The 288,358-nt window shown below is 39.2% G+C and overlaps 2 protein-coding genes, 1 long non-coding RNA gene and 1 pseudogene across 3 annotated transcripts; 3 read left to right on the top strand and 1 right to left on the bottom strand.

The window, feature by feature from the left end:
• Nucleotides 1–7,218: 7,218 nt before the first annotated feature.
• IDO1 (indoleamine 2,3-dioxygenase 1) lies at nucleotides 7,219–21,352 on the top strand. Its single transcript, XM_049866182.1, has 10 exons — nucleotides 7,219–7,469; nucleotides 10,165–10,260; nucleotides 10,381–10,500; nucleotides 13,458–13,576; nucleotides 14,542–14,556; nucleotides 16,717–16,816; nucleotides 17,497–17,614; nucleotides 18,568–18,619; nucleotides 19,270–19,418; nucleotides 20,688–21,352. Exons 1-10 carry the CDS (start codon nucleotides 7,371–7,373, stop codon nucleotides 21,041–21,043), a joined length of 1,224 nt encoding a protein of 407 aa, XP_049722139.1. The 5' UTR covers nucleotides 7,219–7,370; the 3' UTR covers nucleotides 21,044–21,352.
• A 24,487-nt stretch (nucleotides 21,353–45,839) lies between these two features.
• LOC126065479 (serine/threonine-protein kinase PLK4-like) lies at nucleotides 45,840–49,000 on the top strand (annotated as a pseudogene).
• Nucleotides 49,001–61,106: 12,106 nt separating this feature from the next.
• IDO2 (indoleamine 2,3-dioxygenase 2) lies at nucleotides 61,107–165,291 on the top strand. Its single transcript, XM_049866183.1, has 10 exons — nucleotides 61,107–61,311; nucleotides 102,106–102,201; nucleotides 129,633–129,752; nucleotides 139,902–140,020; nucleotides 142,235–142,249; nucleotides 143,631–143,730; nucleotides 145,133–145,250; nucleotides 155,597–155,648; nucleotides 162,606–162,754; nucleotides 164,615–165,291. Exons 1-10 carry the CDS (start codon nucleotides 61,147–61,149, stop codon nucleotides 164,968–164,970), a joined length of 1,290 nt encoding a protein of 429 aa, XP_049722140.1. The 5' UTR covers nucleotides 61,107–61,146; the 3' UTR covers nucleotides 164,971–165,291.
• LOC126065751 (uncharacterized) lies at nucleotides 120,150–142,441 on the bottom strand. The gene is made up of 3 exons (XR_007514922.1): nucleotides 142,421–142,441; nucleotides 139,299–139,447; nucleotides 120,150–120,176 (listed from the first exon to the last, which is right to left on the bottom strand). It is a non-coding gene; the product is annotated as an uncharacterized LOC126065751 (long non-coding RNA).
• Nucleotides 165,292–288,358: the final 123,067 nt, after the last annotated feature.

The raw sequence follows: 288,358 nt of genomic DNA, 5'->3' as shown, positions 1-288,358 counted from the left end.
TTAAGATTTTCAGGGTACACGTACATAATTTCATCAGGAACTTGGAAAAAAATATTTTTGTTGGGTTAACAATTACATCAGAATACATAAATCTTATAAGAAAGTAGCATGTGCTCAAACATTATAAAGAACAGAACAATAGAAACCTTTCTAAGACAATCACAAGATCAGTGAACCATGATTGTAAGACCTCTAAAATCTTGGAAACAGGGCATGTTCTTTAATCTTCAATTGTTTTGTGAAAGAATAAGTTTTAAGAGTTTCAGTGAGCCTGATCACCTGAATACAGTTATGTGAAACCAGGCAAGGTGCTTTTAAAGGTTAGTTACAGTTTAAGGCATAACTATAAGCTTTAAAAATTATAAATATGTATTAGTATACAGCACATAGATTTCTAACATTTAATAAGATGACCTTTATTGTCAGGGGCAAGAGAACTTTGTTTTCATAAACCAGAAGTTGTAATTTTATTTCACACCCTCTATGCTTGTCCTCCATGCAAAGTATTACAGTATCTATTTGGCAGAGTCTTTAGGAGATTGGATTTGCTACCTGGGATTTCCTGTGAAATAGGAATCAAGTAATTCTTCAATCTGTTGAGATTTCTAAGTCGAATTAAGTTGAGATTTCTGACTGAAAATATACTTGCTGCATTTAAAGGTGATCTCTAACTACAAACATAAAATTTATAGATTGTCACAATCTTTAAACAGTTTGAAGAAATTCTCTCCTGGAACCTCATGTACAATGAAAAAAATAAACAATAGGGTCAATGCTAGAGGTCCTAATCCATGACATAAACAGGACACAAACCATAATTAATAATACACAAACACCAGAAGATAAACTAGATAACTGGGATCTTCTAAAAACTTAACACTTAGATTCATCAAAAAACTTCACCAGAAAAGTAAAAAGAGAAGCTACAGACTGGGAAAAATTGTTTGGCTTTTACAAATCTGACAAAGGTCTAAACTCTAAAATCTATGGGAAAATCCACCACCTCTATAACAAAAAGGCAATAATCCAATTAAAAAATTGGCAAAGGATATGAACAGACACTTTACCAAAGAAGACATTTGGGCGGCTAACAGATGCATGAGAAAATGCTCGTGATCACTAGCTGTTAGAGAAATGCAAATCGAAACTACAGCAAGATACCATCTCACCCTCAGTATCACTGGCATACATCAAAAAAAGAAAATAACAAATGTTGGAGAGGCTGAGGGGAGATTGCAACCCTTATGCACTGCTGGTAGGAATGTAAAATGGTACAGCCATTTTGAATATGGTGCCTCCTTAGAAAGCTAGAAATAGAAATACCATAAGATCCAGCAATCCCACTAGGAACATATCCTGGAGAAATAAGAGCCATCACACGAATAGACATATGCACACCCGTGTTCACTGCAGCACTGTTCACAATAACAGAAAGATAGAAACAACCTAAGTGCCAATCAACAGATGAATGGATAAACAAACTATGGTACATACACACAGTGGAACCTACGCAATGATAAAAGAACAATGATGAATCTGGGAAGCATTTCATAACATGGATGAATCTGGAGGGCGTTATGCTGGGTGAGATAATTCATTCACAAAAAGACAAATATTGCATGAGACCACCATTATAAAAATTCATGAAAATGTTTACACATAAAGAGAAACAATTGTTGATGGTTAAGAGGGAGGGGAGGGGCGGGGAGGGAAAAATACTACCTAGACAATAGGTAAGTGGCAACTTTGGCAAAGGGTAAGACAGTACACAATACCAGGGAAGCCCAAGGCAGGGTCATGGAAGAAGCTCCATAGACACATCCAAACTCCCTGAAGAAATGAATTACTGGGCTGAGGGCTGGGGACCATGGTCCCAGGGAACATCTAGTTCAATTGGCAGACCATAGTTTATAAATAAAATATTCTACATCCTACTTTGGTGAGTAGCGTCTGGGGTCTTAAAAACTTGTGAGCGGCTACCTAGTATACTCCACTGGCCTTGCTCCATCTGGAGTGAAGGGGAATGAAGAAAACCAAAGATACAAGGGAAAGATTAGTACAAAGGACTAAGGAACCACAGCCATCACAGTCTCCCCCAGGCTGAGTCTAACACAACTAGATGGTGTCTGGCTAGCACCACCAACTGCTTTGACATGGATCACAACAGAAGATCCCGGACGGAGCTGGAGCAAAATGTAGAACAAAATTCTAACTCACAAAAAAAAAAAGACCAGACTTCCTGGTCTGACAAAGGCTGGAAAAACCCCAAGAGTATGGCCCCAGACACCCTTTTAACTCAGTACTGAAGTCACTTCTGAGGTTTATTCTTTAGCCAAATATTAGACAAGCCCATAAAACAAAGATTAGACAGGACCGTAAAACAAAATGAGACTAAATGGGCTCACCAGCCAAAGGGCAAGGGCTAGAAGACAGGAAGGGACAGGAAAGCTGGTAAAGGGGAACCCAAGGTTGAGAATGGAAGAGTGTTGACATGTCGTAGGGGTGGCAAACAATGTCACAAAACAGTATGTGCGTTAGTTGTTCAATGAGAAACTAATTTGCTCTGTAAAACTTCATCTAAAATACAATGAAAAAAAAAACAGTAAAATGAACAAATAACAATACTTTGTGATCACTCTTAAGAGAAGCAGCGCACAGAATGGTTTAGGCCACGGGTTCTGGTGTCAGAGTGCTTAAACTCAAATCCTAGCTCTGCTGCTTAATAGCTGAGTGAGCTTAGCCAATTAAATTCTGCATGCCTTATATTTTTTATCAGGGAAATAAGGTTAATAACATACATACCTTTTTAGGATGGCTGTGAGTATGGAATGAGTTAATATTTGTAAATTTCTTAGAAAAATGCTATGAAAAAGTGTTCGATAATTAAAATATTGATGATAAGTTGGTTCATGTGCATTCTTTCAAAGACAAATTAAGGATGGAGTTTTTGTGGCGAATGTATTTACCACGGGCTTCATATTCCTTTGTAGCTAAAATTGGCACCATCAACAACTGCAAAAAAAGTAGTTCAGACTTTTGCTTGAATCTTATGCTCTGTGAACAACAAGCCATATTAGTACGACACAGTAGCTGCTTGGTGTGCCATCTCAGAAAGCTAATCAAATTAGGAACCCATGCTTTGTACAATTTAAAGTGTGTCGGCTGAAAAAGCGTACTCCCTTTGGCTCAAAATCCACTTATAACCGGCTTTTTTCAAAATGCCCTTGAAAATGCATTTGAGTAAATCAACTTTTGACTTCCCTAGTGCAATTGTTTGTAGAGTCAAGACTCTCTCTCCAGTTTCCTTATTTCATCTCTTTCCTTATCTGTGTAAAATAAGCCAGAAGAACATCTATGACTGAATTTCTAGGCGGCAAATTTTAAGAAATGTGAGATCCGGGTTACCCAAACTCTGCCTTCAATGTTGGCAGTCTATCCATTTTTTAGTAGAAATATATGGAGCCACATTTGTCTAGTAGAAGTAAACTAGCCCAGGTAAGTAATGAGAAGAAAATACATTTGCCACTTTATGTCTTCTCTTGTATTAAGATTTGTTTTTATCAATCAGTTTTCCCATCTATTAGTTTGTTATTTACATATTCTTTCAACATTTAAAAATGATGGCTACCCTGGAGATTACAACAAACATCTGTAACTTTTCAACATCTCTTATAAATTAATTCTCATATCACTTCCAGAAAAAGCAAAAACTTTAACACCGTTTATACCCCTCCCCACATTCATGCAATTGTTGTGATGATGTATTTCTGTTCGTTCTGTCTTATATTTAAATAAATAAAACCCCACAACTACTGATTATTATAAGAATTACTATTTTTATGTTATAGACATTCATTTGGAAACCCTGGTGGCGTCGTGGTTAAGTGCTACGGCTGCTAACCAAAGGGTCGGCAGTTCAAATCCGCCAGGCGCTCCTTGGAAACTCTGTGGGGCAGTTCTACTCTGTCCTATGGGGTTGCTACGAGTCAGAATCGACTCGACGGCACTGGGTTTGTTTTTTTGGTTTCAGATATTCATTTAGGTTCAGTCAGATAGCTATTCTTTTTACTGTTCTTCATTTGTTGTAATTTCTGGGATTATTTTCATTAAAAAAAATAGCACCTCCTTGATTGTGGGCTTGCTGGTGATAAATTCTTAATTATTACTTGCCTGAAAATATTTTTATTTTATTTACTTCATTGAATAGTACTTTTTGTGAGTATAGAATCTTGTTTGGCTGGTTACCCCACCCACCCACACACACCTTCAACGTTGTTGCATTGTTTTCAGGTTCCAATCATTTCTTTGAGAAGTCAGCATCAGTCTTATAGTTGCTCCTTTGGAAGTAAGGTGTCTTTACTTTTTTCTAGACATGTTAATACTTTAAAGATTTTTATCATGATATGACTAGGTGTGGTTTTCATTTCATTTAACCCAAGGAGGTGTGTAGTATTTCATTTGTGATACTGTTTTTTGTTGTGGTTAGAAAATTTTCAGCCCTTATCGCTGAAAATTGCAGATACTGCTTCTCTCCATTCTCTCTTCTCTTCGCCTGAATCTCAGATTATATCTATGTTAGATTTACATACCACATCCTCCATTTCTCTCTCCCTCCACCCCTCTCTATTTTCCCTACTACTTAATCTGTATTTCCTTCTGACATGTCTGCAAGTTCATGAATTCTTTCCTCAATTAAGCTAATTTCCAAATATCAATTTGTTTGCTTTTTGTATGTTCTAGTTTCTGCAAAATTTCCAAATCTTGGCTTTTATGTTTTGAGAATATTAACCAGAAGAATTTTAAAATGTGTCTTCTTTTTCTTTTATCTAATCCCTGTGAGTCCGTTCCCATAGTCTCTCCCTCTTTTTTTAGTGATTGTTAGATGTATATAAAAATTGTAGAAATATTTTGAAGTCTAAAGGAGATTCCCCCCCCAAGGTAATGTTTAATTTTATTTTGTGCAGGTAACTATTCCCTATCACCCTGAATCATGCCAATTTCATTTGCAGATATCCTGATATTTTCCTCAGAAGACAATTATAAAAGATAGATCAGTTATGACAAGAAAAATTTTTAGGAAATTCCTGATGCCAGGAAGTACTTGGGAAATGTTGGATATTATTAATTTGCATTAAAAAGGTGGAAAATATGATCACTAAAATATTAATGATGAGTACCATGGGTGTTGGACGTTGGTATTCCTGTCATTTCTTTCATTCTTCCTTGCATGTTCTATCTAGATCATTTTAATCTTTAACAGAGAATTATTAATGTAATATCAAAGGGGAAGTTGAATGCATTGTACAGGGTGACGTACTCTGAGGAAAGAAATTTGTGTTTATCATGGTCCTGGACAAAAGTTCCTTTTCAGGCCCCCTCAGGATAGTCCTGTAATCAGTGAAGTCTCCAATGAGAGAGGATAACAAGATATACAGATGGTGACGTTCATCAGCAGTTAGAAACGTAGTCTATAGCTATGGAGGTAAGTCAGGCTATACAATCATCATGGGAAAGAGATTATCCAAACCATGAAAATCGGTGATGTATACAAGCGAGATAAATTCATATAAAGCCTCGGCTTTCTTGGAGTGCATAAAGCAAAAGGCTGAGCTCTGACCCTCAGGCACTCTCTATCATAATGACCTGGGCACAGGTAAAAAGCTAAAGAGAGAGATAAAGAATCTCTCAGGGAGAGTAAAAGTCAGAGGTTTTTCAGAAGCCATGTGAAAAGGGTTTAAGGGCAAGCAGTTATTACCAAAGAAAAATCAAGATGCATGAAGCATCCATCGAGGATGTTGTTTCAGAAAAATGAAAGGGGCAGAAGTTTGAGGGAGTTAAAAAAGGTAGAGATGAAATTGGGGCAGGAAAGCATAATTGTGTTGGAAATCAATGGTAGGATAGATTAAGTAAGCTAGCCGCATTAAAAAAAAAAAATAAATAAGTAAAGCCAAGAGAAAATCTTACCAAGCCATGTTTCTTAAAAAAATAACCTGGAGAATTTTTTTTTGCAGGGCAGAATCATCTCATATTCACTGCAAGCCTTCGTTTTGACTTACTCATTTAAAAATCACAGGAATGTTCCCACTTCTGATTTTTTTTGACCTGTTTTCAAAAACATCAGCCTCATGAATCATTTGTTAAAGAAATGTGGCCATTGTATTTTTGTTGTGTAATTTGGTTTCAGTTTTCTGTACAGAGAATGTATTCTTGTAAACTACATGCTTAAAACAAAAACCAAAAAAAAAAAAAAAATCAAACCACACACAGACATAATATATACAGCAAAATAGTGAGAACTTTTCTAGAATGCAGCCAACAAAGCCATGAGCTATTAAAATTTTCTTTCAAGTCCTGATAAGCTGGGTGACTGCCACTGTGTTATATCCTAACGTACGGAACATTCCGCCCTTCTATTTTCTTTTTGATCACTTGAAGGAAAGTCATGGCTTCTGAATTTTTTTTTTTTGTTACGAAGAGCGAACAATGCCTCTGCGTGACCATAGACCTGCGTGTCCCTGAAAACCTCTACCAAGTGCTGCTTTGGTTTGCATTTCGAGAGAAACGCTTTCAAGGCGTTCTAGTCTTTCCCTCAAGTTTTAAAAAACATATTACAAAGTCTGCAAATGTGCAGTAGTGTTGCCTCACCAGTCACTGGGAGTCGGATCAAGTAGAGATGTAATATTTCCAAAAGCTACTCATTAAGAATGTAAAGAAAATAGTATCATTGTGAATACAGATAAGAGGGTCATTTAAAAAATGCAGAGGTGGAGAGGTACTATCTTTCTGAATTCTTCATGTGCTTTCATTTTTTTTTCCTACTTCAGAGCCATTGGAAACCATTCAGGGTGTAATGGGCTGTGTTTCAGGGCAGCTGAAACACAGCACTGATCTTTTCAAAAGACTTTCAAAGATTAAAAGAAATCCATTGGCAACAATAACTAGAGGATAGTCTGCTAATTTATCTGTGGTCAAAGTTATTATTCTAACTCAAAGTTCTCAAATTTTCCCTAAAATGTTTTTCTTTGGTCACACTTTTTCAGGGCTTTAGTTATTTCTATCAGGGCCATTCTGTCTTCCAGGAAGCAGTAAGCAGATGATTTTCCCAGTGATGAAGATTCAATATGAAATAAAAAACTGCAATTTTTTCATATGTGATAAACAGAGATGCTTTTGTAGTTTCATGTTTATTAGGTGGCATAAAAAATTGAAATCAGAAAATGAAAGTATTCCAAATGTGGAACTCATTTCTGACTGGTTACGTGACCTGGTGTGGTAACTTGCTATAGCAACCACTTTATAAATAAAAAACTATAAATAGGTGCTCTGAATTGCTTTGAGACTCAGGAGGACCAGAGGAGTGGACTGCAAGAATGGCACAGAATGAAGAATTGCCAATGGGAGGCACTTGGGAAATTGGTGAAGAATTCCATATAGATGAAGATGTGGGCTTTGCTCTGCCAAACCCACTGGTAAGAGAGGGCACTGAAGTATGGGCAAATGTATTTTCTTCTTATTACTTACCTTGACTAGTTAATTTCTACTGGACAAATATGGTTCAGTAACATCTCTTGAACAAATGGATAAAGCACTGCCAACATTGGAGGCAGAATTTGAATAACCTGGATTTCACTTGCCTTCTCTTAAAATGTTCTGCCTGGAAATTTAGTCATAGATGCTCTCATTTACCTTACACAGGTAGGTAGAGAGACGTTGTAAGGAAATTGTAGAGAGTATTTTGACTCTATGAAAGAATTGTACTAAGACATCAAAAGTTGATTTGATCCAAGGGCATTTCTAGGCTCATTTTGAAAAACCAAAGTTGTAAGTGGTCCATGAGTCAAAGGGAAACTTACCAGCTGAGACACTAAATTTTGCACAGCATGGGTTCCTAATTTGATTAGGCTTCTGAGATGGCATATCAAGCAACTTTTGTGTTGCATTAATAGGTCTTGTTGTTCACTGAGCATAAGATTGGAGTGAGAGTCTGAACTACTTTGTTATTGCTGTTGTTGCCAGTTTTAGCTATGAAGGAGTATAAGGTATGTGAGTAAATATATTTGGTGTAAGAACTATGTTTTCCTAGTTTTACTTTGAAAGGATACCATGTAAACCAACTTATCATCAATATTTTAATCATCAAATACTTACACAGCATTTTTTCTTAGCAATTTACAAATATTAACCCATTCTATCCTCATGACCATCCTAAAAGGTATGCATGTTATTATTCTTATTCTCCTGCTGAGATATATAAGGCATGCAGAATTTAAGTAATTGTTTAAACTTATCCAGCTAGGATAAGTTAGGATTTGAGCCTTAAGCAGTCTGGCTCCAGAGCCTATTCTGCTATGTTGCCTCCCTTAAGAGAAGAGATGAGAAGACATTGCTTTTTATTAAAATTACTGTTATTTACTCTTGTATTTAATATGATACGTGAAGCTCCAGGAGAGGGTTTCGGGTTTCTCTCCACTAGTTCCATCTTGTGACAACTGTGTAAATTTTATACTGGGATGTATTTATTTGTAGCTCCTTCAGTTGAAGTCCACAAGCTAGAGAATACCTTTAAATGCTGCAAGTCTTAGTCAAATTTCAACTAACCTAACTGTAATTAGAAATAAAATCCTGTAACTACCTTGCATAATTTAGACAGATATAAAGTAACTCTTCACTCCCAATCTAATTTTCCTCTTCAAATGACTAAATTATTTTAAGAACCTGACGTGTATGTTTTAATTTCATTACTAAAATCATCTAGCTTGCTTTACGTGTGCAAATCAATAATACTCAAACTTGCCCTCCACCAGCCTCATGAAACATAAGAAAAAAAGTATGTAGGTATATCATGATCATGACACATAAGAAAGAAAAAGTATGTATTTCTGGTATTTGGGGAAATGGCAACATTCAAAAATTTGTGTGTGCTGCACAGTGAAACACAGAACAACAACAAAGTTTATTCCTGAAAATACTAAAGCATAGCATTTGTGTGGTCAAGGAGGAAAGTTTGAGGTCAACAAGAAAGGCGGGTATCTAGTGAATATGTTGTCTGGATATCCCTTGCTAAAAATCTACCTCAACTGATTAAGACTGGCAATTTCCAGCAGACACTGAAAATAGGTATGACATTAGTCTTCCGGCTTTATAGCTTACTTGGAATACAAACTTTGTTTTGAAGCCTAAAACTTCACCTGTGTCTATCTGAGCTCATCTCTCTATTGCGCGTAGATCCCACAGTTCAGCACTGATGACCCTTCTAAGGTTGTACCCCAAAGTGGCTTGTGGGGAGGCATAGGAGTGTGTGTATGGGGAGTTGTTGAGGGATTAGCGTCTAATTTCAGGGAGTTTCCTAGGTCTTTTGCTTGTATGTTTCCCCTTTAGGGAGGTGTTTTACTTGGATTTTGTTTGCATTTATTGGGCACAAGGTAAGCCTATAGTGAATCTGAAGTAGGCAATCAACATGTATATATGTAGCACCTACTGTATACCCAGTACTGTGTAAGGTTCTATGAGAAATATGGAATTAAAAACACGATATAATCCTTGCCATCAGAGACTGAGACATGTAAAAAGAGTATGGATTTTGAAAATTGGAAACACTCCAATTTGAATTTTAATAAACTGCATATATAGAAAACAAGTTACCTAAACTGAACCTCTGTTTCTCTGTTTGCAATATGGGTGTAATAATCAGCTTTGGGGTTGTTATAAGAATTCAATGAGCAATATGTATGAAATTATTGATCAAATTGTCTGGTCCACTAAGGACATTTACAAAATCTCATTTTATTTTTTTTCCATTCAAAGAGCTTAGAATCTGCTTGAGGAGCAAAAAATAGCAGATAATGGAAAATTACTTAACAATGTGAAAAGGCATAATCTATAGAATTTCTAAAAAGGAGGATGAGGGTTGAAAGGTGTAGTCATGCAGATTTTAGTGGAATTTTTGAGGTGGACTTAGAAAAAGAGTTAGATGAAGGAGTTTTAACAGAGAGGGAGAGTAGGAATACTGTGTGTGTAGGTGGCACTGTATGGACTGACATTTCTAGACACAAAGGTGCGTGTCAGGGCAGCTTTGCACAGAATGGATTTAGGGACAAAGCAGACTAACAGTGGGAAGCCAATCCTATCTTACAATAAATAAAAGTCCTATTTCTCTTTTTCAAGGAGGAGCTACCTCAGAAGTATGATCCCTGGATGTCCATTGCTAAAAATTTGCCTGACCTGATTGAGAGTGGCCAACTACGTGCAGAAGTTGAGAAGGTTTGAATTGTGTATTATATTTATCTTCTCTTTTTATAGCTTTTTAACATTTTTGACTTGGTTTTGAAGCCAAAAGCATCACCCATATTGATTGGACTCAATCCCTCCATGTGTTCTCAGTTGCCGCAGCTCAACATTGATGAGCTCCCTGGGCACAAGTTGCAGCGCCTTGCACATCTGGCCTTGGGTTACATCACCATGGCGTATGTGTGGGATCGAAGTGAAGAAGATGTCCGTAAGGTTTGGAAATTTCGTAATTTCTCTTATACTACATGACAGATCTTCAGTTTAAGTTGAATATAAGAATTCTAAAAACAATGTTACTGCATTTTGCAAAATTTGACTAACAGAAAAAAAACAGGAAAAATAATTCAATTAACATGTCAACAGTTATCGTATTTTAGTTCTTTTACTCATACATTATAACACAGTGGCTCTATCCTGTGCATATACCTATCTATTTTGCTTCTTTCACTTAAATTATAATGTAGGCATTTTTTAGTTGCTAAATATATATATTAAAAAAAAACCCATTGCCATCAAGTCAATTCTGACTCATGATAACCCTATAAGACAGAGTAGAACTGGCCCATTTGGTTTCCAAGGAGCGCCTGGTGGATTTGGACTGCTGACTTTTTGGTTAACAGCTGTTAACCTCTACTCTACCAGGGTTTCCAGTTGGTACATAATCATCATCATTTGAAATGACTCTAATTTTTCATTGAGTCTGAACTTTGGTTACTTACTCAATCCTGTATTGATACATACTTTGTTTTTAATATTTCACTATTGCAAATAAGACCACATTAAGTATCTTAGCACATGACATATTTTCTCCATGACTTACTTTTGGGAGGTATAAGTACTTTATAGCTCTTCTTAGTCAATGCTAAAGCATTATCTTACATCTGTCAATATAGAATATAGATTGGTTTTACTCTACTTTCATCAACATTATGTAACCTTAGATTTAAAATGATGTCATTTTAGTATACATTTGCATGTTAGTCGTAGTCTTATATAAAAACAGCAATGATGAATGCAGCCATGAAAAATTAATCCTCGATAGTAATTTCACTCTAAACCCAACCTGTTCCTCGATTGGTGTGAGGCAGATGGATGGAGGTGGTCAAATAATGTGTGCAAACTAAGTTAACTACCTCTGTTCATACTCTACCCAGTAGTGCAACAAAGCCTTTGTCTTCTCATTCCTCATAGGATTGCCAGACTCACCAAGGAAAACCACAGGAAGTCCAGTTATATTTGAATTTCAGATGAACAATGAAGTTTTTTTTTTTCCATTTATGTTTGCCCTATGCACCATGCAAGTTCACCAGGGCATCCTGTATTTTATCTGGCCATCCTAATCCCATGAAACAAAGACAGGCTGCAATACTTAACCCTTTAAACTACAAAAAAGGAGTGAGATAGATTCGAGAAGCACTTTCTATCATTTGGTAGAAGTTTCCTCTCTGTGGGTAAAGGGAACTGGCATTTTATCAAGTTAGTTTTCTCTCCATACCCTGAAGATCAATCAACACGTACAGATTACCAATGTGGAGAGTCATATCCTGAAAAGAAAAGAAGAGGAAGTTGCTCTGCATAATTATGGGAACACTTTACACTTCCTTGTATTCATCATACTTAACTGAATACCTCCCATATCTAAATCCGGGAATTACACTAACGAAAAAATTTAATACTAGCGCCAGTCTTACTACCTAGCTTAAAATAGAGCTAAGCGCGCAGTGTCACTAAACTAGAATGTAAGAACCTAGCTAAGTGTGTAGGGGTCATACAGGAAAAGAGAATCAATAGTAAAACAGCATATGCTAGGTACAGAAGAACAAAGGTGAGCCCAGAGGAGGGAAACAGTGGTTAATATTATCAGAAACTGCTTCAAGGAGGAAGTGGGACTTGAATTACTTCTTGAAAGACTGGCAGAACTTACACAAGAGAAGAGGAGCAGAAAAGAAATAGGACATCATAAGCAAAAAATGTGGAGAACCAGAATGTATCTGGCGTCATTGGAAAGTAATACATTCATTAGGCTGGAGATCAGAATTATGAAAAACCTGAAAAGGCCCTTTTTAATTTATTCAGTGTTTGTGCAACACAGCATTCTGAAATGGATCTGAGGAACTGGCAATGGGGAAAAAAAATACAAGATGAAAATCTTTAAGTGAGAAAATTGCAGGAAAGAGAAAATAAATGGCCAAAAATATAAGTCAATATGCGGATTTATCAAATAAAAGCACAGTCTAGTTACATTTGAATTTCATATGAAGCATGAAATTTTTTTTTTAGTTTATGTTTGTCCCATGCATAATCCAAATTCACCTGAGCATTCTAGGCACCCTAATCCCATGAAAGATAGACAGACTGTAATACCTAACCCTTCAAACTACAAAAAAGGAATGGCGTAGGTTCTGTAAGCACTTTCTATCATTTAGCGGAAGTTTCCTCTCTGTGGATGAAGGTAACAGAGAATGAATAAGAAATTAGGATCTGAGTTTCGTAACAGCTGTATGAGTGTCTATAAGAAAGGTAGGTTTGACCATTTCCTTTCTTTCTTCTCCCAAGTCACATCAAGGTAATTATTAAATTTCTTCCACTTTTATTCCTTTCTGATCTTTTCTCTAAATCAGAAAGGGGTAAAATTTCTTTGCTTTTAAAACATGCCTAACTAATTTGCCACTCGAAATGTTACAATTCCCAGAGGCATAAGTTCTGCAATGGAAAACACAAGTCTAGGTGCGATTTAAGGGTCTGCGACTCTGTTCTCACATCTCGTTCTCTTGGTTAAACCATTACCATTACCAGGCAGATGAAACTAGTCTGAAGCCACTTGGATCATCACTCAAGGATGCAGCTTCTGCTTGTTCCTCTTGACCTTGACCTCTTTTTTCTTTCTCTGTGGTCAGGTTTGTGCACATTAACACAAGTTCAAAACGGAAACATTTAACAACCACCAGGATTAAGTTCTAAAACGAAAGGAAAAGAAAAAAAAAAAAAAAAAACGAGGAAGAGAAAAAATGAACGTTTGTTTTGGTTTCAAAGTGCCCTCACAGAGAACAAATGAACGTTTGTTTTGGTTTCAAAGTGCCATCATAGAGAACAAATAATATTTAGCAGCCAGGAAGCAGAAGAAAAATAAGAGCCGTTAAATTTAATACTAAATATTGTGTTTTAATTAGGTTCTGCCAAGCAATATTGCTGTCCCTTACTGTGAACTCTCTGAGAAGCTGGGACTACCTCCTATTTTGGTTTATGCAGACTGTGTCTTGGCAAACTGGAAGAAGAAGGACCCCAGTGGGTACGTAAATTATAACAGGAAATGAGTATGCATTCTATTTAAATCCAGAGGCAGTAGCTTTTGCCAGCACAGCTCTGTTGTTGGGTATGGTTTCTTAGACTGTTGTATCTGTAACTACCAACATATTATACATACATGAGAGAGGTGTAAAATTGACAGACAGTGAAATGCACCAATCGTAGGTCTTCAGTGTGGTGTGTATTACACGTGTAACCACCACTCTAAGCAAGGATTAGAATATTTATATCACCCCAGAAAAGTCCTTTGTGTACTTCTCTCGTCAATGCCAGACAACTGCTTGGCTCAGGCAAATGTATTCTGATTGGTCTTATCAAAAATTCGTTTTTTTGTTTTCTGTTATTGGATTTCATGTAAAAGAAATCATAGAATATGTCCGTTTTATGTCTGGCTTCTTTTGATGGATATGTTTTTGAAGTTCTACAAATTTAGTTTTTAAGTAGCCAGTTGAGTTAAAAAAAAGTTAATACATTCTCAGCAGGAGAAACAGCAATTTCTGAGCTTTCAGAGATGCCTGCTTAGAATCTTGGCCCCTCGAAACCATTTAGTGATGGAACCTTCTAGAATAACGGGGCCAGTGAATTGTAGTGTCCCAGGGTTCCGAGGATTTATCTGCTGAGTGTTCTGTACATGGAGATACCACAATTGAAAGGGCTTGACTTAGAACTTTTCTTATGAGTAACAACAAGTTTTGACTATCCGCGCATGCTCCTTGTGTTTTTAGTTTTTTTTTTGTCTAACTTATAAAACCCTAAGTGTTTGCAATTCCTACTTGAGAAATAAAAAATCACATTTAAAAAAAATTTTTTTTTTTTTTTTTTTACCTAGGTCTTACTTGTTAGATTGGTAATATTAAATCTCATAATAATAACTTAAAACCATCTGATTTGTAAATTTCCTTTCCTCTCTCTTCCAAATGACCCATTGCTTCCTGGCTGCTGTCATAGGCCCATGACTTATGAGTAAGTATTTGCTTTTTATTTTACTCTAGAAATTATTTGTTCTTCAAAGTGAATGTAGGTTTATCAATATCCCCCAAATGGATTTTTTAAATGATCAATTGAATTCAGTCAAAAAGTAATTCAAGTAATTTTCAAAGAGCAAATAATCCCAGTCCTTGTCCAGGACTGTGATATGACTGTCCCTGTTTGATACTATAGCTATTGTTATGTACATAAATATTACTTGCATGAATATGTGTGTAATCAATATGCATAAATATAAAATGTACACATATCTGTGTTTCTATGACTTAATGGCTTTTGTGGCCAGAGCTAGTTGCCAGCGGCAATAAAACCATACAGAAACCTGTTCTTTTCGATCCATTCCTTACTGAGGCTTTTACCTATGTACTGCTAAGCAGAGTTTAAGACCTGGAGAAACAAAAGTAACCATCATAAATATAATCCTGTCCTTGGAGTCCCCGGTTAACACTTTTGGCTGCTAACTGAAAGGTCGGAGGTTTGAGTCCACCCAGAGATACCTCAGAAGAAAGGTCTGGAGATCTACTTCTGAAAAATCGGCCACTGAAAACCCTATAGAGCACAGTTCTACTCTGACACACATGGGATCGCCATAAGTAAGAATCAACCTGACAGCAACTGGAAAAGCCTGCCCTCATGAAGCTAGACTAATGAAAGGAAAAGTAGTATACAAAAATTATATAAGTTCATAAAGAGAAGGGATTAGAAGATAAAGTACTGGGAACACTAATCAAATAAAAAAGGGTAAAGGGAGGAATCCCCAAAGTACGTTATTTAAGCTGAGCCCTGAAGAGTGAATAGGATGTTTTCAGGTTCCGTGAGTGGAGTCCAACTCATAGTGATCTCACATGACAGAGTAGAACTGCCCAATGTAGTTTTCTTGACTGTAAAGAAGGGATGGTCAGTTCTTGGTGCTAAGGAAATGCCGAATGGGTTCCAACCATAACCTTTTAGGTTAGCAGCTGAATGCTTAACCATTATGCTACCAGGGCTCCTTAAGAATTAGCTAGGATGAAGGGAGAGTTGTAGAGTGGTTTTGGTGGAGGGAAGAGGAAATGTGAAAACCTTGAAGAGACAAAAACCTTGGTCCATTATCAGAACTGAAGGGCAGCTAGAGTAGCTGACACGTAATGAATGTTGAAGAGAAATAGGTTTACAAAAAAAGATTATGTAGGACTTTGTTGCCTACGATAACCATTTCAAACAGTATCTTAAAATAAACAGGAAGCTATGGAAGGATTTAAAACTGGAGGATGATATCATTAGTTCCATTTTACAGATGAGAATGCTGAGGCAGAGAAAGGTGAAATAGCTTGCTCAAGGTCACACAGCAAGTAAGCTGCAGAGATGGTCTGGCTTCAGAGATGAAGAATTTAACAACCACAACACCCATAGGCATACAAACACTGAAGTCATGTTTGCACCGACTCTAAAACATCAATAGAACAGAAAAATATGCCCTGAACAGTTCGAATTTATCGATCAATTTCTTTGTAAAGCAGATAAACCTAGAGGCGTTGAGAAATTCTATTTATGTAGTTAGTGATGGAAAAATACTACTTCTTAAAATTATACCTCCCAGATATCTCTATAAACACAGAGCGTGTATATATATAAATGTATACCTGGAAACCCTGGTGGCGTAGCAGTTAAGTGCTAACGGCTGCTAACCAAAAGGTAGGTGGTTCGAATCCGCCAGGCGCCCCTTGGAAACGCTACAGGGCAGCTCTACTCTGTCCTATGGGGTCACTATGAGTCAGAATCGACTCAACAGCAGTGGGTTTTATATATATATATATATATATATAATAAGGTAAGTGTGCAGAAATATGCATGTGAAAATTGGAATACTAGGTTAATGGAAACAGAAGTAGTCTTTGAGTCATAAAAATGGAGTTTCAAGCCCCAGCTTAACTTGCTATTAATTATATGATCATAGATAAGCTACCTAACCTAACTCAGTCTTCATATTCCCAGCTACATAATGGGGATAGTAAAACCTGCCATACTTTTCTCACAAAATTATTTAGATAGCAAAATAAGATAAACAAAGTGCTTGAAAGCTATACAGTACTCTACAATTAGATGGATTTTGTTGTTGTTGTTAAACTTATTGCCTTCTTTGATTCACTTTCTTAGGAATATGGAAATCCTGTTCTCGTTTCCCGGTGGGGATTGTGACAAGGGATTCTTCCTGGTGTCTCTGCTGGTGGAACAAGCCGCTGCTTCCGCAATTGGAGTATGTTCATTCACACGGGAAAATTCATCCATCTGGATTCACAGAACCCAAACAATCACTTAGTACCTGAAACATACTAAGCATGAATTGTGTTTATCCTGACTTTAAGCAGCATTTGATAATTGGGGGGAGGTGATAGATATGCCTATTATTCATTTTTGTGCATCACTTAAAATATAAAATATAGATGCCAAATATACAGAGAGGGAGAATCAAATTTGAAACTCCAGTAAGATAGAAATATTTTCCATGTAATTTGGCATGTAGTGATATAAATTCAATGGTTTTGTCTATTAGAAAAAAAAAAAACCAAACTCATTACCATCGAGTCGATTTCAACTCACAGTAACCCTATGGGACAGAGTAGAAAGGCGTGCCCCATAGGGTTTCCAAGGAACAACTGGTGGATTGGAACTACCAACCGTCTGGTCAGCAGCCAAGCTCCTAACCACTGTGCCACCAGGGCTTCGCTATAAATATGCAAACCGAATAAAGACAAATCCAAGCTTATATAAAAATAAGGACATTAGCCAATTGGTCAGAGGATGCTCAACCCAGGAAAAAAGAAGTGGAAAATTCCCTATTTACTTTAGGAATTAAGACTTGGAAGTCTTTTATTCTATGCTAGTGTTTGGTTTTAGGAAATCTTAAATGTTTGCCTTTTTTTTCTTTTCTTTAAGCAAATTCCCATTATATTTAATGCAATACAACATCGCAACCAGGTTGCTCTAATACAGGCACTGAGTGAGATAACTTCTTGCCTGCGCAAAGCCCGTCAAGTGTTTGGGCAAATTCACAGTAAGTATTCTATGCAGTACAACGTTCTAGGCTAGCAATCTAACGTTCTGCTTACCTGAAGTGTAGAGTTAAGGAGGAAAAGGAAGCAAAAACAACATTCACTAAGTGTGTTGTCACACATCTTTTCTTGGTCAATACCCTTTCTATGCAGTAGATTTTATCATTTCCGTTTTACAGATAAGAGACTCTAAATTCAGGGAGATAAGTCAATGGCCTGAGATTACGTAAGTATTAAATGGAAAACTTGCCAAATGAGTCGGCTGTTTTAAGTTCTGCAAAACATTGCTGCTGCTTGATAGGCACTCTGTGCTAATTCTTCTTTTTTTTTTGCAAGTTAACTAAGAAGCAACATAGAAAAGCCATTGAGCTCCAAAAAATTAACAACTGAAAAAAAAAATGACCTAAAAAAACATTAACAGAGATTCGCAAAAAAAGAAATTTTCCTACTGCACAGCCTTAAACATTATGTGACTATTTATCGCTGGGCTTTGAGTTTTTGCTGATTAGTCCCTGGCAAGGAGATGGGCTTCCAAATCAAAGGCGTTAGCAAGCTTTGGGGAGGAAGACTTAGTGATGTGATCTATCGGGTCACTATTTTGTGTGTGTGTGTTTTGTTTCTTTCTTTATGTAATTAGCTTAGCTTTCATGTCAATAAGCACATAAAGTAGTGCTAAAGAATTGCTGACAGTTTAAACTGTTTGGTCTCCTGAGGCTGAGTAAGCCCAGGCTCCTACCAACCCTAGATGAACACTGGCTACCAACCCTAGATAAACACTGTTCGGTGGAGACAGGTGACTACAGGCTTGCCCACAGGCCTTTCTTTGTCCTGTAAAGACAGACCCAATACCTTCCTTGCAGCCTGTGCAGAAATCCAGTGTCAGTTCTTCACAGTATCCTGTTTTCTCACAGTAACTCTGAGGCCACTTAACTAAACACACTTCATCTTTTTACAGAATATGTGAACCCAGAAGTGTTTTTCAATGTTCTTCGCATATACTTGTCTGGGTAAGTAGTCTTATGCTTGCATTTGTTTCCTCCTGAACAGTTCAAGAATACACCAAATTCCCAATGATGGTCCCCATAGGCATCCAATTTAGATAATAATTTTTCTTCTCATTCTAAAATAGATGTTTAGAAAAAGAATAACCTCCCTGCTGTGACTTGTCTGGGGATGCACTGGAGATGAGAAAGCTAGTCATTTTAAAGAGAATGGGGTGATTTTCGGTAACGCAAAGTTAAGGTTCCATGCGTGGAATGCTGATGCCCACTTTGCTCAGAATTATTAAATTATTCAGTAGCTGGTCTACTAATGAAAGATTGGTAGTTTGAACCCACGGAGAGGTGCCGAAGAAGAAAGGCCTAGTGATATGCTTCCAAAAGCTCGCAGCCATGAAAAACCTACAGAGCAGTGCTAATCTGAAACACATGGGTTCACCATGAGATGAACTGACGCAACGGTAACTGTTTTGGTGTGGCTTCCCTCTTTCATGAATTATCCTCATTCATGAAAATAATCAGGAAGAAAGACTGTGGAAGAAGAATCATGAAATCTATCCAGTCCATGTCACCTTCTATTCATCCCCTATTGCAAGATTTTTATAACTGAATATTGACAATTAATTCAAAGACCTATTGCTTTTTCCTCCCTGTCCTAGCTGGAAAGGTAATCCCCAGCTGCCAGAGGGTCTGCTGTATGAAGGGGTCTGGGATACCCCCAAGCAGTTCGCAGGGGGCAGTGCAGGCCAAAGCAGCGTCTTTCAGTGTTTCGATGTCCTGCTGGGCATTCAACACAATACCAGTGAAGGTGAGTGGATAACAACAAACAACAGTCGCCTTTTATGTTAAATACGGTAGTATTTTAATCTTTAAGAAGCGCCTTCCCACCAGCATCTCATCTGAGCTTATCTAATCCTTTTAGGACATATGGTCATTATTCCATTTCACAAATAAAGAAGCGGAAACTTAAAGAGGACAAGTGTCTGGCTCCCTGTAAACCAACTACAAAGCAGCAGAGCCCAAACTCAACCCCAAGTTCCTCACGCTGTAGATCTCAACATTTGAACATAGAGTTGAAGGCATATTTGACTGTGGTGAAGCCAAGACCCCATGTGGCACAAACGTAAGATCAGATTCAGAAGGAGAAAGCCTCCTGCACATGAGGCAGGACTGGGTTGAAGGTGGAGAGGGAGAGACTTTAGTAAAAAGACTCTTCATTGTCAGCTGCCCTGCTCCCCAGTGGCCAGGGGCAATGCCTTTGCCCAAGTTTAAAGATGGGCCACATTCATTATATTCTTTCCTGGGGCTTAGACAGAGAAGAGGAAGAAACTCTAGGAAGAACTTCTATTAAGCTTTTCTCTATTTCCTAGACTTCTATTTAACAGTCAAAGGGGAAACTAGGCTGGATAAAATAGGCTTTTGATTTACCTTAGCCATTTTAAAAAAAATGATCCCTTACACACCGCTAGAATCAATGTCATGATCTGTCAAGTGCAAATTATATATACTTTGCCTATATCATCAGCTTCTGGAAGGTTCAGGTATGTTAAGAAAGTGGGGTGGGGGAGAGGAAGCACTAAACAAAACATTATTATGAAAGAATGAATTTAGCTAATATGGTTTTCAGAATGGAAAATATTTCACAATAATCACCATCGCTGGTAGCAAGACTAGTAACTGTTCAGCCTTCAAATAGAATAGTTGCAACCTCGGTGCCTCCTGCTGTGGTTTGGTCTGTGACCTCCCACCCGCTCTGACCACATTCTTACCTTTTATCCTGGAACGGGACTGCTTTGACTTCCCATAGGGTCACGGGGTGGCACAGATGGTTTAGCAGTGGGCTACATACGAAAGGTTGGCAGTTTGAACCTATCCAGAGGTGCCTCGGAAAAAAAAACCTGGTGATGTGCTTCCAAAAGGCCACAGTCATGGAAAACTCATGGCAGTTCTAATCTGAAACACAGGGGTTCACCATCAGATGAATTGACTTGATGGCAACTGTTTTGGTTTGGCCTCACTACTACCTCAACTTCTCTTGTTCCTTTTACTACCTCAACTTTCTCTTCTCTTCCTTTAGCATCTGCTGCTGAGTTTCTCAAGGAAATGAGGGCATACATGCCCCCAGCTCACAGGACCTTTCTTCGGTCACTGGAGAAAAGCCCCTCACTCCGAGAGTTCGTCCTTTCAGAGGGTGACCCTGACCTGAATGTGGTTTATAATGACTGCGTGAAAGCTATGGTCTCACTGAGGATGTACCACTTGGCAATAGTAAATACATACATTGTTAATCCTGCAAGAAAGAAGCATATGGAAAACCAAACGTCTGAAGATCAGTCAGAACAGGAAAATAAAGGAACTGGAGGCACCGATGTCATGAAGTTCCTAATGACTGTAAAATCTACAACTGAGAAGTTCATTTTGAAGGATGGTTAATAAACCCAAACAAGGGTATATTATGCAAGACAAAGACTATAGAGTATATTGCTGTCATCGCTCTTTATACTAGACCCAATTGTAAATGAACCCCAGAAATTGTTAATAGTATGCAATAATGTATAAATCACACATTAACATGCATTTCAAAATAAAACTGCTTCTGCTGTCTGTAGATTCCTTGCTTGAAAATAACAAAATTAGACAAGGGTGCTTAAAAAAGTAGTACTAGCATTAGAACTATAATTATAATGCACACACTAGTATGTACTGATGAAATAGAACAAATAAACTTTGACATAAGATATACCAGAATATGGAAAAGTGGCTTTATTCTTGACTATAATTAAATATTCCTCTGGATGAGAACTACCTCACACTGCTACCCCTTCAAACTTCACTGCTTCCTGCTGTACTGTTGGTTAAAAGACTTTCCCTCTGGAATAATTACCTGTTTACTTGTCTGTAAAAAAACTAAAAGTATTGCCCTTAAATGATTAGCTTCATAATACCAAGCGCTCTCGGTGTCTTCTAGCACATCTGTGCATCCTTAGCACTTGGTATATATATAGCAGATGTTTTTGTTGTTAGGTGCCATCGAGGGGGTTCTGACCTATAGCGACCCTATGTACGACGGAACAAAACACTGTCCTGTCCTGTGCCATCCTCACAATTGTTATGTTTGGGCCCATTGTTGTAGCCACTGTGTCAATTCATCACACTGAGAGTCTTCCTCTTTTTCAATTGCCCTCTATTTTATCAAGCATGATGTCCTTCTCCAGGGAATAGTCCCTACTGATAACAAGCCCAAAGTACATGAGACGAAGTCTTGCCATCTTTGCTTCTAAGGTGCGTTCTGCCTGTACTACTTCTTCCAAAATAGATTTTTCTTCTGACAGTCCATGGTATATTCAATATTATTCACCAACGCCATAATTCAAAGGTGTCAATTTTTCTTGGGTCTTCCTTATTCATTTTCCAACTTTCACATGCATATGAAGTGATTGAAAACATTACATGCAATACGTCCTGTGATTTCTTGATTGCTGCTTCCATGGGCGTTGATTGTGGATCCACGCAAAAGGAAATCGTTGACAACTAAAGATTGAATTTTCTGCATTTATCATGATGTTGCTTATTAGTCCAGTTGTGAGGATTTTTATTTTCTTTACGTTGCAGTGTAATCCTTTCTGAAGGTGCTGGTTTTTGATCTTCATCAGTAAGTGCTTCAAGTCCTCTTCCCATTCAGCAACCAAGGTTGTGTCATCTACATATTAAAAAAAAAAAAAAAACAGGTTGTTAATGAGTCTTCCTCCGATCCTGATGCCCCATTTTGCTTCATATAGACCAGCTTCTCAGATTATTAGCTCAGCATATGGATTGAATAAGTATGGTGAAAAGATACAACTCTGACACACACCTTTCTTGAGTTTAAACCATGCAGTATCCCCTAGTTTTGTTCGAATGACTGCCTCTTGGTCTAAGTACAGTTTCTTCCTGAGCACAATTAAGTGTTCTAGAATTCCCATTCTTTGCAGTGTTATCCATAATTTGTTATGATCCACATAGTTGAATGCCATTGCATAGTCAATAAAACACAGGTAAACATCTTTCTGGTATTCTCTCCTTTCAGCCGTGATCCCTCTGACATCAGCAATGATGTCCCTCAATTCATGTTCTCTTCCGAATGCACCTTGAATTCCTGGCAGTTTCTCAGTTGATATACTGCTGTAGCTAATTTTGAATGCTCCTGAGCAAAATTTTACTTGTGTGTGATATTAATGATATTGTTCAATAATTTCTGCAGCCTTTTGAATCACCTTTCTTTGGAATGGGTACAAATGTTGATTTCTTCCAGTTGATTGGCCAGGTAGCTCACTTCCAAATGTCTTGGCATAGACAAGTGAGCACTTCCAGCACTGCATCTGTTTGTTGAAACATCTCACTTGGTATTCCGTTAGTTCCTGAGGTCTTGTTTTTCACCTGTGCCTTCAGTGCGGCTTGAACCTCTTCCTTCAGTACCATTGATTCCTGATTGTATGCCACCTCACGAAATGGTTGAACATCAACCAATTCTTTTTGGTACAGTGACTATATATACTTTCCATCTTCTTTCTGCGTCAGTTAGTATTTTCCCCATAGAGTCCTTCAATACTGCAACTGGAGGGTTGAATTTTTTCTTGAGTTCTTTCAGCTTGAGAAATGCCGAGCACATTCTTCTTTTTGGTTTTATATTTCCAGTCTTTACATATTTCATTATGGTACTTTACTTTGTCTTCTCCAGCTGCCCATTGAAATCTTCTGTTCAGCTCTTTTACTACATCGTTTACTCCTTTCTGTTTATCTACTCTGTGTTCAAGAGCAACGTTAAGAGTCACTTCTGGCATCTATTTTTGTCTTTTCTTTCTATCCTGTCTTTTTAATGACCTTTTTCTTCTTCATGTATGATGTCCTTGATGTCATTCTGCAACTCGTCTGGTCTTCGGTCATTAGTGTTCAATGTGTCAAATCTATTCTTGAGATGGTCTCCAAATTCAGGTAGGATATACTCAAGGTCGTATTTTGGCTCTCACAGACTATATAGCAGATACTTAGCAAATATTTGTTGAATGAATATATAAAAGAATAAGTGGATGTATAATCAAATTACTAGGCTAAAAAGAAAAGAGAACCTTTAAAATACAATTTCTTCTGGGAGACCAGGGGTATCAGGCATTTATACTCTGGCCTGAATATATTTAATAATGGAACACTACAAAGTTAGGTCTGGTAAGGAACTTAAAATCATCTGAACCAAACTCTTCATTTTAAAGATGGCAAAGTGAAGTAACTCACTTAGGGTCACACGATTAGTTAGTGACAAGTGGGAGGAGAACTTAAGCTTTTTGACAACTGCCATCTTTTTCTCACTCTACTTAGAGTAGATCAGGTTAGAGGGGAAGGCAATTGTAGAAGGGTCAGGGGAAGAAATGAGATGACCTGGGGAGATCTTATGAGGTAGTAGATGGTTAGCCAGAAATCGAATATGCCACCATAAGACACAAATTTAAATGATTACCCCCAAGTAGGTTTGAGGAATGAAATGTGGTCACATACTTGTAAAGACAAACTTCTAAATACTGTTCTAACATTGTTGCTCAAATATAATCTGAATCGCTGAAAATTTTTGCTTTTGGCAAGATTTTACTTGATTCCCTAGAAAATACATCAAATGGCAATAGCCACAGCTTTTAGGTGATGGGACACATTTTTCTTTTTATTCTTCTGCCTATGTTTCTGCAATGAATATAAACAATTTTATAATAAAAAAAGTGTTTATGCACGCATACACACATGTTAAACACATATATGTGCGTACATGTGAATGCTTATGTGTGTAATTCCTTTTTTAAAAATTTTTATTGTGCTTTAAGTGAAAGTTTAAAAATCAAGTCAGTCTCTCACCCAAAAACCTACATATACCTTGCTACACACTCCCAATTGCTCTCCCCTAATGAGACAGCCCACTCTTTCCTTCCACTCTCTCTTTTCGTGTCCATTTCACCAGTTTCTAACCCCCTCTACCCTCTCATCTCCCCTCCAAGCAGGAGAGGCCAACATAGTCTCTGGTGTCTACCTGATCCAAGAAGCTCACTCCTCGCCAGCATCTCTCTCCAAACAATTGTCCAGTCCAATCCCTGTCTGAAGAGTTGGCTTTGGGAATGGTTCCAGTCCTGGGCGAACAGAAGGTCTGGGGGCCATGACAACCGGGGTCCCCCCAGTCTCAGTCAGACCATTAAGTCTGGTCTTTTTACAAGCATTTGGGGTCTGCATCCCACTGCTCTCTTACTCCCTCAGGGGTTCTCTGTTGTGTTCCCTGTCAGGGCAGTCGTTGGTTGTAGCCAGGCACCATTCTAGTTCTTCTGGTCGCAGGCTAATGTAGTCTCTGGTTTATGTGGCCCTTTCTATCTCTTGGGCTCGTAATTACCTTGTGTCCTTGGTGTTCTTCCTTCTCCTTTGATCCAGGTGGGTTGAGACAAATTGATGCATCTTAGATGGCCACTTGCTGGCGTTTAAGACCCCAGACTCCACTCTCCAAAGTGGGATGCCGAATGTTTTCTTAATAGATTTTATTATGCCAGTTGACTTAGATGTCCCCTGAAACCATGGTCCCCAGAACCCCACCCCTGCTACGCTGGCCTTCGAAAGCATTCAGTTTATTCAGGAAACTTCTTTGCTTTTGATTTAGTCCAGTTGTGCTGACCTCACCTGTATTATGTGCTGTCTTTCCCTTCACCTAAAGTAGTTCTTATCTGCTATCTAATTAGTGAATGCCCCTCTCCCACTCTCCCACTTTCCCTCCCTCCCCACTCTTGTAACCACAAAAGAATGTTTTCTTCTCAGTTTAAACTATTTCTCAAGTTCTTATAATAGTGATCTTATTCAACATTTGTCCTTTTGCAACTGACTAATTTCACTCAGCATAATGTCTTCCAGGTTCCTCCATGTTATGACATGTTTCACAGATTCATCATTGTTCTTTATCGATGCATAGTATTCCCTTGTGTGGATATACCATAATTTATTTATCCATTCATCCGTTGATGGACACCTTGGTTGCTTCCATCTTTTTGCTATTGTAAACAGTGCTGCAGTAAACATGGGTGTGCATATATCTGTTCATGTAAAGGCTCTTATTTCTCTAGGATATATTTCAAGGAGTGGGATTGCTGGATCATATGGTAGTTCTATTTTTAGCTTTTTAAGGAAGTGCCAAATCGATTTCCAAAGTGGCTGTACCATTTGACATTCCCACCAGCAGTGTAGAAGTGTTCCAATCTCTCCACAGCCTCTCCAACATTTATTATTTTTTGTTTTTGGATTAAAAGCCAGCCTCGTCGGAGTGAGATGGAATCTCATTGTAGTTTTGATCTGCATTTCTCTAATGGCTCATGATCGTGAGAATTTCCTCATATATCTGTTAGCTACCTGAATGTCTTCTTTAGTGAAGTGTCTATTCATATCTTCTGCCCATTTTTTAATTGGGTTATTTGTCTTTTTGCAGTTGAGTTTTTGCAGTAGCATGTAGATTTTAGAGATCAGGTGCTGATCAGAAATGTCATAGCTAAAAACTTTTTCCCAGTCTGTAGGTAGTCTTTTTACTCTTTTGGTGAAGTCTTTGGATGAGTGTAGGTGTTTGATTTTTAGGAGCTCCCAGTTATCTAGTTTTTCTTCTACATCCCTTATAATGTTTTGTATACTGTTTATGCCATGTATTAGGGCTCCTAACATTGTCCCTGTTTTTTCTTCCATGATCTTTATCGTTTCAGATTTTATATTTAGGTCTTTGATCCATTTTGAGTTAGTTTTTGTGCATGGCGTGAGGTATGGCTCTTGTTTCATGTTTTTTGCAGATGGATATCCAGTTATGCGAGCACCATTTGTTAAGACTGTCTTTTCCCCATTTTAACTATTTTGGGGCCTTTGTCAAATATCAACTGCTCATATGTGGATGGATTTATGTCTGGATTCTCAATTCTGTTCCATTGGTCCAGGTATCTGTTGTTGTTCCATTACCAGGCTTTTTTGACTACTGTGGGGGTATAATAGGTTCTAAAATCAGGTAAAGTAAGGCCTCCCACTTTGTTCTTCTTTTTCAGTAATGCCTTATTTATCCAGGGCCTCTTTCCCTTCTATATGAAGTTGGTGATTTGTTTCTCCATCTCATTTAAAGAATGTTGTTGGGATTTGGATCGAAATTGCATTAAATGTATAGATCGCTTTTGGTAGAATAGACATTTTTATAACGTTAAGTCTTCCTGTCTACGAGCAAGGTATGTTTTTCCACTTATGTATGTCTCTTTTGGTTTCTTGAGGAAGTGTACTGTAGTTTTCTTTGTGTAAGTCTTTTACATCTCTGGTAAGATTTATTCCTAAGTATTTTATCTTCTTGGGGGCTACTGTAAATGGCATTGATTTGGTGATTCCCTCTTCGATGAACTTTTTGTTGGTGTAGAGGAATCCAACTGATTTTTGTATGTTTATCTTGTATCCTGATAATCTGCTGAACTCTTCTATTAGTTTCAGTAGTTTTCTTGAGGATTCCTTAAGGTTTTCTGTGTATAAGATCATGTCATCTGCAAATAGAGATACTTTTACTTCTTCCTTGCCAATCTGGATGCCCTTTTTTTCTTTATCTAGCCAATCTCTGGCTAGGCCTTCCAGCACAATGTTGAATAAGAGCGGTGATAAAGGGCATCCTTGTCTGGTTCCCGATCTCAGTGGGAATGTTTTCAGGCTCTCTCCATTTAGGATGATGTTGGCTGTTGGCTTTGTATGAATGCCCTTTATTATGTTGACGAATTTTCTTTCTATTCCTATTTTGCTGAGAGTTTTTATCTTGAGTGGGTGTTGAACTTGTCAAATGCCTTTTCTGCATTAATTGATAAAATCATGTGATGCTTGTCTTTTGTTTTATTTATGTGGTGGATTACATTAATTGTTTTTCTAATGTTGAACCATCCCTGCATACATGGTATGAATCCCATTTGGTCATGGTGAATTATTTCTTTGCTATGTTGTTGAATTCTATTGGCTAGAATTTTGTTGAGGATTTTTGCATCTATGTTCATGAGGGATATAGGTCTATAATTTTCTTTTCTTGTGGTGCCTTACCTGGTTTTGGTATCAGGGATACGGTGGCTTCATACAATGAGTTTGGTAGTATTCCATCGTTTTCTATGCTCTGAAATACATTTAGTAGTAGTGGTGTTAACTCTTCTCTGAAAGTTTGGTAGAATTCTGCAGTGAAGCCGTCCGGACCAGAGCTTTTTTTTTTTTTTTTTAATGATTTTTATTGTGCTTTAAGTGAATGTTTACAAATCAAGTCAGTCTGTCACATATAAGCTTATATACACCTTACTCCATACTCCCACTTACTCTCCCCCTGATGAGTCAGCCTGCTCCCTCCTTCCAGTCTCTCCTTTCATGACCCTTTGGCCAGTTTCTAACCCTCTCTACCCTCCTATCTCCCCTCCAGACAGGAGATGCCAAAACGGTCTCAAGTGTCCACCTGATACAAGTAGCTCACTCTTCATCAGCATCTTTCTCCAACCCATTGTCTAGTCCCTTCCATGTCTGGTGAGTTGTCTTCAGGAATGGATCCTGTCCTGAGCCAACGGAAGGTTTGGGGACCATGACCGGCGGGATTCCTCTAGTCTCAGTCCGACCATTAAGTCTGGTCTTTTTATGAGAATTTGGGGTCTGCACCCCACTGATCTCCTGCTCCCTCAGGGGTTCTCTGTTGTGCTCCCTGTCAGGGCAGTCTTCGGTTGTGGCCGGGCACCATCTAGTTCTTCTGGTCTCAGGATGATGTAAGTCTCTGGTTCATGTGGTCCTTTCTGTCTCTTGGGCTCACAGTTATCATGTGACGTTGGTGTTCTTCATTCTCTTTTGATCCAGGTGGGTTGAGACAAATTGATGCATCTTAGATGGCCGCTTGTTGGCATTTAAGACCCCAGACGCCACATTTCAAAGTGGGATGCAGAATGTTTTCATAATAGAATTATTTTGCCCATTGACTTAGAAGTCCCGTTAAACCATGGTTCCCAAACCCCCGCCCTTGCTCCGCTGACCTTTGAAGTATTCAGTTTATCCCAGAAACCTCTTTGCTTTTGGTCCAGTCCAGTCCAATTGAGCTGACCTTCCATGTATTGAGTGTTGTCCTTCCCTTCACCTAAAGCAGTTCTTATCTGCTAATTAATCAGTAAAAAAACCTCTCCCTCCCTCCCTCCCTCCCCCCATCGTAACCACAAAAGTATGTGTTCTTCTCAGTTTATACTATTTCTCAAGATCTTATAATAGTGGTCTTATACAATATTTGTCCTTTTGCCTCTGACTCATTTCGCTCAGCATAATGCCTTCCAGGTTCCTCCATGTTATGAAATGTTTCACAGATTCATCACTGTTCTTTATTGATGCGTAGTATTCCATTGTGTGAATATACCACAATTTATTTACCCATTCATCCCTTGATGGACACCTTGGTTGCTTCCAGCTTTTTGCTATTGTAAACAGAGCTGCAATAAACATGGGTGTGCATATATCTGTTTGTGTGAAGGCTTTTATTTTCTAGGGTATATTCCGAGGAGTGGGATTTCTGGGTTGTATGGTAGTTCTATTTCTAACTGTTTAAGAAAATGCCAGGTAGATTTCCAAAGTGGTTGTACCAATTTACATTCCCACCAGCAGTGTATAAGAGTTCCAATCTCTCCACAGCCTCTCCAACATTTATTATTTTGTGTTTTTTGGATTAATGCCAGCCTTGTTGGAGTGAGATGGAATCTCATCGTAGTTTTAATTTGCATTTCTCTAACGGCTACTGATCGAGAGCATTTTCTCATGTATCTTTTAGCTGCCTGAATATCTTTTTTAGTGAAGTGCATGTTCATATCCTTTGCCCACTTCTTGATTGGGTTGTTTGTCTTTTTGTGGTTGAGTTTTAACAGAATCATATAGATTTTAGAGATCAGGCGCTGGTCAGAGATGTCATAGCTGAAAATTCTTTCCCAGTCTGTAGGTGGTCTTTTTACTCTTTTGATGAAGTCTTTAGATGAGCATAGGTGTTTGATTTTTAGGAGCTCCCGGTTATCTGGTTTCTCTTCGTCGTTTTTGGTAATGTTTTGCATTCTGTTTATGCCTTTTATTATGGCTCCTAATGTTGTCCCTATTTTTTCTTCCATGATCTTTATCGTTTTAGTCTTTATGTTTAGGTCTTTGATCCACTTGGAGTTAGTTTTTGTGCATGGTGTGAGGTATGGGTCTTGTTTCATTTTTTTGCAAATGGATATCCAGTTATGCCAGCACCATTTGTTAAAAAGACTATCTTTTCCCCAATTAACTGAAACTGGGCCTTTGTCAAATATTAGCTGCTCATATGTGGATGGATTTGTATCTGGGTTCTCTATTCTGTTCCATTGGTCTATGTGCCTGTTGTTGTACCAGTACCAGGCTGTTTTGACTACTGTGGCTGTATAATAGGTTCTAAAATTAGGTAGAGTGAGGCCTCCCACTTTCTTCTTTTTCAGTAATGCTTTACTTATCCGAGGCTTCTTTCCCTTCAATATGAAGTTGGTGATTTGTTTCCCAATCACATTAAAAAATGTCTTTGGAATTTGGATTGGAAGTGCATTGTATGTATAGATGGCTTTTGGTAGAATAGACATTTTTACTATGTTAAGTCTTCCTATCCATGAGCAAGGTATGTTTTTCCACTTAAGTAGGTCCTTTTTAGTTTCTTGCACTAGTACTTTGTAGTTTTCTTTGTATAGGTCTTTTTCATCTTTGGTAAGATTTATTCCTAAGTATTTTATCTTCTTGGGGGCTACTGTGAATGGTGCTGATTTGGTTATTTCCTCTTAGATGTTCTTTTTGTTGATGTAGAGGAATCCAAGTGATTTTTGTATGTTTATCTTATAACCTGAGACTCTGCCAAACTCTTCTATTAGTTTCTGTAGTTTTCTGGAGGATCCCTTAGGGTTTTCTGTGTATAAGATCATGTCATCTGCAAATAGAGATAATTTTACTTCCTCCTTGCCAATCCGGATGCCCTTTATTTCTTTGTCTAGCCTAATTGCTTTGACTAGGACCTCTAGCACAATGTTGAATAAGAGTGGTGATCAAGGGCATCCTTGTCTGGTTCCTGTTCTCAAGGGAAATGCTTTCAGGCTCTCTCCATTTAGAGTGATGTTGGCTGTTGGCTTTATATAGATGCCCTTTATTATGTTGAGGAATTTTCCTTCAATTCCTATTTTGGTGAGAGTTTTTATCATGAATGGGTGTTGGACTTTGTCAAATGCCTTTTCTGCATCAATTGATAAGATCATGTGGTTTTTGTCTTTTGTTTTATTTATATGGTGGATTACATTAATGGTTTTTCTAATATTAAGCCAGCCTTGCACACCTGGTATAAATCCAACTTGGTCATGGTGGATCAATTTTTTGATATGTTGTTGAATTCTATTGGCTAGAATTTTGTTGAGGATTTTTGCATCTATGTTCGTGAGGGATATAGGTCTGTAATTTTCTTTTTTTGTGATGTTTTTACCTCGTTTTGGTATCAGGGATATGGTGGCTTCATAGAATGAGTTAGGTAGTATTCTGTCATTTTCTATGCTTTGAAATACCTTTAGTAGTCGTGGTGTTAACTCTTCTCTGAAAGTTTGGTAGAACTCTGCAGTAAAGCCATCCGGGCCAGGGCTTTTTTTTGTTGGGAGTTTTTTGATTACCATTTCAATCTCTTTTTTTGTTATGGGTCTATTTAGTTGTTGTACTTCTGATTGTGTTAGTTTAGGTAGGCAGCGTTTTTCCAGGAATTCATCCATTTCTTCTAGGTTTGCAAATTTGTTAGAGTACAATTTTTCGTAATAATCTGATATGATTCTTTTAATTTCAGTTGGGTCTGTTGTGATGTGGCCCATCTCGTTTCTTATTCGGGTTATTTGTTTCCTTTCCTGTATTTCTTTAGTCCGTCTGGCCAATGGTTTATCAATTTTGTTAATTTTTTCAAAGAACCAGCTTTTGGCTTTGTTAATTCTTTCAGTTGTTTTTCTCTTCTCTAATTCAGTTAGTTCAGCACTAATTTTTATTATTTGTTTTCTTCTGGTGCCTGATGGATTCTTTTGTTGCTTGCATTCTATTTGTTCAGGTTGTACGGACAGTTCTGTGATTTTGGCTCTTTCTTCTTTATGTATGTGTGCATTTATTGATATAAATTGACCTCTGAGCACTGCTTTTGCTGTGTCCCAGAGGTTTTCATAGGAAGTGTTTTCATTGTCGTTGCATTCTATGAATTTCTTTATTCCTTCCTTAATGTCTTCTATAACCCAATGTTTTTTCAGCAGGGTATTGTTCAGTTTCCAAGTATTTGATTTCTTTTCCCTAATTTTTCTGTTATTGATTTCCACTTTTATGGCCTTGTGGTCTGAGAAGATGCTTTGTAATATTTCGATGTTTTGGATTCTGCAAAGGTTTGTTTTATGACCTAATATGTGGCCTATTCTAGAGAATATTCCAAGTGCACTAGAAAAAAAAGTGTACTTTGCAGCTGTTGGGTGGAGTGTTCTGTATAAGTCAATGAGGTCAAGTTGGTTGATTGTTGTAGTTAGATCTTCCATGTCTCTATTGAGCTTCTTACTGGAAGTCCTGTCCTCCTCCGAAAGTGGTGTGTTGAAGTCTCCTACTATAATTGTGGAGGTGTCTATCTCACTTTTCAGTTCTGTTAAAATTTGATTTATGTATCTTGCAGCCCTGTCATTGGGTGCATAAATATTTAATATGGTTATATCTTCTTGGTCAATTGTCCCTTTTATCGTTATGTAGTGTTCTTCTTTATCCTTTGTGGTGGATTAAAGTTTAAAGTCTATTTTGTCAGAAATTAATATTGCTACTCCTGCTCTTTTTTGCTTATTGTTTGCTTGATATATTTTTTTCCATCCTTTGAGTTTTAGTTTGTTTGTGTCTCTTAGTCTAAGGTGTGTCTCTTATAGGCAGCATATAGATTGGTCGTGTTTCTTTATCCAGTCTGAGACTCTCTGTCTCTTTATTGGTGCATTTAGTCCATTTACATTCAGCGTAATTATTGATAAGTATGTGTTTAGTGTTGTCATTTTGATTCCTTTTTATGTATGTCATTGACAATTTCATTTTTCCACTTACTTTTTTGTGCTGACAATTTTTTCTTTGTAAATTGTGTGTTCCTCATTTTCCTAGTATTTGACTTTATGTTTGCTGAGTCTTTATGTTTTTCTTGGTTTTTATTTTGAGTTATGGAGTTGTTATACCTCTTTGTGGTTACCTTAATATTTACCCCATTTTTCTAAGTAAAAACCCAACTTGTATTGTCCTATATCACCTTGTATCCCTCTCCATATGGCAGTTCTATGCCACCTGTATTTAGTCCCTCTTTTTGATTATTGTGATCTTTTACACATTGACTTCAATGATTCCCTGTTTTGAGCGTTTTTTTTTTTTTTAATTAATCTTAATTTGTTTTTGTGATTTCCCTTTTTGAGTTGATATCAGGATGCTCTGTTCTGTGGCCTTGTGTTGTGCTGGTATGTGATATTATTGATTTTCTGACCAAACAATTTCCTTTAGTATTTCTTGTAGCTTTGGTTTGGTCTTTGCTAATTCTCTAAGCTTGTGTTTATCTGTAAATGTCTTAATTTCACCTTCATATTTGAGAGAGAGTTTTGCTGGATAAATGATCTTTGGCTGGCAGTTTTTCTCCTTCAGTGCTCTGTATATGTCAACCCATTGCCTTCTTGCCTGCATGGTTTCTGCTGAGTAAAAAAAAAAAAAAAAAAAAAAGGAGTAGCCCGAGCTTATTCTTATTGATTCTCCTTTGTAGGAGACCTTTCTTTTATCCCTGGCTGCTTTTAAAATTTTATCTTTATCTTTGATTTTGGCAAGTTTGATGATAATATGTCTTGGTGATTTTCTTTTCTGATCAATCTTAAAAGGGGTTCGATGAGCATCTTGGATAGATATCCTTTCATCTTTCATGACATCAGGGAAGTTTTCTGCCAACAGATCTTCAACTATTCTCTCTGTATTTTCTGTTATCCCTCCCTGTTCTGGGACTCCAATAACATGCAAGTTGTTCTTCTTGATAGAGTCCCACATGATTCTTAGGGTTTCTTCATTTTTTTTTTAATTCTTTTATCTGATTTTTTTTTCAGCTATATTGATGTCAATTCCCTTGTCCTCCAGATCCCCCACTCTGCATTCCAATTGCTCGAGTCTGCTCCTCTGACTTCCTATTGTCTAATTCTGTAATTTTACTGTTAATCTTTTGGATTTCTGAATGCTGTCTCTCTGTGGTTTCTTGCAGCTTATTAGTTTTTCCACTATGTTCTTGAATAATCTTTTTGATTTCTTCAACTGCTTTATCAGTGTGTTCTTTGGCTTTTTCTGTAGATTGCCTTATTTCATTTCTGAGGTCATCCCTGATGCAGTGAAGCATTCTGTAAATTAGTTTTTTATGTTCTGCATCTGGCAATTCCAGGATCGTATCTTCATTTGGGAAAAATCTTGATTCTTTTGTTTGGGGAGTTGTAGAAGCAGTCATGGTCTGCTTCTTTATGTGGTTTGATATGGACTGCTGTCTCTGAGCCGTCTCAAAGATATTGTAGTGATTTATTTTATATTTGCTCACTGCATCTTGTTTTGTTTTCTTTCAGTATACGTAGATGGGCTACTAGATTGCGCTGTCTTGATTGTTGTAGCCCTTGAATCACTTATGTCCTATTACCAGTTGGTTTGGGCTGTTATCAGATATATAAGCCTAAGAGTCCGTTCACTATTCTTGAGTAGAATCTGATTTTAGGTCATCAGGTGTGTGGTGCAGACTGTCACCTATCCACTTAGAGGAGTAGTGGTGATAGTTGTGTGCACCCAATTCCAGTAGCAGCTGGGGTTCACACTCTGGGGGGGCAGGATGCTGACAGGCTTCCCCCAAGTGCCAGTGAGGTAGGTGTGTCTCTATTCCTAAAGCACTTTGGTGGGTGGGCTCTGCAGCTGTACCTTAGGCACCCAATGCAAGTACCTTTACAGATTGGTAGGTGTCATCATCCTTAGACCCCTAAGGCAGGAGGCTAGGTGGTCTGGGGGGAGCTTCAGCCCTCAGTTCCCTGTTGTGGGTCAGTGAGGGCTCTGTTGAATACGCAGAGATATCAGACCTGGGAAACTTGTCTTTCCAGTAATCCGCTAAAACAATCATAGTCAGATCCCTATCAGAATTACCTTTGCATTATAATAGCCACCTTGTTCCCTGTAGGGATGAAAGCCCAAGACTGTGGATCACATATGCTTGGCTGGAGCTGGTTCTGTATTTTTAGGCCACTTAGGGAAGGATTTTTGGTCTCTGGGTTTTTTTGTATCTACTTCTCTCAGGCCGGAAGAATGGGTTAGGGAAAGACCAAAAAAAAAAAAAAAAAAAGAAAAACCACAGTGCACTTCACTCTCTGGCTCAGGAAATAGCAAATTTAATGAAGCTGCCTGGGAAAGGGAGGGGAGGGATCAGATAAATAGGAGAGAGTAGCACCTCAGAATATAGACAAAGTTACTTAGCTTGTTTGGTGATGACTGCTTTATCTGAGATTCCCGAGGGGTGTGTAGTCTGTGTGCGTTGGCTGGGTTGAGATTGCCCCCGAGGGTCAGGCCCGCATCCCATGCTTGTGCTGTCTCAGAGGCCGTGGTCAATTCCTCCACTCCTAGTCCAAATCCCAGCGCCAAGGTTCCCCAGCTGGGACACCGCACTCCAGGCTCCAAAACCTGTCGCTGCCTCCCGGTGACTTCTCCTCCTGTTAGCCGCTTCGCTGAGCTGCCTGCGTGCACTGACTGGGCTTCTCCCCAGGTCACCTCTGGGGGCTAGGGCTGCATCCCATGTTTGTGCCGTCTCAGGATGCCGTGCTCAGCTTCCCTGTGTCCAGTCCAAAGCCCGGCGCCAAGGTTTCCTGACTGGGACTCTGGCTCCAGGCTCCGAAAGCAGTCGTTGTTTCCCCGTGGTTGTTCGTTCTCAGTCTCTGTCACTCAGGTCAACTCTTTAGATCTGTGTTTGATGGTCAGGGTTCGTAGATTGTCATGTACGTGATCCATTCACTTGTTTTTCCGAGTCTTTGCTGCAAGAGGGATCCGAGGTAGCTTCTACCTAGTCAGCCATCTTGGCCCCACCCTCTGGACCAGAGCTTTTTTCTGGGGGGAATTTTTTGATTACCTTTTCAATCTCTTCTTTTGTTATTGTTCTATTTAGTTGTTCTACCTCTGTTTGTGTTAGTTTAGGTAGGTAGTGTGTTTCTAGGAATTCATCCATTTCTTCTCGGTTTTCAAATTTGAGTACAGTTTTTCATAGTAATCTGATATGATTCTTTAAATTTCAGTTGGGTCTGTTCTATTATCGCCCATCTCATTTCTTATTTGGGTTATTTGCTTCCTCTCCTGTTTTTCTTTTGTCAATTTGGCCAGTAGTTTATCAATTTTGTTGACTTTTTCAAAAAACCAGCTTTCGGTCTTGTTAATTCTTTCAATTGTTTTTCTGCTTTCTATTTCATTTAGTGCAGCTCTAATTTTTATTATTTGTTTTCTTCTGGTGCCTGTGGGTTTCTTTTGTTGCTCTCTTTCTATTTGTTCAAGTTGTAGGGGTGATTCTTTGATTTTGGCCCTTTCTTCTTTTTGGATGCATGCATTTATTGATACAAATTGGCCTCTGAGCACTGCTTTTGCTGTGCCCCAAAGGTTCTTATAGGAAGTGTTTTCATTCTTATTGGATTCTCTGAATTTCTTTATTCCATCCTTAATGTCTTGTATAATCCAGTCTTTTCTGAGCAGGGCATTGTTCAGTTTCCAAGTGTTTGATTTCTTTTCCCTGCTTATGGGGTTATTGATTTCCGTTTTTATGGCCCTATGGTCAGAGAAGATGGTTTGTAATATTTCACTGTGTTGGATTGTTCTAAGGCTTGCTTTATGACCTAATATATGGTCAATTCTAGAGAATGCTCCATGTGCACTAGAAAAGAAAGTATAGTTGGTTGCTGTTGGGTGGAGTGTTTTGTATATGTCTACAAGGTCAAGTTGGTCGATTGTGGCATTTAGATCTTCCATGTTTTTACTGAGCTTCTTCCTGGATGTCCTGTCCACAGAAAGTGGTGTGCTGAAGTCTCCTTCTATTATTGTGGATCTGTCTATCTCACTTTTCAATGCCAATAGAGTTTGTTTTATGTATCTTTCAGCCCTGTCATTGGGTGCATAAATATTTAATATGGTTATATCTTCTTAGTGTATTGTCCCTTTAATCATTATATAGTGTCCTTCCTTATCCTTTATGATGTATTTAACTTTAAAGTCTTTTTTGTCAGAAATTAATATTGCCACTCCTGCTCTTTTTGATTGTTTTTTGCTTGATATATATTTTTTCCATCCTTTGAGTTTTAGTTTGTTTGTGTGTCTAAGTCTAAGGTGTGTCTCCTCTAGGCAGCATATAGACGGATCTTGTTTTTTAATCCATTCTGCCACTCTCTGTCTCTTTATTGGTGCATTTAATCCATTTACATTCAGGGTAATTATGGATAGGTATGAATTTAGTGCTATCATTTTGATGTCTTTTTTTGCGTGTTGTTAACAGTTTCTTTTTCCTAGTTAATTTTATGTGCTGAGTAAATTTTCTTTATATATTGTGCTTTCCTCATATGTGTTGTTGTTGACTTTGTTTCTGCTGAGTCTGTATTTTTCCCTTCTATTTTATTTTGATGAGTACGTTAGTTTGTCTCCTTTGTGGTTACCTTATTATTTACCCCTATTTTTCTAAATTTAAAACTAACTTTTATTTCTTTGTATCACCATATCTTTCTCTCCATATGGACGTTGTATGATTACTTTTCTTAGTCCCTCTTTATTATTTTAATGTTGTCTTCTTTCATATAATAACATCGCTGTTACCCTGTTTTGAACTTTTTTTTTTTCTATAATCTTGCATTTTTTTTGGATTTCCCTGTCTGGGTTAACTTCTGGTTGCTTTGCCCAGTGTTGTAGTCTTGGGTTGATGCCTGATATTATTGATTTTTCTAACCAAATAACTTCCTTTAGTGTTTCTTGCAATTTCAGTTTGGTTTTTACAAATTCTCTCAACTCGTGTTTATCTGGAAATGTCTTAATTTCACCTTCATATTTGAGAGACAGTTTTGCTGGATATATGATTCCTGGCAGGCAATTTTTTAAATATGTCATCCCTTTGCCTTCTTGCCTGCATGGTTTCTGCCGAGTAGTCCAAGCATATTCTTATTGGCTCTCCTCTGTAGGTGACCTTTTGTTTATCCCTCGCTGCTCTTATAATTCTTTGTTTATCTTTGGTTTTCACAAGTTTAATTATGTCTTGGTGACTTTCTTTTAACATCTACCTTATGTGGAGTTCGATGAACATCTTGGATAGATATCTTCTCATTTTTCACAATATCAGGGATGTTTTCTGCCAACAAATCTTCAACAATTTTCTCTGTATTTTTTGTTATCCCTCCTATTCTGGTACTCCAACCACTTGTAGGTTATTTCTCTTTATAGAGTCCTACCTAATTCTTAAGATTTCTTCATTTTTTTAAATTCTTTTATCTGATTTTTCTTCATATATATTAGTGCCAAGTTATTTATCTTTGAGTTCAGAAATCCTAGCTTCTACTTGCTCAGTTCTGCTCCTCTGACTTTCTATTTTGTTGCCTAATTTTGTAATTTTGTTGTTAATCTTCTGAATTTCTGATTGCTGTCTGTCTATGGATTTTTACAGCTTATTAAACTTTTCATTTTCTTCCTGAATAATCTTTCTAATTTCTTCAATTGCTTTATGTGTGTGTTCCTTGGCTTGTTCAGTGTATTGCCTCTTTTCCTTCCTGATGTCTTGAAGGGTTCTGTATATTAACCTTTTGTATTCTGCATCTGGTAATTCCAGAAATGCACTTTCATCTAGAAGATCCCTGGATTCTTTGTTTTGAGAGCCTGTTGACGTGATCATGGTCTGTTTCTTTACATGACTCAATATTGACTGTTGTCCCCGAGCCATCTATAAGTTATTGTATTAGTTTATTTTATGTTGCCTTACTGTGTCATAGCTTCTTGCTTTGTTTTGTTTTGATATACCCAAATGGGTTGCTTGACTGAGCTAGTTTGATTTCTTTCACTTTTGGAGCTCTGACGTCCTGTCTCCAGATGGATAAAGCTGTTATCAGGTATATCAGTCTAGGAGTCCATTCGCTATTCTTGTATGAAGTCAGCTCAGGTGTCCAGGTAGCTGATCATCAACTATGTGGTACAGGCTCTGTCCTACAGTCTTAGAGGGGCAGGGTTGATTGGTGTAGGTACCAGTATCTGGCTGCAGCAGGGCGTCACACTCTGAACAAGGCAGGGGGCTCAGAATCGTCCCCCATGTGTCTCTGAGGAAAGCGTGTCCTTGTTCCCTAGAGCATACAGACGGGTGGGTTCTGCAAATGGACCATGGGCACCCAGTATTTTTGTTTGTAAGGTCTGGGAGGTATCGGCTATCCTTGGACCCCTGTCATGGGTGCCTGGATGACCTGGGTGGAGCCATCAGTCCTTAGGTCCCTGATATGGGTAGGTGAGGACCTTGTTTAATAGGCAAAGCAATGTCAAACATCAAACACCCACCTCTCTACTGCACAGCTGAAATGGTTGGAGCCTGCCAACAGGGGCCTATTCTCCTGAAATAGGCCCACACAGGTCCATGCAGAGGGGAAAGGCACTCAAAGTCCATGGACCATTTATGCCTGCACAGGAGCAGTTTCTGTCCTGAGCTCCCCTGGTTAGTGGAGATGGTGAATTATCTTTTCCCCCAATTGCAAATTTGTTCCTTCTCCAAGGCCAGGAGGATGGCTCTAGGTGCTCAACAGGGCCTAGCTCAGGCCCAGGGAAATCAGCCACTGAAGCCAGCTTCAGGGTGGGGTGGGGGGTGTGGTAAAGTATACGCAAGTACTTAGCTTTTGCTGAGATCTCCATTTTTCTCTGGTTTCAGAGGTGTGAATAGGCTGTGTGGCTGGCTGCTCCTTCGTGAAGAAACTATGACTGAATGCTTGTAGCAGCCTACTGCCGCTGCTGCCAGAAATGGTGCCTGAGGGCTCCCCATGATTCAGGTCCTGTAACTCCCCTCTGCTTCTGAACCATCTCTTCCATCCCCTGCCCCTCAGTTTGTTTTCTAAGTTTGCCTTTGATGTCCAGGGGTCCTAGCTGGTCATAAATATACTCATTTCACTTGTTTTTTGAGTTGATGTTGTAAAAAGGGATCGCTGGAAGCGTCTGTCTACTCCGCCATCTTGGCTCCTCCTCCAAGTGTGTAATTCTTAAGGGATGACTGGAAAGACTCATGTGCTTAGAGTTTGATGCATACAAAAAGCACTAAATGGAGTCAGGAAATGGAGACGTGGGATCCATTTCTGACATTTACCAGCTTTGTGACCTTAGACAAGTCTGTAAAATGAGTGCAATAATAATTGCCTTGCCTCACTCAACGATTACGCTAAAGGCTGAATGAAATACAAGTGCTAAATGTTTAACCAGTTGCCATGGAGTTGATTCCGACTCATCGCGACCCCTTGTATATCAGAGCATAACTGTCCTCTAAAGAGTTTTCAATGGCTGATTTTTTGGAAGTAGATCACCAAGTTATTTCTTCCATGATGCCTCTGGGTCATCTCAAACTTGCAACTTTTTGGTTAGCAGCCGAGTACTATTAATCATTTGCACCACCCAGGGGCTCCTGGTGCTAACATGTTCAGGAAACTATAAAGGACTACTTGAATATAAGTAAGTAAATTGCTGAGAATCATTTGTTGGCTTCACAACAAGATTCTTTCCAACCTGTGTTGTGCCTATCACACTGATCTCTTTGGCCCCATAGCTGTAGTAAGGTTACACTTCAAGAGTTTCTCTCCCCCAGAGATGGCCCTTGTGGTGCAGTGGTTAAGAGCTAGGCTGCTAAGCAAAAAGGTCAACAGTTTGAATCCACCAGCCATTCCTTGGAAACCCTGTGGGGCAGTTCTACTCTGTCCTATAGGGTCCCTATGAGTCTGAATCCACTCAAGAGCAAGGGGAGTAATTCTTATTTAATCAGCTGAGATGCAGAGCATCTTTTTTTCCCCTCAGCAAGTCTCCTGTACTCATACCTTCTGTTAGAATATCACACCTATTCTGACCCCCGGGGATGGGGTTTCCTGACAGTGTAGTTTGTGGGTTATAGAAGAACAGAAACTGGACTTAAAGTTTTGCTACAGAGGGGTCAGACACTTGCTCCACAGAGTCTAGTCTTCTCTGTTAAGATTGCTGCTTTTCCTCCAATTAACTAATGTCTGAGCTTGGAAAGGCACGACAAAATGCTGGTTATCTTCTAAAGAAGCCCTGCTACTCACCCATTCCATGCCAATGTAATGTCTGCTAATTACAGTGAGTGCTCAGAACCTGAGCCCCCTTTGTTGGGAGCTATTGGGGAAGAAGGTGGTGTCCTACAACAGAAGAAGATTTTAGCTAGGTGTGATAAATTCTTAATAACATAGATCTTATTTAAAACGAATGAATGATAATTGCATCCCAATATTTGTCCCCATAAAATCAGAAGTTCCTAGGGGCATATCCCTCCACATGGTGTTTTCTATGAGTAGGAAGACCTTAGCTTAAAATACGTATCTTTTTCATATCCAGAATTCAGATTTAAGTATTCTTTAGCCCTTGGCTTTTAGAATGAACTTTTATACATTAGATGACTAAAGTTCTCTAGATAATATTTCTATACTGTTTTTCCCACTCTAATACACTAAATATAATATTGCATGGTACAGGTAGTGTGGTCAATTCACCCCACGCTGAGCTGCTCCTCACTCTGTATAGAAGAGGTAGTGTAAGCAGTCACACCCTTGTCACAAGCTAGAAATAGAAATTTACTGATTTCCAAAAAACTGTTTTACATGACAATGAACAATTGAAAATGTATAAGTTCAGATGGGTCAAAGACTTTTCAAGTAAACATCTACCTGGTGATCTGAGGTCCTTCCCAACTCTGGGTGCAAATATTATCATACACAATGCATAAATTCTCCAATGTTCCTAGCAATATTAAAAAAAAAAAAAAATTTTTTTTTTTTTTTTTTATTAGCAAGCATTTACTTAGAGCTGACTCCACCTGTTATGGCCCCAAGCAGTTTTACATAATAATTCATTTACTTCTCAAAGTAACTTGATGAAGTAGGTATTATTATTCTCCTCATTTTACAGATTAAGAAATTGAGATGCAAAGAAGTCAAGAAATTTGTTCAAGTACACACACTACGTAAAAGGTAAACCAGCATATAAACCCAGACAGTCTGGCTCCAAATTATTTAGGAAGAAATTTATCCAGCTTCTGCAGAAATACCTCTAGAGAAGACAAATTCACTAATATACATGAAACTTGACTCATTTTTGCATAGGCACTGCTCTAGTCACTTGAGATTTAAAAACTGATAAAATACGTTCACTATTCTCAATCAAAGACTGCAGCCTTCAGTGTGCATAAAGTAAACAAAAATCCTCACAACTGGACCCATTAGCATCATCATGATAAAAGGAGAAAAGACAGAAGTTGTTAAGGATTTCACTTCAATGCTCATGGAAGTAGCAGTCTAGAAATCAAAGGAAGTAGGTTGTGGAGAGACTGGAACACTTACGCACTGCTGATAGGAATGTAAAATGGTACAACCACTTCGGAAATCGATTTGGTGTTTCCTTAAAAAGCTAGAAATAGAAGTACCATACAATTCAGCAGTTCCACTACTTGTAATATATGCTAGACAAGTAAGAGCCATCACATGAATAGATATATGCACACCCATATTCATTGCAGCACTGTCCACAATAGCAAAAAGACGGAAGCAACCTAGGTGATCATCAATAGACGAATGGATAAACAAGTTATTGTACACACACACAATGGAACACTACACATTGGTAAAGACCAATGATGAATCCTCAAAACATCTCACAACATGGATGAATCTACAAGACATTACGCTGAGTGAAATTAGTCAGTCACAAAAGGACAAATATTGTATGAGACCACTATTAAAAGAACCCAAGAAAAGGTTTAAACACACAGGAAAACATTCTTTGATATTTACAAGGGTAGGGAGGGGGGAAAAGGAGAATTTACTAATTAGGTAGTGGAAATGAATCATCTTAGGTGAAAGGAAGGACACCACACAATACAGGGGAAGCCAGCACAACTGGACTAAGCCAAAAGGTAAGAAGTTTCCTGAACACAACCAAATACTTTGAGGGACTGGGGCTGGGGTCAGGGGACCATGGTTTTGGTGGACTTCTAGGTCAATTGGCATAACAAAGTTTATTAAGAAAATGTTCTGCATCCCACTTTGGAGAGTGGTGTCTGGAGCCTTAAAAGCTTGCCAGTGACCATCTAAGATGCATCACTTGCTCCCAACCCACTTGGAGCAAAGGAGAATGAAGAACACCCAAGATACAAGAAAAATATTGACCCAAGAGACATAAAGACCACATAAACCAGAGACTCCATCAGCCTGAGACCAGAAGAATGCGATAGTGTCTGGCTACCAGCAATGACTGCCCTGCTAGGGAACACAACAGAAAGTCCCTGGTGGAGCAGGGGAAAAGTGTGGAGCAGAACTCAAATTCATGTAAAAAGACTGAACTAAATGGTCTGCCTGAGACTGGAGGAATCGTCAAGCCATGTTCCCTGGATGCTCTGTTAACCTAGAATTAAAACCATTTCCAAAGCCTATTCTTCAGACAAAGATTAGACTGGACTATAAAACATAAAATAGTACTCATGAAAAGTGTGTTTCTTAGTTCAAGCAGCTACATGAGATCAAATGGACTGCTTCTTTCCAGAGGCAGGGTGAGAAGGCAGGAAGGGACAGGAGCTGGTTTGATGGACATGGGAAACCTGGAGTGGAAAGGGGGAGTGTGCTGTCACATTATAAGGATTGCAACTAGTGTCACATAACAAAATATATATAAATTTTTGTATGAGAAATTAACTGGAGCTGTAAACTTTCACCTAAAGCACAATTAAAAAAAAAAAAATGAAAGGATGCATTGCATTGGGCAAATTTACTGCAAAAAGCCCCTTATAAAAAGTGTTAAAAACAAAGACATCACTCAGAGGACTAAGGTGCTCCAGACCCAAGCCATGGTATTTTCAATCACCTCACATGCATGCAAAAGCTGAACAATGAATGAGGAATACTGAAGAAATGATGCCTTTGAATTATGGTGTTGGCAAAGAATATTGAATATACCAGGGACTGCCAGAAGAACAAACAAATCTGTCTTGGGAGAAGTACAGCCAGAATGCTCCTTAGAATCGAGGATGGCAACACTTCATTCTTCTCATGTACTTTGGGCATTTGGGGCATGTTATCAGGGACCAGTCTCTAGAGAAGGACAACATGTTTGGTAAAGTAGAGGGTCAGCAAAAAAGAGGAAAGCCCTGAACGAGATAGATTGAAACAGTGTCTGTAACAATGGGCTCAAACATAGCAATGATTGTGAGGATGGCACAGGACCAGGCAGTGGGAGGTCACTACGAGTTGGAACTGACTCGATGGCATCGAACAACAATAACAACAACAATCTCAATCAGCTTGTAGTCCAACAGATAAGATACCATATTGTGTTTCTTATTGTTAGACTAATGAGTATTATGGCAGCATAGAAAGGAAGATGATTCATTATGCTTGGGAGGTTTGAAGAAAATTTTATACAAGAGGTAATTTGATTCTTACCTTAAAGTAAAATGAATTGTTACAGCTTAATTGGAAATTTTCTCCTGAATTTCCATCACTAAATACACAAGCATACATAACTTGAGCAGTCTTACTTTGCTTAGCAATGAAGTGTCCTACAATTCAAGAAATAAACAGAAATGATATGAATTCTGCAAAGGAGCATCAGTACTTTTCTAAATATCTGTAAGTCGATAGTTAAAACATGCATGTACCTGTCACTATTCTAAAAGTTTCAAATTTAATCATTGCAATAATCTTATACCCAACCCAACCCATTGCCGTCGAGTGGATTCCGACTCATAGCGACCCTATAGGACAGAGTAGAACTGTCCCACAGAGTTTCCAAGGAGCGCCTGGCAGATTTGAACTGCCAGCCTCTCGGTTAGCAGCCATAGCACTTAACCACTAAGCCACCAGAGTTTCCTCAACAGTCGTATAGGTACTGTTATTAGCCACTTTTTCATGTAAGAAAATTGAGACCCAGTGGAGGTCAGTTGCCTTTAAAAGTTACACAGGTAATATATGGCAAAAGAAAAGTCTGAAACCAGGTAATCTGACTTTGGGCAGCAGTGGTGATTCAGTGGTAGAATTCTCCCCTTCTGTGTGTGGGAGAACTAGGTTTGGCTCCCAGCCAATGCACCTCAAGCACAGCCACTACCTGTCTGTCATTGGAGGCTTGCATGTTGCTAGGATGCTGAAGAGGTTTCAGCAGAGCTTCCAGACTAAGACAGACTAGGAAGAAAGGCCTGGAGATCTATTTCCAAATATCAGCCAATGAATACCTTATGGATGACAGTGGTCTGATCCTACCATGCATGAAGTCAGCAAGAGTAGGGATCCGACTTGACGGCCTCTAACAACTACAACAATCTGACTCCAGATTATGTCAAATCACTACACAGTACCAAGGGCATCACCTGTTGGTGTTGAGTACAACTTATGGTGACCCTATGTATTTTTAATTTTTATGTGTGTCGGAGTAGAACTGCATGCCATAGGGTTTTCAGTTGCTGTAATCTTATAGAAGTAGATTGTTAGACCTTTTTTCACTGGTGCTGCTGGTTGGATTCGAACTGCCAACTTTTCAGTTAGTAGCCAAGCTCACACTGTGCTGCCTGGAGAATCTACCGTATAGTACAGCCTTAACCTTAAGGAAGGATTTTCCTCACAAGGAAACTCTGTTCTTTTTTACCTTTGCTATTGAGTACTTGATTGCATGGGTTGACCCAAAAAATTTCCAACTCAAGTATGATTTTTTAATTATGTTGTAGGTAGTCAAAAGATTGCATGGGTTGACCCAAAAAATTTCCAACTCAAGTATGATTTTTTAATTATGTTGTAGGTAGTCAAAAGAGAGTTGGAGGGGGTAAGAATATGTATTTTTGCCCCAGTTACTGCTATGTGGTTTGAAAATCAGCTGGATTTTTTTCCAAAATGACAGCTCAGAAGCATCTCTTTAACAATGGAAGATGCCTTGGAGATCTTTTGGTGGCAGCGCCTTTGTCCTGGGTGCTGCAGCCCAGGGAGCTGAACTTAATGGGAACAGAGGTCAGGGCCTGGAAATAAGGGTACCAGTATCAGAGAGATAAGTTTTTGTTTTTTTTTTAATGTGCTTTAAGTGAAAGTTTACAAATCAAGTTAGTTTCTCATACAAAAATTTATATACACTTTGCTATGTTCTCCTAGTTGCTCTCCAACTAATGAGACAGCATACCCCTTCTCTCCACCCTGTATTCCCTGTGTCCATTCAGCCAGCTTCTGTCCCCCTGTGCCTTCTCATCTCCCCTCCAGACAGGAGCTGCCCAAGTAGTCTCATGTGTCTACTTGAGCCAAGAAGCTCACACCTCACCAGCATCATTTTCTATCTTATAGTCCAGTTCAATCCCTGTCTGAAGAGTTGGCTTTGGGAATGGTTCCAGTCTTGGGCTAACAGAAGGTCTGAGGACCATGACCTCTGGGGTCCTTCCAGTCTCAGTCAGACCATAAAGTCTGGTGTTTTTACAATAATTTGAGGACTGCACCCCACTCCTCTCCTGCTCCATCAGGAATTCTCTGTTATGTTTCCTGTCAGGGCAGTCATCAGTTGTAGCTGGACACCAGCTAATGAAGGAAACAAATAGGTATCTGAAGGACGTAAAGAAACCCAACTCAGAAAATGAAACTTGACACTTGATGCACCAGATCCTCACAAGAATGTAATATGTTCATTGTCATGGTATAATACACCGGGAACTCATACTTTCTAACTTCTTATGTGCCCATACTGTGAACATTGAGATTGTCAATTTTGAGCTAGCAACTCAACTGAAAATTTCATTAAAAAAAAAACTACACTTAATGGAATTCAAAACTTCTTGAGCCATTGAGGCTAGATGAACACCTAAAAGTTTTCCAGGAAGTCAACTTTGAATCAATCAACAGTTTAGTCAAATTAGTAAAGTATATCTGCCTTGAGCATTTGTGCTCTCTCAAATATTTATCTCTGTGGAATCACATTGACAACATCATCTAGAAAGGTTAGATGAGGAACTTAAAGGGCAGTGACTTTAAATTAATGATAGCGGTATAATTTGGAAAATGAGAGCCAGAACATTTACACAACTTGAACAATGTAGATGATGACACTGAATTTTATGTGCAGAATTTGTTGAAATGGTGTATCCTTTGCTCTGTGTGTTTTCACAAAAAATTAAATTAAAAAAAAAAAAAAGCACTATGCGTTATGTGGAACTCCTAATTGCATTTCCCTAGAAATTACAACTCAAAGTGCACATTACCTTGAATCTAACATTTGGTACTTGTGATGTATGTTTTATATGCTACTTATTGGGAAACTGCCCTTTGACATTTTCACACTGAATAATACATTAGGTAAAGTAGTACTGGCAGATTATTAAACACCAACTTTTTTTGACAAAAGAAGTCAAGGACCTCATTTATCAGTGGCTTCGTAAAAATCCAGCAAATTGTTTAAATCTGACTTCCAAAAAAAAAAAAAACCATTGTCATCTAGCTGATTCTGACCCATAGCGACCCTATAGGACAGAGTAGAACTGCCCCCTAGAGTTTCCAAGGAGCGCCTGGCGGATTTGAACTGCCTACCTTTTGGTTAGCAGCTGTAGCACTTAACCTCTATGTCACCAGGGTTTCCAATATGACTTCAGTATTAGACTATTCTTTTATGTACCAAAGTTCTTCAATGAAAACGAAGTACTTGATTTCTAGAAGACTTAATCTACAATGGACATGCAGCAGCTCCTACTACAATGATGGCTTTTTCCAGTACCAGCATAAGAGGTAGTTTATTTCACAGGAGAAGTATTTCGATTGGTCAACTATTCCTAAATAAAATTACAGTATTTTCAAAGAATACAAGTCCACGTAATTTTTCTTCTTCAGGAGATGAAAACAGGTTTTCTACTCATTGGAGAAATAAAAAGCAAGAAACTAGTGATAGTGGAAGGGGAAAAGTAATACAAGATGCAGAAGAAAAGGCTGCACTCTCAATTCTTTTGTAGAACCCATTTCTCTGATACATCTGGCACTTCCAATAGTAAATCTTGAGCAAGAAATGCATAAAATAGAATGAAGCCACTCACCAGAAATTCTTTCCAAGTCCAAAGGATCAGGAGTGGATGAAAATGAGGAGTCATACTCATCTACAAACCACACGGTTAATATTTTTCACTTACCTAAAGAAAAGACATCCAATAGTTCTCAATGTTTTGAAAGATCAGATAAAGCTCAAAGTCTGCCAAACATCCTGGACTGAAGTGGTACAACAGTGATTTGAGAATCTGTAAATAAATGATTACATAGGAGAACCTACTGAGCACAGCAGCGTTGGCCTAGATAGAGATTGTAGAACCATCCAGATTTGCAGCACAATTTAAGAAATTCCTGGCTCATATAAGAGCTAAAAGGAGCTCTGGTAATGTGCATTCTGTAAAACAGCTGAATACCATGAAATACACTTCACAGTAAACCTGAGATAATTCAACAAACACCTGTTTTTGGCTAGACGCTCTTTTTGAACAAAGCAAGACCAGGGGCATGGAGCTAACACTGGTTATCAAAAATGTAGATTATGAAGCATTATATATCTTATAACTGTTCACAGGTTAAAATCAATCAGACCAAACACCAAAAGGGCAGTGGTGAACATACTCGATTCAGAGGAGGCATCTGTGAGACTTCTAAAAGAGTGAAGAGTACCCATCTCAAAAATATGTGAAAGTTGTTCTGCAAATATCTAGAGACGGCAATATGATGGAAGAGGTTTTCTCTTGCTGATAGACAACAGTAAGTACAACTTTTACAATTTATTTGAAAAGTACTAGAGGAAATATGAACACACTTCCAGATTTGTTCAGCTTATAAGATTTAATTCTCCAAAGGCAACTATTATACAATGTACACTAAATGCATTTTGATGGAGAATTTCCAAAGGGCTGAGTTTGAGATTCGGGTTTATGATGGTGCCAAAATATTGAAAACAGAAGATTTAATTCAAGTGATTAAAAAGATACAGAAGACACCTTACACCTTGAAAGAAGAAAGGAAAGATAATATCTTGAAAAAAGAAATAGAAAAATGGATGGTCCATGATGAGGATCATCTAGTTGTTTAACACTGGAACCCATAATTATGGAAAAAAAAAATTATGGAAGGAGAGTATAAAAGTGGAAGTGTTCCCATTTTTCTAATAATTGTAGAAAGAAAACCTAGTAATATTAGCTTACTTAAGATGTTATCGCCTCCTAATTTTGTGGTTTCAAACTTCTTAATGAGAGACATGGCATCTAACATAAATAGTTTCATTTCTTCAAGACAGATTGTTGTGATTAAGTGCCATCGAGTCAGTTTTAACTCATAGCCACTCTGTACAATAGAACGAAACACTGCCGAGTCCTGTGCCATTCTCACAATCATTATTATGTTTGAGCCCATTGTTACAGTCACTGGGTCAATCCAGCTTGTAGAGGACCTTAATCTTTTTCACTGATGCTTTACTTAACCTAGCATGATGCTCTTCTCCAGGGACTGGTCCCTCCTGATAACATCCTCAAAATACGAAAGACAAGTCTTGCCATCCTCATTTCTAAGAAACGTATCACATATACTTCTTTCAAGGCAGATGTGTTTGTTCTTCTGACAGTCCATGGTATAGTCAATATTCCTCACCAAGGCCATAATTTAAATGCATCAATTTTTCTTTGGTTTTCCTTTTTCATTTTCCAGCTTTTGCATGCAAATAAGGTGATTGAAAATACCATGGGTTGGGTCAGGTGCATCTTAGTCCTCAAAAAAAGGGGCATCTTTTCTTTTTAACACTTTAGAGAGGTCTTTTGCATCAAATATGTCCATTGCAATACATCCTTTAAATTCTTGACTGCTACTTCCACGGCGTTGGTTACGGATCCAAGTAAAATGAAATTCTTGACAATTTCAATCTTTTCTCTGTTTATCACTATGCTGCTTATTGGTTCATTTGTGAGGATTTTTGTTTTCTTCATGTTGAGGTGTACTCCTTACTAAAGGCTGTACTCTTTGGTCTTCGTCAGTAAGTGCTTCAAGTCCTCTTCACTTTCAGCAAGCAAGGTTGTGTCATCTGCATATTGCAGATTGTTAATGAGTCTTTCTCCAGTCCTGATGCAGTGTTTTTTTGATGCAGTGCTCTTCTTCATATAGGCCAACTTCTCAGATTACTTGCTCAGCATACGGATTGAATAGGTATGGTAAAGGATAAAACCCTGATGTACACGTTTCCTGACTTTAAGCCATGCAGTATGCCCTTGTTCTGCTTGAACTACTGCCTCTTGGTCTAAGTACAGGTTCCTCATGAGCACAAGTAAGTGTTTTGGAATTTCCATTCTTCGAAATGTTATCCATAAGTTGTTATGATCCTCCCAGTCGAATGCCTTTGCGTAGTCAATAAAACATAAGTTAATGTCTTTCTGGCATTCTCTGCTCTCATCCAAGACCCATCTGGGATCAGCATTGGTATCCTTTGTTTCATGTCCTCTTCTGAATTCAACTTGAATTTCTGGCAATTCCCTGCCGATGTACTATTGCAACTGCTTTTGAGTGATCTTCAGCAAAATTTTACTTGTGTATGATATTAATGATGTTGTTTGATAATTTCCACATTCTGTTGGATCACCTTTGTTTGGAATGGGTGTAAATATGGAGCTCTTCTAGTTGGTTGGCCAGGTAGCTGTCTTCCAAATTTCTTGGCTTAGATGAGTTACTGCTTCCATCATTGCATCAAAACAGTTACTAATATTTAATCCTTCAGTTGTTATATTATGAAGGATCTGGCCTCACAGCTACAACTTCAGGACTACCATCAGTTCTAGTAATCTAAAAGATTATATTCCAAAATCAGCACAGCTCTTGAAATCTATTTTTCTGAAAAATGATGATTGGACTACACAGTAAACTAGTATATCTGTGTAGGTTCACTTTAATGATGAATCTCAGTTGGTCTGCAAGCAGAAGTATCTTCTATCAGTTATAAAACACCAAAAGGTCAAATAGCTAGTTTTGAAGAAAATGAAAAATTACTATTATTCATCACACAAAAATTACGGTGTCTTTCTTCCATCATGTTGATGTTCCTAATTCAGACTTTAGTTTTCATTGATCAACATTTCATTTTGTTATAAAATTTTAATAAATAATTTTTCATTGGTGCTCAAATGAAGTAACTTTTTTCATTTTATACAACTTTTTACTTCGGAAAGCCATTCTGCATAAAAGAATTTCAATCCATACCATAGCAGCCATAGCCTAATGAGAAAAAAATCATAAGAAAACTTGAAATGAAACACATAAAACCCGATACTCTAGGCATTACTGAAATGAAATGGATCGGTATTGGCTGTTTTGAATCAGACAATCATATGGTCTACTATGCCAGGAGCGACAAATTAAAGAACATTTCGAGATCTGTCCTGAAGTACAATGCTGTCAGTGATAGGATGATATCCATACACCTCCAAGGAAGACCAATTAATACGACTATTATTCAAGTTTACACACCAACCACTGAGGCCAAAGATGAGGAAACTGAGGATTTTTACCAAATTCTGTAGTCTGAAATTGATCATATATGCAGTCAAGATGCACTAATAATTACTAGTGATTGGGATGTGAGAGTCAGAAACAAAGAACAATCTGTAGTTGGAAGATATGGCCTTGCTGATAGAAATGACCCCAGAGATCACATGATAGAGTTTTGCAAGACCAACGACTTATTCATGGTAAATACCTTTTTTAACAACATAGACTGCAACCATACGCATGAACCTCACCAGATGGAAAACACAGGCATCAGATAGACTACATCTCTGGAAAGAGAATATTGAAAAGCTCAGTATCATCAGTCAGAACAACACCAGGGGCTGACTATGGAACAGATCATCAATTAATCGCTCATATGCAAGTTCAAGTCAAAGCTGAAGAAAATGAAAACAAGTCCATGAGAGCAAAGATACAACCTTGAGTATATCCTACCTGAATTTGGAAACCATCTCAAGAATAGATTTAATGCATTGAAAGCTAATGACTGAAGACCAGACAGGCTGTGGGATGACATTGTGGACATCATACATGAAGAAAGTAAGAGGTCATTAAAAAGACAAGAAAGAAAGAAAAGACAAAATGGATGTCAGAAAAGACTCTGAAACTTGCTTTTGAACATGGTGTAGCTAAAGGGAAAGGAAGAAATGATGAAGTAAAAGAGCTGAATGGAAGATTTCAAAAGGCAGCTCAAGAAGACAAAGTATTATAAGGAAATCTACAAAGATTTGGAGATAGAAAACCAAAAGGGAAGAACACGCTCCGCATTTCTTAAGCTGAAAGAACTGCAGAAAAAATTCAAGCCTTGAGTTGCAATATTCAAGGGTTCTGGGCAAAATATTGAACGATGCAGTAAGCATCAAAAGAAGGTGGAAGGAATACAGAGAAGGAAGTGTCAAAAGAAGATGGAAGGAAGACAGAGAATCATTGTACCAAAAAGAATTGGTTGACATTCAACCAATGGTACTAAAGAAAGAAGTCCAAGCTGTACTGAATGCATTGAAGAAAAACAAGGCTCCAGGAATTGATGGAATACCAACCGAAATGTTTCCACAAATGTATGCAGTGCCAGAGATGCTCATTTGTCCTTGCCAAAAAATTTGGAAGAAAACTACCTGGCCTACCAACTGAAAGAGATCCATATTTGTGCCCATTCCAAAGAAAGGTGATCCAACAGTGTGTCTAAATTATATAACAATATCGTTCATATCACACACAAGTAAAATTTTGCTGAATGTAATTCAAAAGTTCCTGTAGCAGTACCTGAAGAAGGAACTGCCAAAAATTCAACCTGGATTCAGAAATGGATGTGGAATGAGAGATATCATTGCTGATTGATGTCAGATGGATCTTGGCTGAAAGCAGAGAGTTCCAGAAAGATATTTACCTGTATTTTATTGACTATGCAAAAGCATTCAACTAGGTGAATTGTATCAAATTATGGATAACAATCCAAAGAATGGGAATTCCAGAACACTTAATCGTGCTCATGTGGAACCTGTACATAAACCAAGAGAGAGGTGTTCAAGCAGAACAAGGGGATTCTGTGTGTTTTAAAATTCAGAGAAGGGCGCATCAAGTTGTATTCTTTCACGATACGTATTCAATCTCTACGCTGAGCAAATAATCGGAGAAGCTGTAGTATATGAAGGAGAATGTGGCATCAGGATTGGAAGAAGACTCATTAACAACCTGCAATATGCAGTTGACACAACTTCAGACTAGAAGCACTTACTGATAAAGGTCAAAGTCTTCTGTATGGATTACACTTCAACATAAAAAAAAAAAAAATTCTCACAAATAGGCCAATAAGTAACATCACGATAAACAGAGAAAAGTTTGAAATTGCCTAGGATTTCATTTTACTTAGATCCACAATCAAAGCCCATGGAAGCAGCTGTCAAAAAATCAAAGGACACATTGCATTGGGCAAATCTGCTGCAAAAGATCTCTTAAAAGTGTTAAAAAGCAAAAATGTCACTTCGAGGACTAAAGTTCACTTGACCCAAACATTGATATTTTGAGTAGCTTCATATGCCTGCCAAAGCCAGACAATAAATAAGGAAGACCGAAGAACAACTGATGAATTTGAATTATGGTGTTGGCAAAGAATATTGAATACACCATAGACTTCCAAAAGAATGAAGAAATCTGTCTTATAAGAAGTTCAGCCAGAGTGCTCCTTTGTCTTGTATATTTTGGACATGTTATCAGGAGGGACCAGTCCCTGGAGCAGGACATTATGCTTGGTAAGGCACAGGGCCAGCAAAAAAGAGGAAGACCCTTGACAAGGTGGATTGACACAGTTGCTGCAACAATGGGCTCAAACATAGCAATTATTGTGAGAATGGCACCAGACCAGGCAGTGCTTAGGCCTGTTTTACATAGGGTCTCTATGAGATACCTAGCAACAAAAGATAGTCAAGGCCTCAACGGCTCCGGGAAGAGCTCCAATGTTCATGCCAATACAACTACCTCCCACCTATCCATTCCAATTTATAAGAACTATTCTATACCATCGCTTCACCTAAATTGAAGAATTAATTTGTAGAACATCCTCTCTTAACTCTGTTCCAGTAGATTTTTCTTTTTTTACTCTCTTTCAATACATGTTGCTTTTGTTCTTATACTTATTATGGCTAGTGTGTGTGTGCGTTTGTATGTGTGCATGTGCATTTGTGTATATGTCTTATCTCACTTGTTAATTCTCGGTTCCCTATTGATAGGGACCATGTTTTTTTCACTTTTACATTATCACAGCACTTTGCAGTGTATTTAAAATATTGATTGTTAAAATTGAATAGATGAATACTACTTTGGCTCAGAGACTTGCTTCTTTAATTAGGATAGTATCAGGATCTCTACCCTAATCACTCAATTGTTCAACAACCGTTTAATAGACAAACGTAGTGTGCCAGTTCCTGAGCTAGATAGTAGAGATAAAAAGATGAAAGGCACCAACCTTACACTCAAGGAGCTAGTGGTGAAATGGCCAAATGGATTATTTCAACACAATGGAGTAAGTTAATATAAAAGTAAACAGAGGATATAGGCATAAAGAATGGTAGCTTCTAATGAAGACTAGGGAAGAGTGAGGGAGAATGGAGCTCTTTAAGGAGAAAATGGAGTTGGAGGGGCAGACAGCTGGAAAGGATATGTGGCAAGAATAAGTCTTCCTAGATAAGCTAACATATGAACTGAGGTTTAAAGAAGAATTCCTGTATGTGCAAGTGAAAATGAAAGGCTATAAAAGTCCTGGCAGAGAAATAAGAGGGTGAAAAGCACAGAAGTAGAAGTGTGATCTCCTGGAGAAAGTGCACATAGCTCAATACGGCTGAAGCATAAATGAATAAAAAGTGTGAGTAGCATGGTGAGAAGTAGCATTGGAGAGGAAAGTAGGGTCCAAACTGATTGGCTTCAAGGGCCATGCAATGAAGTAGTTTTAATTTATCTTGAAAACAAAGAGAAAGACTTTAAGCAGAGAAATGACTTTATTAAATTTACGTACTTAAATGATCACCCAGGCAGCAGTTGGAAAGAAAAAATTCAAAGTGGGATAATGTGGGAAGTAATATTAAAGGCAGGATGACTAGGTAGGAGACTACAAAAGTAATCCAGTATGAAATGATGGTAAAGAATAACAGGATTAGATCTGAGGCAGAGAGACCGGTTAGGAGGTTATTATGATATAGTATTCTAATAGTAAATGGCAAGGAGCTGAAAGTAGTGGCTGTGGGGCTGGGGATAAAGGGACACATGAAAAATATTAAGGCAACAGGACTGACAAGATAGGTGTTCTGTTGGACATGATCCTAGAGTGACTTCCAGGTCTCTTACTTGGTCAACTATGAGAATAGAGGTACTAGGGCCAGCTTCATGGGGGTTCAACCCGGGTGTTTAAACAGGGCCTTGTATTCAGAAAGGCTCCATGCTTAGTTTAATACTCTCTGTCAATGTCTTGAAATTCTTAATAATTTTGAACAAACCCTAACATTTTCATTTTTCACTGAGCCCATCAAATTGTGTTACTGGTCCTGAGAAGTAACATTCACCAAGATATAGCATATAACAGGAAGACAAGCTTTGCCCTTGTTGCTGTAAGAGAATAAAGGATATATAAAGGTTAAACCTGTCACTACGCAATGAGGGATTAGAGCAAGGCCTTGAGTTAGTTACTGGGGATATAAGAATGAAAAAAGCTTTTACCCTACCTCAACGGAAAACCGAACAAACCCATAGTCATCAAGTCAATTCTGACTCATGGCAACCCCATGTGTATCAGAGGAGAAATGGCTCCATAGAGTTTTCAATGGCTATAATCTTATCGAAGTAGAGCACCAGACCTTTCTTACATGGTGCTGCTGGGTGGATTTGATCTTCTAACCAGTCGATTAATAATCTAGTGTAAACCGTTTGCACCACCCAGGAACCTACTTAAGGGAAACCAAAAACCAAATCTGTTGCCGTTGAATCAATTCCGATTCATAGCGACCCTATAGGACAGAGTAGAACTGCTCCATAGGGATTCCAAGGAGTGCCTGGTGGATTTGAACAGCTGACCTTTTGGTTAGTAGCCATAGCTCTTAACCACTACACCACCAGGATTAGGCACCTGTTAAATATTTGAAGAACTATGATGTTTCATGTGAAGCCTCTAGAGAGCAGTCAGCTGAAGATGTTCCAATAGATAGTAGCATATATGGGTCTAGAGATCAAGAGAGATCTGACTAGAACCAAAATGTTGGGAGCCATCAGCCTAGAGAAGACGGCTGAAGTCTTTAAATGGATGAGATCACCCAGGGAGAGGGTGCCTAGTGAGAAACGAAGGGAGTCAAGAGTTAAGACCTGAACTATGGAGATGGCCTACATTAAACTCTAACAAGAAAACTGGGAAAGAATAACAAAAGAAGGAAGGTTATGCCTTTAATCATTAGAGGTGCTAGCTCTAAAGTCAGATGGTCTGTGTTCTGGTCCTGGCTCTATCACTTACAAAAAGTGTGACCTTAGGCTTTTGCTTAAATTTTCTAAGCTTCAGTTTCCTCAACTGAATTATGGGAATAACAATACCACTTAACTTCTAGGATTTTTGTGAGAGCTAAATGAGACACTCCCTGGAAGATGCTTACATAAGGCTTGGCACAGAAAAAATAATCAGTGAATGTTAGCTATAAATTTTTACATACAATAAAACCAGGAGAAATAGAAGTCATAGAAGATGTCAAGAAGAGAGTTAAAAAAAAAAAGGAGATGTAGGCTGCAATGCTAAATGCCTGAATAATCAATCAAGGAAAAGACAAGAAAGTTCCCATTAAATTTAGATGCGAAAAGGTAATTAATGAGCTGGACAAGAACAATCTCAATGTGCTGGTATTGTTTGGGCTCATTGTTTTTGACCACTTAGATTTAGGATGCTAGCAATTTTGAAACAGAAAATAAATGTGTGTCATATTGCTCCCAGTAAATGTATAAGTAATGCCATAAAAATTTCAATTGTGGGAAATTCTTTATTCCTCTTATCAACACTCTATCCATTTCCATAAGACCCTAGTATCCCAGATGGCTGCAACAATGGACTCAATGATCATGAAGATGGTTCAGGATCAGGAGGGCAACATTTTGTTCTGTTATACATAAGACCACCAAGAGTCGGAGCCAACTTGTTGGCAAATAACAATAACAAACCCAATCTAAGACAAAATGAACTCTCATTGTGTGCTGGTACTATTTCATTCATGGAAAAGGTGATTATAGAGCCCAGGACTCAGAAATCCCCAGCCCTGCTATAGTCGCTATGAGTTGGAATCAGCTTGACTGCAACGGGTTTGGTTTGTTTTTGGTTGTTAGGAGAGAAAGTTCCTGTGTATAATGATATCCTGATAAATACGAAAGATTCCAGGCAGTGTTTCCTGGAGGGTGTGGTCTCTGTGTTCCTGATTACAGTGGTAGTTTTATTCCTGGTGCTGGGCCTTGAGTGTTGCAACAGAAAGCAATACAGGGTTCTCTCTGACGATATCAAGACCTTAGTTCTAAAAACGTGTGGTCCACAAGGAGATTCTGAGAGATCATTCATTTAACACTTACTAATCACCATAATCACCATCCAGTGGACTAGCTGCTAAAGAAAATACAAAGTTGAGTTAGATATGGGTTCTGTTCTCAACAATCTAATAGGAAAGATGAGGTATTAGGGACGGTCAAACAATATAGAACTTGAAATGTGACATGAAAGAAGTACAAGGTGATTGTAGAATTTTGCAGCAAGAGAGAGGTCATTTTCAGGGCAATTCTGAAAAAGGATCATGGAAGTATTAGTATCTGAGATGTGTCTTAAAAGGTAAGTGTCATTTAGATATGCGAAGATAGTCAAGAAAGTATTTTGGAAAGAGGAAATATTGTGAATAAAGAGACAAATGTAGCAAAATGCTAGTCATTTAGGGGCAGCAAGTTATTCTGGGGGGCTTGAGCAGAGGTCTCATGTACAGCTAGAAACGTACTTAGATGATGGGCATCCTTGAATGCCAGGTGAAGGAACTTGAATTTCGGTTTATTTTCACTTAGGTGCTCTTGAAGGTTTTTGTGGCAGGACCTGAGATGCTCACTGATCCATGAGTAACATTGGCCTGGATCCTGGGATCAAGAAAGGTCAAGACTGAGTTCACAGTCTTGGAAACCTGGATATAAATTTGATAAAAAACAAAACCCAAACGCATTGCCTTCGAATAAATTCTGACTCAAAGCAACCCTATAGTTAAGATTACATGGAAACAGTTTGGCAGTTCTTCAAAAAGTTAAACATAGAACTACTGTATGAACCACCAATTCCACTCCTAGGTATATATTCAAGAGACTTGAAAACAGCCACACAAACAGATGTATGCGTACTAACGTTCATTACAGCACTATCCACAGTAGCCAAAAAATGGAAACAACCTAAGTGTTCATCAAAAGTGGACTGGATAAACAAATGGGGTACATACATACAATGGAATACTATTCAGCCATAAAGAGAAACGAAGTCCTGATCCATGCTAGGACTTGGATGAACCCCTTACGGAAGGTGAAATAAGTCAATCACAAAAGGACAAGTATCGTATGATTTCCCTTATATAAAATAACAAGAATACTCAAATGTGTAGAGATCCATGTTTATTAGTGGCTAAAAAAAAAGGCACCAGTTTTTTTTTTTTACCAGGGATAGGAGGGAGGGGGAAAAGAGGGAGCCATTTTTTAGGAAGCAGTGAGTTTCTGTTTATCTTGATGGGAAATTTGGCAACGGTTATGGGAGATGGTTACAAAACATGATTAATATAATTGATGTCACCCCAAAAATTTTGAATTGGCAAATGTCGTGTTATATATATATATATATATTATATATATATATATTATATATATATATATTATATATATAATACATATATACATATATATGTCTTTACAAAAATAAAAAGTAAATTAAGAAAAAGATTACATGGAAATAGATGTGAACATTGAGGGAGAGAGTATAGATAAAGAAATGGTCACAATAATTCTGTAAATATATGTTTGGAACTGAGATAGACAAAAGCGTCAGTGACTAAAACATAAAAGATAGAGTCCGAATGATAGGAAAGAAAACCAGAAATGTATGATACTAAGAAAGAGTTCCCAGGAGGAGGAAAGAAGAACATGAGAAAAACAACATTTACTGTTATATTCTAGGTGTTTCACTTATGGTTTCTCATTTATTCATCACAACGTTTCACTGGAATAAACAATTGCTGTTTTCTGCAAATGTGGAAATAGAGACTCAGAATTCAGGCCACTTGTCCAAGGCTGTATACCTAATAGATGGTTGAGATTCACGCTCAGGTAGGGGTAGCTGAAGTTGACAATGGAAGTCATGGACTGAGAAGAAACAAGTCAGAATTCTAGTCCAATTCTGATGCCAACGCTCAGGGTGACATGTGGTATGTCATTTCACTCCCATAAATCTCAGATTTCCTTTGTATTTAATCCGAGTGTTGAGCTAGATAACATCCTATAATGTCAGTTTTAGTATTTTATGATTCGATGGTTCTGGGATTTTATGATGTTGCAGTAAATTCTTTAAAGGCATGGCATAAAACAAAACCGAAACTGGAGTCATCTTCTCAGCTGAGATGAAAGGAAGGGAAGAACTGGAGGATGACCAAACATACAGTGTTTGAAAGATTGCATTTAGGAGGCATAAGAAACTGAACTTTGAGACTGACTGGATATTGGACTGAAGGGAAGTAGACAGCTAAGCACAGCTTTTAGGTACCTCCTGTTAACCTATAAATCAATTAGGCTGCTTTTGGTGCACAGCCTTCAAAGCTGAAACCTCCCTCAAACCAAAACGAAACCCATTGCCATCAAGTCGATTCCAACTCATATGGAACTGTTAAATGTCTGGACACTTCCTGCTTTTATATTTATCTTAGAGTAATGGGGGAAGGAGACATGTGCTGGCTAAACTACCTTAAAAATAGATCTGCTTACAACGTAATGACCTAAGTTCAGGCTGCATTGGGCAAAAGGCAGTCTTAAAAATTTCCACAATGCAGGTGTATGGTCCGGTATTTATTATGCTGCACTGAACATTAGGGTGAATTCAAATCCTGGTGGTACACTGGACAGGCACCCTGGCCATCTAGTGAAGAGACTTGGAATTCAGGATAACTTATTTCTAGTCCTGGTTTTGGTAATAATTAGTGGTGTGACATTGGACAATTTTATTCATACTTATATGCCTCAGTTTACAAATTTTTTAAATGGAGTTGGTAATAACGACTTCATAGAAAAAGGAAAATCACTTATCTTTGTGGTAGGTCCTTAAAAGTTGCTTGATAACAGGGTTAAATCAAATTGTCTGTTCATGCTATTCTTAAGTTTGTTAGTACCATGCAGTCTCATTTGTTAAAATAAAAAATACTGTATCTTTCTTTGGAAGCCCTGGTGGCATAGTAGTTAAGAGATACAGCTGATAACCAAAAGGATGGCAGTTCAAATCCACCAGGCACTCCCCGGAAACCCTACGGGGCAGTTCTACTCTGTCCCGTGGGTAGCTATGAGTCAGAATTGACTCGACAGCAGTGGGTTTTTTTTTTTTTTTTTTAATATTTTCCTTGAATGTGATGAGGGTATTCAAAAAGAAGTAAATTTTATTTTTTTTAAATAATAAAACCTTTCATAATTTTAGAGTACCTTTTTTTCAAACTACATACAGAAACCTTCTAAGGTTCCAACATGCCTTTACAGTCATCCTCCCAACACTAACTACCACCAATCACTGAAATAACAATTTAATAGTAATTTATGGTTTTCATGGGCTATTTTTTTGGAATAAAGACCTTCTTCTCAAATTTCATCATCAGTCAGATTCCTGTAAGGGTACTTGGAATCAGTCATGATCAAAGGTATTGTCCACTTCCCCTTTATCAAAGTGGAACAACTTTGTTTCTGGACTTAAAACCAATCTAACCATAATACCCGTATGTGAAGGGGAAGGAGGGATTTTTCTGAGGTAATTTTGTTTGCCTGTTTATTTTAATCAGCAGCCATTGATTGTTTTTAACCTTGTGTCAGAGAAAGTCCAAGGCAGTCTGGAATTCCACCTCAGGGCAAAGTTCTGCCACACTGCAGAGACACTGCACAACTAACAGACGCTGTGTCGAAGCTCCCTTAACCTGGATGTTTGATGCATTCAGGCCTGTTTCCTTTCAGTACAGCTTCAGTGCAGATACTTCCAACAAAATAATGGAGCCTCAAAAACAGAATTTGAAGACAACACTGCCCTTGTCTTTAGGAAGATTTCACATTTCTGAAGATTATGGCTTTCTTCTCCCAAATCCTCTGGTAAGTATATAAAGCTTTGGACCAGATACAGTATGTTTCTTCAGATGCTGGTCTATATTACTCTTTCCTTTTTTTTTTCTTTTTTTAATTTATATAGTTTTTAAGAGAGATGCAATAAAAATATCAAGTCATTAATCTGGGAATGATGCTACAAATGAAGCATTGTGTAATTACCAAATAAAAAGAAGCGACAGCTACAGCAGTGGATAGTTCCAGTGGAATGTTTTAAAGTCAGTGTCTCTGAATAGACTTCAGGCCAGGAAACCTATAAACAAATTTGTATTTATCCAGAAAAAGACAGAAAGTAGATATAGTTAACTGATGTGGGCAAATACAGAACCCTAAGTATAGCAGCATGGTGTTTTCAAGATATAAAATCTTACCACATGATGTAAGGTGCTAGCAAGTTCCCCCAACATTCAATAAATTTAACTTCTCTCTTACAGATTCAACATTTTGCTTTGGGTACATGTTTGGAATGGCAATACCCATGGGAGAGCTTACTCATAAACTGTTCCGGGTCATTACTGCTGATAATCTTGATGTGAATTAGTTTAACTTGACTTGCTAGTTGGAGAGAAAAGAGATCATGGAGGACTTTAGGTGCCTTGGGGGTTGGTAAGACTGATTAAAGGGTCACAGAAATTGCTGAGAAGAGGAACAAACCTTCAAGAACCAACAGTACTTAGTTCTTAATTTTCCTTATTTCTCAAACTCTGTTTTAACCCGGGTTTATCAGTTAACACTTATCAACATGTTTTTGTTTTTCTTTGAATGTGATCTGAGGCCTAGAATGGTAAAACTGTAAGAGTCTTTAGAAACCATATGGTCCCAGGCCTCTCCCTTTACACTAGAGCCAGGTGAAGTCCCAAACAAGTGACTTGTCCAAAGTCATTTTAGTGACAAAAGCAGAGCTAGAACCCTGATCTTGACATCTTTTTTCTACTGCATCTTAAATAAGGGCCAAGATCACTCAGTTAAAAATCTAAGGATCCCATGTTTAGAGTCATTACAATAGCTTACTAAAACCAGCTATTTTTCCACAGGTCTAATTTGCCATTGGAAACTCTGGTGACATAGGGGTTAAGAGTTCAGCTGCTAACCAAAACGTCAGTAGTTCAAATCTGCCAGGCACTCCTTGGTAACACTGTGCGGTACTTCTACTCTGTCCTATGGGTCACTATGAGCAGAAATCGACTTGATGGCACTATGAGCAGGGTCACTATGAGCAGAAATCAACTTGATGGCAAGGGGTGATAATTCACCATTTAACTGTGATTAAAGAATGGTCAGAAAATGGATGAGGTCTGATCAAATAGCTACTCTGAATCTTGTTTTCTTGTGAATGTTATTGGAAGGATACAAATGAAGATAAGATTTATTCCCTGCTCTCAGAAGTTCTCTGTAGGCTATTAATTGTGATACCTGGTAACTTAGACATTAAAATTAATGACTCTCACACACATAAAAACACATCAGTTACTTGTCTCATGGCGATTCCATGTATGTCAGAGGAGAACTGTACTCCATAGAGTTTTCAATGTCTGATTTTTTTAGGAAGGAGATTTCCAGTCCCTTCTTCTGAGGCACTTTTGGGTTCACTCAATCCTCCAACCTTCTGTTTAGCAGCTGAGCATGTTAACATTTTGTGACACCCAGAGACAAATTAATGACAACAGGGTGTTACACGGAATGCGGTTGTTAAAGGGTCCTGGACTGTGTGCTAATACTGACTCTGTGACTAGAGTGACACATCCTCCCTGTTTCCTAGGGATTGAAGGGATTCCTGAGACATGGGGTTTTCAGTGCTGAATCAGGAAAGTCTTGAGCAAACCAGAATGAGTCAGTCTTTCTAACCGGCAAGTACTAGCTCTTGAGAACTTGAGTGAATCACAAAGGCCACCTGATTCTGTTTTCACATCCACTGAAATGAGAGCTACCACATCCTCACCAGAGTGTCTTGGAGCGTGAGTGTGAAAGCACTTTGATAAATCCTGTGTGAGATGGGCACTGGGTGGTTTGTGGTGGTAAGGGTGAGATGCCAGTTTTCCTAACCCTTAGTCTAGTGTTCTTAGAGAAGCCCATTATGTGTGTACAATTTAATTCAGGAACATTCCCATCCTCCTTTGTTCACAAGGAAGAAAAGGCCAATAAGTCAACATAGTTTATTGGCATTAAATATGTGTACTGAGCTGAGAAAAAAATATTACTTGAAAAGATAGTAAACATTGGATAGGGCTACAATTGCAGATTTCCTCTCTTTCTTGTTTCCTTTTTCATAATTAGGGAACAATAGCAAATGAGAAATAATAGCAGCAATTGTTTTTGACAACTGTGCCTTGTGTTTTCATTATTGGGTATCTTAGGAAAGAAATTTTTTATCTCTGCCTTCTAAAAAAAAAAAATTTTTTTTCTATTAAAAAACAAAATGAAACAAAAATTCCATGGCAAACTGGCTCTAGTTTATCATGGTAATATTTTCCAGATCCTTCAAAATGTAATTCCTTGTTTCAGTTTTAATTTTCTCCCATTGCTCTGAGAATTTTAAATGCCTCCATTTCTGGGAAGAGGTGGAGGAAGAAAGTTCTCATCAGAATCTGCCCCAGATTTATCCACAGATCAGGAAAGGCTCAGTGACCAACATCACCAGACTCCAGTTTTGCAATTGATCATGGGTTAGGAAGAGGGCTTTGAAGCAATTCATTAGGGTTAGAACCCATGCTGAGAATTTAATTTCCACCCCAGATATACTGAATTAGAATCTTTATTTTAACAAGATCTCAAAGGTAATTCTTATGCATAGGTATATTTTGAGAACCACTACTCTATTAGTGGTCCTCAGAATTGGTTCCTAACCAGCAACATAAGCAACACCTGGGAACTTATAAGAACTACAAATTCTCAAGAGGGGTTCGATCCAAAACTGACCAGTTCAAAGCTCTGGTAGGAAGTATCAATCCTTTGACCTGCAGGCACACAACAACAACAATTCTCTGCTTAAGAGCCCAACCATGCCTTGCATTCCTTACTATAAATGTCAGAGTGCAAGGAAGGTGATTTTCTTCCTGGCAATTGGCCCCAAAGATGCGCTTTCTGCAAGCTTGGTTGCTTCCTGTGAACATCAGGGTCAGATTAACCAATAAGCAAAGTTTATACAATCTTACATTAAGCAAGGTACACGTGAGCTTACTTCCACTTACTGTGGTGAGAAACAGTTGTAATTCTGCACAGATTAATAAATAAGCAGGAGTAAGCCTGTGCGTACGTTGCTTATTGGGTAATATATCCAAATACATAAAATGGTTACTGTAAAGTCTCTGTAGAAAAACAGTCAAGTAATGAATAAGCAAATAGTGTGGCTTTTGAGTGGGTGCTGACTGGCTTTCAAAATTCTATCCTACTGTTCCTACAAATTGTCAGACATCCACAAGTTCTGATATTTCAGTGTGAAAGAATGTATACAGTACCACCCAGACTCACATTCATAAATATGCCACAAAAAATTCCTTATAAATCCTGTGTGTGTGTGTGTGTGTGTGTGTGTGTTGGAGGGGGGAGGATTTCTCTTTAGACACAAAGAATACAGGGAAATGAGCTTGGGCATTGAGGAGGGTCAAGGTAGATCATAGAGGGGCAGAGAGGAGCAGAACTGTGAGACCTTGAATGTTAGGCTCAGGAATTTGGATTTAACATATCTGGGAAATGACATAATTCCAAAGGTATTCAAATGTTTCTAGAAGAATGTTCAGGGCAGAGTAGGTTAGTTCAGTGCTTTTAAAGTGCAAACTAAAATGACCTTAAAAAAAAAAAATTGCCGTTGAGTCGATTGTAAGTTGTAGCAACCCTAGATGGGCTAGGTGGACTAGAGCTGCCCCATAGGGTTTTCAAGGAGCACCTGGTGGATTAGAACTCTTTAAACGGAAACCCTGGTGGCGTAGTGGAAAAAAAAAGAGTTGGAAGTTCGAATCCGCCAGGCGCTCCTTGGAACCTCTAATGGGGCAGTTCTACTCTGTCCTATAGGGTCGCTATGAGTCGAAATTGACTTGACGGCACTGGGTTTGATCTGGTCTGGGTACCTTTAGATTAGCAGATGTAGCTCTTAACCACTATGCCACCAGGGTTTCCCAAACTTAAGAAGCCTAAAAAAATACTGATGCCAGAGCCCCAGAGAACACTTAAATGAGACTCTCTAGCCTAATTGGCCTCAGAATTTGAAAACCACAGGATGACTATAGAAGAGCACAGGAGACTAGACATGACCAGGGGAGAGATGAGGGCCTGTACTTAAGGGGTTGTTATTCCTATGAGAGACACTGAGAACGGCTGGTAGTAGTGTAAATGCAATAACAAAGGAAAGCGAAAATTTAAAATGTGTCACTGGAGCACAAGAGGACTGGTTCAAATGGTCATGGGGATTTTGGGGACATGATTCTTTATAGTCATCAAACAACAATGAAGAAAAAAAATACGTACGTACTGCCCTGTAGAAATTAACAGCACTTGACAGAACCAGGGAGCCCTGGTGGCACAGTGGATAAGAGCTACAGCTGCTAACCAAAAGGTCAGCAGTTTGAATCCACCAGCCACTCCTTGGAAACCCTATGGGACAGTTTTACCCTGTCCTATAGGGCCACTATGAGTTGGAATCGACTCTACGGCACTGGGTTTGGCTTGGTTTTTTTTTTTTTTATAGGGTCGCTATGAGTCAGAATCCATTCAACAGCAACTGGTTTGGTTGTTTTATATTGAGAGAAACAGAAGATCCCAGCTGCTTAGAAGGAAAAGTAGAAAAATTACCACAATAGGCTGCAGTTCTAGATAAAAGGTATAAAAAAGTAGGTAGGAAGAATTTAGGTATTTCCCTGATAAATTATTCTCATCTCTGCTATTTTATGGGGCATTTCTCAGGAGGTTGAATGGAGACAACAGTGATAACATAATGCAAGTAGGTATGAAGACATTTCAGATTTCATGACAGTTAATAAGTCGATCAACTTTAGGTCAGTAAGTAAGGAAAAATGTGTTTTGGGTGGTGGAGGATATAACACTTACGGCATGGGCTTTTGTGCCAGGATTAAGGAACCATGAAAGATGGATAGAGTCAAGGGGGAAGTGGACAGGCAGGAATAGGGAGTGGGTGTAGGAACTGCCAAGAAAGTGCATGGAAAGTAGAATTTTAAATAATGAAATATCTTAGAGTTTTCAGACATAGGATCTCCAAACTGGGAAGAAACTTAAGACAACCTAGGAGAGGTGAGTGAATAGATTCTATGAAGGGATGAAAAAGAAAAAAAAAAAAATTTTTTTTTTTTTTGAAGGGCATAGGAAAACCCACACCTGGGTTCAGTCAACACAGGTTCAGGGAGTGTAGCAGTTTCCCAAGGCTGCCATAACAAATTTTCACAAACTTGGCCTCTTACAACCACAGAAATGTATTCCCTCACAGGTCTGGAGGTCAAAGGCCTGAAATCAAGGCACCAACATGGTCAGACTCCCTCCAAAGGCTCTAGAAGAGAATCCTGCCTCGTCTCTTCCAGATTCTGGTAGCTCTAGGCGTTCTTTGCCTTGTGGTTGCACAACTCCAGTCTCGGCCTTTGTCTTCTAATGGTTTTTCCCTTTCTGGGTTTCCTCTCTCCTCCTGCTGTCTTCTCCTCTCCTGTAAGGATACTTGCCCTTGGATTTAGGGCTTGCCCTGATCCTGGATGATATCAGTTTACAACCCTTTAAATAATTACATCTGCAAAGACATTTTTTTCAAATCAGATGAACCTATCAGTTTGCAGAGTTACTTGCAACCCACTACAGGGAGTGAGGAGGAAAGATAAAGGACTAGGAGGAGGAACGAACCTGGGCAATATACAACTAAAGGATTGTCTTTTCCTGAGATTCCCAAGCCTGATTGTATGGGCATGGGACCCTGAAAGACACTGAAAGTAAGAATGCAAAACATAAAATGATCAAGGAGACATGAGAACACAGGTCACGTCAGCATAATGTTAACTCATGCTCACCAGTGTGACCTAGATATCCTGAAGAAAAAAATCACACCCCATTCTGTAAAATTGGAGCTTTAAGTTCAGAGGACAGGCAAAACATGAGAAAATACAATTTGGGCAAGGGGCCGTCAACTGAATTAGTGCACCTGAGTACAAGCTTCAGTTTGCTATTAAGACATCAGGTGACCTTAGAAGGTAGTTTTTTCTTTTATGTAAGTTCGAAAGTATAAACAAGAATCATGTTTCTGAAACTGGGTCCTGTGGAGTACAGAGAGGGAAAAGAAGCAGCACATACTATTGAAAGTACATAAATACCAAGAAACGTAATTTTCTGCTGTTTATCCTTTGGCCAGCTATAAAAGCAAAACTACATTTATGTTGCAGTCATAACTTGTAATTGGAATATATTCTCATAATAAGACTACGTTTTTCCTTCATTTTTTCAAAGTGAAGTCTCTAGATCCTTTGGAAATAATTTTGTAGAATTTATGAGAAATTTTCCATTAAGAAGATTTTATACATTACTCTGGTTGAGAAACATTAGCTAATCCATACAACAAATTCTGACTAAAATAGTAGTCACACCAGTCACTGAAATAACTGTCTAACCGTAAGGCCTGGTTTTCATAGGCTACTTCTTTGGAATAAAGATCCACTTGTCAAATTTCGTCATGGACCAGGCTCCTGTTAGGGTATTTCAGATCAAATATGATTGAAGGTTTGGTCTACTTCTCCTTTTCCAAAGCGGAACAACTTTGTCTCAGGGTTTAAAGCCAATCTTGTCATATTACATGTACGTGAAGGGAAGGCGAGATTTTCTCTGAGGTGGTTTTGTTTGCCTGTTTTTTTTTTTTCAACCAGCAATCATTAATTGTTTATTCAGCCTTGTGTCAGAGAAAGTTCAAGACACTCTGTAATTCCACCTCAGGGCAAAGTTCTGCCACACTACAGAGACACTGCACAACTAACAGACGCTGTGTCGAAGCTCCATTAACCTAGATATTTGATGCATTCAGGCCTGTTTCCTTTCAGTACAGCTTCAGTGCAGATACTGCCAACAAAATAATAAAAATAATAATAATAATTTTTTTTTTTTGAGCCTCAAAATCAGAATTTGTAAGCAATACTGCCATTGCCTTTAGAAAGATTTCACATTTCTGAAGATTATGGCTTTCTTCCCCCAAAACCTCAGGTAAGGATATAAAGCCTTGGCCCAGAGAGAATAGGTTTCTTCAGATGCTGGTTTATATTATTCTTTCCTTTTTTTTGTTTTAAATATATATGGTTGTTAAGAGAGATGTAAAAAAATTATCAAGTCATGAACCTGGGAAAGAAGCATAGTGTAATTGCCAATTAAAAAGAAGCGACAGCTATGGCAGACGATAGTTCAACTGGGATGTTTCAATGTCAGTTTCTTTGAATAGATTGTAGGCCAGAAACCCTATAAGCAAATTTGTATTTATCAAGCAAAAGACAGAAATTAGATTTAGATAACTGATGTGGGCAAATACAGAACCCTAAGTATAACAGCGTGGAATTTGCAAGGTATTAAATCTTCCCACATGATGTAAGGTACTAGCAAGGTCCCCCAACCTTGAATAAACTTAATTCCTCTGTTACAGAGTCAATGTTTTGCATTAGTTACATGTTTGGAATGGAAATGCCTGTTTACTGCTAAACTGTTCAGGGTGTTACTGCTGATAATCTTGACTTGAACTAGTTCATCTCGACTTGCTAATTGGAGAGAAAAGAGAACAGGAGGGACCTTAGGTGCCTTGGGGACTAGTGAGACTGATTAAAGGGTCATAGAAATTGCTGAGAAGAGGAACAAACCCTTGAGAAAAAAAAAAAAAAAAAAAACAGGACTTATCTCTTACCTTTCCTTAGTTCTCAACCTATAATGCAAGTCTGTTTTGTCAGTTAACACTTATCAACCACTGTTCTTGTTTTTTTCTTCTTCTTCTGTGAATGTGGCCTGCAGCCGAGAGTGGTAAAACTGGGAGAGTTCTTAGAAACCATCTGGTGTCAGGCCCTTCCTTTAACACTAGAACTCGGTGGCTTTGAAGAAGAGACTTGCCCAAAGTCATTTGAGCAAGAAGTCTGATCTTGACATCTTTTTTCTACTGCGTCATAAATAAGGGCCAAGACCACTCAGTAAAAATTCTAAGGATCTGATATTTGGAGTCATTATGATAACTTGTTAGAAACGACTATTTTTTCCATAGGAAAAAAATTTTTTTTTTTTTTGGCAATCTGTTGTTGACTGTACTTGAGTCAATTCTGACTCCTGGCAATCCTTCAAGACAGACTAGAACTGCATCATATTGCTTCCAAACCCCAAAACTTTTTTAATTTTTTTGTGCTTTAGATGAAGATTTACAGGGCAAACTAGTTTCTCGTAAACAATTAATACACAGATTGTTTTGTAACCTTGGTTGCCAACCCCACGATGTGTCAACACTCATCCCTTCTTGACCTTGGGCTCCCCATAATCAGCTTTCCTGTCCCCTACTGCCTTCTCATCCTTGCCCCTGAGCTGGAGTGCCCATTTAGTCTCATTTTGTTTTATAGGCCTAAGCTTTGGCTGAAGGGTGAACCTCAGGAATGACTTCTGTACTGAGTTAAAAGAGTGTCTGGGGTCCTTACTCTCAGAGTTTCTCCAGTTTCTGTTGGACCGGTAAGTCTGGTCATTTGGGGGAGTTAGAATTTTGATCTACATTTTTCTCCAGCTCTTTCTGGGACCCTGTGTTGTGATCCCCACCAGAGCAGTCGGTGGTGGTAGCTGGGTACCATCTAGTTGTGTTGGACTCTTCTGGTGGAGGCTGTGGTAGTTGTAGTCTATTAGTCATTTGGACTAATCTTTTCCTTGTGTCTTTGTTTTTCTTCATTTTCTCTTGCTCTGTGAGGGGTGGGACCAGTGTATTGTCTTAAATGGCCCTCACAAGCAGTCTTAAAAAAGACCCCAGACACTACTCATCAAAGTCATCTATAGAACATTTTCTTTATAAACTGTGTTTGATGGTTAAGATTGTGTGTCAGCTTGGCTGGGCCATGATTCTCTGTGTTTTGATGGTCATATAATGTTGAGATTTGATATGTGATCACTCCCATGATGGGATCTGCTGTGAGTAGCCAATCAGGTGAAAGGAAGTATCCTTGGGCATGTCGTCTGCATCCGAATATAAGCAGATGTTCTGGCATGGGCTGAGGGCTTTTGCTCATTCTTTATCCTGCAGCTGGCTCCTATTCATCTAATCTTCAGTTCTCCGGACTTGAGCTAGCAGCTTGCCTGAGGTCTTGACTGCCAATCTTGGGGTTCATCAATCTTTGCACCCTGTGAGCAAGAGCTCTGTTCTCCAACCTGCTGGCCTTGGGTTCTCCAGCCCCTGCAGCTACATGAATCTGGAGAAGCTTCTATCTTGATCCACAGACTTGGAACATTCCAGCCTCTACAACCATGTGAGACATTTCCTTGATATAAATCTCTCTCTATATATATGTATATTTATACACTTTGCTGGTTTTGCTTTTCTAGAGAGCCCAGTCTAAGATACAATGTTACACCAATTGAGCTAGATATCCCCCATGGTGCCCAGCCCTCAGCTCAGTCATTTGGTCCCTCAGGGAGTTTGGATGTGTTCATGAATCTTCCATGGCTTTGCCTTAGTCAATTTGTGCTGACTTCTCCAGTACCGTGTACTGTCTTTACCCTTCGCCAAAGTTACTACTCGTCTATTGTCTAGTGTTTTTCCCTTTCCACCCCTTCCCTTCTTCAGAGCCATCAAAGATTGTTTCTTTATGTTTCATGAGTTTTTACAATAGTGATCTCATACTGTATTTGTCCTTTCGTGATTATCTTATTTCACTCAGAATAATGCCCTCCAGATTCATCCATGTTGTGAAATATATCGCAGATTCATTATTGTTTTCTATCATTGCATAGTAGTCCATTGTTCGCATGCAGCACAGTTTGTTCATCCATTCATCTGTTGATGGGCATCTAGGTTGTTGCCAACTTTTTGCTATTGTGAATGATGCTGCAATGAACGTGGGTGTGCATATGTCTATCCGTGTGACGGCTCTTATTTCTCTAGGGTATATTCCTAGAAGTGGGTTAGCTGGTGTGGTATTTCTACTTCTAGCTTTTTAAGGAAGCACCATGTTGTTTTCCAAAAAGGTTGGAGCATTTTGCATTCCCACCAGCAATGCATAAGAGTTCTAATCTCCTCACAGCCTCTCCAACATATACCATTTTCTGTTTTTTTTTTTTTTTGGTTTGTGCCAGTAATGTCAGGGTGAGATGGTATCTCATTGTAGTTTTGATTTGCATTTCTCTAATGGCTAGGGATCTCGAGCATTTTCTCATGTGTCTGTTAGGCACCTGAATGTCTTCTTTGGTGAAGCATTTGTTCATATCCTTTGCCCATTTTTAAATTGGATTATATGTCTTTTAGAAGATCCTGTTATCCAGCTTATCTTCTGATGTTTGTTTGTGTATTGTTACTTATGGTTTGTGTCCTATTTATACCATATATTAGGGCCTCTAGAGTTGACCCTATTTTTTCTTCTTTTATAGGGTTGACCCTATTTTTTCTTCTTTTATTACCTTTTCAACCTCTTCCTTTGTTATGTGTAGGTTCAGATTTTCGACTTCAATTTGTGTTAGTTTAGGTAGGTAGTGTGTTTCTAGAAATTTGTCCATTTCCTCCATGTATTCAAATTTATTGGAGTATAGTTTCTCATAGTATTCTGTTATGATCCATTTTACTTCATTTGGGTCTGTTGTAATGTTCCCATTTTATTTCTTTTTTTCCCCAGATTTTTTTTTTTTTTTAAAGTCATACTTCAGGTGACGTTTTACAGAGCAAACTAATTTCTCATGAAACAATTAATACACATATTGTTTTGTGAAATCGGTTGCCAACCACATAAAAAGTCGGCACTCTCCCTTCTTTGACCTTGGGGTTCCCATTGTCAGTTTTCCTGTCCCCTCCTGCCTTCTCATCCTTGCCCCTGGGCTCATGTGCCTATTCAATCTCATTTTGTTTTATGGGCCTGTCTAATCTTTGATTGAAAGGTATACTTTAGGAGTGACTTTATTACTGAGCTATAAGGGGTGTCTGGGGGCCATACTCTTGGGGTTTGTCCAGTCTCTGTCAGACCAGTAACTCTGATCTTTTCATTTTTTTTTTGTGTGAGTTAGAATTTTGTACAACCAGCCCCATGTGCTGGCCCTGCCCCTTCTTGAAGGGCTGTGCTACACTACTTCTCCAGAGTCTAACTGGCACACGGACTCCCCGGATCCTCACCCACCCTACCAAAGGGCTCCCTCAGTGACATTTATTTCTTCAGTTTCTTCTCTGTATCTCCCTTTCTTCCTTCCCTTTCTCCCATCTATCTAACCTTGTGTGTTGGCCCCACCCCTTCTTGATGGGCCGTGCCACACTTCTAGGCTAGAGAGCCACCAGCACACAGTATCCCTGGGTCCATGCCACCCCCACTGGTAAGCTCCCTCAGTGACATTTTTTTTAATTTTTATTTTGTTTTGTTTTTACCTTTTTTAATTTTTCTGTTGTTGTTGTTGTGGTTTCTTCTCTTTCTCTCTCCCCCCTCCTTCCTTTCCTTTCTCCCACCCACCTAGCCCCATGTACCCCCTCTTCTTGACAAACTGTGCTGCACCACTTGACTAGAGATCCTCTGGCACACAGCCTCCCGGGGTCTGCACTACCCCCACAGGCTGGCTTCCTCAGCATCATACATTTTTTATTTTTCTTTTTCCCGTTTCTGTCTTCCACCCATCTAGGCCCTGCACTGCCTCCATCCCCTCCTGGCAGGCCGTGTTGTGCTGCCTGGTAAGAGATACATCAGCTCGCCACCACTCTAATTCCACCCCACCCTCAATGGCTGGTTCCCCCAGCACCATATTTATTTATTTTGTTGTTGTTTTTTTTTTTCCATTTGTTCATTGATTCTTCTCTTTCTTTCTCTTCTGTCCTTTCCTTTTGCCTCCCCACCTAGCCCTGTGAGCCTTCCACATCCTTTCTTGACAGGCCAAGCTGCACTGCTCAGATAGACAGCCACCAGCACATGGCCTCACCTGGGTCTGGTCCGCCCCCACCTGCCAAATCCTAAGCCATTTTATTTACTTTTTTCCTTTAGTTTTTCCCCTTCTGTTTTTCTCTCTTCTTTTTCTTAATCTCTGCACCCACTTAGCTCCATATATCACATCTTCTACCTTCCTTCCGCCTAACTGTACCACACGTCAAGTGCTGTGCCCCTGAGTGGCACCAGTGTGGACCACTGGACTCTGCCCTGCACTGCCCCTCCACCCAATCCTGTCAGCCCAAGTAGGTGCTGCAAACAACCCAAGCTGCACCACAGCTGAGTGACTGGCCCTGTCTACCTGGACAAGATGGTGAGAAGTATTGTGCCCACAAACAAGCAACAGTGCATGTCCAGCTAAAGGGAGTCCAATGGTTAGAGAACCAATAACATCAGACAACAGCCTGAGTCTAAGACACAGAACAACATCAGCCAGATACCAATCTAGGTAATGATCTCTCAAGGATGAAAGAAAACTAGAAGATCTACAACAGGAAACCAGAAAGGTCAATCCATAAATGGCAACAATATCAGAACAATAAAAGAGGGAATAAACAGTGTAGACATAGAACTTTCAAATGGAGATGAAGTCAAGGTGATACCAAGTAATAAAAGACTGCTTCAAACTTAGGAAGATAGGAGTAAATTTTAAGGTAACAACAAAGAAAGTTAACAAACCAAATCATCAAAATAAAGAAGAAAAACCTAAAGTCTCAGTAAACACAAAATCTACAAAAACAAAAGAAATGAAAAGGAAACCATAAACAAAAGAATCTTAGCACAGGAGACTACAAGGAACAAAGAAAATGTTAGCACTACAAAAAGAAAGCACTACAAAATGGCGGGGATAAACTCACACCTACCAACAATCACGCTGGATGTAAATGGGCTAAATGTACCCATAAAGAGACAGAGTGACAGAACGGATAAAAGTCAGGATCGATCAATGTACTGTGTATGAGAGACACACCTTAGAGACAAAGACAAAAAATAATAAAAATAGAAGGATAAAAAAAATATACCAAGCAAAGGGCAACCGAAAAAGAGCAGAAGTGGTAATACTAATCTCAGATAAAATAGACTTTAAAACAAAATCCACCATAAAAGACAAGGGAAGGACATTATACAATGATTAAAGGAGCAATTCAACATGAGGACATAACCATAGTAAATATCTACGTAGCCAATGACAGGACTCCAAAATACACAAAAGAAAAAAGCCTAAGAGCACCGAAAAGAGAAATTGACAGTTCCACAATAATAGTGGGAGTCTTCAACGAACCACTCTCTAGATGACAGAACATCTAGAAAGGAACTCAACAAAGATACAGAAGATCTAAAGGCCACAATCAACCAACTTGACCTCAGAGACATGTATCGAACGCTCCACCCAACAGCTGCAAAGTGCGCATCCTTTCCAATGCAAATAGAATGTTCTCCAGAATAGACCATGTCTTAGGCTACAGAGCAACCCTCACAAATATTCAAAACATGGAGATTATAGAAAATGTATCCTTCGATCACAATGCCATAAAAGTAGAAATTACTAACAGAAAGAGCAAGGCAAAAAAATCAAATACATAGCGATTGAATAACACCTTGCTTAAAAACCACTGGGTAACAGAAAAAATAAAAAATTCCTACATCAAATTAGAGCGAAAACACATCATGCCAAATCCTTTGGGACACAGCAAATGCAGTGCTCAGAGGTCAATTTATGGCAAGGAGATGCACACATCAAAAAAGAAGAAAGGAAAAAAATCAAAACATTAGCTATACAACTCGAACATACAGAAAGAAAACGGCAAAAGAAGACCACATCCACCAGAAGAAAGAAAATAATAAAGATGAGAGCAGAAATAAATGAAAAAGAGATGAGAAAAACAATACAAGGAATGAATAAAATGAAAAGTTGGCTCTTTGAAAGGATTGAAAAGCCACTGGCCAAACTGGAAAAGAAAACCAGGAGAGGATGCAAATAACCCAAATAAGAGATGACTGAAGGCTGTGGGCATCATGATCTTGGGGAACGTTTAGATCAATTGGCCTAACACAGTTTATAAAGAAAATGTTCTGCATTCTACTTTGGTGAGTAGTATCTGGGGTCTTAAAAACTTGTGACTGGCCATCAAAGATACTCCACAGGTCTCAGTTCATCTGGAGCAAGGCAGAATGAAGAAAACCAAAGGACTAAAGAACCACAACTACCACAGCGTCCACCAGACTGAGCCCAGCAAAACAAGATAGTGTCAGACTAGCACCACCAACCGCTCTGACAGGGATCTGGACAGAGCTGGAGAAAAATGTAGATTAAAATTCTAACTTCCCAAAATGACCAAACTTACTGGTCAGACAGAGACTGGATAAACCCTGAGAGGATGGCCACCAGACATTCTTTTAACTCGGTACTGAAATCACTCCCAACACCTTTTAGCCAAAGATTAGACAGGCCCATAAGACAAAACAAGACTAAATGGACACACCAGCTCAGGAGCAAGGACAAGAAGGCAGTGGGGGACAGGAATGAGGAACTCAAGGTCGAAAAGAGGAGAGTGTTGACATGTCATGGGGTAGGCAACCAATTTCACAAAACAATGTGTATTTATTGTTTAATGAGAAACTAGTTTGCCCTATAAACTTTCACCTAAAGCACAATGAAAAATTAAAAAAAAAAAAAAAGATTTCAACCTTGGAAACCCTATGGGGGCAATTCTACTTTGTCCTATAGGATTGCTATGAGTCAGCACCCAACAACAGACTGCAAAACAAATAAACAAACAAAAAGTGTCTTGTGGAAAAAAATGATTGGTTCTAATGAATTACCCTAATGACACCAAACATCGGATCCTTAGAATTTTAACTGAGTGGTCTTGGCCCTTATTTATGATGCAGTATTAAAAAGATGTCAAGATCAGACTTCTTGCTCTGCTTTGGCTGCTAAAATGACTTTGGGCAAGTCTCTTCTTCAAAGCTACCGAGTTCTAGGGTTAAAGGAAGGGCCTGAGACCAGGTGGTTTCTAAGAACTCTCCCAGTTTTACCACTCTCGGCTGCAGGCCACATTCACAGAAGAAGAAGAAAAAAACAAGAACAGTGGTTGATAAGTGGTAACTGACAAAACAGACTTGCATTATAGGTTGAGAACTAAGGAAAGGTAAGAGATAAGTCCTGTTTTTTTTTTTTTTTTCTCAAGGGTTTGTTCCTCTTCTCAGCAATTTCTATGACCCTTTAATCAGTCTCACTAGTCCCCAAGGCACCTAAGGTCCCTCCTGTTCTCTTTTCTCTCCAATTAGCAAGTCGAGATGAACTAGTTCAAGTCAAGATTATCAGCAGTAACACCCTGAACAGTTTAGCAGTAAACAGGCATTTCCATTCCAAACATGTAACTAATGCAAAACATTGACTCTGTAACAGAGGAATTAAGTTTATTCAAGGTTGGGGGACCTTGCTAGTACCTTACATCATGTGGGAAGATTTAATACCTTGCAAATTCCACGCTGTTATACTTAGGGTTCTGTATTTGCCCACATCAGTTATCTAAATCTAATTTCTGTCTTTCGCTTGATAAATACAAATTTGCTTATAGGGTTTCTGGCCTACAATCTATTCAAAGAAACTGACATTGAAACATCCCAGTTGAACTATCGTCTGCCATAGCTGTCGCTTCTTTTTATTTGGCAATTACACTATGCTTCTTTCCCAGGTTCATGACTTGATAATTTTTTTACATCTCTCTTAACAACCATATATATTTAAAACAAAAAACAGAAAAGAATAATATAAACCAGCATCTGAAGAAACTTATTCTCTCTGGGCCAAGGCTTTATATACCTGAGGTTTTGGGGGAAGAAAGCCATAGTCTTCAGAAATGTGAAATCTTTCTAAAGACAATGGCAGTATTGCTTACAAATTCTGATTTTGAGGCTCAAAAAAAAAAAAATTATTATTATTATTTTTATTATTTTGTTGGCAGTATCTGCACTGAAGCTGTACTGAAAGGAAACAGGCCTGAATGCATCAAATATCTAGGTTAAGGGAGCTTCGACACAGTGTCTGTTAGTTGTGCAGTGTCTCTGTAGTGTGGCAGAACTTTGCCCTGAGGTGGAATTACAGAGTGTCTTGAACTTTCTCTGACACAAGGCTGAATAAACAATTAATGATTGCTGGTTGAAAAAAAAAAAAACAGGCAAACAAAACCACCTCAGAGAAAATCTCGCCTTCCCTTCACGTACGTGTAATATGACAAGATTGGCTTTAAACCCTGAGGCAAAGTTGTTCTGCTTTGGAAAAGGAGAAGTAGACCAAACCTTCAGTCATATTTGGTCTGAAATACCCTAACAGGAGCCTGGTCCATGACGAAATTTGACAAGTGGATCTTTATTCCAAAGAAGTAGCCTATGAAAACCAGGCCTTACGGTTAGGCAATTATTTCAGTGACTGGTCTGACTACTATTTTAGTCAGAATTTGTCATATGAATTAGCTAATATTTCTCAACCAGAGTAATGTATGGAACTTTCTTAAAGGAAAATTTCTCATGAATTCTACAAAATTATTTCCAAAGGATCTAGAGACTTCAATTTGAAAAAAATGAAGGAAAAAAGTAGTCTTATTTATGAGAATGTATTCCAACTAAATGTGTCATAAAAGTTTTGCTTGTATAGCTGGCCAAAGGATAAAAAAAAAAGCAAAAAATTACATTTCTTAGTATTTATGTACTCTCAAGAATATGTGTTCCTTCTTTTTCATCTCTGCACTCCACAGTAACCCGTTTCAGAAACACGATTTTAGTTTATACTTTCAAATTTATGCAAAAGAGAAAACTACCTCCGAAGGTCGCAGAATGTTTTAATAGGAAACTGAAGCTTGAACTCAGTCAGGTGCACTAATTCAGTTGACTGCCCTTTGCCCCTATTGTGTTTCTCATGTTTTGCCTGTCCTCTGAACTTAAGGCACAATTTTACAGAACAGGGTGTAATTTTTTTCTTCAGGATATCTAGGTCACACTGGTGAACATGAGTTAACTTTATGCTGACGTTGACCTATGTCCTCATGTTGCCTTGATTATTTTATATTTTGCATTCGCATTTTCAGTCTTTCACGGTCCCATGCCCATACGGTCAGGCTTGGGAATTGCAGGACAAGACAATCCTTTCAGTTGTAGTCATCAGGTTCTGTCCTTCCCCTAGTCCTTCGTCCTTTTTCCTTAGTCCTTGTGTTGGGTTGAAAGCAACCCTGCAAACAGATATGTTCACCTGAAACCTATAACTCAAAACATTATTTGGAAAAAAATTCCTTCCTGATGTAATTAAGTAAAGGGTTGTAAAATGAGATCATACAGGATTAGGGCAAGCCCTAAATCCAATGGCAAATATCCTTATAAGAGAGAAGACACAGCAGGAGGAAAGAAGAAACCCAGAAAGGGAAAAACCATTAGAAGACAAAGGCTGAGATTGGAGTTGTGCAACCACAAGCAAAGAATGCCTAGAGCTACCAGAATCTGGAAGAGACGAGGCAGGATTCTCTTCTAGAGCCTTTGGAGGGAGTCTGACCATGTTGGTGCCTTGATTTCAGACCTTTGACCTCCAGACCTGTGAGGGAATACATTTCTGTGGTTGTAAGAGGCCAAGTTTGTGAAAATTTGTTATGGCAGCCTTGGGAAACTGCTACACTCCCTGAGCCTCTGTTGACTAACCCAGGTGTGGGTTTTCCTATGCCCTTCTTTTTCGTCCCTTCATAGAATCTATTCACTCACCTCTCCTAAGTTGTGTTAAGTTTCTTTCCAGTTTGGAGATTTTATGTCTGAAAACTCTGAGATACTTCGTTATTTAAAATTCTACTTTCCATGCACTTTCTTGGCAGTTCTTATACCAGCTCCCTATTCCTGCCTGTCTGCTTCCCCTTTGGCTCTATCCACTTTTCATGGTTCTATAATCCTGGCACAAAGGCCATACACTAAACATTATATCCTCCACCACCCCAAAGACATTTTTCTTTACGTATTGATCTAAAGTTAATTGATTGATCTGAAATCTCTTTATATCTACTTGTATTATATTACCATCATTGCCTCAAAACTCCATTTGATCTCATCAGAAATGCCCCAGGAAATAGCAGAGAATAATTTATCAGAGAAATATCTAAATTTTTCCCTCCTACATCTTCTGTCCAGAATTATAACATATTGCGACAATTTTTCTACTTTTCCTTCTAAGCAGCTGGAGTCTTCTGTTTCTGTCAAGTGCTTTTGATTTCTATAGGGCAGTACGTATTGTTTTTTTTTTTCTTCTTCTTCATGGTTGTTTGATCTGAATAAAGAATCATGTCCCCAAATCCCCATGACCATTTGAACCAGTCCTCTTGTGCTCCAGTGACACATTTAAAATTTTCCCTTTCCTTTGTTATTGCATTTACACTACTACCAGCCGTTCTCAGTGTCTCTCATAGGAATAACAACCCCTTAAGTACAGGCCCTCATCTCTCACCTGGTCATGTCTAGTCTCCTGTGCTCTTCTATAGTCATCCTGTGGTTTTCAAATTCTGAGGCCAATTAGGCTAGAGCGTCTCACTTAATTGTTCTCTGGAGCTCTGACATAGGTGTTTTCTGAAGCTCTGGTAATGTAGTAGTTAAGAGCTTGGTGGCTAACCAAAAGGTTGGCAGTTCGAATTCAGCAATTGCTCCTTGGAAACCTTATGGAGCAGTTCTACCTTGCCCTATGGGGTCATTATGGGTCGGATTCGACTCTATGGAGTTGGGTTTGGTTTACTTTTTTTTTTTTTTTAAGGGATTGTAATTTCTCTTCAAAAGCACTGAGCTAACCCACTCTAAACTTATTCTTCTAGAAGCGTATTCAAACGCCATTGAATTGTGTCATTTCCTAGATGTGTTAAATCCAAATCCCTGAGCCTAACATTCAAGGTCTCTCAGTTCTGCTTCTCTCTGGTCACCTACTATAATCTACCTTGACCTTCCTCACCTCCTGTCTTAGTCAGCTAGTGCTGCTATAACAGAAATCCCACTAGTGGGTAGCTTTTACAAACAGCAGAAGTTTATTCTCTCACAGCCTAGGAGGCTAGAAGTCTGAATTCAGGGTACCAGTTCCAGGGGAAGGTTTTCTATTCCTATGGCCTCCAGTGGAAGATCTTTGTCATCAATCTTTTCTTGGTCTAGGAGCTTCTCAGTGCAGGAATCTCAGGTACAAAGGACATGCTCTGCTCCTGTCACTACTTTCTTGGTGGTATGTTGTCCTTCTTTGGTGAGCATTCATATGAGATACAAATATCTTTACTTCTTTGGCCCCTTCAGAGACGTCTACCCTCATACCTCTTCCCCATACCTCCTTATGTCCAATTTTCCAGTCATGTTCCTTCAATTCCCTGACCATCCCGCCAAACCATTAACCACAGCCCAGGAATCAGTATACAATCACACATCTGGCCATTTCTCCTTCTAAGCAAAGTGAACAACTTGCACCTGGTTGAGGCTCTGCCCGCTGGGAGAATTTCCCTTCATCACTGTCCTTCAGGAAGGTCCTAGAACTGGGCTGTAGTTCTCTCATTGCCCACCTCGAGTGGAGTCTGTATATTGTGCAGAACTATCTGTAAACCAGGCACAAGTTTTCTCCCCAAGAGGCCATAGGTGCAGGCTGAGAGATGGAAGGTAATATGACAGGAGTGGAGACCATATAACACATTGCCATCAAGTAGATTAAGATAGAATTTTGAAACCAAGTCAGCACCCACTCAAATACCTCACTGTTTACTTATTCATTACTTGACTATGTTTTTCTTCAGAAAGACTTTACAGTAAGTAACTATTTTACTTATTGGGACAGATCACCCAATATGCAAAGTACACACGGGCTTACTTTTGCTTACTTACTAATCTTTAGTTCACAATTTCACCTGTTTTTCACCACAATAAGTGCAAGTAAGCCCTTGTTTACCTTGCTTAATGTAAAGCTGTGTGAACCTTGCTTACTGGTTAATCTAATCCTGATATTTATAGGAAGCAACAAAACTTTCAGAAAGAGCATCTTTGGGGCCAACTGTCAGGAAGGAGCAGCCTTCCCTCCTCTCTGGCATTTAAACTGAAGGAATACAAGGCATGGTCATGTTCTTAAGCAGAGAGGTGTTGTTGTTGTCCTGTGCCTGCAAGTCAAACCAAAAACCCCAAGTCGAGTGATTAGTATTTCCTAACCAGGGCCTTGAACTGATTAGTTCCCAACTGAACTCTTGCTGAGAATTTGTATTTCTAATAAATTCCCAGGGAATGCTAATGCTGCTGGTTAGGAACCAATTCTGAGAACCACTAGTAGAGCCGACCTTTTGAATAGCAGCCATAGCACTTGACCACTACGCCACCAGACTTTCCAGTAGAGCAATGGTTCTCAAAATGTATTATGCATGAGAATCAACTAGGAATATTGTTAAAACGTAGATTCTGATTCAGCATATCTGGGTGGAGATTCAAAATCTGAGCATGGGTTCTAACTGGAAGGAACCTGTTTTGATGCCCTCTATCTAACTCATGATCAGTTGCAAAACGGTAGCCTCGTCATGTTGGTCACTGAGCCTCCTTGATTTATGGAGCAATCTGGGGCCAATTCTGATGAAAGCTTTCTTCCCTTGCCTCTTCTCAGAAATGGAGACATTTACAATTCTCACACCAATGAAAGAAAACTAAAACTGTTTAAACAAGGAATTACATTTTGAAAGACCTGGAAAATATTACCATGATAAAGTAGAACCAGCTCACCATGGATTTTTTATAGAAGGTGGCAGTAGAAATTTCTTCTAAGGGACATGCAATAATGAAATCATAATGCACATTTAATCTGGCAGTATGACAAAAGCACCTGATGCCATTGCTTCTCATTTGGTTTCCCTGAATACGAGAAAGGAAACAACAAAGAGAGGAAGTCTGCAATTATAGACCTACCCAATGTTACTGATTTTAAGTAGTATTTTTCCTCAGCTCAGTATACATGTTTAATCCCAATAAAACTATGTAGACCTATTGACCTTTTCTTCCTTGTGAACTAAGGAGGATGGAAATATTCCTGAATTAAATTATATGCACAGAATGGGGCTCTCTAAGATCACTGGGCTGAAGATGAGGAGAACTGGCTTCTTATTCTTACATGGAATTTACCAAAGTGCTTTCACATTCATGCTTCAAGACAATCCAGTGGGGATGTGGAAGCTTTCGTTTCAATGGATGTGAAAACTGAGGGTCAGGGGACCTTTATGATTCACTCAAGGTCTCAAGACCTAGTAAATGTCAGTTAGGTTGATTAGATCATTCTGGTTTGCCCAGCACTTTCCTGGTTCAGCACTGAAAATCCCATGTCTCAGGCCCCCTTCAATCCCTAGCAAACATGGATGCTTGATCACCCTGGTGGCAGTGGCAGTATTAGCACACGGTTCATGACTCTTTAACAACCCTACTCTGTGTAGGGTTGATCTTATCTTCATTCGTATCCCTCCAAGAAAACAAGATTCAGAGTAGAAATTCTCACCCTGTTGTCATTACTTTGTCCCTGGGTGTTGCAAACTGTTAAAATGCTCAACTGTTAAAGAGAAGTTTAGAGGATTGAGTGAACCTATAAGTGCCTCAGAAGAAAGGACTGACAATCTACTTCCAAAAAATCAGACACTGAAAACCTTGTGGTGCACTTTTGCCCTCTGACATACAGGGGATCATCACGAGTCAGAGTCGATCCAAAAGCAACTGAGGTGTGTGTGTCATTGCTTTTAATGTTCAAGTTACTAGGTTTCACAACTAACTGTCTACAGAGAATTTTTGAGAGCAGGGAATAAATCTTATCTTCATTAGTATCCCTCCAATAACAGTCATAAGAAAACACAATTCAGCATAGAAATTTGCTCAAAGCTCCTTGATTTCTAAACCACTTTAGTCATACTTAAACAGCAAATTAAACCTATGGAGGAAAAGGAGCCAACATGGAGTTATAGACAGAAGCACCATGCAGTCCCTCTACAGCAAAGACCAGAAAAACCAAGTAAAACAGGTACAACTGTCAATCCTGGAAACTTAAGCATCAAATGAAGGGATAAAGAACTCAATCAAGAGCCGAAGGGAATAAGAAACTGACATAGAACAGAGAATGAGGAGAGCTACAGACTGGGGGTCCTCTACTAGCTGACCTGGCAAAGATTCACCATCTTGAACCTTTCACCATCTTGAACCTCAGCCACAAAGAATGGCAGAGGGGGAGTTGAAGGCAATTTCACAGAGCTCTCAACTAGGGATACAGGCTTTCCCACTCCTACCCTTTTTCCCTCTACTTGGCTCCATCACTTTCCAGTGGGTTATATTCACTCAGCCAGGGAGACACCAGCTCTCTGCCTTCTAGGTCCGCCTCTTGCCCCCCACCCCCACCGGTCAGCTTCTTCAATGCCATTTTTTTTGTTTGTTTGTTTGTTTCTTCTCTTTCTCTCTTCCTTCCTTTCTTTTCTCCTGCCCAGCTAGCCCTGTGTGCTGGCCCTGTCCCTTCTTGATGGGCTGTGCCACACTGCTCGGCTAGAGTCCAACTGGCACATAGACTGCAAGCCTTTCCCACTGATAGGCTCCTTCAGCACCATTTTTTTGTTGTTGTTTGTTTCTTCTCTGTCTCTCCCTTCCTTCCATTCCTTTCTCCTATCTAGTTAGCCCCATGTGCTGTGTCTGCCCCTTCCTGATGGGCTGTGCCACACCGTTCAGCTAGAGAGCCACCAACACAAGGCCTCCCAGGGTTCATGCCACATGCAGGCTCCCTCAGCACCATTTTTTTTCTTTTTGTTTGTTTTTCTTTTTTTGTTGTTGTTGATGTTTCTTCTCTCTCTCTCTCCCTTCCTGTCTCTCCTTTCTCCCAGCCACCTAACCCTGTACAACACCCCCCCCCCCCGCCTTCTTGACAGGTTGTGCTATACTGCTCAACTACAAAGTGGATGGACTCCCTGGCCAGTTCCCCACAGGCCAGTTCCCTCAGTGTCATATTTTTTTTCTTTATCTTTCTCCTTTTCTCTTTTCCTTCTTCCTCCCATCTAGGCCCTCTGCTGCCTTTGCCCCTTTCTGATGGGCTGTCCCACACTGCTCAGTGAGAGATATCAGCTTGCTGACACCCCAATTCCGTCCCATCCCCAATGGCCAGCTTCCCCAGCACCATTTTTATTGTTGTTGTTTGTTGTTTCTTCTTTCTTCCACTTCTTTCCTTTCATTTTGCCCTCCAACTTAGCCCCGTGCACTTCTCATACCCCTTCTCAACAGGCTGAGCTGCACTGCTTGGCTAGAGAGCCACTAGCAGGTGGCTCCACCAGGCCTGCCTGCCCCTACCTGCCAAGTCCTAAAGCGCCACCATTTTTTTTACGTATTGTTTTTCTTTCTTCCTTTCTCTATCTTCTTTTTCTCACCCACTTAATTCAACATATCACATCTTCTTTCTTCCCTGCTGCCTATCTGCACAGTGTGTGGAGTACTGTGCCCCAAGCCACACTGGCACAGACCACCAGACCCTTCCCTGCACTGCCCCCTGGACCCTGCCCCTTCAGCCCCACTACATGCCACAAACAACCCATCCATACCCGCCTCCTCTGCTGAACCTGCTCTGCTGCATCATAGCTGAGCAGCCAGCCCTGCCTACCTGGACAAGGTGGTGAGAAGTATTGGGTCCACAGATGAGCAAGTAACAAAGCATGGCCAGTTAAACAACATCAAACAACCTGAATCTAGGACACAGGACAACACCAGCCAGATACCAACCTGGGTAATGAACTCTCAAGGATAAAGCAAAACTAAAACATTTACAGCAGGGAACCAGAGAAGTCAATCTGTAAATGACCACAATGCCAGAAAAATAAAAGAGGGAATAAATGGTGTAAGTATAGAACTTTCAAATGGAGAGGAAGTCAAGGCGATACCAAGTAATAAAAGACCGGTCCAAACTTAGAAAGACAAGGGTAAATTTCAAGGTAACAACAAAGAAACTTTACTAATCAAAATAAAGAATAAAAACTAAACTTAAACTTAAAGCCTAAGTAGATACAAAATCTACAAAGAAAAAATGGGGAAAAAAACCATGCACAAAAGAATTTCAATGAAGAAAATGTCAGCACTACACACACACACACACACACACACACAACCACTACAAAATGACAGCAATAAACTTCCAAAAAAAAAACCCAAACCCGTTGCCTTCGAGCTGATTCTGACTCATAGCAATGCTAGAGGACAGAGCAGAACTGCTTCACAAAGTTTCCAAGGAGTGCCTAGTGGGTTTGAACTGTTGGCCTTTTGGTTAGCAGCTGTGGCACTTAACCACTATGCCACCTATCAATAATCACACTGAATGTAAATGGATTAAATGCACCCATAAAGAGACAGAGAGCTACAGAATGGATAAAAAGTCAGGACCTATCAATATACTGTGTATGAGAGACACACCTTAGAAACAAAGACATAAATATATTAAAAATAAAAAGATGGAAAAAAATGTACCAAGCAAAGAGCAACCAAAAAAAGAGCCAAAATGATAATACTAATCTCAGGTAAAATAGACTTTAAAACAAAATCCACCATTAAAAACAGGAAGCACATTATATAATGATTAAAGGGACAATTCAACACGAGGACATAACCATAATAAATACCTATGCACCCAATGACAGGACTCCAAAATACATTAAAAAAAACAAAACAAAACAAAAAGCTCTAACAGCACTGAAAAGAGAAATTGACAGTTCCACAATAATAGTAGGAGACTTCAACACTCCACTCTTGGTGAATGACAGAACATCTGGAAAGAAATTCAAAAAAGGTACATAAGATCTAAAGTTCCCAATCAACCAACTTGACATCAGAGACGTATACCGAACACGCCATCCAACAGTTGCAAAGTACACATTCTTTTCCAATGCAAATTGAATGCTCCTCAGAATGGACCATGTCTTAGGCCACAGAGCAACCCTCAACAAAATCCAAAGCATTGAGATAATACAAAGTACCTTCTCTGATCACAATGCCATAAAAGTAGAAATTAATAACAGAAAGAGCAAGGAAAAAAAAAAAATCAAGTACATGGAAACTGAATAACACCTTGCTTAAAAATCACTGTGCAATAGAATAAATTGAAGATGTAATTAAAAAATTCTTAGAGTCAAATGAGAATGAAAACACATCATGTGAAATCACTTGGGACATAGCAAAGGCAGTGCTCAGAGGTCAATTTATAGCAACACATGCACACATCAAAAAGGAAGAAAGGAAAAAAATCAAAACACTAGCTATACAACTCAAACAAGTAGAAAGAGAACAGCAAAAGAAGCCCATATCCACCAGAAGAGAGGAAACAAAAAAGATGAGAGCAGAAATAAACGAAATAGAGAAGAGAAAAACAATAGAAAGAAAGAATAAAATCAAAAGTTGACTCTTTCAATGGATCAACAAAATTGCCAAACCATTGCCCACATGGACAAAAGAAAAACACGCAAGGACACAAATAACCCAAATAAGAAATGACTGAGGGCTGTGGAGACCATGTTCTCGGGGAACATCTATCTCAATTGGCGTAACAGTTTATAAAGAAAATGTTCTACATTCTACTTTGGTGCGTAGCATCTGGGATCTTCAAAGCTTGGTTGTTGACGTTTTTGGAAGGGGAAATGGCAAGATGTGCAGGTGTATACTGATTCATGGACTGTAGCCAATGATTTGGCTGGTTGGTCATGAAATTGGAAGGAACATGACTGGAAAATTGGACGTAAGGAGGTATGGGGAAGAGGCATGAGGATAGACCTCTCTGAATGGGCCAAAGAATTGAAGATATTTGAGTCTCATGTGAATGCTCACCAAAGGGGGACCTCACACTACCAAGAAAGTAGTGCCAGGAGGAGAACACGTCCTTTGTACCTGAGATCCCTGTGCTGAGAAGCTCCTAGACCAAGGAAAGATTGATGACAAGGAACTTCCACCAGTGGCAATAGGGAGAGAAAGTCTTCCCCTGGAATCGGCACCCTGATTTCGGACTTTTAGCCTCCTAGACTGTGAGAGAATAAACTTCTGTTTGTAAAAGCTACCCACCAATAGTATTTCTGTTATAGCAACACTAGATGACTAACACAGGAAGCGAGGAGAGTCAAGGTAGATTATAGTAGGTAGGTAACCAGAGAGGAGCAGAACTGAGAGACCTTGGATGTTAGGCTCAGGAATTTGGATTTAACACATCTGGGAAATGATGTTATTCAAATGGCATTTGAATATGTTTCTAGAAGACTGTTAAGTACAGACTGGGTTAGCTCAGTGCTCTTAAAGTGAAACTAAAATTCACTTAAAAAAAAGCAAACCAAACCTGTCTCAATAGAGTCAAATCTGACTCAGAGCGACCCTATAGGACAGAGTAGTACTGCCCCATAGGGTTCCAAGGAGTGTCAGGTGGATTTGAACTACCAATCTTTTGGTTAGAACCCAAGCTCTTAACTACTACCTCACCAGAGCTTCAAAAAACAGATGCCAGGGCCCCAGAGAACAATTAAGTGACACTCTCTAGCCTAACTGGCCTCAGAATTTGAAAACCACAGGATGAACAGAGAAGAGCACAAGAGACTAGACATGACCAGCTGAGAGATGAGGGCCTGTACTTAAGGGCTGACTGTCATTACTATGAGAAACACTGAGAGGGGCTGGTAGTAGTATAAATGCAATAACAAAGAAAAGGGAAAATTTTAAATGTGTCACTGGAGCGCAAGAGGACTGGTTCAAATGGTTATGGGGATTTGGGGATGTGATTCTTTATTTGGATCAAACAATCATGAAGAAAAAAAATAAATACATATATACTGCCCTGTAGAAATTAAAAGCACTTGATAGAAACAGAAGACTCCAGCTGCTTAAAAGGAAAAGTAGAAAAATTGTCACAGTAGGTTATAATTCTGGATAGAAGATGTAGAAGGGAAGAATTTAGATATTTCCCTGACAAATTATTCTCTGCTATTTTCTGGGGCATTTCTGATGAGGTTGAATGGAGACGTGAGTCAATGATAGCACTATGATTGATACAAGTAGGTATGAAGAGATTTCAGATTTCATAATAGTTAATCAATCAACTTTAGACCAATATGTGAATAGAAATGTGTTTGGGATGGTGGAAGATATAACATTTAGAGTATGGGCTTTTGGCCCAGAATTAAGGAACATGTAAGATGGATAGAGTCAAAGGGGAAGTGGACAGGCAAGATTAGGGAATGGGTGTAGGGACTGCGAAGAAAGTCCATGGAAAGTAGAATTTTAAACAATGAAGTATCTTAGAGTTTTCAGACATAGGATCTCCAAACTGGGAAGAAACTTAAGACAACCCACGAGAGGTGAGTGAATAGATTCTCTGAAGGGATGAAAAAGAAGGGCATAGGAAAACCCACACCTGGGTTCAGTCAACAGAGGCTCAGGGAGTGTAGCAGTTTCCCAAGGCTGCCATAACAAATTTTCCCAAACTTGTTGGCTTACAACCATGGAAATGTATTCCCTCACAGGTCTGGAGGTCAAAGGTCTGAAATCAAGGCACCAACATGGTCAGACTCCCTCCAAAGGCTCTAGAAGAGAATCCTGCCTCGTCTCTTCCAGATTCTGGTAGCTCTAGGCATTCTTTGCCTTGTGGTTGCACAACTCCAATCTCGGCCTTTGTCTTCTAATGGTTTTTCCCTTTCTGGGTTTCTTCTCTCCTCCTGCTGTCTTCTCCCCTCCTATAAGGATACTTGCCGTTGGATTTAAGGCCTGCCCTAATGCTGGATGATCTCAGCTTAGAACGCTCACTTATATCTGCAAAGACCTTTTTTCCAACTAAGTTCACATTCACATATTTTTAGATGAGCATATTTTTTTCAACCCACCACAGGGAGTGAGGAAAAAAGGTAAAGGGCTAGGGGAAGGAAGGAACCTGGGAAATTAGAGCTAAAGGATTGTCTTGTCTTGAGATTCCCAAGCCTCACTGTAAAGGCATGGAAAGTAAAAGACAATGTAAGTGAGAATGCAAAATATAAAATGATCAAGGAGGCAGGTGGACACAGTTCAATGCCATTCACAGGCCTCGTCAGCATAATGTTAACTCATATTCACCAGTATGACCTAGATATCCTGAAGAAAAAAATCACAACATATTCTGGAAAATAGGAGCTTTAAATTCAGAGGACAGGCAACACATGAGAAAACACAATACGGCCAATGGGCCATCAAGCGAATTAGTGCACTTGAGTTCAAGCATCTGCTTTGCTAATAAGAAATTATGTATTCTTGGAAGGTAGTTTTCTCTCTTGTATAAGTTTAAAAGTATAAACTAGAATCACGTTTCTGAAACCAGGGCCTGTGGAGTGCAGAGAGGAAAAAGAAGAAACTCTCCAGAGTACGTTAATATGAAGAAATGTAATTATGTGTTTCTTTTATGATGCAGTGATAATTTATAATTGGTACACATTCTCATAAGTAAGTTTTTTTTTTCCTTTGTTTTTTCAAACTAAAGCCTGTAGATCCTTTGGAAATAATTTTGTGGAATTCATAAGAAATTTTCCTTTAAGAAGATTCTAAACATTACTCTGGTTGAGAAATGTTAGATAATCCATGTCTTAATTATCTAGTGCTGCTATAACAGAAATACCACAAGTGGATGGCTTTAACAAAGAGAAGTTTATTTTCTCACAGTCTAGTAGGCTAGAAGTCCAAATTCAGGGTGCCAGCTCCAGGAAAGGCTTTCTTTCTCTGCCAGCTCTGGAGGAAAGTTCTTCTCATCAGACTTCCCCTGGACTAGGAGCTTCTCTGGGTCCAAAGGACACACTCTGCTCCTGGTACAGCTTTCTTGGTGGTATGAGGTCCCATGTCTCTCTGCTCGCTTCTCTTTTATATCTCAAGAGAGACTGGCTTAAGACACTATCTAATCTTGTAGATCTCATCAATATAACTGCCACTAATCCATCTAATTACATCATAGTGATAGGATTTACAACACATAGGGAAATCACATCGGATGAGAAAATGGTAGACAATCGTACAACACTGGGAATCATGACCTAGCCAAGCTGACAGATATTTTTGGAGGACACAGTTCAATCCATGACAATCCATATGACAAATTCTGATTAAAATAGTTGTCATGCTAGTCACTGAAATAACTGTCTTTGGAATAAAGATCCACTTGTCAAATGTCATCTTGGACCAGGTTCCTGTTAGGGTATTTTGCATCAGTTGTGATTGAAAGTGTGGTCCATGTACCCTTCTCCAAAGTGGGACAACTTTGTCTCTGGATTTAAAACCAATCTTGTCATATTACACACATGAGTAGGGGAAGGAGGGACTTTCTCTGAGGTAGTTTTGTTGCCTGTTTGTTTCAATAAGCAGTCTTTAGTGGTTTACTCAACCTTCTGTCAGAGAGAGAGAAATGCTTTTGTTGTTGTTTGTTAGGTGCAGTCAGGTCGATTCTGACTCATAGCAACCCTTTATACAATAAAACCTGCCCAGTCCTGTGCCATCCTCAAAATCACATCATGCTTGAGCCTTGCTGATGTTTGAAATATGGGTGGCAAAACTTCCAGTACCACAGCAACCTGCAAGCCACCATGGTATGACAAACTGCCAGACATGTAGTGGAGAGAAAGGTTAGATAAGCAGAAGATAAATCCAACTAAAATAGTTATCACACTGATTTGAGTTTGAATTCCAGCTAAGTCTATTCAACAAAAACCAAACCCAGTGCTGTTGAGTCGATTCCTGCTCATAGTGACCCTACAGAGCAGAGTAGAACTGCCCCGGTAGAGTTTCCAAGGAGCGGCCAGTGGATTCCAAATGCGACCTTTTGGTTAGGAGCCATAGCTCTTAACCACTATGCTACCAGGACTCCAGCTTAAAATTGACAAGTCCTATTTAATATCTTTGAGCATTATTTTCCCTATGTGATGATAATATTTCATAGGCATACTATGAGGATTGAATGAGATCATCAAAGAAAGAACTTCATATAGATTATATATTGCAACTATGTAAAGTTCATTACAGTTCTGACATTCTGTGATGTGGGTCTGGGGCTCAATACTGGGCCAGTCCAGCCCTAGGTCTTATTGTCACCAGGATAAGTTAGGATCATAAACTCCAGATATTCCAAGTTATAGTCAATTTTAAATATATTATCCTTTTCCATACCGTAACTATGCCAATTTTTAACAAACCGTATGTCTTACTTTGGATTTGGAACATATGATAATTACAATATGTCTCAATTGATAGCATGTTACAGTTCTGTTGATGATAAAAGTCTTTCAACTGCATGTCTCCTCAGGTTAATGAGTCCTATAAATTGGTAATCCTCTGTTTGAAATTTTACTTTATGATTATTGAACCTGATTAATTATTTTATTATTATTCTTTAGAAATTTGGAGACTACCCAAGTAGCTTATTAACTACACTATTTTTGCGAAAGATATTTTAAATGTGACTCTTTTATTATTAATTTGTTAAAAGTATATTAAATAAAAACTGGAAAATAAAAAAAGTACAAAAATTATTATTCATAACGCGACTACAGAATTGCTTTTAATGTTGGGGTATTTACCTACAGGTTTATGTGTCTGTGTCTATGAGTGTGTGTTTGCAAAGTTGTACTTCTATTGCGTATACAAGTGTACATTCTGTTTTGTTTAGCTTTTTACTTAACACTATATGATAAACTGTTCCCTGTAATCAATTAGTGCTTATTAACATAACTTTGATGATTGCATCATACCACATTTACTTAACATAACATTAGACACGTTGTGTATTTTCAACATCCTTTCCTTTACATAAAAATGATACATAAAATTTTTGTGTCTATTCCAACCTTTACATTTTAATTTAAATCAAACCATTCCCACAAACATTCCTCAGCTTGTCCCTAAAAGTAACCTGTGACCACTATCTAATTTTGAGGGCAATTGTTTAGCACCATTTTCCACCCTCTATTGTAACCTCTTACCACTTGGCTTTCTCTGAGTTGGAATCGACTCGACAGCACTGGGTTCTGGGTACCACTTGCTCTGTTTTGCTAGCTTCAAACTAGTTACTGTCCCCTGGTGTTTTATTTATTGTTTCAATTTAGTAAATATTTATTCACCACTTGCTATTTTTAAGGGCACTTAAGTAGGTGCTTAGGACACAGATGTAAATAAGAAGACAAATGTCAACTCCATAGTCCTAGACTTTACATTCTAGTCCCCAACTACTGGCATTTCAGATCTCAGGGATTCTGCACCTTTTTTTTTTTTTTGGTTCTGCCTGACTGCCTGAGTTCAATGTATCTCTTTCTCATGGGTGAGAGTTCCCTGTTTAATCCACCAATTCTGTAGTTCCTCTGTGTCAGTGCGCCAGTCAGTTTAATCTGAGCGCTTACCTTCAAGGTTGCTCTTGTTGTTAGATGCTGTTGAGTTGGTTCTGACTCATAGTGACCCTATGTACAACAGAACAAAACACTACCCAGTCTTGCTTCATTCTCACAATCATTGCTATGTTTGAGCCCATTGTTGCAGACACTGGGTCAATCCATCTCATTGAGGGTCCTCCTCTTTTTCACTGGCCCTCTACTTTACCAAGCATGATATCCTTCTCCAGGGACTGGTCCCTCTTGAAAACATGTCCAAAGTACATGAGACAAAATCTAGCCATTCTCTCTTCTAAGGAACATTCCAGCTATGCTTCTCCCAAGACAGATTTGTTCATTCTTCTGGCAGTCCATGGTATATTCAATATTCTTTGCCAATACCATGATTCAAAGGCATAAATTCTTCTTTGGTCTTCCTTGTTCATTGACCAGGTTTCATATGCATATGAGGGGATTGAAAATATCCTGGCTTGGGTCAGGCGCACCTTAGTCCTCAAAGTAACATCTTTGCTTTTTAACACTTTAAAGAGGTCTTTTGGAACAGATTTTCCCAATGTAATTCGTTGCTTGATTTCTTGACTGCTGCTACCTTGACCTTCAAGGTAGGAAAGAAAAGTTTAATAGAGAGGATGATGACCACAGTGAAATATTTAGGCACCATAGATGAATTAATAATCTGGTGGCAATTAAAAGTTATAGTCTTTGATATTTTCCCAGTGTTTATTTCAAGAAATGACTGAGTTCTCATTCTAGGTAGAGATTGGGGCCAGAGAAGATGGCTTACTCTCTGTCCATGTTATTGTTGTTGTGTGCCATCCAGTTGATTCTGTCCCTAGTGACCCTGTAGAACAGAGTAGAACTTCCCAATAAGGTTTCCTAGACTGTAATCTTTATGCAAGCAGATAACCAAGTCTTTTCTCCCATGGAGCCACTAGACGCATTCAAACTTCCGACCTTACAGTTAACAGCCTAGTGCTTAAGTATTGCGCCACGAGGACTCCTTTCTCTATTCACAGCTCTATCCATAGTTACTCAGCTTTAAACCCAGATCTACTTTTCTACCCCTCTGGGAAAAAGAAAAGGAGAGAAATGCCTTAAAATGCATTTTGACAATCATTTATTGGTAGTTTCTCATAACCTCTACCTCAGTAGCTCATCAAAATATTCTTTCCAAATGTTTTCTATACTTCTTCAAGGTTTTTCTGATTTCATGAATAATAACAGTTCTCTAATATTAAAATATCTGCATAGAGATGACCATAGTTGATTATTTTAATATACTATCAAATTGAATTTGATAATGTTTTCTTGAAGAACTATGTTTTTGTATTTATAAATAAAAAAATCAGTTGCCATCCAGTAAATTCTGACTCATAGTGACCCATGTGTGTCTGTGCAGAACTGGACTCTGTAAGAATAATATTAATATTTTCATCCAACTTTTCTTTGCTGATGGTTTGTCTGGTTTATTTTTACTCAATCTTTTATTTTTTAACCTTTCTATGTTAATTTATGCAAGGTCCCTGGGTGGTGTAAATGGTTTGCACTTGACTACCAACGAAAAAGGTGCCAGTTCACACACACACACTGGCTCTATGAAAGCCCTGGCAACCTGCTTCCTTAAATATTACAGCCAAGAAAACCCTTTGGAGAAGTTCTACTCTGTAACACATGGGGTTGCCATGAATTGGAATTGACTAAAGGATAATGGTTTTTTCTTGGGGGCGGTGATTTTGGTGTTATTTTCGTAACCAGAAATTTTAGTTAAACAATCAAAGAGTTAAAGTAACAAATAGTTTATCATTTCTATAAATTATTTTAAAAAGTCTATTTTCTTTGGGTTATAAATGTGTTGAAAAGAATTATGCCTGTGTTCTTTCAATATTAACTTGGAGCATTTTCTAACAAGCTTGTTCTAGGATTATTCATTCAGTGACCCAGGGAAGTGTCTCTTTGTCTGACTTCCTATTGATTATCGATTAGGACCCAGACTCTGAAGTGACATGTGAATTGGTAGAGTTTTGTGCAGAAGAGAATCAAATGATTCCTGCTGAGTAGAAAATATAACCCCAAAGGTTATGGTTCCACTGTTCTATAGAAAATTAACCAATTGTGAATTTAACCTAGCAATTTTATTTCAACATTCTTTTTTTCAAAACCCTATGAAAATGTGGTATGAAATGTTCTGTGACCAACTTTACCATCCTGCTTGTTTCCTCATTGAGTCAGATATATTTTTGACACACATCCTATACTTGTATAAGTCATATTTTTAACTTTTTGAAAATCATACTTTAATAAATATAAAAGTCTAAAAAATTAATTTTTTTTTAATAAAGAAAAGGAAGCCAAAGATTTTATTATTTCTGGCCATCCAACTTTTGGATCTTCTGATTTTTGGAATGAGGGGAAGAAAAACATTCAAAGTTTGTTTCAATTTTCTGTTCTCTTGCACTAACCCTCCATCCCCCATCCCTGCCTGCGTTTTCTTGTGTTTACTTTGATGAGGTCTTGGAAAGGACACTAAATCATGAGAGAATTGGCCTTGCCACTGACCACACGTGTAACCTCAGGAAAGTCATCTAGCCTCTGGACTTTAACTTCCTCTGCTTTAAAAGGGAAAGAATGAGATAACATACCTTAAGTCATATAAAAAACAAATGCAGATGGATTACAGATTTAAGAAACAGCAATAAAACCAGAAATATTCTAAAAGGAATGATGTTGGTATGCGTAGATCTTTCTACACATGATTTGAAGGCCAGAAGCATAAGTAAAAATATTGTTTCATTTGGCTACACTGTTATGAATGGACATTTTGCGAGCACACATGCACCCACATGTACGTACACGCACATGCACACATATACACACACACTACAATGATCAAACCATTTAAAAAGATTTTCAAACTCATTAATAAGCACCAAAATGTAAATTTAATTTCTAGAATAATATCAAATTAATAATGGCACATGTGATACATATGCCATATAAAATTTCTGGAAAAACACATAAGAAATTTTTGAGGGCGGTTACTGCTAGATGGGACGATGAGAATTAGGAGACTTTTTTGTGCTTTTTGAAGGTCTTGCCCTAAGCTTTTGTTCAATTTTTTAATAAATCGTATTTGAGAAATGCCTTTTTATTAGAGAATTATTTTAAGAAGCTTAGTAAATACTAAAATAACAGTTGAATTTTAGTGCAAATAATGCAATACAAATTATATTTTAAAAACATAACAAAACAAAAAAGTTTGGTAATGTTCAGTGTCCCAGAAGCCTAGATGAACTGGTACTCCCTTTGTATACCACATAGTGTGTCATTATTAAGATGTAATTTTTTTTTTCTTTTCCTGAGGGAAAGCAAAACATAACTTTTAAATGTGTGGGATCATTAATTCAGCAAATCTACGTTTAGAAATTTGTCCTGAGGAAGGAATCTGAAAATGTCTAAAAATACATGTATAAGGATTACTGTTTCATATTTGTTAATTATAGTTAAAATTTATAAGCAATAGGTAATATTTATCAATAGATAATTGGAATACTAGGCAGGTTTTAAAACAGACCTGATAGATATATAAATCATGACACAAAAAGGGATGCTGTTTAGTGAAAACCCCATTGGCTGAACCTGTCTCCCACACTGTAGCTTTAAAAGACCTACAATCAAAAATGCAAGTAACACAGTTCAGTACTTTCTTCAGCCTTTAGAGGAAAAGGCAAAAGGAAGAGTAGACTTTTTAATGCATTTTCAAACATCTTTAAAATCCTTTCTCTCCTTGATCACTTGCAAGGTCCCCACGTCTATGGGATTCTCAAGATTTAGGGCGCATCAGTGTCACCTGGGGGGCTTGTTACAACAAAGCCTGCTGGGGTTATACTTTCTCATTGATCCAGAGCCCGGATTCCAATGAAAGTGGTTTGGCCCCCTAGCCAGTTTTCTGGTAACTTTCCTGTTAAAAATGTTGTAAAAATGGTCAAAGAATCAGAAGACACTATTCACACATAGCCAATAAACACCTGAAAAGTCATTCAACTTCCCTAATAGATATACCTGAAAAACATGATAGTATATTAAGATTGGCAGGAGTGGAAAAAGACTGCTTATGCCCTCTTCCTTTTATATCTCAAAAGAGATTGACTCAAAACACACCCTACACTAATGTGGTCTCATTAACGTAACAAAAAACCCATTCACAAATGGGATTATAAACACAAGTAGAGGGGTTAGGATTCACAACACGTATTCTGGCGGGGGGGGTGCACAATTCAATCTATAACATTATCTAACACAACTGCTAATAGAGATGAACACACACATACACACAATGTGTTCACTGAAGCACCATTTAGAAACAAACAAGTACATCATCAGCGAGCTAATTAACAAAAGGACAAATATTGTATGATTTCACTAATATGAAATACCTAGAATAGGCAAATATACAGAGATCATAGTTTGACAGTGGTTATATTGGGTGGGAGGAAGAGGTGAATGGGGAAGTCATTGTTTAGGAAGCAGTGAGTTTCTGTTTTTGGTGATGGAAAATTTGGCAATTGGTGATGTTGGGATAACATGATTGACATAATTTATCTCACTGAATTTTTATACATGAAAAATATCAAATTGGTAAATGTTGTTATCTATATTTCTACAAAAAAAAAAAAGGGCAAAGGACTTGAATAGGCATTTCACGAAAAGGAAAAAAAAAAAAAAAAACAGTCTGCTGGGCCCCATCCCAGAAATTCTAGTTCCATCAGCCCAGGTGCAGCCTGAGAATTTGCATTTCTAACAGCTTCCCAAGGGATACTGTTGCAGCTGGAGTGGGGGACCAGACTGTGAGAGCCCAGAGGACTTCAAAGTTTATGGTTTTCTTGTTTTTGTTTGGATGATACCGTAGTCCAAACATTAGAACTCCTTTAAAAAGGGAAAGGGTGAAGGGGTGGGGGTCGGGGCGGCGGGAGGGAAAAGGATAGAAGAGTCTGAGGGAAAAGAAAAAGTAGATATTAAAGAATACAGTAACATAACCCCAAATCAAACCAAACCCAGTGTCGTCGAGTCGATTCCGACCCATAGCAACCCTATAGGACAGAGTAGAACTGCCCCATAGAGTTTCCAAGGAGTGCCTGGTGGATTTGAACTGCTGACCCTTTGGTTAGCAGCCGTAGCACTTAACCACTAAGCCACCAGAGTTTCCACAGTAACATAGATTGAAGTAAAATACAGTATTTAAGGATTTCCATGTAAGCCTTTTATTTTTTTTTTATGTAAGCCAGGACACAGAAATTCAAGATGATTCTCATTTAATTCTAGGCATCACAGAGGGAAGGCAAGGAAATGACTGAATTAAAACTGCTTTTCTCAAAACCCACTTTAAAGGGACTTTTGGTATACTGTGGATACGGATCCTTGATTCTCGGTTACACAACTAATTTCGAATGTTCTATTCCATTATCCATATAACTGCATTCAATTTTTGTTCATAAAAAATATGGATCACATGTATGAGGCAAAAAAAAAGTCAGTTTACTGTAAATCTCTCTACTTTTCTTCTTGCTAGCACCCTCAACTCTGCCCGTAAAAACTCACTGCCTGTGAATCAGTTCTGACTCCTAGCAACCCTACTGGACAGAGTAGAACTGCCCCACAGGGTTCCCAGGGCTGTAATCTTTACAGAAGCAGATGGTCACATCTTTCTTCCTTTGAGCCATTAGTCACATCTTTCTTCCTCTGAGCCATTAGTGAGTTCAAGTCACTGACCTTTTGGTTAGCAGCTAAGCACTTGACCATTGTGTCACCAGGGCTCCTTTCAACTCTGCCACCACTCCGTAAATACCTAAATTTAGATCCATTTAGTTATAAGTTTTCTTCCATTCTGTACCTACAGCCAAACATTGCTGAGGAAAATCACACTACCATGTTTAAAAATGTTTTCCCCAGAAGGCAAAATGACCTTCCTGAGAGAAAAACAGTGGGAACAGAGATGTAGGCTCTCTCTCCTGAACCTGTGGAATAAATGAGGAAGACTACGTGATGTGATTACCTTCCTATCAACACTCAAATCTGTAGTAAAAATCCAAAAATATGATCTGGTTGGTATAATTTGGTTTGTTATAAAAGCTAGTACCCCCGCCCCCCCCAAAAAACCCAACCCCTTGCTATTGAGTCAGTGCTGACTTATAGGGACCCTATAGACAGATTAGAACTGCTCCATAGAGTTTCCCAGGAGCTCCTGATGAATTCAAACTGCCAACCTTTTGGTTAGGAGATGTAACTCTTAACCATTGTGTCACCAGAATTTCTGCAAAAGCTAGTAAAGGGTGTGAAAAAAAAAAAATTTTTTTTAAATGATTCAGGGTCAAAGAAAAGATAAGATTAAACAAAGCCTGTAATTTTCAGAAATTGTGAATGGGATGTTGGGTGGACCCATATTACGAACTAATTAGCAGCTTGACCCCACATTTGTCTTAGATTCTGAGGGATAGAGGGCCTCCAACAAATGACTTAGGGTAACTTGTAGATTTATACCTCTCCAAATTTATGGTTTTCAAACTTCCCTGGGTCCTCACGTTATTTTTCTTTGTTTATGGCGCATTTCCTGTTCCTTTCTGCTCTATCATTATTTCAACAAGTATCACTTTCCTCAAGTCATAAACCTGATCTTTACTCATGTTTGCTGAGAAATTGAGACCATGAAAAGAGAACTCTCTACAAATCCATATTCTCCTTCTACCACTTCAAGACCAGACCCTTCCGTGGGTTCTTAACGGTCTTCTTTTCGTTCCTCCATGACCTGTTGACATCAATTACTCCTTTCTCTCCTTTATTTTCAATCTCTCTCTCTCTCTCAATGTCTCTTGCAATAACAAACCATAAACTGCTCAGGTTTCTCGTTCTTAAATGCAGAGAGCTCCCAAATGCAAGTTCTTGCTTTACTAAAACCTTATGGCTCAACTTCCCTTGTAAAAAAACTTTGGGGGAAAAAAAAATGTCATTACATTTTCTGTTCCCGTTTTCTTCCTCAACACACTTAAATTTGAGCCTTGATTCCATGACCTTGACCTAAAATTTTAAGCTATGTATATAGAAGAAACTGATGTATTGTAGTGACTTTCTACTTCTTTCTTTTAAAGGGGACAATCTAATGATGCATTTCACCTTCTGATGATTCCTTACTTCTGTGAAATCCTTCTATGAGATCAGTCTCTTTTTGTTATTTGAACTTCTGCAAATGCCTTTCTGATCTGTATTGCTGGTTTCAATGCCTCTGTCTGCCTTATAAATATTCCCCAGTGTCCCAATCTAGACTTTCTTCTCGTTTTGCTTCACTTATTCTTCTGAATGACCTCATGCACTGTTGTGATTTTAACCACAACGTGGGGCTTTTCACTACAGTTATACTTCCCAGTTACATATTTCTAATCTGAATTCTCTCCTGACCTTCAACCTGTGTATCCAACTGTCCAGTACACAGCCATATCTTTACGTTCCACAGGTATTTTTCTTTAACTGTACTTCAGATGAAAGTTTATAGAACAAACTGGTAGTACACACATTGTTTTATGACATTAGTTAACAACCCCACAACATGCCAACACTCTCCGTTCTCAACCTTGGGTTCCCCATTGCCATCTTTTCTGTTCCCTCCTGCCTTCTAGTCCTTGCCCTTGGACTAGTATGCCTCTTCAGCCTCATTTTGTTTTATGAGCCTGTCCAATCTTTGGCTGAAGGGTGAGCCTCAGGAGTGACTTCATTACTGAGCCAAAAAGGGTGTCTGGGGGCCATACTCTTGGGGTTTCTCCAGTCTCCGTCAGGCTATTATGTCTGGTCTTTCTTTTTGAGTTAGAATTTTGTTCTTCATTTTTCTCCAGCTCTGTCCTGGACCCTCTATTGTGATCCCTTTCAGAGTAGTCTGTGGTGGTAGCCGGGCACCATCTTGTTGTACTGGACTCAGTCTGGTGCAGGCCATGGTAGATGTGCTTTGGACTAATCTTTTCCTTGTATCTTTAGTTTTCTTCATTCCTCCTTGTTCCTGACAGAGTGAGGCCAGTGGAGTATCCTACATGGCCACTCACAGGCTTTTAAGACCCCAGACACTACTCACCAACATTCCACAGATATTTTAAGCTCAATACATTTAAAAATAAATTCATTATCTTGAAACCCACTTTTTGCCTACAGCAGGTGTAGTTTGCCAGCCAATGGGAATGATGCTGGAGTTGCTGAAATTCAGCCTACGTTCTACTTGGCTAAACCAAGGGGCTGCATCAGCTCAGCGTGGGCACACAAAAGGCATAATTTAGGGTAGAAATGATCTTGCCTGAACTCTTCCTCCCCAAGATTTAATCATGCCATCATTTCTATTCTACTTTCCAAATAGCTCTGAATACATGCTCACTCCTCTCCATATTCACCGCCATTTCCCAAATTTAGGCCATGAACACTATTTCAAAGGCTTCAGAATCTAACTCAATACCCTAAAATTCTACAGCCAAAATTATCTTCTTAAAATTCAAATCAAACCATGTCACCAACTTCCATAAAATGGAAAGTCTTTTTATTCTATACAAAGCATATTTTGATCTGAATGCTAACGTCCTAGCCTCATTGTCCATCATGCTTTCTACTGAGCTTTAGATACTAGTGCACTGAACCATTCGTAGCCCCAAGAAACACACTTGCCTCTGTTTACCTGCCGTTTATTGCCTCTGCCTTTATTGCATTTCCTTCTTCAACTTTCCACCTAGAAAGCCATTTTCAGAGTCTGAAACCAAGCTAAACTGTCATCTTCCTATGAATGAAAAAAAAAAAAAAAGCAAAACCAGTTGTTGTAGAGTTGATTCTGACTCATAGCAACCCTATAGGATGGAATAGAACTGCCCCATAGAGTTTCCAAGGAGTGCCTGGTGAATTCAAACTGCCAACTTTCGGGCTGGCTAGAAGCCGTAGCTCTTAACCGCTACGCCATCATTCCTTCAATTCCCCCACAACAGCTAACACAATTAACCATTTCTTCCTCTTTACAAATTCTTAGTGCACACACACATCAGTAATTGAACATATTATACTGCATTGGAATATGTCTGACTACATGTTTCTCCCTCTCCTTTAGGACAAGGACTATATTTTACTAATCTGTGTATCTGCAGTGCCTACCATGTAACGAATTCTCGGTTAATGTTTGTAGAACTGAATTGACTTGAATTCTGTCTGAAAACTGAAATCTGAAAGCAGCTTCTCTCTGTAGCCATTTTCCTAGAGAGGCTTAAAATACTGATATGTTTCTATTTCAAATGCAGAAAGAACTTCCAGATCATTATAAGCCTTGGATGGAAATTGCCAACAAACTTCCTCACTTGATTGAGAGTCGTCAGCTTCGAGCTCATGTGAACAAGGTATATCTTTAAAAACATATATATCTGTATACATAATTGGAAACTCTGGTGGTGTAGCGGTTAAGAATTCAGCTGCTAACCAAAAGGTTGACAGTTCCAATCTGCCAGCTGCTCCTTGGAAACCCTCTGGGGCAGTTCTACTCTGTCTTATAGGGCCACTATGAGTTGGAATTGACTCTATGGCCATGGGTTTGATTTTTAATAAGTTGGGTTGTGTCGGCCCTCCAGCTCCGTTCTTCTTCAGTATTATGTTGGCTAGTATAAATCTTTGGCCTTTCCATATAAACTTTATAATCAGCTTGTTGATATCCAAAAAATAACTTGCTGGGATTTTGATTGAGATTGCATTGGATGTATATAGATCAAGCCAGGAAAAACTGACATCTTAATAGTAAGTCTTCTTATCCATAAAAAAATTTATTTAGATCTTTAATTTCCTTCATCAGAGTTTTGTAGTTTTCCTTAAATATATCTTGTATATATTTTGTTAGATTTATATCTAAGTATTTAATAAGTATTCCTATGAGTAGGAATCGACTCGATGGCAGTGAGTAGTGAGTTCTTTAATGTAAATCATATTGGGTTTTTACTTTCAAATTCCAACTGTTTATTGCTGGCATATAGGAAATCAATTGACTATTGTATATTAACCTAGTATGCTTTTTATGCTACAATCTTGTCGTGATCACTTATTAGTTCCAGTAGTTTTTTTTGCCAATACTTTGGTATTTTTCTACATAGACAGTCATAACAACTGTGAACAAAAGCAGTTTTACTTCTTCCTTCCCAATTTGTAAATATTTTATTTGCTTTTATTACCTAATTGCATTAGTTAGGACTTCCAGTATGATGTTGAATAGGAGTGGTGAGAGGGGTCATTCTTGTCTTGTTCCAATCTTAGGAGGAAAATATGTAGTTTCTCCCCATTAAATACGATATTAGTTGTAGGTTTTTTGTAGATGTGCTTTATGAATTTGAGAAATTTCCCCACTATTCCTGGTTTCTAAGAATTTTTATCATGAATAGGTGTTGAATTTTTTCAAACACTTTTTCTGCATCTATTGATATGATCGTATAGCTTTTCTTCTTTAGTCTGTTGGTATGATGAATTACATCAATGCTTTGTGAAAATTAAACCAGAATTGCGTACCTGAACAAATTACATTGGGTCATAGTGTATAGTTTTTTTCTACTTTGTTGGATTTGATTCATTAATATTTATCTGAGGACTTTGCATTTACATTCATGAGACATATTAGTTTGTACGTTTGCTTCCTAGATATGTCTTTGGTTTTGCTATTAGGATAACACTGGCCACATAGAAGAGTTTGAGAAAGATTGATGTTAATTCTTGTATAAATGTTTGGTAGAATTCACCCAAGAAATCATTTGGGCTTGGAGCTTTGGGTTTTGGAAGATTATTAATTGTTGATTCAATGTTTTAAATAGGTACAGGCCTATTCAGAGTATCCATTTTTCCTCAAGTAGGTTTTAGTAAGTTGTGTCTTTCAAGGAATTGGTTTGTTTCATTTAACTTATCAAATTTGTAGGCATAGAGTTGTTCATGGTAATTCCTTTTTTATCCTTTCAGTGCCCTGGGATCACTTGTTAAGAATAAGAAAAAAATAAAAGATTGTATGTTACCTTCATTTATTCCGTTTTGAATTCTCTTCCTTTCTTTACGCAGATGTAAGCTTCTGACCTGTACCATTTTTCTGCTCTCTAAAGAACTTCTTTTAACCTTCCTTGCAAGGAAAGTCTAGTGAAGACAGATTCTCTAAATTTTTGCTCTTCTGAGGAGGGCTTTATTTCTTCTTCACTTTTAATTTTGATGTGTACTGAATTTTAGGTTTTTTTTTTTTTTCTCTTTTCTTCAACACTTTAAGCATTTCACTCTACTCACTTGTTCCCATGGCTTCTGAAGAGATATCTAACTTAATTCTTATCATTCTTCCTTTATAGGTAAGATGTCTCCCCTCCCTTCCCATCCCAGCTTCTTTCAAGACTTAATCTTTGTCTTCGATTTACTACAGATTGAATATGAAATGACTGTTGTTGTTAGGTTCCACTGAGTCGGTTTCAACTGATAGCAGCCCTATGTACAACGGAACAAAACACTGCCCGGTCCTGCCCATCCTCACAATCACTGTTATGTTTGAGCCCACTGTTGCAGCCACTGCATCAATTCATCTCATCAAGGGCCTTTCGCTTTTTTGCTGACCCTCTACTTTACCAAGCATGATGTCCTTCTCCAGGGACTGGTCCCTCCTGAAGACATGTCCAAAGACCATGAGATGAAGTCTCACCATCCTTGCTTCTTCTAATGAGCATTCTAACTGTACTTCTTCAGGATAGATCTGTTCATTCTTCCGGAAGTCCATGGTATGTACAATATTCTTCGCCAACACCACAACTGAAAAATATCAACTCTTCTTTGATCTTCCTTTTTCATTGCCCAGCTTTTGCATGCATATGAGGTGATTAAAAACTCCATGTCTTGGGTCAGGCACACCTTAGTCCTTAAAGTAACATCTTTGCTTTTTAATACTTTAAAGAGGTCTTTGACATCAGATTTGCCCAATGCAATGCATCCTTTGATTTCTTGACTGCTGCTTCCATGGGCATTAATTGCAAATTCAAGAAAAGTGAAATCCTTGATGTCATGATGTTGCTTAATGATCCAGTTTTGAGGATTTTTGTTTTCTTTATGTTGAAGTGTGTACATACTCAAGGCTATGGTCTTTGGTCTTCATCAGTAAGTGCTTCAATTCACCCTCACTTTCAGCAAGCAAAGTTGTGTCATCTGCATAACACAGGTTGTTAATGAGCCTTTCTCCAATTCTGATGTCCTGTTATTCTTCATATAGTCCAGATTCTCAGATTATTTGCTCAGCATAAAGACTGAATAAGTATGGTGAAAGTATACAACCCTGACATACATCTTTCCTGACTTTAAACCAATCAGTATCCCGTTGTTGTGTCTGAACAACTGCCTCATTATCTATGTACAGGTTCCTCATGAGCACAGTTAAGTGTTCTGGAAGTCCCATTCTTCTCAATATTATCCACAACTTGTTATGACCCACACAGAAGAATGCCTTTGCATAGTCACAAAAACACAGGTAAACATCTTTCTGGCATTCCCTGCTTTCAGCCAAGATTCCTCTGACATGAGCAATGATATCCCTCACTCCACATCCACTTCTGAAAGCAGCTTGAATTTCTGGCAGTTTCCTACTGAGGTACTGCGGCAATTACTTTTGAATGATCTTCAGCAAAATTTTACTTGTGTGGGATATTGATGTTATTGCTCAATAATTTCCACATTCTGTTGGATCAGTTTTCTTGGGGTAGGCATAAATATGGATCTCTTCCATTCAGTTGGCCAAGTAGCTGTCTTCCAAATTTCTTGTCATAGAAGAATGAGCACTTCCAGTACTGCATCTGTTTGTTGAAACATATCAATTGGTGTTTGTCAATTCCAGTAGCCTTGTGTTTCACCAATGCCTGCAGTGCAGCTTGGACTTCTTCCTTCAGTACCATCGGTTCTTGATTATGTACTACCTACTGAAATGTTGAACATTGACCAATTGTTTTTGGTACAGTGACTCTGCGTATTCCTTCATTTTTTTTTTTTTTAATGCTTCCTGAATTGTTTAATAAAATTATTCAATATTGCAACTCGAGGTTTGAATTTTTTCTTCAGTTCGTTCAGCTTGAGAAATGCTGAGCATGTTCTTCCGTTTTGGTTTTCTAACTTCAGGTCTTAGCACATTTCATTATAATTGTTTACTTTGTCTTCTGGAGCCACCCTTCGAAATCTTCTGTTCAGCTCTTTTAGTTCTTCGTGTGTTCCATTTTTTTTAGCTACTCTATGTTCAAGAGCAGTTTCAGAGTGTCTTCTCACATGCATTTTCATCTTTTCTTTCTTTCTTTTCTTTTTAATGACTTCTTGCTTTTTTTGATGTCTGATGTCCTTGATGTCATTCCACAACTGGTCTGGTCTTTGGTAATTAGTGTTCAATTTGTCAAATCTGTTCTTGAGTTGGTCTCTAAATTCAGGTTGAGTATAATCAAGATCATACTTTGGCTCTCATGGACTTGTTCTAATTTTCTTCAGTCAACTTGAACTTGCATATGAGCAATTGATGATCTGTTCCATAGTCAGCCCCTGGCCTTGTTCTACTGATGATATTGAACTTCTCCAATGTCTCTTTACACAGATATGGTCTATTTGATTCCTGTGTATTCCATCTGGTGAGGCCCATGTGTATAGTCGCTGTTATGTTATCAAAAAAAGATATTTGCAATGAAGAAGCCATTGGTTTTGCAAAATTTTATTATACTACCTCCAGCATCATTTCTATCACCAAGGCTGTATTTTCCAACTGCTTTTCCTGCTTCTTTGTTTCCAACTTTTGCATTCTAGTTACCAGTAACTATCAATGCCTCTTAATGACATTTTTGATCCATTTCAGACTGCTGTAGTTGGTAAAAATCTTCAATTTTTGAAACATCTTGTAACATGGATGAATCTGGAGGGCATTATGCTGAGTGAAATAAGTCAATCACAAAAGGACAAATATTGCATAAGACCACTACCTTAAAAGCTCATGAAAAGGTTTACACACAAAAAGAAACAATCTTTCATGGTTATGAGGGATGGGAGGGGTGGGGATGGAAAAACACTAAATACGCAATAGATAAGTGGTAGCTTTGGTGAACAGTAAGACAGTACACAATACGGGGGAAGCCAGCACAACTTGTACAAGCTAAGGTCACGGAAGCTACAAAGATACATCCAAACTCCCTGAGGGACCAAATTGCTGGGCTGAGGGCTGTGGGGACTGTGGTCTGGAGGAACATGTAGCTCAATTGGCATAACATAGTTTATAAAGAAAATGTTCTACATTCTACTTTGGTAAGTAGTGTCTGGGGTCTTAAAAGCTTGTGAGTGGCCATCTAAGATGTGCCACTGGTCTCGCCCCTTCAAGAGCAAGGAAGAATGAAGAAAACTAAAGATACAAGGGAAAGATTAGTCCAAAGGACTAACGGACTACATCTGCCACGGCCTCCACCAGACTGAGTCCGGTACAACGAGATGGTGACCGGCTACCACCACTGACTACTCGAAAGGGATCACAATGGAGGGTCCAAGACAGAGCTGGAGAAAAATGTAGAACAAAATTCTAGCTCAGAAAGAAAGACCAGACTTTCTGGCCTGACAGAGACTGGAGAAACCCTGAGAGTATGGCCCTAGGACACCCTGTCAGCTCAGTAACGAAGTCACTCTTGAGGTTCACCCTTCAGCCAAAGAGTGGACAGGCCCATAAAACAAAACAAGACTAAAGTGGGCAAGGCTAGAAGGCTAGAAAGCTGGTAATAGGGAACCTAACGTTTAGAAGGGAGAGTGTTGACATGTTGTGGGGTTGTTAGCCAATGTCATAAAACAATGTGTATACTAACTGTTTGATGAAAAACTAGTTTGTTCTGTAAACCTTCATCTAAAGTACAATTAAAAAAAAAAACTTCGATTTCTTCATATTTGACATTAGGGGCTAGTGTGTCAATTTGAATAATAGTAGTATTACTTTTTCTTCTTTGTTGGGGTATGAGTATTATCCTATCACTGACAGCATTGTACTTCAGGATAGATTTAGAAATATTCTTTCTGACAATGAACGTGATACTGTTCCCCCTCAAGTTGTCATTCCTGGCTTAGTAGACCATATGATTGTCCATTTCGAAATGGCCAATACCAGTTCATTTCAGCTTACTAATACCTAGGATATCTATCTTCAAGTTTTCCATTTCATCTTTACCACTTCCAGTTTTCTTAGATTCATACTTCGTAGAGTCCATATTCCAATTATTAATGGATGCTTGCAGGCATTAATATAATAATGATGTTATAATTTAATGATGTTATAATATAATATAATAATGAAATTATAATATAATTTCTTTCTTCTCATTTCCAGTTGTACTACATCAATAATGAAGATCATGATAACTTTACTCCATGCATGTCATTAAGATCGACTCTACTTTGAGTACCTTCCAACCTGAAAGGCTCATCTTCTGGCACTGTATCAGATAATGTTTTGCTACTATTCATAATGTTTTTACTGGTGAATTTTTTTCAGAAGTAGAACACCAGGTCCTTCTTCCTAGTCTGTCTTAGTCCGAAAGCTCAGCTGAAACCTGTCCACCATGGGTGGCCCTGCTGGTATTTGAAATACCAGTAGCATAGCTTCCAGCAACAAGCAAGCCATCACAGTACGACAAACTTCCAAATGCCTGGGGATGATATGACTAGGTGTAGATATTTTAGTATTTATCCTGGTTTTTTTTTTTTTTTTCCTGGTTGTTGTTCCCTAAGCTTCAAGGATCTGTAGTTTGCTGTCTGTCATTAATTTTGAAAAGTTCTTAGCCACTATTTCTTCAAATATTTCTTCTGTTCCTTCCTCTTTCTTCTCCTTCTAGTATTCCCATTTTGTATACTTTACACCTTTTGTAATTGTCCCAGAGTCTTGGATATTCTGTCTTCTATTTTTTCTTCAGTCTTTTTTCTTTTCATTTTGAGAAGTTTCTATTGACATATCTTCAAAATCACTGATTCTTTCCTTGACCATGTCCAGTCTACTGAAAAGCTCATTTTTCATTTTTGTTGCAGTCTTTTTGATTTCTAGCATTTTATTTTGATTATTTCTTAGAGTTTCTCTCTTTCTGCTTATATTACCCATTTGTTTCTGCACGCTGTCTACTTTTTCCATTAGAACCCTTAGCATATTAATCAGTTATTTTAAGTTCCTGGTCTGATAATTGAAAAACCTCTGATACATCTGAATTTGGTTCTAACACTTGCCCTGTATGTTCACACCAAGTTTTTTTTTGTTTTTTTTTTTTTTTTGCCTTTTACTACGCCTAGCAATTTTTTTGTTTTAAAAGCTGGATATGATGTATGCAGTAAAAGGAACTGAGGTTCTTTCAATTGTAATACCCTTCAAAGCCGTGTTAATATTAATATAGTGGTAAAATATAGGAAGAGGGGAGGTGGTGTATAATCGTTATGATTAGGTCTTAGTTTTTTAGTGAGCCTGCTCTTCTTGTTTATGACTTCCACAAATACTTGTCAGCTTTTTAATATTTTAACCCCTTAGGTTGAAAAGGAAGTCCAGAGGAGGCTGGAGTTGGATATTTCCCTTCTTTCACACTGGCTAGTCAGAATTGACTGGATGGCAAATGGTTTGTTTTGTGTGTGTGTGTGTGTGTGTGTGTGATTTACAATGCCCAACTCTGGTAGAAAGCCCTGGAGGTATAATGGTTAAATACTACAGCTGCTAACCACAAGGTCAGCAGTTTGAATCCACCAGATACTCCTAGGAAACTCTATGGGGCATTTCTACTCTGTCTTACAGGGTAACTATGAGTCACAATCAGCTCCAGGGCAATGGGTTTGGTTTTTTGGTTTTAGCTCTGGTAAAGCAACAAAGTAGTTTCCCTTGAAGGCAGGATGTTGTTAAGAACAGAGCACTATTTCAATGGTTATTTTTCCCCTATTCCTGCCAGAAGCATGAAGGGATTTTTCTTCAGATTTCACACAAAGATCCTGGTGCGGGCCCTGGAAGTAAAACTCATAAAAATGTGGGGACCCCACCCTAAGGCTGGGTCTCCAGGAGTTTTTAATTTCTCAAGCTAGTGCATACTAAGTCTCCAGGGGTTAGTCAATTACTCTTTAAGTTTTCCTACCTGATGCTGGGTCCAGTGGCAGCTGGGAAGTAATAATTCTGTACCAGCCTATCTGTCTCTCCAATTTTCAGGCAGTGGTTTGGCCTGTGCCCTCAGTTCTCTGGATGGATCTAAGAAAAAAACAAGAGTTGTTTATTTTCAGTTTTTAACTCTATTTTCTTGTTGTGAGGATGGTAACAGTGACTTCCAAGCTCTTTACATGCCACACTGGAAATCTTTTGCCCCCTCTCATCATGCTTTTTTCATCCTTACACCACTTTTCCTTCTCAGTATTGGAGAAGTGAGTCAATGAGCCTAGATAAACTTGTCATTCCTCTTAACTTATCAACAAATCTATCTCACCCTACCTGAATAGCAAAATGACTCCACCCTGATAAGGTACAAATATTTCCCTCAAAGTTTCCGGAGACTACACAAAAAAATATCTGGCACGTATTAGCCACTCAGCAAATGTTTGTTTATACAAGGAAAACAATCTGGCTGGGAATAGTAGGCAGGCTCACGGGAAGATCTATTTGGGGAAGAACAAGCATGAAAATTCTCAGGGTAGTAGTTCCATGATTAGTGCTCCTCTGCCTCTGAGTGGGTTTACCCTGGTTATAGCATGGGCCTCCTACAGCAATTGAATCAAACTCAGGGTTAGCCATGGGTTCTGCATGAAAATTTGATAACCCTGTAAAAAAGACGAGCACTTTCCCCCAAGAATAGTAACTAATGGTGAAACTTCCTGGTTCTGGAAGAACTGCCATTGTCCCCACAAGGAATAATAAGGTGTTACGGGACTAAAAAAGATTTTGATTCAGGAAGACCTGGATTTGAATCTTGGTTTTATCACTTAGTACCTGTAGAATCTTGAGAAGGTTACTTAATCTCCTGAATTCCTCTTTCTTTATTTGTAAGATGGGAGAAATTCTATCCTTATAGAGTTGTTGTGAGGACTAGATGACTTCTGAAATGAGCCATTCTTATTTCCCTAAACTTTGTTTCCCTAAACTTTCCAGATACTCCACAAGACAATGCCTGACACATATTAATCACATATTTTGCTCTTGCTCTATGACAGCATTTAGTATATGTTTATTACTTCCTTCTATTTTCTTCTCTGTCTCAACCTCAAAAATTTGGAGTGGCATGTGATTTCAGAGGTAGAAGAAGATTTTTCACCCTCCAAAATTCTCCTTCTCTGACTTATTCTTGTTTAATATCTATAAGTACGAATTTATTTAAAAGTATTTATTGAATGCCTGCTACCTGGAAAAATCAAGATTAGACATAGTATAAAATATGAATAAGAGACTCTTTAATGTTTATGAAGATGGCAAACTAAGCTCAACAATTTTCTTTCCTGCTGCATAAAATGTCTCACTGACATGATCAAAGAAACCTAAAAAGTAGAAGAAAAAAATTTTTTTTAAACATCTGTAAGTGTAGGAAAACAGGGACAGTGCCAACAAGGGTATAAAAAACTTTAATAATTTTTGGGCCACCAAAACTCATTGCCATTGAGTCGATTCCAACTTGTAGAGACTCTATGGGACAGAGTAGAACAACCCCACAGAATTTCCAAAGCACAGCTGATGGATTTGAACTGCTGACCTTTTGGTTAGCAGCCATAGCTCTTAACCACTGTGCCACCAGGGCTCTGATTTTTGGACCATATTGACCAAATCGTAACAGACCTACAACTAGGTCTATAGTGCCTACGTCAAGCATTCAACCAAAACAAAAGAAGACCTCCGTGAATAACAAGGAATAATAGCTAGAGGGAGTTGGGACAGTTGGAAGAAGGACATTTAGTGTTCAGTTTGTGACTCTTGACAGGAAGATCTCTCTGGGGAAGAACCAACATGAAAATTCTCAGAATAGTCATTCCATGTCACATGACCAGTGTTCCTCTGCCTCTGAGTAGGTTTACTCTGGTTTCATCATGGGTCTTTGCACTAGATTTCCCCCAGGCTTCATTTTATTAAACTGCCGTAAGTGAAGTGAAGAATTTGTTGAATTGGGAATTCTCATATATTAGATATCAATGAGACAATACAAGGAGTGTTCCGGATAACTTCTGGCCCCTGAACAGATGGGCATTGGAGAAATGGCACAGCAGTGAAATCAACATCTTGACACTCTTGGCTTCTCTCCTTACTTCTAATTACTTATAAAACATCTAAGTAGATACAACAACCTTTGGACTTCACTACCAAAGACTGAATCAGTGAATCGATTGGAAATTAGTGGTGAAAAGTAAATATAATGGCTTCCAGAATCACCCATAGAATAAAGCATTTGTCTTCCAGAGTCCTTTACTTGGCAAAGACAACAAAATAAGTTCATTTAAAGCTTTCATCATAGAGTACTTCCAGGCCAAGGACCTTCTCTTAGCCCCAATCTACCTACCCATGTCCTGGAAGAAAACTTGATCATTAAATTATATTCATCCACTCACATCTTCCAGTGTGATGGTTGAAGTTATGTGTCAACTTGGCTAGGCCATGTTTCTCAGTGGTTTGGCAAGTATTATGCAATCATCCTCCATTTTGTAATCTGATGGGAGGAGCCAATCAGTTGAAAAAGAATCAGTTTCCTTGAAGGTGTGGCCTGCATCCAATATACGGGCATACTTTGGTTTATTGTGCTTCAGTTTATCGAATTTCACAGATACCGTTTTTTTTTTTACAAATTGAAGGTTTGTGGCAAACCTACATCAAGCAACACTATCGGCACCATTTTTTCAACAGCATGAGCTCAGTTCATGTCTTTGCGTCACATTTTGTTAATCCTCACAATATCTCAAATTTTTCATTATTATTGTATCCGTTATGGTGATCTGTGATTAGTGAACATTGGTGTTACTATTGTAATTGTTTCGGGGTACCAGGAACCATGCCCATATAAGACAGGGAACTTAATGAATAAACGTTGTGTGTGTTCTTACTGCTCCACCAACTGACCTTTCCCCTGTCTCTCCCTCTCCTTGGGCCTTCCTAATCCCTAAAACACAACAATATTGAAATGAGCCCAATGAATAACCCTAAGATGGCCTCTGATTGTTCAAGCAAAAGGAAGAGTCACATGTCTCTCGCTTTAAATCAAAAGCTAGAAATGATGAAGCTTAGTGAGGAAGGCATGTTGAAAGCCAAGATAGGCTGAAAGCTAGGCCTCTTGCACGAAACAGTTAGCCAAGTTGTGAACACAAAGTAAACGTTGTTGAAGGAAATTAAAAGTGCTACTCCAGTGAACACATGAATGACAAGAAACTGAAATAGTTTTTATTGCTGATTAGAGAAAGTTTGAGTGGTCTGGATAGAAGATCAAACCAGTCACAATATTTCTTTAAGCCTAAACCTAATCCAGAGCAAGGGCCTAATTCTTTTAAATTCTATGAAGTCTGAGAGAGGTGAGGAAGCTGCAGAAGAAAAGTTTGAAGCCAGCAGAGGCTGGTTCATGAGATTTAAGGAAAGAAGCCATCTCCATAACATGAAAGTGCAGGATGAAGTAGCAAGCGCTGTTGTAGAAGCTACAGCAATTTATCCAGAAGATCTAGCTAAGATAATTGATGGAGGTGGCTACACTAAACAACAGATTTTTAATGTAGATGAAACAGCCTTCTATTGGAAGAAGACACCATCTAGGATTTTCATAGCTACAGAGGAGAAGTCAATGCCTGGCTTCAAAGCTTCAAAGAACAGGCTGGCTTTCTTGCTAGGGGCTAATGCAGCTGGTGACTTTAAATTGAAGCCAATGGTCATTTACCATTCTGAAAATCCCAGGGCCTTTAAGAATTATTCTAAATCTACTCTACCTGTGCTCTATAAATGAAACAACAAAGCCTGGATGACAGCATATCTGCTTACAACATGGTTTACTGAATATTTTAAGCCCACTGTTGAAACCTATTGCTCAGAAAAAAAGATTCCTTTGAAAATATCACTGCTCATCGACAATGTGTCTGGTCACCCAAGAGCTCTGATGGAGGTGTACAAGTAGATTAATGTTGTTTTCATATCTGCTAACAAAACTCCATGCTGCAGCCCATGTATCAAGGAGTAATTTCAACTTTGAAGTCTTATTATTTAAGAATTACCTTTTGCAAGGCTATAGCTGCCAGAGAATGTGATTTCCCTGATGGATCTAGGCAAAGCAAATTGAAACCTTCTGGAAAGGATTCACTATCCTAGGTGCCATTAAGAACATTCATGAATAAGGGAGGAGATCGAAATATCAACATTAACAAGAGCTTGGAAGAAGTTGATTCCAACCATCATGGATGACTTTGAGGGGCTCAAGACTTCAGTGGAGGAAGTAACTGCAGATGCGATGGAAATAGCAAGAACACTAGAATTAGAAGTGGAGACTGAAGGTGTGACTGGATTGCTGCAATCTCTTGATAAAACATTAACAGATATGGAGTTGCTTCTTATGCATGAGCAAAGGAAATGGTTTCTTGAGATGGAATCTACTCCTGGTGAAGATGCTGTGAAAATTGTTGAAATGACAACAAATGATTTATAATATTCCATGATAAAGCAGTGGCAGGTTTTGAGAGGACTGACTCCAATTTTGAAAGAAGTTCTACTGTGGGTAAACTGCTATCAAACAGCATCGCATGACACAGAGAAATCTTTCATGAAAGGAAGAGTCTATCTATGCAGCCAACTTCACTGTTGTCTTACGTTAAGAAATTGCCACAGCCACACCAAACTTCAGCAACCACCACCCTGGTCAGTCAGCAGCCATTAACATAGAGATAAGACTCTCCACCAGCCAAAAGATTGCGGCTTGCTGAAGGCTCAGATGATGGTTAGAATTTTTTTAGCAATACAGTATTTTTTAATTAAGGTATGTACATTGTTTTTTACACATAATGCTATTGCACACACAATACAGTATAAGCATAACTTTTATGTGCACTGGGAAACCAAAAACTTCGTGTGACTCACTTTATTGCCATATTCATTTTACTGTGGTGGTCTGGAACCAAACCCACAATATCTCCAAGGTATGCCTTAATATATGGATATTATGGTAGAGCTCTCTCTGGATTGTGCCTCTGACTCAACTTGTCATCTTCTGACCTCCAGTTCTTGGGACATGAGTCAGCAGCCTGCCATGTGCCCTGCAGATCTTGGGATTTGCCAGCTCACTGCAACCACATGAGTCAGAGTTTTCCAGCAGTCCTTTCAGTATTCTTCACCAACACCACAGTTCAAAGACATCAATTCTTCTTCAGTCTTCCTTATTCACTGTCCAGCTTTCGCATGTGTATGAGGCAATTAAAAATACCATGATGTGGGTCAGACTTACCTTAGTCCTCAAAGTGACATCTTTATTTTTTAACACTTTAAAAAGGTCTTTTGCAGCAGATTTGCCCAGCGCAATATGTCATTTGATTTCTTGATTGCTGATCTCATGAGCCTTGATTGTGGATCCGAGTAAAAGGAAATCCTTGATAACTTCAATCTTTTCTCCGTTTATTGTGATGTTGCTTATTGGTCCAGGTGTTTTCTTTACGCTGATGTGTAATACATACTGAAGGCTGTATCTTTGATCTTCATCAGTAAGTGCTACAAGTCTTCTTTGCTTTCAGCAAGTAAAGTTGTGTCATCTATATATTGCAGGTTGTTAATGAGTCTTCCTCTAATCCTGATGCCCTGTTCTTCATTTAGCCCAGATTCTAGGATTATTTGCTCAACAAGCAGATGGAATAAGTATGGTGAAAGGATACAACCCCGACTCAGACCTTTCCTGATTTTAAACCACACAGTATTCCCTCGTTCTGTTCAAACAGCTGCCTCTTGGTCTATGTACAGGTTTCGCATGCGCACAATCAAGTGTTCTGGGATTCCTATTCTTTGCAATATTATCTGCAGTTTGTTATAATCCACAGTCGAATGCCTTTGCAGAGTCAATAAAACAGAGGTAAACAACTTTCTGGTATTCTCTGCTTTTAGCCCAGATCCATCTGACATCAGCAATAATATCCCTAAAAGTGTTCCTTGTGGCCTTCTGAATCCAGCTTGAGTTTCTGGCAGTTTCCTGTCAGTATGCTGCCACAACAACCCATTTTGAATGATCCTCAGCAAAATTTGACTTGTGTGTGATATTAATGATAAAAAAGTGAAGATATTAATGATACTGTACGATAATCTACACATTCCATTGGATCACCTTTCTTTGGAATGGGCCCCAAAATAGATCTCTTCCAGTCAACTGGCCGGGTGGATGTCTTTCAAATTTCTCAGCATAGACGAGTGAGTGCTTCCAGCATGCCACTTGTTTGCTGAAACAACTCAATTGACATTCTGTCTATTCCTGGAGTCTTGTTTTTCACCATTGCCTTCGGTTCAGCTTGGACTTCTTCATTCAGTACCATCAGTTCTTGATCATATGCTACCTCCTGAAATGGCTGAACATCGACCAATTCTTTTTGGTACAGTGACTCTGAATTCCTTCCAGCTTCTTTTGATGGTTCCTGCATCATTCAATATTTTGCCCATAGAATCTTTCAATATCGCAGCTTGAGACTTGAAATTTTTCTCAGTTGTTTCAGCTTGAGAAATGCTGAGTATGTTCTTCCCTTTTAACTTTCTAGCTCCAGGTCTTTGCACATTTCACTGTAATACTTTACTTTGTCTTTTTGAGCCACCCTTTGAAATCTTCTGTTCCTCTCCTTACTTCATCATTTCTTCCATTTCCTTTAGCTACTTTATGTTCAAGAGCAAGTTTCAGAGTCTCCTCTGGTCCTCATTTTGGTCTTTTCTTTCGTAACAACCTTTTCCTTTCTTCATGTATGATGTCCTTGATGTCATTGCACAACTCATCTGGTCTTTAGTCATTAGTGTTAATGTGTCAGATCTATTCTTGAGAAAAAAAAAAAATTTTTTTTTTTTTTTTTTTTTTTTGAGATGGTCCCTAAATTCAGGTAGGATATACTTAAGGTTACACTTTGGGTCTCATGTACTTGTTTTAATTTTCCTCACCTTTAACCTGAACTTGCGTATGAGCAATTAATGGTCCTGTTCCACGGTCAGCCCCTGGCCTTGTTCTGACTATCAATATTGAGGTTCTCTGTCATCTCTTTCCACAGATGTGGTTGATTTGATTCTTGTGTATTTCATTCAGCAAGGACCACTTGTACAGTTTCCATTTATGTTGTTGAAAAATGGTATTTCCCATGAAAATATCATTGGTCTTGCAAAATTCTATCATGTGATCTCCAGAGTCCTTTCTATCAACAAGGTCATATTTTCCAACAGCAGATTCTCCTTTGTTCCCAACTTTTGCACTCCAATCACCAGTAATTATCAGTGCATCTTGATTGCATGTTTGATCAATTTCATTCTGAAGAATTAGTAAAAATCTTCAATTTCTTCATCTTTAGTGTTAATGTTTGATGTGTAAATTTGAATAATAGTCCGATTAATTGGTCTTCCTTGTAGGTGTATGGATATTATCCTATCACTGAAAGAGTTGTGAAAATCCTGGTGGCATAGTGGTTAAGAGCTACCACTGCTAACCAAAAATGTTGTCAGTTCGAATCCACCAGGTACTCCTTGGAAACTATGGGGCAGTTCTACTCTGCCCTATAGGGCCACTATGAGTCATAATCAACTCGACGGCAGTGGGTTTGGTTTTTGGTTCTTAACCCTCCACCACGCCTCTGTCAGTTTGTCATACTATGGTTTGAACAGCGTTGTACTTCCAGATAGATCTTGAAATTTTCTTTTTGACAATGAATGTGGGGCCATTCCTCTTCAATTTGTCATTCCTGTCATAGCAGACCATATGATTATTGGACTCAGAATGGCCAAAACCAGTCCATTTCAGCTCACTAATGCCTAGGATATTTATCTTAAGTGTGCCGTTTCATTTTTGGCAGCTAGCAATTTTCATAGATGCATACTTCGTAATTTCCCCACTCTGATTATTAATGGATATTTGCAGCTGTTTCTTCTCACTTTTTATTGTGCTACATCAACAAATGAAGACCAATGTTTATCTGGAAACATACTATATGACAGAGGTGAGATGCTAGATTAATGGAGAACATATTGACTAGTTAGTAATTGATGCTAGGTCATCTGATTATCCATACGTTTAACAAAAAAGAAAGTAAATGGAATCTGCTTTTTTCACCATAAACAAAAATAAATTAACTCCAGATGGATTATGAACTTATATCTAAAGGACAAAAATGTAAACATTTTAGAAGAAAATTTTGGAGAAAATATTCATTTACTTGGATTAAGAAATAATTTCCTAAAGACATAAAATTGGGATTTTTTTTTTTAATGATCAACTTGATTTTGTTAAAATAGGACACTGTTTATTAAAACAGGTCATAAAGAAAATTAAATGCTAAGCCAGAAACTGGGAGATCCTGGCATACACATAACTGAAAAAATTTTGTACCCAGGATACATAAACCAAGAAAAACCAAACCCACTGCTGTCGAGCCAGTTCCGACTCATAGCGACCCTATAGGACAGAGTAGAACTGCCTCATAGAGTTTCCAAGAAGCGCCTGGCAGGTTTGAACGGCCAACCTCTTGGGTAGCAGCCGTAGCACTTAACCACTATGCCACTAGGGTTTCCCCCAGGGTACATAAAGTCCTAAAATTCAATAAGAAAGAAAAATGACCAAATAGAAAAGCTGGCAATAGGCATGAACAGACATTTTGTGGAATGGACAACTTGGATGATCAATAGAAATAGGAAAGATTCTCAACTTCATTAATAACCTGGAAAATGCAAATAACATTTTACACTCACAGCACTGTAAAAAAAAAAAAAATTTAAATGCCTCATACTGCCAGGTATTGGCAAAAATATAAATCGCTTGGCTCTTTTACGCACTGTGAGTGGACGTAACCTCTTTGAAAAACTATCTGGCATAATCTGATAATGTTGAAGATAAACATTCTTGTGACCCAAGAATTCCATTCTCTAAGGTCTATGGAGCCTGGATAGCTCAGTGGTTAACTGTTTGGCTGCTAACCAAAAGGTCAGCAGTTTGAATCTACCAGCTGCTTCTTGGAAACACTATAGAGCAGTTCTATTCTGCTCCATAGGGTTGCTATGAGGTATTCTATAAATACCTTGGAGATTTTTGGACATGAGTATACCCTGAAATGTTTTAAAATATTGCTTGTCATAGGAAAAAATGCAAAACAATTATAAAAATGAACAAACTACCCCTGTATACAGCAGTGTGTGTGAATCTCAATGCCATAACGTTGTAATGAGAAAAGCAGATCATAGAAGAATATATTCAGTATGATGTATAGCAAGTTTAAAAACACAAAAACTAAACAATGTCTTATTTAGTGATTGCATACACCTGGATTTTAAAAGCCACATAAATAGCCAGACAAAGTCAACTCCAAAATTTAGGAAACTGATACTCATGGGGAGCCAGCAGGAAAATAAAATCAGGGAGAGGCATATGGGGGAATGCAAAGCTTTTGGGTAAAATTTCATTTCTGAAGCTGGGCAATGGATAAATACATGTTGGTTTGTTTATATTATCTTTCACTGTTGTAAAAAAATAAATGCAACGCAACATTCACCCATCTGATATTTTTATGTGTACAATACAGTGAAACCAATTACTTTAATCAGGTTGTGCAACCATCCCCAGTATTGATTGCCAAGTTTTCCAACACCATAAACAGATACTCAATGCTTCCAGAACAACCACTCTGTCTTCCTCCCTCCCTCCCACCCCTGATAACCACCAATAAACTTTGGTGTCTACAAAAAAAAAAAAAAAAATTGCTGTCCAATTGATCCTGACTTATAGCAGAGTAGAACTGCCCCATAGAGTTTCTAAGGAGTGTCTCATGGATTCAAACTGATGACCTTTTTGGTTAGCAGCCTTAGCTCTTAATCACTAAGCCACCAGAATTTCCTTTGGTGTCTATACATTTACCTTTTCTTGATATTTCATGTAAGTGGGGTCCTATGATAGCCGTCCCTTTGTAATCACTTCACTCAGCATAGTGTTTTCAAAGTTCATCCACATTGTAGCATGTATCAGGACTTTGTATCTCTTTATGGCTCAGTAAAATTCCATTGCATGTATATACCACATTTTGTTTATTCATTCATCTCTTGATGGACGTTTAGGTTGTTTCCACCTCTGGGCTGTTGTGAATAGTGCTGCAGTGAACACTGATGTGCAGTTGTCTGCTTGGGTCACTGCTTTCAAGTTCCTTGTGTATATACCTAGGAGTGGAATATTTATATTCCTTAAGTTATAAATAGACATTATATTTATGTACTTAATAGGTGTGTGATAAACCAAAACCAAACCCACTGCCTTCGAGTTGATTCTGACTCATAATAACTGTCATGGATTGAATTATGTCCCCACAAAAATGTGTGTATTAGCTTGGTTAGACCATGATTCCCGGTATTCTGTGGTTGTCCTCCATTTTGTGATTGTAATTTTATGTTAAAGGGGATTTGGGTGGGATTGTAACACCCTAACCAGGTCACATTGATGATCCAATGTAAAGGGAGTTTCTCTGGGGTGTGGCCTGCACCACCTTTTATCTCTCAAGAGATAAAAGAAAAGGGAAGGAAGCAGAGCTGGGGACCTCATACCACCAAGAATCCAGTGCTGGGAGCAGAGCGCTTCCTTTGGACCTGAGGTTCCCGCACTGAGATGCTCCCAGACCAAGGGAAGACTGACGCATCACAAGCAACTTCCTCCAGAGCTGACAGAGAGAGAAAGCCTTCCCCTGGAGCGGGTGCCCGGAATTTGGACTTCTAGCCTACTGGACTGTGAGAGAATGAACTTCTCTTTGTTAAAGCCATCCACCTGTGTGGTATTTCTGTTACAGCAGCACTAGATGACTAAAACAGTGACCCTATAGGACAGAGTAGAACTGCCCTACAGGGCTTCCAAGGCTGTATTCTTTACAGAAGCACACTGCCACCTCTTTCTCCCACAAAGTGGCTGGTGGGTTTGAACCACCAACCTTTTGGTGAGAAACCAAGCACTTTAACCAGTGTGCCACCAGGGCTCCTATGTGTGTAATACAATTTATAAAATAAATACTTTTAATGATTAGAAAATTATGAAATATACTTCAAAACGTTCAGTGGAAAAATATGTACAGTGCAAACATGTTGCCTTACATTATGCCCTAGATTCTAAAGAAACGTACATGTTGTTTCTAGATGCTCCTCAAACAATATTTTTCCTCTCAGAGGGAAAACCAATCTGAGGCCAGAAACTGTTAAAATTTTAGCTGAGTATCATCAATAAAGAAAAAATGTGCAATTGGCAAAGTAGTTTCCTGTAGTGATAGAAACTCAGAAATTAGTAGTTCTGTGTTTAGTACAATCTTAGCTATACTAATTCATTGGCTGGAAATAAACCCGTCATAATGTGCTCATATTCCCAAATCATTCAAAATTCAGAAAAATCAGTTTAGCAATAAGATGTAGTTAATAATTTGTTGTTGTTGTTAGGTGCCGTCGAGTCGGTTCCAACTCATAGCAACCCTATGCACAACAGAACAAAACACTGCCCGGTCCTGTGCCATCCTTACAATCGTCGTTATGCTTGAGCTCATTGTTGCAGCCACTGTGTCAATCCACCTCACTGAGGGTCTTCCTCTTTTCCGCTGACCCTGTACTCTGGCAAGCATGATGTCCTTCTCCAGGGACTCATCCCTCCTGACAACATGTTCAAAGTATGCAAGACACAGTCTTGCCATCCTTGCTTCTAAAGAGCATTCTGGTTGTACTTCTTCTAAGATAGATTTGTTCGTTCTTTTGGCAGTCCACGGTATATTCAATATTCTTCGCCAACACCACAATTCAAAGCCATCGACTCTTCTTCGGTCTTCCTTATTCATTGCCCAGCTTTCACATGCATATGATGCAATTGAAAATACCACGGCTTGGGTCAGGCACACCTTAGTCTTCACGGTGACATCTTTGCTCTTCAACACGTTGGAGAGGTCCTTTGCAGCAGATTTACCCTAGGCAATGTGTCTTTTGATTTCTTGACTGCTGCTTCCATGGCTGTTGATTGTGGATCCAAGTAAAATGAAATCCTTGACAAACTTCAGTCTTTTCTCCATTTATCATGATGTTGCTCACTGGTCCAGTTGTGAGGATTTTTGTTTTCTTTATGTTGAGGTGTAATCCATACTGAAGGCTGTGGTCTTTGATCTTCATTAATAAGTGCTTCAAGTCCTCTTCACTTTCAGCAAGCAAGGTTGTGTCATCTGCATAATACAGGTTGTTAATGACTCTTCCTCCAATCCTGATGCCCCGTTCTTCTTCATATAGTCCAGCTTCTCGGATTATTTGCTCAGCATACAGATTAAATAGGTATGGTGAAAGAATACAACCCTGATGCACACCTTTCCTGACTTTAAAGCAATCAGTATCCCCTTGTTCTGTCTGAACAACTGCCTCTTGATCTATGTAAAGGTTCCTCATGAGCACAATTAAGTGTTCTGGAATTCCCATTCTTTGCAGTGTTATCCATAGTTTGTTATGATCCACACAGTCAAATGCCTTTGCATAATCAATAAAACACAGGTAAACGTCCTTCTGGTATTCTCTGCTTTCAGCCAGGGTCCATCTGACATTAGCAATGATATCCCTGGTTCCACGTCCTCTTCTGAGACCAGCCTGAATTTCTGGCAGTTCCCTGTTGATATACTGCTACAGCTGCTTTTGAATGATCTTCAGCAAAATTTTGCTTGCGTGTGATATTAATGATATTGTTCTATAATTTCCACACTCACTTGGATCACATTTCTTCAGTCAGTTGGCCAGGAAGCTGTCTTCCATATTTCTTGGCATAGATAAGTGAGCACTTTCAACGCTGCATCTGTTTGTTGAAACATCTCAATTGATATTCCATCAATTCCTGGAGCCTTGTTTTTCACCAATGCCTTCAGAGCACCTTGGACTTCTTCCTTCAGTACCATCCGTTCCTGATCATATGCCATCTCTTGAAATGGTTGAATATCAACTAATTCTTTTTGGTATAATGACTCTGTGTATTCCTTCCATCTTCTTTTGATGCTTCCTGCATCATTTAATATTTTCCTCATGAAATCCTTTACCACTGCAACTCGAGGGTTGAATTTTTTCTTCAGTTGTTTCAGCTTGAGAAACGCCAAGCGTGTTCTTCCCTTTTGGTTTTCCATCTCCAGCTCTTTGCACATGTCACTATAATACTTTATTTTGTATTCTCGAGAGGCTCTTTGAAACCTTCTGTTCAGTTCTTTTACGTAATCAAGTCTTCCTTTTGCTTTAGCTACTCGAACGCTCAAGAGCAAGTTTCAGAGTCTCCTCTGTCATCCACCTTGGCCTTTCCTTTCTTTCCTGTCTTTTCAGTGACCTCTTGCTTTCTTCATGGATGATGCCCTTGATGTCATTCCACAACTCATCTGGTCTTCGGTCACTAGTGTTCAATGCGTCAAATCTATTCTTGAGATGGTCTCTAAATTCAGGTGGGATATACTCAAGGTCATATTTTGGCTCTCGTGGACTTGCTCTGATTTTCTTCAGTTTCAGCTTGAACTTGCATATGAGCAATTGATGGTCTGTTCCACAGTCAGCCCTGGTCTTGTTCTGACCGATGATATTGAACTTTTCCATCGTTTCTTTCCACAGATGTAGTCAATTTGATTTCTGTGTGTTCCATCTGGTGAGGTCCATATGTATAGTCGCCGTTCATGTTGGTGAAAGAAGGTATTTGCAATGAAGAAGTCATTGGTCTTGCAAAATTCTATCATTTGATCTCCAGCATTGTTTCTATCACTAAGGCCATATTTTCCAACTACTGATCCTTCTTGTTTCCAGCTTTTGCATTCCAATCGCCAGTAATTATCAATGCATCTTGATTGCATGTTCGATCAATTTCAGACTGTAGCAGCTGATAAAAATCTTCTATTTTTTCATCTTTGGCCCTAGTGGTTGGTGTGTAAATTTGAATAATAGTCGTATTAACTGGTCTTCCTTGTAGGCATATGGATATTATCCTATCACTGACAGCACTATACTTCAGGATAGATCTTGAAATGTTCGTTTTGACAATGAATGCAACACCATTCCTCTTCAAGCTGTCATTGTCAGCATAGTAGAGTATATGATTGTCCAATTCAAAGTGGCCAATACCAGTCCATTTCAGTTCACTAATGCCTAGGATATGGATGTTTATGCATTCCATTTCATTTTTGATGATTTCCAATTTTCCTAGATTCATACTTCGTACATTCCAGGTTCCGATTATTAATGGATGTTTGCAGCTGTTTCTTCACATTTTGAGTCATACCACATCAGCAAATGAAGGTCCCAAAAGCTTTTCTCCATCCACATCATTAAGGTTGACTCTACTTTGAGGAGACAGCTCTTCCCCAGTCATCTTTTGAGTGCCTTCCAACCTGGGGGGCTCATTTTCCAGCACTATATCAGACAGTGTTCTGCTGCTATTCATAAGGTTTTCACTGGCTAATGCTTTTCAGAAGTAGACTGTCGGGTCCTTCTTCCTAGTCTGTCTTAGTCTGGAAGCTCAGCTGAAACCTGTCCTCCGTGGGTGACCCTGCTGGTATCTGAATACCGGTGGCATAGCTTCCAGCATCACAGCAACACACAAGCCCCCACAGTACGACAAACTGACAGACACTTGGGGGAATATGTACACATATGTAAAAAAAAGTATTAATATTTCTCTAATAATGTATCTTTATGATACATCTGGAAACCCTGGTGGCATAGTGGTTAAGAGCTGCAGCTGCTAACCAAAAGGTCAGCAGTTCGAATCTGCTAGGCACTCCTTGGAAACTCTGTGGGGCAGCTCTACACTGTCCTATAGGGTTGTTGTGAGTTGGAATCGACTCCATGGCAACGGGTTTGGCTTTTTGGTTTTACGATACATCTAACCATAATACAAATGATGTTTTAGCTAATGGTCAAAGTAAATTATTTAAAAGCAAATGATAAATTACAGAAATAATTTGGAACATTCATATCAGACAATGATCAAATCCATAGTACAAAATGTGGCCCACCAAATCTATAAGATGAATGATCAACGGGAAAAAATGGACAAAGGATTTGAATAATCAAGTCAAGGAAAAATATATTTGGATGGATAATAAACATGCAAATGTGCTGAATCTGAAGGATAAATTATAACAATGAAATATCTGTTGTTAAGCTATCAGATAGACAACAAATAAAAAAAATTAACATGGTGTGATAAGGTCGCTATAGGGTCACTATGAGTCAGAATCAACCCTTCCACAATGGGTTTTTTTTTTTTTGGTGGTTTTGATGTGGAAAAACAAACACTTGTAATATAAGAGCAAGAGAGCAAACTGGTCCAACCTTTCTGACAAGCAATTTGGCAATCTCCATTAAAATTAAATATGCCTATGCCTGGAGCCAGCAATTCCATTTTTAGGAATTTATCTTGCAGAAATATTTGTACCAAAGGGCAAAGATGAATAAGCAAGGACATATATTACAGCAATTGTAATAACAAAATAAACAAAAATGAAAAAAAAAGCAGAAAATACAGCCTTTTAAATAGATCTGTTAAATGAATGACCATGCAGCTACAGTGTTTATTGGAATAGGTGTATAACAGCATAAACTGTATAGATAATGTGATTCCGTAATTATTTAAAAAATATGTATTTATTTTATGTATATAAATATATTTTAACATATTTATAAAAATCAAGTTTTAATGATGATTACTTTTAGGAAGTAATGTTGAGGCCAGTAGACACCCTTTTCTACTTTATATATAACTGTATCTGTTGTTTTTTACAGTGAACTCCTATTGCCTTTTTAACTTTTAAAAATAAATATATCCTCTTTTCTTTAAAGACACTATTCTTCTTCTGCAAAAGCTCACAGTCTGGTGGGAGAGCCTGACTTACCAGTAGAAAAAGTTATTTGTGGCCCTTTTAAAATACCATAATATTGGTGCCAGCAAAGTCCACATGACAAAAGCAGCAGTCACTCAGCTAGGCAATGGTGGCTAAAAAAGCGTTATTGAGGCCAAATTGTGTTACTACTAGAGTATCCTCAATCCAGCTTCTTTCATATTGGCATAAAGGGAGATCATAACTGATATTAAGAAAATCATGAGCTACACCAGCTCACCATTGTGAGATGCAAAAAGAAAATCTCTTTATGTCAAGATTAAATCACGCCAAACTGCTTCTGCAAAGCTCTTACTTTCCATCCAACAATGTTTTACGAAACAAAAATATGAAATCAATTTGTTATTATGATTTCAGATATTATGGGTAATATTATTTTCATGACTCATTCTCCCAAACTATTTCATCTTTTTGTAAGGAAAAACAAACAAACCAATATGAAAAAAAATGACCATTGCAAAGATGTTCTTTTATCCTTTTGGTTGTTAAATCAGGGACTGTGGAATGTTCAGGAAGGTTCCAGAAAAAACCTTTCTCCCTAAGAGGTACATTCCCACCTTGAACTTATTCCTTTACCTTACAGCTGCCTGTAGGCCTCTGTGGGTAGCCAATAACTACTGTGGCTATGGAGCAGTTCAAATGTGGCTAGGACGAATTGAGATGTAAAATTCTGGATGTCGAAGACTGTGTGAAAAAGAGGCTTAAAATATCTTATTATTTATCTTGGTTACATGTTGACAATATCTTTGATATACTGGGTTAAATAAAATATATTATTAAACAAAATTTCACCTTTTTGTTTGTTTGAATTAAGTGGTTAAAAGTAGTTACCTTTTGAATGTAACTACTAGAAAATTAAAAGATACCTATGTGGCTAGCATTGTATTTCTTCTGGACAGAATTGCCTTAAGGGGAGAGTAGGGTTGTGGTCTGCAGAACTGAAGTAACACCCTGGCTCAATCTCTCCTGGCTCTGTGACCTTGGGCAAATGTCTTAACATCTTTGAATCTCAGTTTTTTACTCTAAATTTTCAGGGAGATGCAATTCCATCCTTCATGGGAAGTTTCTAGCATGGTGACTTGGGCACTCTGTAGTAAAAATGTTATAACAGTTATTTAATTAATAACTGCTGTTAAAACCATCAGGTTGGTTTCTTTTGAAATGCAATGTATCAGCAGCATACGCTTTCCACCTTCTCCACCACCACTGACAAGAACCACAGAGACAAGCCTAGGGCACATTAAGTGTGGGACTCCAAAAGCCAATTTTTAAAAGGAGGAAGAAACAGCATGGCACCCTGTGGACAGATGCAGAGAGGCTGCCCCTTGGTGGATAACAGAGGAAAGATTCTGACCCAGAGGCTGTTGCTCAAACACGAACTACCTCCACCTCTACTTTGGGAGTGGGCGGTGGGAGTCGCAGAGCAAACGCACCACCACTTGGGTGCCTGGAGCTTAAACAGTTACCAAAGATGTTCCCCACCACTCCTTCTGATGTTTTGGGTGGGCCCTGGGGAGAATTACCTCAGCAGGTTTAGCTGGTGCTCAGAGGTTGCTGTTGTCAACCAAGATAGGCAGGGCAGACCCAGGCAATATTGGGAAACTGATGATATTTATTTGGGCAGAGCTTCCACTGGTAACTCTCCTTTGTACAAGGTATTGGTTTCAATGACATTAACACCTTTGAACCTCACAATGATGCTATTGTTATCCCCATTTTGACAATGAGGAAGCAGGCATGGAAAGGTGAAAAGGTTTAGACAGTGTCATGAATTGAATTATGCCCCAACAAAAATGTGTGTATTAATTGGGCTCGTCCATGATTCTCTGTATTGTGTTATTTTCCTATAAGTTGTAAATCCTGCCTCTATAATATTAACGAGAGAGGATGGGCGGCAGTTGTCTAAGCAAGGCATTGGGTTGTGTCTATAGGATTGGGTTGTGTCTTTTGAGGCAATCTCTTGAGATATAAAAGAGAGAGGCAAGCAGAGAGTTGGGGACTTCCTACCACCAAGAAAGCAGCACCAGGAGCAGAGCATGTCCTTTGGACCCAGGGTCCCTGGTCCTGAGAAGCTCCTCGACCATGGAAAGATTGAGATTAAGAACTTCTTCCAGGGCCAACAGAGAGAGAAAGTCTTCCCCTGGAGCTGTTGCTTGAATTTGGAGTTTTAGGCTACTTTACCATGAGGAAATAAATTTCTCTTAGTTAAAACCATCCACTTGTGGTATTTGTTATGGCAGCACTAGATGACTAAGACAGCCTGGGTCACCCAGTGGCATCACTAGAATTCGTGTCACCCCCTGTAGTAACTTATGATATCACCCCCCACCCCATGGGCCTCCTCCTGTACCAGACCATACGGAATCCTTAGTAATGTTTTTTGTACTACTTATAAATCGTAATTTCCATGTTACTCCTTCTTTTAATTATTACCTCATTCTCAAAAAAGTTACTGATACAGTTTCACAGATACTAATTACCACACAATGTTGTAGCTAAAACACCAGGAAATTGGACATCAGCGGCAGCCACGAAAGTAACAGCGTGTTCTTGTAGCGCATGCGGATTAAACCAAGTGATTCAAAAGCTCATTGTCGTTGGGTAATAATGAGAGCTCTGACTGACCAGAGCTTGTTAAAAAAAAAAAAACAAAAACCTGTTGCTATCGAGTGGATTTCGACTCATAGTTGACCCTATAGGACACAATAGCACTGCCCCATATGGTTTCCAGGGAGTGCCTGGTGGATTCGAAATGCCAACCTTGATAGATTCAAACTGCCGACCTCTCGGTTAGCAGCTGTAGCACTTAACCACTACACCACCAGAGCACATTAAAAATAACCAAATTCATTGCTGTCCAGTCGATTCTGACTCATAGTGACCCTATAGGACACAGTAGAACTGCCCCATACAGTTTCCAAGGAGCGCCTGGTGGATTTGAACTGCCCACTTTTTGGTTAGTAGCCGTAGCTCTTAACTGCTATGCCACCAGGGTTCAAAAAGTAAATTAGCATGGAGTTTTAGCTTTGTAGGCATATTGATACTTACAAGCTGGGCTTATGAAAAATGTTTTTGTTGTTACAACTAACTACAGGGATATTTTTATAGACAGTCATTTTGGTGTCATGCTGTCTAACAGTGTCAACCCGGAGCAGTCCACAGCCCCTGTACATCCCTAGTGATGCTATTGGGGTCACTGTTCGTATTCAAACAAGGGTGGAACAACCATTTGACCCACTCGGATACCTGGCCATGGAGATTTGGTCAAATTCCTAACTCCATTGAATCTTGTTTTACTCGTGTATTAACTGGAGACCATCGCACCCACAACCAGAGCTGTTATTAGGGTTAAATGACACCAAATAAGCAAAAGTGCTTTGATAAGACAGTATTGTGAATGTTGTATGGGAGACTCTTATAAAATAATATCAGTCTTGGGAGGCAATTTTTCTGCAACACTATGACCAAGTAGTAGATTCAGTGATGGAGATCAGTACCCAACACAACCATGGGGAGGGACATTTTGAAGGCTCCAGTGGGGCATTTAGCTACTTCTTAAGCAACACCATATGGACCATCCCCTATACTTCTGTGTCCTGGGATCTGAGGGAAAATGGGTGTGCACAAAGGTTATTAGTTCGGTCATTGAAATTTAACTATTTCTCTTACCCCAATAGACCCTCACAACACAGAACCCTTATCCCCATACCCACCACCTCAACTGGGAATCTTTGGAACTTCTCTTGAACAGATGCCGCTCCTGAACTGCCATTTCCTAAAGGGTTACCGGGAACAGCGCCTGGCCCACTTGGTCCTGAGCTTTATTACCATGGGATATGTCTGGCAGGAAGGAGAGACAAACCCTGAACAGGTAAGGGTCAAATATCTGGCAGGTCCCTTGCACCTGGAATATGCTCTCTACTTGGTATGACACTGTTTTCCTGGAAAAATAGGCCCTTCCTTGTTCTATTTGTTGGGTGCCAGTTGTAGGAACAGTGAAGGGCCTTTTTAAATGAAAGACTTATTTTTGCCCAGATTACGGAGCTAATTTTCTTGGAAACCAGTAGCCTGTTCCCCCTTTTATAATCTTTTGAATCTATTTTCTCTGACATCCTCTTCCAAGAATGCCTGAAGAGCTATATTTGAAAGAAGGTTCAAATATAGATTTTCAGACATTCATTGATTATCAATTTTCATATTCCCATAAGGGTGCACTGTGCACATTTTATAGACAGCTGAGGACCACAGAGGTTAAATACTTGTCTAAGCTCCGTAGCGAGTTAGTGGAAGAGCCGGTACCAGAACTTAAGTCTCCTGATTTTGCTAGTGTTGCTTTCTTTCCTCAGAGAAGGGACACAATGACATTTAAAGCACTAGTCATTTTTTTACATCTTTTTTTTAGTACTGCTTTCTACCTAGCAAATTATTGGTCTGTCTCTTAATAATTCAACTAAATCTCTTCTGAATCTTTGCATAATTCCTTATAGTTTCAACCTAATCCATACTTTGGGATATGAAATCCCAGAATTCTGCTCTGCACAGTGTAAATTACTACTTTCTTTCACTTTTTATAAATGTACCTTTTCCAGAAATCAGGGAGTTACCCATGTTCTAGAACTCCACGCCCATGCCCATTTTGTGTGCCTGGTCGGTCCTACCTCTTTTCTTTTATCGTCAGGTAAACACAGGAGACAGAGAAAACAAAGTGTTACAGCTCCTTCAAACATTTGTGTGTCAGTACATTTCATTTTTTTTTTTTTTTTAATTAAGCTTCAAGTGAACATTTACCATTCCAATCAGTCTGTCACATGTAGGTTTACATACATCTTACTCCCTTCTCCCACTTGCTCTCCCCCTATTGAGTCAGCCCCCACAGTCTCTTGTTTCGTGCCAATTTTGCCATTTTCCCTCTCTCTCTATCTTCCCATCCCCCCTCCAGTCAAGAGTTGCCAACACACTCTCCCGTGTCCAGCTGATTTAATTAGCTCACTCTTCATCAGCATCTCTCTCCCCGCCACTGACCAGTCCTTTTCATGCCTGATGATTTGTCTTCGGGGATGGTTCCTGTCCTGTGCCATCAGAAGTTCTGGGGAGCATGGTCTCTGGGATTCCTCTCGTCGCAATCATACCATTAAATTAGGTGTGGTCTTTTAATGAGAATTTGGGGTCTGTATCCCATTGGTCTCCTGCTCCCTCAGGAGTTGTCTGTTGTGCTCCCTGACAGGGCAGACATCGATTGTGGCCGGGCACCAACTAGTTCTTCTGGTCTCAGGATAATGTAGGTCTCTGGTTCATGTGGTCCTTTCTGTCTCTTGGGTTCTTAGTTGTCGTGTGACCTTGGTGTTCTTCCTTTGCCTTTGCTCCATGTGGGTTGAGACCAATTGATGTATCTTAGATGGCCGCTTGTTGGCATTTAGGACCCCAGGTGCCACAATTCAAAGTGGGATGCAGAGTGTTTTCATAATAGAATTATTTTGCCCGTTGACTTAGAAGTCCCCTCAAACCAAGTTCCCCAGACCCCCGCCCCTGCTCCGCTGACCTTTGAAGCTTTCATTTTATCCCGGAAACCTCTTTGCTTTTAATCCGGTCCAATTAGGCTGACCTTCCTTGTATTGAGTGTTGTCCTTCCCTTCACCCAAAGCAGTTCTTATCTATAGATTGATCAATAAAAAGCCCTCTCCCCCCCCTCCCCCCTTTGTAAGCACATAAGTATGTGTTCTTCTCCGTTTTTTCTATTTCTCAAGATCTTATAATAGTGGTCTTATACAATATTTGTCCTTTTGCAACTGACTCATTTCGCTCAGCATAATGCCTTCCAGATTCCTCCATGTTATGAAATGTTTCAGAGATTCGTCACTGTTCTTTATCGATGCGTAGTATTCCATTGTGTGAATATACCACAATTTGTTTACCCATTCGTCCATTGATGGACATCTTGGTTGCTTCCAGCTTTTTGCTATTGTAAACAGAGCTGCAATAAACATGGGTGTGCATATATCTGTTTGTGTGAAGGCCCTTGTATCTCTAGGGTATATTCCGAGGAGTGGGATTTCTGGGTTGTATGGTAGTTCTATTTCTAACTGTTTAAGATAACGCCAGATGGATTTCCAAAGCGGTTGTACCATTTTACAATCCCACCAGCAGTGTATGAGAGTTCCAATCTCTCCGCAGCCTCTCCAACATTTATTATTTTGTGTTTTTTGGATTAATGCCAGTCTAGTTGGTGTGAGATGGAATCTCGTCGTAGTTTTAATTTGCATTTCTCTAATGGCCAATGATCGAGAGCATTTTCTCATGTATCTGTTGGCTGCCTGAATATCTTCCTTAGTGAAATGTGTGTTCATATCCTTTGCCCACTTCTTGATTGGGTTGTTTGTCTTTTTGTGGTTGAGTTTTGACAGAATCATGTAGATTTTAGAGATCAGGCGCTGGTCTGAGATGTCATAGCTCAATATTCTTTCCCAGTCTGTAGGTGGTCTTTTTACTCTTTTGGTGAAGTCTTTAGATGAGCATAGGTGTTTGATTTTTAGGAGCTCCCAGTTATCTGGTTTCTCTTCATCATTTTTGGTAATGTTTTGTATTCTGTTTATGCCCTGTATTAGGGCTCCTAGGGTAGATCCTATTTTTTCTTCCATGATTTTTATCGTTTTAGTCTTTATGTTTAGATCTTTGATCCACTTGGAGTTAGTTTTTGTGCATGGTGTGAGGTATGGGTCCTGTTTCATTCTTTTGCAAATGGATATCCAGGTATGCCAGCACCATTTGTTAAAAAGACTATTATTTCCCCAGTTGACTGACACTGGTCCTTTGTCAAATATCAGCTTCTCATATGTGGATGGATTTATATCTGGGTTCTCAATTCTGTTCCATTGGTCTATGTGCCTGTTGTTGTACCAGTACCAGGCTGTTTTGACTACTGTAGCTACATAATAGGTTCTGAAATCAGGTAGGGTGAGGCCTCCCACTTTCTTCTTCTTTTTCAGTAATGTTTTGCTTATCCAGGGGTTCTTTCCTTTCCATATGAAATTAGTGATTTGTTTCTCTATCCCCTTAAAGTATGACATTGGTATTTGGATTGGAAGTGCATTATATGTATAAATGGCTTTTGGTAGAATAGACATTTTTACTATGTTAAGTCTTCCTATCCATGAGCAGGGTATGTTTTTCCACTTAAGTATGTCCTTTTGAATTTCTTGTAGCAGAGTTTTATAGTTTTCTTTGTATAGGTCTTTTACATCCTTGGTAAGATTTACTCCTAAGTATTTTATCTTCTTGGGGGCTACTGTGAATGGTATTGATTTGGTTATTTCCTCTTCGGTGTTCTTTTTGTTGATGTAGAGGAATCCAAGTGATTTTTGTATGTTTATTTTATATCCTGAGACTCTTCCAAACTCTTCTATTAGTTTCAGTAGTTTTCTGGAGGATTCCTTAGGGTTTTCCATGTATACGATCATGTCATCTGCAAATAGTGATAGCTTTACTTCCTCCTTACCAATCTGGATACTCTTTATTTGTTTGTCTAGCCTAATTGCCCTGGCTAGGACTTCAAGTACGATGTTGAATAAGAGCGGTGATAAAGGGCATCCTTGTCTGGTTCCCGTTCTCAAGGGAAATGCTTTCAGGTTCTCTCCATTTAGAGTGATATTGGCTGTTGGCTTTGCATAAAAAAAAAAAAAAAAATGATGCCCTTTATTATGTTGAGGAATTTTCCTTCAATTCCTATTTTGCTGAGAGTTTTTATCATAAATGGGTGTTGAACTTTGTCAAATGCCTTTTCTGCATCTGTTGATAAGATCATGTGGTTTTTATCTTTTGTTTTATTTATGTGATGGATTACATTAATGGTTTTTCTGATATTAAACCAGCCTTGCATACCTGGTATAAATCCCACTTGATCAAGGTGTATTATTTTTTTGATGTGTTGTTGGATTCTATTGGCTAGAATTTTGTTGAGGATTTTTGCATCTATGTTCATGAGGGATATAGGTCTAAAATTTTCTTTTTTTGTAATGTCTTTACCTGGTTTTGGTATCAGGGAGATGGTAGCTTCATAGAATGAGTTGGGTAGTATTCCGTCTTTTTCTATGCTTTGAAATACCTTCAATAGTAATGGTGTTAAGTCTTCTCTGAAGGTTTGGTAGAACTCTGCAGTGAAGCCGTCTGGGCCAGGACTTTTTTTTGTTGGAAGTTTTTTGATTACCTTTTCAATCTCTTTTTTTGTTATGGGTCTATTTAGTTGTTCTACTTCTGAATGTGTTAGTTTAGGTAGGTAGTATTGTTCCAAGAATTTATCCATTTCTTCTAGGTTTTCAAATTTGTTAGAGTACAATTTTATGTAGTAATCTGATATGATTCTTTTGATTTCATTTGGTTCTGTTGTGATGTGGTCCTTCTCGTTTCTTATTCGGGTTATTTGTTTCCTTTCCTGTTTTTCTTTAGTCAGTCTAGCCAATGGTTTATCAATTTTGTTAATTTTTTCAAAGAACCAGCTTTTGGCTTTGTTAATTCTTTCAATTGTTTTTCTGTTCTCTAATTCATTTAGTTCAGCTCTAATTTTTATTATTTGTTTTCTTCTGGTGCCTGATGGATTCTTTTGTTGCTCACTTTCTATTTGTTCAAGTTGTAGGGACAGTTCTCTGATTTTGGCTCTTTCTTCTTTTTGTATGTGTGCATTTATCGATATAAATTGGCCTCTGAGCACTGCTTTAGCTGTGTCCCAGAGGTTTTGATAGGAAGTATTTTCATTCTCGTTGCTTTCTAAGAATTTCCTTATTCCCTCCTTGATGTCTTCTATAACCCAGTCTTTTTTCAGGAGGGTATTGTTCATTTTCGAAGTATTTGATTTCTTTTCCCTAGTTTTTCTGTTATTGATTTCTAGCTTCATTGCCTTGTGGTCTGAGAAGATGCTTTGTAATATTTCGATGTTTTGGATTCTGCAAAGATTTGCTTTATGACCTAATATGTGGTCTATTCTAGAGAATGTTCCATGTGCACTAGAAAAAAAAGTATATTTTGCAGTAGTTGGGTGGAGAGTTCTGTATAAGTCAATGAGATCAAGTTGGTTGATTGTTGTAAGTAGGTCTTCTGTGTCTCTATTGAGCTTCTTACTGGATGTCCTGTCCTTCTCCGAAAGTGGTGTGTTGAAGTCTCCTACTATAAATGTGGAGGTGTCTATCTCACTTTTCAATTCTGTTAAAATTTGATTTATGTATCTTGCAGCCCTGTCATTAGGTGCGTAAATATTTAATATGGTTATGTCTTCCTGATCAATTGTCCCTTTTATCATTATATAGTGTTGTTCTTTATCCTTTGTGGTGGATTTAAGTCTAAAGTCTATTTTGTCAGAAATTAATATTGCTACTCCTCTTCTTTTTTGCTTATTGTTTGCTTGATATATTTTTTTCCATCCTTTGACTTTTAGTTTGTTCGTGTCTCTAAGTCTAAGGTGTGTCTCTTGTAGGCAGCATATAGATGGATCGTGTTTCTTTATCCAGTCCGTGACTCTCTGTCTCTTTATTGGTGCATTTAGTCCATTTACATTCAGCGTAATTATAGATAAATAAGTTTTTAGTGCTGTCATTTCGATGCCTTTTCATGTGTGTTGTTGGCCATTTCATTTTTCCACATGCTTTTTTGTGCTGAGACGTTTTTCTTAGTAGCTTGTGAGATCCTCATTTTCATAATGTTTAACTTTGTGTTTATTGAGTCGGTACGTTTTTCTTGGCTTTTTCTTGAGTTATGGAATTGTTATTCCTTTTTGTGGTTACCTTTTTATTTACCCCTATTTTTCTAAGTAAAAACCTAGCTTGTATCCTTCTATATCGCCTTGTATCACTCTCCATCTGGCAGTTCAATGCCTCCTATATTTAGTCCCTCTTTTTGATTATTGTGGTCATTTATCTATTGATTTCCATGATTTCCTGTTATGTGTATTATTTTGTTTATTTATTTATTTTTTAGAATTAGTCTTAATTTGTTTGTTTTTGTGCTTTCCCTATTTGAGTTGATATCAAGACGTTCTGTTTTGTGACCTTGTATTGTGCTGGTACCTGGTATTATTGGTCATCAGGCCAAACAATCTCCTTTAGCATTTCTTGCAGTCTTGGTTTAGTTTTTGCAAATTCTCTAAACTTGTGTTTATCTGTAAATATCTTAATTTCTCCTTCATATTTCAGAGAGAGTTTTGCTGGATATATGATCCTTGGATGGCAGTTTTTCTTGTTCAGTGCTCTGTATATGTCGTCCCATTCCCTTCTTGCCTGCATGGTTTCTGCTGAGTAGTCTGAACTTATTCTTATTGATTCTCCCTTGAAGGAAACCTTTCTTTTCTCCCTGGCTGCTTTCAAAACTTTCTGTTTGTCTTTGGTTTTGGCAAGTTTGATGATAATATGTCTTGGTGTTTTTCTTTTTGGATCAATCTTAAATGGTGTTCGATGAGCATCTTGGATAGATATCCTTTCGTCTTTCATGATGTCAGGGAAGTTTTGTGTCAGAATTTCTTCAACTATTTTCTCTTTTTTTTTCTGTCCCCCCTCCCTGTTCTGGGACTCCAATCACTCGCAAGTTATCCTTCTTGATAGAGTCCCACATGATTCTTAGGGTTTCTTCATTTTTTTTTAATTCTTTTATCTGATTTTTTTTCAGCTATGTTGGTGTTGTTTCCCTGGTCCTCCAGAAGTCCCAGTCTGCATTCTAATTGGTCGAGTCTGCTCCTCTGACTTTCTATTGCGTTGTCAAATTCTGTAATTTTATTGTTAATCTTTTGGATTTCTACATGCTGTCTCTCTATGGATTCTTGCAACTTGTTAATTTTTCCACTATGTTCTTGAATAATCTTTTTGAGTTCTTCAACAGTTTTATCTGTGTGTTCCTTGGCTTTTTCTGCATTTACCCTAATTTCATTTGTGATATCTTTAAGCATTCTGTAAATTAGTTTTTTATATTCTGTAGCTGATAATTCCAGGATTGTATCTTCATTTGGGAAAGATTTTGATTCTTTTGTTTGGGGGGTTGGAGAAGCTGTCATGGTCTGCTTCTTTATGTGGTTTGATATGGACTGCTGTCTCCGAGCCATCACTGGGAAACTAGATTTTCCAGGTAGTCAGCTAAAAAAAAATGCAGTCAGATCCCTATCTGAATTCTCCCTCTGGCTCCGGGTATTCGGATGTTAATGGGGCCACCTGGGGAGGGTGGGGGAGGTTTCAGAGAGCTAGGAGTGTAGCACCACAGAATATAAAGCTGAACACCGCGTTCACGCTCCGCCCCCGTCTGCCAAAATCCGGGCAGGACGCGTCCCCGGCTATGACGCTGCTTTCCTTGCTCGGAGACCAGTCACTTCCTCAGGGGGACTTCTGCCTCCGGTGCGCGGCACTGGGTGGGCGTTTCCCACACGAACGGTTGGGCCCGCCCCCAGGGTCTATTCAGGCGAATATAATTGGGCCCCGAGGTCACACCCCACCTGTGCGCGTGCCCAAATCCCAGCGGGATGACTTCCCGGCTGGGACGCTGTTTTCCCCGTTCCGGGACCAGTCACTTCCTCCCGGGGACTTCTCCTTCTGGTGCGCCACACCTCTTGCGAGAACTGGGTAGGCGTCACCCGCACGGCCAGGTGGGCCCGCCCCCTGGGTCAATTCAGGGGAATAAAAATGGACCCTTGCTCATGCCCCGCCCGTGCCCACGCCCCAAATCCCAGCTGAATGGCTCCCCGTCTGGGATTTTGCTTTCCCCGCTCCGAGACCAGTCACTTCTGGGGATTTCTCCCTCCGGTGTGCCGCACCACACGCGCGGACTGGGTGTGCGTCCTCCCGCACAAGCGTGTGGGCCCCGCCCTGGGGTCACTTTAGGGAAATATAGCTGACCCCCCTCCCCGCTCGCGCCCCACCCGCTTCTCGCCTAACTCCTCGCAGGACGGCTCCCCCGCTGGGAGCTGTTCTCCCCACTCCCAGATCAGTCACTGCTTCCCGGGTGCTTCTCCCTCCGGGTGCGCCTCTATGCCGCCCGTGCCAACCAGCTAGACTTCCTCCCAGGATGGGTTGGGGGGGAAGGGGTGGGCCCCCCTTCTGTGCCGTCTGCCCCCCGGGCTCTGCCCCAGATTGGGCTCCGAAGGTCACCTGCCTGGTACGCTGGCTCCTGGTTCTGAAAACGGTCGCTGTCTGCCCATATTTGTTCGTTTTCTGTCTCTAAGTCTGTGCTTGTTGTTCAGAGTTTGTAGATTGTTATGTGTGTGATCGATTCCCTTGTTTTTCCGAGTCTTTGTTGCAAGAGGGATCCGCGGTAGCGTCCACCTAGTCCGCCATCTTGGCCCTGCTCCCCATTTCATTTTTTAACAATCACACTTCTGAGCTTAGAATCTAGGTAATAACAAAGCTTCATAAAGGCTCTGCCTGCCCCATCTGCTCCCCACACCCTCACTCTAAACTGGGCAGAGAGTAGAGAAGGATGATGGGAGAGAGCATCGGGCAGCTTTCAGGCTTGTTTCTGTACTTCCAGGCTATCTGTGAGTCTCCGCTCCCTGGCCCCATCCTCTGGGAGCTTCTTTGTATTTCCTCCCTTGCCTTTTCAGCTAAGTAAATACCTCACTTCTCCATTGACCTCTGAGGGGAAGGTTACCTTAAGTTCAAATCTGAAAATTCTTTAAAGCTCTTTATTGTTTTCTGCCTAAGAAACAGTTCTGTGTGAAGTCTGTTTAAGAATGTACTGAAAATCAAAGGCAGAGGCTTCTTTAATAGGCATTTCTCTCTTTAGGGGAAATGACAAAGGAGGTGGGGAATGGAGAGCGTAGGAATGTTCTTTTGGATCTAGATAAGGTTAGCCTTCTCTACAGAGAGATGCCCCCATAGGTCTGAGGAGCTCTGTGGGCAGATAGGTTCTAAGGACTGTTCCTCAGATAATTCAGAGGTTCAGGGAGGCCTGTCTTAAGGTGGCTCGTGCTGTTGTTACTGGGTTTGACTTATGAAGTGACCAACAGAGTCTGTCCCCTACACAGGATCCTCCTCATTTTTCTCTAGGGTGCTTTGTTCTCCCTGATTGACAAATGATTCACGTATTTATGAATATATAAAAGGAGCCCTGGTTGTGCAATGGTCAAGCGCTCAGCTGCTAATTGAATGGTTGGCAGTTTGAATTTATCCAGCTGCTCCATGGGAGATAGACCTGGGCCATCTGCTTCGGTAAAGATTACAGCCTGGGAAACCCTATGGGGCTGTTCTACTCTCTCACATGGGGTCGTTACGGGTCAAAAATTAACCTGACAGTACCCAATGGTACACATAAATGTATTATACTTGTATGTGTATAATATATATGTATATAATAATTATATGTATATGTATATAATAATTATATGTATGATGTATATAATAATTATATGTATGATGTATATATATGCATATAATTTATATATGTATATATATCTCACCAAAAATCAGTTGCTTTGGGGTCAGCTCCTAGTCATGGCAACCTCAGGTGTGTCGGAGTAGAACTGTGCCCCATAGGGTTTCCAATAAGTGATTTTTCCAAAGCAGATTACCAGGCCTTTCTTCCGAGGCACATCTGGATGGAGTCAAACTGCCAAATTTTCGATTAGCAGCTAAACACTTAACCGTTTGCACCACCCAAGGATACACACACACACACACACACACACACACACTTATTTATTTACTTATTTAACCTTTCTGGTAGCCAACTCAGCCTCCAACTTATAATTTATGCTTAAACTTTTTAATAATTCTCTTCTTAGGAAGTTTTCAGAGGTTATTTTATACCGTGTATATGTGCGTTTCATTTTTCTGAAATTTTCACACATATTGCAGCTCGTACCCATGAATGCTGCCTCCACGGATTTGCTGACAGGAAAGATATGTGGGAGGTGGCTGTGCGTGGACCATGCAAATAATTCAAGTTTTGCCCCCAGGTCATTTCTTTACCACAGAGTTGCTGGAATAAAAGCCAGCCAAGGTTACTTCCTCCACTGCAGTCTTTCTAGCATGTGCTAATTGTCTGGGTTTATATCCAAAAGGTTCTGCCGAGAAACCTTGCCCTTCCCTTTGTTGAAGTCTCCCGGAACTTAGGGCTCCCTCCTATCCTGGTGCACGCGGACTTGGTGTTGACCAACTGGACTAAAGGAAATCCAGAAGGGTAAGACAGGAGAGAATATTTTGGATCTAAGTAAACCGAAAGCCAGAAAGGGGGCAGTCTTATAAATTTTGCTCTTCTCACAGCAAAAAAAAAAAAAAACCAGTGCAAAAGACCAGGCTTTTTCAGCTATTTTGTGGTTGGGAATGTTCATATTTACCGTCTGCTTATAGTTCCAAAGAAGGAGGTGAACTTGAATACAAGTTCAAAAATCATAGGCCCCGGAAGTTACCCCTCAATCCACCCTGAATATTAACCCTGACCACATTTCCTAGTTTGCTGCCACATCAGCCTGAATTTCTCAACCCGACGTTTAAGTTGCTGCATGGTCAGGCTTCACTCGTCCTTTCTCACCAAACCGTTTACTCTTCCCGACCATGCGTCCTCCATTCAAGGCAAGTTAGGAGCAGGGACTGCAATAAGTGATCATTTTATAATGAAAGAATGTATCCATGCATGACTATGAATGCATGAACACCTAGGGATGTTGGATTGAGAATGCGGTGAATAAAAATCTATTCCACCTAGCTGTCACTGTTCCCTTCAGAACTGAGCTGGGAGCAGGGGCATCTGTCTATAAAAGAAAGAATGTGAGTCTTAACAAACAGAATTCCAACAGATAATCAGAAAGGAGCAGATGAGGTAAAGGGTGAAATTTCCCATTGGACTTCATTTTTACAGCCAAATGTATTTCATCACACTCTTGTGACCAAAAGAGCTAAAGAAACGTTTCAGGTGGATGTGAAGAACTTCCCCAGAATATAGTTTGTGAGTAACCATGGGGTTGCCAGAGAAGATGATGGAATATTCTTTAAAGAATTAAACACTCAGTAGACCGATTAGGACTAAATATGTACTCCTTGGAGGCTATGAGTCAGAATCGACTTGACAGCAACAGGCTTGGAGGCAGGAAGATTGAGCCTGCTCATCTTTCTTAAGAACCTCTGAGCTGGGATTTTCTGTTTTCTGTTAACTCTGGCCTTTGACTAACTCTGCTTTAGTAACAAAATTAGTGACCAGTATACCCATGGGAAGCTGCTGAATAGGGCTCAGAATCTGGATGGTAAGAAATTAATGAATGTATGTGTAGTCATGATTCTGGTCAAAGCATTGAATGATGAATACACTGGATTTCTGATTCAAAGAGAAAGATAGGAAATGGGAAGGCTGAAAAGAAAAATAGCTGGATTGGGAGGCTAGGGAGCACAAACAAAAACCCAAACCCATTGACATTGAGTCGATTCCAACTCATAGCGGCCCTGTTGGACAGAGTGGAACCACTCCAAAGGGTTTCCAAGGCTGTAAATCTTTACGGAAGCAAACTGCCACATCTTTCCCCATGGAGAGACTGGTGGATTCGAACCACCAACCTTTCAATTAGCAACTGAGTGCTTAACCACTGTGGCACCAGGGCTCCAAGGCTGGCTTAATCCCAAAGGTGCAGACACAAAGTCCTGGTCTCGCCAGATGTCCTTCTTGATATTTACTTATTCGGAGGCTTTTAATATGCCTAGCACAGAAGTAAATGCAATGAAGAAATGAAAGACATCGAAGGAAAGCACACCCAATGTGGCTAAATAACAAGACACCGATACATGACAAATGTCAAACAGTGACAAATGTCAAACAATGAGACCTTTGGGATTTCAGAGAAATGACATCAATGCAGGCTTTAAATATCAGGAACAAGCTTGGGGAGGGAGTGGAACTTGATCTGAGAGCGAGTCCCGAAAGATGAGTGGGAGTGTAATAGCTCTTGTATAGAACGTGGGTTTGTGGTAATTACAAAAATTAAAAAACAAAACAAAAAAAAGGAATAAGGTAATTTATCAGGACAGCCACAGGCCAGAATGTTCTCGGGCTGTTATGTGACTTGAGATTTAACTCACTCCCTGGGTGGTACAAACAATTAACATTCTTGGCTGCTAACTGAAGGGTTGGAAGTTTGTGTCCACGCAGAGGTATCTCTGCAGAAACGCTTGGTGATCCACTTCTGAAAGGTCAGCGATGAAAATCCTATAGAGCGTAGCTCTACTCTGGCACACATGGGGTCAGGATAAGTTGGAATTGACTAATGCGTGGCACGTGAGCGTGCATGCCCGTGTACGTGTCACCCTAGGAGGTATATCTGGTTTGCAAACTGAATTGTTGTTTTATTTTCTTTTTCTCTTTGTGGCTGCCGATGGCTGGGATTTGACTTAAAAAAAAAAAAAAAAGTCCCCTGGAAATCAGGTAAGTCCTCAGAAATCCTTTACTCACTTTGGAAGCCATGCTAACTCTTGAACCTTACAAACAAACAACGAAAAGAAAGCGTACCAAATGGTGTCTCTAGTACAACATCAGCTATAGAAAAATGCATGGAAAAAACACAGAAAGACCAGAAGAAAATGTGCCCAAAATTACCCATCCAAACGTTAACAGCGGCCACTTCTGTCTGGTAGGGATTACAGGGTGCGATTTCTTCACTGTATTGTCCAATCTGTGTATAATAAAGCAAATAAAAGGAAATAGTGATAAAGAAGGTCGCTAATTCTCTGTGACTCTTTTTTCGTCTCACGGTCTGAAAAAGATCTCTCTTCTCACCGTAACTTTTCTGAAAGGCCAAATTGCAGACAGTGGTTGCTATAGCGACCTACAGAAGACTCCTTTTGACATATCCTGTTAATACAGAGATCTGGAGACCTTGTGGGGCAGGTCTGGTCCAGATGGTTTTGGGTTCCATTTTCCCTGCAGAACAGAGTTGGCTTCTAAGTCGATGCTGCCTTTCCCATTACAAAACATTAGCTGACTAAATGGGTTCAGGATTAAACCTGTAGCTCAGGAGATGAGGGGATGAAAGGGGGGAGATATAACTCTCAACGCTAAAATAACTCTGTTTGTCTTTTTGTTGTAGCTGTTTTTCGTTTCCTCTCCTGTTTAAAGTATTAGAGACAGAGGTTTATCTATAGAGTTAAGCTTTTAGGGTTCGTAGATTTGATCTATATCTGGGATATTTAAATCCACATGCTACATAAAAGTCATGTAAAAATGGTCCCTCTGTGACAGTCTTTCAGCTCTCACTTGATCATACAGTGTTTCATTAAAAATGTCATGTATTGAAAGAGCACTGGCATGAGTCATGAAACTTTATATCACACCTGGTCCTGATTAACCAGCTGTATGAACTTGGGCAATCTGCCTGCCTTCTCTGATCCTTGGTTTCTCCTCTGTAAAAAGGAAGTGTGGAATATGCTGTTGCCTGGATCATTCTAGCTGGAAGACTCTGCGGCCCCTGATAAGAATATTGTGATGGGCCATAGAACTGGCCCTGGAAGAATCAACTATACATGGTGCTTCAGCTGGCATCCCCTTGTGGGATGCACCTTGGTCTGAGACCATCAGGGTCATGCTAGACTTTGGAGTTCCTTTGGGCAGGTGAACTTGAGTTTGACGTGGTTTAATCTCTTTCTTCCCTAAGCAAAGTGTATGTTCATCCCCAGGGCTGTCATATGGAACCGAAAAGTTGGCCACAGATTTTACTTTGCATTTGTCCAACTTGGTGGGGACGTACGGGCAGTGAGTACTTACAGTGCAGGCTCTATACCTCTAACAAGATCATCCTTCCCTTTCCAAGGAACCTGGACACCATCGTTGCATTTCCTGGGGGAGAAAGCCTGCGTGGTTTTATACTGGTGACTGTTTTGGTGGAGAAAGCAGCAGTGCCTGGGATTAAGGTATCTTCCCACTCCACAACACTTTTTCATTTTTTAATGGGAAATCAGTTGGAACTTGACATCTTACCTGGTCTCTTTCTCTGTACTTGATTTCTCAATGCAGATACACATAGGCCTTGTTTGATTTGTTTCAACCCTGAGAAGAGAGACCTAAATTCTAGCCTGCAACAATATCTCTCTCTCCTTAATTTCAGTAAAACTTGGAATTGACCATTGACCCATTCAAATACCAGGCATTGTTCTAGGCAATGGGGATATCAGCGAGAAAAAGACAAACACCACCCAGACCCCCGCAGAAGCTCACGATCCGGTAGACCAAGATGGGTTGTTGTATAGGGTAATTAAAAAAAAAAAAAATGCAGTGTTTCACAAAGGCACACCTAAAGCCTAACCTAGGTTTTGAGGATTAAGGAAAACTCCCCAGGGGAAATGAAGCTAAATGAAAATCCAAGAGTTGTATGGGAATCAGATCCAGAGAGAGAGAGAAAAGGAGGAGAAGAGGGGAGGGAAGGGAAAAAGGGAAGACAGATGAGAGGAGAGGAGAGAAGCCTATTCCAGGGAGGGAGAAGCACTATGCAAAGGCTCAGAGGAAAATGCAAGTATTTAGAGCTGGAATGCATCGTTGACATTATCTAGCCCTGGGGCTTGCAAACAAGTTCCTTCAGGGATCAGACAGGTAACAGAAAGGCCAGGTGTAAAGCAAAAGACAGTAGAGGGACAAGTGATGAGCTAGAGACTTCATGCCTTGCCTAAAGATATTTAAGTTAGATTTACACTTTTCCTCATTACCTTTCCTGCTAAGCCTCTTCTCAGCATTCTCAGTAGGATGGCCAGTCCTCACGTAATTATTAACAGGACCCTCTTTCTTTCTCAAAGGTAAAACTATATGGTCACTTTAGTCCTCCACCATGTGTTAAGTATGTTGAAAGATACAGAACAAAACACTGGCCTTCTAAATGTAGTTCAGATAAGGGAGAGACTGCTTTGAGACAGGGAATGCTTCATGGAGAAGGGGGCCCTTGAGCTGGACTCTGAAGAAACCATCTGTAAGACAGAGCTTGGGAGTGAGAAAACCCTGGTTGAAGGTGCAGAAGTAGAAATGCTCATAATATATAAGCCCAGAAGAAAATAAAAGTTCAGCCCCCAAGAAGTAGAAAAAGTGGCAGTCAATGGAAAAATCCAGAACAGCCTATCCAGGGGTTTATCTGGGAGGTGCTTAGTGGGCATGGGTTCAGGCTCTTAGATCCCACAGTGGATCTAGTTTGGGGGTGCTCCCAGGAGCTCTGACAAATAGCCCAGGAGTCAGTTCCCCTCCACTGGGTCCCACAACTCTGGGGGCACACGCCATCTCAGTGGGCTTTAAGTGAATGCAACCAAACTGAGTGAATGATCTCACCCCCAGGCACTTGTTCAGGCAGTGAATGCAATCCTACAGCCCAGCCAGGACTCCCTGCTCCAAGCCTTGCAGCAGCTGAGAGTCTCCATTCAGGACATCACCAGAGCCTTGGAACAAATGCACGGTACAATGAACACTCCCTGTGTTGGCTGAAAGCTCCCCAGAGGCTGAAGTCTCTCCCGGTGGGGCAAAGGCCTAACTGGGTGATGATGATGCGTGTCTCCAGCAGATGGCATTGATGCATTACCTTTGTTTTAAAGCAAACTCATTTGCTATTAAGGAATGATTTCTCAGTTTGCAGAGATGGCTTCACGTGTTTGTCCTCGGCATTTTCTGGTGGTTAGGATAACTTATATTTTTCCTTTCATTGCTGGCCAGATATTTCTTTGGCATCTGGCATGAAACTGAAGAGGAGGTACACAAGAACGTGGGCTGTACACCGTCCATCTGCCATCCTCCAGGGCAGAACGGAGATAATGGGGCTTGTCTTTAAACTCTCTCCTGTCTTTAGAGGAGACTCTCTTTTGACTTTTCTTGCTGTTAAGTACTGAGGTGACTGACCTTGGCTTTAGGCCTTATCTGGTGGGCTGTCCAATTCTCTTTTTCTCTGGCCAGCAAAAGATGAGTGGTTAATGGTGTGGCCAGTTAAAGAAGCCCACACTTACGGGGATTGTTTACTTTTTATTCTGGTGACCACATTCCATCTCCAGTATCTGAGAGGCTCTTCAACTTCCTCTATCAGAGGAATCTTAAAAAATATGCTGAGGCTTTTCTTAAGGAAGGGTGTGGCAGAGCAGCTAATAGGGGAAAAGCCCCTGCGTAACAATTTCCCCACATCCTGCTTCACCGAAAGAATGAGAGGTTCTAGGTAAGAGAAAGTTTATAGCAAACAGAGGAGGAGGGCAGGAGAAAGAAACCAGGTGATGCTGATCTTTATTTCCTTGTGTTAAAAGAGTAAATAGACTTTTCACCCCGGAGTGTCCACGCTGATACAAATCCATCTGAGGTCACAACGTTATGTATTACTTCCATTCAACGTCCCTGTTTTACCTGTTACATGTGCATTTACTCCATTTCCTTGAATTTTAATTTTAAGCCCCTCTGATAACATCATTTGGAAACCCTGGTGGCGTAGCGGTTAAGTGCTAGGGCTGCTAACCAAGAGGTCGGCAGTTCAAATCTGCCAGGCGCTCCTTGGAAACTCTATGGTGTAGTTCTACTCTGTCCTATAGGGTCGCTATGAGTTGGAATTGACTCAGCAGTGGTGGGTTTGGTTTTTGGTTTTGGATAACATCATTGGGCCCTGGTGGCGCAGTGGCTAAGAGCTTGCCTGCTAACCAAAAAAGGTCGGCAGTTTGAATCCACCAGGCGCTCCTTTGAAACCATATGGGGCAGCTCTACTCTGTCCTATAGGGTGGCTATGAATCAGAACCCACCTGAGGGCGACAGGTTTGTTTTGGGTTTTTGGTAACATCTGTAGGTTTTCTGCCAAACAAGCACTCCCCAAACTTAGAAAGATGCATTTTGCTTTGCTAAGACGCTCTGAATTCATTACTCAGAGTATCAAGCCCATTAGAGGAACATTCCAGATGTCTTCAGACCATGTGAATGAGCAGAAGTGGATAGTTTGGGAAGGCTGTGAAAGACTTTCCACTGCATCACACAGATAGGTAGTAAGATGGCCAGCCTGTGTCTGCCTACCCCAGGCTTTCCCACTGTGACTGTTCAGTCACTTCTTAAGCCCCGGCCAACTGCCTGATGCCCTCTTGGATATTCTCTCTGAGGTTGTTTTCCACTCTTTTGCTTTATGTTTTTCCCCCTTTATACCTGATTACAGAAGGTGACCATTTTTCTAGGGCCACATTCCTTATTTCCCCCAAAGGCAAATTTTCCCACACGGACATAATTTGTTTTAAAGATTTTCCTGCCAGTCATTACACTGAGATGATGAATGCATCAGACTGTATTTTCCAAAGATCTCTAAAGTCCCTAGGTGGTGCAAACTGCACTCAAACTCGCCCAGCAGTGCCGGGAAAAAAATACCTGGTGATCTGCCTCTGTAAAGATTACAGCCTTGAAAACCCTGAGGGACAGTTCTACTCTGGAACACAGGGTTGCCATGAGTTGGAATGAACCCAACAGTGTTTTTTTCTTTTGAAATCAGACTGTATTTTCTAAACATGGTTGCAATATCTTCTGCATACCTGCTCCTCTACAGTGTGTTCTTGACACCCCTCTCATCAAGAGGTGGAGTCTATGTCCCTCAGACATAGGTGGGTTGGGCTTGTGACGTGCTTCTGGTCAATAGAATGCAGTGTACTGACATTACATGACTTCTGAGGCAAAGCTAGAAAAGGTGATAGAGCTTTAATCTTGTACACTGAGTCACCATGGAAGAAGCTCACCTGCCCCAAGGCCACCATCTTGTGAGAAAGCCACACCACATGGAGAGTCCATTTGTGTGTTCTCCAACTGGCACTTGGCATGGGAGGAAATGGGCTTTCAGATGATTCTACGCTCCAATCTTCAAGTCACCCTCAATCCAATGCTTCCCAACTGAGGCCACTGACACTGGAGCAGAGGCAAGCCATCCCTACTGACTCTTGTCCAAATTGACTCACAGGATCCAAGAACATAGTAAAGTGGTTGTTTATGCCACTCAATTTGGAGTGGTTAGTTACGCAGCAATAGAAACCAGATAAATATAGTTATAACAATAAGAACACATACTAGAAACTGAGGTTTAAGGAAACACACATACTTTTTAGTCATTGTCTTTGGTTTATAGTTGTTAACTCCCCTCTGAATGATAAATAGAAGTTCAGCTGGACTTCTTCCTCTGCTTTCATTCCCAAGAACACATCTTGCCAAACATTTCCTTTTCTTTGAGCCCATCTTTAGCAAGAATCATAAACTCTATTCCCTATCTGCCTAGATGCCTCTTTTCCAGACATGGAAGCCTGAAGGTATGCTCAAGCCAGTATAGAAGATACCCCTTGTTTTAAGGCTGCAATGGGCATTTCTAAGGACCAACATACTGTGACCTAAGTCACTAAGCTTTTGCCCAGCCCACCCATGATTCTCACTTCACAGTTTACACAGGTCTCACTACTGATTCCAGAATAAAACTACTCTGTGTTTCCCAGTCTGACTGCCTGTAGGCAGAACTCCGTAGAAGTACTAAAAACACCAGCTATACCCCATCTCAACTTGCCATTGCTTTTTTGCTTGTCGGCACTGAGTACCTGCAGGGTACAGGTCTACCATTGCTTTTAAATTGGTGGTCTACATAGAGCCTAGCCAGTTCTGAGCTTTGTGGTCAGTTGCGAGGCTAAACTATTTTCAGATTTTCAAGTATCTAAATAATTGTCAGATATGTTTTTTGGCATGTTTCTTGATAGCCCCTGTTATCTGAGAATTCATTTTCTCCCCAGAAAAGTGGAGAGATTTTCTTCTCTGAAAAAACAAGGAAATTTTTGCCTTGTGGTTTTTTTTTTTTTTTTTTCCTGAATCAACAGAATTTCTACTTTCTCCTTGACCCACGGGTAGTTATGAGAATTTTTCTTTTAATGGTCACGAGGAGTCTAAATATTTTCTTCTAATAATTTGGTGTATGTGTTTAAATTGTATTTCTTAATCAGTAAATTGATGCTAAAACAAGTGTGAATTTTGCTACAATTTCCTTCTGATTAATTCACTTAATTTTATCTGAGGACTTTCCTTTCTTAGGTTGGAAACTTATGTCTAAACCCAAATGGAAAATAATTAATGCTGGAATTCTCCTCGACTAAATTCCAGACAATAATTAATCACATTCACATTTCTAAAGTTGTCTTCACTTGTGGATTTATTACACACAGTAATCTGTAATTATAATCAGTCACTGGTTATTGTCAAGTCAATTATGGCTCCTGGTGACCCTGTGTGTTACAAGTAGGACCGCTCCATAGGGTCTTCTTGGCTGTAATCTTTATAGAAGCAGGTTGCCAGGCCATTCTTCTGTGGCACTGGTGGATGGGTCTGAACCGCCAACATTTACATTAGTAGTTGAGCACACACTATTTGTGCCACCCAGGGACCTGGCCTGAATATACCTAAACCATTCGAGCTATCATCTCATACTTTAAATCCACTTTTATAATGTCAAAACACCAAATATGGAAACACATAGACAGACATACATACATAAAACCAACACTCGAAGCACTGAAGAGTAATATAAACACTTACAGAAGATTCCTCAGAGATGTAAAGAAGACCATCAATTGTATATCATGCATCAAAACTATCTCAAGTTCCACAGGATGTGATTCTTATTGTTTTACATAGTTAAGGTTGACTTCAAGTTACCTGTATATTATCAACTTGCTTTGTTCTTCACTCCTTTTCACTCATTTATGCTGCCTTTAGGATTTACTCTAGTGAGAGTCTACTGGTAGTGAATACTTCCATCTAAAACTTGCCTTATTTCACTCTAATTCCTAAAGAATGTCTTTGCCAGCAATCATATTCTTTAGATATTGAAGACATCTGTTGAATATCTTCCATTTCCCATCGTCACTACTGAAAAGTTATCTGTCCATCTATCAGTCTTTGAAGGTAATCTATCTTTTCCCTTTGACTCTTTTTAAGATTTCCTCTTTTTCTGTCATATTGTTCAGTTAGTTCTGCTTAGGCTTCATTATGCTTCTTTAAAATTTTTGAAAATTCTATTTCTGTTCTTTCCTTTTTTTTTTTTTTTTCCTGCTGATTCTCACTGCTGGTTCTCCTTTTTTTATTTTTTATTTTTGTCTTATTTTTTACTGCTTGATGCCTATTGCCCTTGAAAAATCATTTGTAAGCAATCTTCAGGGATTAGGGAAAAGAAATATTTGTATTTGAATCTTCCTGGTTCTGGAGGACATTGTTGTTATGTTGTTAGGTGCCATCAAGTCGATTCTGACTCATAGCGACCCTATGCACAACAGAATGAAACACTGCTCGGTCCTGCGCCATCCTTACAATCGTTGTTATGCTTGAGCCCATTGTTGAAGCCACTGTGTCAATCTACCTCGTTGAGGGCCTTCCTCAACCACCTTAAATTAAGTCACCAAGTGAAATCCTGTGTACTAATCAGGCAACTGAGGACCCATATGCCAATCAGGCAATGGAACCTGGAAAGAAATGTGCAAAAATGGTCATAACTTCTCAGGGACAGATTTTTTTTTTAACCCTGCTCCACTCAGCACTAAGGTAACCTTCATTTGTTCTGGAGGTGACTGGCAGGCGTGGAGGGGAGGATCTCTAATTCACACTGACCATCAGATTATATGCTTTTGGGGCTCCCAGCTTAATATGAGAATGGTGTCATGTAAAATTCCTCAGCATAGCTGGGTCCAGTGCCTTATTTCTGGCTCTTATTATATGGAGAAACCCATAAAGCCAGAACCCGAGTGTCCCCGGATTGGAAAATGCCTTCAGGGAAAAAGTAGCTTTGCCACTCCAGTTTCTGCTTTCTTTTCTGGTTCTTGCTTTCCCTTAGGTTTTTACCTGGTGGCTCCTTATTGCCATTTCTGCTTTTTGATGTCTTTATGAAGATATCTTCATAATTTATTCAGTTTTTTTAAAAAAAATTGTTTTCAAAGGGAGTATAAAAAAAGGCAAACCCGTTGCTGTTGAGTCGATTCCAACTCATAGCGACCCTCTAGTGGGGCAGTCCTACTCTGTCCTGTAGGGTCGCTATGAGTTAGAATTGACTCCATGGTGATGGTTAATGGCAGGGCACAGTAGAACTACCCTAAGGGTTTCCAAGGAGCTGCTGGTGGATTCAAACTGCTGACCTTTTGGCTAGCAGCCTAAGCTCTCTAGCCACTGTGCCACCAGGGCTCCAGTTAATACTCCATTATCACAAACTAGTCTCTTTCCTTAATGTTAATTTTATTTGCATCTCTGCTCTCTCTGTTTCCATCATCACTTGATCTAGACCTGGTATCATCATCTCTTGCCTGAACTTCTGCAGTAGTCTTCTAAATCCTCTGCTTTGTCTGCTCTTAACCTAGTCTAATTCATTCTCTACACAGCAGCTGGGGTAAACTTTTAAATGTGCAGATCTTATTGCATCACTTTCGCTCCTAAAGCTTTTCAACTATTCCCGGCACAGCCGAATACAGTAGCCTCTAGTCACATGTGGCTGGCTGTTGAACACTTGAAATTTGGCTGCTGCAACTAAGGAACTGAATTTTTAGTTTCTGTTATTTTTAATTAATTGAAACTTAAAAATGGAATCAGTGTAAGTAAAATAATTTTCTGCTAAATATAACTTTATCGTTTTAGTAAAAGCATATATTTCATGTAATTGTTGAAAATTTAGCACCTAAATGAAATAGGCTGTAAGTGTAAAATAGAATTAAAAATATATATATTTTGGTGTGTTTTCAGAGAAGGTTTACACAGAAGTTTAGGCTCCCATTCAACAATTTCTACACAAATTGTTCAGTGACATTGTTGACATTCTTCACAATGTGTGAACATTCTCATTATTTCCATCCTGATTGTTCTGTTTCCATTAATCTGGTTTCCTTGCCCCCTTGCCTTCCCATCTTTGTTTTAAAGTAATTGTTGACATTTGGTCTCATACAGTTTTTTGTTTTTTTAAGGAGGACTGTACTCATGGGTAATATTCTTTATTTTGTGAGCCAATCTATTATTTAGCTAAAAGGTGATCTCAAGGGATGGTTTCGGTTAAAGGCTTAAAGAGTATGTCAGGGCAATAGTCTCAGGGAGTCCTCCAGTCTCAGTCAGTCCAGTAAGTCTAGAACTTTTTAAGAATTTGAGGTTCTGTTCCACATTTTTCTCCACTTCTATCAGGATCCATCTATTATTGTGGCCCTGATCAGAACAGTTGATAGTGGTAGCTGGGTACCATCTAGTTTTTCACAGGTAAGTACCAGATGTACTATAGGATTTCTCTAGATTCCCTTTATTACAGACTATACAGACTATTAGTTCTATAAACTAGTTTCTTCTTTGAGTCTTTGGTTTCCTTCTTTCTTATTTGCTCGAGACGAGTAAAGACCAATAGTTGTATCTTAGTCAAATAAAATTTTTAAGTGTTTAAATGTGTACACAGAATTTCAAGGATGTATTACAAAAAAAAAAAAAAAAAAAAACCTCTAATGATAATATTTGGATATCTGGGGTTACATAAAATATATTATTGCTATTAATTGCATCTATGTTTTTTCCTACTTTTTGAAGTTCCACTAGTAGAAATTTGATACTAAATGTGTAGATCACATGATATTCCTATTGGACCAATAGGAATTTGATTTGTTCATTATTCTAATGATAAGGCTAAAATACTTAACCTGTTCTATAAGATCCATTATGATCTGACCACAGACTATTTTATTTTTAATTTAATTTTATTTGATACCATGTTTTCCTTTACTTGGTTTTTTTCTTTTTTTTGGCATTAGCTTTTATTTCCACTACTAGTCTGTCAGTTTGTTGTACTGTGGTGACTTGCATATTACCATGATGCTGAAAGCTGTGCCACTAGCATTTCAAATGCTACCAGGGTCACCCATGGCAGACAGGTTTCAGCAGAGCTCCCAGACTGAGACAGACTGGGAAAGATGACCTGTTAGTCTACTACCGCAAAAAAAATTGGCCAGTGAAAACCTTATGATAGTGGCAGAATACTCTCTGGTATAGTGCTGGAAGTGTGTCCCTCAGGTTGGAAGGCACTCAAAATATGACTGGGGAAGAATTGCCTCTTTAGGGTAGAGTCAACCTTAATGATGTAGATGGAGTAAAGTTTCAGGACCTTCATTTGCTGATGTGGCATGACTCAAAATGAGAAGAAACACTTGCAAATATCCATTAATACTCGGAATGTGGAATGTACAAGACATGAATCTGGAAAAATTGGAAGTTGTAAGAAATGAAATGGAAGGCTTGAAGATCAATAACCTAGACATTAGTGAGCTGAAATGGACTGGTATCGACCATTTTGAATCAGACAATCATATGGTATTCTGGGAAGGATAAATTGAAGAGGAATGGTATCATGTTCATTGTCAAAAAGAAATTTCAATGTCTATCCTGAAGTACAGTGCTGTCAGATAGTTCCATCAGAAAAACAAGACAAAACAAAAAGAAATATATCTCATTTGGGAATATTACTTGAATTGCATTAAATCTGTATATTCATTTGGAGAAAAATTACATGATTTTGATATTATGGCTAATTTTTTCCTCTTATGATCAGGCAGGTGAAGAGGTAGACAGCAGCATAAAAATATCAGTCTAAGGTTTTTGGAAGAGATAAACTACTCCAAACTATTTCTTCATATTGCCAGGCATTCTTTTGTCACATGGGCTAAAATTTATCCAGATGGAGAACCATTCTCTTAGGTATATTTCTTGTTTTAGATTTGGATATAAGTTTCCTTGTCCATGAGCATTGTATACGAGAACATACCTTTTCATTTATTAGCTCATCTTTAATTTCTTTCAAGGGTTATTTTATAATTTCATACATACGTAAGGGGCTCACACATTGGTTTTTTTGCAGTTACTTTATGGTTTTCTTCCTGTTGTATATGGTATCTTTCGATTTAACTACCTCTTTTTTTTTTTTTTAGTTGTTTGATGCTGGTTTATAGAAATGAAATTGATATTTGAGTATTAATCTTGAATCCCACACCTTACTAAATGCTGTTATTAAGTCTAATAATTATATGTAAGTTACCTAGGTTTTCTATATAGAAATGATAGAATTTGGAAATAATGTTGTTTTGTTTCTTCATTTACAATAGTCTTAATTTTTCTTTCTTTCTTCTTCCTTTTGGCTGGGATCTCCAACACAATGCTGAATGGAAGTGCTATTGCTTCATTTTGTTCCACGTTTTAAAGGAAATGTTTTAATATTTCACTGCTAAGTACAATTTAAAAAAAAAATTTTTTAAGTACAATATGTACTATAGAATTTCTATAGATTCCCTTTATTAGTTTAAGACTGTTTCATCTTACTCTTAATTTGCTAAAATTTTGTTTGTTTATTTTGATCATGAATGGGTGTTGAATTTTATAATTTTAGTTTTATATCTTGAAATTATCATTTAATTTTTTTCTCCTTAAAACTGTTAAGTTGGGTAAACTATTAAAGTGTTGCCAATCATTCCTGCTTCAGCAAAAACTTGTAAAGAATGTTTAGCGGTTTCTGTACGAACAAACCACCAAATGGGAAGGGCCCAGAAGTAGAGCCCAGACAAAACTCTAGCACATGGGACATTGTCACAGAAGACCAGAGAGATTGGAGTACCACGTGGGGTCACTAAGGAGCCCCGGTGCTAAACAAGGAGCTCTGGTGACACAGCAGTTAAGAGTTTGGCTGCTAACCAAAAGGTCAGCAGTTTGAATCCACCAGTTGCTTCCTGAGAGCTCTATGGGGTGGTTCTACTTTGTCCTATAAGGTCACTATAGGGCTGCTATGAGTCGGAATCAACTGGATGGCAATGGATTTGTTTTTTTGTTTTTTTTTTTGGTTCTGGTGCTGAATGAAGACATGATTCAAGTGGGCCTAGAGGGCTTCAGAGAAAATGAGGAGCAGGAGGAAGAGATGGGGGTCCGGAGGCTAGTTGTGGTGGTAGAGAAAAAGGAAATGATTGTATGGAGATGGCATTTATAAGCCTCAATAAAAAGACGTTTCTTTTTCCATCAGAAGCAAAGGGACACAGGCAGGAATATAGGTAAGGTAAATATATACCAGATCACAGAATATTTAGGGTTCTCATTATATGAAGAAGAGAGAACAACCTTCAAAATTTGTCACTAAGAAGTTTAGCACAAAAGAACAGGAATGTTTCCTTATAAACAAGCTAATATCTAGTAGAATCAGTTATACCCAGGAATTGGCATAGATTCAAAAAAAGAAAAAAAGCCACACAGATTAATGAATGCAGCTAAGAATAGAGCTAAATGAGCCTATACCTGACCTGGTGTGGCCGTCCCAGGACAAGGGACAAGGGACACTCATTCCTTCTTCCTTTGTTGACTGAACAGAGCTTCACTTGACCGTGGATGACTTTAGTTTCCTTCTCCTGGGAAAGCCTTGGAAGACGTGATGCTTTCTCACTGCTTTTCTCCTCTTCCTTTCCCACATTCTCTCAGACATCATGTCTGTTTAAAATATTACATTTTTAAAGATGGCCTTGATCTTTTTGTTTTTGTTGATGTTAAGCACAGAAAAGGGAAGTTCTACAAATAGAAAAGGGCAGCATATGGAAGAGTTTAAAAGTTCTGAAAGCACCGGTGAGGGGGACTACAGAAGGGAACATTCCAGCCCCCTCTTGCTTCTGCTTTCATTCCAAGGTCTGAGTGCAGATCAGATAGAGGAGGCAGCCTCAGGAAAGCAGCAGGGCCTGCATGTGGAACCAATTCCTTTTTGTGCTTGTAGTAAAGTTCATATTTTGATTGCTTCTCCAGATTATGTAGATCCAGACATATTTTATGCAGTCATCCGGATCTTTCTCTCTGGGTAAGTATAGTTCAACTGTTTTTCTGCATGGGGAAAGAGCAGACAGAAGCTTCCTGGAGTAAGAAACACACCACGTAACCCTTGCTAGCAGAGTAATTACTTGCATCCACTCTTGGATGAAAGAAGTGGGATATCCTCTGGATGATGAATGACATTGGAGGTTAATATTTTTGTTCTGAATGATTGTTCTTTAGGCCATCATATTAGATCCATTTATATTCACTTTTCTAGAACCTCAACTTGGTGACAGCAAAAAACAAAAGAAGGAAAGAAAGCCCAAGACGCCATCCACATAGCGTTATTGCTTGTACCCATTCTCTCTCCCCTTTTGATCTAGAGGGTTGAATTGGAGGAGTAGACAATAGCATGAAAGCATTAGCTAATACTCCTGGAAGAATTGCCCCAAACCAGTTTTTCATATTTGCAGATGTTCTTTTGTCACAGGCCTGACATTCCTCCAGACAGAAAACCCTACTTTCAGATACGTTTCTTCTTTTAAATATAGTAGTCATTCCCACATTCCTACCTTGACATGTTTTAATCAGATTGCTTTCGTATTCATTAACTGAGAGAACTATGTTTGTCTGTTTGTTTTAATGGTGATAAGTAAAATATGGAGATGGTGTATATGTTAGGTGAAAATTGCAAAAAATAGATAACATCTAGTGTGCCATTTTGATAATTAGGAGATGCCTGAAATGCTATCAAGAGAAAGATTCTAAAGCTGTTCTGGAAATAGCAAAGGGCATGCCAAATGCTAGAATCTATTAGTGACATATCCCATTGGTGCAAAAAGGAAGTAAAAACATATACTAAGTATGTTCTGTAGGTTGGGTAGGTTTGGAGTGCGTGACACTGTAAGGGGAGGCCAACCTGGGTGGAAATCTTTATTGTAGGGAGAAAGTAGCAAGAAAGTTCTTTGAGAGTGATAGGTAAGGGTGAAGAAAGAATAAATTGGAGAAATGGAGTTGGGAATGTGCCTCAAAATTTAGGCTTTCCATGTAAACCAGCACCCCTTCCTTTTGGAAGCCTTTCCCAAAGAGGTTATGTGTGCCATAGACCATGTCATGTTCTCCGTATTCTTTGCATGTAGTGAGGCTCAAGATGAAGATCTGATTCTAAAATAGAGTATCTAGAAACAAATACTAAGCAAGACATGCAGATATACTTTGGTAGGGTTAGACAAGAGGGAAAAACAAGGCTGTTCTTTTTTTAAAGTTCATGCTATCATATACCATGTTTAGAGTAGCTGCAGAAATAGGCTGGGATTTAGGAAGCACAAATCTAGAAAAATCTCTTTGTGCTTTATTTTGATATTTAAATCTATATTAGTTTTCTGTTTTTGCATAACAAATTATCACAAATTTAGCAGCTTAAGACAACACACATTTATTACCTCACAGTTCAGTAGATCAGAAGCCCAGGCAAACTCAGCTGGTTACTTTGCTTAGGGCCTCACAAGAGTTAAGCCAAAGTGTCTGCTGGGCTGGGCTCTTATCTGAAGAATCTAGGGAAGAATTTACTTGCAAACTCATTCATGTTGCTGGCATAATCCTGTTCCTTGAGGTTGTCCAACGAAGATCTCTATTTCCTCTTCGGCTATTAGTCAGGAGCTGCTGTCAGCTTCTAGAGTCCGCCTGTACTCCTTGTTATGTGTTCTCTCCATCTCAGCAATGGTGCTTCAAATGCTTCTAGTAAATTTCTCCAACTTCTTCTGTCTCTCTCCAAGAAAAGCTCTCTGTTTTTAAAGGTCTCGTGTGATTAGATATAATCCACCTGTATAATTAGATATACCCTCCCCCCCAAAAAAACTATAATCACCTGTATAATCCAAGACAACGTCCCCTCTTCAGGTCAACTGATTAGTAACCTTAATTACATCTGAAAAGCTCCTTTTACCTAGAAAATATCATATTCATGGACATCACAACTCATTTATATTAACATCCCGAGGATTCGAGTGGGATATCTTGGATGCGGGATGGGGAGCAGTTTTAGAATTCTACCCCACAATAGCCTCTAGGGAATAAATAAGTTCTACTTCTTCCTTAAACCAGAGGCAACTGATAAAGACCTACTACTACATATTCTGAAATTTTCAGAACTAGAAGGAGCCCTGGTAATATAATAGTTAAGCACTCAACTACTAACTAAAAGGTTGGTGGTTCCAACCTACCTAGTGGCTCTGGCTCCACAGGAGAAAGACTTGGCGATCTGCTCCCATAAAGATTATAGCTTAGAACACCCTGTGAGGCAGTTCTACTCTATTGCATGAGGTTGCTGAGTCCAAATCAACTCAACAGTATCCAACAACAGCAGCAACAACAGGAGGGCACAAGATAGTGACTGTTTTATTAAAATAAGTTCTAAATCAGTGATATATTTTATCTGGAATCTGAATAAATGACCCCTCTCTGTTTCTGATCTTCAAAAACATCCCCCATGTAGCTAAACTAAGTTGTCAGCACTAAATCCAAAGTGTATTGCTTCCGACTCATAGCGACCCTATAGGACAGAGTAGAACTGCTTCACAGAGTTTCCAAGGAGTGCCTGGTGGATTCAAACTGCCAACCTTTCAGTTAGCAGCCATAGCACTTAACCATGACGCCACCAGGGTTTTCTTGATAAGTATAAAAAAAAAAAAAATAGCTTGCCAAAAATATCAGCATTGTTTAGAATTCTCAATAAGGTTGCCCTATGTTTGGTCTGTAATTTTGTTTATATATTTTTAAAACATTTTGCTTAGGAGAATTGAGAGACTATGTAGATGAAACATATTCCCTTCATTTCTGACTCACATTAAATTTTCTTGACCAATTCAACGAAGTTATTGACCCCTGTGGAAAAATACCTCATGTCGTATTTTTTTTCTGTTAAAACTTCCCCTTTTCTTGGGGTTGCTTGAAATATACTACATAAAAAGCTAAAAATAACCTTGCCTAACAATATTTGAAAGTAACTAGTTTCTTTCCTTAGCACACAGTGGTCTGGGCCTGAGAGTGGATGGGAGCAATCCACAGGCTGCTCAGAGAAACCTGATTTCCTTCCTCAGACTAATCTTATGATAGCTGGAGAATATAGGTTTTGAAAATAATGCCCTTCTTTGGTTTTGTTTTACTTACAACCTGGTGTTCTGTCCAGCAACTTCTATGTAGTTTCAACATAGTTTAGGTTGGGGAACTGACTGGAGATTGATTGGTGTTGCTTAGGCCATTTGAGACGTCTGATGGTTTTTTTCAGCTGGCCAAATTCTTTCAAGAAATGACACTTGGGTCTACATATTATGAATATATAATACAGATTTTTAGACTGTCATTCATTCGTCAGATATTTAGTGACTGTTTACCACAGGGCAGACACAGTTGTAGTTGTTGAGAATAGTGAAACCAAACAACTCGTTCCTTGTGGAGTTTACATCTTAATAACGGGAGACAATGAATAAAATGAACAAGTTAATACAATAAAATCAAATATCACACAATGCACGGTACACCAATAAGCAATATAGGGAAATGTAAGGTAGAATACAGGGTATCAGGGAATGTTAAAAAAAAAAAAAAAGAAAAAAAACTAGTGCCAGGGAATGTTAGGGGTTTCTAATTTATTTAGTGTGATCCAGGAATGGCATACCATTAAGGTGAGTTTTGAGCAGACATGTAAGAGAGTGAGCCACCTAGATACTTGTTCCAAGCAAAAGCAACAACGATTGCAATGACCCTGAGTGGGAGCAAGTTTGTTATGGCAGGACAGCCACACTGAGGCCAGCAAGGCTGGCATGGGGTAAGTGATACAAGATGAGACCAGAGTGGTAGTAGAGGACGAGATCATGTAGATCTTCTTGGTTTCTTTTCTAAGTGAGATAAACAAAGTTGACAAGTTTTGAGAAGAGGTATGATGTGATCTGCCTTCAGTTCCAAACCATCACTCTATCTGCTAAGTGGAAAATAGATTATTTGAGAGCAGAGTTGGAAGCAGGGAAAGTATTTAAGGAGTTGTTATAACAATCCAGAGTGGTGGGCTCAGACTAGAGTGGGAGGAGTGGAGGTGTTAGGAGATGGTCAGATCTGGGGTATATTTTGAAGAAAACTTGACTAGGGCTTGCTATTTGATTAGCTGTGGAAAGAAAAAGAAGAAGATCAGTCAAAGGTGATCCTAAGGCTTTTGGCCGAATTCCCTGGAAGAATGGTGCTCCCGTTGACTCTGATAGGGAAGCCTAAAGGAGAAATGAGTTTGGCAAAGGGTAGGAGATATCTGGAAATCAATTTGAAACACCTTGGTTCCTGTCGAGATATCAAAGAGACAGTTGGATATATGACTCTGGAGTATTGGGAAAGGTTCAACAGGAGGTGTAAACAGGAATCCCCGAGCGACACAAATGGTTAAGTGCTCAACTACTAGCCGAAACGTTGCCAATTTGAACCCACCCAGAGGCACCTCGGAAGAAAGGCCTGATGATCTGCTTTCAAAAGGTCACAACCTTGAAAACCTCATGGAGCAGCTCTCCTCTGCACACATGGGGCTGCCTTGAGTCAGAATCAACTAGAAGGCAACTGACAACAAAACCCACCCATTGCCATTGAGTCGATGCCGACTCATAGCGACCCTATAGGACAGAGTAGAACTGCCCCATAGAGTTTCCAAGGAGCACCTGGTAGATTCGAACTGCCAACCTTTTGGTTAGCTGCCATAGCTCTTAACCACTACGCCACCAGGGTTTCCAACTAACAACAATATAGGTATAAACTTGCGAATGGTCAGAATTTAGTTCTTTTAAATCCATGAGACTAGATACGATCATTCAGGGAGTGAAAGTAGTTAGAGAAGGCCAAAGGTTGACCTCTGCGAACATCCAACTTCTAAAGTCCTCAAGATGGGAAGGAACGGGTGCAAGAGACTGAAATGACTTCATAAGATCATCAACCAGATTACCAAGAAAACTATGAACAAGTATGTCTGTGTGTGTTTGGTCCCTTTACTTCCCAATAGCAGTCACGTCTTCATTGTTTCTTCCCTGTAACATTCATTCAGCGATTTTATTGGACCAGTGTCCTGACTTTGACAAGTCACAAAATCTCTCCTGTAATATCCGGAGCCCCTTTCATTCTGCTAGCAGCTCAGAGAGGCTAATGAACTAATCCAAGGCCCACAGTTATCAAAGAGCGAAGCTGAGATTAAATTCCCTATCTGCCTGAAATAGAGCTCTCACTCCTCACAGCTACCTAGTGCGGCCTGCTGCGATTTAACAATTGGGATCTTCTCTTTACATTTCGTCTTTGTTTCCTCAGCTGTGCTTTCTGTCCTCCTGTCTTTCCAGAGCGCTATTTCCCCACAAAGGCCACTCTGCTGTTTAGCCAGTGAAAACCAGAGGGAAAGAACTCAAAACGAAAACAAGTCAGTTGCATTTCCTACCTCAGAAAAAGGGCATGTGTAGCAAGCAGAGCAGTCTTTCTGCTGCCTCTCTAAGTGTGTGTGTGGTGGTGTGGTTTCCTTCTCTGGAGCAAACTGACTTTCAGAATTACAAGAAGAAGGTGAAACGTCAATGTAAGCCCATTATTTAAATTATATAACAGAGAAAGTAGCTTGTCCCTAGCAATGAGAGGAAAAGATTCCTTTCCTTCGTAACAGTGGAAATTCACATGTGGGCTTCTTGAGAAAATGAAAACAGGAAGTGACAGGTTTGGAATTCATGTTCTGGTTTCCTCATTCTCTAGCTACGTGACATTAGAGACTTAACTGCACTGAGTCTTCATTTCTTTATCTGTAAAATGGGGTGAAAAAGACCTGCCCTGATCCACTCACAAGAGGTCAAATGCAAAATAAATGTGAAGGTGCTATATAAAATATAAAGCATTGTAAGTACAAATGTAACCTGTTCTTCTTGTTGCCATTGTTACTATCATATTATAGTGTCCCTCACGTACACTCCGTGACTGCTCAAGACTCTGTGAAAAGTCAGACACTAGGAAAAGAGTAAAGTAAATGCAAGCAGAAAGAGGAAGACAGAGACGAAAGGCTGAAGGGAGGGAATCAGAGAGACAGGAGACAAGAGAGGGAAGGGAAAAAGGAGACAAGAGGAGAGGGGAGGGGAAGAGCTTACTCAAGGTGAGCATGACTAACAACCCCAGTTTCGGTCTTTCCACATGAGCCTTTGTCAACCTGCAGGGTTGTAGTCTGTTCTCTTCGTTGCCACCCTTATTATCCACTCTTACTATTAATACCTGCTATTAACAAGGAGCCCTGGTGGTGTAGTGGTTAAGTGCTTGGCTGCTAACCAAAAGGTTGGCAGTTCAAATCCTCTGGCTGCTCCTTGGAAACCCTGTGGGCAGTTCTACTCTGTCCTGTAGGGCTGCTGTCAGTCAGAATCAACTCGATGGCAACTTTTGGTCTCATCAAAGGATTTGGTAGTCATTTCTACAAAGTCAAATATTTAGAAAGTATAAGTCTTAATGTGACAGCTATTATAGTTATCAATGTTTTGGAGAGAGGCAAGGATGTGTGTGTGAGTGTGTGTATGTGTGCACACTCCCGTACGCGCATGGTTGTATATGTGAGGCTTTTTGTGGAGTTAGAGGCATCAGGTCATCAAAGTTGAAATTAGTGGAGCAAGTAGAGTGTTCCAGAGCCCCTGCATTGTTCCTGTTCATCAGCGCTGAGACCATCTTTAAAATTAAATTTCTCCAAAGAGTATGTCATGAGACCACTGCCAAGCATTCCCTTCCACATAACATTACTTCTCTGGAAGAATCCTTTAAATGAGGAAGAGTAGTCTTTTGTTATATGGCCAGTCATGACGTTGGCATCAACATAATACATACATACACAACCTGCAAAGATATTCAGTCTCCTGTCCTAAAATTACCACCAAAATCATGTTTACATTTCTGCTCACTCTCCATTTTCTTATCAGAAAATGTACTAATTCCTAGCACCCCCTTCTTCTCCCTGACTTTTCCTTAGATGGAAAGATAATCCAGCAATGCCAGTGGGGCTGATATATGAAGGAGTCTCAAAAGATCCCCTGAAGTACTCTGGAGGGAGTGCTGCTCAGAGCACAGTGCTTCATGCTTTTGATGCATTCTTAGGTATTCGCCATAGCAAGGAAAGCGGTAAGCCGGGCTATTTTTCTTTTTTAATAGGGAGATTGAAGCAGAGATATCTACGAATTAATAAAACCAAGTGTAAATTGAAACGTTGCAAAGTCTGTATTTCCCCAAGTCAACCAATAAACTGTGTACCTGTCATAGGTTATCATGTCAAGTCAGTTAATATCAGATCCCAGCAGGAGCTGTGTTTTCATTTTCAAATCTTACCCCCTTGTGTTATTTCCAACTGTTCACTATGATTTTGATTTGGATCCCGAGGCAGTAGCTTCCTTTCTCTAAAAGGGGGAGATCTTTGGAGTTCGAAGGCTATGGCATTATGTTGATGAGTCTGTAGCCAGCTGGTGCTGCCTATGAGTTCCTCCACTAAAGTCCTTCCCCATAAACATGGTGCAACTTTCAGCCAAATCAAGTTAGACCAGAAGGGAGATCTATCTTACTGGAAACTTGAAATTGCTCATTTCCTTACCTGCCAGCATCAAGTCAAGTATTTGATAACTGCAGAAAGACACTTCGTGCTAGGGTTTTCAAGCTGAATTAGAATTTTAAAAATGACTAGAACTTGGCCTCGTAGAGGCCAGTCTCACCCATAAAAGGCAGTTCTCCAGAATATGATTCTTCATGGAATTTTGCATTTGGTAATGTTAGTAGCTGATTTACCATGCATAATGTTAACACATAATGGATTTCCTGTCAGGATCTATTGATAGAACTTAAAAAAAAACTTGACTTCTAGAGGTCATTACTAAAATAGTTGCTTAGTCTTTATCTTATTTGCCCTTACAAACTCTGTAACTTCCCTCTTTCTAACCACTCCTTCCAAATCTAAGTACTTAGGAAACAGAATTTACCAGAGTATTTAGCTAATCAGCTTAAGTGGTTCTCATTCAGAACCCCATAGACGAATGAGTGTACCCCATCCTGTTTGTTGTTGTTGTTAAGTTCTATCAAGTCAGTGTTGACTCACAGTGACCCCATACATGACAGAATGAAACACAGGCTGGTCCCACACCATTCTCACAATCGTTGCCATGTATGATCCCATCGTTGCAACCACTGTATCAATCCATCTCGTTGAGTGTCTTCCTCTTTTTCACTAGCCTTCTGCTTTACCAAGCATGATGTCCTTCCCCAGGAACTGGTCTCTCCTGATAACATGTCCAATGTAAGTGAGATGAAGGCTCAACATCCTCGCTTCTAAGGAGCATTCTGGCTGTACTTCTTCCAACACAGATTTGTTCATTCTTCTGGCAGTCCATGGTTTATTCAATATACCACCCAACACCATAATTCAAACACATCAATTCTTCTTTGGTCTTCCTTATTCATGCCCAGCTTTTGCATGCTTATGAAATGATTGAAAATACCATGGCTTGGGGCAGGCCCACCTTAGTCCTCAAGGTGACATCTTTGCTTTTTAACACTTCAAAGAAGTCTTTTGCAGCAGTTTTGCCCAAATCAATGGAGATTTCAAAAGGAAACAAGATTGCCTTTGAACAGATCATCTTATTGATTATGCCTTATGTTTGTGAATATTCTTTATAGTGGCTAGCAAGAGACTTTGTTCACATTAAAAAAAAAATGTTCACATTAGGTGTGTGATATACATGGATAGGTTAGTTCATAGATCTAGCTGCAACTCAGTTATTCGAGATGTGCTCGCTTCTTTTTGTCTTCCCCAGCTCCTAGCAACAATCAAGAATATGCATTTGAGTATTTGAACCCTGTGAGTAAAAAGCCAGCAAGGTGGAGTGGCCATTAGGACAGCAGCTACAGTTTCGACTGCATTAGTGTCTGGATATGCAAGTAGGGTTTTCCTATACTTCCATTTGGATCTCTGATGCTGTTCTGAATTGCTTCTTTCAGGTGACTTTCTGCACAGAATGAGGGACTACATGCCTCCTTCCCACAAGGCTTTCATAGAAGAAATCCACTCTGCTCCTTCGCTGAGAGAATACACCCTGTCCTCAGGAAATTGCCAACTTCTTACAGCCTATAACCAGTGTACGGAGGCCCTGGCAGAGCTGCGCACCTATCACATCACTGTGGTGACCAAATACCTCATCACAGCTGCAGCCAAAGCAAAGGTCAGGAGGCCGAGCCATCTCCCGGGGCCACCTCAGGCTTTAGAAAAAATAGGCACAGGAGGAACTACAGTACTGAGCTTCCTGAAGACTGTTAGGGATAAGACTTCAGAGTCAATTCTCCACCCAGCTCTTTAAGGGACTGCCCTTTCCCCTGGCAATGCAGAACAGGGGGTTTCCCTCATCCTCTTCCCCATTGGAGGGCAGTTGTCCTGGCGAATGAGGGTCAGGATTCTGTTCGAAATAATCTAAAAGTGATCTCAACACTATTTGTGTTTCTGGTCTCTAGAGCATTGTATTCTCCTTTGTTGAGACCTGTTAGTCTTCAAAGAGAATTTACAGTGCCAAAACTTGCCTTCCCTGACCGATCACTACTTATTAGCAAAAAGCTTTAGACACGTCCTCATTCAGGACCCCACCAAGGAATGAGCGTACCTTGTTCTGTTTACAAAAGTAATATCAACTCCACTGAATTTTCAAAAGGAAATAAAATTGCCTTTGGACGCATTGGCTTGTAGATTTCTTTAAAAAAATGAATTAAATATTTGTGCATTCATTCATTCATTTAAAAATTCATTAAGTTCCTGTTGAGTTCTGGCTTGCCTTTCATAGGACTTTTGGGTGGCGCAAGTGGTAATGTACTTGGCTGCTAACCAAAAGGTTGGACGTTCTACCCAAAGGCACCTCAGAAGAAAGGCCTGGCAATTTACTTCCCAAAATTCAGCCACTGAAAACCCTTTGGAGCCAAGTTCTGCTCTGACACACATCAAGTGGCCATGAGTCAAAAGTGACTCATTGGCAGCTGGCTTGGTTTGGTTTGGTTTACTAGCTTAGGGGTGAGAACAGAGATTTTGTGAACTCAGTCCAACCCTCTTTTCCCTCCATGTGTGTTGATCATTGGCAGGAGGTTGAAATGATTAAATAGACGAGTGGAGGGAGGAGGAGACTGACAATAGGGTTGGGAAGTCACCAGTACAAAAAGGAATAGTTAACGATATGGGAGTGAATGAGACTTTTCCACACAGTGCATAATTTGAAAATTCTATTTTGTTTTCATCCATTATTTTTAGAAGAATGATTCTCCTCACACTAGAAGTTTCTATCTATAAAATGAATTAATTGACGCTTTGGATGGAAATGAGCAAAATAACTGCACTAGAAAAGCGTAGTGGGAATAAATTTTAAACCCACATGCTCAGTGCGCAAATAAATGTAACTGTTTTTATTGTCGTAGTTTCTATCTTAAGGTCTTATTCCACCTGCCAGTAGAAAACTAAAACACTGAAGCTTGCCAGTTTAGAAAAAACTCCATGAATTTAAGGCTTCCCCCCACCATGCACACACACATATCTGAGACAGTCATGAATTCCAGAGGGCCTATCTAGTGTCATGGCATTAGGGAGTGGAACCTGACCATTGATCAGCCTCTGCTCTAGCATCTGCTAAGAAGCCCCCATCCCCATATGGATACTGGTCAAATGGACCTTGCAGGATCTTTCATCTTGTCTAAAAGACCTTCCAAGTTTTTCGGCCCCTGAGGTCCTATAATGTCACTTGGAAAAACACTTGACTAGTTCCTGCATCCCCCTAGGGGAATTAGAGGACTGCAAGTCTGGCTGGGGGCCATCTGTCCAGCCCCCACAACAGCCAATATCCAGTGCCATGGTGAGAAGGAGAATTCCGGACTCTTGTCAGCTCCCAGGGCTCCAGGTAAGAAGTCCTGAACCAGCTTCCTCCTGTTGCAAATCCTTAAACTACTTTGGAGTGTGGTAGAAGACTCCTACTGCCCCATGTTCCCTAGGGCTTGGCCTGGCCTGGGAAGGATGGGGAGGTGGGGCATGACAGGGCCAAGAGCTTCTTCTCAGAGACTCTCACCAGTGCACTTCTCTGTGTTTGTGTTCCTCTTCTTCTAACCATAAGAGAGGAAATCTTTTTCTAGTCTGGGTGGACCAAGTTTTCTCTCTATGGTTTAAGCCAAAGCCTCAACTCAAAAGACCTTGGCTCTCCAAGAGACAGAAAGGGCCACATGAACCAGAGACTACATCATCCTGAGAGCAGAAGGACTAGATGGTGCCGGCTACAGCCGATGACTGCACTGACAGGGAACACAACAGAGGACCCCTGAGGGAGCAGGAGAGCAGTGGGATGCAGACCCCAAATTCTCATAAGACCAGACTTAATGGTCGGACTGAGACTGGAAGGACCCCGATGGTCATGGCCCCCAGACATTCTGTTGCCCCAGGACAGGAACCATTCCCGAAGCCAACTCTTCAGACAGGGATTGGACTGGACAATGGGTTGCGGAGGGATGCTGGTGAGGAGTGAGCTTCTTGGATCAGGTGGACACTTGAGACTATGTTGGGATCTCCTGCCTGGAGGGGAGATGAGAGGGTGGAGGGTGTTAGAAGCTGGCGAAAAGGACAGAAAAGAGAGAGTGGAGGGAGAGAGCAGGCTGTCTCATTAGGGGGAGAGTAATTGGGAGTGTGTGGCAAGGTGTATATGGGTTTTTGTGTGAGAGACTGACTTGATTTGTAAACTTTCACTTAAAGCACAATAAAAATTATTTAAAAAAAAAAAAGACCTTGGCTCTCATTACTCAAAATCCCTTTTTCTTCCCTTGCTCTCCTTGTCCTGAATTTAAAAAATCTATTTTGAAACTCACAAAGTGAGGAAGGATATATTTATTTCCCTTTGCTTTGTCTTTCTAACTTCCCTGCCTTGGGATCAATAAGCTCAGACCATCTTAACCGCCTGGCTGGGTGTGTGCACGATCCAAGGAAGTGGACTGGATGGGGAAAAAAGGATAAAAAACAGTAGATAGTAGCTCAAAATATTATCCCGCCTCACTTGCATTCTCAGGTGGTAAGAGTGTGAACTTTAGAATAAGGCCTACCTGTGTTTGAATTCAGACTATGTCACTTTTTAAACACTGCAGCTTTGATCAATTTCTGAATATGACTAATCCTTAACTTCCTATTTCTTGTAAAAGGCCAATGATAAGATCCGTTTCCTACGGTGGATATAAGTAACAGACGACATAGTGCCTGACACCTAGAGAAGTTCAATAAAAGTGTTATTTGGTTGTGAGGTGAGGCCCAGAGCATAGTGTAGAAATCAGTTGGAGGGAGAATACTGTATTTCTTAAACTTCCTGGGCCCACGCCATCTGCATAGCGATAAAATGAACCATTATCATTTGAGGATGCTAGTGGGTGGAAAGTGATAAACGTCTGGCCTTAAAGATCAGTAAAACCTATGTTTGAATTTCAGCTTTGCCAGTTATTTTATGACAAGTAAGTTGTTTAATCTTTCAGAGTCACAGTTTACCCGTCATAGAAGGAACTTCACAATTACTATGTGGAACTAGTATATGGAGCTGGTAACTAAATATTTGCTATTACACTGTGACTTCCATCTGTGTGTGTCCTTCAAGGGAACTGGAGAGAGAACCATGTCTAAGGGTTAGGAACTGAAAGGGAAGTCAGAACTGGGTGTCTCTCTCCCTGTACTTGGTGAAGAGAATGGATTACAAGACCCCAGAAGAAGCACACGAAGTGAGACAGAACCTGGATTTCTTATGAAATGGCAACTGCCCTTGACCTAGAACAAAGGGTGCTATAGTCACTTCAGGTTTTGAATCTAGGCCTGGACTAAATGGGGCGCTGATTCATCCCTTAGAGTGACAGCAAACACAGAATCAGTTCAAGTTGCTTACTTTCAACTGATCCAATTCTGCAGAGCCTAACATAGAGCCAGCTTTCAATAAATGATGAATAAATGATGAATAAATGCAAAACTGGGTCCTAGTGGTGTAGTGGTTAAGCATTTGGGTGCTAAACAAAAGGTCAGCAGTTCAAATCCACCAGCCTCTTCTGGGAAACCTTATGGGGCAGTTCTACTCTGTCCTATAGAGTTACTATGAGTCAGAATCGACTCCACGGCAATGGTCTTTTTTTAAACGTAAAACCAAATAAACCAAGTGGAATAAATAGTAAATGGGGTAGGAAGCGAAGTTTACAAACTTACGCCTTTCAAAGTTTTAGAGTATGTTTTGCGTTTTTCTTTGTTATCATCAAGTCTTATACACAGGATGAAGTAAATGCAAACAAAAGCTTTTGTTTTCGTTGTTGATGAATCAAATCCTAGCTCATGTGCCAAGGCATGCCCCCTTGGAAGAGAGGGATCCATTTTTAGCTTTATGGAACAGTGGTGAAAATAAAGCTCCCAGTATAGGAGAGAACACATTTTTCTAGAGATTTCTAGGGAAAAAGGATATTCACATCAGTGATAGAAATGGAAGTCCCGGGTGGCACAAATGTTAAACATTCAACTCCTAACCAAAAGGTTGGCAGTTTGAACCTACCCAGAAGCACCTCAGGAGAAAAGTTTGATGATCTTTTTCCAAAAGGTCACAGTCTTGAAAACCCTATGGAGTCGTTCTACTCTGACACACGTAGGGTCATGGTGAACTGGAACAGGCAGCAACTGTTTTTTGTTTTTTAATGGTAGAAATAATTTTTATTATTTTTATGATTATGATGATATAGCAATATTACTTTAAGCTTGAAGAAATGGCAAAAGTGTGGGTTTAGAAAGTGGACAAACTTAAGTTGGAATCCCCTCTCTGCCATTTATTCATAATATAAGCTTATTTGACTTGCTTACTATTTCTAAGTCAAAGTAATCAGATTTTTATTTATTTTTCACTGTATTTTAGACGAAGGTTTATAGAGCAAATTAATTTTTTATTAAACAATTAATACACATATTGTTTTGTGACATTGATTGCCCCCATGATATGTCAACAGTCTCCCTTTCTTGAACTTGTGTTCCCTGTTACCAGCTCCCCTGTCCCCTCCTGCCTTCTAGTCCTTACCCTCGAGCTGATGTGCCCATTTTGTCTTGCTTTGTTTCATGGGCCTGTCTAATCTTTGGCTGGAGGGTGAATCTCAGGAGTGACTTCACTACTGAGTTAAAAGGGTGTCTGAGCCATACTCTTAGGGTTTCTCCAGTTTCTGTCAGACCAATAAGTCTGTTTTTTTTTTTTCCTTTGAGAGTTATAATTTTTTTCTACATTTTTCCTCCCACTCTGTCTGAGATTCTCTATTGTGATCCCTGTCAGAGCAGTCAGTTGTGGTAGCAGGGCACGATCTAGTTGTGCTGGACTCAGTCTGGTGGAGCTGTGGTAGTTGTGGTCTGTTTGTCCTTTGGACTAATCTTTCCCTTATGTCTTTGGTTTTCTTTGTTCTAACCTTGCTCCAGGTGAGGTGGGACCAGTGTAGATCTTAGAAGGCCACTCACAAGCTTTTAAGACTCTAGATGCTGCTCACCAAAGTAGGATGTGGAACGTTTCCTTTATAAACTATGCTACTCCAATTGACCTAGATAGATGTTCCCTGAGACCATGGTCCACAGCCCTCATCCCAGTAATTCAGTCCCTCAGGGAGTTTGGATGTGTCTACGAAGCTTCCATGACCTTCCCTTGGTCAAGTTGCGCTGTAATCAGACTTGTAAATGAGAATAGTAATATCTACCTTGCAATTCATTTGTGCAAAGTAAAGCTACTATTGTCGTATAGCAGCTCCTGAGTAAATGACAGTACTGTGATAATGCTGTGTGCTCCCTGAAGAGCTCCTTGATCTGGATAATAAAACAAGTCTAGGGAAATGAAACAGTAAGGGGAGTAGGAATCTTGTGCTTTCCTACCTTTAAGTTCTGAGGGGAATGCTAAGGAAGCCCGAAACGCATGAAGTCAGGAAACTCTGCAGAAACCTTTTTTTTTTTAATCAGGTGTATATATGTAGGTATAATAAGCAGAAAGAAGCAGCCTCGTCAGCCCAGGGTCAGACTTCAGGACAGACACACTCATCTCCAGGATTTGTAGTTTTTGTTTCCTAATGATATTGGCTGCTAACCAAAAGGTCAACAGTTCAAATCCACCAGGCGCTCCTTGGAAACCCTATGGGGCTGTTCTACTCTGTTCTACAGGGTCTCTATGAGTCAGAATTGACTTGATGGCAATGGGTTCTTGGTTTTTTCATAGGGACACTGTAAAGTCAGAACCTACTACAAGGCACCTAACAACAACAATGTAGGGTTGCTATGAGTCGGAACTGACTCCAGGGCAACGGGTAATGATAAGAAGCCCTCATGGTGCAACAGTTAAGTGCTTGGCTGGCAACTGCAAAGTTGGCGGTTCAAACCCACCCAGCAACTCCACAGGAGAAAGACCTAGTGACCTGTTCCCATGAAGATTACAGCTTAGAAAACCCTATGGGGTGCTCCACTGTGTAACGTGGGGTTGCTACGAGTCAGAATCTACTTGATGACACTTAAAGACAATGGTAAGAACCAAGAAGAATATTGCCATAATCATGTATTTTAAATTCTCCAGATATAGTCAAAACCAGTTGCAGTGTCTAGCACATAGTAGTTTCTTAATAATTGCAGAATAAATAAACACCCAGATTGGATCAGGAAAAACAGAAAGAGGCATACAAATTCTTGCCTTCAGAAAATGGTTTCCTTCGGGACACTCAACCTTATTGCCAGGAGCCAAGGGGAGGTAGAGGAAAACGCAAGTTTTCTTCCCACATCTCAAGGAGTTTCATCTTTGATTACAGTATACGGCCAGTCCTACAAATAGATGGGGTAAGTATCACTTAGATGGGGTAAGTATCACTTAGGTGATTATTTTGAAAGTTCATCAAATTTATGCCCACACATAGATGTTTCCTTCATTTGAGACTCCTTTATTGGCGTCTGGTTGAGGAGAACCTGGAGTTAGAGTAAGTTATCATGATACCTGACAAGAGTAAATTCCTCACATTCTCGACTTGAAGAAGAGTCCTTTTTAATGATGGAGAAGAGGTCAAAAATGTGTAGGGTGTAGCTATTCTCTAAGAGATGCCAGGAAGGGGTGTGGGAGTGGACTGGATAGGAGCCTCTGAGTGAAACTAGGAATGCAGCCCCAGACAAACCTGGCTTAGTTTACAGCTAAAGGCTCTCTATGTTAGGTGATTCATGTGGAGTGGAGCCATAAAAACCAAAACCCACACTGCTGTGGAGTTGATTCCAACTCATAGCGACCCTATAGGACAGAGTAGAACTGCTCCATAGGGTTTCCAAGGCTGTAAATCTTTACAGAAGCAGACTGCTACATCTTTATCCCCCGGAGGAGATGATGGGTTCGAACCACTGTACGCTGTAACCACTGCACCATGAGGGCTCCTTAATGGAACCATAATCTCTCTTAGTAATAATTTTTTAAAAATGCAAAATGCTCAGTGCTTTGAGGTTGAGGATGTAGGCAGAGTCTTCACCTGGGAAGGGTTAACAAGCCCTTAATGCCTTGAACCTTTTCTGTAAGGTCCGTCTTCCCCTTGGCTGCCCTTCACTGCTGACCATTGCTGATAACAACGGGTGCTCAATCCTCTTTAACATTGTGCCTGCATCCAGCAAGGATTAGTTTGAGTCTTTAGTAAGGGCTCAGGGATGACTTTAAATACAAACAAAAAACATAAAGGGAGTAACAGCTAGATAATGTGGCTAACACGTAATGCTTGCGGTGCTCACAGGCTCTATTCTATCCTGACTCCAGGGCTGGAAGGGCAAGGCACCTCACACCTGGTCGCAGAGATCTCTCAACTTTCAGTGTAGAACCTCAAGACTGACGCTCAGACAGGCTCTCCTTCCCTGGTTGTTAGCCTGATACTCATTTTCTGTTGGCTCCAAAACAGGGTTAAGATCAAAATAAAATTAACCAAAAACAAACAAAAAACCATGAAACACATGAAATTCTTAAAGCCTGTGAGATCCTGCCTAATTTAAGATCCAGGATATCGAACTTCTGTACCTGTAAGCCAATTCTTCCTTCCACACAGTGAATTTCCCTTACTGAATTTTGTCTTGCATTTTCTTGAGCACAGATGTCCTATTTGCTTTGCTAATGAAAGAAACGCTCTTCTTTCTCCATGTTCACTTAACAGTAAACTTAATAAAGAAGTCGGATATCACTGCTTTCTGAAATGCAATCTCTAGTTAATTTTTGCAGTGTAACATCTGCTTCCAAGTAACATTAAAAGATGAGTTCTTGAGTGTAAGCATCATCAAAAATAAATGATTTTTTTTTTTTGCAAAGTAATTTCCTTTGTAAACAAAATCTATTGGACCACATGCTTCTGTGGCAACTATATAGATTTCAAACCAAACTCTATTATGCGTTTTCCTTTAATTGTCCATGAACAGTTTCTTTCTTTCTTTTTTTAATTGGTTCTTTCTTAAAGGTATCATGCAGAGAATTTGCTTACAGTCTACGGTGGGAACCAATTTGCAGTAGGCTCTTCGACTCTGGCCCTTCTCAGGCCATATCCCTCCTTACAAAGCAAGGAGTCTTGGGGCCAAAGGGATTCGCTGTCAGGATAACCAAATTTTTAGACAGCTAACTGGGGGCACAACCACACCGGACAAACAACAACAACAATAATAATAGTTATAATAATGATATAGAAATTTTAAAAAATAAATGTTTATTTGAAACTATATACTATTCTGTATTTTTTTTTTTTTTTTTTTTTGCTACATAACTGCTATTTGGAAATGCTGGTGGCATAGTGGCTAAGAGCTACAGCTGCTAACCAAAAGGTCGGCAGTTCAAATCCACCAGGCACTCCTTGGAAACTCTATGGGGCAGTTCTACTCTGTCCTATAGGGTCGCTATGAGTCGGGATCGACTCGACGGCACTGGGTTTGGCCTTTTGGTTTTTAACTGCTATTTAATCAAAACAACAGTAAGCTAGTTACCAGTGGCAATCAGTACTAATTAAAAGGAAAAATTAAACAATATGCAGTTGTCCTCTTTTTAATTATTTAAACTTTTAGATGATTGGTCCCGGTGGCTCGGTGTTTAAGGGGTCAGCTGTTAACCAAAGGTCGGCAGTTCAAATTCACCAGCTGCTCCTTGGAAACTTTCTGGGGCAGTTCTACCCTGTCCTATGGCGCCGCTATGAGTTCGAGTCGACTCAACAGCAGTGGGTTTTTTTTTTTGAAAACCCTATGGAGCACATTTCTACTCTGACAGGCATGGGGTCGCCATGAGCCAGAGTCAAGCCCACAATAACTGGCAACTGGTCTGAAGATCTCAGGAAAAAAGCACAAGAGTTAATCTACAGGCAAAGCTGTGGAATAACAGACTGTTAATACTCAAGGCTACAACCACTTAAGTTGCACGCTTTAGTCATAACACTCGAGTGAGTAACAGTGAACGGATGGTCTGTTATGGTGAAACACAAATCAGTGCTCAGAGAGAAAATCAGTAACAGTGCCCCTGGGAGGCGGATAATCTATTCCATATCATTTGGCACTAAAAACAGTGTTACTTCCAGCCCTTATTTTGGGAGGCTACAATGACTTGGGAAAACCTGGTGGGGCAGTGGATAAGAGCTGCGGATGCTAACCAAAAGGCTGGCAGTTCAAATCCACCAGGCACTCCTTGGAAACTCTATGGGGCAGTTCTACTCTGTCCTATAGGGTCGCTATGAGTCGGGATCGACTCGACGGCACTGGGTTTGGCCTTTTGGTTTTTAACTGCTATTTAATCAAAACAACAGTAAGCTAGTTACCAGTGGCAATCAGTACTAATTAAAAGGAAAAATTAAACAATATGCAGTTGTCCTCTTTTTAATTATTTAAACTTTTAGATGATTGGTCCCGGTGGCTCGGTGTTTAAGGGGTCAGCTGTTAACCAAAGGTCGGCAGTTCAAATTCACCAGCTGCTCCTTGGAAACTTTCTGGGGCAGTTCTACCCTGTCCTATGGCGCCGCTATGAGTTCGAGTCGACTCAACAGCAGTGGGTTTTTTTTTTTGAAAACCCTATGGAGCACATTTCTACTCTGACAGGCATGGGGTCGCCATGAGCCAGAGTCAAGCCCACAATAACTGGCAACTGGTCTGAAGATCTCAGGAAAAAAGCACAAGAGTTAATCTACAGGCAAAGCTGTGGAATAACAGACTGTTAATACTCAAGGCTACAACCACTTAAGTTGCACGCTTTAGTCATAACACTCGAGTGAGTAACAGTGAACGGATGGTCTGTTATGGTGAAACACAAATCAGTGCTCAGAGAGAAAATCAGTAACAGTGCCCCTGGGAGGCGGATAATCTATTCCATATCATTTGGCACTAAAAACAGTGTTACTTCCAGCCCTTATTTTGGGAGGCTACAATGACTTGGGAAAACCTGGTGGGGCAGTGGATAAGAGCTGCGGATGCTAACCAAAAGGCTGGCAGTTCAAATCCACCAGGTGCTCCTTAGACACCCTATGGGACAACGCTACTCTGTTCTATCAGGTTGCTATGAGTCGGAATCATGGGTTTGGTATGGTTTTTTTGGACAATAACTTGAGTGTTGCATTTTCCTCCAAACTTTTGCACTTATTGCCAAAAACTGGGACTTGTAGCATCCTGATGAGGCCTTTGTCAGGATGTGGAAATTTCAGTCTTAAAACTACGATAGTGCTAGGCAAACTGGGTTGGTCACCCTAATGGTCCTTCCAGAGTCCATGCCACTCCCCACCACCGTGTAGATGACGCTGTATATACCCAGAGCCCTGAATTCTTTGCCCAAATGATTCCAGGCCTGCTTCTGAACCTGCATAGTCTTCTTCCCTGGGTTTACTCCTGACTCTGCCTTTAGACAGTAGGCATTCTCTAGGTCCACAGTGAGTGTGTGGGATGGAGGGGACTCTTTGTGGATATGTGGATGGAGCTTAGCCAGGTGGGCTGGGGTGTCCATATGCATGCTGGAGAAGTCTGTGGAGGTATGCACCAGAGTGGGGCTGGGAAGACTGCAGATGAGCCAGAGACCGACTGTCTCCATGTCTCCATGTTTGGCAAGAAATTCTAGAAATCTGAGAATTTTAATTTGAACCTGCACTTCTAGGTCATTATGAAGGTGTATTTTTCAAGGTAGGAGGATATTTTATTGAATAGTTTTATATATTGATTTATAACTTTTAAATATGGGTAGGTATGGTGTGCAGACATCATTTTGTACTCTAACCGAGCACAGATGGATAGCCACATATAAAAAGTTTAAACCTTGCTTTAAAAAAAAAAAAAAAATTTTTTTTTAATAAAGTTTAAACTTTGCCTGTAGGTCTGATTAATTACCGCCAGAGGGCAATAGCGACCTACACTACTCAGCACCAAGCTCCAAGCAAGGTGTGGATTTCCAACTGATCTCATAGGCCAAAATTTTGGGTTTTTTTCCCCCAGTTTGTTAGAAATACCTGTTTCTCCATAGTCATAGTAGGGCTGGGAGTCACCTTGTGAAGATATTACACCCAAGACCCTGTTGCCAACCAGGAAAAAAATGAAAAAAGAACCCATTTCTGTCTAGTCAAATTCCGACTCATCAGAACCATACTAAATCAATCCACACAGATAAAAGTTTCTCTGGGTTGAAAAACAAATGATATTTTTATTTATTTGTAAAAGTTCATTGGGGCATTCTGGGTAGCAGGTGTTTGGATAATTTTTATTCCTCTTTTGATACTCTTTAAAAAAATAAAAACTTAATATTAAAAAAAATTAGAAATTCTTCACTCTACCTCAGTGATCAGTGTTATCTGAGAACCTTTACTGTCAGGGAAGCTTAAAAGGATCCAAATTGGGAAAAGATTAGTATTAGGACTAAGCTTTGAAAATAAAGATCACATAAACAGTACGAGTAGGAAAAGTCAAATCACTGCCTCGGGCTTTGGAAGAGATTAGTTGAGGTTTTGCCTACAAGAAGAGATAGATGTCATTACTGAAATGAAATAGGGCTCTCCCGCCCCAATCATGTTGCACGTGGCCTCGTGTGGCTCCTGTGGGATTTGTACCATCGTAAGAGCCCAGTGATGTACAGTCCGCACATGCAAATAGCCAGTCCACTAAAAATGTCACGATATGGCAAACGGTGAAATGAAACTTAACCTCAAGGAAAAGTACGCCTGGGACTAAGACACTGGGCGGACGAAGGCAACATGATATCTAGCTCATCTCCTTGTTTGTTACCAAGTCCAACCTTCTTTTGAAATGCAAAACAAGCATAAGAAAAAACAAACCTGAAGACTCCTCATTTTATCATCCCTTCTGATTTCCTAGCCATTCACATGTAATGATTAACAAGAATGTTGGCCAGAGAATGAAAAGTTCTCTTATGAAACTAATGAAAACATCAAACCTAGACTCTACACTGCTTAAAAACTGCTTAATCCCCCATAAAACCAAAAAAAAAAAAACAAACTCACTGCCTTCCAGTCTATTCCGATTCGAGGCACCCCATGCGTTACATAGCTGTGTTGCTTCATAGGTTTTTCTTGGCTATAGTCTTAATGGAAAGAGATCACCAGGCCTTTCTTTTTTAATGCCCCTGAGTGGGTTTGAACAGCCAATCTTTAGGAGAGTAATCGACCACTCACTGTTTGTACTACCCAGGGGAATTTCAATCCCCCATAACCACATAATAAACATACATTTGGGATTAGTGATTTCAAGACAGAGAATGAAGCCCACAGAACTCTGTAGCTTACAACATCCTTTCTGTGTCATTTGCCTGAGTACAAATTGCAGTTTTTCCATTTAATATATTTGTAATATCTCTGTACATCAATTTTAGGGTAGTAACAGTACTTACATTATAGGGTTAGAATGATTGTATGAGTTAATATATGTAAAGCATTTAAAACACTACCTATTTAGCGTAAATATTACATAACTATTTGCTACACTTATTATTGCTATTAGTAATAGCCAGCAACTGTTAGACACACTGTTGAACAGTGGAAAGAAAGGTTGCTCTGTGAAACCCAAATCATGGAGTCATAGAAGAGTTCCACACATTTCTCTTCTCCCAGGCCTCATGTGAAAGGGGGGATTTATGACCGGAGAACCCCAGGGGAAGACCTTCGGAAAAAATGAAATCATTTCCAACGTATTGCATCCTGGTCATTTTAGAGAGATGCTTTTTAAACACTATTTGATTACTGTCATGTTCAATATACTCTACAAGAACTTTTCCAACCCTACTCCAAAGTTCTAAATTATGTAAAATATCTATTTTTAAAATCAAACTAAAACAGTATCAGTTTTGTTGTGGGACCTAAAAATACTCTTTCAGAGAACCAAAGCTACTACAGAGTATGGAAAAACCAGAATTGGGATCCCCAAAGCTAAAGACTCATAGTAGCATATTGGATGGGGGCAGGCTGGGGAAGCTAATTTTCTGGATAAAAAAATATAACATCCTACTGCATGACAGGATTGGCTATCTGTAAAGTATGGGAAGTTGAGCTTTCCGATTTTAACCTCTCCTTTATGTGCTGCCTACCCTCCAATATAGTGATATCTCTTCTAGCAGTTAGGACAAGGATGAACTTCATATAGTAATCAAAACATACCTAGGATAGAAGTTTGTTTCCTTCTGATGTCTTAAAATATCCAGGGCTAGAATGGGGACTCCATAGTGGCATCAATGATTCAAGTTTCTCTTTCTCTGCTCTGACATCCTCAGGAGGTTTCTTCTACTTTGTGATGTAAGATGGCTTCTAGAGCTCCAGCCGTTCACATCTGCCTTCCAGGACATGATATCAACCAAAACTTGCTGTTGTTGAGTCAACTCCGACTCATAGTGACCCTACAGGACAGAGTAGAAATGTCCCAGAGGGATGCCAAGGCTATAATATTTACAGTACTGTATGACAAACTGACAGGCATGTGGGGATGTTCTGCTGCTATTCACAAGGTATTCACTGGCCAATTTTTTTTTTTTTTCACTGAAACCTGTAACTTGTGTGTTGCCGTGATGCTGGAAGTTATGCCACTAGTATACCAAATATCAGCCAGGTCACCCATGGTAGGTAGTTTTCAATGGAGTTTCCAGACTAGGAAAAAATTGGCCAGTGAAAACTTTAGAAATAGCAGCAGAACACTGTCTGGTGTTCTGGTGCCAGAAGATGAGCCCCTGTGGTTGGAAGCCACTCAAAATATGACTGAAGAAGAGCCGCCTCATCAAAGTAGAGTCAACCTTAAGGACATGAATGGAGTAAAGCTTTCAGGACCTTCATTTGTTGATGTGGCATGACTCAAAATGAGAAGAAAAAGCTTCAAACATCCATTAATAATCAGAATATGGAAGGTACAAAGTACCATTCTAGGAAAATTGAAAGTTGTCAAAAATGAAATGGACTGCATAAAGACCGATATCATAGGCATTAGTGAGCTGAAATGGAGTGGTATTGGTCTTTTTGAATTGGACAATCACATGGTCTACTATGCTGGGAATGACAAATTGAAACGGAATGGTATCACATTTATTGTCGAAAAGAACCTTTCAAGATCTATCCTGAAGTATAACACTGTCAGTAATAGGACAATATTCATATGCCTAAAAGAAAGACCAGTTAATAGACTATTATTCAAATTTACCCACCAGACTATTATTTAAATTTACCCACCATGCCAAAGATGAAGAAATTGAATGTATTTACCAACTTCTGCCATGTGAAATTGATCAAACATGTAATCAAGATGCATAGACACATTCCCGAAGCCAACTCTTCAGACAAAGATTAGACTAGACTATAAGACATAAAATGATACTGGGGTAAGGAGTGTTCTTCTCAGCTCAAGTTGACACATGAGGCTATGTGGGCAGCTCCTGTCCAGAGGCAAGATGAGAAGGCAGAGGGGAAGAGGAGCTGGTTGAATGGACACGGGAAATACAGGGTGGAGAGGAGGAGTGTGCTGTCACATTATAGGGAGAACAAGTAGGGTCACATAACAATGTGTGTATAAGTTTTTGTATGAGAAACTGACTTCAATTATAAACTTTCACTTAAAGTACTATATATATATAAAGAAACACTGATATTTACTGCTAATTGGAAAGCAAAAGCCAGAAACAAAGAATAGGTAGTTGGAAAATATGGCCATGGTGATAGAAATGACACCAGAGATCACCTGTTAGAATTGTGTGAGACCAATGACTTCTTCATTGCAAATACCTTCTTTCAACAACATAAATGGTGACTGTATACATGTGGACCTTGCCAGACGGAACACACAGGAATCAAATCAACTACATCTGTGGAATGAGACTATGGAGAAGCTCAATATCGTAGGTCAGAAGATGGCCAGAAGCCAATTGTGGAACAGGCCATCAGTTGCTCATATGCAAGTTCAATTTAAAGCTGAAAAAATCTACAGCAAGTCCACTAGGGCCAAAATATGACCTTGAGTATATCCCACCTGGGAAACCCTGGTGGTGTAGTGGTTAAGGGCTACAGCTGCTAACCAAAAGGTTGGCAGTTCAAATCCACCAGGTGCTCCTTGGGAACTGGATGGGGTAGCTCTACTCTGTCCTGTGGGGTCACTGTGAGTTGGAATCAACTCGATGGCAGTGGGTTATATCCCACTTGAATTTAGAAAGCACCTCAGGAACAGATTTGATGTATTGAACATTAATGATCGAAGACCAGATGAGTTGTGGAATGCCATCAAGGACATAATACACTAAGAAAGCAAAAGGTCATTAAAAAGGCAGGAAAGAAAGAAAAGACCAACATGGATGTCAGAAGAGACTCTGAAACTTGCTCTTGAACATAGAAGAGCTAAAACACAAGGAAGAAAGGAAGAAGTAAAAATCTGAACAGTAGGGTGGCTCAAGAAGACAAAGTAACTTATACTGAAATGCGCAAAGACCTGGAGTTAAGAAATCAAAAGGAAGGACATTTCTCAAGCTGAAAGGAGTGAAGAAAAAATTCAAGCATTGAGTTACAATACTGAAGGATTCTACAGGGAAAATATTGAGCAACATCCAAAAAAAAAACCAGTACTGTCAAGTCAATTCTGACTCACAGAGACCAAGAAAGCATCAAAAGAAGATGGAAGGAATTCACAGAGTCACTGTACCAAAAAGACATGGTGGCTATTCGACCATTTTGGAAGGTAGGATATGATCAAGAACCATGCGGAAGGAAAAAGTCTAAGATGTACTGAAGGGAATGGCGAAAAACAAGGCTCCAGGAATTGATGAAATACCAATTGAGATGTTTCAACAAATAGATGCAGCGCTAGGCATGCTCAAAAGTCTATGTTAAGAAATTTAGAAGACAGCTTCCTGGCCAATGAATTGGAAGAGACCCATATTTGTGCCCATTCCAAAGAAAGGTGACCCAACAGAATGCAGAAGTGATCTAACAATATCATTAATACCACACACAAGTAAAATTTTGCTGATGATCATTCAAAACTGGTTGCAGCAGTATGTCCACAGGAAATTGCCAGAAATTCAAGCTGGATTCAGAAGAGGACGTGGAATGAGGGGTATCATTGCTGATGTCAGATGGACTTGGCTGAAAGCAGAGACTATCAGAAAGATGTTCACTTGTGTTTTACTGACTATGCAAGTGCATTCGACTGTGTGGATCAAAACAAATTATGGATAACACTGCGAAGAATGGGAATTCCAGAATACTTCGTTGCGTTCATGAGGAACCTGTACATGGACCAAGGAGCAGTCATTCAAAAGGAACAAGGGCATATTGAGTGGTTTAAAATCAGGAAAGATGTACATCAGGGTTGTATCCTTTCACCTTACTCATTTAATCTGTATGCTGATCAAATAATCCGAGAAGCTGGACTATATAAAGAAGAATGAGGCATCAGCATTTTAGGAAGACTCATTAACAATCTGCACTATGCAGATGACACAACCTTGCTTGCTGAAAGTGAAGAGGACTTGAAACACTTACTGATGAAGAACAAAGACCGCAGCCTTCAGTATGTACTGCACCTCAACATAAAGAAAGCAAAAATCCTCACAACTGGACCAATAAGATATCATGATAAATGGAGAAAATATTGAAGTTGTCAAGGATTTCATTTTATTTGGATCCACAATCAATGTCCATGGAGCAGCAGTCAAGAAATCAAACAACATATAAAACCCAGAACCAAACCCATTGCCATCGGTTCCGTTCTGACTCATAGCTACCCTATAAGACAGAGTAGAACTGCCCCATGGGGCTTCCAAGGAGCAGGTGGTAGATTTGAACTGCCAGCCTTTTGGTTAGCAGCCCAACATTTAACCACTTGGCCACCAGGGCTCACAGTGTTGGGCAAATCTACTTCTAAAGACCTCTTTAAAGTGTTAAAAAGCAGAGATGTCACTTTGGGGACTAAGGATCACCTGACCCAAGCCAAGGTATTTTCAATCACCTCATATGCATGTGAAAGCTGGACAATGAATAAGGAAACCCAAAGACAAATTGATGCCTTCAAATTATGGTGTTGATGAAGAATATTGAATATACCATGGGCTGCCAGAAGAATGAACAGATCTGTCTTGAAAAACATACAGCCATAATCTCCTTAGAAGTGAGGATGACAAGACTTCATCTTATGTACTTTGGGCATGTTATCAAGAGGAATTAGTTCCTGGAGAAGGACATCTTGCTTGGCAAGGTCATCGAAAAAGAGGAAGACCTTCAAAGAGATAGATTGCCACAGTGGCCCCCAAAATGGCCTCCAGCATAACAATGATTGTGAGGATGGTACAGGGCCAGGTAGTGTCTTTTTCTTTTGTACGTAGGGTCATTATGAGTCAAAACTGACTTGACTGACACCTCATAACAACAGTAACAATTCTTATTAGAAGCAGACTGCCTCATCTTTCTCCCACAGAGCAGTTAATCACTTTTTCACAAGGCCTCCTCAGAACATGGTTGTCATGGATTGAATTATGTCCCCCCAAAAATGCATGTATCGATTGGGCTGGGCCATGATTCCCTGTATTGTGTGATTTTCCTGTATGTTGTAAATCCTGCCTCTATGATGTTAATGAGGGAGGATGGGCAGCAGTTGCGTTGGTGAGGCAGGACTCAACCTACAGGACTGGATTGTGTCTTGAGGCAATCTCTTGAGATGTAGAAGACAGAAGTAAGCAGAGAGACAGGGGGACCTCATACTACCAAGAAGGCAGTGGCAGGAATAGAGTGTGCCCTTTGGATCTGGGGTTCTTGTGCAAAGAAGCTCCTAGTCTGGGAGAAGATTGATAAGAAGGCCAAAAGAGAGAGAAAGACTTTTCCTGGAACTGATACCCTGAATTTGGGCTTTTAGTCTACTTTTCTGTGAAGAAGTAAATTTCTCTTTGTTAAAGCCGCCCACTTGTGGTATTTCTGTTATAGCAGCACTAGATGACTAAGACAATGGTAAAAAGAGGAAAAAAAGGGTAAACTTCTCCTTTTTGAGAAGGCTTCTAAGATGTCTCTTTCATATCTTTTTTGTTTTCTGTTGGCTTTTTTATGTCTTAGTCTCCTAGACTTCGTAGGTGCAATACCAAAAACCAAACCCGTTGCCGTCGAGTCGATTTTGACTCATATTGACCTTGTAGGGCAAAGTAAAACTTCCCTGTAGGATATCCAAGGAGCAGCTGGTGGATTCGAACTGCCAGCCTTTTGGTTAGCAGCCGAGCTCTTAACCACTGCACCGCTAGGGCTCCCCTAACTGCAGTAGAGACTGGCCAATGTAGTCCTTTAACAGAACCGCCATGTACCCAGCAAAAGATTAGGGTTCTGTCAAAAAAAAGAAGGGGGTAAATAGATGTTGAAGTAGGTGACAGAACTCATCTCTATTAACTTTCCTTAAATAGTTCAACTTTTTCAGTGGCCTTCATGTTCCTCAAAATTTTTATTCAAAAAGGAATCTAAAACTCACCCTGTCATGTATGAGATTATACAGTATGAAAGTATTAACCTTATCTAAGAAACTTCACCTTTGATGTATTAAAGCATTAAGTGAAGTTATTAAACTTAACTAATAAATTTTCAAGGGAGGGAGAAGGGGAATAGAGAAAAAGGGAGCAATTGGTAGAAACAGAGTATGAAATCATAGTATATGTGCAAAACACTCCTTCACTGTAGGCCAGCCAGCTTGCCACCAAAAGTTGTAATATCATCTTCACCTTGCAGCTACACTGATACAGAAAAGTCTGCCTGCTAAATAGCTGCTCTCAAGTTGAAAGAAATTCTACTTGTACTTACAGCATCAGGAGTACATTGTTTAAAGTGTTGCCTTCTAGTCATTTGTAGGAGTTGTTCTCAAATTTTAGTCCTGAGTCGGAATTGCCTGAAGAACTTGTTAACCCAACCAGTTGTCATGTCCACCCCAAGAGTATCTGATTCTGTAGGTCTGGGGATCAATCAGAAAATTTGCTTTTCTTACAAGCTCCCAGATGATGTCGTTGCAAGCTAAAGTTTGAGAGACACTGGTTTTCGGTGTTGCCCTCTTTAACTTGTTATTAAGAAGACCATGGATCATTACCTATAATTTATATCCTATTTAATGGAAGAAGCTTTGCTTTCTAAAGGAGGAAACTGTAATTTTTTTTTTTATAATCATCTGAATATGAATCACAAAGTCCCTAGGTTGTTTGGATGGGCCACATACCATTCCCTCTCCAGAAGCCATATTTCTCAAGCTTGACTCCTCTGGCTTTCAGTTACTACTCTCTTGCACCATTTAATTTCAACTCTTTCAAGTTCGAGAAAAAGGCAATACCATTGTTAAACAAAGGACATAGTAAAAATTCTGAGACGGCCTGGGCCAAAAGACATAGGAAAGGAGATGAATGGTTTTCTCAAAATGGTAACATCCCCAAATGACTGCTGAGTAGCTATGATTTTATCAGCAGGAAGACTGGCTCTGAGATTAGAAGTGAAACTAGTTTGGTGTGTTTATTAAGGGATACTAAAATTAATGGGTAAAAGACCTCCTCAACAGTTAGTGAGAATAGACAGAGTTGGAAAATATTAATAAAAAACAGCATTATTATGCAAACAAACTTTAATAAGGGAGAATTAATTTGACTCTTTATTGGTAGATATTAGTGCAAGATAGCTACATTAGTTCTCTTTGAAGGGAAGTTTGAGTATGATATGTATTGTTTCAGCTTATTTTATCTGAGGTTTTTTTTTTTTTTCTGTGCACTTATCACTGAATTTATAAAATGTACCACTGTTGTTGTTGCTAGGTACCATCCAGTCGGTTCAGGCTCATAGCCACCGTATGCACAACAGAATAAGACACTGCCTAGTCCTGCACCGTCCTCACAATCACTGCTATGTTTGAGCCCATTGTTGCAGCCACTGTGTCAATCCATCTCATCAAGGGTGTTCCACTTCTTCCCTGACCCTCTACCTTACCAAGCATGATGTCCTTCTCCAGCTACTGGTTTCTCCTGATAACATGTCCAAAGTACCTGAGGTGACCTCTCACCATCCTTGCTTCCAAGGGACACTGTGCTTACAAAAATTCTTTACGATAGCTATATTGACTTAATATTTTGTCTTTTAATATTACTATTTTGGTTTAAGACTATTGCTGTAATTGTGAGATTCATTTGGCATAACTATTTGTATTATAGAGAGTATACATACATACAGGGATGTTTTTAGTTTGAAAAAATATCTTTCAATAAGTATTAACCTTCAAAGTTAGGACTAGAAAGAAATATAAAGGATAGCCCTCGCCCTCAAGGTGCTTACCTGCAGCAGAGACACAACTATACATATAAAGCAGTACACGATTTTCTGTCAAATGGAAAAGAGAGAGACATTTTTCACAAGACAAAGTCATCACTGGCAATTAGATTGATTATAGTAAGTAAGCTTCATGTCCTGAATTGAGCCGAAGCTATCAGGGATGCGAGGCAAAGAGGAATAATACGCTAATTTAGTTATCTACATCCTTAGGCAAGCTGCCTCAACCCACTGAGCTACAGCTTCTTCATCTGTGAAATGAGTGTATTGGACTGGATGATCTCTAAGGGCACTCTGCTTTCTAACATACAGTGATTCTGTAATGCTCATGCAAGGGGCATGCATGTACTGCGTGTACAAGGGAACTGGCTCCCTTTTTAATATCACTTGGGAATTATTCCAGGCTCCCCTGGGTTCATTGTCATTTAGGCAGGCTCTGCCTACTTGCATGAAACACAGACAACATTTATGTCAACTAGGAAGATTAAAAAAAAAATCAGGCCAATTGATCATATTTTAGCAAAGGAAATTACCTGAGAAATGTATCTTCTCCATCACCTGAAATCCCCACCCAACTGGCACCAGCTCCACTCAACAATTGCTCACTATACCATGTCCCCTCTGCCCTATCCCAAAATATCACAGAATACTGGAAATGCTAACTGTGGCTATTTTTAATCATGTTATCTTAATTCTTCAGAATTTACAAAAGTTATTTATGCCTATCTACCCCATGTGGAAAGAGTCTGGAATGCCCTCTGAAACTTCCTGTCTGCGTTTTCTTGAGCAGCTCTTACAAATCCCTAAAGATTAACTCAGCCGTCACTTCTGTGAAGCCCCTCCTGACTTCCCCACCCTCCTGCCTATGTGTTTGACTAACACCTTGCTTGGGCTTCTCTTTATTACTGTATTTATCTCACGGAGTTATAATTATCTGTTTATGTAACTACTCCTTCCACTCAACATCACAGTGAGTTCCACAAAGCCAGAAATTTGTTTTATTTATCTCTGTATTCTCTATGTCTAACACTGTCAGCACTTAATAAATATCTTTGAATGAATGAAGGAAGGAATAAACACAGAGAGTGTACCAAAAGTACTGTCGTCGAGTCGATTCCCCAATAGAGTCTCCACGGAGTGCCTGGCGGATTTGAACTGCCGACCTCTTGGTTAGCAGCCCTAGCACTTAACCACAATGCCATCAGGGTTCCAGAGAGTGGACGGGGAGAGCTAATTTGTGGTAGAGCCAGCAATGTAAACACAGGTGTAAGAGAAAAAAACAAAACAACACTGCCTTACCGGGGAAAGGAACCTGGTTATCTGAAGAGAACCTGTAGCCTGGGGCAAATTCCTTCAAGTGGGCCCTTCCTTCGTGATGCTTTTATACCAGTGAAATCTTATTTAAACTTATACCAAGTAAAGCTTTGAACAGCGTGACCCACGACATAAGCATCAGGAATGGTTTAAATAGAAGCATTCAGGATTAGTAACAAGAATAACAGATGTGGGTAATTTACCAAATGTTTTCGCAAACATAACTTCTTATAATTTTTACCACAGCCTGGGCATGTGGATATTATTATTATTACCACGGCTTTGCAGGTGAAGAACATGCAGCTCAAAGGAGTTAGGTGACCTGCCCAAAGTCAAAACAAAAAAAAAACCTGTTGCTGTCGAGTCGATTCCGACTCATAGCAACCCTAAAGGACAGAGTAGAACTGCCCCATAGGGTTTCCAAGGAGCGCCTGACGGATCTGAACTGCCGACCCTTAGGTTAGCAGCTGTAGCACTTAACCACTACACCACCAGGGTTTCCACCCAAAGTCAAGAGCATAGTAAGTGGCAGGTTTTTCTTAGCTCCAAACCTAATGGCCTTCCTACTGTTCTTTCATGATACAATAATCAATGAAGAAGCAATCTAAAAAAAATAGATGCAAGCATCTCATAACAGAGGAATCTGGAGGGTATTATGGTGAGTGAAATCAGTCCATCACAAAAGGACAAATACTGCATGAGACTACTACTGTAAAACCACATGGAAAGGTTTACATACAAAAAGAAACAATCTTTGATGGTTAAGAGAGAGGGAGAGGTGGGGATAGAGAAACACTAGATAAACAATAGATAAGCAGTAACTTTGGTGAAGGGTAAGACAGTAACAGTACTGGGGAAGCCAGCACAACCTGTACAAGGCAAGGTCATGGTAGCTCCATAGACACAGCCAAACTCCCTGAATTAGTGGGCTGAGGGCCATAGGGACCAGGATCTTGGGGAACATCTAGCTCAATTGGCATAACATAGTTTATAAAGAAGACACTCTACATTCTACTTTGGTGAGTAGCATCTGGGGTCTTAAAAGCCTGTGAGCAGCCATCTAGGATATTCCACTGGTCTCAAGCCTTCTGGTGCAAGGAAGAATGAAGAAAACTAAACATATAAGGGAAAGATTAGTCCAAAGGATTAATAGACCATGTCTGCCAAGGCCTCCACCAGACTGAATCCAGTACAACTGGATGGTGCCCAGCTACCACCACTGACTGCTCTGATAGGGATCACAATAGAGGGTCTGGACAGAGCTGGAGAAAAATGTAGAACAAAATTCTAACTCAGAAAGAAAGACCAGACTTGCTGGCCTGACAGAGACTGGAGAAACCCTGAGAGTGTGGCCCCTGGACACCCTTTCAGTTCAGTAATGAGGTCATTCCTGAGGTTCACCCTTCAGCCAAAGGATGAAAAGGCCCATGGAACAAAAAAAGACTAAAGAGGTGCACCAGCCCTGGGGCAGGAACTGGAAGGCAGGAAGGAACAGGAAAGCTGGTAATACGGAACCCAGGGTTTAGAAGGGAGAGTGTTGACATGTTGTGGGGTTGTTAACCAGCGTCATAGAACGATGTGTACTGTTTGATGAGAAACTAGTTTGTTCTCTGTAAAGTACAATAAAACAAAAAAAGATGCATGTTTTCTGGTGGGGGGAGGGAGGGAGTGTGTTGAAAGCCAGTCTGTCCCAGTCCCTTCTAAGTGCCTGAACGATGGACTCAGTCCATTAGTCCCTGCCTGTGGTACCTTTTACTCCTGCTCCCACTGTTTCTCTGGCAGCAGAAACTCAGAGACACGAACTCCCAAACTAATGGCCTAACATGAATCTACACTGATGGCTTTGGGCAGAGATTTTCCCTCCAGTGAATCACCTTCCGATAACCAGTGAGTCAGGACATTTAACTCTAATCTTTAATTCGTACTTCATAAACAGTTCCATTTACTTCAGAAGTCTTTAATTTAAAAGCCAGGGGCAATGGCAACAGCAACTCCAAGAGGTTCCCTCCCAGAAAGAAAGAAGAGTGGAAAATAAAAGCAGATGTCCCTCTGAGCTCTCAGTAGCAATCACCATGACGGCAATATCTTTTCCTCCATCCTTACCCTAGTCATTACTTCTGGAGCTCCTCAAAGGTGAAAGGGGGAGAAATGCAGAGGGCCTTTGTAATCTTTGCTTCTACCAAGGATCACTGTGAATCATCATTTATTGCAGCAGGGATAGAGAAATTCCACAGGAGTGGCTTTAAAAATAGTCCCTGCTTTGTACAGGACCTCCCTGGGTGAAGAAAGATTTGGTTTCCTGATTCTTTAGTGCCCCTCTCTGAGACCCTAATCATGTTGCAGAGACGTGCACCTAGATTGCTCTTCTGTCCAAAGAGGAAGTGGAGGTTTGATTTACTGTCCCAGGCATAGAGAAATAGATCCAACACTGAAATTCTCAGGAGCACTGCATAATTGCTGCATGAGATGGGTTTGCGCTGCTTATAGCTAAGAGGATGAATCATAGCATATATGCTTTTATATATACCGTAGCAAAATAATTTAGTGATTTTAGAAAGTGGTAAAAAAAAGCATAGAGACTAGATTTTATGCTTCCCTAATCCAGGGCAAGGAGCCCTGGTAGAACAGTGGTTAACAGCTACAGCACCAAAAGGTCAGCAGTTCGAATCCACCAACTGCTCCTTGGAAACCCTGAGGAGTAGTTCTACTCTGTTTTATGGGGTCGGTATGAGTAGAAATTGGCTCGACAGCAATTTTTTTTTTTTTTATATATAACCAAGGATGTACTTCAGATATCTGATCCTCGAAGCACTCATCCTTAGATTAACTTTCATTAAATGACAATTTTTTTGTGTTAGTGGGCACTACATTAGATAAGGGGCACAGATAGACAGATAGATAGATAGATAGATAGATAGATAGATAGATAGATAGATAGATAGATAGATAGATAGATAGATAGATAGATAGATAGATGATAGATAGATAGATGATAGATAGATAGATAGATAGATAGATAGATAGATAGATAGATAGATAGATAGATAGATAGATAGATAGATAGATAGATAGATAGATAGATAGATAGATAGATAGGACATAAACATGTATAAACATGTTCTCAAAGAGCTGACCGTCTATCCAGGAAGTCAGATAAACACTGTAGTTTATATTATTAGTGTTATGGAGCACCTTGCAAAGTATCAGAACTAACTCTGTGCCTTGTTGGATATCTAAAGAACATGGATATCAGGCATAAAATAATTCATTAATATTTGGTGCTGCTACCAGCTAAAACCACCACTTGTCTGTCAGTTTGTTGTACTGAGGTGGCTTGCATGTTATGTGATGCTGGAAGCTAGGCCAATGGTATCTCAAATACCAGCAGATCACCCATAGTGGGCAGGTTCGAACGGAGCTTCCAGACTAGGACAGACTAAGAAGAAGAACCTGGTAGGGTACTTATGAAAAAATTGGCCAGGGAAAGCCTTATGAATAGTAGCAGAACATTATCTGACACCGTGTTGAGAGATGAGCCCCTCAGATTGGAAGATAGTCAAAGTACAACTAGGGAAGAGCAGCCTTCCCAAAGTAAAGTCTACCGTATTGACCTGGATGGAGTCAAGATTTTGGGACCTTCATTTGCTTAATTACCTGGATGGAGTCAAGATTTGGGACTCAAAATGAGGAGAAACATCTGCAAACATCTACTGATAATCAGAATGTGGAATGTATGAAGGATGAATCCAGGAAAATCAAAAGTCATCACAAATGAAATGGACTGCATAAAGATCAATATCCTAGGCATTAGTGAGCTGAAATGGACTGGTATTAGCCATTTTGAATCAGACAATCGTATGGTCTACTATGCTGGGAATGAAAAACTGAAGAGGAATGGTGCCACATTCATTGCCAAAAAGAACATTTCAAGATCTATCCTGAAGTACAACATAACATACATATGCCTACAAGGAAAACCAGTTAATACAACTTTTATTCAAGTTGATGCACCAACCACTAATGCCAAAGATGGAGAAATTAAAGATTTTTATCAACTTCTGCAGTCTGAAATTGATCATACATGCAATCACGATGCATTGATAATTACTGGTGATTGGAATGCAAAAGTTGGAAACAAAGAAGAATAGGTAGTTGGAAAATACGGCCTTGGTGACAGAAACTATGCAAGAGATTGAATAATAGAATTTTGCAAGACAAATGAGTTATTCATTGCAAATACATTGTTTCAACAACTTAATAGTGACTATACATGGGGATCTCACTAAATGGAATACAGAAGAATCAAATCGACTACAACTGTGGAAAGAGATGATGGAGAATCTCAATATCAACAGTTAGAGCCAGGCCAGATGCCAATTGCAGAACAGACCATCGATTGCTCCTATGCAAGTTCAAGTTGAAGCTGAAGAAATTTAAAAGAAGTCCAAGAGAGCCAAACTATGACCTTGAGTATATCCCACCTGAATTTAGAGAGCATCTCAATAATAGATATGACACTTGAACATCATACATGAAGAAAGCAAGAGGTCATTGAAAAGACAGGAAAGAAAGAAAAGACCAAAATGGATGTCATAAGAGACTCTGCAGCTTGCTGTTGGCCATAGAATAGCTAAAGCAAATGGAAGAAATGATGAAGTAAAAGAGCTGAACAGAAGAAGATTTCAACGAGTGGCACGAGAAGATAAAGTAAGGTATTATAATAAAATGTGCAAAGACTTGGAGTTTGAAAACCAAAAGGGAAAAACACACTCAGCATTTCTCAAGCTGAAAGGAGTGAAGAAAAAAATTCAAGCCTAGAGTTGCAATATTGAAGAAATCTATGGGAAAAATACTGAATGATGAAGGAAGCATCAAAAGAAGATGGAAGGAATACACAGAGGTCATTGTACAAAAAAGAACTGTTTGACATTCAACCATTTCAGGAAGCAGCATATCATCAAAAACAAATGCTCTTGAAGGAAGAAGTTAAGCTCCACTGAAGGCATTGTCGAAAAACAAGGCTCTAGGAATTGACGGAATACCAATTGAGATGTTTCAACAAAAAGATGCAATGTTGGAAGTGCTCACTCATCTATGCTAAGAAATTTGGAAGACAGCTACCTGGCCAACTGACAGCTGCCTGCCCATTCCAAACCAAGGTGATCCAATAGAATGCAGAAGTTATCTAACAATATCATTAATACCACACACAAGTAAAATTTTCCTGAAGATAATTAAAAAACAGTTGCAGCAGTGCATTGACAGGGAACTGCCAGAAATTCAAGCCAGATTCAGAAGAGGACACGGAACAGGGATATCGTTGCTGCTGTTAGATAGATCCTGGCTGAAAGCAGAGAACATCAGAGAGATGTTTACCTGTGTTTTATTGACTATGCAAAGGCTTTCAACTGTGTGGATCATAACAAATTATGGATAATATTGTGAAGAATGGGAATTTTAGAACACTTAATTGTACTCATGAGAAACTGTACATACACCAAGAGGCAGTGATCCCAACAGAACAAGGGGACACTTCATGGTTTAAAAGCAAAAAAGAAATGTGTCAGGGTTGTATCCTTTCACCATACTTATTCAATCTGTATGGTGAGCAAATAATCTGAGAACCTGGACTATATGAAGAACAGAGTACCAGGGTTGGAGGAAGACTCATTAACAACCTGAAATATTCAGATGATACATCCTTGCTTGCTGAATGTAAAAAGGACTTGAAACACTTACTGTAAAGATCAAAGTCTACAGCCTTCAGTATGGATTACAATTTAACATAAAGATAACAAAAAATCCTCACAACTGAACCAATAAGCAACATCATGATAAATGGAAAAAATATTGAAGTTGTCAAGGGTTGCATTTTACTTGGATCCATAATCAACACCCATGGGGCAGCAGTCAAGAAATCAAATGACATATTACAAATCTGCTGCAAAAGACCTCTTTAAAGTGTTAGAAAGCAAAGATGTCACTTTGAGGGCTAAGGTGTTCTTAACCCAAGCCATGGTGTTTTCAATTGCCTCATATGCATGGGAAGGCTTGACAATGACTAAGGAAGACCAAAGAAGGATTCATTCCTTTGAATTATGATGCTGGTGAAGAATATTGAGTATATCACGAACTGCCAGAAGAATGAACAAATCTATCTTGAGGAAGTACAGCCATAATACTCCGTAGAAGATGGCAAGAGTTGGTCTTACGTACTTTGGACGTGTTATGAGGAGGGGCCATTCCTTGGAGAAGGACATCATGCTTAGTAGAGAGTCAGTGAAAAAGAGGAAGATGCTCAATGAAATGGATTGACACAGCGGCTAAAACAACGAGCTCAAACATAGCAACCATCGTGAGGATGGTGCAGGACCATGCAGTGTTTCTGTTGTGTATAAAGTTGCTATGTGTCAGAACCGACTCTATGGCACCTAACGACACCAGCTAAAATACTTCCGAAGATCAGTCACTCCATGAGTATTAAGTATTCTAATAGAACTTGTGATTTGGAAAACCTGGTGACGTAGTGGTTAAGTGCTAAGGCTGGTAACCAAGAGGTCAGCAGTTCAAATCCACCAGGCAATCCTTGGAAATTCTACTGGGCAGTTCTACTCTGTCCTATAGGGTCGCTATGAGTCAGAATCAAATCGACAGCAGTGGATTTTTTTGGTTTTATATGAGTTATCCTTCTAGCTTACTCCTAGGCTATTTCAATCAAAGTTTTGCAAATGGTTAATGTGCTCAGCTGTTAACCAAAAGGTTGGAGGTTCAGGTTCACCCAGAGGAACCTCAGAAGAAAGGCCTGGAGATCTAATTCTAAAGATCAGCCTATGGATCACTACAGTCCAATTCTCTTGTTCATGGGGTCACCTTGTATCAGATGCTGACTCAATGGCACATAACAGTGATCATAGAATTGGTGTTCCTGGGTGGTGCAAACAGCTAACTCCCTTGCTGCTAACCAGAAAATTGGAAGTTTGATCCCACCCAGACGTGCCTTGGAAAAAAGATCTGAGAATCTAATTCAGAAAAATCAGCCATCGAAAACTCTGCGGAGCACAGTTCTACTCTGACACACATGGGGTCGTCATGAGTTGAGGTTGACTCATCGGCAACTTTTTTTCTTTTTTAAGTTATTCTAGGGCTCAAGATTTCAGTTGATTTACTTGTAATCCTAAGGGCTGTCATAATCTTTCATTTCTTCCTGGGAAATGCAAGTTCATATTCCACCTATGCAAGCCCTAGGAGGAATGGTTAAAGACAGACAGAGCCCAGTGTGGTCATAGGGAAGTTCAGATCTACTACTTTTTCTCCTTTGATCTTTTGTGTGGATCAACTATCCTAACTGGCTATCTGTAGGTCAGAATTTTTCCATATATGGCCTCTTCCCACACATCTTTTCTAACAAAATGCTGAAGTGAATGTCTATTCTGTGCACCGCCTTCCTTTCCCCATGTTTTCTTTTGTGCAATCATCTCAAACATCCTCATCCCCTACCTGCCCAGTTCAATCCTACCTGCAAGGGCACCCTCCCACTCACATTAGCACTTTGGCATCAAGGTAAGAACTGCTCTTTTTCTGCCTCATGCAGCTCCAGTAGGGCCAATTCCAGTTCTCCTACAATGAAACACTTTTCTGATGTTGGATATTTGGGGGCTGAGAAAAGGTCATGACAACGGAAGTTTGGGGCTGACTGTGGAAAGAGACAGTCTGAGAACAAAGGGACAGATAGAGGGAGACAGAGAGAGCCAGGAGGGTTTTGGGGATGGAGGGAGGAGAAAGAGAGGGGAGGAGAGAGAGATGCAGACCAAGAGAAACAGAGAGCTTAGAAAACATTTTCTAAACTACCGTGACTGGAACCAGTTTTGCCCTTGGACTTTCCAGTTACCTAAGCCAATTAATTCTGCTTTATTTAAAAAAAAAAAAAAAAGCCTAGAGACAATGAATTATTGTTGTCCACAACTGTTAATCCTTATTCTGTACCTGTCCTGGATTTCGTATTTGCTTTCTTGTTAACTCTGCCAGATGTGGCCTCAAAGTTATTAACAGACTTCCACGCTCAGAGATTCCCATATTAGGTTTTATGTTTCCTCCGATACTAAGTAGGTTTCTCATGCAGGCCAGGCCTGTGGCTCTGCTTTGGCTTTATAAATAAATTTTTGAGTTTCATTTCTGATATTCTAGCTATTCCAGCCCATTCAAACTGACTATCTCCTATCCCCATTGTGCCTCATCCCATTCTTGGTTTTCTCTGTTATTCCCAACTTGGCTTGAAAGCACACAGCAATTCTCCCCAGGCACATAGCTGAGACTGAATACCCATGCAGAATATCAGCTAGCTCTTGAAAAGAAAATGTCTTAATTCAAGGAGCATATCCTTATGTGGTGGGTTATATCCTTATTAGGACTTCAGCTATTCCACTGCGTTTTGAAACAAAAGATGTGCTAAGTAGAAAGGTAAACGGATGAGATTCTGGGCAGTGTGACAGGTCAATGGAGTTTGAAGCCTTCCTGGCAATTTTCATGCAAAGCTGCGCTCAATGATATTGATCATTTCCTGCTCTGCTCACATTTCCTTTTAAGGAAATCTACTCTACTCATAGTTCCCACTGCCTAAAAGACCTGTTTTGTACTGCATTACCTTGTCCTTTCAGGATCCAGGGTTAAGCAAATGAAGTAGAGGAGACAGAGAGGACATCCATTGCTGAGCATTTAATTCACACTGAAGGAAGAACACTATATGGCTACAAAGGGAGGCCATGAATAACCACCTTGACTCAAAAATTACAGTTTGAAGTTCTTGGTTTTGAATATCTATGGAAAGCCCACTTCCCAAACTACTCTGCCTGAAAGAAATAAACAATACACCCTAATTGAGCTCCTGGGCCTTGAACTAGTTCAAGTTGGTCTCTAACCCTTGCAACTAATTGAATAAATCTAATAAATGCTATGAAGGAGTAATGTCTCGTTTACCAACATATATGGATGGCTCTGATCCTCCCAACAGATTAAGACAGGGTGGGGTGGGATGGGGAAAGCACCTAAGCAAGGAGGTAACAAACAGAAACCTCAGCCTGGTCAACGTGCCAGTAGTAGGATGGATAATCTCCAACAGCTAAAATTCAAAATAAAGAGAGAAAAGCATACCCATTGGTCAAGTTTAAGATATGTATGTGCTTACCCAGTGATAATAGAAGTGAGACGTAGGGTTACTTTCATTGATGAACCAGGCGTCTGCATTTCCGGTCCTATAAAGACTACAAACTTTCCCATGAAGAAAGTAGGATGCTTTTGGAAAGAGGGAGTGGGATACTGGAAGATCTCATTGACACACAACATCCATCAAATGTGCACTGCAGATTATCTATTTTGCTCCCCAATGACCAGACTTTTTTTTCCCTCCTATGCACTTTCAAAAAATACCTCCCCATCTAATATAATACAACTATTTCACCTACAGGAGCCCTGGTTGCACAATGGTTAGGAGCTATGGCTGCTACCCAAAAGATAGGCAGTTCAGTCCCTGAGCTGTTCCTTGGAAACCCTATGGAACAATTCTACTTTGTCCTTATAGGGTCCTTACAAGTTGGAATTGTCTTGCTGGCAATGGGTTTGATTTCTGGGTTAATGAGATTAGTATAGCCCAATCATGGCTTCACTACTTGTATCACTGAGATTCAAATTCCTCAAAGAAAGTATTTTAATGGTCAAGTTTAAATCATGTGTCCACATCTTGTCTGCAATGGATTGACTGGTCATTTTGGCATCTTCAGTAAAACGTAAGAAAGTGGATTTAGTGTCCTAATAACTCTACGTACATTGAGGAGATGTAATTACACCCATTGCTCCTCCTCCCCCCATGGGGTGCTGAGAGCAAAGAGGAATGAATGCTATACATACAAAAAATGACACACGTCCATTATAGATCTTTTGGCTACTTCTGCCTCATTAGACATAGTAGAGTGATATGGGAGCATTGATAGGCTCTGTCTGGGGTCAGACAGAACAGGTGTAAATCCCAGTTCTACTCGAATTGCTGGTTATTTAGACTAGTCACTTGACCTTTCAGAGATTAAATTTTCTCATCTGTATAAAGGGTGTGGAAATCCTGGTGGAGTAGTGGTTAAGCCCTACAGCTGCTAACCAAGATGCCGGCAGTTCAAATCCACCAGGTGCTCCTTGGAAACTATGGGGCAGTTCTACTCTCTCCTATAGAGTCCCTATGAGTCGAAATTGACTCGATGGCAGTGGGTTTTTTTTTTTTTTTGGTTTGTATAAAGGGTTAATAGTATCAAATTTATAGATCAAATTTATAGATATACAGCCTAAATATGAAATGAGGAACTTTCTAGAATATACTTAGCAAAGTGTCCGTCAATAGCTGTTATTTCAAGTCCCATTTTTTAAACGAAACTAACTCATTGCCTTCAAGTCCATTCTGACTCATAGCGACCCTATATGGGAAACCTCGGTGGCGTAATGGTTAAGTGCTACGGCTGCTAACCAAAGGGTCAGCAGTTTGAATCCACCAGGTGCTCTTGGAAACTCCATGGGGCAGGTCTACTCTGTCCAATAGGGTCACTATGAGTCAGAATCGAACACTTGTGTAAAGTGTTCTCGTATGTGTGTGAGTAATTAAGAGCAAAAAAAAATTTGAGTAAAATTTGAAATTCTGCTCTACGATTTGATCAAATTATCTCTCTAAATTTCCGTTTCTGCATAGGTAAACTAAAGATAGTAATAATAGTTAATACTTCAAGCTTAATCTAAGGAATAAATGAGATTATGCATATGCAGTATTTAGTATATAGAGTCTAGCACATACTAAATACTTAAAAATGGCAGCTTCTGTAACTACTGATATTAAATAAGCAATGTTGACTCAAGGTGTACTATTTATACACCATTCTAGCAATATTCAGTGCTCTGTGATGGGCGGAAAACAAAATGCCTTAATTCCACAATATTAGCATAAAATGAAAAAAGGAAATAGCATTGGATATAGCACTCTAAAATAGCTTTAAATGAAAAAAGATAACAGTGAATGATCCTACCTATTACTCTATTATTTCTTTATATAAAAAGTATTACATGCTTACAGTGTACTGTAGATAACATAGCTAGTACTTCCTCTCAGGGGTTAACTGCCTACACTTAAGACCACAGATTCTTAGTCAATTAAGGGATCCATCTGGAGCCCAGTTATAGCTCTGGTCCTGCCCGCCATTATCTAGTCCTGCCTAGATGCCTCAAAAAAATGAATACATAACAGGATATGGAAAAAGACATATGCCAAAATGGAAAGCCTAAATAAAATGATGTCTCACCAAGCTCAACAGTGAAAACTATCACAAGAATCTTTTATATGAGGCTATATGCACTCATTGGATGCAACATGGAACCTCACCAAGAGTAACATGGGGACATATCTATAGGCTCTCCTAGTGAGTTATTTTCTGCAAAGCCCTTTCAGGCACATTGTTGATCCATTAATTCACATTTATTGAGCATCCACTATGCACAGAGCTAATTACTCGGGAAATATATTCATAGCATAAGCCTCAACACTTCAAGCTGGAAGAATTATTCATATCTTCATTAATTCATTCATGCGTGCATCCAAGGACTCAACAAATATTTAATGAACATCTGGTAGGTGCCAGACACTGTACTTAGGAAAAGGATACAAAGATAAAGAAGACAAAAATCAGTGAGGTGCTCAAAGTTTGATCGAGTATAACTCAGTGCCTTTGAAATATATTTGCCTCTCTGTACCTGTGATTTCCTCCTGGTAGGACAGAGTGTGTGGCAGGGTGGCCACGGGGTTAAGGTGGTTGGAGTAAAGAAGGCAGTAAGTTGGTGCCCAGGTGATGCCATGTAGGTCCCACCCTCATCCCAGGGGCAGGTGAAATGAGGTCACAGGTCTGAGGCAATGGAGGTGGCTCTATCATGAATCAACTACACTGACCTTTGGATTTTAGAGAAATGTTCCTTGAACAAACAAATGTTTCAGCAAATCTGGGAGAACTGGTTTCAGAAATCTGTTGTGAAATCGTTGACAGAGGGCATTTGGTGTACTGCTCATTTACGTTTTTTGCTGCATGGGTATGTTTTCTTCAGTGCCCTCCCCACCCTTTTCAGCAGACTGTCTAAAACTAAATATGTATGTCTGGAAGTTAATGCTGTATTGTGCTACTGCTTCCGTCTGCCTCAGCTAATGGAGTGTAGACAGCCATGGTTTTTTGCAGCTTCTGTCCTCCCCTTAGGGATTCTAGACGGTAATTTCAAACAGTTCTGATAAACAAAAAGAATGGAGAGAACTGGCACAGAGGCTGGAAATTGCTTGCTCTGTGCCAGTTGCCAGCCTACCACAGGTCAGTGACTCAAAGGTACTAATGGTGCTAGAGAAACACCACTTTGGGAAGAGCAACTATCTCCCAGCTTGGCATTTGACAACCAAGTTTACTCTAGAGAAGAATGAGCGACTTTCGGAGGTGATGAGTACCTCAAAAGATCATTTGGTGAAGTGGCAGGTGGGGAACATGGTGGAGGAGTGTTTTACAAGGACACTTCCTTAGCAGTGGAGAGAGAGAAAGCCTGTATTTCTCCTGTCCTGCTTGTTACAAATTTATCAGTGTCTTAGCTTGCTTTTTTCCAAGAAGAAGGCTTGGAGACAAAGGCTGGGGTACAGGTGATCTATTTGTGAAGTAATCCATGGAGGAACAAATGAAAGAGTGGTGACAATGGTTCAGGGGAGGGAAGGGAGAATAGCCATTAACAGGTGTGATATTGTGTGGGTCAGCTTATGTGGGCAATGGGGCTCTATCCTGGCGAGGGACCCCTGAGAAACTGTGTGGTGTGCACCTCAGAATTGTTCCACCTGAATAGGGAGAGACCGGGCAATTTATCCTGGGACTCCCATCTCCATTAGCTCTGGTGGCTCCCAAGATCATTAACCCCTCCACACACTTCTGGGTTGCACCTGTGTGCAGAGAACAAACTCCTATGGCAGTGATGAATAGCATAGGCAGAAGATAAGATAAATGTAGGGGCTTCAGGTGGGAACTTCTCGACCTTCCAGAAACTGTGTGCCACTGCCACGAGTGAACTGAGAGGTGTACCATAGGGGTATAGGGTAGGTAAGCCTTAGTTTCCTAGTGCTCCTGTAATAGAAATACCACAAGCGGGTGCTTTAAGAAACAGAAATGTATTTTTTCACAATTACAGAGGCTAACCCGTTACTGTTGAGTCGATTCTGACTCATAGCAACCCTACAGGACAGAGTAGCTAAGTGATTAAGAGCTTGGCTACTAACCAAAAGGTCTGGCAGTTCAAATCCACCAGCTACTCCTTGGAAACCCTACAGGGCAGTTCTATTCTGTCTTATAGGGTCACGGTGAATCGGAATCAACTCGACAGCAACAGGTTTGGTTTCTTTGGTTTGGTATGGAGGCTAAAAGTAGAAATCAGAATCTTCACTGTGTCAATTCATTCCTTTTCAGTAGTCCGGGCTATCTTTGTTCCTGGGCTTGTGGATGATCCTCCCATGACATCTGTCTTCCCCTTGGTGTCTCTCTGTCTGATCTGCTATTTCTATATCTCAGAAATGATTAACTTTATAACCCACCAGCCCTATGTTTATTATGGTATAATACACATGAAAAAAGAGAACTGTATTTCAAAGCAGGATTATATGCACAGGTGTAGGGGTTAGAATTCCAACACATACTTTCGGGAAGCAACTTAATCTGTAATGGACACCAATAACTTCTGCTACAGCCAACAGAAAGAAACTGTAGCAAACACACAAATTTTCTATTTGGAGGGCAAAAAATGAGAGATACCTAGAGATGAAGAGCCTTCTTTGTTTGGAATAAGAAGCCAAGATTTGAGGTACTGATATGAAAAAAAAAAAAAAAAACCTAAGAACTGAATCCACCACACTTTATCTGTATGACTGTACACTGTTGCCTTTTCTAGACCTCAATTTCCATATCTCTAAGATAAAATCCATCATATATGCTCAGTCTCCCTCACAGAACTCTTAGAAGGACCAAATGAGGAAGTCCTTGTGAGGATGTTGATATACAAGTAAAAGTTTTATGCACAGAATTTATTTATTCAACCATTATTAAAGCCTGCCTAGCATACGACAGGCATTATGCTAAGCATTGAGAGACAGAACAGTAAAGTAGACCTACATAGTCCGTTTTTGCACTGAGCTTATCATCTTGTGAGGGATGTAGACAAATAAACAGGCAAATTTACTAAAGTGGTCAGTGCAATAATGGAGGCAGTACAGGATACTACAGGAACGCATAATAGGAACACCATTTCAGGCATGAAGGACCCAAGAAAAGTGCCCTGGAGAGAGTGATATCTACCTTGAGTCTTGAAGGATGATGAAGAGTTAGCCAGGTGAATGGTGAGAGAAGAGTGTTTCAATGACAGCTGATAAAGTGGAGAAGGAGCAAAGGGAGTTTAAAATAGATGCAGGCCCAGAGGTCAAATAATATGGGATTTTGAAGGATCTGAAAGCCCCTGGCTAGCACAAATGGTTTGCATTTGACTACCCACCTAAGAGTTGGAGGTTCGAACCAACACAGGGGCACTGCGGAAGAAAGACCTGGTGATCTGCTTTCATGAAGATTATAGCCAAGAAAATCCTATGGAGCAATTCTACTCTCTAACACATTGGATCTCTATAAGTCAGTTTTTTTTTTTTTAATTTTTTTCAGAACTGAAAATAGTTCATTAAGACTGGAGCTCAGAGAGTGCAGAAGAGTGGAAAGGCAGAAAGGGGAGAGGACTGAGGGACTGGCAGGGTTCAGATCATGAAAGGTCTTGGAGTTTGTTATGGATTGAATTGTATCCCTCAAAAATATGTGTTGTAAATCCTAACCTCTATGCCTGTGGTTATAATCCCTTTTGAGAGTGGGTTGTCTTGTTGTTAATAAAGCAGGATTAGTGTAGGTATATCTTGAGGCAATTTCTTTTGAGATATAAAAGAAATTAATCAAGTGAGTAGCAGAGATGGAGAAAGGGAGATCAGAGGCACAGCAAGGGTAACAAGTGCCCAGGGGCAATCTCTAAGTTTGTGTTTCCCCTCTTCCCGTGCCTCATCGATTTGACGGCCAGCCTCATCTGGAGTCCCCTTGGACTTCCACCCTGGGGCAAAGGGCCTTGACATTTTGGTCCCTTCCCTTACAGCTTCCACAGCCCCCAACACCAATCAACAAAGAGCTTTGCCTTTCCTGCATGATCTCAAACTTTTTAATCTATTGCCATACATTTTTTTTTGACTGGTTTCACATAGCACATCTTTTCTCTAATATGGAGAACTTTGCAGTAGATATTGTTGTTGTTAGTTGCCATCGAGTTGGTCCCTGATCCCACGTACAATGGAACAAAAAGGCGACAAATCATGTACCATCCTCATGATTGATTATGGATTGGATCGTTGTGATCCATAGGGTTTTCACTGGCTAATTTTCAGAAGTAAATCTCCAGCCCTTTTTATCTAGTCAGTCTTAGTCTGGCAGCTCTGTTGAAACCTGTTCAGCATCATAATAACAGATAGTCCTCCACAGACAGGTGAGTGGTGGCTATACATAAGGTGCTTTGGCTGGGAAACATACCCAGGTCTCCAGCGTGGGAGGTGAGAATTCTACCACTGAACTAGCACTGCCCCCATGCAGTAGGTATAGTTCTCTGCTCTTGTTGTATTCACCAAAGCCCATGGCAGCGCTGTTTTCCCAGCAGCCAGCAGGGCCTAACGGAAAGAGTATAGTCTCCAGGACTAGGCCCAGGTTCAAATTCTAACGCATCCACCACTTATTAGCTGCGTAAAATGAAGTCATTTGATCTTTTTAAGGCTCAGCTCATTCTTTTTTAAAATGAGGGAATACAGCTGATCCCCAACTTACAACAGGCTTCAGTTCTGACAACTCTGTCATATGTTGACTCTGATGGAAGTCGAATACCTCTTTATTTTTTTAATTTTCATTATTATTGCCTTTTATTGCTGGTATCTTTATAAACCTGGTCTTTAATTGTCTTTGGGGTTGGAAACATTACACAGAAAGTTACAGGTGTATTTTAATACATACATACATACATATTATGATAAGATGTGGGAAAAAAAAAAACCTGGATGGTCGTAAGCGTGGTTTGTCATAATTTGAATACACCATAAGTCGGGGACTACCTGTATAGCTAAACTTGCAGATGAGTATACGGATTAGTAATTACATAATATGTTTCATACCCAAGATATTTCAGGAACCCAGCAGGTGAAAAGTGATATAATGGTGATTGTCATTATCAAACCCACCAGCCGCTCCTTGGAAACCCTGTGGGGCAGTTCTACTCTGTCCTATAGGGTCACTAAGAGTAGGAATCAACTCAACAGCAATGGGATCTTTCTCTTTTTTTTTTGGTATTATTATCATAGGCAATTATTAAACTCTTTTGAATTTACAGGTTTATGAGCTAGCAAGAAAATAAGCAGAAATGTTGGAAGATCTCAGGCCTGAACTGGCTGGGGGCATTCTGTCTCCTGTGCTCCCCTGGCAGGAGGCAGAGAAAACACTGCTGAGATGGAATCACTCACCCCGCCATAAAGCTCTCCTCAAACAAAACACACCTCCCTACCCCAATGCCTAGGCATATGTGGTTTAACTTTCCTCATAGCTTTGATCTAACATTCTAATTAAAAAAAAAAAAAATTCCTTTTGCATTTTGCAAGCTGGTGGTACAGTGGTTAAGTGATAGGCTGCTATCCAAAAGGTCAGCAGTTCGAATCCGCCAGCCACTCCTTGGGAACCCTAGAAGGCAGTTCTACTCTGTCCTATAGGGTCGCTATGAACTGGAATCGACTTGACGGCAATGGGTCTTTTCATTTGTTTTTAAGTCTCTTGCAAAATGCGGCTCGATGTGAACAATAGTGCTTACCACCCAGTGGGAAGGCAAAATACAAAGTGTATATTTTAATTGGAGATGGATATAATGAAAAGCCAATACTATTACAGTGAAAAACTGTTCCCTAGCTACAGAAAATATCATTGTTACCCCTGTCAATGGCTGATGGGATGAGAAATCACTGTAATACAAGCCGAGCTTCTGGCTGATGATATCTCTTGTAAAGTTACCGAAGCTTTGTCGCTAAGATAAGGAGAAAGTTGAGAGAGCCAGTGCATTGCTCACAGGAAACAATAAAATATTCAGCCACTTCGTCACTCAGGTTTCAACGTAAAAAAAAAAAAAAAAATCAAAACCATAGCCCTTAGATCCAGAATAAAGTCTCCCATGAACTGTAACAGGTCATTATAGAGTGTTTAGCCCAAGGCATATTTTCTCCAAAGTTTCTGGACCAAACAGCCTCTAAAACAAACACTGACAGATCCGGTATATAAAGGCACTTGTCTACCAGACACTTCCTTTTAGAAAGTGCTAATCAGGAGATGACTCAGTCTGGTGACTCCTGGTAATGAAATGCCTTTCCCTTCAGTAGGGGTCACCTCTGAAAGACTTCTTCTGAGAAGCCGTGTACTTTTTATTCCCAAACATCTTGGAAGAGAAAATAAACGTTGAATATCTTACTTACTACTCTCAAACAGGCAAATTCCCTTGCGATTCCCTCCTTTGAGTGCAGATTGGCTGTGAGTTGCTTCAACAGGTGCCACTGCAGCTAGGTAAAGTCACTTCCAGCTCTGAAAAAGAGAGAGGTGAGGAAGAGTAAAGAATGTTAACTTGCAGAAATTATTCCTTTTCCTCCCTGTGATTCCTGATGAGGTCCCTTTTAGCAGTAGGTGTGGCAAATAGGAATAATAATAGTTTACTATTTCCCCTTGTATTTGAGACTCTTAGATGTTGATTGTGTGTATATATTGTATGGAGCAGGACCAGTAAGCAGAAAAGTGAAAAGTGCCCTGAGGTGTAGAGTTATGATGTTTTGAGTCAGGTTATTCTGAGTTCCAATGCTAGAATGGAATCTACCCTTCTAATGTTCATTTTTCTCACATGGAGGCAGCTACAGGTTGTCCCCGACTTAGTATGAGGTGCTGTCCCAATGACTCCGTCTTCAATTGGTTCTGACATAAGTCCAATTCCTCTTTCTTTTTTTTTTTTAGTTTTCATTATTATTGCTTTTTATTATCAGTATCTTTATAAATCTGATCTTTATTTGCCTTTGGGGGTTGGAAATATTACATATAAACTTACAGATATATTTTAATGCTTACATACATAAAACAAACAAATCATAAAAATTTATTCCAATGATGATGAAGGACTGGACAACGTTGGCATTTTGTCAAATGCGATAATAACTCCACTTGTGGAAGGTCCTGCAACGTCTGGATTATCCCTGGGAATGGGGATGGTGTTTCTAGCCAGAAAATTAAGTGAAGGTTGTCTGTATGGTCCTTTTCTTTTTTTCCTTCATGTATTTCTCAGTAACATCTCACTGCTTCCCGAATCTGCCTGTTGACTTCAGCAAAGCTCTCAGTGTTTGGGTCCATGCTTTCAAGTAACTAAAGTCCCAAGATGGCAGTGTTTTGAACAGTAAATCATAAAATTGAGCATCTGAGAATGATAACATCAGCAAATTACATGCCACAACATTGTATGCGGTACGTATTACTAACAATAAGAAGTACAAAACAAAAGACAAAAACAGACGGTCCTAAGTGTAGTTCGTCATTACTCAAATACGTCTTCAGTTGTGGACTAACTGTACTATGGTAAGTATTATTTTACTACTTTTTCAGCTACTGACATTGCGGACAATAACATCTACTATAGTATTTACTCATAGTTAACTGAAATAAATATATGAAATACATGTAAAATGGCCAATATATAATAAGTGCTTAATACGTGAAACGTTGTTACTATTGTCAGTAGCAGCTGCAGTAGTTGTCCTACATGGGCTAAGATACGATTTAGCTTGACCTTGCCCTGAAGATGTCTTTGTAGTTTTGTAGGTGTGATTCATACCTTGTTAGCTGTGTCGAGTCTCAGAATGAAGGAATTGTTCAACAAGCTCTTCCAGGTTCTCTTTTTAGGATACAGTATCACAGAAAAATACAGAATAAGTATTTCTGGTTTATACATCCGAGACCATCATTAGGGATCAAGATGGCAGATTCGAAAGTAGCCATGGTAGGAAAAGAATTGAAAGTGGAAACACAGCAGACAATTGAACATCAGTGTTCATTGAAGCATTATTCACATTGGCCAATAGAGAGGAGTGGATAAACAAAATGTGGTATATCTGTATAATGGGATGTTACTCAGCCACAGAGGTAAATGAAGGCCTGATACAGGCTACAGCATGGATGATCCCTGAAAACATTATTCTCGGTAAAATAAATCGGTCTCAAAAGGACAAATACTGTATAATCCCATTTATTGGAAATATCTAGAAGAGACAAGTGTATGGAGACCAGTTTATTAGCAGTTACAAGGGGCAAGGAGGAGGGAGGAGAAAAGCAGGAGCCGTTTTTTAGGGGACACTGAGCTTCTGTTAAGGGTAATGGAAAATTCTGGAAATGATAATGGTGATGGTTGGAAACCATGATATACATCATTAATGCCATTGAATTGTTCATGTGAAGAGTGTTGAAATGGCAAATGTTTTCTTACATATACTTTTATCCCCCCCATACACACAAAGGAAACCCTGGTGGCGTAGTGGTTAAGTGCTACGGCTGCTAACTAAGAGGTTGGCAGTTCGAATCTGCCAGGTGCTCCTTGGAAACTCTATGAGGCAGTTCTACTCTGTCCTATAAGGTCACTATGTGTCGGAATTGACTAGACAGTAGTGGGTTTGGTTTTGGTTTTATACACACACACACACACACACAAGTAATCACGGTAGGAGAGAAAGCATGATTCCTGGGAACGAAGGGCTAGACAGTAAGCAGTTTAAAGGCTCAACTGAGTCTAGAAGTTGGCCACCTTTATTAATTAATTATTTTGCATTCATTTAGCCACAGGTATTGAATAAATTTATTAAGTCCCTAAAATATATTGGTCACTGCAGGTATAGTGATGAGTAAAGTAGACCTTATCCCTAATGAATGGGACTGAATTTTAAAAATTAAACATACACGTAATTAACCATTGTGCTAAGTGTAATGAAGGGGTAGTCCAGGGTGCTGCAAGCAGGTTGGAGATGGCATCCCTGAAGAAGTTATATTAAAGCTGAGATTAAACTGACAGGTGGGAGTCAGCCAGGTGAAAGAAAGGGAGCAAATCAGTCCAAACAGAGGAAAAACCACATGCTGAAGATCTTGGGGGAGGAAAAAGCTTGAGAGTAGGAGAATTCGAAAGATCAGAGTGATTTACGTGTAGCAGCATCATGATAAATTAGGGGCAAGTTTTTTTTTAGAATAGATGAAGGCAGAGAATTCAACAGAAGACGATAATTCAGGGCCTTTTTGGTCACGTTAAGAAGTATGAATAAGGAAAACACTGCCATGATTGGATTTAAAGTTTGAAAATATCACCCCAGGTGTGCTGTTGATAATGGAATGGAAAGAGGTAAGAGTGAACATGGAAAGAGCAGTTAAGGGACTGTTTTAGCTCTTCCTCTTCTGCTTCCTTTTCCCCTTCCCTCCCTTCCCTTCTCTTGCCTTTTCTTCCTTTCTGTTCCCATCCCGTCCCATTATATTTCCTCTTTACAGGCAGTCACCGAGTTATGAAAGAGATTGGTTCCTGAGTGTGTCTTTAAGAATTTGTAGGTAAGTCAGAACAGGTGCATATGGTTCTTATTTAGCCTTTCTTTAGTGCAAGATCAAAAGGTTGGCAGTTCAAATCCACCAGGCACTCCTTAGAAAGCCTATGGAGTAGTTCTACTCCGTCCTATAGGGTCGCTATGAGTCAGATTGGAATCGATGGAAATTTTTTTTTTTTTTCTTTTTAGTGCAAGAAACAGCCCTGATGGCACAGTGGTTAAGAGCTTGGCTGCTAACCAGAGGCTGGCAGTTCAAATCCACCAGCCCCTCCTTAGAAACTGTATAGGGGCAGTTCTATTCTGTCTTATGGGGTCACTATGAGTCAGAATCAACTGGACTGCAAAGGTTTGGTTTTTGGTTTAGTGCAAGAAAAGGTCTGGAGCTTTTTAAAACCTGCACGTGCAGCAAGTTAATGTAATTGTGAAAAATTTGATGCAAGTAGGGGTTGGTTAAACGGTGTCAAAGTGAGGGCGAATTTTCATAATGTTAAAAGGCAAGTACTAGTTGTCCATAAATTGGATTTTCATAACCTGAGGACTTGCTGTATTCCCTTCACTTCTTTCTGTTCCCCTTCCTTCCCTTTCTCTTTAGTTCCCTTCTCTTCCCTTTTTTTTTTTCTCTTCCCCTCCTTTTGTTTTCCTTCTCTTCCCTTTCTTTCCTTTGCCTTTATTTCACTTCCTTTTTCTTTCCATCTGGAACAATTCAGTCCACAAGTCATTAGGTAGGGGCAAACAAGGTAGGTGTCTGAGCCAGGGTGGGAGGAACACACGGTGGCTCCGAGCACTGCATCAGAGCCCAATCTAAGTAAGACAGGAATCCATGGTGAGGTATGGGAGGTGGACAAACAAAGAATGTCATATTCCAAGACAGGACAAAGGGTACCATGCAGGAGGGCAGCCTGGCAGGGGTTGTCAGAGCCAAGCATGGTGAAGAGAGCATGCATGTTGGAAGGGCACAGTGACCAGCAATCAAATCAGGAAAGATTTGGGCATAAAAATAAATAATTATAGTAATAGATTATAACCCACTGAATAAAATAGAAAGTGATGAGTTCTATTCTAATGTAATAAATGAATAAATTGAATGTTTGATTTGAAGCAGGGTATTTATATAAATCTCAAAGTAACTCTTCACGAAATGCTTACTTCCTTCAAATAGGAAAAGAGTAAATTTACAGTGGAAAAGCCTGGCAAATCCCACTTCAGGTGTTTGTTGATATTCATTGTCTCCACTTTCCTTCCTCTCCTGAGTTTACTCAGATACATTTACATTTTCACCACTCCTTGGAAACCATTGCCATCAAGATCAACAATGACCTCCACTTTTTAAAATATAATAGACAATCCTCAGTCTTCATCTCGTCTGACATTCCAGCAGCATGTTGTAAAAAAGATCACTCAGTCACTCCAGAGCCCTTTCTCTGCGTGGCTTCCACATCACTGTGCTCTCTTGGTTCTACCACATTTACTTCTCCTCTCAGCCTCCTTTGCTGGATGCCTCCTCTTCACAACCTTTAAATGTTGGAATATCCTAAGGCTTTTTCCTGGAACATCTTACCTTCTAAATTCAGACTTAGATGATCTCAACTAGTATGCTGATAGTTCCAAAATTTATATATATTAACTGCTTCTCTCATTTCCAGGTTCGTTTATTCAACTACCTACACAACATCTCTACTTTGATATCCAATAGAAATCACAAATTCTGTATGTCCAAAACTTAATTGTCCATTCCATCTTCTTCACCAAAACCTACTCTTCTCCCAGTGTTCTTCACCTTAGTGAATGGTGCCACCGCCATTCAACCAGTTGCTTGCACCAAAAACTTTAGAATCACCCTCAATTCTAGTCATTCTTTCCCATTCCATATTCAATAATAACAGAGAACACTCATATAGCATTTACAATATGTTGGACACAGGTATAAGTGCTTCGTATACATTCTTCTCAAAAACCTAAAAAACTAGGTTATTTTTTTAACATCCATTTTACTGATAAGGAAGGTAAAGTGCTAGGGTTGTCGTTTTCACCATGTTTTAAAGTTAGCATGTGCCCAAGAATGGATTTCAAACACAAGAAACCTGGCTCCAGAGTCTATGGTGTTAACCAACACTGTACACTGCCTCAACTGCAAGAATCTCTTAATTTAGCCTCTTGTATCTATTCTTGTTCTCCTACAGTAAATGTTCCATACAACACTGAGAATTATTCACTTAAATTCAAAGTCAGTTAACACCACTCTTCTGCTTAAAGCTTTTTTTTCATGGCTGTCTATTACATAAATACAACCAAATTGCCTTACTATGGCCTATAAAAAAACCCTGTTTATCTGGTCCATGCAGACCTCTACTCCTAATGCTTGCAGAGCCTGGGACAAAAAGAGGCCCACATGCTACCTGTCTGAACATCAAAGTTTATAAATATGAATTACTTAAATAAAAGTGAATATTTAATGTGTTTAATTTTAAAAAGTAAGTAAATCTTACTACTTTTTTTAAGCTATTCCAAGTTCTAACATCTAATATCAGTCTCGTTACAAAGGTAACTCATCACACATTCACGCATTTTACACACAAAATTCAAGGGCAATAAGAATCATTTAATATAGAAAAATGTTCCTCAGACAGTATGGAATTTGTATGAGATGTGATACCACATTCCACACTTTTTGATATGTATCTCTGGAACCGCAAATTAGAACACAAGAGAAGCAAGAAAAATAGACACTAGACACTTGTAGGAAATATAAGAATCTGCTGTATTCATGCCATTTAAGAGGTAGGATTTAATGAGTTAAATTATGTGTCTTTTATCTAAGCATTTCTACCATTCATACCCAACCTGCAGTTCAAAGCAGTGCCCTTCATTGATGTCAGTAGTGACACAACTCTCAAATCTTCACGGGATTTGGACACAATTGCCTTTTCTTTCAATTACAGAGGGAAAGAGACTGCGGAGTGGTTCCTTGACTGGTATTTGTCACGAGCAAATGTTGGCAGTTACACGTAGTGCCGTGCTAGTGCTGAGTGCAGGACCTCAAATGACAGAGGAGCCCACTCAATTTTAAGAAGTGTAAAGTTGTTTCGAATGTGTGATATAAGAGTTACTCTAAAGCATGAGGCTCGGGTAAGAAACATTCCTACCTGAATCTAAGATGCAGTGTTGAGTGCATGGGTAATTCTCAGATCACAACTTTTGCCTTTAATGACTACACTCAAAATTCCCTCAGATCAAACTGACTTGGTTATCCTCATTTTCTGCTTCAATTTCTGGGCTCCTGCTTTCCTCCAGAATTTTTTCAAGAAGTTTACACTATCTGCTCAGCTCTTGAGTGCTTTTGAAGAGAATTTGGAAATATTTTGTCTTAGATTTTTTGCTGCTTTGCTTAGGAGAGCTGATCTCAACAGCCGCTTTTTTCAGAATCCAATTAGGATTCTTTTCCATTTGACTTCTCCACCCACGCACTCTGACCCTCATCATTCTGTTAATATGTTTATTGCAAAGATTACTAAAGGCCTCTGTATTGCTAACCCAGTAGGTATTTCATTAAAAAAAGAATAAATAAAATTCTAACCCGTTGCCATCCAGTCAATTCCAAGTCATAGCGACACTGTAAGACAGAGTAGAATTGCCCCATAGAGTTTCCAAGGAGCACCTCACGGATTCGAACTGCCAACCTTTTGGTTAGCAGCGCTACATCACCATACTCAATTCTCTGATTTTTCTTCTCCTTCACCAAATACTCCTTCTCAATATTATTTGCCAATTTTGTCTTCTTTACACAACCTGAATCTCTCAGGGGTGAGTCTTTGGCTTTTTCTCCCCTGAGCCTACACACTACCACATGTGAGCTTATAAATTCCTTGAGCTTCGAGAATCATTTATATGCCAATGGTTACTAAATTTGTACTTTCAAACTTGACTTCATTCACAATATTAGAAGACAGGACAAAATTCATATCATCTTCTCAAGAGATATAATAAAACTATTTAAAAATCCCGTGTTCATTCATGTTGCTGTTGTTGTTCTTAGGTGCCTTCAAGTGGGTTCTGACTCATAGCAACCCTGTGTACAACAGAAGGAAACACCGCCTAGGCCTGCACCATGCCCACAATCGTTGTTATGCGTCAGCTGTTGATGCAGCCACTGCGTAAATCCATCTTGTTGAGTGTCTTCCTCTTTTTCATTGACCCTGTACTTTACCAAGCATGGTATCCTTCTTCAGGGACTGATCTTTCCTGACAACATGTCCAAATTATGTAAGATGTAGTCTTTCTACCCTTGCTTCTAAGGAGCATTCTGGTTGTACTTCTTCCAAGACAGATTTGTTCATTCTTTTGGCAGTCCATGGTATATTTAATATTTTTTGTCAACACCACAATTCAAAAGCGTCTTCCTTATTCATTGTCCAGCTTTCATGTGCATATGATATAATTGAAAATACCATGGCTTGGGTCAGGCACATCTTAGTCTTCAAGGTGACATCTTTGCTTTTCAATAGTTTAAAGAGGTCTTTTGCAGTAGATTTGCCCAATGCAATGCATCTTTTGATTTCTTGACTGCTGCTTCCATGGGTGTTGATTATGGATCCAAGTAAAATGAAATTCCTGACAACCTCAATTTTTTCTTCATTTATCATGATGTTATTTATTGGTCTACTTGTGAGGATTTTTGTTTTCTTTATATTAAGGTGCTGTTCATACTAAAGGCTGTGCAGTTTGATCATCAATAGGTGCTTCAAGTCCTCTTTACTTACAGCAGGAAAGGTACTGCCATCTGCATAATGCAGGTTTTTAATGGGTCTTCCTCCAATCCTGATGCCCCATTCTTCATATAGTCCAGCTTGTCAGATTATTTGCTCAGTATACAGATTGAATAGGTATGGTGAAAGGATATAACCCCATCACGCACCTTTCCTGACTTTAAACCACACAGTATCCCCTCCTTCTGTCCAAACAACTGCCTCTGGATCTATGTATAGGTCCCTCATAAGCACAGTTGAGTGTTCTGAAATTCCCGTTCCTCGTAATGTTATCCAGAATCTGTTATGATCCACACAGTTGAATGTCTGTGCAGAGTCAATAAAACACAGGTAAACATCCTTCTGGTGTTCTCTGCTTTCAGCCAGGATCCTTTCGACATCAGCAATGATATCCCTAGTTCCATGTTCTCTTCTGAAACCGGCCTGAATTTCTGGAAGCTCCTTGTTGATACACTGCTGCACCTGCTTTTGAGTGACGTTCAGCAAAATTTTACTTGTGTGTGACATTAATGGCATGGCTCGATAATTTCTGCATTTGGTTGGATCACCTTTCCTGGGAATAGGCACAAATTTGGATCTCTTCCCATTGGTTGGCCAGATAGCTATCTTCCAAAATTCTTGCCATAGATGAGTGAGCACTTCCAGTGCTACATCTTTTTGTTGAAACATTTCAGTTGATATTTTGTCAATTCCTGGAGTCTTGTTTTTCACCAATGCCTTCAGTGCAGCTTGGACTTCTTCCTTCAGTATCATCAGCTCCTGATCTCTCAAACCAGGAGTAGAAAGAAAACTCCTTAATCTCATAGATATCTAAATAAAACCTATAGCAACATCATACTTAGTTATTAAACAGCAAAAGCCTTCCCTTTGTAAATTGGAACAAGTCTGCTATCACGGCTTTCAGTCAACAGTATATTGAGAGAATAAATCAGTATAAAAAAATTAAGCATTATAAAGATCGCACTGAAAGACTCTGAAAAGCACCTATACAAAGATAATGTGATTGCATATGTATAAAATCTAAAAAAAATTATAGGTAAATATTACATTTAATAAGAGTTTTTAGCATGGTAATTGAATATTGAAGCAAAATAAAACAATCAATTTTATTCCTATATTGTAGCAAGATGTGAACATTTATCAATTAGAAATTATAAGCTTTAGAAAATTGAATTATAAAAGATACTATTCATAAACCATCAAACAATATGAAGTACCTGAGAAAAATCTTAACAAAATGTGTACAAGACTTCAATGGAGAAATTGTGAGAACTTAAAGTCATTGAGCAATATGAAAAAAGAAAATATAAATACAGGATGAGATATAGCCTATCGATGAATTGGGAAGCCCAGTGTAAAAAGACTCAATGCACTTTCAATCAACAACTCAACAGTTTTTTTTTTTTTTAGAATTTGATAAGCTTAATGTAAGGATAATATGCAAATGCTAGTGTCAGGCAAAGCCAAAACTATTAAACAAGAACCTATAGGGAGAATTTGCTCTACCAGCTGTCAAGTCTATAATTATAAAATGACAATAATTAAAACTGTTTTGTATTTTCACTAACATTGATAAGAACATCAATGGAACAGACTAGAATAGGCCAGTGCATACCTGGATATGTGATAGAATGATTATTTTTTAAATATGTGGCTCTAGAACAATTTGACCCCTGCTTTTACTACATACCACACATACCACACACAAAATATCAACACCAGGTGAATTAAGAACCTAAATATAAAAGGCAAAATATAAAATTTTAGATATATAAGAACTCCCAGCCCTCCCCTCCAAAAAAAAAAAACCCTGTTGTCGTTGAGTAGATTCCAACTCATAGCAACCCTGAAGAACTGCCCTGTCGGGTTTCCAAGGAGTGGCTGGTGGATGCTTAACCACTCTGTGCCACTGAGGCTCCAGATATATAAGGGAAGATGTATTTATGACCTGGAAATATTTATTAAATGAGGCCCCAAAAAGAAATGATTGACAAATTCAGCTACATTAAAACTCAGTAATTCTCTCAACCAAACAATAGAATTTTAGAAAAATTTTTACAGCATTTTAAAATTTTGAAAATGCACATACTAAACAATTCAACCCTTAAGCTTAAACTCATATATTTGTACACCAGGAATTAGGTGCAAGAATGTTTGTAGCAGAATAACATAATAGCAAAAAATGGGGAAAAAATCGGATGTGCATTAATGTTACAATAAATAAATGTAGACTCCTGAACAGCAATAAAAATAAATAACTCTAGTTGGCTGCAGTAACATAGATCAGGAGTCAGCAAAATATAGCCCATGGGTCAAACAAATCCAGTTGTGACCTCTTGTAGCATTAGTCAGTAGGTAAGATTTTTTTTTTTTTTTACATTTTTAAGAGTTGTAAAGGAAGCAATCAAGAAAACAACCAACCAACCAGAAAGAATATGTACCAGAAACTGTATGTAGCCTGCATAGTAATTACTATCTGGCCCTTCAGAGGAAAAGTTTGCAAACCCCTGACATAGATGAATGTTGAAACATACTCTTGATCAAAAGAAGAAATAATAATACATACAGAATTATTCCAGTTGTATAAAGCTCAGAATAAAAAAAAAAACTTTTTTGTTTCTTAATGACTCTATGTGGTAAAACTATAATAAAAAGCAAGACAATGCCTATCACAAAGTTTAGATCATAATTACTACTAAGTAAGACTGAAGAAGAATTGATGCCTTTGAATTGTGGTGTCAGCAAAGAATATTGAACATACCATGGACTGCCAAAAAAACAAACAAATCTGTCTTGGAAAAAGTACAAACAGAATGTTCCTTAGAAGCAAGCATGGCAAGACTGCATCTTACACACTTTGGACACATTGCCAGGAGGGATCAGTCCTTGGAGAAGGACATCATGCTTGGTAAAGTACAGGGTCAGCGGAAAAGAGGAAGACCCTCAACAAGATGGGCTGACACAGTGGCTGCTACAAAGAGCTTGAGCATAATAACGATTGTAAGGATGGCGCAGGACCAGACAGTGTTTCTTTCTGTTGTACATAGGGTTGCTATGAGTCGGAACTGACTCAACGACATCTAACAACAACAATAAAAACAGAAAGAGTGTAATTACTGGGAAAAGTACACAGGGACTTCAGAGGTGCTGGTAATCATTTTACATTTCTTGACCTGCATGTGTTTACCTAATAATTATTTGGTAAATTGTATATGTTGTTGTTAGGTGCCATTGAGTCAGTTCCGACTCTTAGTGTCTCTGTGTACAATGGAATGAAACGCTGCCCAGTCTTGTGCCATCCTCAGGATATTTGCTAGGTTTGAACCAACTCTTGCAGCCACTGTGTCAATCTGTCTTGTTGAGGATCTTCCTCTTTTTCCCTGACTTTCTCCTTACCAAGGATGATGCCCTTCTCCAGAGACTGGTCTCTCCTGATAACATGTCCAAAGTACATGAGGCAAACTTTTGCCTTTCTTGATTTGCTCCCAAGGAGCACTCTGGCTGTATTTCTCCTAAGACAGATTTGTTCATTCTTCTGGCCGTCCGTGGTATAGTCAATATTCTTCACTAATACTGTAATTCAAAGGCATCGATTCTTCTTCTATCTTCCTAATTCATTGTTCAACTTTCACATGCATATGAAGCTATTGAAAATATGATGGCTTGGGTCAGGTGTACCTTAGTCCTCAGGATGACATCTTTACTTTTTAAAACTTTAAAGAGGTCTTTTGCAGCAGATTTGCTCAATGCAATACTTCATTTGATTTCTCCACTGTTGCTTCCATGGGCATTGATTGTGGATCCAAGGAAAATGAAATTGCTGACAACTTCAATCTTTTCTCCACTGATCATGATGTCACTTATTGGTCCACTGCATTGCAGTATTGTGGCTTGTGTTTTGCTGTGATGCCAGAAGGTATGCCACCAGTGTTTCAAATACCAGCAGGGTCACCCAACCTTTCCTAGAAGGGTCTTTTTTATCCCACACATGAGCATTTGCACAAGCATGCACACACCTGTAAGTAAAAGAATACACAAAAGTTACAAATCACACAAGAAAATGATCTATCAGGTGAGCAAATCTGCTAGTAATAAACACTAGGAACAAGGCCTCAAGAACTGGAAAAAATTAAAAAATCATAAAATATGATTACAATTGTTAAATAATTTTAAAAAATTAAATAAAATGATACTAAAAGACATTTTAGAAAAAAACACTTTTGCAAAAAACAAAAGAACTTCAAAATTGAAAACCAATGGGTTAGTCAAACATAATACTGAACACTGCTGAAGAAAGAATTAGTGAACTAAAAATTTAGTCTGTGGAAATTGCTTTGAGAAATAATAGCCCCGTGAGAAAAAGAGAAATTGAGGGTTGTGGAGAATGTAATAAAGACAACTGATGTGAGTCTAATAGGAGTTCCAGCAGAAGACAATGGAAAAAAGTTGAACAAAAAAAGAAAATGCTCAAAATGATAAATGGCAAAGAATTTGCAGACCTGGTAAAAAACTATGAATCCTCATCTTAAAGAATCCCACCAATTCCTGAGCAGGATCAATAAAAATAAACATTCAAGAAGGTGCATCTATAAAAACTCCAGAGGACAAGAGAAATAAAGTATTTCTTAGAAGCAGTCAGATAGAAAAGATAGATTACCAACTAAAACAGAACAATTAAATTGTCAATTAGATGTTCCATCAGCAAAAACAGAATGTAGAGATAGTTGAATGATACCTGATTCATAATTTTGACTTAAGCCAGGCATAAAAAAAATTCCTTAACTTGTGTCTTAGTTATCCAATGCTGCTATAACAGAAATGCCACAAGTGAATGGCTTTAACAAATAGAAATTTATTTTCTCATGGTTTAGAAGGCTAGAAGTCCAAATTCAGGGCTCTGGCTCTAGGGAAATTCTTTCTCTCTGTGTTGGCTCTGGAGGAAGGTCCTTGTCTCTTCAGCTTCTATTCCTTGGTGATTGTGGTGTGACATGGCATCTGTCTTTCTCCATCTCTGCTTGCTTCACTGTCCTAATCTGTTCTTTTTATATTTCAAAGATGATTGGCTTAAAACACACCCTACACTGTCATGACAAAGAAAACCCATTTCCAAATGGGATTGTAACCACAGGTATAGGGGTTAGAATTTCAACACATATTTTGGGGGAACACAATTCAATCATAATAATTTATTAAAGTTTAATGATCAAAATTCTAAATTGAAAGGTATACCTAATGGTCAAACACTAAAGCATTCTTTCTAAAGTCAAGAGAAAGAAGTATGCTTGCTCTTAGCCCTTCCCTTCAGAATTGTACTTGAAGTCTTAGCCAGTCCAATACAATAGGAAAATGTAAAATATATGCAATATGGAAGGAACAAATAAATATTATTCAATGGTGATGTGGTTGTGTATAAGAAATAAAGAGAATAAAGGGTCAAGAATTGCCAAGACTATGCTAAGAGGGAGAAGGGGAGAGTGCACTAGCCATTCCCATATAGCAAGACTTATTATAGGTTACTAATTAGGAGTCTTGCTTACACTGGACATGTCATCATGAAAGACCAATCACTGGAAAAGGATATCATGTTTGGTAGAGATTCAGTGAAAAAGAGGAAACCCTCTATGAGACAGATTGACATAATAGACTCTACAGTTTGCTCAAACATATCAAAGATCATAGAAATAGCACAGGACTAGGCAATATTTCGTTCTGTTATACTCAAAGTCACCATGAGTGGGAGGCAACTAACAACAACATTGATGAGGAGAGTGTATATAGAGGCAGGGATAGACAATTAGACCAACTGAACAGCTGAGAGAAACCAGAACAAACATGCACATATATGGAAGTTTGTTGTATAAAGTGGCTTTGCAAATCAGTTGTAAAAAAATATATATCAGTTGATATAGTTGGAGTAATTGTCTATTTATAATAAATCAAATTTAGTTTATTAAGTCTCTACTTCACATGTTATCAACAATAATATTACACCATTGAATAATATTCATTTTTTTCTTTCAGAATGTATGTCTTTTACATCTTCCTATTGTATTGGACTGTCTGACTTTGGGTACAGTTCTGAAGGAATCTTGACTTTAGAAGGAATACTTTAATGTTTGGCCATTAGGTACAGCATTCAGTTTAGGGTTTTGATAAGCAAGCTTTAACAATTTAAAGTATTTTTTATGCCTAGTTTAAGCTTCTGCTTATGCTCGATACATGCCAGGCACTGTTCTAAGAATGACTTATGTGTGTTAACTCATTAATCCCATCTACATACCAATGAGATATTTTACAATAAACTAAACTGAGTCTCAGAAGGAGATAGAACCTGGTTATTGTCAAAAAGTGAGTAAGTAGAGAACTATGCTTTGCACACCAGCTCCAGAGACCTTGCTCTTAAATACCACATGCTACCGCATCGCAATGAAAATGAAACTCCTCATTGGTCAAAGTCCTAAAGGTGGAAAACAAACTTTAAAACTCTAAGAACCAAGCTTTAAGACCCCAGACGCTACTCACCAAAGTGGGTATAGAACATCTTCTTTATGAACTATGTTAGGCCAATCAACCTAAATGTTCCCTGAAACTGCTGTCCCCAGATCCCAGCCCCAGCAACTCAGTCCCTCAAGGTGTTTGGAAGTGTCTAAGAAATTTCTATGCCTTTGCTTTGGTCAAGTTGTGCTGACTTTCCCTATATTGTGTATTGTCTTTCCCTTCACCAAAGTTGATACTTGCCTACTATCTAATTAGTGGTTGCTCCTTCCCCTCCCTTCCCACCCTCATAACCAGCAAAGAATGTTTTTTTCTGTGTGTAAACCTTTTCTTGAGTTCTTGTAATAGTGGTCTCATACAATATTTGTCCTTTTGTGACTGACTTATTTCACTCAGCATAATACCCTCCAGATTCATCCATGTTTTGAAATGTTTTGCCTGTTCATTGTTGTCCTTTATCATTGCTTAGTATTCCATTTTGTATGTACCATAATTTGTTTATCCATTCATCTGTTGATGGGTGTTTGTTTCTATCTTTTTGCTATTGTGAAATAATGCTGCAATGAACATGTATGCGCATATATTTATTTGTTCAACGGCTCCTATTTCTCTAGGATATATTCCTAGGAGTAGGATTGTACGGTATTTCTATTTCTAGCTTTTTAAGGAAGTGCCATATTGTTTTCCATAGTGATTGTATCATTTACATTCCTACCAGCAGTGCGTAACAGTACCCCTCCAACATTTATTTTCTGTTTTGTTTTGTTTTGTTTTTTGATTAGTGCCAGTATCGAGGCAGTGAGATAGTATCTCACTGTAGTTTTGATTTGCATTTTTCTAATGGCTAATGATTGTAAGCATTTCCTTGTTTGTTTTAGCCGCCTATCCCTTCTGGAGCAAAAGAGAATGAAGAAAACCAAGGACACAAGGAAAATATTAGTCCAAAGGACTAAAGGACCACATGAACCACAGCCTCCACTAGCCTGAGCCCAGAAGAATTAGATGGTGCCTGGCTACCACCATCGACAGGGATCACAACACAGAGCCCCAAACTGAGCTGGAGAAAAATGTAGAACAAAATTCAAATTCATGAGAAAAGACCAGACTTAATGGCCTGACAGAGACTGGAGGAACCCTGAGAACTATGGCCTCCAGGTACTCTGGTAACTCAGAACTGAAACCGCTCCCATAGCCCACTTTTCAGACAAGGGTTAGATAGGCCTGTAAAACAAACAATAACGCTTGTGAGGAACTTACTTCCTAATTCAATCAGATATACTAGATTAAATGAGCAACTCCTTTCCAAAAGCAAAATGAGAAGGCAGGAAGGGACAGGGACTGGATGAATGGACGCAGGGAAGCTGGGGTGGGAAGGGGAGGGTGCTGTCACATTGTGGGATTGCAACCGGTGTCACAAAACATGTGTATAAAATTTTTGAATGAGAAACTAACTTGAGCTGTAAACTTTTAGTTAAAGCACAATAAAATTAAACAAAAAAACAAAAACTTCAGGAACCAAACATAGGACAGATGTTACTGGGTTAGGAAAGAAATTCTACAAGCACTTTTTAAAACAATAGTTTATGACAAAATATGGAAAAAATGTATTTGCTAAATCTGGTGAATACGCGTATGCCTGTTTATTTTTCTATATAATCAGTATTTCCTATTTGCATTTTAAAATATAGAAGAAAAGTATATTTTTTTAAAGAATAAATTGGAGTTGAAAAACTTGCGTCAGTGAGTACAAAACTCTCTTAAGATATGTTTCTATATTATTTAACGAGGCTGAAATAGGTTGAAGACTAGATAGAGGCACTTAGAACTCTTTTTCATTTTTCTTCTTTCAAGGAGACACTGATGTTCCCACTAATACGATAACATTACCCACCACAGTCCATTCTCAGGCATTTCTATCAAACTCTGGTTACCACCTGGGGCTTCTATTCCTTTGTGTGTTTGTTATAGATCTTCAGTAAATATTTGTTGATAGAACCCTTTAACTATCTGGCATTAATATAAATTAAACCATATTAACTCGGAAAATGCCTAAGTGTCTTGTACCAACGGAACACTTGTACCTAAGTAAAGCATTTGTGCAAACTCATTTGGAAAGACGCTTCCTTGGAAAGTTTTGGGTGTTAGTTTACTGTGTAAGCAATTCACTCTCGCTCACACACTTAGCTTTTACCTCTCCTCAGCCAGCTTTGGCTAACCTTGGATGCCCTTTCCCTATGTTTAGAATTCTATAAATTTCCATTTCAAGCACAACGCAGTGACCAGTGTTTCTGAGATGGCTCCCATCATTTGCAGTACTTTCCTCACTGTGATGGCATTTCCATCTGCTCTCTTCAGGGCGTTCGACAATCTCTAAAGCCAGATTGCACGAAACACAGGAGTATTCTTCCTGCCTTTTTCCCTTTGTTTTTATATTCATGATTGTTTGCATCTAGAATCCAAACCTTTGCATTCTAGGTGATTCCCAATTTTAACGGTTTCTACCCTGGTGGCATAGTGGTTAAGTGCTACGGCTACTAACCATAAGGGTCGGCAGTTCGAATCCGCCGGGCACTCCTCGGAAACTCTATGGGGCAGTTCTACTCTGTCCTACAGGGTCGCTATGAGTTGGAATCAACTCCACGGCGCTGGGTTTTTTTTTTTTTTTTTAATCACATTTGGCTAATTTCCTAGCACCTAGAATCGACCCGACAGCACTGGGTTTTTGTTTTTTTTTAGCTGAGAGAATCTGCCAGATGATTCAGGCTTTGTTGTGATGTTGCTGGGCTTTTTTTTTTTTTTTTTTTGGAAATTGTGTACAGGATTCTTGTGCCCTGGCTTGCAAAAACAGGTTTGTTTTGGTACTGTTGTGCACAGTTATGATGTCCACAAATATTAATCACTGTTCTATTTAGCCTTGCTCCTTGATGTTTGAAAGGCTTTTCAGTTTGAACATATTCTTTTTGGTCAATGCTCCTGAAATACCCAATAGATTTCTAATATCATTCTACAGATCTTTGAATTGCCCTATTGATTAATGTTTTTATCTGAATAATCTTTGCTCAAAGTCAATTATATATTATCATTTCCCTCTGCAAGTTCTTGACGCTCTTAATTTTTATTTTCTTTTTCTTGGCCCATAGCATTGGCAATGTCATTCACTTATATTTTATTTTTAATCTGCTTGACCTCCTAGACCATCATTTTGTTTCTGCAGTCGCAACTGTGAGGTTGTTAACTGCCATAGAGTTGGCCCCTGTGCTGTTTGCAACAGTGCATTTGTAACAACAAATCAAACCAAGGAACAGCCAACGTTTTCTTTTCAACTCTGTAACTTCCTGCCTTGTGATTTCTAATCTCTGTCAAGCCTTCCATTTTGGAGGAATGTAAGGAGTATCTCAATAAACCATTATCTTCTGATTATACATTTGTACTATTTTTGTTTTGAAATTGTCTATATTCTTCTTTCCTTTCCTCTCCTTCCCTCCCCTCGCCTCCCCTCTCCTTCTCCTCTCCTCTTCCCCTTCTCCTCTCCTCTTCTCCTTCTCCTCTCCTTCCTGTTCCTCCTCTTATTTCTGTCTCTCTCTTTTTCTCTCCCTACCCCTTTCTCTGATGAACCTTGAACAGGCTTCTGCTCTTGCTCACTATATCCACCTCCCTTTTCCCAAACATGTGTTACATTTTCTTACCTAACCACTATGTTCAGTAATGATGTCCAAAAAGAAAACTCAAAGATAAATAAGATGTGGTCCCTAACTTTGAGGAATTGATAGCTTACTTCAAGAATGAGAAACATAACAAGTAACTCTAATGTATTATGACCTGTAAGATAATTTTGGGCAGCATTTATGGGTAATAACTTTGCCTCAAGGTTCCAAGAAAGGCTCTTTAGTGATATAAACATTTGAGTTTGGTCTGAGGCCGTAGCAGACAGCAGTTAATGGACTTTGGAGTCAGATAGTCCCAGGGTTTACTCAAACTCTTAAGTCTACTAGCTATGCAAATTTTGGTAAATTTATTTTTATTTCTGATTTTCAATTTTCTCACTGTCCAACTGTCTTAATGATAGTAATCTGAGAAACTGTGGGAATTAAGTAAGAGTCTACTCCCTGTCTGTCAGTTTGTCTTACTGTGTGGCTTCTGTGTTGTTGTGATACTGGAAGCCTAGGCCACTGGTATTTCAAATACTAGCAGGGTCACCCATGGTAGGCAGGGTTCAGTGGATCTTCCAGATTAAGACAGACTTTTGCTGGTAGGAAGAAAGGTCTAATGATCTACTTCTGGAAGTTAGCCATTGAAAATCCTATGAATCACAACAGGTTGGAAGTCAACAATGGACTCAAGCATGATGGTAGTCAGGAATATGGCAAGGGGCTGGGCAGCGTATCATTCCTTTATACATGGGGTCATCATGGTCAGAGGTGACTCAATGGCAACTAACAACAACTAACAACACACAGAGTTTAGCATAGTGCCTGACAAATGGTAGGCACTTAATAAATAGTAGTAGTTAAGTGATGTTATATTTTGTTATTGATGTGTAGGTGATCTTTTGGCAGATAGATAGGCCCTTGCTTAAGGAAAAATGTGCCCGGTTCATGTAAGTTTATGACATACTAAGGAAAAGGCAATGAGTTAAATAAGTTAACAGTTCACTGAAATATATAAGTAGACCCAGATGAAGGACCCTTTAACTTGCTAGGGGTTGAATTTGAGTCTGCTCTAATTGACATTTACAATGTTTTTAGTAGGGAACTGGCATGACTGGCTTTATATTCACAGGGCTGTGAGAAGAATGGATTACAGGGTAAAGATGTAGAAGATGTAGAGGCCAATTAGTAGGTGATGGCAAGAGTCCAACCAAGAGATAATAAGTTTGCAAATTTACCCACTAGAGTTGAAGAATAAGGCAGATACGGGATGTTTAAATGGTGGAATCAATAGACTTCAGAAAGAACTAAAAGAATGTGTGTATGTGTGTGTAAAAGGAAGTATTGCATTACTCCCTCATTTACTTGACTACCATAAAATGAATTGCACATATCACAAGTGGTTTGTCTTCGTTCCAAACCACTGATATAGATTTAACTTAATTATTTATTCATTCATTTATTTTTACATTCGCTTATTATTTATTGACACTCAAAGCAGAGGAATACGAAGGTAAACAAGACTCATTTACTCTTCTCTCTCAGAAGTTTTGCTGACTAGTAGAACAGAGAGACTACCCATTTTCTTTATTCTGATTTTACACCACGAAATGCTATTAAGTCAGAAAAAGTCCAAGAAGCTAAGCCTTGATATTTTGCGACTTGACTGGTGTTTTCATTTCCCTTCTTTCCAGTTCACTGTGTTATAGGAAGTCCTCTTTGCGCATGTCCTGTTGTACTGGTGGCACAGTGGTTAAGAGCTATGGCTGCTAACCACAAATTTGGCAGTTCGAATCCACCAGCTGCTCCTTGGAAACCCTATGGAGCAGTTCAACCCTGTCCTATAGGGTCGCTATGAGTCAGAATCAACTCAACGGCAATGGGTTTGGTTTTTTTTTTTTGTTTGCTTTATTGTGCTGAGGATTGTTGTTGTTGTTGTTAGGTACCATCAAGTTGATTCGGACTCATAACAGAGTGAAACACTGCCTGGTCCTGTGCCATCCTCCATTCTTTGATATGCTTGAGCCCATTGTTGCAGTCATTGTGTCAATCCATCTCATTGAGGGTCTTCCTCTTTTTCACCCTCGACTTTACCAAGCATGATGTCCTTCTCCAGGGACTGGTCCCTCCTGATAACATGTTTGAAGTATGTGAGATGAAATCTTGCCATCCTTACTTCTAAGTAACATTCTGGCTATACTTCTTCTAAGACACATTTGTTCATTCTTCTGGCAGTCCACAGTGTGGTCAATATTCTTTGCCAACACCATGATTCAAAGGTATCAATTTCTCTTTGATGTTCCTTATTCATTGTCCAGCTTTCACATGCATATGAGGAGATTGAAAACACCATGGCTTGGGTCAGGCATACCTTAGTCCTCCAAGTGACATCTTGTTAACACTATAAAGAGGTGTTTTGCAGCAGGTTTGTACAATGCAGTATGTCGTTTGATTTCTTGACTGCTGCTTCTAAGACAGGGAGCAAAGGTCTTGAAATCGGAGGGTGCCTGTTTGAGAAATAGCGAAGAGACTGCTGGTTAGAGGAGAACCAAGTAAAAGAGAAATAGACTACACTAGCAGGGAGGTAATAGGGGGTAGAGTGTGGAACCTAGAGATTCAGTAAGACCGAGAGCAGAGGGCCTCCCAAATCTGCAAACAAAGTAACAAGAAATGGACCAGGGCACAGAAACAAAGCCATTCCCCAGAATGATGGGGTAGGGTTTCTAAAAATAGCCCACAAACTTCTTTATAGTTGCCCTTCAGAAGCAGCTGGAGAAAACCAGCCCCAGGGACATGTGCAGGGCATCCACCTATGACCGTCGTGTAACCTTCCACCAGGGGCAGTGAGGGGCTGCAGCCCTAGCCGGGGAATCAAACCAGGGGAGCGAGAGACTGCGCAGGCCTGACACCTCATAATAAGCCCTGCTAAGAATCCCAGAGGCCTCCAGGACAGGAGCCATCTTGGAAAGCTGCTTCGTGGCACCTTAGTTAGCATATCCCCGCCTGTGCCTATAAATAAAAATGAACCTTTTCCCGCCCAAGAACTTTTAAAAACTCGGGCCCATCTTTCGTTATGTGAGACGAGAGTATGCGTTGCTCTAGGACCTCCTTATCTCTGCTCCACTTGCAAGCCTCTTCAATAAAGCTTTACTCCTGTGGAAAACTCTACACGCCTTACCTGCTCATTCTCGACCAGTGAGAGGCAAGAACCTTATTCCAGTAACGCTTCTATGGGTGTTGATTGTGGATCCAAGTAAAATGAAATCCTTAACAACTTCAAGCTTTTCTCCATTGATCATGATATTGCCTATTGGTCTAGTTATAAGGATTTTTGTCTTCTTCATGTTGAGGCATAGTTCATACTGAAGGCTGTAGTCTTTGATCTTCATCAGTAAGTACTTCAAGTTCTCTTCACTTTCAGCAAACAAGGTTGTACGATCTTAACTGAGGGTTAAATTACTTATTTTGGGGAGTTAGTAAAAAATTTCACAAAGCAACTCTGGCTAAGTCTCATATTGCCAGTTCCCTCGCTAGACAAGTCTGTCACAGAGTGAGACCATCTGCATCTTCATCTTTTAATTCACTTCTAGACATATCTCTGATCTTCCCTTACTTTTATATACATTTAATTATTCTGGTAATATTTGATTACATTTTTATTTAAAAAAAAAAAGATCATCATAGAACTATTCAGGTGGGGTTAGGCTGTGCTGTGGTAGGAAAGAATACCAAATTCTCAATGGCTTAACACAACAAGGTTTATCTCTTCCTCATTCCCTCCTGAGGGCCAGCTAGGGCTTCTGTTTTGCCTCATTCCCCACTCCAGGACATAAGATGATGGAGCAGCCACAATCTGGAGCATAGGCAGTGTCAACTCAGAGAGGAAGAGTGACTAGTATACCAACTCTTAAAGTTTGCACTCAGAAGGACACAGACTCCTGTTTTCATTTTATTGGGCAATACAAGACACTTGACCACATTTAACTATAAAAATGGGGTGGAGGTGAAGTGAGAATCCATTCCTGACGTATGCCTGGAAGGAGGAGAAATCTAATATTTGTATGCAGTCTAAGTGATGAATCACAGTTCTTACTTCTCGTTATCATTTTATTTATTCTTCCCACATGCAAAATGCCCACACCCCTTTCAATCAGGAAACAACCCAAAAGTCCAGTCATGACATCAAGTTCAAAGCTCAGGATTACTTAATGATGCTGAGTTGTCTCATACCAGGAAAAATGTACAATATTCTCTATCTCAAGTCCAAATATGGGACCTCTTAATGCAGAGGCTTAAGCACTAGGAAGAAAAATTAATTGGCCCCTCCCAACATACAGCCAGTACACACGAATAGAAGAAAGATAGTAAATCTCAATAAGCACTTCCTTTTAGAAAAGAGAAGAATGGGAGACACAGGCAATGGACAGATACTTAGAGGGTTCCATGACTTTGGATTGTGGTATGGTCTTTGATTAAGCCCTCACTCTGCTCCTTGAATGTAGCTAGTGCCTCCTTGCCATTGTTCTCCATGGCCCTTTGAGAGGTTCTTTTTTTCATTATCCTCCTTGACTACATCTGTAAAGGGCATTGGGGAATATCCCACTGCCTGCCCAGGACTCTTGGGAGGCACATGTTCTCCTTTAGTCCAGGCAGATGGTTCTTTGGATGATAAATTTAAAAAAAAAAATCCTTTTAGAATTTTGTTAATAGAATTTTTGACTTTCAGAGTGTTTGACATAAAGGTCTATTATATATGGAGTGTCTGATTTCATCTAAGTGTAGCTATTGACTCATGAAGCTGACTGGAATCAACAGGTAAGAACCTAATAGATGTTATGTTTTATCACTTCAACACATGTCTTGACTCTTACCCATATTAAATATCATATTCTCATATGTCCTGAATGAATATTATATTGTGACTACCCTCCTTTTCAAATGTTTATCCAAATCTCCCTTAATATACACGTTTCACCTTATTCTCTGTGATTACCCTTGCTTTCAAATTGTATATTTGTCTGCATTTACCATTACTCTCCTTTTTTCAAATTATATACTTGGGTTGGGGGCAAGGGTGGTTCAGTGGTGGAATTCTTACATTCCATGCAGTAGACCTGGGTTCAATTCCTGGCCAATGCACTTCATGTGTAGCCACCACCCATCTGTCAATGCTGCCTTGGGTGTTGCTATGATGCTGAACAGGTTTCATTGTAGCTCCTAGACTAGGATGGGCTAGGATGAAAGGCCTGGTGATTAACTTCTGAAAACCAGCCAGTAAAAACCCTATGGATCACAAGAGTCCAACCTGAAACCAACCACAGGGATGGTGCAGGACTGGGCAGCATTTTTTTCTGTTGTGCATGGGATCTCCATAAGTTGGGGGCTGACTTTACAGCAACTAACAACAAGAAGTCACTTAAAATATTTGTTCAGAGAGTTAAACACCACAGCCTATAAAACAGCTAAGTGAACCCTCTGGGGCATAAAAGTACAGAGTAGATGCTCTGTCGTTTAGCCTCCTCTTACGCAGGGCCCTGGTGGTGCAGTGGTTAAGAGCTCAACTGCTAACCAAAAGGTCGGCAATTCAAACCCACCAGCTGATCCTTGGAAACCCTATGGGGCAGTTCTTCTCCCTCCTATAGGGTTGCTATGAGATGGAATTGACTCGACAGCAATAGGTTTGGTTTTTTTGGCTTATGGGCAAGTAGAAATTCCACTGTCAGCAGAATTTCTTGGCCTAAACATTTTTTGCTAACAGCCACAGTAGCATACTTGGACTGTGTTTCAAATGTATACTCTCCACCATCCCTATTGCTCTACCAATGACCCCTGCTGGGCCTCTCTTGGTCTCTCACCAAAGACTACCCACCCCCCCACCATGAAGGAGTGAGAGTGGCAGGAATACATGTGAAGGGACCTTATTTTCCACAATGTGGTTTTATCATTGACTCCTTGAGAGAAGTGGAGTTTTCAAACAAACTTGGAAAGACAGATGACATGAAAAATGACTACAGAAGAAATTTTGCTGTATCTCCAGAAATGGAATATCATTTATAACTTGAGACAGATCTTTCTCTCTCTTGAAATTCATAAATGGGAGTCAGACTTGTTGATGACGGTGCCTGCTTCTGGTCTAGGCTTTGGAAATAGACCGATGAAAACAAAAAAAGTTCCTATCTTATTATGGAGCTTATGACCTGGTGGGAGAAAGTAGGTAATAAATTAAAAAGGGAAAATGTTTCCTACAAAGAGTCCCTGAGTGGTGCAAACAGTTAAGTGACTACTAGCAGAAAGGCTGGTAGCGTAAATTCACCCGGAGGTGCCTTGGAAGAAAGCCTGGTGATCTTCTTCTGAAAGTCACAGCCCTGAAAACCCAAGGAGCAGTTCTATTCTGCACACGTGGGTTAACCATGAGTGGGAATTGCCTCGACTGCAACTGACAACAGATGCAAATATGTATTATTTGTTGTTCTTACTTTTTTAAGAACCATATTGGTTTCAGAATAATTCCTGAAAAGTTGGAGCGGTAATGGGGAATTTTGGGCTGCACTCACAAATAAAAGAGGACCTGTAAAACTGATGTATTAGAATTGAGCTGTGGTGCTCACCCAGCTTCTTGAAGGTAGTTTCATCCCTTATTATTTCTCCTTCTTCTCCTTCTCCTTCTTCTAAGAATGTTATCATTTTCTTCTTCTTCTAAACCATTTGTCAGCACAAGTTTCACGTTTACAGTTCAATGACATTGATTATATGCTTCCTGTTGTGCCACAATTATTGCCATCCTTTTCCAAAATATTCTACCACTATTAAATTAACTCAATACTCCCCAAATGAAAACTTCCTCTTTCTCCCTCCCTCCCACCTCTAAACCAAAAAACCAAACCCAGTGCCGTGGAGTCGATTCCAACTCAGAGCGACCCTATAGGACAGAGTAGAACTGCCCCATAGAGTTTTGAAGGAGCACCTGGTGGATTCGAACTGCCAGCCCTTTGATTAGCAGCCGTAGCACTTAACCACTATGCCACCAGGGTTTCCTCCCACCTCTAGTAACTATTAATAATCTTTGGTTGTTATGTATTTGCTTATTTTATATAAGTGAGATCATACAGTATGTGTCCTTTTGTGACTGACTTATTTCGCTCAGCATGAAGTTGTGGCTTGTATCGGACTTCATTTCTCTCTATGGCTGAGTAGTATACTATTGTGTGTATATACCATGTTTTGTTTATCCACTCATCTGTTGATGGACATTTTGGTTGTTTCTAACTTTTGGCTATTGTGAAAAGTGTTGCAATGAACATTGGGGTACAGGTTTCTGTTTGTGTTACTGCTTTCACTTCTTCTGGGTATATACCTAGGATTGGGATTCCTAGGTCATATGGTAATTCTATGTTCAACTTTTTGAGGAACTGCTAAACTCTTTTCCATAATGGCTGTACACTCCTATCAGCAATGGATGAGGCTTTCAGTTCCTCCACAAATTCATCAACACTTGTTGTTTGTCATTTTTTTTGATCATTGTCATTTTTATGGGGGTGAGGTGATATTGTGGTTTGATATACATCTCCCTAACGGCTAATGGAAACCCTGGTGGCATAGTGGTTAAGTGCTATGGCTGCTAACCAAAGGGTCGGCAGTTTGAATCCGCCAGGTGCTCCTCGGAAACTCTATGGAGCAGTTCTACTCTGTCTTATATGGTAACTATGAGTCAGAATCTACTCGACAGCACTGGGTTTGGTTTTGGGGTTTTTAACAGCTGATGAGAAGCCCTGGCAGTCCAGTGGTTAAGAGCTCAGCTGCTAACCAAAACGTTGGCAGTTTGAATCCACCTCCCACTCCTTGGAAACCCTATGAGGCAGTTCTACTCTGTCGCATCTGGTCACTATGAGTCAGAATCTAATTGATGGCACCCAATAACAACAACAATAGGTAGTGATGTTGAACATCTTTTCCTATGGTTGTTGGCCATTTGACTATTCTTCTTGGTGAAATGTCATTTCAAGACCTTTGCCCATTTTTCCATTGGATTGTTTGTCTTTCTGTTGTTAAGCCCCTAATTTCTTCGTGAATGCAGATCTTCAGTAAATGGCAAGGGTCAAATTTCAAAAAACTGTGAGTCTGTGTTCTTTCTTCCACAAAAATAGCCACAATTACTTTCTAGATCTTTTTTTGCCCTATTTCATTGATTTTTCAACTCCATCTCTGTCAGTCTGTCTGTCTCTGTTAACTTAATTGCAACCTACCTTCGTCTTTGATGTGGGAGACGCTTTTTTATTCTCCTTTTTTACCCGAGCCTTTTCTATACAATTGAAAGGATTTACTGTATGTTATACCCTGAAGGAAACTTTTAATCTGAGGTATCCTCAGTGCATTCAGAGGTTTTATTACTGTGTGAGGTCTATTGTAAACATCTTTTCTATGTTTTTACACACATCTATATGTACTCATAGGATTTGTTTTTGTTGTTTCATTATTCTTGGCCTAAATGGTTAGGTGTATGTGTGTGTGTGTATAAAATCACTTTGAAATTTCTTTTTTTTTCGCTAAGCAGTATGCCTTAGAGACACATATACGTTAACTGTGTCATAGCATTTGATAGGAATCCCCATACTGATAGACATTTAGGATTCTTCTAATATTTATTACAAATAAATCTGCAATTAATACCATTGTGCATATTGTCTTAAACACAGTTGCATGTGATTCTCCAGAGCAGATATTGAGAGTGGAATCACTGAGTCATAAGGTGTGCACGTTGTTTCTTTTAATGGGTACTGCTAAGTTCTATTGAAAAACAGCCATACCAATTTATACTCCCACCATTGGTAACCATTTCCCACATACAATGTCTGATAGTCTCAAACCTCTAAACTGTCGCCAATCTAGCAGATGAAAAGGTACACTTTAATTTTCATTTATATTTTTCCTGATGGCTAGAGAGGCCAACATTATGGCCATTAAACGTGTGTGTGTGTGTGTGTTTAATGGCTGTTTGTGTTTTTTTCTTCTTGAATTACTTCTTCATATTTTTTGCCCATTTATCTATGGGTTGCTTTTGCATCAGTTGGTTGGCTAGTTGGATGGTTTTTTGGATTGATTTACCAGAAAATAGCTCTTGTTATAGTTAATATAACAAATGTATCCTACAGTTTATGACTGTTATTTATTTATTTTTGGCCTTAAAAAATTCAAAATTTTATTGAACTTAATATTCTCATTATTTTCCATTTTGTCAACTGCTTTGTGTGTCCAGTTTAAGAGAAGCAATGATTTTTTAAGTGTAGGTCTATAATCCGTATAAAATTTATTTTTCTGAATGTTGGAAAGCATGGATTTTGTTTTGTATTTTCTCAAATGTGTAGCCAGTTTTTGCAATACCATTTAAGGTGTTAGAATCTCTCTTTGATATAAAGGTTATTTTTATCATGTAAGAGATTCCCTTACATACATGGGCTCTGCTTCTAGGCTCTCTGATTTGTTCTTTTGGCCTAATTGTGTTTAATAGCACACTGTTTTGATATTTAAAATGTTATAAAGTCTTGATATTTTTTAGGACAAGAACTCCTTTTTTTTTTTTTTCACTTTCAAAGCTGTCTTGGTTAATCTTGCCTATTTTCATTTCACTTGAATTTTAAAAAAAGCTTATCAAGTTCCATAAAATTCCTTCTTGTATTCATGATTTATGCTTCTCTGTCTTGAGTTGCCAAAGATTTGTTCATATTATTAACCTTAAAAAATACTGATTTTACTGGACATGTAAATCCATACACAAAGTACTTTTTTAATGGCTTCATTTTTTTTTTTTTGTATCCAAGTTGACTCATTTTTTTTTTTTTTTTTTTTAGGTATTCTATCAAATCCAATTTTGTATTTTTCCTTCCTACTTGGTGTGCTAAAATGTCTCTAGATGTGAATTGATTAGATTTTTTTTTTTTTTTAATTTATCTTGGTTTCGGTTCTGTAGGCCTTTCATTCTGAGACCTCATGTCTTGAATTGGGATTGAGGGTGTTTGTAAACACCCATAGTTTTCTATGTATGTATGTAGATGTATAAATAAATATAAATGTAAATTTGCATACATGTATGTATTATTTATGTACATACATATATATTGTTCTCATTATAGTTTTTATAGCAAATACATCTTACAGTTTACAACACATTTTTTGTCTTAAAAAAGCCATTTTTTATTGAATTCAATAATTTCATCAACTGCTGTATGTGTCCAATTTAAGAGAAACAACCATTTTTTTATTTTTATGAATATATTATATATATACATTTCATGACATGCATACATTTCTTGACAGTCTACTGAGAGTTCTTGGAACAATGACATTGCCAATAACAATTAGCACACTAACCAAAACCAAACCAAAACCATTGCTATGGAGTTGATTCTAACTCATAGTGACCCTATAGGACAGAGTAGAACTGCCTCACAGGGTTTTCAAGGAGCAGCTGATGGATTCTAACTGCTGACCTTTTGGTTAACAGCCATAGTTCTTAACCATTGTGCTACCAGGGCTCAATTAACACACTAGATCTTGTTTTTTAAATACTATTTTCCAATATGAGGAAAATTCACAAATTCCAAACCTGGGGCTGGAAGAGTACAGGATAATCCTGGAGTATTTTTCTATACCAAAGAGTAAGGAAATGTTTACAGAATGATGAAACATGTCAAAAGGACACAAGAACCAGCTTGAAGAGGCTCCCACTGGCTTAACTTGAAGGAATTTGGGTATGAAAATAAATAACAATGGATTGTTAACTCACAAAAGAAGAATCAATGTGTTCATATTGATATAAATAAATAAGTAAATAAATGAGAAGAGATAGTTCTTCTTTATGATAGAATGCAAAATAATAAATGCAGATGACATGATAGAAAATAACAATTTGGCAAACAATATAGCAATGATTGACTCAGTCAAGAATTGTCAATAGGCTCAAAACTTAGTGGGTGAAAGTTTGTAAGAAGCCTTGACCAAGTGAAGAAAGTTAACCATTAGTGGGTCAAATGGACATCTTGTGCCTCTTTATATGGTGCACGGAGAAGAATACAACATTGCTTCTGTGACCTTCCTGCCAAAAAAAAAAATGCATTTTATGAATCTAACCATGATGAGCCTTCAGAAAGTCCCAAACTGAGGAACATTCTACAAAATAAATGACCAGTACTCTTCAAAAGTATCAGGGTCATGAAAGACAAAGAGAGGCTGAGGAACTGTTTAAAATTCAAGTTGAATAAAAAGACAAGGAAATGTAACGTGAATCCTGGATTCAACTCTAGACCAACGAAACAAAACAAAACCCTTATTCTATAAAGAACTTAATAGGACAAATGATATGATTTGAATAAGGTCTGCAGGTTAGATAATAGAACTGTACTGATTTAAATTTTCCAGTTTTGAAAAATGTACAGGTAGTCCCCAGCTTACGACATAGTTGAGTTGCCACGCACTTAAGACTGCCTGTTTTTGTTTTTGCTTGTATATCTTATCATTAGTAGTATTTACTAATACAATGTTACAATGTATCATTTGCTGATGTTATCGTTCTGAGATATTCACTCCCAGATGTTCAATGTTATGATTTATAAAGATACTGATAATAGAAGGTAAGAATAATGAAAACTAAAAAAAAAAAAAAAACGAGGCCTTCAGCTTTTTTTTTTTTCAGCTTATGTCAGAACCAACTTATGATGGAGCTGTCAGAAGGGAACCCCGTTGTAAATGGGGGACTACTCGCACTGTGGTTTTGTAAGAGAATACTCTGATTTTGTAAGAAAATGCTCTTGTCTGTAGGAAACACACAGTGATATAAAAAGTCATTATCTTTGCAACTTACTCTCAAATGGTTCAGAAAACAAATTTACACATCCACATACAGAGAGAGAAAACAGATGCTGCGTATCCATAAAATCGTTTCAACATAAACAGTGAACACAATTTTTTTTTTTGTACAATTTGTATTATTGGCAAAGTATCATACAACATCTGGGCACAGTGAGCAAAGTGTGCAGGCTATAAAATTTCCATCACAGACAGACGACCAGAGACAGAATTACATGCTGTCACCTTCTACCCGAATGATGGAGTCAAGATTAACAAGCACCTGCTTCAACGATGCTGTCTGAACAACGTGTTGGCAGAATGAGAACGTAGTTTGAACAAATGTATAGTTTTGGCATTTGCCAGCTGAAGACAGGCAATTAAAAAAAAAAAAAAGCTGTATAATCGGTTATTCATCTTGGTTCAGCTTATAACAAAACAGGTCTCTAAAAGGCACCAAATTAGGCAGGCCTACTTTAGAAAACTCGACCAATCAAGCCAAAACCAAAAGAATAGCAAAACCAGGAGAGACTCCATGTTAGGCTTTTAAATGTGCTTCCCAAAACCCTTGGGCATGACACATAGATATTTTTTTCCTCATGGAACAGCAGGATACATGAAGAAACACGAGGTCGCCATTAATGGTCACTTAGTGAATCTTACTCTAAAAGGATAGGGAGCTGGTAAGCGGGTGATACCTTTTTGGGAAGACCAACAAGATAAATATTTTCCCCTGTATACAGTGACCAAAAAAAAAGTTTTACATAAACAGGAAATGAAGTTTTTTGAGTTTGCTCATTACTGGAAATGTACACTTGATTGAAGAAAGATGTTTAATGATTGTTTTTCCCTTGGGCTCTGGGAAAACAAACTCATTTTAGGTTTGTCTCCTATGACTTTAATGTCCATAAAGGGCTGTTAATTTAGGAATCTGTGTTTATAAAATCCGTCATTTTTCTTTTGAAATCCTCTCTCACTTTCCTTGAGATGACCATTTAAAGTTTCAGTCTCTAAAGACAGCTGAGAGCTGTGTGGGAAAGAACAAGAGCTGACACAGTGAAATTTCTCTGACCTGACTTTTGCTCAGTTGCTTAGCTTCTTCCATTTATGTCAACAACTGTTATGTCAGTATATTCGTTCACTTGTTCATTTATTCACTTATCCATAACCTTGGCTCTAAGCACTGAAAGGATAAGAGGAATTCAGGACATGGGATTTGAACGGACTTGCTTTATGCTCTGGAGCCCTGGTGGTGCAGTAGTTAAGAGCTGGGACTACTAACCAAAAGGTCAGCAGTTCGAATCCTCCTTGGAAACCCTATGGGGCAATTCTACTCTCTCCCGTACGGTTGCTATGAGTTGGAATTGATTCGATGGCAAGGGATTTAGTTTGTTTTGTTTTGTTTTGTTTTTTTGCCTTATACTCTTATTAAACAATACACATGGAAAGTAATATCCGGTTTATTTGTTGCTCTATAACTTCCAAGTAAGTTACACAAACTAGAGGGGACCAAAATCCAGATGAGTTTCTTCCCTAAAGCCTGCTATAAATTTACAGAAGGGTTGTTGTTGTTGTTAGGTACCATCTAGTTGGTTCCAACTCATAACACCCCATGCACAACAGAAAGAAACCCTGCCTGGTCCTGTGCCATCTTCACAGTTGTTGTTGTATTTGAGGCTATTATTGAAGCCACAGTGTCAATCCGTCTCACTGAGGGTCTTTCTCCTTTTTGCTGACCCTCTACTTTACCAAGTATGATGTCTTTCTCCAGAGACTGGTCCCTCCTGAAAACATGCCCAAAGTAAGAGAGACAGAATTTCACCACCATCACTTCTGAGGAACATTCTGGCTGTACTTCTTCCGAGACAGATTTGTTCGTTCTTCTGGCAGTCTGTAGGTTCAAATTCCACATCCTCAGAATGGTAATATAAAGTCCTGTATAACAATTCAATGCTCTACCCAGGAATCCGGTGGAAGGAAGAAAGGATGGGAAAGACAGAGGGGGAGAAGAAGAAAAGGAGGGATGTTGCATTAAAGTCTTTTTGTCTGGCCATGGTGTTATGGAGATTACAAGACAAAATTTCTTACCTTATGTCACACTTGTCTCCCCAGGACCAACCTCACCACTGCTGCCTGAAAACATTGTGCCTACCTGCTCTGCTCACCATGAAAGTTTAATGCCCCCTGATCTATACCTCTCCCAACCACTCTAATCTTCTTTAATCATTCCCTTCTGCAAGCACTACTCATCTGTCAGTTTGTTGTACTGTGGTGACTTGCATGTTGCTCTCATGCTGGAAGATATGCTACTGGTATTTCAAATACCAGCAGGGTCACCCATGGTGGACAAGTTTCAGCTGAGCTCCAGACTAAGACTAGGAAGAAGAACTTGGTGGTCTGCTTCTGGAAAGACTGGCCAGTGAAGACCTTATGAATAGCAGCAGAACATTGTCTGATACAGTGAAAGAAGATGAGCACCTCAGGTTGGAAGGCACTCTAAATATGACTACAGAAGAGCTGCCTCCTCAAAATAGAGCCAACCTTAATGACATAGAGTAAGGCTTTTGGGACCTCCATTTGCTGATGAGGCACAACTTAAAATAAGAAGAAACAGCAGTAAACCAACATTAGTAATCAGAACGCAGGAATTATCATGGCCAGAAGGTGATGTGGTTCTTGTTGGACCTCTTGCTTTGGAATGGGGTCCCAGTACTGATTTTCCTTCTGATTCATTCCTTCTGCTGCTGCGTCCTCTACTGAGGTCAAGTAACAGTCACAGCTGGCCCTTCTGTGCATTTAGGGTGGACCAAATCTGACTTGCACTAGTTTAAGGTAGACTTTTCTGACTAAAGAAAATTTAATGGCATTCGTAGGCTCACGTTACAAAATGGACCACATAAAGATTGATATCCTAGGCATTAGTGAGCTGAAATAAACTCATACTAGCCTTTTTTAATTAGACAATCATAACGGTCTACTACGCCAGGGATGCCAAATTGAAGAGGAATGACATTGCGTTCATCATCAAAATGAACATAACGATATCAGTGACAGGATAATATCCATACGCTTACATGGGTGAATGTAGCTCCAGATTATTTACATATCCCTCACTGCCTTTATCAGTTACTCTCTGACTTTGTAACAGGAGAGTCACATTATTTTTTTAAAAGAGATTTCTGGGATCAGAGCAGCCCATTTCAACCAAGATAGAAGGCCCTACTTACATGTAAGTTGATTTTATTTAGAAGACAGAAAAAGGAAGAAGTTCCTCCACGCTGCTTCCCTCTTCTCTCCTTCTTTAAATAGATTTAAAAAAAAAATGGGAACACACTGCTCTGGGCTCTTACACAAGGCACACAGTATGCTGGTAGAGAAAGTCAAAACTAGGATGATGTACATAGCTTTTTAAAAGTTTATTTCTCAATTAATTTCTTACCTTTTCTCGGTAAAACCCAGAATAATCCATCTTGGTTTTATGATAGAGTGAGGTATTGTCAACAGAGAAGCAGGTTAATTTGCAAAAAGCTATTTTGCCAATGGATCAGTTTTAAAAGGAATCTTATTTACCAAATTTTTGAGGGTTTCTAAAACCTTTAATTTTGCTTCGGTCCCTATACAGCCCTCCAGTCTATATCTTCCCTTGTTCCTATCTTTATCATTACATATACGAATAGTAGGCTTCCTCTTAATGCTGTTTAGTCTCTTTGTTTTTGTGGATTTGAGCCCTGTCTCTACCCTGGATTCTGTGCCTATCTTAGTCGCAGGTGTTATTAGAAATTTTACCCTTTCGCAGGGTCTGTCATAATGTGCCATACCTCCACCTGTGCTGGTGTTTCAGGGAAAATCCAACTTTATTTCCATAAAAAACAACAGTGGCTGGATCACAGGCAACAATAGGGGTAGGGCTATTGTAGCGGGGAGAAAGCGAAAGCAGGGGTTCTGAGTGAAATAAAAGTGAAAATTTTTTGAAGAATTTAGTAAATTGATCATTAAGTATAATTAATTTTCAGGACCATGGTTTTATAGCAAGTTGACCTAGAGTCAAAGGAAAGCTTTAAAACTCCATGAACCTCAGTTAAAATATCTCTTCCACCTTATTCTAGTTACGTGACATTGATGATGAGCTTAACTCCCAGTTGTCAGTTTTTAGGACTTATTTTTCTATCCTCGAAGATAGACATATTGCCCAAGTGACATAAAGTAGTCTTCAAAGTTACTGCCGAAAGAGTTGCATGAATTTTTACCATCAGTGCCATATTTTTTAGGAGTTTATTTTAAATACTACAAGTGAAAAAAAAAATGTCAATTCTTACAAATATATGAATGATGTTGGGATGTGTTTCTACGTTAACTTTTTTCTTTGAAAATGCATTTTTAATTGTTTCACAACGTTTAGGCAGTGGTAAAAATGAGTGCCCATTGAATACTTAAGGTAAATTCTTCATAATGGCTCTATGGGACTGGACTAAGTGGAAAAGAATGGGGACAAAGATGTAGTTATTAGGTTCTAGGACCATCTCAACAACGTGATGCTGTTATTGCCTTTCAATAATTGTATCTCTCCCTTGTTTCTGAGAAACGTGGGGCTCAGCTCTCATGCCATCTCATTTCTGTGGAACAATTTGTTGTTTTCAAGATGTCGCTACTCTGAACTCCATAATCTGTAAATTAAATTTAGTGATGGAAAGAGTGGTCCGATAAGTCAAATGCTTTTTCTAAACACATGGAACAGCTTTACTATGGCAGGATCCAGACTATTAATATCCAAACTTGGCAGGACTTTAATGTGGCCCTTTATAAGCAGCCATGTGTATAGGTTAAACTTGTGCTTGTTAGCATAGCCATTGGGAAGGCTGAGGCAATAGGGCAGTTATGAGCATAGTGAAGCTACTTTGATGAGTTTGCCTACAGAGGTACGTGCAAAGATTTTTAGTAAGTTTTTTTTTTTTTTTAATTTCAGAGTAGTTTTATATTTACAGAATTCTTGTGAAGGTAGTGCAGGGAGTTACCATATAGCCCACACCCATTTTCCCCTATTGTTCACATCTTATTTTGGCTCATTTGCCACAATTAATAGACCAATATTGAGACACGTTCCATTAACTAAAGTTCTTAACATTATTCAGATTTCCTTGGTTTTTATCTAATGAACTTCTTCTGTAGTAGGATCCCATCCAGGGTCCCACACTCCATTTGGTTGTCATTTCTCCTGAGGGGCTTCTTGGCTATGACACGTTCTCAGACTTTCCTTATTTTTGATGACTTTGACAGTTTTGGAGCCCTGGTGGCATAGTGGTTAAGAGCTTGGATGCTAGCCTAAAGGTCAGCTGTTTGAATCTACCAGCTGCTCCTTGGAATCCCTATGGGGTGGCTCTGTCCTACAGGGTTGGAATTGACTCAACGGCAACAGGTTTTCAACAGTTTGAGGAGAACTGGTCAAGTGTTTTCAAAACTGTCTCCTTATTGGGGTTTGTCTGATGTTTTTCTCATGATGATACTGGGGTTACAAATTTTTTGGAGGAAGACCACAGAGGTGAAATGCCCTTCTCAGCACATCATACCCAGGATACTTACTATAAACACAAGTTATCACTGTTGAGGTTAATCTTAATTTTTGGTAGAGGTAGTGTTTGTCAGGTTTTCCCACTGGAAAATTACTTTCCATACCCCCTTTCCATACTGTACTCCTTGGAACAAAGTTGCTATAAAGCCTACACTTAAAGGGTGGGGAGTAATACTCCACCTCTTTAGGCTGTTGTACGTACATAAATTATTTGGAATTCCTTTGCATTGGAGATTTACTTATTTTCCCCTGCTTATTTACGTATTGGAAACCCTGGTGGTGTAGTGGTTAAGTGCTATGGCTACTAACCAAAAGATCAGCAGTTCAAATCTGCCAGGCGCTCCTTGGAAACTCTATGGGGCAGTTCTACTCTGCCCTATAGGCTCACTATGAGTTTGGAATCGACTCTACAGCAGTTGGTTTTTGGGTTTTTATTTACTTATTAATCATTTATCAGTATGGACTCGTGGATATTTATTTTGTACTTTCAGTTACAATTCAATGCTACTTGATTTCATTGCTCAAACTGTTCTAGCTTTGGCCATTGGGAAATCTTTCATTTGGTATCTCTGTTCTATTGACATAGCCCCAACGTTGTGTGTGGCTTTTGCTTGTTTATTTGTTTGTTTAGCCCTTCCTTGTTTTCTGGCACCAAGCTCATCTTGTATATTTCCTTCCCCAGTTCTAGAATCAACCATTTTGCCAAGGAGCCCTGGTTCCTTTTATTGGAGAATGTTATTAAAAACCAAGATCTGGGTACTAAGTGTATTCATTACTACTACAGTGTTCAAATAAACATTTTTAATTTCAGTTTAATCCACAATTTCTATGCCAGTCCATCAAAAATGCAAACTTGTTTAGTAGTCATCCTTCAGAAGACTACCAATTCTGGGATTATAAGATATTATCATCATTTTTTTTAACTTCAATTCCTATGATTTTTGAAATAGCATGAAAAAAATCTAGTGTTGCCTCATGAAATAGATGAAAATGAAAGGAAACTTGAGGTGGTAGTCTGGGATATGTGGGAACTATCTTTTTGTGTCAATGTTGAATAAGCATTCTTCCTCAATTAAAAGGTGAAAAAAAGACCCTTCTTCTCACTAAAAAGAGAAGGAAATAAAACCACACTGTACTGTGGGACTTTTTTCCAAAATGTCACAGGATTGTTTCTCCATCCTAGGGCCAATTTGGTGCAAACTAATGGAGCAAATGGGGTATGCCTTTGATATGCTTCTACCACCTTTTTCCGCCTAGTTTCTCCACATTTGTTCTTTTATTCAGAAAATATTATTTGAACACCTACTATTAGGATTAAAAAAAAAAAGTCTAGTATTATGGTCACTATTAAACCAAAAAACAAAACAAAACAAAAAAAACAAACAAAAAATCCATTGCCATCAAGTCAGTTCCGACTCAGAGCGACCCTATGGGACAGAGTGGAAATACCCCACAGAGTTTCCAAGGAGCACCTGGTAGATTTGAGCTGCCTACCTTTTGGTTAACAGCCATAGCACTTAACCACTACACTACCAGGGTTTCCAAGTGGTCATTATTACTATATAATTACTCCAAAACTTAGTGGTACAAAACAGTGGCAATTTTATTTTGCTCACTATTTTGTGGATCAGGAATTCATAAAGGGCTCAGCTGAAGCAGATGCTGGGAATGCTAAGAAAATTTATAGGTTGAACCAACTGTCTGTTGTTGCTTGAGAAACGCTGATAAGCCAGTTGCCATCTAGTCAATTCCAACTCATGGTGACTCCATGTGTATCACAGCAGAACTGTACTCCATAGGGTTTTCAATGGCTGATTTTTTCTTTTTTTTTTTTTTTTTGGAAGTAGATCACCAGGTTTTCTTCTGAGTTGCCTTTGGGTAGATTTGAACCACAAACCTTTCAGTTAGCAGCCAGGTATGTTAACTATTTGCACCACTCAGGGACTCCAGAAACGCTGAGAAGCACTGGAAAACGTGAAGTATTTTCTTACTGTCTTCCAGACACTAATAGGAAACAGGATGGCAAGGGAGCCTTCAGCCCCAACATCTTATACCAGAGGATAAAAATATGAACTTGGGGCTGAGAAAAAATAATATCCAGCAAAATAAAGTTTTAAGAGTAACTGAAGTCTTCTTTAAACACCAAAACTCACATTGTACTCATTTTAAATAAAGATAAAACTTTAAACCCTTCTTCACAGAAGATTCTAAATTTTTTATCTTTTCCTTGATGTCTTAGGATCAGCAGTTTCTTTGCTGTTTATAATACGTTACTTCCTAAGGACCTATTGTGTTAAGGTTCCCCACTTGCTCCTCCAATATCAAATGTGTTCTTTGAGATATTTCTGATTTGTTTCGATTTCCTTTCTTCTGCCTGTCTGTAGGTTCAAATGCTTTCTGTCACTCCCTAAAATTGAGGCCTAACTTTTTCTACATTCTAATTTCTTCATTGAAACTGATATTGTTTCACCTCTCAAATATGAAAACTCATTTAGGTTAGTGTAAAAATAGCCATAGTTTGCTGGGAAGAGTTTGTCTATAAACCAAGGGAATAAATATCATTGTAAGCACCTTCAGTTTTAGTTACTTAGAGACTTCAAGTCTAAGTTTTGGGTATTTAAATCTGCTGGACAACTGATTTCTGCTCTGGTGTAGTGTTAGTGTGATCAATATTTCCAGTGTTTCTTGTTCTTCTTTCTTTTTTAATAATATTTTATTGTGTTTTGGTGATTTATTAAAAAAAATAACAATAATAGGATTTAACTTTGAAGACAGCTCTTTTGTAGTATATAGCTGTGGTCTGATTGTTAGGAAAACCCTGGTGGTGTAGTGGTTAAGTGCTATGGCTGCTAACCAAAAAGAGGGCAGTTCGAATCCACAAGGCATCACTTGGAAACCCTTTGGGGCAGTTCTACTCTGTCCTGTAGGGTCGCTATGAGTCAGAATTGACTCGATGGCAATGGGTTTGGTTTTTGGTTTATGATGGTTAGATGGATAGCTGAGTGTTTAGAAAAGCCACACCTGAACTTTTATCTTCTCTTACTCAATCTGTCTCCAGGTATCTCCAAGCAGCAACTGATTTCAGAGAGGACATGAGCAAGTTATTGGGCAAAAGCATTTTGGAGAGCAAGTCTCAATACCTAAGGTGCGTCAGATTATACCTTCCACGACTGTGGGCTGATTTTTTTTTTTTTTTTTTGGTGTTTTATTCTCTTTTGAGCTATAGACTAACAAAAAAATATACTTCTGCATAACCTGTGAATCACTCTAAAGCTCATAATACTAAGCTTAAAATGTAAGTAATACATTTTTATCCAAGAAAATGCCTTGACTAAGCTGAGGCTATCTAAATACAGAGAGAAATCATTCCTCTTTGATGACTGGCAGGTTTTACGTTAGTGGGAGCGTTATTAGTCAAAGTCTTATCCTCCCTCTTAAGGAAGGTCATTCCATTTCAGATTCTTTTAGTAAGTTTGTGGCTGCCTTCCTCAGCACGGAAAGATGTCTGGATAAGATATTTCTCCTCCCAATATTGGAGCCTTCTTTTGGAGTTATTTTGAAAGCACAAATCTCCCTTCTTAAGAGTTTCTTTGCCCTGAGGAGTTGTCTTGATACCTGATTGCAAAATTTAAAAAAACATGCCTTCGAGTTGATTCTGACTCATACTAACCCCAGGGGACAGAGTAAAACTGTCGCACAGAGTTTCTGAAGCTGTAAATCTTTACGGAGCAAACTGCCACATCTTTCTCCTGAGGAGCAGCTGGTGGGTTCAGACTACAGACCTTCTGGTTAGCAGCCAAGCTCTTAACCACTGCGTCACCAGGGCTCTCATCACAGAATAGTGTATTTAATGTCAGATAATCCTGATGGACTAGAGGGGATCTCTGATATTTGAGATCCCTCAGTGAGACACAGACATTCTCGCAACAGATGAGTAATGCCCCTGTATATTATAGATTGCACATTTGCAGGTAGAGTCCTTGTACCAAAGTAAGCGAATCGGAACTGGTACTATGATGAGTATATTTCCCATACCACTATGGTGTTGTTAGGTGCTGTCAAGTTGGTTGTGACTCATAGCGGCCCTATGTACAACAGAACAAAACACTGCCCAGTCCTGCGCCATCCTCACAATTGTTGTTATGCTCGAGCCCATTGTTGCAGCCACTGTGTCACTCCATCTCGTTGAGGGCCTCCCTCTTTTTTGCTGACCCTCTACTTTACCAAGCATGATGTCCTTCTCTAGGGACTGACCCCTCCTGAAAACATGTCCCAAGTATGTGAGATATAGTCTCACCATCCTTGTTTTTAAGGAGCATTCTGGTTGTACTTCTTCCAAGATAGATTTGTTCATTCTTTTGGCAGTCCATGATATATTCAACATTCTTCACCAACACCACAATTCAACAGCGTCAAGTATTACCTGAAGCTTCAAAACGTATAGGAATTACAAGTGATGAAAAAACATCACTAGGGTCCTGTTCTAAGGTTAGCAACAATCTCCTCTTGTGTTATTGTGGAGATAAGGAGAAGGCAGCTGGAAAATTCAGGTCTGGGCTTTTGAAACCACAAGAGAAAATGAGAGCACTGTAGGGTGGGTGTAGAATGAGAAGAGGATGGAAAGCAGAGCCCTGGGGGCAAAGGAAAGAAAATCAAGGAAGAGTCATAGATCTAGAGGGAGAATCACAAGCGAGAAGGGCCCTAAAGCCAATGGAACAGTTGCAAGTAAAAGCAAGCATTTAACTGAAAGGTAAAAGAAGAAGAGAACTAAATATTAGTCCCTCTTTTATCTGAATCTGGAAAATAAAATGTAACAGCTGGCTTTAAACTTGGGTGTGTCTAATTCCACAACTTGTGATCTTCCCACCTCCACTATACCATGCAACTTGCAATTAAATAAAAAAATAAAAATACACACGAGGTATTTAAAAGACAAGTCAGATAACTACACCAAAATACAGCCATGAAGTCAACAAATATAGATTCCGTGACCGATTTACTTTGGGTACAGTACTAAACACTGGTTCCAAAAAAAAAAAAAAAAATTACCGCCCAGTTGATTCCCACTTCCAACTCATGGAGACCCCACGTGTTACAAAGTACAACTGAGCATCATAGAGGTTTTTTCAGTGAAACCTTTATGGGAGCAGATTGCCAGGCCTTTCATCCATGGTGCCACTGGGTTGGTTCTAACTGCCGAGTTTTTTGTTAGTAGCTGAGCACAAAAGGGACCCAGACACTACACCAGAACCAAAACCTGCTGCCGAGGAGTCAATTCCGACTCATAGAGACCCTACAGGACAGAGCAGAACTGCCCCACAGGGTCTCCAAGGAGCTGCTGGTGGATTCAAACTGCTGACTTTTGGTTAGCAGCCCAAAGCTTAACCACTGCACCACTAGGGCTCCAGACACTGGGCATAGCGGATGTGATATCGGCCCCTAGTGTAGTTTACAGTCTTGAGAAGGAGCTAGATACAAATCAAACAATCATATTTAATAAATGCTAAGAAGGAAAAAAACAATGGAGACCTGGTGGTGCAGTGTTTAAGCACTGGGCTGCTAATCAAAAGGTCGACATTTGAATCCATCAGCAGGTCACTGGAAACCCTATGGGGCAGTTCTACTCTGTCCTGTAGAGTCACTATGAGTCAGAATCCATTTGCTGGCAGTGGGTTAGTTTTTTCTTTCTTTGGTATATAAAGGAAAAATAACATGAGGTTCTAAAAGGATGTAATTGGGAGGACCCAACCTGGTATGAGCTTCAATTATGGCATCATGTTTGATCTGAGACCAAGGGAACGATAGTCAATGAAGTAAGATGGGCAGTGGAGGAGGGGATGATAAGAAGAGAGTGAAATATGGAGTGCCAGGCAGAAGAGGGCTGCAGCAGCCAGATTATGCAAAGCTTAGTAAACTATGGTGAAAGTCTTTGTTTAAGCATAAGGAGAAGCCTTTGCAAGATTTTAAGCTTATATTTAGTTCCCACACTGTATTTCTGACCCACAGGTTTTGGTTCTGGAGCCCTTATCAGAGAACAGCATGACTTTGAACAGAAGAACCAACATCTTCTCTTTCTTGGATAACAGAATGCAACTACAGGTGTTTTTTTTTTTTCTTCCTCTTCACTAAGCCAATTTAGCGCTCACTAGATGGAATCCTAGCTGTGCAGTGGTTAAGGGCTTGGCTGCTAACCAAAAGGTTGGCACTTCGACTCCACCAGCAGCTCCATGGAAACCCTATGGGGCAGTTCTACTCTGTCCTATAGGGTCCTTATGAGTCGGAATCGACTAGACAGCAATGGGTTAGATTGACCTTTGTAACATCAACATCATTAAAGACATAATTAGCTACAAATCCTAGCGTTAGTTACTCTGATAATCCTACTGGTATAATTCTACCACATTGATCCAACCATACTAATGCAATTTTAGTTGTTGTTAGGTTGTTAGGTGTTGTTAGGTGCCACCAAGATGATCTCAACTCATATTGACTCAATGTGAGAGTAGAACTGCCTCATTGAGCTTCCTAGGCTGTAATCTTTACTGGAGCAGATGGCAAGGCCTTTTCTCCCTGGGTGGTTTAAATCATCAACCTCTTGATCAGCAGATGAGTGCTTAACCACTGTGCAACCAGGGCTCCCTTGCAGTATTAGAGAGGAAAGTCAAAGAGTGAGGACTGATGTGACAATGATCTTCCTTTGACTTTAAAATGGAGTAAGCCCACCTATAAGCACACATTTCTCCTTGGATAAAGTAGTGTCAAACTTGTCTCAGTAAGAATTAAAGCTGCTAACCCCAGAAAACCCAGTGCCAAACCTAAAATCTATCTTGCAGTCAGGGGAGTCACCAAAACAGTTTGTCACTTGAGTCTTTTCCTGGGCTGCAAAGTGGTACAACTCAGCTCAGTATTTGTCCTAAACCCCCTCAGTGGGGTCGGAAGTTGAGAGTTCCAATGATAGGCACTGTTTGGATTGTGACATTGGTAATGACTTAGCTCCATTCTCTTTATTATTTCCTAGACCCACCTAGATTCAGCCACTCCCAAAATCTTATCTGGAAAACTCCCATTGTTTGTTCATATTTTTGTCTATTTGGAACAAGTTGCTATGCAGCACACTATATGTCTCATCGCTTCCCCACTCTAAGTTTTTTAAATCACTACCTTAAGCTTGGTCCTCTTTATCATGCTGTAATTTTGAATTTCCAGTTGCTTATGGGACCTGCATTTGGCTAGCTATCCTTGCCTCAAGTCACTTTACAAAACTAAGTCCATCACCTTCCTCTAAGAGTGATTTCTCTTTTCAAAAACTGAAAATCTCAAGCTCACTCATCCAACAGTTATTGAGAAATTATTATGTGCACTAGGGATACAAAGATGAATTTGTCATCATCCCTGCCCTCACAGAGCTCACATTGGCACTCCCCTCACTCTTGTTCACTTCGGTCACTGACACTTCCATTCTCTCTGTCTCCCTGGCTCCACGTTTTAGAGTCACTTTTCATTTTTCTGTCTGTCAACTTTCATTTCCAGTCAGTCAGAGATTCCCAATAAATCTTTCTTGCCAATATTTCTTGCTTTTACTCTGACCGTGGAGTGATCCCTGGATTACTGGCATGGTCTCCTTACAGGTTTCTCATTTTCCAATTCTCTGCTGTCACTCATTCCCAAACCATTTCATCTACCAGTTCTCTGAAAATATAACTTTAACCATGCTACCCACCCTCCTTTCTCAAGAATCTCCCTCTTCCAGGAAAGGCGGGGATAAGCGTGTCAGTCTGGTTCTGAGAAGTAGCTTGTTTATCAGAAGAAGCAACTATAGTCCTTACAGTGAATAACATTATGTCTTTTCACAAAGTCCTCGTCACGCTGTCTTATGCTAGGCCAGGAGTATTGGCATTCTGATTGGGATAATTATTTCAGCAGTATATTTTTTTGACAACTGCACTTTTTCCTTACAAGTTCTCTAAAGTTGCATATATATACACATGGGTAGTTCAGATTCTACATGTTATTTAAGGCAGTAAAGGGATGAGAGTCTGCCATTTGAAGCTTCACTGACTTGAACCTCTCTTATATCTTAAACCTACTTCTAAATTAATTTTAATTCTAAATTAAACATCTCCTTTGTAGTAGTGAATGGACACATAGACTCCAGATCTGGACAGCCTGGTTCAAATCCCAGTACTGACAGTAATTAAGATGGCTTATTTGGGTGAGTTATAATTTTTCTGGCCCCCACTTCTGCTTATAATGGTACCTATCTCATATGCTTGTTCTAAGGATTAAATGAGTTAATATACAATACAGTGCTTATAATAAGATAGATGTTTGCCATTGTTCTTCTAAATAAAATGAGGAATGTATAGAAATCCCTCTATTTCACCTGGTAGGAAAAACACATATTGATAGCCATAAGTCTCATTCCTGACCTCAATCATTCACATTTTTTACAACCCATCATCCTCCAACAACCAATGAAATGACATCACACTAAATAAAAGAGGCTCGACAAATCTGAACAAACAAATTCAGTGGTGTTATAAGAATAGTGAAGGAGAAAGTAAAGAGTCTTCAGAGGATTGACGTGGGTCTTATGGTTTTACATGGGAATGGGTAGAACTCCAAAGATTTGTTGTTAGGTTCCTATGAGTTGGTTCTGACTCATAGCAAGTCTCTATATAACAGAACTAAACACTGCTCGGTTCTGCACCGTTCTCATAATCGTTGTGCTTTAGTCCATGTTGCAGCCACTCTGTCAATCCATCTCATTGAGGGACTTCCTCTCATTCGCTGACCCTTTACTTTACCAAGCATGGTGTCCTTTTCCAGGGACTGATCCCTCCTAATAACATGCACAAAGTACCTGAGACGAAGTCTTTCCATCCTCACTTCTAAGGAGCGCTCTGGCTGTACTTCTTCCAAGACAGATTTGTTCATCCTTCTGGAAGTCCATGGTATATTCAACATTCTTCACCAACACCATGATTCAAAAGTATCAATTCTTTTTTGGTCTTCCTTATTCATGGTCCATCTTCCATAGCCATATGAGGCAATTGAAAATATCATTGCTTGGGTCAAGCTCACCTTCATCCTTAAATTGACATCTTTGCTTTTGAACACTTTAAAGAGGTCTTTTACAGCAGATTTGCCCAATGCAATATGCCATTTTATTTTTTGACTGTTGTTTCCATGGACATTGATTGTGGGTACAAGCAAAATGAAATCCGTGACAATTTCAACCTTTTCTCTGTTTATCATGATGTTGCTTACTGGTCAAGTTGTGAGAATTTTTGTTTTCTTTGTGTTGAGGTGTAATCCATACTGAAGGCTGTGGTCTTTGATCTTCATCAGTAAGTGCTTCAAATTCTCTTCACTTTCAAGCAGCAATGTTGTGTCATCTACATATTGCAGGTTGTTAATTAGTGCTCCTCCAATCCTGATGCCTGTTATTCTTCATATAGTCCAGCTTCTTGGATTATTTGCTCAACATGAAGACTGAATAAGTATGATGAAAGGGTACAACTCTGATGCACATCTTTCCTGATTTTAAACCATGCAGTATCCCCTTGTTCTATATGAATATCTGCCTCTTGGTTGTACAGGTTCCTCATGAGCACAGTTAAGTGTTCTGGAATTCCCATTCTTTGCAGTGTTATCCAAAATTTTTTATGATCTACACAGTCGAATGCCTTTGCAGAGTCAATACAACACAGGTAAACCTCTTTCTGATATTCTCTGCTTTCAGGCATGATCCATCTGACATCAGCAATGATATCCTCAGTTCCACATCCTCTTCTGAATCCAGCGTGAATTTCTGGCAGTTCCCTGTTGATGTAGTGCTGTAACCGTTTTTTAATTATCTTCAGCAAAAATATTACTTGTGTGTGATATTAATGATATTGTTTAATAATTTCCACTTTTTTGTTGGATCATCTTTCTTTGGAACGGGCACAAATATGGATGTTTTCCAGTCAGTTGGTCAATTTCTTGCATAGACGAGTCAGTGTTGGCAGACGATCTCAAAGGGCAGATCTAGAAGACAAGGTAAAGTATTGTAATTAAATGTGCAAAGACCTGGAATTAGAAAACCAAAAGGGAAGAACATACTCGGTATTTCTCAAGCTGAAAGAACTGAAGAAAATATTCAAGCCTCAGGTTGAAATATTGAAGGGTTCTGTGAGCAATATATTGAACGACGCAGGAAGCATCAAAAGAAGATGGAAGGAATATACAGAGTCACTGTACCAAAAAGAATTGGTTGACGTTCAACCATTTTAGGAGGCAGTATATGATCAAGAACCGATGGTATTGAAGGAAGAAGTCCAAGCTGCACTGAAAGCATTGGCAAAAGCAAGGCTCCAGGAATAACAGAATACCAATGGAGATGTTTCAACAAACAGATACAACGCTGGAAGGGCTCACTCGTCTATACCAAGAACTTCAGAAAACAGCAACTCCAAAGACACACAAAAAACAAGCCCGTTGCCATCGAGTCGATCCTGACTCATGGAGACCCTGTAGGACAGAGTAAAACTGCTCCGTAGGCTTTCCAACGAGCAGCTGGTGGATTCAAAGTGCTGACCTTTTGGTTAGCAGCCCAGCTCTTAACCACTGAGCCACTCTATTCCAAAGGTAAGTCCATGCTAAAAAAGGTCACACTAGTTCTTAGCAAAAATGAGGGAAATCACAAAAATACTTTTCCTGCTTTCCAGAAATACAAGATCTTTTCCCAGTCAACATTAGATATCCCCAGAGGCCGGAGTGAAATAACCCTTTCCATCAGATGAGATCTCTATTTTTGACCTAATCTGTTTGCACAAGCACACACTCTCATTCTCTTCTTTTCTCTCTCTTTCAATTTCCTGTGGGCTTTATGTAAAACTAATCACTACCAGAACTAATCACTTTCTCATTGGAGAAAGACTCAATGAATACCACTCTTCTGTTTTCTCCTTCAGATTTTCTCATTCTTTCTCTCATTCTTTTATCCAGTGTCAATTTTTTACCTTTGGTCACTATTTTCTCATCTGTACAAAGAGAAAGTCAGATTTAATGATCTCTAAAGTGCTTTTTACTTGGATCCACAATCAACTCTCATTAAAGCAGCAGTAATCAAAAGACGTATCGCATTGGCAAATCTTCTGCAAAAAACCTCTTTACAGTGTTGAAAAGCAACGATGTCACTTTTAGGACTAAAGTGCTCCTGACCCAAGCCATGGTGTTTTCAATCGCCTCATGTGCAAGAGAAAGCTGGTCAATGAGTAAGAAAGACCAAAGAAGAACTGATGTCTTTGAATTATGATATTGGAAAAGAATACTGAATATATCATGGATTATCAGAATAACGAACAAATCTGTCTCAGAAGAACTATAATCAGAATGCTCCTTAGAACCAAGGATGACAAGATTTCATCTCAGGGCTTCGTATCTCATATATTTTGGACAAGTTATCAAGAGGGACCAGTCCCTGGAGAAGGACATCATGCTTGGTAAAGTAGGGGGCCAGCAAAAAAGAGGAATGTCCTCAACAAGATGGATTGACACAGTGGCTACAACAATGAGCTCAAGCATAGCACTGACTGTGAGAATGGCGCAAGACTGGGCAGTGTTTTGTTCTGTTGTACACAGGGCCTCTATGAGTCGGAACCGACTTGATGGTACCTAACAACAACAACAACAGCAAAGTGCTTTCTGCGTATTGTGCTTAACACTGTGTCAGGAGTTACGAAGAATAATAAGAGTCTACCCTTTTAAGAATATTCAGTCTAAGTTAAGAAGACAATAAACACAATTCAAATAAGAAGCTGCATGTTTTTTACCCAATGTATTTTGCCACTAATGACAAAATAAAAAAAAAAAAAATATATATATATATATATATATATATATATATATATAGATTGTGATAGAGAGGAGAGGATGATGACTAAGGAGTTTGGGGTTACAGAAAGTTTTACTCATGCTGAGCTTGAAAACCAAGAGTACGGAGAAGTGCAGGTTGAGAAGGCATTCTAGGAGGGAACACTGGTTGAGGCATCGTGTCCAGCTTAGTATGCCTGGGGAATAATGAGGAAGTGAATATGCTGGCTGAAGTCCAAAATTCAGATAGAAGGATAGTGGAAAAGTTTGAAGAGGAATATTGAGACCACATTGTGAAGGATTTTGAATACCAGGCTGGGAGTTTGTGCACTACTCTTAGGTTATTGCCTCTCAAAAATTTTCACAGAAGTCTTCCTAAGGCTGGCAAGAATATTTGAACACTTCTGTATTTGTTTGACTCTAAGGGCCAAAGCGACTCAGTCTTGAAGTTTTATTTCATCAATATATATGTGCAATTTTAAGAATAAAAATAAGTAATATATCTGAATGTTGCATTTGACTCCATATTTATTTTCATTTTACTTATTAAATATTTTTTTACCAAAACTTGCAGAAAAGCCAAACAGCAAAATGTGTTTTATCTTTGAGCTTTAAGAACTCTCTTATTTATAGGCTGATAACCCTTGAGGTAAGAGTAAGCCAACTAGAAAGCACCAGCCTTAAAAAAAAAAAAAAAATTTTTTTTTCTACTGGAAACCATTGTAAATATTTTGCAAAGAGATTCACACATTATTTCAGGGTGTAGCATATTTTTAAAAAGCAAGAGAAAAAAAGGGCCACAGGCAAATGAAAACATGGTTCTTGGGGACACTTGTATTTCCTAAACTCTTCTCTATACCCTGAGGATGTTTCAAGGGAGAGAAGATAAATGCCATCAGTATCATTGCTAAACATGGGTAGTCTTCACCTCTTCAGAGCACTTGTGCATCCATTATTTTATTTTGATCCCAGCATATTCTGCCCAGAATGGCTGAGAGGCCAACAGTAGGCTACAAAGAGATGGCCAATGGGAAAATGGGTGCAATTTGCTCCTTATTTCATGCCACTATTTCTTTCATAAGAAAAAATGCAAAGGTTCATTTGAGAAGGCTTCTAACTTGGGAAATATTAAATTTTCAAATACAGGTTTTTATTCTTCAGTAATAAGTCCTTTCCTGCTTGGTGGGGCAATACTGTGGTTGTTGTGTGCTGCAGAGTCCTTTCCAACTCGTAGCATCTCTATGGGACAGAATAGAATGGCCCCATAGGGTTTCCTAGGGTGAAATCTCTACAGGAGCAAATCTCCAGGTCTTTCCTCCATGGAGCAGTTGGTGGGTTCAAACTGCTGACCTTTTGATTAGGGTAACAGCAGTTTCCATTGTTTTAATGTATGAACTGGACTAAGAATATTGCCATCAAGATAATATGCCTACGTGGTGATTGGTCCTGGTTCCTAGGAGCTGAGCAGGGATGCTTTCTAGGAAGGAGAGCTGTTTAGGGGGCTGTTTTGTGGAATTATCTATTTAAATTAGAGTGTCTATGTTGCTCCCTCCCACAGTGCTTATTTATTTATGTATACCTTGATATGTAATATATTCTATCTTTTCATGATTTATAACTGAGAATATAATGGAATATTGGAATGTCAATGCTTCTTTTTTCAATGCTTCTTTTTACTACTATTTCTTGTCCATCCACTGACCTCCAAACTCAACAAATTTTATGGGCTGAAACATTGGGTGTGTTTGGTGCAATGAGGGCTGAGGTAGTCCTTAGTTTGAGACCCATGAAGTCTGAGTTGGGAACTTATACATAGATATTAGGAAAGGTGTGATTTATGTGGGAGCCCTGGAAGACTCTCCTCACCCCATATATCTCCAAGGAAATGCCCAAATCTATGTTTTCGAAAGTCCCTTCAAGTTGAAAATATTCTTTGGGAATGAAGGATGTAGGGAGGTGGTGATGAAATGAAGCCCAAGTCAATATTTGCTCCCCCACTGGCATCTTAGAAACTTGTTTGTGATACAAAAGGGGTCAGCCTACTTAAACTTTAACCTAAAAACAAAAAAGACTTTGTAATTTCTGAAAATTAGTCATCGCATTTCAATACAGAGTCAGGGTCTAGGAATTCATGACTTACTGGAGTAGCTCCATCTATAATTACACCATAATAAAGGTGTTTGTTTTAATGTGTCGTGCTATACAACTTTTAGCACACTTTTACACCTATGCTATCTCATTTATTTACTACAGTTCTTTTAAAACCCACTTCTGTGTATTGAACCATAATCCACCTCCTGCCACTTTCATCCTTTGATCTTAATTCATCTGCTTAGAGCAGCACATAAAAAGTGGTTTCCATGATAGTGCTTTGTATAACTAAAACTCACTCTCAAGTCCTCTTAAGTAAGTCAAGCTGGGGTGGGAGAAAGAAGCATCCAGGGGAGAAGTGTTAATGAGCTACCAACAGGCAGTAAGCACTTAGAGGGGAAAAGATTATGTATGTATAAGCATGCTTCTTGACATTTGAACAGAAAACAAAATAAAACCATAATAACTTAGGGAACAACCAGTGGGAGATCAGGAAAGAAAATTACAACCCACTGCTGTCGAGTCAGTTCCGACTCATTGTGACCCTATAGGACAGACAAGAACACCCCATAGGCTTTACAAAGCTGTAATCTTTAAGGAAGCAGACAGCCACATCTTCCACCTGCAGAGCTGCTGGTGGTTTCGAACCACCGGCCATGTGGTTAACCACTGTGCCACCAGGGTTCCTTAGTGTGTATCATAATGATGCAATTATTAAAGGTGATGATGTAGTGCTACATTTTTTACTAGGAATAGTATTCATGGCATATTGAGTGAAAGAAGCTGCTTATAGGAAAATACACATAATTAAATTTTGAAAAATTATAAAGATATACATCTTTCTTTATAAATATTTTTTGTATACATCTTCCTTTATAAATATGCATGAAAGGATAGCTAACCAATGGCTAATATAGATTATATTTAGATGGTGGGATCTGAAAGATTTTAAATATGATTTTCCTTTACTTTTTTTCAAAATTTTCCTCTTTTGGACAGGGATACTTTATCATTTTTCCCAAAAGCAATATAGCTATTTTCAAAATAAACAAACAAAGACTGCTTATGGCATATTTGGTGTTTAGCAGAGGTTTGTTGAATTGAAACTTGAAGGTGAAAACAGAACATTGCCTACGCGAGAGCAATGAGCAGGAGCAGAAGTGAGAACGATTGGGGTGTGTGTGTGTGTGTGTGTGTGTGTGTGTGTGTGTTTATGTATGAAGGCAGAAAAATAAAACATTTTCATGGTGGTCTAAAAGAAACAATGGAAAAAAATTAAGAAAAATGTCAAAGCTGAATTAAAAAAAAAATCCCAATTGAAAGCTACACTGGATGGCGGAAGTGACCCACAAGGGAAGTAGCAAAAGTCTACTGCTGGAGTCATGTTAAAAGAAACAAACAAAAAACCCTAGAATATTATTTGCTTTGTCTTTTCCAGTTTCTGAAAGTCGAGCTTTCAGGGACCCCTCTCCAGCTCTTTCATTATGTGAAAGGGTCAACGTTAGGCGTCAAATTTCTCCTGGGTGGCTTAAGCTTGAAGGCGAAGCATTTCAATAAAGAAGAGGGACCACTCAGTAACTTATCTTTCCACAGCACAGGCTTTTCTCTCAGGGGAACATGCTGTTTGTAAAAACTGAGCCTGGGGCTTTTGCAGCTGGCGGGTCCCAGCCTCTCCGGTGCATCATGGAAAATAATGTCCTGCATTAGCGGATTTAAATAGTATGTTATGGCCTCCTGCTTGGGTGAAGGTTTTCAGAAGGTCAGAGCACATCTGGTTAGCAGAGTGAGCAGGAAGTAAGTGGGTTCTGAAGAGGCTGGTTTCTGACCAGTTAGAAGGGGGTAGTAAGGCTCTTTTTTACAATGAAAGGGAATACAAAAAGTATTTAACATTTCTTCTTTTCCCCCTTGTTAATATGAGCTGTTAATATTTGAAACTCATCCTTTCAAACCACAAATATAAAACCAAAAATTGGGTAACAGTACTGGATCCATTATCAGGCTCATCATGGTACCTTACTATGTGGCTGAGTTTGGGAATCTATAGCTTTTCAGCACCAGTTTCAAAAGTTTTCCCAAGTCCCTGAAACCCCAGTTCCTAAAATAAACACTTTCAGGTGACTTTGCTATGTCTGTAGCTGCAATCCTATTCCATACCTTCTAGTTTCTTCTTCTCTTGTGATACATAGATTTACCTTGGATACAACCTCAGGAAAGACCAAGAAAAGGATATCATGTTTGGTAGTAGAGGGTCTGCAAAACAAGGATCAACCTCAATGAGATGAGTTGATACAATCACCGAAACAATGGGTTCAAACACACCGTCGATTGTGAAGATGGCACAGTACCAGGCAATATTTTGTTCTGTTATACATAAGGTAGCTACGAGTTGAGCCAAGTTGATGGCAAGTAACTTAAGTTTCTTCTTGCTCCTGCTCATTTCTTACTGTGTGATCTACATCTAACACCTTCATTTAGCTGTTTTACCATCCAACTTCAACTGTTATGTTCTGACTTTCACCCTAACCGTTCCATTGAACTGAACTGCTCCATACAAGATGGCTTATTCTCAATTTTCATGTTCATGATATTAGTAAAATTGTTGACCCTGATATCCCTCTACTTCTTAAAACACTTATAGTTGTGTTTCCACGGCATTGCAGTGTCCTGCTTCTCCCACTTCTCTTCCCATTCCTTCACTCTTCTTTCGTGGAATGATTTTCTTTCACTAAAGGTCTTTCTTATCCTTCTGCTCTTCTCATTCTAATTCCCTTGGACAATTAGCTGCTATCAATATTTTTATATAGCTGACTTTCATACCACTCACGTTCTCTAACTAATGTTTCTACTTGGATGTCCCACAATCATCACATACTCAATATGCCCAAGTTAAACCGGCCTTCCCCATCACAATTTATATGCAAATCGCAAACAATTTCCTAATATTTTTGCTCTGTCCCTCATCTTCTCGATCTTGAAACCTAGAAACTTTGCGATTTAGTCTTCTATCTCTTTCTTATGTGTCCTTATTTCCATCAAAGCTTTCTTCTTTCTTTGAAATTATCATTCAAGCTTATCTCTCTGTCCACCTCCTTCCATATTGTTCCAGTTGTGAATTACTCCAAAAGTTTTGCTTCTCTGCACACGGTTCAACTGGTACACTGCTGTGAGACAAATTTCTTGAAATACTACATGTATACGATCATTCCATTTCTCAAGAATTTATTACTACTTTCTATTGGTAAGTGGATAACACTAAACTTTCCTGTCTAGTTTTTGAGGGTCTCCAGTATCCAACCATTTCTAATGTGTCCAATCTTTTAACCTACGACCTCACCAGAGAAATCATGTCAGTCTATATACTATGTGTGCTTGTTCCCCTAGTCATCTTGGTTAGTTTCTTATGTCCCCTTGTCCTTCAAGACTCCAAATCTTCTCCCTAAGCAACTTCTTCAGTAGGATAGGGCTGAGTCCAAGCAGAGAGCACCTCTCCCATGATGTTTTTCAGGGCTTTAAGCACAATAACCACAGTGAGAAGGATTTTTATGAGCTGTGGAAAAGAATTCTAAACGAGAAATAAAGTGCTTTCATCTTACTTTTTGCCTGCAGCATTCGTGTATAAATCACCACAGAAATTTCATATGAATAAAGAGTTTCCTTCCTCACAGCTGAATTCACGTTGACTCAGAAATGAAACTAGCAGCAGTAGATGTGAGTTGTTGGAGAAAAAAAAAAAACCCAATTCAAAAAGGGGTTTAATAATAATGTCTCTACTCATTTATAGTCTCAGTAGGGAAGGAGTATCATAAACACTTTTCTGTTTTTATCCCTGATACTATTCCCCATTGCTAGGTCAGTCTCAAGGGGACTTTATGCACATAAGAACTGAAGAACTTTCTGTTTAGAACCCAGCTAAAACACCAGACTTCATCCTGCTAAGGTTTTTTTTTTTTTTTTCCTTTTTTTTTTTTTTTTTTATAATAACTTTTATTAAACTTCAAGTGAACGTTTACAAATCCAATCAGTCTGTCACATATAAGTTTACATACATCTCACTCCCTACTCCCACTTACTCTCCCCGTCTTGAGTCAGCCCTTTCAGTCTCTCCTTTCTTGACAATTTTGCCGGCTTCCCTCTCTCTCTATCCTCCCATCCCCCCTCCAGGCAAGAGTTGCCAACACAATCTCAAGTGTCCACCTGATATAATTAGCTCACTCTTCATCAGCATCTCTCTCCCACCCGCTGACCAGTCCCTTTCATTTCTGATGAGTTGTCTTCGGGGATGGTTCCTGTCCTGTGTCAGCTGAAGGTCTGGGGAGCATGGCCGCCGGGATTCCTCCAGTCTCAGTCAGACCATTAAGTTTGGTCTTGTTATGAGAATTTGGGGTCTGCATCCCACTGATCTCCTGCTCCCTCAGGGGTCCTCTGCTGAGCTCCCTGTCAGGGCAGTCATCGACTGTGGCCGGGCACCAACTAGTTCTTCTGGTCTCAGGATGATGTAGGTCTCTGGTTCATGTGGCCCTTTCTGTCTCTTGGGCTCTTAGTTGTCATGTGGGCTTGGTGTTCTTCATTTTCCTTTGCTCCAGGTGGGTTGAGACCAATTGCTGCATCTTAGATGGCTGCTTGTTAGCATTTAAGACCCCAGACGCCACATTTCGAAGTGGGATGCAGAATGATTTCATAATAGAATTATTTTGCCAATTGACTTAGAAGTCCCCGCAAACCATGTTCCCCAGACCCCCGCGCTTGCTCCGCTGACCTTTGAAGCATTCATTTTATCCCGGAAACTTCTTTCCTTTTGGTCCAGTCCAATTGAGCTGACCTTCCATGTATTGAGTGTTGTCTTTCCCTTCACCTAAAGCAGTTCTTATCTACTGATTAATCAATAAAAAACCCTCTCCCACCCTCCCTCCCTCCCCCCCTCGTAACCACAAAAGTATGTGTTCTTCTCAGGTTTACTATTTCTCAAGATCTTATAATAGTGGTCTTATACAATATTTGTCCTTTTGCCTCTGACTAATTTCGCTCAGCATAATGCCTTCCAGGTTCCTCCATGTTATGAAATGTTTCAGAGATTCGTCACTGTTCTTTATCGATGCGTAGTATTCCATTGTGTGAATATACCACAATTTATTTACCCATTCATCCGTTGATGGACACCTTGGTTGCTTCCAACTTTTTGCTATTGTAAACAGAGCTGCAATAAACATGGGTGTGCATATATCTGTTTGTATGAAGGCTCTTGTATCTCTAGGGTATATTCCTAGGAGTGGGATTTCTGGGTTGTATGGTAGTTCTATTTCTAACTGTTTAAGATAACGCCAGATAGATTTCCAAAGTGGTTGTACCATTTTACATTCCCACCAGCAGTGTATGAGAGTTCCAATCTCTCCGCAGCCTCTCCAACATTTATTATTTTGTGTTTTTTGGATTAATGCCAGCCTTGCTGGTGTGAGATGGAATCTCATCGTAGTTTTAATTTGCATTTCTCTAATGGCTAATGATCGAGAGCATTTTCTCATGTATCTGTTGGCTGCCTGAATATCTTCTTTAGTGAAATGTGTGTTCATATCCTTTGCCCACTTCTTGATTGGGTTGTTTGTCTTTTTGTGGTTGAGTTTTGACAGAATCATGTAGATTTTAGAGATCAGGCGCTGGTCGGAGATGTCATAGCTGAAAATTCTTTCCCAATCTGTAGGTGGTCTTTTTACTCTTTTGGTGAAGTCTTTAGATGAGCATAGGTGTTTGATTTTTAGGAGCTCCCAGTTATCGGGTTTCTCTTCATCATTTTTGGTAATGTTTTGTATTCTGTTTATACCTTGTATTAGGGCTCCTAGGGTTGTCCCAATTTTTTCTTCCATGATCTTTATCGTTTTAGTCTTTATGTTTAGGTCTTTGATCCACTTGGAGTTAGTTTTTGTGCATGGTGTGAGGTATGGGTCCTGTTTCATTTTTTTGCAAATGGATATCCAGTTATGCCAGCACCATTTGTTAAAAAGGCTATCTTTTCCCCAATTAACTGACACTGGTCCTTTGTCAAATATCAGCTGCTCATACGTGGATGGATCTATGTCTGGGTTCTCAATTCTGTTCCATTGGTCTATGTGTCTGTTGTTGTACCAATACCAGGCTGTTTTGACTACTGTGGCTGTATAATAGTTTCTGAAGTCAGGTAAGGTGAGGCCTCCCACTTTCTTCTTCTTTTTCAGTAGTGCTTTGCTTATCCGGGGCTTCTTTCCGTTCCATATGAAATTGGTGATTTGTTTCTCTATCCCCTTAAAATATGACATTGGAATTTGGATCGGAAGTGCGTTAAATGTATAGATGGCTTTTGGTAGAATAGACATTTTTACTATGTTAAGTCTTCCTATCCATGAGCAAGGTATGTTTTTCCACTTAAGTATGTCCTTTTGAATTTCTTGTAGTAGAGCTTTGTAGTTTTCTTTGTATAGGTCTTTTACATCCTTGGTAAGATTTATTCCTAAGTATCTTATCTTCTTGGGGGCTATTGTGAATGGTATTGATTTGGTTATTTCCTCTTCGGTGTTCTTTTTGTTGATGTAGAGGAATCCAAGTGATTTTTGTATGTTTATTTTATAACCTGAGACTCTGCCAAACTCTTCTATTAGTTTCAGTAGTTTTCTGGAGGATTCCTTAGGGTTTTCTGTGTATATAATCATGTCATCTGCAAATAGTGATAACTTTACTTCTTCCTTGCCAATCCGGATACCTTTTATTTCTTTGTCTAGCCTGATTGCCCTGGCTAAGACTTCCAACACGATGTTGAATAAGAGCGGTGATAAAGGGCATCCTTGTCTGGTTCCCGTTCTCAAGGGAAATGCTTTCAGGTTCTCTCCATTTAGAGTGACATTGGCTGTTGGCTTTGCATAGATGCCCTTTATTATGTTGAGGAATTTTCCTTCAATTCCTATTTTGGTAAGAGTTTTTATCATGAATGGGTGTTGGACTTTGTCAAATGCCTTTTCTGCATCAATTGATAAGATCATGTGGTTTTTGTCTTTTTTTTTATTTATGTGATGGATTACATTAATGGTTTTTCTGATATTAAACCAGCCTTGCATACCTGGTATAAATCCCACTTGATCAGGGTGAATTATTTTTTTGATGTGTTGTTGGATTCTATTGGCTAGAATTTTGTTGAGGATTTTTGCATCAATGTTCATGAGGGATATAGGTCTATAATTTTCTTTTTTTGTAATGTCTTTACCTGGTTTTGGTATCAGGGAGATGGTGGCTTCATAGAATGAGTTGGGTAGTATTCCGTCATTTTCTATGCTTTGGAATACCTTTAGTAGTAGTGGTGTTAACTCTTCTCTGAAAATTTGGTAGAACTCTGCAGTGAAGCCGTCCGGGCCGGGACTTTTTTTTGTTGGGAGTTTTTTGATTACCGTTTCAATCTCTTTTTTTGTTATGGGTCTATTTAGTTGTTCTACTTCTGAATGTGTTAGTTTAGGTAGGTAGTGTTTTTCCAGGAATTCATCCATTTCTTCTAGGTTTTCAAATTTGTTAGAGTACAATTTTTCATAATAATCTGAAATGATTCTTTTAATTTCATTTGGTTCTGTTGTGATGTGGTCCTTCTCATTTCTTATTCGGGTTATTTGTTTCCTTTCCTGTATTTCTTTAGTCAGTCTAGCCAATGGTTTATCAATTTTGTTAATTTTTTCAAAGAACCAGCTTTTGGCTTTGTTAATTCTTTCAATTGTTTTTCTGTTCTCTAATTCATTTAGTTCAGCTCTAATTTTTATTATTTGTTTTCTTCTGGTGCCTGATGGATTCTTTTGTTGCTCACTTTCTATTTGTTCAAGTTGTAGGGACAGTTCTCTGATTTTGGCTCTTTCTTCTTTTTGTATGTGTGCATTTATTGATATAAATTGGCCTCTGAGCACTGCTTTTGCTGTGTCCCAGAGGTTTTGATAGGAAGTATTTTCATTCTCGTTGCTTTCTATGAATTTCCTTATTCCCTCCTTGATGTCTTCTATAACCCAGTCTTTTTTCAGGAGGGTATTGTTCATTTTCCAAGTATTTGATTTCTTTTCCCTCGTTTTTCTGTTATTGATCTCTAGTTTTATTGCCTTGTGATCTGAGAAGATGCTTTGTAATATTTCGATGTTTTGGACTCTGCAAAGGTTTGTTTTATGTCCTAATATGTGGTCTATTCTAGAGAATGTTCCATGTGCGCTGGAAAAAAAAGTATATTTTGCAGCAGTTGGGTGGAGAGTTCTGTATAAGTCAATGAGGTCAAGTTGGTTGATTGTTGTAATTAGATCTTCCGTGTCTCTGTTGAGCTTCTTGCTGGATGTCCTGTCCTTCTCCGAAAGTGCTGTGTTGAAGTCTCCTACTATAATTGTGGAGGTATCTATCTCGCTTTTCAGTTCTGTTAAAATTTGATTTATGTATCTTGCAGCCCTGTCATTGGGTGCGTAAATATTTAATATGGTTATGTCTTCCTGATCAATTGTCCCTTTTATCATTATATAGTGTCCTTCTTTATCCTTTGTGGTGGATTTAAGTCTAAAGTCTATTTTGTCAGAAATTAATATTGCTACTCCTCTTCTTTTTTGCTTATTGTTTGCTTGATATACTTTTTTCCATCCTTTGAGTTTTAGTTTATTTGAGTCTCTAAGTCTAAGGTGTGTCTCTTGTAGGCAGCACATAGATGGATCGTGTTTCTTTATCCAGTCTGTGACTCTCTGTCTCTTTATTGGTGCATTTAGTCCATTTACATTCAGGGTAATTATAGATAAATAAGTTTTTAGTGCTGTCATTTTGATGCCTTTTTATGTGTGTTGTTGACAATTTCATTTTTCCACATACTTTTTTGTGCTGAGGCGTTTTTCTTAGTAAATTGTGAGATCCTCATTTTCATAGTGTTTGACTTTATGTTAGTTGAGTCGTTACGTTTTTCTTGGTTTTTGTCTTGAGTTATAGAGTTGTTATACCTTTTTGTGGTTACCTCATTATATACCCCTATTTTTCTAAGTAAAAACCTAACTTGTATTGTTCTATATCGCCTTGTATCACTCTCCATATGGCAGTTCAATGCCTCCTGTATTTAGTCCCTCTTTTTGATTATTGTGATCTTTTACCTATTGACTTCCATGATTCCCTGTTATGTGTATTTTTTTTTTTTTAATTAATCTTAATTTGTTTGTTTTTGTGATTTCCCTATTTGAGTTGATATCAGGACGTTCTGTTTTGTGACCTTGTGTTGTGCTGATATCTGATATTATTGGTTCTCTGACCAAACAATATCCTTTAGTATTTCTTGTAGCTTTGGTTTGGTTTTTGCAAATTCTCTAAACTTGTGTTTGTCTGTAAATATCTTAATTTCGCCTTCATATTTCAGAGAGAGTTTTGCTGGATATATGATCCTTGGCTGGCAGTTTTTCTCCTTCAGTGTTCTGTATATGTCGTCCCATTCCCTTCTTGCCTGCATGGTTTCTGCTGAGTAGTCAGAACATATTCTTATTGATTCTCCCTTGAAGGAAACCTTTCTTTTCTCCCTGGCTGCTTTTAAAATTTTCTGTTTATCTTTGGTTTTGGTGAGTTTGATGATAATATGTCTTGGTGTTTTTCTTTTTGGATCAATCTTAAATGGGGTTCGATGAGCATCTTGGATAGATATCCTTTCGTCTTTCATGATGTCAGGGAAGTTTTCTGTCAGAAGTTCTTCAACTATTTTCTCTGTGTTTTCTGTCCCTCCTCCCTGTTCTGGGACTCCAATCACCCGCAGGTTATCCTTCTTGATAGAGTCCCACATAATTCTTAGGGTTTCTTCATTTTTTTTAATTCTTTTATCTGATTTTTTTTCAGCTATGTTGGTGTTAATTCCCTGGTCCTCCAGATGTCCCAGTCTGCATTCTAATTGCTCGAGTCTGCTCCTCTGACTTCCTATTACGTTGTCTAATTCTGTTATTTTATTGTTAATCTTTTGGATTTCTACATGTTGTCTCTCTATGGATTCTTGCAACTTATTAATTTTTCCAGTATGTTCTTGAATAATCTTTTTGAGTTCTTCAACAGTTTTATCAGTGTGTTCCTTGGCTTTTTCTGCAGACATCCTAATTTCATTTGTGATATCATTAAGCATTCTGTAAATTAGTTTTTTATATTCTGTATCTGATAATTCCAAAATTGTATCTTCATTTGGGAAAGATTTTGATTCTTTTGTTTGGGGGGTTGGAGAAGCTGTCCCGGTCTGCTTCTTTAAGTGGTTTGATATGGATTGTTGTCTCCGAGCCATCACTGGGAAACTAGTTTTTCCAGAAAATCCGCTAAAAAAAAAACTGCAGTCAGATCCCTATCAGAGTTCTCCCTTTGGCTCAGGCTATTCAGATGTTAATGAAGCCACCTGGGAAGGGTGGGGGAGGGAACAGAGAGATAGGAGAGTAGCACCTCAGAATATAGCCAGAGTTGCTTGTCGTGCTTGGAATGACTGTTATATCTGAGATTCCCGCGGGCGCGTCGCCTATGTGTGCTGGCTGTGTGTAGATTGCCCCCGGGGGGTCTGGCCCGCTGGAGTCACGGTCAGATCCTCCGCTTCCAGCCCCACGCCCAGCGTCAAGGCTCCCCTACTGGGACGGTGCACTCTCAACTCCAAAATCAGTCGCTGCCTCCCGGGGACTTCTCGTCTCTCCAGCCGCGTGGCCGTGCCGCCCCCGTGAACTAGGTGGGCCCCCTCCCGGGGTTAGTTCAGATGGGTGGAGTAGCTCCCTGTGCTTGTGCCGCGACCGAGTGTCCTGGCTGGAACGCTGTTCTCCCCACTCCAATACCAGTCGCTGCCTCCCGGGGACTTCTCCTACCGGCTGCGTCCCACGCCGCCCGCGCGACCCGGCTGGTCCCCTTCCCGGGGTTAGTTCAGGGGGTGGAGCAACTCTCCGTGTTTATGGCGTACCTGCGTGCAGTCCTAATCCCTGCGGGACGGTTCCCCGGCTCGGATGCTGCTCTTTCTGCTCCAAGATCAGTCACTGCCTCCCGGGGACTTCTCCTACCGGCTGCGTCCCACGCCGCCCGTGGAACCAGCTGGTCCCCCTCCCGGGGTTAGTTCAGGGGGGTGGAGCAGGTCTCTGTGCTTGTGCCGTACCTGACTGGTACGCTGGCTCCAGGCTCTGGAAACAATCGCTGCTTCCCCGTATTAGTTCGTTCTCCGTCTCTAAATCTGTGTTTGTTGTTCAGGGTTCGTAGATTGTTATGTATGTGATCGATTCACTTGTTTTTCCGTGTCTTTGTTGTAAGAGGGATCCGAGGTAGCGTCTGCCTAGTCCGCCATCTTGGCTCCCCTGCTAAGGTTTTTATAAGCAATCCAATATTGTTCGGATAACTGCATTAAACTGGAAATTTCCTTTGCTTTCCAAAGCCAGACTGATAAAAATATGGTAAATATTTCAAAGCTAGATATTTTAAAGTTATTTTACAAGGTGGCAAGAGTTCAATTTTATAATCGCTGAACTTTAAAATTTCCTGTTAATGATTAAAGGCTCTTTTTAGAAGATAATAATTACTCATTAAAACACTTTTGGCTGACAGATTGATTTGAGATGGCAAGTAAGGATTGCTACAATCTTGGCAATCTTTGGCATTTTTCTCTCTGGTTAAACTGTTTCATAAAAGTTTGTCAGCTAGCATATACCACTCTTCCACATTCCTGGGGATAGCTGAAGTAAAGGACCCATATTTCTACTTCAAAATTTTGGTACGAAGATTAAATTACAGAAAATCGTATCTAACATATTAAACATTATACTGAAACAGAACCCAGGGATGATATCCTTTATCATACCACATTGTTCACTCTTGCCCCTCCTCATTTGTTTTATTGTGAAATACATCCTACATGAAGAATGTATAAAATATACATGTACAGTTATGAGAACAAGTGATAAGTTGGACACCCATGAACTGACTATCCAAATGAAGAAATCCAACATCTCCATAACCTTAGAAGTCCCCACGTGCCCTTCTCCTTCATGGATGTTTCCTGGGCTGAGATGTGAGACCCCAGGGTACATTTGCTACCTCAGGACCACTCTGCATGTGATTACTTTTAGAAATGACCAGATGCGCCTGTCATTTGTGTTCCCAACTAGCTTTCATCTTTCATTTCTTTTGTTGGCCTGCCTCTGATCTGAGCGCTCACACTATAGTTGTTTCACATTCTGCCTTCTAGAAATCCAACCCAACCTGTTTGGCACCCACCTATGTCAGTGCCAGCAGGAAATATATGGCATTCTCAAACTAGTAATTTGAGGAGAATTTAATAAAGGAATATCTTTTGTTTATTTTCCCCTCATTTTAACAAAGGTCTGAGCAGGACTTAGGGAAGCCAATATAGAATAATGTTTGAGCCCTGGACTAGCAACAGAGGAGAACATTATGGCTCAGGTCTGGAGGGCTAGAGGACAGAACAGTTTCTGGATCCCAGAACTAAAGAGCCCTGTGCAGCCTTAAAAGACCTGTAGCCTTTTCAAGAGACATAGTCACTATGGGAATCTGTTAGGGAGGGACCCATGCGAGCACTTAAAGCAATCCGCCTTTCCACCTTTCCTCTGATTTTCTGATGTCCACTACTTGCCCCAGTGAAGAATCCAAAAGGAAGTCAGAGGGTAAAGGAACCCATTCATGAAGTCCATGGCTCAGCTGCCTAGGTCACTGAGCAGGTGGAGGAGAGTAGAGAATAAATCTGAAGAGATAAATGGAAGGAATCCAATATCTCTTAAGGCTCTGGTAAAAGAATAGGTATAAAAACCATCCTAGGAAATGTGGAAATTGTGTCCTCTGCCACTATAGACCCAACATCAGGCCAGTGAGTATAGTCTCCACATGTTCTCCTCCAGTAGGAGGTCTGGTAGTGCAATGGTTAAGTTAACTGAAAGGTCAGCAGTTCAAACCCACCCAGCGGCCCCACAGAAGAAAAGACCTGGCAATCTGTTCCTGTAAAGATGACAGCATAGGAAAACCTTTAGGGCAGACCCACTCTGTTATACAGGCTCTCTGTAAGTTAGAATCAACTCCACGGCATACAATGACAACAACAAGCTCTCCTCCAGTAAAGCTCTGATGCTTTCCAAAGTTATGGACTCCATTTCCTACCAAGTCAGTATATTCTACCAAAATTAATATACATTGCTTCTTTTTTTTTTTTTTAATTAGTTTAGAGGCATGCTTTGTGAGAGTAGCTAATATGAAAAACAAATCCCCATCAGCTGATGACAATGGGTGACAATGTGTTAACATGCTCTTTCATTCCATAGATGATGAAGGGTTCATAGTGACCCTATAGGACAGAGTAGAACTGCCCCATAAGGTTTCAAGGAGCAGGTGGTGGATTCGAACTGCTAACCTTTTGGTTAGCAGCCATACACTTAATCAGCGCACGACCAGGGCCCCAATGAAAGGCTAGTAGAGATTATTCTTTACTGTTTTCCCTCTTCTATTTGGGAAATAACATTTATTGTCCTCTCTGATTCTAGGAGAAATTCATGTTTCATATAAAAAAAAATAGAAAAATAAAATAAGAAAAATGTAAAAATCAAATATTTCCATATCCTGGAGATATGTGATGTTAAATTTTGGTTTATGTTTCTAGAGTTTTTCCATGCGTATCATCTTCATATTAAAATAGGAACCATACTTCTTTTGAAGTCTGCCTTTTTCACTTCATATTTCATGAACATATTCACAATATATTAATTACACTTTGAGAATATTATTTTTATTACTGTAGAATGTTCCATCATAAAGATGTTCTAAAATTAAAAAAAAAGTTATGTTGTTTCCAAATTATTGCAATGAACACTAATTTTCAACAGTATTTTTGTACATTTCTTATATAAGATAAATTAGTAAAAGTTGGGGTTTCTGTTTCAAAAATATGAAACTGTTTAAAATGACCAATACGTATTATCAAATTGCTCTTCACTTATTGTACTGAGGTAAGAGGGAGCTGAATATCTCATCAACTTTTTATTTCATTAAAAAAAATATAATATTTTTACATACTTGCCTATTTGGTAAATAAAAATTGCTAAGTATTTTGGCAATCACATCTGTTTGATTATTATCCATTGATTACAATTCATAGTGACCCTAGAGGGTAGAGTAGAACTGCCCCCATAGAGTTTCCAAGGCTGTAATCTTTAGGAAAGCAGACCACCACATCTTTCCGCCTGAGTGGTTGGTGGGGTCGAGCCACCAACCTTTAGGTTAGCAGCCCAGTACTTAACCACAGCTCTCCAGGGTTCCTTTCTTTGATTGCTAGTAAGGTTGAACACCTTTCCAAAATTTTTATTGGCCATTTATATTTCTTCTTTGTAAATTTCTTTGTTATGTACTGAGTTATCTAGTGTTGATATAACAGAAATACCACCAATGGGTGGCTTAAACAAAAATTTATTTTCTCACAGTTTAGGAGGCTAGAAGGCTGAATTCAGGGTGCCAGGTCTATGGGAAGGCTTTCTCTCTCTGTCAGCCCTGGAGGAAGGTCCTTGTCTCTTTCTAGCTTCTGCTCCTGGGTGATCTTCATGTGGCTTGGCATCTCTCTTCCCCCATCTCTGCTTGCTCACTTGCTTGTTTAGCCTCTTATATCTCAAAAGAGATTGACTTAAGACACATTCTATACCAATACTGTCCCACCAACAGAACAAAGAAAACCCATTCCCAAATGACTTTATAACCACAGGGATAGGGGCTAGGATTTACAATACATGTTTTGGGGGGATACAATTCAATCCATAACATATACCATTTACCCATTTTCTGTTGGGTTATTTTTCTTTTCCTTGTTACTATTTAAGAGTTATTTATACAAGAACAATATTAATCATTTGCCTGTCTTTTATCTTCCAGATATAAACTACCAAAGTTACCGATAAGGACCTGAGTCACAACAGGCCTCATGAACTGTTGATAATAAAACAATTAGTCACTCTTTGGGGAGAATTCTGCAGCAACTAAATCTTACCAAACACAAGGACCTTTCCGAGATTCTATCTGTATTTACACCACAAAGACAACCAATTATTTTGCTTATGGTTGGAATTTACCTTATCTTCCCCTTTACCCAGGAGTGGAAAAATTCTGGTGACTGAACTGGTTTGCATCTGTCTCTGTTCTCAGCTCCCACTCCTCTCCAAGATCTTTTCTGCAAGAAACAACCAAAAAGAGTTTCTCCTGGAGTTGCGTGGTAACCAAACAGTCCCTGTGGATAGTTTATGATTTTGACACGTTACATTAACAAAGAGTTTCCAGCACCACAGAGGGACCAGTTTCCTTTAAAACTTTAAGATAATCATCTAAATAAATCATGCTAATCTGCCACAAGCAACTTCACCAGCAAAATGTCTACTTAAATGTGATAGAATACAGGTAACTTGGAATGTCTAAAACAACCATTTCTTATTGGGTAAAGTCACAGTTTCCTAGTAGTAGTTTCTTAATAGCTTGGTTTTTATCACTCATACCTTCATATGAAGTGGATGGGTTGCTGAGAAATATTTTAAACTCATGTTCTTGGGGTTTAAGTTGATTTCTTAGTATTCTTATTTAAACAAATTCTATCACAGAAAAAAAAGATTAAATTACCTAGCTTTTGGCACAGTTATCTCAAATGTAACATGGTATTGAATGGTTTAAAGTTCTGAAGGAAGAAGGCCAGAAGAAATGTCCTCTCGAGGTCCTCAAATTAACGTTCCTTCAGTACCCTTTTGAGTGAAGCAAGTCCCGTTGCTTTTGTAGCTATTCTGCTGTGTCAGGATCAAGCTGGTAAAGAGAAGTCAACCCTGAAATGCCTTACACCTTGTAACTGTAGCAGAACACTTTAAAAAATATCTTTATTCTTGTTTAATAGGATGCAAAGCCATCACCTAAGCTACTGTTACAAAGGTGTAAAAATGCTAATGTAATCTTTATAACTCTGTTATTGCTTCTCTGGGAAGAATATGAGGTAAATCAAACCCCCAGTGATCCAGCAAAATTCAAGGCATTTTGACAGGGGTTCAATTTCCTCAGCCGGCACAAGGCAATGGTAATGGTTGTAAACAGCATATGCCAAACATCTGTAGCTTGTAATTTGGATTCCAGCTTACCTTAGTCTCTGTTCTTTGAAAAATGAGAATTAATCAGCTTTTTTTGCAGAATTAATTTTTAAAATAGTTGTTAGACACAATTAGCACAGAATTAAAGTGTCCAATTGTATTTGACTTAATTTATAGAGATCTGCTGTAGTTAATACTTTTTGTTCTTTTCCTTAGAAATTTGAAGTTTGAAAATATGTGAAGCACCTAGCATTCTTCTTTACTTTCTTAAAATCAAAGCACTTATTTGATTTTTCCAAGAGTCTCAGTTTTATCTGCACACTCATATCTGCACGCTTTCCTCCTCACTAAATAGCATAGTGTGAAAATTTATATAAAAAGCTCTACCAGACTCACAAAGCTGCTATGATACTCATCAATATCATAACATCAATAAAAATAGCTAAATTCATGGAACATTATCTGCCAAGCTCTACAGTACACATTTTCACTTAACTTAATTCTCACAACAATGGCAATACAGTGGCAGACACTATCATTTTCTCCATATTACAATTAAGGAAACATGCTCAGAGAGATAGTGACTTGTGCAATATCGACCCATTTAGAAAGTGACAAAACAGCTATTTAATCGAAGTCTATGAAATTCCAAGACTCATGTTCTTAAAAATTATATCATAGTGTGGAAGTGCTTTAAAAACCATGAAACACTCTACAGAAGATTCCTGATCAAAAGGGGGGAAATGCAAAATTTCAAACTCTCCTGGGATCCATACTTTTTGGAGTCAAGGAGGCTGAATAAACCCCTGAAACTATTGCCCTGAGATAATCTTTAAACCTTAAACCAAAACTATCCCCCGAAGTCTTCTTAAAACCAAGCAATAATTTAGCTTAGCTAGTAAAGAATGTCTGCCTTGAGCGTCATGGTCTTTTAAAATCTATCTATATGGAATCAAATTGACAACAGCAACTCAAAAGATTAGATAGGAAACTTAGAGGGCCATGAGTTTATGTTAATGGGGGAAGAACAATTCAGAAAAGGAGGGTGAGAATACTTGCACAACTCAAGAATGTAATCAATGTCACTGAATTGTACCTGCAGAAGTTAACTTGGTATATGTGCTGCTGTGTATCATCTCAACAACAACAAAAATATAATAAATTATTAAAAACAAAGAAACAAAAAACAACCATGAAGCACTGTACCAATATAAAATGGTTGTCATGGGCTCACTATTATGCCCAGACCAAAAGCTAAACCCATTGCCATCAAGTAGATTTAGATTCATAGCAACACTATCGGACAGAGTGGAACTGTGCCACACACTTTCCAAGGGACCCCTGGTGGATTCGAACTGGCGACTTTTTGGTTAGCAGCTGTAGCTCTTAACTACTATGCCACTATTGTACCAAGCACTGTGAAATGACACAAGTTGAAGACGTGGTCTTTGGAAACAGGCAAGTTGTTGTGAGTGATAAAGACGACTACACATCAAGTCTCAGAAGGATGAAAGGCAGAAGTAATTAAATTCGAAGGTGTGTTGCTGCAACTAGGTGAGTTCAGAAGAGAGGGAGGGTAATGAGTGTAGGCATAGTTGGGGGGTCAGATAATACAACAGAAGACTTACTCCTCTTCTTCAAAGGGATAAAAAGGTGTGTTAATAAATTTGAAATAGGAGAAGCTGAATTTTTTCTCATCACTGAAGAGGTAATTGTTGTCTATGTTTCCTAGGCCCTTTTTCTGGAATTGAGATCCACTCTGTTTTATCATTAGCAATGCAAATCATGTCAGTGACAGACATTTAATAACTATGAAACCTTTTAATCTTTAAACTTACTTTCATATGAGAACAAGCTCTTGCAATACATAAACTGTACGCAAATGATAAAAAGAACATGCAAATGGAAAATTTGGAAAGCAAAAGGTCACGTACAGGCAAAACAGTCTCTAAATTAAGAAAGAAATCACTGTGTCTGTTCCAGGCTCAGAGCAGTTATATCCAGAGATTTGACCTACTTATACTCTTTTTTTTTATACTCAGGTGCCTGTGTTTTTTTCTTTAAAGTCCTACATAAAAAGTGTTCCAAATAATAGGAAAATGAAGTCAGGGCTGTCGAATCTGCTGGCCATCACTGTACCTGCCAGGAGTTCTGACAGATAGCTCTGAGAAGCATCTACAATACCCAACGGGTGGCTGTTGGAAGATTTTGTAATCTCACATAGCTCTCAAATGGCAGATTTCACCCAGGAGTAGCACCATGGAGAATAAACGAGACACCAAATACGAAGGATTAAATTCATCAAATTGTACAAGATTCAAAGGAGAGCTCATTGAATCTGAAGAAATAGGCAACAACGTGCTAAACACAGAGGCCGGAGAAAAGTACTGAGAGAGAAACAGTAACTTAAATAAAATGAATTTAAAGTTCTCAAATAAGCAGACCTTCTTGCTTTCCTAGAAACCAACCAAAAAATATACTAGCTGTCTTAGTCATCTAGTGTTGCTATGACAGGAATACCTCAAGTGGATGGCTTTAACAAAGAGAAGTTTATTTTCTCAGAGTAAAGTAGGCTAAAAGTCCGAATTCAGGGTGTCTGCTCCAGGGGAAGGCTTCCTCTCTCTGTTGGCCTTCTCATCAATGTTCCCCCAGACTAGGAGCTTCTTTGAGCAGGGATCCCAGGTCTAAAGGACGCGCTCTTCTCCTGGCACCACTTTTTTGGTGGTATGAGGTCCCTGTCCCTCTGCTCGCTTCTCTCTTATATCTCAAGAGATTTCCTCAAGGCACAATCTTGTAGATTGAGTCCTGCCTCACTAACACAACTGCCACCTTCCTCCCTCATTAACGTCATAGAGGTAGGATTTATAACATATAGGAAAATCACACAATACTGGGAATCGTGGCCCAGCCAAATTAGGGGAACACAATACAATCCATGACACTTGCCAAGTGCAGATTGTTGTTTCGAGCAGCCAAATGGGAAAACCAGTTCTACTCAATGGACAACAAGCCCCGTGTACTGTGATGGCTCCTTTTAATGGCCTCCCTATATGCACTGTTCTGTCGACTATTTAAAACCTTTAGTACAAAACCAAAGTCTGCTTACTAGGACTGTTAAAAACCTTGCCCATTCAGAACAAGTAGGGGGAAAACCTAGCTTAAGGATAAATTACAGAATGTTTTTAAAGAAATAAAACTTTGTGACCTGCATCAGGCTGTCTATGCCAGCATGTGTTAGTTAAGATAATACGGAGCATGCTATAGTGAAGAGCCAGGAAGAAATTCTCCATCAGCAATATTAGAGAATTGAAAGAAAACGTTTTTGTTCCTAACAGTTTCATCATTCTGCAGTTTGGACATAGTGTCTTAACTGTCCATAAATGAGTTATTTACTGTAGGTAAACACCATTTATTCTTTTAAGTAATTTTAACCATCTACCTTAAATTTTTACTTTATTATTAATTTGCAAGCATTATATTAATAATTGGGTGCTTGCCAAGTTTCTCTTCTAAATCATTGCTTTCACCATGTCCCTGAAAAATCTCTAAAAGTTCTGTTTCCTAGTGGACCTAGTTCTGTTTCAAACGCAGTGTCACCTCACCTGAGCTATTTAACATGGTACTAGTTCTCCTTGGTGTAGTGGTTAAGAGCTATGGCTGCTAACAAAAAGGTCAGCAGTTTGAATCCACCAGGCACTCCTTGAAAGCTCTACGGGGCAGTTCTACTCTGTCCTACAGGGTCACTATGGGTTGGAATTGATCTGACAGCAATACATTTGTTTTTTTTTGTTTTGTTTTTGATTTAGTTCTCTTTGCAAATCTTTTTTTTTTTTTTAAGATGGGCTTTTAATTTACTGTTCCTTGCCAAGACGTATTCAGTTTTGATTCCAAGTTTTTTCACACTCTGCTCCTCCGATGAAATTGTCGTTTCCCAATTCCCACCCCCAGTAGTTTAGCACCTACATACCCTTTAAACCCTCAAGCCATTCCTCACCTTCATGGTGAATTTGTCCCTGAATAGACCATGTAGCTTCATACCCTGAATCCTTGGTGGTCTTCAGTTGTAATTATATAACTAAGGAGCTATGTTAGCACTAGGACATACATATTGTTCACCAGTTCTTTGTCTTATTCTTGTCATCCTTAGAAGGCAGATACCATGTCTTAAATTTTCTTTGTTTCCTCCCCATAAGTTGATTAGAATGGTGTCCGGCACTTAATATTGTAAATCATTGACAACTTAGGTAGCATCTTATTAAGAAGATGAAATAAGTAGTCAACAACCTACATAGAGCTTTCCTCATCTGATGAAAAGGCTGAGATGAACTCCTCTTGAGCATGACAGGCACACATGGGAGGGTGCTCCCGTGAAGTCCTGGCTGAACTCTTCCAGGTAAACAGAAAGATGCCCGTGTGCATGCAAACATGATGCTGCCAAGTGTCCCAACAATAGAAGAGGAAACACGTCCCCAAGTTCCAATGATATGATTTATAGAAGCCACCTGAAACTTGGCACAGTGTGTCTGGAATAGTGGCACCAAGGCTCCAGCAGAACAATAAAGCAGCTGCCTCTCTTAAGTAAGATAAAACCAAAAGCCCCAGAGAGGGAAATACAGGATTTCCCCTCTCCGTCAGCACGGTGAGTCAGCGTCGTCTGCGCCACACAATGGATGGATACACAGCCACTTAGAGACTTGTCATCTTTGTCTTTTTTAGCAAAGCCTGTACTGCATTTGCACACGTAGGATCACTGTCGCCTCACCCTCTGGACCTATTCACCGTCATTTATTAAACAGGAAGCCTGCAGCATTCTTTTCAATAATTGGGAAAGGTCTGCTGTCACCTAATATTAAGGCAAAAAGAAGAAAGTTGTAAGTTAGAGACAGGGATTGGCTTGGACTATAAGATAGACAATGATACTGGCGAGGAGTGAACTTCATTTCTAAAGTAGGCACATGGGACTATGTGGAAGACTCCTATCTGGAGGCTAGATGAGAAGGAAAAGGGAGACAGGAGCTGGCTGAATGGACAAGGGAGTACAGGGTAGACAGGAGGAATGTGCTATCACATTAAGGGGAGAGCAGCTGGGAGTGTATGGCGGGATGTGTATGGCTTTTTCTATGAGTGACCGACTTGATTTGTAAACTTTCATCTAAAGCACAATAAAAAAAAAAAAGGTTGTAAGTTAGGTTGGTCTTTTGGAAGCTGGGTAGAATTGATGAGGCTATGTAAACAATACCTAGAAAAACTGATGATCAGCTCCAATGAGAGACATCATTCATAAACCTAAATGATCTGAATGTTATCAGGAGATCATGACCTGGCTGACTCCAATATGTATGTATAAAATCCATTTTAGACAAATGTTCCCCGGATTCAAATATATGACCCTAAAAACAGAAACGGAACATTTTAAAGTAAATACATACACCATAGTTTTTCAGCATGAATTCTTTTGTTTTAAACCCAGGCTACAAAAGAAGACATAACCTTTTAAAGAAAGTCACACTACTATTGATTCAATGCCATTTATCCATTACTACCCAACAATGATCCTATAAATCTACACATTAGAGCAGTATAATGTCCCACGATGTCACCTATATTCTAGGATATAATCTACCATTTTATTACCTAGGAAAGGTTGAAAGTCTTTGAGAGCAGTCTACATAAGGACCTCCTAGGTACTCCTGACCACCAGTTGGATGTCATTAGGTCTGCCAGGATTTGTGTTTAGCTGTTAGTAACAGAACTTTAAACGCAATGACTTAGACAACTTAGAGGGTTCATTTGTCTGTTTTCCTCTGGAGGTAGGCAGTCGGTGTTGGTGTGTGTCCCAGTTATCTATCACTGCTATAACAGAAATACCACAAGTGGATGACTTTAAGGAACAGGGATTTGTTTCCTCACAGTCTAGGAGACTAGAAGTCTGAATTCAGTGTGCCAGCTCCAGAAGAAGGCTTTCTCTCTCTGTCTTCTCTGGAGGAAGGTCCTTGTCATCAATATTCCCCTGGTCTGGGAGCTTCTCAGTTGCAGAGACCCCAGCTCCCAGCACTGCATTCTTGGTGGTACGAGGTCCCCAGGTCTCTCTGTTTACTTCTCTATTTTATATCTCAAAAGAGGTTGGCTCAAGACACGACCTAATCTTATAGATTGAGGTCTGCCTCTTCAATATAACTGCCACAAATCTCATCTCATTAACATCATATAGGTAGTATTTACAACACATAGGAAAATCACATCAGGTGGCAAAATGGTGGGCAATCACACAGTACTGGGAATCATGGCCTAACCATGTTGACACATATTTTGGGGGGACACAAGCTTCATAATTTCTCCAGAGAGTCAATCTCCTTTTAGCTTTGTGCTTCTCTATTCTTAGGGTGTAACCCTCCTCCTTATGCTCTCAAAATAGGGAGAAAGGAAAGGAAAGTAGTGTGCAGCCATGTTAGTCCTCTTTAATGAGCTTTGCTGGCAGCCCTACTTGGTTACTTCCACTATATCTAAAAGAGCAGAGCTTAGTCACATGACCATATTTAGCTCCAAGCAAAACTGGGGACTGTATTAGTTTAGCCAGGCTCTGACAGGAGGAAAAAGAAGAAGAATAGCTATTTGGTAGGTAACTAAGAGTCTCTACTATAACGGGGAAGTCCACTGCGATGACTGTCCCTGGTTAGAAGCCTGTTCAAAAACAAGGTAGTCTCCACAGGACGTGTGTCTCCCCATGAATTACTGCTTAGCTCACAACTGGGGCCAAAATAATAATTGTTGTTTTTGTTAGCTGTCGTCAAGTTGGCTCTGACTCATGACGGCCCTACGTACAACAGAATGAAACGTTGCCCAGCCCTGTGCCATCTTAACAATTGTTGGTATACTCAAGTACGCTGTTGTGGCCAGTGTATTTTGAGTGCTTTCCAACCTAGGGGGCTCATCTTCCAGCGCCGTATCAGACAACATTTGGTTGGAATCTATAGGGTTTTCACTGGCTAATTTTCAGAAGTATATCTCCAGGTTTTTCTTCCTAGGCTATCTTAGTTTGAAAGTTCTACTGAAACCTGTTCACCGTGGATGACCTTGCTAGTGTTTGAAATACCAGTGGCATGGCTTCCAGCATTATAGCAACATGTAAGCCACCACAATAGGACAAGCTGACAGACAGGTAGTAGAAACAATAACGGTTATATATTGAAGGAATTATGGTGTTGGCAAGGAATATTGAATATACCATGGACTGCCAGAAAAATGAACAAAACCTGTCTTGGAAGAAGTAAAGCCAGAATGTTCCTTAGAAGCAAGGATGGCGAGACTTCATCTCACATACTTTGGACATGTTATCAGGAGGGACAAGTCTCTGGAGAAGGGCATCATGCTTGGTAAATTAAAGGTTGATCGAAATAGAGGAAGACCCTCAATGAAATGAATAAAGACAGTGGCTGCAACAATGGGCTTAAACATAGTAATGATTGCTAGGATGGTGCAGGACCAGGCAGTGTTTCGTTCTGTTGTACGTAGAGTCACTATGAGTTAGAACGGACTTGACAGCATCTATCAATAGCAATATATTGAATATCGTGTAGCACTTTATGTGTTCTATTTTTAATGTTTCACTAATTCTTTATTGACATAATACCTTTATCAGTCTTTAAGACAACAAAACATCTTAGTGTAAAGTGAGTATAAAAATATCGGTCTTACAGAATTGTTTCCCTTACGTCTTATATCCATTGCTTCCTATTGCATTATTTAAGATCTTCAACAAAGATTTGTTACAAGTTTCTTGTCTTAACTATAATGCATTCTTTCAAATAAAGTTCTGCAATGAAACTTGCTAGGATTCTTCAAGCTGTTAATCAAGAGACAGTTCTAATTCCTGGGATCCTTTGGCCCTACCTAAAAGAAAGATCCAGGTTCCATGTAGTTTGGCCCAGTTAGATAGATGATCATTATCTGTCTTTGAGATTGGGCGTCTGATGTTTCACACCAGCCCAGGAATACAAAAACATCTCTAAAATAGCATCAGACATTCTTTTCCTCAAGAGACTTCATTTCTATTTTCAGTTGTCCAACTACTATTTTATGTCATTATATCATAAATGGTATATGCATTTTATTCAGAATTCTCATTGTTATGTCAAGGGGTTAACATCACATTTTTTTTTTAGGAAATACATCCACTAGGAAACATATCTTAGAAACCATTTATTTCTACTTCCTCTTGAGCCCATGTTGATGAATAATAGGCATGACTATAAATATGGAATATTCAATTGGATTCAACTTAAGGAGTCTCTGTTCACTGTCTAATCCATCCACTCTGTTCCCGTTATTAACCCTCACAGTGAATCATTATCTCCATAGTCAAATCAGAGTATTTAGACCTTTATGGTTCTTGGTTTTATGCCTTTATGTCTAACCACCTGTGTTGCTACACTCAAGAGGTGACTATTCTCTGCTATAGAAAGAGAAAAGCAAAGCAGACAGGTATTTTCCCATAATGCTTTTTTTTTTTTTTTTTAGAAGAAGAATTGACAATGTAATTTTGTGCTGTATTATTGGGTCTTGGAGACTGCATCTAAGTCATCACGTCAGTTTTACAGTTATTATCTGCATGGAGCTGCTTTTGGGAAAAACAATAACAAAAACACACAGTCACTTTCTAATGGCATACATACATGTACTTTAGTGACAAAGGACCTCCAGTAGTTCTACCTGGTGGTGCCACTTGAAGCTGACAACCATACTAAATTTTCTCTGTCTCTCCCCTCCCCTTCTCTCTCTCTCTCTTTTCTTTTTCTCTCCTCTCTCTCTCTCTCTGTTGATCTTTCACACACACACACACACACACACGCACTCAACATAAACCCACACAAAGTTCCGCCCATTTAATACGATTTATGTCCATTAAGCACAATGTTAACCATTGTGGGAGATAAAAAAGACAATGGTTGCAATTCAGATGAGGCCTTTATTGGAACTTAGGGTCTAGTGGAGCAGTAATCTAGGGAGATCAGGAAGTATAAAACCAAAGTAAGGGGATGGAGGAGAAAGAAAGAAAAAAAGGCAGTGGTGGGTCCTTTGTCCTGATTCCCCTTAAGGCTATTACTTCATGGCTGGATACAACTAGATGTCTCTAGGCAGAACTATTTGCAAAAGGACGAAGGGGAGAAGTGGTATGTTTGCACATGTGTACGCATTTGCATGTGTGTTTGTGTGTGAGTGTGTTTCCTCACCCTTCTGTGTCTGTGACTCGTACAACATGTTCTAGACAAGGAGATTAAGAAGCATATGAAGCAAGACCTTGCGTGCGGGTTCACAGTTACCATTTTCTTCCGCTGTAATTGGGAGCCGTTTCCTGTTGCCCTGTGAACACGTTTAAAGCGTCACCAGTTTTAGCTTAGTTTCTAAGGTTGGTAAAACTCTGTAATTTGCTTAAAGTCACCAGCAATTTATCTTGTCATATACTGTGCTATTAGGGACTCAAAGAGCTAGCACTGGAGTTATGGGAAGTATCAGGCTATTAATTCTCAATGAGATTCTAAAATGCACCATATTCTTTTCTTCCTGGTTTTGCATACTGTGATTAACTTTCGCTTGGATACAATAAAGAAAAGGCTGGAAATAGTTGGCAAAACTGAAGCATCTGGCTTATGATGTTCACTGGAAGAGTTAGGCTTTTTCAGTTTTCTGCTATCTTCCTCATTGTATATAAACCCTGACACAACACACATCATTTATAAAAAAAAAAAAAAAAATTTTTTTTTAAATGAGAATGAGTTCTTAGAACTTACCTCCCTGAAATATCTTACCAGAGCTCTTGAATTTAATCCAACATCTCCTTCCCAAATCTGAAAACTCTGATTTTCAGACAAGACAGAAAACACACAACACAAAGGCAAAGAGAGACAGAAAAGATCAACCATACAGAGATAGGGAGAGAAAGAAAGAAAAAAAAGGGAAAAAGCCTTGGCAGCTGCTGTACATCTGCCACAATACACATTATATTTACACTCAACCTACTTTTCAAGAATTTGAGATGGCCTGTAAAATTAAATATTACGTAATTAAAATAATGATCAAAATAATTAAAACGAGAGCAATAACTAAAGGAAGCAGTTATGAAGCCAGAAAACAATGACCAAGGATATTTACAACTGAATGTCACAATTTCATTCTGAGCTTTCCTGCCACCAAAGTAGCAGTTGAAAAGCAATAATATATACATCTCTAATTATCCTATTCCTGGAAGGCATACAGCAAGACCTTCCACTTCTACTTAAGCGATTGGCATCAGGATAAAAAGTTTACTGTGTGGATCTTAATTGCAGAAATCAGATTTCGATCAATGTGTGGCCCCCTTCCGCCTTCAGCTGTATGAACAGAGCACAATCACCTCCACTGTGAGCTGTCTTTAATGGGAGAGTGGAAGTGACACGGCAGCCGATACCCTCTAGTGTGTACGGTGCCAGGTGCCACTGTAGCTCACACACATTCTTTCTGATATGCTGACTTACCTTGGGGTGAGACAGCAGCTGAGGCTGCAGCTCATTTTGCTGTGCCAGCTCCCACTGGATGGTGTCCTTCAGCTTCTCTGAGTCCTGGACCAGATGTGTGTTTGCGCGCGTCTCTGTGTGTGTGTGTGTGTGTGTAGCTCTGTGGCAAAGGACACTAGGTTCGATTGTAGGTTACTGAGTTTAGCTGCTAACCAAAAGGTCGGCAGTTCTAATCCACCATCCACCAGTCGCTCCCTGGAAACCCTGTGGGCCAGTTCAGCAACAAGTTTGGTTTGGGTTTTGGTTACTGTCAGTGAAGCTGGAGATGGTAAGAGATACAGATCGCAGTTTATCCTTGTGGGTTCCTATTTGTTCCCACAGGTTTCGGCTTATTCTTACTCTCCCTGCTTTGCCTCCAGTTTTTTTTCCCCCAACTGTTGATCCTGTCAACCTACAAAGCCTTTCTAACCGCCACCAGATTTAGAGGCAACAGTCGTCCATAGATTTCTTCACTGACTACCCCAAATGCCTAAGATCTTGTTACTATAATAAAGCCTTTACTCTGTATCATTCTTAGTAGCTTTATTTGCCTGATCAAACCCTGTGTGATAACTAAATTGGTACCTGGAATTGCGTTATCATCATAACACATAGCTAAAGTGTTTGGCATTCTCTTTGGGACTGTGTGGTAGCTAAACACTGAAATGGCTTTGAGGAGATTATCAGGCTTTAAGGATAGTGATAAAATTGTTATTAGAGAGTAGAGAAAAATGAATATACTTTCTGTAATAGCAAATATTTTGACAACACTATGGTCTGCAATGGAAACCCTGGTGGCATAGAGGTTAAGAGCTATGGCGGCTAACCCAAAGGTTAGCAGTTCAAATCCACCAGGCACTCCTCGGGCACCATATGGGGCAGCTCTACTCTGTCCTATAGGGTCACTATGAATCGGAATTGACTTGACACCAATGGGTTTGTTTTTTTGCTGTTGTTGTTACAGTCTGCAATAACATGGAAAGTAGAAAACATACTGTCTTGGTTATTTAGTGCTGCTAAAGCAGAAATACCACAAGTGGATGGGTTTAACAAAGAAAAATTTGTTCTCGCACAGTCTAGTAGGCTAGAAGTTCAAATTCAGTGCACCAGCTCCAGGGGAAGGCTTTCTCTCTCTGTCAGCTCTGGGGGATGGTCTTTGTCATCAGTCTTTCCTCGGTCTAGGAGGGAATGGACAAAGAACACACTCTACTCCTGGCACTGGTTTCTTAGACATATAAGGTCCCCATGTCTCCATGTCTCTCTGCTCACTTTTCTCTTTTATGTCTTAAAAGAGATTGGCTCAAGACACAATCCAATCTTGTAGATTGAGTCCTGCCTCATTAACATGACTGCCACTAATCCCATCTCATTAACATCACAGAGATAGGATTTATAACACAGAAAAATCACATCAGATGACAAAATGGTGGACAATCACACAATACCAGGAATCATGGCTTAGCCAAATTGATACACATATTTTTGGGGACACAATTCAATCCACGGCACATACCTAATGAACTGGAGTATTTGGCTAAGAAAATTCCCAGGAAGAAGTTTGAACATGTCTATTAGTTTCTTTTAGCCACAAATGATAAAGTATCAATAGGGATAAATGAGATACTATAAAGTAATATTTCCATTTATAAACAGAATTTAGAAAAAAAATATTTTTTTTATATGTTGCTGGATTTGAAAAATAAAACTGCTTCTTAATTCTACCTTCTCCAGATATCAAAAGTGTTCCAAAGTAAGAAAAAATCTCAGAGTAAAAAATAAACCAGGAGTTTAGCCGTAAGACCCTTTGTTAAAACATCTGAAGGATTTGGGGACATTCTCCATAAGCCTCTCAAATAAATAGAAGACATCCAAGAATCTTAAAGATGTTGTGTCACAGCATCCTTACTCTTAACCCAAGCCAGCAAGCCAGAAATCTCAGGGTGTGGGTTTTGTCTAATAGAACAAACCCTAATAAAATTTACAGCAAATATATGATTTAAATATATATATAATTGTACTAGAAGAAGCATTGTATACTTGGATTAAAAGAGATAAAGACAAAAACTACCTTTGGGCCTTTAACTTCCTTCAGGAAGCAGATTAAGAAAGCTACTCAACCACAAAGATTAGCCATTTCTTATGAAACCCCATACAGCCATTTCTTATGAAAACCAAATAATGTCTCATTGTGAAGAAATTAGAGTGCTGGAGGCAAAGCCAAAATCCACAAAAATCATACCCAAAGAGCACCTAATCTAGAAACAGGTGATATGTGCCTGGCTGGATTTCAGGATTGCTGTGGACCAATGACTGCTATGTGTCTTCCATTCCCATCCTTTTTGAATGACAGTGTATATACCAATTATTCTATCCCTGTACTACAGTTATATTTTTTGGGAGGAAGGGGCAGCTAATATGTTTATAGGTTTTCAGATTGAGAGAAAATATTCTTGAGGAGCTACACCTAAGAAACCTCCTCTGGATCTGTACCTGATATGGATGAAGAGATCCTGGGCTTTGAGAGGGTACTGTAATAGGGTTCTTGGAGGAGCGGTAACTGTAAATTGCATGTGAGAGGGATGTTAAGTTGTTGTGATCAGAAAGTGGACTGTGACATATTGTATTTTCCAAGAAAAGCCACAAGATTATTTCCCATTCCACATGTTCTTCTGGAATGGGACCTTCTCCATCAAAAGGAAAAGTCTAATTCTCCTTCCATTGAATCCATGTTGACCTTAGTGATTCACTGGACCAATAGAATGTGGGAGGAGTGACATTCTACAATTGATGACACTGTCTTATAAGAATCTTTACAGTTTCTGCCTGAATCTCTCAGAACATTTACAAGAGGAATACTAAATCTTGGAAGTCAGCTGCTATGTTGTGAAAAAACCATGGAAAGACAATGTGTGAAAAGCTTCAGCTAAGTTTCTAGTCAACAGTGAGCACAATCCATGTGAACTAGCCCTTTTGAATGTTCAACCCAGGAAAACTTTCTGAAGACTACAAACCTGCCTGCAACCATATAGGAAACTAAAAGAGAATACCCCCTAGCTAAGCCCAGTACCCCTCAGAAGCATGATATTAAAAAAAAAAAAAATTCAATGCATTATCAAACAAAATTTTGTTGAGGAGGGCACGGTAAGTAAGAATTTAAGGAAAGATTCTAGGATTACCTGAAAGAAAAAAGGATAACATTGGTCAATTTTTTTTTTTTTAATACATTAAGAGTAATGATAGAAGAATTTAACAGAATTGAAACATATTTTAAAGTTACAATAATTAAAATGGTTATACTGGTACAGGAAAAGAGACACAGGTCAATATAGCAGAAGAGAGAAATGGGAAAAGAGATAATATGATAATGTAATATTTCAAACCAAAGGCAAAAGGCAAATGTCAATAAATTAAATGAGAAACCTACCTTTTATTTACTTCAAGTTGGAGTAAAACTTAACTATAATAATTTTTTTTTTTTCAGGTAACTATAAAGTTAACTGTAATAAATGAAACCATAAAATTAAGTCTGTGGCTACAGTCCTAGACCAATCTACCATATTCTCTCTACCTAGGCTACTACAACAGACTCCTACCTTGTCTCCTTCTATTGAAACCCACTTCCGACCATTCTTCAATTTAAAAACAGAATGATAATAATACTTTTCCAACTTAAAACCCTCCAAAACTTTCTTAATTTTTTTTAAGTTTGAAATTGAAACTCATCACCATGATTTATAAGGCACCACGGGATCTGGTCCTGTTATCTCTCTGACATCACTTTCTGCATCGTCTTCCATGCTTGAGTCACACTGGTCTTCTTTCTGTCAAGGAGCACACCAAGTTTATTCTCATTTCAAAGTCTTGCACTTGCTATTCTTTCTACCTGCAATGGGGCTTCCCCAGATATGCCTGGGCTGTCTAGTATTACTTGGTCTTATTTCCAGTGTCTCCTTCTCAAGTCTTCCTTTGGTATTAGTCTTAAAGAACACTCCCATACATGCACAGCAATTCGATTTTCCATTGTCTTATTTTATTTTCTTCATGCACTAATCATCATCTGAAATAACTTAATTAGTTAGCTGTTTTTGTTGTTTATTTGAATCTACCACCACTAGATTAAAATTTTTTTGAAATCTTGGACTTTGTCTCTCTTTACCATTTTACAACCCCAGGACCTAGACCAGTGCTTGCACATAGTATGCATTCAACAGAAATATATTGATTTATATCAGTGTGGGAGTATTCTTTCCAACATACAAATTGGAGAAAACATAATTGAAAGGATTGGTAACCTTGACTGTATGCTTTTGGAAAAAAAAATCTATATAGAAGGAAGTATCAGGAATAAAATTATAAGACAAAAAATAAAGTAAAAAAAATTATACACAAAATGTTTGTCAAGGAGTTAATATATTTAAAGTGCATTAAGTGTACTATCAATCAATACAAGAAATATAAACATCCTAAAATAGAACTATTTAAAAACATAATGGATAGATACAAAAAGAATACAAAGAGCATATAAATACAGAAAATATTTTACCTTATTAGTATTCAAAAATAGACATTAAAATAATGAAATTCCATTTTTATTTGGCTAGAAATTAAAGTGTATGTGTATGTTGTGTTAGAGGGAGTATAAATATATTTCTGGAAGGAATGTGAATTGGGACAAACTTTCTGGGAGAAAAATTATGCCATTTGCATAAAAAGCCTTAAGTTCATTTACTTTGACCCTACAATTCCACTTACATGAATTTACTCTCAAAAAACAATCAGAGATGTATAAAAAGACTATGGGCAACAATATTACTGAAGCATCACTTATAAACTAGCAACAGCCTACTTTTATAGCAATAGCGTACTTGTTAATTTATAGTGTATTCATGTAATGAAATGTAAGACAGCCACTTAAAGTCGTATTTGCAAAAACAAAATCCACATAAGATGTGAATAAAAGAATGCAGGATACAAAAGCTGTATATTATGTACCATATGTTCTCAATTTTGTGATAAACACATCCATATTGTCATGCATACATTTTATGCATATATGCACACAAAACCAACTGGAACAAAATATACCAAAATTGTTAGCAGTTGTTATTTGAAACTGGTAAGACTGTGACTGGTTTATATTTTCAGCATTATATTTGTTGTACTTTCTAAACTGTATTTATAAATTTCTATTACTTTTCTGATAATTTTCAAAAATAAAACAAATAACGTGCTAAACAATAAGTCATTCTCAGAAAATTAGAGTTATTTACCCACAATTTGCATTTGAGACAAATCCATGATTAAGGAGGCCCTAACGTGGCACGGAGAAACCTATACCTAGACCAAGAAGCAGTCCTTCAAACAGGACAAACAGATAGTGTGTGGTTTAAAGGCAGGAAAGGTGTGCATCAGGGTTATATCCTTTCACCATACTTATTCAATCTGTGGATCTCTGGTGGTACAGTGGTTAAGAGCTCAGCTGTTAACCAAAAGGTCAGCAGTTCAAATGCACTAGCTGCTCCTTGGAAACCCTGTGGGGCAGTTCTACCCTGTCCTATATGGTTGTTACCAGTTGGAACTAACTTGATGGCAACGGGTGTGATTTTTGGTTTTTCATTCAATCTGCATACTAAGCAAATAATCTGAGAATCTAGGGTTCATGGAGGAAGACTCATTAGCAACGTGTGATATGCAAACGACACAACCTCGCTTGCTGAAACTAAAGAGGACTTGAAGAACTTACTGATGAAGATCAAAGACTAGAGGCTTCAGTATAGATTACACCTCAACATAAAGAAAACAAAAATCCTTACAACTGGACCAATAAGCAACATCATGATAAATGCAGAAAACATTGAAGTTGTCAAGGATTCATTTTACTTGGATCCACAATCAACACCCATGGAAGCAGCAATGAAGAAATCAAAGGACGCATTGCATTGGACAAATCTACTGCAAAATACCTCTTTAAAGTGTTAAAAAACAAAGATGTTACTTTAAGACTAAGGTAAGACTGACCCAAGCCATGGTATTTTCAATTGCCTCATATGCATGTGAAAACTGGACAATGAATAAAGAAGAGGGGAGAAGAATTGATGCCTTTGAACAATAGGTGGCACAAGCTGTTAAGTGCTCTACCACTAGCCAAAAGGTCGGTGGTTCGAATTCACCCAGAGGCACCTTGGAAGACAGTCCTGGTGATCTGCTTTGGAAAGGTCACAACCTTGAATGCCACATGGAGCAGTCTACTCCGCACACGTGAGATTGTCACGAGTCAGAATGGACTTTACAGCAACTAACAACAACAACCCATGATTGTGTAGTACATTGTGATGGGAGTCAGAAGATTTTGATTCCTGAAGCCTGGGCTTTGCCCACTGGAACAAACTTTGTTTTTCTACTTTAGGACTCATTTATGATACTCTACTCAACACACCTGAAAGGCTTTATACTTAGGAAACAGAAATGGGTATTAGTACAAACTAATTAAGTAGGTCAGCAAGGTGAACTAGAGCATAAACCGCCACACTCATTGCAGCAGAACTTAAATTCAAAAATGAACGTATTTTTGCCAAGTCATAGGAAAAATCACAGTTGTTTGGAGTCTCCTATTTTGGTTCTTAAGTAATGGGGGCAGCGAGAAGTAAATTATAGGGATCTTTTAACCTGATGTTTTTAACCTGATGTCTTAGTCATCTAGTGTGGCTATAACTGAAATAACACGAGTGGATGGCTTTAACAAAGAGAAATTTATTTTCTCACAGTCTAGTAGGCTAGAAGTCCAAATTCAGGGCATCAGCTCCAGGGGAAGGCTCTCTCTCTCTGTGCGTTGGCAAGCCTAGTCCCCGGAGGCACCCCACTTCACCAGGAAGCCTCCTGTGCACAGGCACTCAGCTCTCGGGATCCGTGAGCCTGCTCCAGCGCCGTCTGGAGCTCGCCTCCGATTCTGCTGCTGCGGGTTCACTGCTGCTGCCAGTCCTCCGCCGCAGTTTCTCACCATCTGCGCTTTCTCCAGTGTTAACAGCTCTTCTCACTTCCTTCTGAGTCTTCTATCCACTCACAGTTGGAAAACTGTTGCCACATTTTAGGTATCTGTTAGAGCAATACCCCACCGCCTCGGTACCAAATTCTGTCTTAGTCATCTAGTGCTGCCGTAACAGAAATATGACAAGTGGATGGCTTTAACAGTAGAAGTCCAAATTCAGGGCGTCCACTCCAGGAGAAGTCTTTCTCTTTCTGTCAGCTCCAGAGGAAGGTCCTTCTCCTCAATCTTCCCCTGGACTAGAAGCTTCTCTGTGCAGGAACACCAGACCCAAAGGATGCACTCTGCTCCTGGCGCTTCTTTCCTGGTGGTATGAGTTCTCCACTCTCTGCTTGCTTCCTTTTCCTTTTATCTCTTGTAGGATAAAAGGTGGTACAGGCCACATCCCAGGGAAACTCCCTTTATATTGGATCAGGGATGTGACCTGAGCAAGGGTGTTACATCCCACTGTAAACCTCTTTAATGTAAAATTACAATCAGAAAATGGAGGACAACCACACAATATTGGAATCATGCCCTAACCAAGTCAACACATATTTTTGGGGGAAAACAATTTGATCTATGACACCTGATAAGGAGCCTGGATGGCGCAGTGGTTAAGTGCTCAGCTGCTAACCAAAAGGTTGGTGGGAGAAAGGTGTGAGTCTGCTTCCTTAAAGATTACAGCCTTAGAAACCCTATAGGGCAGTTTTACTCTGTTCTATAGGGTAGCTATGAGTCTGAATTGACTTGATAGTTTAGTTTAACCTGATATATTTTATTTAATTTGCTTTGTTAATTCTTTTTGCATTAACTAGTTGTTATTCTTTCAAGTCCAGACCTTTACACTGAAATGGTATATTACATATCTGTTAACTGATACAAAAATCACACACTGATGATTTCTTTCATTCCTCTGGGGGTTTGAATAAATGAAACAGATTTTGAGTTCATTGTTCACAGACTTAGACTGGTCAAATGAAGTACCATATTTTTACACAAATAGGGAGCACCTTCTAGGTTTGTTTGC

Source organism: Elephas maximus, chromosome 22 (genome assembly GCF_024166365.1).
Source record: "Elephas maximus indicus isolate mEleMax1 chromosome 22, mEleMax1 primary haplotype, whole genome shotgun sequence".
Lineage (NCBI taxonomy): Eukaryota > Metazoa > Chordata > Mammalia > Proboscidea > Elephantidae > Elephas > Elephas maximus.
The sequence above is the reverse complement of the archived record's forward strand: the minus strand, read 5'-3'. Positions and strand labels throughout refer to the sequence as shown.

What these genes read in the sequence shown, in the direction of transcription:
- IDO1 (XM_049866182.1), top strand. Translation starts at nt 7,371, where the DNA reads ATGGCACAGAATGAAGAATTGCCAATGGGAGGCACTTGGGAAATTGGT. An exon ending in TACGTGCAGAAGTTGAGAAG is followed by an intron (nt 10,261 to 10,380) that starts GTTTGAATTGTG and finishes ATGTGTTCTCAG; the next exon opens with TTGCCGCAGCTCAACATTGA. An exon ending in CCGCTGCTTCCGCAATTGGA is followed by an intron (nt 16,817 to 17,496) that starts GTATGTTCATTC and finishes CTTTTCTTTAAG; the next exon opens with CAAATTCCCATTATATTTAA.
- IDO2 (XM_049866183.1), top strand. Translation starts at nt 61,147, where the DNA reads ATGTTTGATGCATTCAGGCCTGTTTCCTTTCAGTACAGCTTCAGTGCA. An exon ending in ATCCGGATCTTTCTCTCTGG is followed by an intron (nt 155,649 to 162,605) that starts GTAAGTATAGTT and finishes ACTTTTCCTTAG; the next exon opens with ATGGAAAGATAATCCAGCAA. An exon ending in TCGCCATAGCAAGGAAAGCG is followed by an intron (nt 162,755 to 164,614) that starts GTAAGCCGGGCT and finishes TGCTTCTTTCAG; the next exon opens with GTGACTTTCTGCACAGAATG.